We start from the raw sequence: 244,300 nt of genomic DNA, 5'->3' as shown, positions 1-244,300 counted from the left end.
TTGAGCCTCCTGGGGCCTCTGGTAGGCAAGTCCTCTAATAATAACAATAATAATAATAATAATGGTATCTGTTAAGTGCTTACTATGTGCCATGTACTATTCTAAGAGCTGGGGTAGATACAAGCGAATCAGGTTGGACACAGTCCTTGTCCCACATGGGGCTCACAATCTTAATCTCCATTTTATGGATGAGAGAACTGAGGCGCAGAGAAGTTAAATGACTTGCCCAAGGTCACACAGCATTGGGGTTAGAACCCAGATCCTTCTGACTCCCAGGCCAGTGCTCTATCCACTAGACCACGCTGCTTCTCCTTATATTCTATATCCTTGGTGCCTGGAGGAACAACGGACACTGAGATGGTGGCTGAGCTTCCAGCCCAAGGCAGGAGAGCCCCCTCCCCTCAAGGTGCTTATGACTTTATAAGGCAAACAGTTCATTTGATAGTTTTTGAGAATTTTACATGTACCAAGCACTGTGCTAAGTGTGGGGTAGGTCTAAGATAATCACATCAGACAGTCTATGCCCCAGATGGGGTTCATAATCTCAGAAAGAGTAATGGGGCCAGCTATCTTATTCCCCATTTTATAGATGAGGAACTGAGGCACAGAGAAGCTAATCTACTTATTCAAGGTGACATAGCAGACCAGTAGCTGAGCTGGGATAAGAACACAGTTCCCCAACTCCCAGCCCCATCCTCTTTCCATCAGAACACGCTGCCTCCAGACAAAAATTATGTACAAGACAGCTAAATGTATTTACAAATAGTGAGCGTAGGAGGGAGAACAAGGATGGAATGAATAGGTAGTAGTATGAACTGTCAGGATGAAATATCAGGATAAATAATTGAATATACAATTGAATATTCATTATAAAGCTTTCTGAGAATGGGTATAAATACATAAGCACTAAGGATGGCTTTTGGTTTTCCGTAACTTGGGATAGTAGGAATTAGTTGGGCGAGACTTCCTGGAGTAGGGAGGATTATTAAGAGGGATTTGAAGGTGTGATGATCTTGCAGATTTGGGGTGGGAGGGAGTTATGAGCTGGGCTTTGAAAGATGAGTTTAGTGTAGATTTGAGGGGCTAGAGATGGGGGCCCTAAAATTATCTGCTCACCAAAGTCAAATCTGGCCACCAGAAAATCTAGTGTTAAATTCATATAATGTGGCAAGGTGTGTTGGTCATACATCCATCTTTCCAATCACGCTCACATACATTAATAATAATAATTATTATAATTATCAACTGTTATACATTAGGGTACATACAATACAATCAGATTAGACACAGTCCCTGTTCCACATGGAACTCACAGTTTAAAGGAGTGGGGAGCAAAAACTTAATCCCCATTTCCAGATGAGGAAATCGAAGCACTGAGAAGTTAAGTGAATTGCCCAAGGCCACAGAAGAGGCAAATGGAGAAAGCTGGGATTAGAACACAAGTCTCCTGACTCCTCCGCCTGTGCTCTTTCCACTAGACCACCCTGCTTCTCTGCGGATAGGATTCCCATGAGTAGCATCATTTTAGAAAATGAAGGACTGTTTTATCAACTGGATTATGGAAAGAGGAAGGCCACCCCCCACACAGGACATCCAGGATAGTGTTTGAGGCTATGGCAGGGAAGAGTGAGGGAAGGATACAGTGAGCAAATTGTCTTTTATGGGATGGAGTGACCAGGCAGGGCAATAGCAGGAAATAAAAGGAGAAATTTAGGATGGCATAGACTGGTGGAGGTTTTTAGTTCCTTGTACCTAAAACAGGGTAGTGGGGAACTCCAAAGTGGTTCTGAGGAGAGGGGGCATTTGGTCAGAGAGGCAAAAACAAGATGTGAATTTAGTAAAGCCATTTTACTAAAGCATTCTGGCCTCTCTTCTCCCCCCACCATTCTCCCTTTCTTCTGCATCTCCTATGCACCTAAACGCATACCCCAAAGCACTTTGACTCTCACCCTACCCTACCCTGCAAAGCACTTATGTACATATCTTTATACTCTCCTATTTCCCCTTTACTTGTAATGTAATGTCTGTCTCACCTACTTGATTATGCTACTTGAGGGCAGATCCTGTCTACCAACTCTATTGCATTGTCCTCTCCCAAGTGCTTAGTATTCTGACTGCTCTGCACTCATTTACCATCATTTGATTGATTCAGGCCAGAGAAGAGGTGGTCCAGCAAAGAGACGGATAGGCCCAGAGCAAAGAAACACTGGGACAGTCAGGGGTACCTGTGACTTAGTGGAAGAGGAGGGAGGAGTGAGTGACCAGAGGCTGAAATCCGCATGCATCACCCATTTCACTCCTGCAGAGGAGGGCTGGGCCCTGGGCTCCTTCACCTGGCAGAAGGGAGGCAAACAGGAGCAAACCCTCGGCCGGTGGCAATGGGAAAGGCTGCATTAGGAGCTGAGTAAGGGAAACTTGAAAATCGTATGTGGCTAAGGAAATCAGGAGACCTGGTCCTACCTTCTGTCCAACCTCACTCCCTAATATGTTAATATATTATAATAATCATATAATAAAAATTGTATGATTATAATAATATAATATAATTATCCATGGTCTCAGAACTCAGGTTCTCCAACTCCCAGGCCTGTGTCCTTTCCACTAGGCCCAAGCTGAGCTGGGGAAGAGCTACAAATGAGTCCACCATGGGCTCTTACTCTGCTCCATTGCTGGCAAGATTCTCCTCAAATTTCTCTTGGACCAACTACACTCAGTTCTGCCATAATGCGTGTTTTCACTCTGTGGTTTGGCTAGAATGTTTTTAAGGAACCGGGGAACGTTCTCCCAACAACCAGAGCCTGTTTGGAAGAAACGGCACAAGTATTACTGAGCATGTTTTCTTTAATGCAGGATTTTGCAAGAACGTAGCCCTCGTGTTATAAGAGAACTGGGCATCCCTGGTGACTTGACTTTGGGCAAGTGACTTAACTTCTCTGGGCCTCAGTTACCTCATCTGTAAAATGGGGATTAAGGGTGTGAGCCCACATGGGACATGGACTGTGTCCGACCTGATTAACTTGTACCTACCCCAGTGCATAGAACAGTGCTTGGTGCATAGTAAGTGCTAAACAAGTACCATTATTATTAATTATTATCCCAAACCAGCAAATCATGCAGGCAGAGCAGTGATGATTGTGACTGCATGTCAGATACAGGAGAAATGCAGGGAACAACATCAACCTCTCTGTGTAGTGCTCATAGACCTTCAGTTCCACAGCACTTATGGCACTTAGGTACATATCTCTAATTTATTTTTATTAATGTCTATCTCCCCCTCTAAACTGTAAGTTTGTTGTCAGCAGGAATGTATCTACTAACTCTGTTATAGTGTACTCTCCCACCCCTTAGTACAGTGCTCTGCACACAATAAACACTCAATAAATATGATTGATTGATTGGTTGACACCATTTGTAAATCCGGTCAAACCACCAGTAGACCATTAATAGAAAATGGGGAATGTTTGGCTGCTAAGTATACTGTATGGCAATATGTATATGTCAGATCATCTCCCCGTTACCAAAAGTGCGGAGCAGGTCTGGGAATTGGATCTGGGTATGTAAGCATTCCGATACAGCCTGTTATACACATTCACGTTTGAGGGTACAACAGGAGATCTGGATGTCAGTAATTCAATTCCAATCCTTCAGGAAGCTCTTTAATCTCACTGGGCTGAGAGCATCGCCAAGAGTCCTTGAATCCCTCGTTGAGGAGCTCGTAGCCACTGACGAGCGAAGACACGCCAATGATTATGAACCGGTTCTCAGAATCGGCAAAGCCCCATGGATTGCCAGCCAGTCTGAAGAAGGCCAAAGCTCCGTACTAGCCCACACCTAGAAAACCACATACTCAACCAAAAATCGGCAACGGTGACGCAGCTGCGGGCCGTACTGAATCCCCCTACCTGGAGGACAGATGGTCCGATGGTCTGATAAGGCAAGGATTGGCAAGGCTTGACAAGGCCCGAAAATCAATGGAGAAAACTGAGGTGTCCTTTGGAAGACTCAAAGACATGGTGTGCTGCCAACGAAGTGATGTGTCAGACCAAATCGAAGGGCAGTCGTGGAGAAGGAGATGATTGATGGCCAGCACCGTATGAAACTGCTAGAGCAGTTCCACCAACGCCTCCTAGTGGAATGCTTACAATATCACCAACAGTGAAGTGCAGGAATGCAGTCGGAGCACCAACGTTGACCAACATCGAAGCGATGCCTTTGCTGGACCGGACATGCAAGGAGAATGGATGAGACTAAGCAACCCCAACAGCTGCTCTGTGATGAGTTGAAATTGTGAGGGACCTTGAAAAGAACGGATAGAAGAGGCACGAGGAAACAAATCCTCAAATTACGAGACATAGCACTAGGGTGTTCAGAAACAGCTGCCGAAGATAGACAGCTTGTTCGTGCAGCGGTCGGAAATGAGTGACTATTTTAGAGCAGAGGTTTTGGGCCCATCAGCACAGCAGGAGGAAGAAAAGAAAACAGCACCTGGCACTGCAAGTAACAGATGCAACAGTTCAGCAAGGGGCTGTCTTGAGGTGCACGCGTTGTGGAAGGAATTATCAGTCATGCATTGATTTTATCAGTGACACCAGCCCAGATGGATACAATCTCATAGTCACCCAAAGATCAGCTAAGTAGATATGACCCTCACTTGCTGTAATTTTAAACCTTGATTTGTTCTCTTTATTCGCCACCCCAACATCCAGCCCCACGGCACTTAGGTACGTACCCGTAATTTATTTATTTATATTAATGTCTGTTTACCCCTCTAGACCGTAAGCTCAATGCGGGCAGGGGATGTGTCTGTTGTATTTTTGTGTTGAACTCTCCCAAGTGCTTAGTACAATGTCTTGCACACAGTAAACACTCCATAAATATGGTTGATTGATTAAATCAGGATTCCAGGGGACCACATAAAAGCTATTGGACTTCTGGTGTTTTCTGTAGTTTCTTTATTAGGAAGCTGCAGTTGCTTGCCTTTCAGATTAATGTATAAGTTCCATCTTATGGACAGTCCTACAGGGTTCCAGAAAGTTGCAGGTAGAGGAGGTTTGTTGAAAGCATTGTAGACCAGTTTTCATGTGCCTACAATACAAGCCAAAATCTGCCCTCAGTTACGCCTGCACGACTCTCATTGACGTCATTAAAAGCTGTGCTTATGTAACAGGAGGGTCTGAAATTTAATACAATTAAATGCAAAAAAAAACCCATGGTGCAGGTTTCAAATTTAAATCTAGAAGAATTAGGAAAAGCACCGTTTCTCATTGTTTTCTCATTTTTCCTAGCAGCTCATCTTATTCACCCAACATGTGCTGTAATTCAATATTTCTGAAGCCTCTCTTGGAACCCAAAATACTATGTCTGTGTAATAAGACTGGCTCAGCACTGCAGTAAAATCTTTAAGTTGCAGTGGAATACACAAAAATGAATGACAATATCTGTTATTAACATTGGGGCTTAACCTTTGGTTGTTGGGTAGATATTGGGAAAAATGGCCAGAAAGTGCCCTTGGCTGGCAAGGGTGTTAAATTAGAAGTGAATCAGGACTCCCATATCTGAAACGAGAATGGAGAGGATGAATGGATGGATAGTATGGAAAGAAAGAATGTCAAAAGCCCATACGGAAATTGAGGGTTGGGAAATAACCTCCCCAGATGTGCGAAGTTCAGGACAAGGTATGTTGAGGGGGGACGGGCAGAGAGAGGAGAGAATGGGGCATGAGTCTGCCACCTTCACTTCACCAGGGAGAGTCAGAGCAAGGTGGGATGAGGTGAAAGCCCACTGCCTTGCCAGCTCCACTCACCTCTCCACCATTCCTGACAAATAACTCACAGACTATGGTCTGTGAGCCTCATGGGGATCAGGGGTTAAGTCTGATGGCCCAAGTGCTCAATGCAGTTCTCAGTGCAGAGTGAGTGCTTTAACAAAGACCACTATTATCATGTCTGCTCAGAGGTGGTGGGAAAGGTGGCAGGGTCCCTTAGAGGAGCCAGGCAAGGAGCCAATGGTGCCCCGCACTGGGGAGCACTTGGATGGGAAGTGAAAGAAGCCTCTTGCCCAGCTTTCTCCTTCCTGCCACTGTCACCTTCATGTGGTCTAATTTATGGCTAAGTGGGAGTTGGGGGGGGGTTGGCGGCATAAGCAGAGAGGGAGGGAAGGAGAGCAATGTGGGGTTCACCAGTCAACACCATCAGACCTGTCCCAGTAGGGGCCATTCAGACACTGAGCTGGGCATTTTTGTTTACTCATTATCACAAACTGTCACACAGCAATGGTCTTGGCTCACGTTTTCTGTTCTGTGTTTTGGATGATCTTGTGGTTGTCTAATGCCTCCCTGGGACAGGATATAATGCAGACCACTGTCTGTCAAAGCCCCACGGTCCTGGGCGTGAGAATCACCGCTCCAGCTGCGGTGGAATCATTGGATGGGACGGAGGAATCCCTAGTCTGGAGGACCTCGTGTGTCACTTCCTTTTCTGGGCCCCCTCCAGAAGGCTGCAAATTAAAACAATTAGATTAGAGATCCTCTGTTTGGTGGGACCTGGATTCAAATAGCTACTAAAACCTCAGCGATCTCTTTTAAGGTATATGTCTCCTCCCCACAACAATCACCTTAATCTTTTCCATGCTCTTATATATGCAGTATTTATAAAATGTTTCAGTCCTTTTTTACCAAGCATCCCTTGCTCAATAAATGCCATTGGTTGACTGAATGCAGGGTGCTCCAGGAGCAAAGTCACCAGTACTAGTTGGTCTTATATGGTCGATTTAAGCATTTTTGATTACGCTCTTGACCCATTGAGATGGAATGGATTTTTGGAGGGCTAGGAGCATAGTCTAATACCAGGTTCCAAGTCTGTCGTTACCCCTTCGAACAGGCCACCCTGGAATAGGTGGAGTAAGATCCATCTTTTATGCAGCCTTGCTTTATCCAAGTGGTGTTGGGGATAAGATCAAAGATGACACCTTCAACTCTGACCCACAACGCCAAGTCACTGTGACCATAGCGCCTTGGTCAACTTAACAGGGCAGCCAGGATGCCTGCTGTAATTTACTACCCCCTCCCAAGAACATTGAGCAGATTAATCAGATGATGTCTGGGAAAGAATTTAAGATGGCTAGGTGGCAGCCTCTAAGGATAACGCATTATTCACAAAGAATATTTTACTCAGAACCCTGGAGACTTACTTGCCCTTGGGATGTGTTTTCATTCATCACTCTGATTTTTTTCTTTATTTTTGGTCTTCTATAAGCTTTGTACTAGGTGCACTACATCATTTTCTTCCTCAAAACCAAATGCAGACTCTTTAGTAATAAGTGTGATATTCGTTAAGCACTGGGATAGATACAAGATAATGAGGTTGGTCACAGTCCCTCTCTCAAATACTGCTCAGTATCACAATCCCCATTTTTCAGATGAGGTGATTGAAGGAAAGAGAAGCAAAGTGACTTGTCCAAGGTCAAACAATGGACAAGTGGCAGAGATGGAATTAGAACACAGGTCCTTCTGACTTCCAGGCCCACGGTCTATCCAATAGGCCAAGCTGCTTCTCCATCAGATCAAACTCCTTGATCTGATAGGAGCTATCTGATCTGTTCCCAGCATACCAAACAGATGGAACTCTTTCTTTTTTTATGTCTGAACTGCATCGGTAGGTGGGAGGGGCTTTCCATCAACTTCCTCCTTGAGCTCTGCAGTCCTCTAGTTCAGATTTCACCAAGTCCTAGGACTGGAAAGGATCTTCAGCAAGCTAGAGGAAAACATGGGACAGGTGTCATTAGTGGGTGCTATTATGCATGGTCAGAAATAGCATGGTTCTCTTTTACAAGCCCAGTTGTCAGACAATCCAGTAAGCATATAAAATGAGGATCTCTAGGAGTTAATTTACAGACTTTATCCTTGATACTTGTGAGGGTTAAATTTTCACTTGTTTTCACTGTTGTCTGGATAATATTCTTATTGCTCTACTAATATTATTATGATACTAGTAAAGTGCTTACTACAGGACAAGCACTGTTCTAAGTGCTGGGGTAGATACAAGGTAATTAGTTCAGACACATTCCCTGTTCCACATGGGACTCACAGTCTAAGTAGGAGGGCGAACAAGAATTTGATCCCCATTTGACAGATGAGGAAACTGAGGCAAAGAGAAGTTAAGTGATTTGCCCAAGGTCACACCACAAACAAGTGGCAGAGCCAGAATTAGAACCCAGATCCTTTGACTCCCAGGACCATGCTTTTTCCACTAGGCCATGCTGCTTCTGTCTGTTTTCTTCCCCTATTTAAACAGTGAGCTCCATGGAGACCAGGCTTTTAATTATTCTTCCTGCCCTTCTCCCAGGACACAACTCAGAATTTTGCTCACTGTAAACTGATCAGTTTTAAGTAATAATTGTTATCATTGTTGTCTTCTGTTCCATCTCAATGCTTTCAGCTAAAATCATCAGGTGAGATCACCAGAAGAAACAATTGCACAACCTTCCCTGATAATCCATTACCATTTTCCCATTTTTTAAACTCTATGGCCAGTAAATTCTTCCTTATATCTAATAGAAATAGGAATAGTCATGGTATTTATTGAGCACCCACTGGGTGTGATACACTGAACTAAGCTATTGGAAAAGTACAACAGTCAATCAATCACTCATTACGTGCAAACCACTGTACTAAGCTTTTGGGTGAGTTCGCTAAAATAGGGTTGGTAGGGACATTTTCTGCTCATAAGGAGATTGTACTTTAGTGGCAGGGACAGACATACAAAAAAATTCATCAGAATAAATCATTGAAATAAACATATAAACACAAATGTTAAGGTCAGGGATAAATAAGCACATAAGTGCTAAAGGTGGTTGTCTAACTTGACTCCCTCCAGCTTGCATCATCGACCCATCCCCCTTTACTCCGACAGCTGGTCTTCACCCTCTGTGCAATAGCTTCTGTTCCGTCACCTCTCAGCAGTATCTTTTCCAGGTCCAATAATCATCGTTCCTAAAACTGTAAGAGGTAGATTTTGTTTGCCTGTACCTCATTCATCTTGGTAGCCCTCCTGTGAGCGTTCTCTGAGTTCTCTCTATAAATCCTTGCTCTGCAAAAGAACACTGCCCTGGACCCAGTGGCTAGTGGAGCCTGACCAGTGTTGAAGGCTACAGAAGGCTACTTCCATCCTACCTCATGCTACCATGCCATTTTACACAGCCCAGGATTGCTCTTCATTCTTTGAACAGCACAGCATTTCAGACTCTGGGACAGTTTATTCTTCCTTGGCCCAAAAAGGGGTTCTCGCTATCCTCATTCTAACCCAGTCCTTCCCATATTGCTATTGTGCCATTCCTTTTTTACTTCTGGGATGAACAGTCTTATACTTAACACTCTTGAATTTTTCTCTGTGGTTCCTGATCACCTTTCTTCACTTCCTAGTTCATTTCGAGTGAGAAGTGCACTGGACTCAGGATTCTAAATCCCAGTTCTGCTATGTGACCTTGGCCAAGACATTTCCCGATCTCTCAATTTCCCCACCTGTGAAATGGGAATTGCATACTTGTGCTCCCTCTCCCTTAGACTGTGAGCCCCATGCGGGACAGAGACTAAGATCTAATTGCATCGTACTTACCCCAATGCTTAACACAGTGCTCGGCAATATGCACTTACCAAATGCTATTATTACAAGCCCCTCCACCATCCAGACTATGGCCTGATTTACTTCAATTATTTTTGTCCTCAACTGCACAATCCTTGAGATTTGCCAGGATAATGAGTGTCCACAGATTGCAGATTTCTATTATTATCATCATCATCGTCATCATTATGGTATTTGTTGAATACTTACTGTTAGGCACTGTTCAAGTGCTGAGGTAAATATAAGTTAATCAGGTGAGACACAGTCCTTATTCCACATGAGGCTCACCATCCAAGTAGGAAGGAGAACCGACATTGAAACCACATTTTTCAGATGAGTAAACTGCGGCATAGAGAAGTTAAGTGACTTGCACAGAGTCACACAGCAGGCAGCTAGCAGAGCTGGGATTAGAACCCAGTCCTCTGACTCCCAGGCCCAAGCGGTTCTGCTACTCTACCTTTTTCCAAGCCAAGAGCAGCCCAAAAAGCTCCTTGGGAGTTTTAAATGCTGCAGTCCACTGAGCCTCGCTTCTAATGCACAAAGCATATTCCCAGTCCCTAGCTGTTCCTCACAGGGATAATTTGCGCAAAAATGGCATCACAGTGTTGTCTCATCAATAAAGAACCTTGTAAGACTCAGGTGCATGTCCAGACACAGGGTAACCGCTGCAGGTAAAGTGAGATCTATTTCACATCCCAATTTCTGCTTCAAAGGTAAACAAAGACAAACTAAGCCCTTCACCGCAGTTAGTCCAAGTTTGATTTATTCCTTTTTCCATTTGTTTTTGTTCACCTTGGATCAGGTCAGGTCTGGCCTGTGGCATGGACATTACTTTCGTGTTTCCAGGATGGCTAGCTCAAACTTAAAGAAATATATGCAAGGAAGAGAAATATGTGTCTCGCTGGCTTCCACCGCATTGGCTCCATCTGAGAGAGAACAGTAGGGGAAAGGATATTTTATTATGCAATATATTCTTTTGAGCCTATATAGCATCTTTCGTTCCAGAATCTTAAAGCACTTTGCATAAATCACTTGATGGCAAATATCCCAAACTTACAGGTGGAAAGACTAAGGAACAGAAAAGTTATATGAGTTACTCAAGGTCTCCTACAATTCTTTGGACTCAGAAAAGAAGAACTTAGTCAAAGTTAAAACCCTGAGCCTGAATCTACTCTCCAGGCCAGTTCCCAGGCTAGAGTGGGAAATTTTAGAAGAAAGCAAATGTTGTCACTGCCTTCTTCTCCTCTCCCCCACATTCTGTCCTTCCCAATTTCCTCTCTCCTCTCCCCATCTCTGCCCCTCCATGTTGCCCTCCCAGTCTTTGGGGAATGGAAGCTGTGACTACAAGAAGCAGCAGGTTATACTTCACGAGTTGGCAGTGATCCAGAGGCAACTACCTCAGAAGGGCAGGACTCAGCAGGCATTGGGTGGCATCACAACTCTGGAGTTTATCATCTGCGTGGATTTTTGAGTTTTTCTCATTGGCGACAAACCTTGGCGTGGCAGCAGGCCCAGGGGAAACATTTTGATTTCCACAAAAGTTTCCATCTAGTGTCATTGCATCACTGCATGCTTGGTATAACTACAGTAATGACATCATACAGAATGGAAGCGGTCACTGGACTCATCACTGCTTGTGGCAACCAAATGTCTGGAGCCGCCATCTGCCCTTTCTGGCCCATTCTTTCAGTTTGCAAGCCCTCTTCCCTCACGCCTGTTCCTCTCCCATTCACCCCGGCTCCCATCCTCCCTTGAGGAGGCTGGCAGACATCAATCCCAGGGCTGCCAGGAGATGTCTCTACTCCATTCAGGAAGACAGTTTTCTCAGGAAGCTTCCATATTTCAGCCACGATGGCAGCCCCTTGATTGAGCAGCAAACTTCCAGAGTTCATTTCCCCTCCTAGATGAGCTCCTCCTTTAACGGTCCCATCTTGGGTTGGGATCCATCAGTCAATCTACCGATTGTATTTACTGAGCACTGACTGTGTGAAGAGCACTAAGCACTTGGGAGAGTACAAAAAAAACAGTAGACATGGTAGACATGTCATCTGCCCACAAGGAGCTTACAGTCTAGAGGGGATGCAGGCCAGAACTCCCAAAGTCAGTTAAAGTCACTCCTACAGCGAGAATTCTGGCCTCCTCCTTTCAGACCCAACGGACCCTCCCCAAGAAAGGTCATCCACAGGAATCCAGATTCTTAAATAAACATGGCTCCCACTTGGCATGGCTTCCACCTTCTCAGTGCCTAAAGGACTCAGTCCAGACGGGCACCTCTCTGGCCCTTTCTGTGGCATTTTTGTTGGGCTTTCAATGGAATTGAGTTTGTGAGAGCACTCGAGGTGGGTTTGGAAGCCGGTCGATGTGTGAGGCTTTTTATCCTAGTAGTCCATTGTTTTCTATCTCATTGTGTCTGGGGTAAGTGAGGTGGTAGTCCTAATGGAAATGGCATTTACTGAGTGCCTTCTGAGTGAAATGCACTGTGCTAAGCAACTGGGAAAGTACACCAGAAGTATGATACTCCTTCCCTGTTACATTCAAATATAAAAATATTCACAACGATATCAGAATAAAGAAGATGGAATGTTCACTTGAAGTGTAATAATAATAATTATTATTTTTATTATAGTATTTGTTAAGGGCTTACTTTGTGTGAAGCTCTTTTCTAACACTGGGGTAGCTACAAGATTATCAGGTTGGACACAGTCTCTGTCCCATGTAGGGATCACAGTCCTAAGAGGAAATAGGATTTAATCCCCATTTCACAGCTGAGGAAACTGAGACACAGAGAAGTGCAGTGTTTTGCCCAAGGTCACACAGCAGGCAAGTGGCGGAGCTGGGATTAGAACCCAGGTCCTCTGACTTCCAGGCCCATTCTCTTTCCCCTAGGCCATGCTGCTTCTCATATACATCCAAGTGCTGAAAATGGTCATGAATCTATACATGAAGGCTAGAGTGAGGTGATGAAAGGCTGCACCTCTCTTTCTCAGAGGGTTGAGGTTCAGCCCTGTCCAGAGTTAGGGGGTGACTGAGATGGCCCAGGCTGGGCTTCTCTGATTAAGCCCCTCTTTCCTCTTTACTCAGAGGTTCAGGTTTCTGTCAGATGTAGGGTTGTCAGTCCTGAAAGCCACCATCCCCTAAAGTAACTCTCTTCAGCCCCGCTACTAGTGCTTTTGCTCCTCCCCTGCTCAAGTCCTGGAAATTCTTCCCCCGGGCCATGCCAGGAGATGTCCCCGGTTAGACATAAATTTGGATGGCCTTGTGTCGGATGGCTCCGGCTCACGGGCATCATGACCTCATCCCCCAAGCAAGGCATCCGGGTACCAAGCACTCCATGAAGAGGAGGATGAGATCCCTCCCCCATGCCAAGAAGGTGCTTAGTCTGGTGAAAAAAAAAAAAGCCACGGAGCTTAAATCAAACAATGAAAAATTCATAGGGCTCTAAAGTAGTGGGCTGGCTAACTGCTTTCTTATGGGAATATCAATAATCCTGGAGACAGTCTTAATTCAATATTCAAAAAGCTTCTCCTTTCCTTCCCTCGCTTTGAGCTCAGAATTATTTTCAGAACCTCTGTCCCTCTTACATTCCTGCCCCATCAGCCGAGCAGAGAGCCAGCTGGAGGCCGGAGCGGACAGGGGACGGGGCATGGAAGAGAAGGCTGATAGAACAGGGGTAGAGGTGATAAGGGGTGGCAGGAACCAATTACAGATGGGGAAATAGAGTATAGGGTAGGTACATAAGTGCTGTGGGCCTGGGTTGGGTGCATTGTTAAAGCAGAGGGGCAGTTGGGTAGGGGAAATAAAACTTAGTCAGGGAAGGCCTCTTGGGGGAGATGTGATTTTAGGAGGGTTTTGAAGGTTGGGAGAGTGGTGGACTGTCAGGTGTGAAGGGGGAGGGACTTCCAGGCGCGAGGGCTAAGTTGGGCAAGGAGTCAGTGGTAGGAAAGATGAGAATGAGGTAAGTTAGTGTTAGAGGAGTGGAGGGTGCAGGTTGGGTTGTAGTAAATCAGTGAGGTTAGGTGGGTGGGGGGAGGAGGTAAGGTGATTGGGTGCTTTAAAGCGGATGGTAAGGAGTTTCTGTTTGATGCAGATGTAGATGGGCAACCACTAGAGGTGCTTAAGGAGTGGGGAGATGTGGGCTGAAATGTTTTTCAGAAAAATGATCTGTGCAGCAGAGTGAAGTATGGACTGGAGAGGGAAGAGACAGGAGGCAGGGAGGTCACTGCCCTCTCAGGGACCCTGGGTTTTGCCTGGGTTTCTCATTGCAGCTGTAGGACGGATACTTGAACCTCCACCAGAATCCCGAGTCCGGGTCATCACCTGAGCCTCAAAGGCTGTATCCACTGTGATCTCTCTCCTTCTGCCGTGCGTACTCCCTCTTGCCACTATGACTTCTCCCTCCCCCCACTGTGCTCTCCTACCCTCCACCATGCTCTCTCTCCCTCCACTGTGCTCTCCCTCCCTCCACCATGCTCTCTCTTCCTCCACCGCTCTCTCCACCATGCTTTCCCTCCCTTTGCCGTTCTCTCCCTCCTTCCGGCATTCTCTTCCTCCCTCTGGCATGCTCTCCCTCCCTCCACTGTATTCACCCTCAAAGCTGAATTTGGGGCAGGGATGCCCAGGACTCAGATGCCAAGTCTCACTCCAGGTGACCCAGCAGTGAGGCCCACCTGCCCTCCAGCCTTCATGGAACCTTGGAGCTGAAGGTGAATCAGGGCCCACCCTTCATCTGCAATAACCAAAGTCGCTGGGCAGGTCTCGGCCCCACGGTAAGAGCATTTCTCCCCAAGTGAAAAATCAGGCCTAACTGTGATAAGGGGAGAAGCCCTGAGGGCCTGGATGGGAGGGACTGGATGAGGGCTTCTCTTCTTCAGGGAACCTTTCTGGGATTCGGAATTTTTCTTAGGATTTCATTTCTGTTGCCTCTCACAGCTTTCGAGCACTTACTGTGTGCAGAGGAGTGTCCTAAGCGCTTGGGAGAGTACAATGCAACAGTGTTGGTGTGTTGGAAGACACATTTCCTGCCCACAACAAGCTCACAGTCTAGAAAGCAAGCCAGACATTAATTTCACTTTGGAACTGGATTTTCCTCTTTCAATTCTCAGTTCTGTTGCTGGGCACCCTGAAAACCAAGATGGGATTGCTGACAGCTCACTGTAGCGCTAGAGTAGAGCGGCAAGAGAAGACACTCCTCGATAAACAAGCCAGGACCTTTGACCTATCGCATGTTCTCACAAGCAGTCACACTTGGGCTGGCTTCCAAGAAATACCGTAGTAGGGCTTCTCCTCTCTTCGTGGGAACAGTTCTCTGGTGCCTGGAAGGTAGCTCCAGGTAATGGGCGCAATCTCTTGGAGACAGGCGGTCCTGAAGCGAGACTTCCCAAGGTGCATTCCACAGTAACTGAGCCCAGCCGGGAGGCTGCCAAGCACATCTCTACCCACGACCTAGTTAGTTTTGGACTCTCTTCCGTTTGTCATTCAGAAATGCTTGTTCGCAGAGGCTGCTGGAGGGATTGTGTGTGCTGCACTACACGCCTGGACCCTGTGCCAGGAAAGTTAGCACATTTTAACTCTGGGGTGGGGAATAGGGGATGGGAAGGGGAAGACAAGAAAAAGAGTGGGAGAGAATATATTGGAAGGCACTGGAAATTGGTCAAGAAGTTCATATTTCTGTCAACAGCCAATCCTTAAGAGACAATCAGGTTCGTAGAAGTTGTAAAGCAGAGATTGGGGTGGGGAATACTGGTGTCAACTGGTCCTGCCGCCCATGAGCCGTCAAGTAACAAAGCCGAGAAAAATTCCACCTTAACACCAGCCTTTTCCTTTCAACCACAAGCTTCCAGGCACCTGGTGAGGAGTGTCATAGATGAACAGGAGAAGCAGTTACGGAACCAGCCGTCATGAAGGGGTCAGACAGGATATGAAGTCTGGAAGACCCTCAGCTCAAACCTCCAAATCTCTGGCCCATCAACCGGGGCCACACTAACCTCCAAGTCTCACATTCCATTGAGAAGAAAGGTGGAAGAGGGAAGAGAAAATCCCAGCCACATGTGCACACAAAAAGGCTATCCCTTCTTGTGTTGTCATGTGTAGTGTTTGTAGCATTTAGGTGTATTTCCTGTTTCGCCTCCTTGTCCCTCATTCCTTATAATAATGATAACATTTGTTAAGTGCTTATTGTGTGCCAAGCACTGTTCTAAGCGCTGGGGGGAATGCAGGGTATTGAGGTCGTCCCACATGGGGCTCACAGTCTTAATCCCCATTCTACAGATGAGGTAAGTGAGACCCAGAGAAGTGAAGTGACTTGCCCAAAGTCCCACGGCTGACAAGTGACGGAGCCGGGATTAGAACCCATGGACCTATGAGTCCCAAGAAAGAGTGCTTTTTCCACTGAGCCACACCGCTTCTCAGAAACTTCTAAGAGAGCCACTCCTTTCTGGATAGCGTTGTGCTATGCTGGTCTCTCCTCAGCAGTTGTCCCCCGGTTTTCAGCTGGGATGGAGCATTGTCCAGGGCTTTGTTTTTCCGATTAGGGTTCAACCCGTTCTTTATTGGGTAGCCCTCAACCCATTCCCTCTGCCCTCATGGCTTTTGGTTTCACAATTTCAGCTCAGCTATGGTCACACATTCTCTCCCCATGCTACTGCTGCTGCTATTACTACTACAGTGATAACTGGAGTAAACTGCTTCTGAGTTGACTTTGTTTACTTTAACGGTATTGGTTAAGCACTTACTATGTACCAGGAACTGTACGAAGCGCTGGGGCAGAAACAAGATAATTGTGTTGGACACAGTCCCTGTCCCATACAGGGCTCGGTCTTAATCCCCATTTTACCGAAGACACAGGGAACTGAAGTTATCTCACCCGAGGTCACACAGCAGACAAGTGGAAGAGCCGGGATTTGAACTCAGGTCCTCTGACGCCTGGTCCCAAGCTCTCTCCACTAGGCCGTGCTGTTCCTCAGTGCTTGTCATTGGTCTAGAGAACACTGACTTGCAGGACTAAATGTAGACCCACATCACAGAGTAGCCAGGTCGACTGACCATGTTCTCATGGCAAAGCAATGACGGAACAATGGTCAAGTCTTCTCAACAGCAGAACTCTCTGAAAAGAGATCAGGAAATGGGGAAATCCCAACTATACCCACTGTAAATGACTGGAGTATTTAATAGTTGTGGTATCCGTTAAGGAATTCTTTGTGGGCCAAGACCCATGCTAGCCGCTGGGGTAGATAGAAGTTAATCAGGTCGTCTGCAGACTCAGCCCCTCACGGGGCTCCCAATCAGAAGAAAGAATCACTGGCTGCCAGCTGTGCTGAAACTGCCAGAGCATTTAGGTGAGGTGTTGGATGAACAGTCCTGCCTTCCGCACTTTTTACTTCCTGGTTCGGAGGGTGGTGATGCACTTCGTTGTGTTACGGACAGAGTTTGAGAATTGGCTCCTCTGGATTTTTTTTTTTAAAAGAAAAGGATTGACAACCGTCTTTCTGGGATGGCTGCAGAAGAGTCCTGCTTGGAGGCAGGGGGATTAACCACATAGCCCCTCCAAGAGAGTCAGCCATCCCCTCTTGTCTCTGACTTGGCACTGTGAAGGGCAGGGGCTGGGGGAGCCGAGAGCCCAGAACTATTCCCGGCACCTCAGCTGGTTTGTTGGGTGACCTAGAGGAAATTCTTTGACCTCTCTAAGCTTCGATTTCCCCTTGGGAAAAAGACGGGAGATTCTGTCAGACCGTGTAATTAATCGAAGCATGCGAAGTGTTTCAGGATTCCGGGATGAAAGTGTGGACTGCAGAAAAGCAGAGCGTTATGATTGTTTCCTCCGTTTGGACAGGACATTTGGATCCGGATCTGCAGAATTGCTTCCAAAAAAAGAACTTCCTTTTTCCTCTCCTGACCTTCGGCCCTTGGCACTTGGCAGCCACGATTCCCACTGCCCTGCTCCCTGTGCACCCCTTCCCAGCCCGCTCAGACCAGCCAAGCAGAAAATGAGTCGCGGAAGTTGTCTGAACAGGATGTGAATAACCATCACCCTAATGTCCTGGCTCATCAGCCCACATCCCGGCCTCGCCAGGGCCCAGAGGAATCGGTGTCGCCAGCTCGTGGGACCAGTCGCAGTCTGCGAGGAGACAAGCCAGTTGGGGTCATCACTTATCAGGGAAAAATGAGACAATTTGGAGCAATTCATAAGACTGTGGAAACCAAGCCTCTAAGTGGGAATTTGACCCTTGAATTGGAGGAATGCTAAAAAAGGGAGCTCTCGGTCACCGAGGAACTCAGTCCATAGCTACAGCGCCAAGGCCAAAGGAATACGAGAGGGTCCATCACACACGCGTGCACGCGCATGTGCACGTGCGAAAACACATACACACACACACACACACACACATGCACACTTTCTCTCCTATTCTAGTTCAGTGCTGCTAGTTTTTTACCTGCAGTGGTGGGGAGCCTGGGGAAGCCTGAGGAAGCCCCTCTCTAAGCATTCTTCCTTGACTGGTCTTGATCTGCTCATCTTAGCAGATGACCTCTAGCTCTGACTCTGTAGCTTCTTGTTGTTGTCTGCAGCCCCTTGTTACCATTGTCTATCTGACTAGCCAGCCCACCTAGATGGTGAGACCCAGGGAATGGGCCTGATCTGTTATATTTACATTTCCCCCGATGCTTAGTCCAGTGCTTAGCACATAGTGAGTGCTGCAGGATTGCCCTAACCAACTCACTAGGCAACCGATCCAGGTCAGGTGCTCTTAGGAGGACACCACCCCCTCAGGAGTCTGTCCTGGCTTTGGGAATCCCCGTCAACTCCAAATGATGAAGCTGCAGCCGATTGGCCATTTCCTTCGCAGGTTGGCAGCTGCCCTTTCTCCGAGGAGCCGTGAGCCCCATTAGCCCAGGTCGTGATGAGGCAGAGAATGGACCCAGGTCGGGGAGCGAGGGCATGTCCTCTGCCGCAGCAACTGCCCATCTGGCTTTTGTGCGTCTGTGTCGGACACCTTCCTGAAGCAGAGGAAGGAGCTCCAGTAGCAAGCATTTCCTGGAGATGAATGATTCTTGGAGAGGAATCACCTCAAGCCATTAGTCCCAGCCAGCCAGCCAGTCGTGACTCCCCAGGAACCGCACAGACAAATGGTCGTTCCTTCTATATTTAGCCAAAAATGTATTTTTAAAAGATGTATGGATTTGTTTTCGACGGATGACGTCATTGGTACCTGCTGGGTATTTCCAGGGCAAGGATGCCATGTTTGTGTACTAGTCCAAGGGTTCGGTCATCTAGTCCATCTGTGGAATTTCCACATCTTCATCGCATTCATTATTGGGACACTTATTAAGTGCTGACTATGTACTAAACACTGGGATAGAAAATGGTCATCAGGTCAGGCCTAGCTCCAGTCACTCACGGAGCTGGCAATCTGTTTTATCCCCATTTTCCTGAGGAGGAAACCGAAGCTCAGAGAGATTAAGGGACTTGCCTGAGGTCACACAGCAGGCCAGCTGTAGGGTCTACAGCTAGAACCTTGGTCTTTGAGTCCCAGCCCTTGGGCTCTTTCTACTCGGCTGCACTGCCTCCCTTGTGGTCATCACTGTACTGAATCTCTATGTTCCTAGAGGATAGAGAAGCAGCTTGGCTCAGTGGAAAGAGCCCGGGCTTGGGAGTGAGAGGTTGTGGGTTCTAATGCTGGCTTCGCCACTTGTCTGCTGTGTGACCTTGGGCAAGTCACTTAACTTCTCTGTGCCTCAGTTACCTCAAATTTAAAAAAAAAGTGAGCCACGTGGGGCAATCTGATTACCCTGTATCCACCCCAGGGCTTAGAACAGTGCTCAGCACATAGTAAGCGCTTAACAAATACCATAATTATTATTATTATTATAAGAACCTTATCTATTCCTTAACATGTGCCTCATACTTTCAGTGCTGTGACATCCCCTAAAGTCACTCCATAACTACTGTGCTCGTTGACTGACTGACTGTTCACCCCCCTGCAGCTCAGTAGATAAAAGATGGGAAACACTGCAGATAAACATGGAGTCCCACACATTGGGTGAAGGCCTTGGTGCTAAGGGACCAATGGGAGACTATAGACTCACGCACTCACTCAATAGTATTTGAGCGCTTACTATGTGCAGAGCACTGTACTAAGTGCTTGGAATGGACTCCCCCACCTCCCTTAACCCAGGTCTCTGACAAGACCTGACAGTTTCCAATCAGAGCTGAAAAGAATGCAAATGGTGGTCTTATGGACTGTTCTCTCTTTGAAGCCTACCCCCTCCTAATAATGTTGGTATTTGTATTTGTTAAGTGCTTAATATGTGCAGAGCACTGTTCTAAGCGCTGGGGTATACAAGGTAATCAGGTTGTCCCACATGAGGCTCACAATCTTCATCCCCATTTTACAGATGACGTAACTGAGGCACAGAGAAGTTAAGTGACTTGCCCACAGCCACACAGCTGACAAGTGGCAGAGCTGGGATTCGAGCCCATGACCTCTGGCTCCCAAGCCCATGCTCTTCCCACTGAGCCACGCTGCTTCTCTAGTCCCTAGTCTCCTAGTCCCCCTCCCCACTAAAATCCCCTGCCCCCTCAAAATGAAAACTCAAAATGCCAGAACCATTGAGTGCCATCAATCAATGATGTTTATTAAGCTCCTACTATGCCTCAATGGCACGTTCAAGCAGGGTCTGCTGTGGTGGTCCCAAACCTGAGTAAAGTCATCAGAAATGGGGCAGGTGAAGTCCAAAAGAGCCAAAGGAAAGGGAAAGGAAAGCGAGCAATTAAGCAACAGAAATTGGCACAGATACAACAAGGGGACCAGTGCAGGAGAAGTAGCATGGCCAAGTGTTCACGGGCCTGGGAGTCACAAGGACCTGAATTCCAATCCTGACTCCACCACTTGTCTGTTGTATGACCTTGAGCAAGTCACTTAACTTCTCTGTGCCTCAGTTATCTCATCTGTAAAATAAGGATTAAGACAGTGAGCCCTGTGTGGGACAGAGACTGTGTCCAAACCAATTTGCTTGTATCCACCCCAGCACTTGATATCGTGCCTGGCACAGAGTAAGCACTTAACAAATACCATTATTATTATTATCATCATTATTATTATTATTATTGAGAGACCATTCTAGAGGCTTTACCATACATTTGTGTGACCTTTGGAAAATCACTATACACCTCCCTGACTCAGTTTCCCCATCCAAAAGATCCAGGATCAAATCATTTCCCTTGCAGAAATCCTGAGGGTCGAGGAATTCATTTCTGCACAGCATGTTGAAGCTCTGGAGAGAAAGGTTCTGTTCTAAGCATTCAGGATTATTGTTCTACAAAGAAGCTAAGCCTTCAGAACTCCAGTTCTGTAGATAGGCGATAATGAATGGCATCTACGTCGTACAATCCTAATCCCCCCGTCCTTAGAAAAGTTCCAAAATGAAGACCAGATGTCTTCAAAATGCTGACGTTTGTTGAGCCTGTTCCACTGGCCACTAGCCTGCAGTGATTGCTAAACCAAACTTCCACTGGAAGAGAAGCTGAGGATTTCAATCGCTGCCTTATTGGCTTTTCTGTGGCAAGCTTTCTGTCCACGAGTCCTGGGCCACATTCCTGACTCCTCAGCTTGGGAGGCGGTCTTCGGCTCCTTGCAGCATGTCTCTGCACCAACAGTTCACATTACCCAGACCGTGCAATCTGTGCAGCCACGATGAGTACTTTCCGATTATATGGATTCAGTGGGAGAAGTCTGATAGCATCTCCAACTCTTCAGGCACGTCAGTCAATCAGTGAAATTTATCAAGCGCTTATAGTGTGCGGATCACTGGTCCGAGCACTTGGGGAGTACATAGGAGTTGCTAGACATGATGCCCTCCCTCTAGGAGCTTATAGTCTAAATGGGGAAGGCACCCATTGAAATAAATGACAGGTAGGGATTCATGCCCATCTCCCCTGCCTGTCCTGGAATGGAGGGATTTGCACCTCATAGGAAATGTCGATGCTTGAAATAGAAAGGACTCTCCATAAGTGAAAGGCATCCAGCGGAGAGGCAGAGAAGTAAGTCTTGGGGTCTGGTTTCTCCCCACTTTCCCTAGCTGCGTTGCCTGCCGAGACGCCTTATTCTCGAGGCAGTTGGCAAAGTCTTTGGGCAGAGATCTTGTGTTGGTTTTTGTTTCGCAGACTGTTTTTCACACTAAGACAGTGCCAGAGGAGGAAGCTCTACAGCCATACCCTGAATGGGTGCAGTGTGCAGCTAGAGTTGAGTGTGAATAAGTGCAGTGAATTAATGGGCATGTGTAATGCGACCTACAAACATACATAAATTTATGTCCTATGTGGAGAAAGACAGCGAGTATTGGATATATATTCAGAGCCCAATATTTGTCAGTCTGAAATACGACTATTTTACCTCAAACCACCAAGGAAAAACACTGCAATTTACCTATATATATGCACATATACATACACATTATCTTCAGTGGTATTTATTGAGTACCTACTGTGTGTAGAGCACTGAACTAAGTGCTTAGGTGAGTACAATACAACAGGATTGATAGTCATGTTTCCTGCCCACAGTGAGCTTACAGTCAAGAAGGGGAGAAAGACATTAATATAAATAAATGTATTCTTAATAATATATGTGGCTAATAATAATAGGTGCTTACTGTAGACCAAACATTGTGCTTAGTGCTGACTGCTGTGCTAAAGACTGTGCTTAGTGCTGGTCAGTGTAAGCAGTCAATAAATACAGTTGATTGATTCTATAACCAAACTACCTTTCCTTGATGGCATCCTCAACACCACCCTCTCTAGTGAACTCAATGCCCTCGCTCCCCTATCCCTTTGTCGATCTTGTACCACTAAACCAAAGCCCTTGATCACCTCAACCACAGTAATGGCTCCAGTCAGGGCCTTCCCAAGATTCTGGGGGAAGCACCCCTTCCCCAGATTGTCGCCATGTGACCCCTTCTCTAGAGGGTCTTTCCTCCACATACAAAACTACATTTAATAAATAATAATAAATCATTATGGTATTTGTTCGGCTCTGTGTGCCAAGCACTGTTCTAAGTGCTGGAGTAGATACAAGGTAATCAGGTTGTCCCACGTGAGACTCACAGTCTTAATCCCCATTGTACAGATGAGGTGACTGAAGCACAGAGAAGTGAAGCGGCTTGCCCAAGATCACACAGCAGACAGGTGGTGGAGGCGGGATTAGAACCCATGCCCTCTGACTCCCAAGCCCATTTTCTTGCCACTAAGTCAAGCTGCTTCTCTTAAAGGCATAGTCTCCCCCAGGCCCACCACCCAACCGGCAATAAGGCATCAGACAGAGCCCCAGAACCTGGGAATGAGAAGGAAGGAAGCTCTTCTTTGTCGTCTTCCACCTGGGCATATGCGGGTATTTTACTGGGTGCACAGGGGAGAATTAATCCCAAGTGGGAGCTTCCCTCATTGTGAGTGCTCCCTCCTTACCTCCATATGACCCTCTTGGCCCCCACTGAGAGCTGGGTGATTTTTCAGCCACGTGAGAAGCAGGAGAGCATTTAATGCAGGCTACTTTGTGGATACCCTGGGCTGCCATGGTGGGGCTCTCTCTGCTGCCAGCTGAAACAGACTGTTTTCCTTTTGCTTCTGCAGCAGTGGCAACTGGTCAGTGCGGCAAGGGAGCCCCCTCTCTGGAGACGGAGGCCCTGGCTAGCCCTGAACCAGAGAGCCCCGGGCCGTGGCCCACAGTGGGGCTCCGGGGACTTCTAGGACTTCCAGCTCAGTCTGGCGGCCACCTCTCCTCTGCTCTGAGGTCTGCTGTTTCCAGAAGGGGCCGAAGCCGCTGCCACTTACTCAAGTAAGTCAGGAACATGTAACTTCGAGTCTAATCTTTCTAGGAGGAAAGGAGGGGACTTAACCAAACACATGTTGTGTTAATGGGCAAACCAATCCCAGACATGGTCGCCACCCATGCCAAGGTTGTGGTAGGCCCTTATTAAACTTATTGGGCTGGACTCTTGTTATTGTCTGATATTCGGTAGCTCCTTGAAATTCCTGATGGGTCCCTCAGGATGGAGGACTTGAAACCTCTGTGCCCTTGGGTTCCCTTGCAGAGATCCTCCACCAGGGAAGAGAAGGGCAAGGATAATAATAATGGTATTTGTTATGAACTTGGTATGTGCCAGGCACTGTACTAAACGGATGGATACAAGCGAATCGAGTTGGACACCGTCTCTGTCCCATGAGGGGCTCAGAGTCTCAATCCCCATTTTACAGATGTAGTAACTGAAACCCAGTGAAGTGAAGTGACTTGCCCAAGGTCACACAGCAGACAAGTGGTGGAGCCAGAATTAGAACACATGACCTTCCGACTCTCAGGCTCAGGCTCTATCCACTACGCCATGCTGCTTCTCCGAGGCAGGCCCTCCTGGGTGGAGAGAGCGGGCTACTCGGCTCTCAGCCCAAGGGACAAGGAGATCAGTAACCTCAGAAGAAGAGGGTCTCATCCAGGGCCCAGCCATGAGGACTGGGAAATTGTGGCCGGTCCAAAGCAGAACAGCTAAAGACCATCACCCACCCGAGATGAATTTCAGACCCCGTCTGGGTGGGGAGTGACAAACCAGGTGTCTTGCACAGATTGGGAGCTCCCAGAAAAGGCAGGTTGTGGATCCATTCCTAGTTAGGAGAACCTAAAGAACACCTGTCACGTGGGCTGTTTTCCAGCCCGTCTTACAGGCTTTGAATGGGAGGGTAGGAGCAGGGTAAGGAGACTTCATCCAGCCTGAAGGGTGAAATTGTCTTCTGTTCATGCCGAATGTGGCAGCAACCCCAATAACCCCTGAGTTGTGATCTGCTGAAATAATTTGGTCAATGGCATTTTAAAGAGCACATCCACAAGAGGCCTTCCCTGACTAAGCCCTCATTTCCTCTTCTCCCACTCCCTTCTGCATCACCCTTGAACGTGGATTTGCACCCTGTATTCACCCTTCCCTCAGCCCCACAGCACTTGCATTCATATCCGTAATTCATTTATTTCTATGCATGTCTGTATCCCTCTCTAGATTGTAAACTCACTGTGGACAGTGAATGTTTCTACCAATTCTGTTATGTTTTACTCACCCAAACACTTAGTACAGGGCTCTGCACACAGTAAATGGTTAACAAATACCACAGTGAAGAAATACCACATTATGATTATCCTTCTGTGTTTTTTCCTCTTCTTTTAAGAAGGTTGTTTTACTCAGGAGGGAGAAAGAATAAACAAATTTTTCATAAAACAAGCACACCAAAATGAGCCTTTTCCACATGTTTCACACCTTTCTCTTCTCACCCTTCCCCACACACCTCTTTCCATGCTGGCATTAGATCATGCTAATTATGCTGTTATTGAGTTTTGCTAATTATAGCATCCCCTTTCCAGGCTCCCCATTGCTTTCCAAATGTAATTTCAGCTTCTAGTCCTCCCTTTCAGGTCTTCACTATTCAATCTTGCTTCCATTTCCTCTTTCCCTTCACTGCAGTTGGACACAGTTTTGCTGTCTTTCTCTCTTGCTCCTCCCTCCTTTTTCCCACTACCACTCTTGTAATTTTCCCTTCCTCTGTGGGTCACTTTCCTTCTGCATCCCAAATACCATTTTCCTCTCCCTCTCCCTTCCCCTACCCACAATTCTCTTCTTTTGAGCTGCCTCTCCTCAGCTTCTTGGACTCCACCTCCCCACCCATCCCCATCTCTGTCTCTCCTGAGTCCTTCTCCTCTTTCCTCAGGGACAAAATAGAGAGATCCCCAAGTAGGGCCAGAGCTAATCCTGGGTCTGCTGCCAGGGTCAGCCAAGAGATCATTTGACAATCAATGCTCCTAAGGAATACACCCAGCCAGGATTTCGTGGGTGGTCAGGAAAGATTGAGCACATCAATGATGCTAATAGGAGCAGCCCTAACAAAAGACTGAACAAAAAGACAAAGCCTGTGATATGAATCGAAGTTGTTGTTTTTGACTGTAAGTGTCCTGAAGACAAGGATCGGGTCTGGAACCCTGACTTGTGTAGCACAGGGTATCCACTCTTCTTCTTCCTTCTAGATTGTAAGCTCCTTGTGGGCAGGAAACATGTCTATCAACTCTGTTGTACTCTCTCAAGTACTTAGTTCAATGATCTGTGCACAGTAAGTGCTTGATAAATATGATTGTTTGATTCAACACGGTCATTTTTTCAATCGATGATGTTTCTTGAGAGCTTACTTTGTGCAGAGGACTGCACTAAGCACTTGGGAAAGTACAGATATGACAAAAATAAGCCCAAATGATAATTTTATTAATCTATGAGAAGCAGTGCGACCCAGTGGGAAGAGCATGGGCCTGCGAGTCTAATCCCAGCTCTGCCACTTGTCTACTGTATGATCTGGGACAAGTAACTTAACTTCTCTATGCCTCAGTTACCTTATTTGTAAAATGGGTATTAAAACTGTGAACGCTGTGTGGGGCAGGGACTGTGTCCAACCTGATATCATGCATTTAACCCTGCTCTTCGTACAGTGCCTGGCCCATAATAAGTACTTAACAAATACTGTTGGAAAAAAAAAACCCATCACCATGGGTGTTGTAAATGAGTGGAAGGTAAATACAGTGTTATGAGGATAGGACTATGAAACTTGCTACTGCGGTATCTCCCTGCAGTTTAGGCAAAGTGCCAGAGAATGACCTCAAAGGTTATTTAATAAGGATAGTATCTTGTTTTTTGTAAAGTGCTTTTATTTTTCCAAAGTGCTTTCACCTAAATCATCTGATTTTATCTTCACAACATTCCTGTGAGGTAGGGAAAGGTAGGTATTATTAGCCCCATTTTATAGATGAGGAAACTGGGGTCCAGAGAGGTCAAGTGATTTTCTGAAGGTCACACAGCAGGCCCCAGCCAGAACCAAGTCTAGAGCTGACTGTCTAGAGGGGAGTTTTCCTTGTCAAAACACCCTCTCCCAGACCCAGTGGCTGTCAAGACATTACAGTTGTTTCTTCATAGATTCCCCCAGCTCGTTCCCTAGAGGCAGAGCCTGTTCTCAAATTTTAGAAATTGAAAAGATACCTAACTGAAACTTGCCCCTGGTTTGTGATTTTAGATGTTCATACACATCCTCTTCTCCACCCTCCACACTCCTTCACACCACAGCTCTTCTCCTCATTGCTCCTTTTGCCCTCTGGGTTCTCAACTCACTTCAACTCTTGGTTCAGACTTCTCTTCTGTGGGAGCCAGGACCCTTCCCATTCCACTCCGCCAGAATCCTACGGGGCCCCACCCACCTTCTCCATCCCACTGTGGGCTTTGAGGCTGGTCCTCTTTCAGACCTTGTTTCTTCTCATTTTTCTCCTGTTGTTCATTCCAGTCAACTGGGATCTCCTAAGGGCAGAGACTCCTTTTTTCTGGCGCCATTTCCCCCATTTTACGCTGCTATGTACGTCTATGGCACTACGTTAATATTAAAGCATAATCAAATGTTCTGCAGCTGGGTTACGGTGAGTGAGTCAGCAAGAAGTGTCCTTCCATTCTGTGATTAAACAAGACACAAAATATTCCATGTTGTCAGAATAAAGAGAAGTCAATGGTAATCTATATTAATTTGGATGTTACTGGCTGCCCCATGTCCAGCACGGATGGGAAATCTGGCATTTCTCCTCCTTGGACCATGGGAAAAAGAAAATCAGACGACTTCTGAAGCTAATGTTTTTTGATCTGTGCACAGAAAATCCAAAGCACCACTTAGCCACAACTGTGGATTGGGGGAAAAGGTAGAATTATTCAGAACACATGGAGGGATAGGAGAGGGAACTTGAAGCGTTGAAAACTTGACTTTGATAGATATAAAGCTCACATCCTGCCAATAGCAAACACAGTTTTTCCAGGATCCAAATTTTATGAAATTTTATGGAGAACTTCGGGGAACCAAAGGGACATCTGATCAGTTGGCAATGTGCTGAAGCTAGTCCTGAATCCAAGTCCTTTCCTCAGATCTTCTCATCCAACACTTCTTCCCCCCTCCTTTGGAAGCCAGTGGGGTCAAGCTCAGCGCTTACATTCTTCTGCACAGTCTTCCCTGCACTGCATTAATGGTGAGGTAAGGAAAGGATCCTTTTCCCCTTCTCTGCTATAATGATAATTGTAGTATTTGTTAAAGGCTTTCTTGTGCCAAACACTGTACTAAACACTGGAGTAGATACAAGATAATCATGTCAGACAGAGTCCCTCTTCCGTATGGGGCTGACAGCCTAAGGGAGAGGGAGAATGTGCATTTCATGTCCCTTTCACTGATAAGGAAACTGAAGCTCAGAGAAGCTAAGTGACTTGCCCAGGGTCACACAGAGGACAAGTGGCAGAGCCGGGATCAGAACTCAGGTCCTCTGATGCCCAGGCCCGTGCTCTTTCCAGTAAACTATGCTGCTTCTCATGCTGTTATGGATTCAGAACCTTGCCTCGCATCTGAGTGCCATCTTAAAAATCAATCAGTCATATTTATTGGACACCTACTATGTGCAGAACGCTGGCTAGTCGGTAGAGTTGGAAGGTATGATCCCTGCTCTTAAAGAACTTACAGTCTACTGGTAGCAAAAAAAGATACCAAAAATACAAACATGAAGGGCCTAGATCTTTACCCCCAAATAGCACCGTATTCTTCATCTTTTAAGAATTGATTTTAATTAATGTTGGTATTTGTTAAGCGCTTACTATGTGGCGAGCACTGTTCTAAGCGCTGGGGTAGACATAGGGGAATCAGGTTGTCCCACGTGGGGCTCACAGTCTTAATCCCCATTTTACAGATGAGGGAACTGAGGCACAGAGAAGTTAAGTGACTTGCCCACAGTCACACAGCCGACAAGTGGCAGAGCTGGGATTCGAACTCATGAGCCCTGACTCCAAAGCCCGTGCTCTTTCCACTGAGCCACGCTGCTTCTTTTTTAAAACAGCACCACATCTGTGCACTGGGGAGGTGTCTCTTTGCTAGGATTATTAGCTATCATCTATTTGAATGTCTGTCTCCCCCTCTAGACTGTAAGCTCCCTTTGGATAGGGATCACATCTACCAACTCTATTGTATCGTACTTTCTCAAGCGTTTAGTCCAGTGCTCTGCACACAGTAAGCATTCAGTACATCATAATGCTTGATTGATTGATAGGATCAGATTCATGATCCTATAAGGCTCGCTTAGAGTCAACAGACTCACTTCCACAGGATTTGTACAGTGTCAGCTAAAGGCAGAAAGCATCCCTTGATTGAAGAGTGTATCTAATTACCTTTATCATTAGGTATGCTCCTATCATCTGAAGGTCTCTGGGCCAGCAATATTAATAGAATTAAAATAAGTGACTTTTTATTGGTTCTGTTCTGACCATCATTTAACATTTCTGAAGCATCCACGGAAATGCTAGGTCCAGTTACTCATGGAGAAAAAAGCAGTTTGGTTTTAAGGGTTTAAAGCTTCAGTGATTCAGCAGGAGGCATTTTACTAAATGCTAGAAAAAATGCCATGCAGTCCAGTAGGTGAAAGCTAACATTCCCCCATGGGCAAGCTACCCGACTCTGCCAAGTAGAGCATGACAGACCAGATAGTCTGTGTTATGCCGTGCACTGGATTGAAGACCATTTTCTCTATTGGGCAGCCTCCTTTCCCCAAGAAAAGTACCAGACGCAGGCCTCTTTCCATCACTGAGTGCCGACACATCCCAAAGCAGTGTGTGGGCTGGGCGCAGGGCAAGCCCACTAGGATAATCAATCAATTAATCAATCAATCAACCAGCGATATTCATTTAATCCTTACTGTGTGTCAAGCACTGTACCAAACATAACAGAGTTACCATGAGCACACAGCAGGAGCGCCCATACCTCATAGCCAAGCACCCAATCTCTCCCGGACAAATGAGGAAACTGAGGCACGGAGAAGTGAAGTGACACACCTAAGGTGACTCAGTAGGCAAGTGGCAGTGCTGGGAATAGAACCCAGGCCCCATGAGTCCCAGCCTTGAGTTCTTTTCTTTCATTCATTTAATCATATTTATTGAGTGCTTATTGTGTGCAAATCACTGTACTAAGCGCTTGGGAGAATACAGTATAACAACAAACAGACCCATTCCTGCCCACAGTGAACTCACAATGTAGAGGCCAGGGTCTTTTGTAAGGTATCAGGTTGGGGTTTGTGATTTGGGGTTCTTTTTAAATGGTATTTATTAAGAGCCTACTATGTTCCGGACACTGTACTAAATGCTTGGGTCGAGACAAGGTAATCAGGTTGGACACAGTCCATGTCCCACATGGAGCTTCATAGTCTTAATCCACATTTTACAGTTGAGGTAACTGAGGCACAGAGAAGTTAAGTGACTTTCCCAAGGTCGCACAGCAGGCAAGTGGCAGAGCCAGGATTGGATCAGATCCTTCCAACTGCAAGAACGTGGATATCTGGTTGTTTTCAAAGTCTCCTCTCATTTCAAGCTTGGTGAAGGTCTTGATACCTAAAAGAAGAAATGAAAACAGCTCCAGGTATTGTGGGTAGTCAATGGCAAGAGGCAGCCTTTAGTGCACACAATGAGATTGTCAGTCGCACACAAACACACACAAACACACACTCCCATTCACGCACACCAATAAAAATAAATGAAAAAACATCTTTTATGACATCATCTTCAAAACTAGGTTCTAATCCCAGGTCTGCCACATGTTTGTTGTGTGACTTTGGGCAAGTCACTTAACTTCTCTGTTCAGTTACTTCATCTGTAAAATGGAGATTAGGACTGTGAACCCTATGTAATGAAGGGCCTGGACTGCCTGGACTGGACTGGACTGATTATCTTGTATCTACCCCAGCACTTATTACAGTGCTTGGCATATAGTAATTGCTTAACAAATACTGGAAAAAAAACTGAAGGACAATTATGATTTATAGAGATAACCCCTTTTCCATTAGGATCTTAAATTCTTGCATCTAGGTAATTTTTTTCTATTAAGTATCCACTATTTTAGTTCCTAAAGATCTCCATGTGAGGAACAGCTGATATTAAGTTTCATAGAATTCCCGAGAGAGTTTATATCTTTTTCTCTGGAGGAGCTTTAGCACCTAGGAATGTCATAGTTCTCTCATTGGTCCAGGTTGTTTTTTTTGTGGTTCTGTCTGAAGGCAGAGGGATGTAGTAGTTGACCGTTCAGCATTCCCTTCCAGTCCTTCTGTCTCTCCAAAATCCTTATGCATCTGCAGTGCTCACTTGAGGCTTCTGGATCTTCTCGTTCTTTACAAATCCATGGGAAGGCACTGCTGAATTTCATGTGATATGAATTTATCAGATCACTTGTTTTTGCTGCTTCTCCTTTGTTGGCTGAAAGACCATGGCACAGGACCCTGAAGCTGTCTCAGTTCCCTCAGTTGACCATCCTTAACTCTGCTTTCAGATCTTCGGCTGCCTTTTAGCAACCTCACAGTGCTAGGGCGCTCAGGATAATGCAAATGTTCACGGCCTAGGAACAACCTCGTGCAGTGTTTATCTGATCACAGGCAGACTGGGTTGGAAAACATCCGGTACAGTGCTCTGCATCAGTAGGCATCCAATAAGTGCAGTCGCTGCTCTCCCCTGTCTCCTAAAGGAAGCTAACTCATCAAACCAGGATAGAGAGGAATGTTTTCAGGGCAGCCTTCCTCCAGAAAGGCCAACCACTAGTGCATGCTTCAGAGTCATTCATGTGGAACTGAGCTCAGGGAAAGAAATAGCGCCGAGCCCGTTGGTCAAGAAGCAGCTTCACTCGGGCGCAAGCGCGTTACCTGTTGAATCGGACTGCTGACGGCTTGTCACTCTCGAGTTCAGATCCTATTCACCCCTCTGCCCTCACCATGTTTCTCGAGCCCTACTCTGTGTGTCATCTCCCAACCGGTGGACAACTGGGCACGGAGAACTGTGCTAAGCGCTGGGCATTAGGATGACTGTCAAGGAGGACAGTGATCATGATGGTCCATCCAGGACCTTATGGCTTTTATCAAAGACAGGGTACTAGGGTGGATGGACCAGTGATCGGTCTGATCGGTTGGTATTACTTACGTTCTTATGCTAGATCTTGATACCATATTGGTTTTTGAAAGTAAGCCCAATGCTGCTGACCAAGAGCCAGCCTGCTGTTGGCTGTGATTCCTAGAAGCGGTGTGCCCTAGGGGAAAGAGCATGGGCATGGGAGTCAGAGGATCTGGGTTGTAATCTTGGCTCTGCCATGTGTCTGCTGTGTGACCGTGAGCTAATCAATCAATGGTATTATTCAGTGCTTATTAGGAGCAGATCACTGTTCTAAGCACTTGGGAGAATATAAGATAACAGAGTTGGTGGACATGTTCCCTGCCCGCAGTGAGCTCACTGTTTAGAGGGGGAGACAGGGTATGTGGTTGTGTATGGGTCCTTTTGGCCACACTCGCCTACATGGGTAGAATTTTCCCATCATTTAACTTCTCTAGGCCTGTTTGCTCATCTGTAAAATGGGGATTCAATGCCTGTTCGCCATCCTACTTAGACCATGAGCCCCATGCAGACTGTGTCCGATGTGATTATCTGGCATCTACTCCAGCACTTAGTATAGTGTTCGGCCCATACTATGTGATCAACGAATACCACAATTATTATTATTACTAGGTTTTTTCCAGTTATACTTACACCTAACTAATCTTCCCTTTCTTGAATTGCATGGTTTAGTTTTCCTCCCTAAATCCCAGGTGGAGGAGCACCCTTGCATTAATGTCATGCTTTTTTTAAAGACTGCATTCCCAGTTTGTCTTTGGTTTCACATTCCATTCTTGCCCTCCAAAGTGTTTAGCAAAGCTGCTCAATTTAGTACCATCTGCATAGTTGATGAGGACGTTCTTGATTGCCTTGTCCAAGTCATCAATAAGGACACTGAATAGAATTGACTCAGAATCAATCCCTATGGATCATACAATATGCTCCCCCAACCCCATCTCCGGTTGACAGTGAACCCTTCAGCTGGCAGGGCACCATTTTATCAGTTGAGAACGTTCTTCCGCCAAATGGCAATTAGAATCGCCTGGAGGGATAGAATCCAAAGCCTTACTGAAGTCGAGATAGATCACATTCATTGTCTCTCAACTTGCCTTTGCAGTTTGTTACTGTGACAGATGGATACTGAGATGTTTAGCATGATTACCTCATCAAGAATTAAAGGCAACATATTTTACTGAAAAGAGTGTAAGCCTGGGAGTTGAAGAATCTGGTTGACCTTGGGAAGGTTTCTTAACCTCTCTGTGCTTCAGGTTCCTCACCTGCAAATTGTGAACAGTAACACTTGCCTACCTACCTCACAGGGATGTTTTCAGGAAAAAAATGATCAGTCAGAAGAGAGTATTTATTGAGCATCTACTTTGCTCAGAGCACCGTACTAGACACTTGGGAAAATACAATAGAAGTGGAAGACAGGATTCCTGCCCTCAAGGAGCTTCTATTCTAACTTGGGAGGCAGGCAGAAAATAATTGACAAATTAGTACGCTGCTCTGTGTACAAAGTAAGTGCTCAATAAATATGATTGATTGGCTGATTGATTGATAGGAGGAAGAAGCACTGGAACAGTAGAGCATATCAATTGATGTACCGAAATATAAAGAGAGGTTTTGAGTGCATCAGTGCTGAGGGGATGCCAATGGGAATAGATAAAAGAAGGCTTTATTCACCTAGTTTTCCTGATCTGAAGGTCTGTGATAAATGCCTTTCCAGGCATTTCCCTCATTCTTTTTATTTGTTACTTTGAGCTCTAGAAAGTCTGGGCATTTTGATCCATTTTAAAACAGAGAGGGGCTGGGATGTTCAGAGAAAAAGATCAGTAGTCTAAGACTATGTGTGAGCAAACAGAGACAGACTGAGAAAAAGACATGGGAAGAGACAGGGACGGGGACAGAGAAAGAGAGAGAGAGAGAGAGAGAGAGAGAGAGGTAAAAATAGCCAGAGACATAAGCAGAGACAATGGATACTCACACATAACATACTTACATTCATTCACACTCACACATGTCGCCCATAGAAGTCTCACTCTGTTGATATGTTCCCCTTGGAACAGCCACTTATCTCCAACAAAACCAATGGTATTTATTGAGCACTTACTGTGTGCAGAACACTGTAGTAAGCACTTGGGAAAGTTCAGTACATAGAGATGGCTGGCACAAACCTTGCCCACAGAAAGCTTACAGTCTATAGGGGGAGGCAGACATTAAACACAGCCGATCACCTTGCATCAAACTGGAGTTGCTGCAGCCACCACTGGCCACCACCACCACTGGCTGCGCTGGCCCAAGGGCTTCCAGGCAGGGAAGCAGGATGCAGGGTGGCGAAGGAAGACTGCAAGCAGAAGCCCCTGGCAGCAGCAGCAGTCATAATGGTGGCTATGGCCTCAGCCTGGATCGGGTCTACCGGCCAGAGGAGGAGGTGGCAGCAGGGGAGGGGCAGTTGCGACCTCTCTCTCCAGCTCTCCCCGTCAACTCCCTGGCCCGCAACCGAGTGCTTACGCCATCGTTTCCGTCCCCGCCGCCCCAGCCGAAAGAGGAACTTCTGGTGGTCCTGCCTGGGGCCGGCAGGTGGGGTCTCATCTGTTTTCCTCCTTGTCCCATGGTCAACCACCCTAGGTTTCAGATCATGCCCCAGTTGGATGGAGAATTTCACTTTCTGTGGGGTTCAGTGACTCCTCTAAGACAAGCCTGGTTCAGAGCCCCCGTAAAGTCGGTGGTCTTGCTCCTGCCGACCCCCCTCTCTCGCCTCCGGATGTGGCCCCGTCCTGGCTCGGATGGCCCCCTTTCCCGAGGACTACACGGCTGCAGAGAATCCAAAGCATTCTCCTCTCCATCAATCACACAGCCAGGCATTTGCCTCCATGGGGCATGGGTCCCTGTGGGGTATCTTTCCCCTTGATAGGGAGCGTTGATGAGAACACCACCTGAGCCTCCCTCTGCCTCCCTCCTAGGGCCGAGCAGTCAATCCTGATGTGCTCCAGGTGAGGCAGGAAGACTCATCTGTGCCCAGATGGACAAGCAGCATGGGGCAGCAGTCCATGGCCAAATGAGTCCGGCCAGTCTCTCCAGGAAGGCTCAGACCTGAGTGTGCCACCCCCCCCCCCCCGAACATCTGGCTGGCAGATTGAATCTCTCGGAAGAGAAACACTAATCACCTACACCTTCCTCTTCCTCCTGGGGACTCCATCCTCAGAGCCTCAGAGTCTTTCCTTTCTTTCCTCCTTCTTTCTGAGAAGCCAAGCTGCCAGGTTATCATCACTGATGGTGTCTTTGAGAGGCTACTGGGTGCAAAATACTGTCCTCAGAGCTTGGAAGAGCACCACAGAAGTGAGATAGGTGATCCCTGTCTTCCAGGGGCTGACAATTCAATGGGATGGACAGGAAAAAACAATTTATAAACAGAGGGAGCAGGAAGCCATACCAGACATAACAGGAAGTTAGTACAAACATAGGGCAAAAGAGCTGAATAAAAAATTGGATCTGCAGAAAAATACACAAATACGTTTCCAGGGGGATATAGGTTTTGAGAATAGAAATGAAATGTTAAGGGTGACATGGGATTGACAAGACTGGGGTGTTGTGAAAATCAGGGAAGGCTTCCTGGAGGCAGATGACTAGGAAAATAATAATAACGATAATAATAATGGTACTGGCTAAGTACTTACTATGTGTCAATCGCTGTTCTAAACATTGGGGTAGACATAAGATAATCAGGTTGTCCTACGTGGGGCTCACAGTCTTAATCCCCATTTTACAGATGAGGTAACTTGGGCACAGAGAATTTAAGTGACTTGCCCAAAGTCACAAACCATCTGGGCATGTCACTCCCCTTCTTAAACACCTCCAATGGTTGCCTATCAACCTCCACTCCAAACAAAAGCTCCTCACTCTAGGCTTCAAGGTTCTACATCACCTTGCCCCTTCCTACCTCTCCTCCCTTCTCTCTTTCTACTGCCCACCCCAAACGTTCCGCTCCTCTGCCGCCCACCTCCTCACCGTCTCTCGGTCTCGCCTATCCCGCCGTAGACCCCTGGGCCACGTCCTTCCGCGGTCCTGGAATGCCCTCCCTCCTCACCTCCGCCAAACTAATTCTCTTCCCCTCTTCAAAACCCTACTTAAACCTCACCTCCTCCAAGAGGCCTTCCCAGACTGAGCTCCCCTTCTCCCTCTACTCTCTCTACCGCCCCCCCTTCACCTCTCCGCAGCTTAACCCTCTTTTCCCCCCATTTCCCTCTGCTCCTCCTCCTCTACCTTCCCCTCCCCTCAGCACTGTACTCGTCTGCTCAACTGTATATATTTTCATTACCCTATTTATTTTGTTAATGAAATGTACATCGCCTTGATTCTATTTAGTTGCCATTGTTTTTATGAGATGTTCTTCCCCTTGACTCTATTTATTGCCATTGTTCTTGTTTGTCTGTCTCCCCCGATTAGACCGTAAACCCGTCAAACGGCAGGGACCGTCTCTATCTGTTGCCGACTTGTTCATTCCAAGCGCTTAGTACAGTGCTCTGCACATAGTAAGCCCTCAATAAATACTATTGAATGAATGAATGAAAAGTGGCAGAGCCAAAATTAGAACCCACCACCCCTGACTCCTCAACCTGTGATCTTTCCACTAAGCCACGCCACTTGTGGCCTGAGGTTTTTTGTTGGGGAGGCACATAGAATAATGTAGTAATTTCATATGGAAGTTCACCCACACCACTGCATGCAGGGTGTTTCCTAACTCCCAGCCCTGCTGAACTTCATCCACAATAGGAAGAATAATCAATCAATTGTATTTATTGAGCACTTACTGTGTGCAGAACACTGCACTAAACACTTGGGAAAATACAGTACTTTAGAGTTGTTAGGTGCCATCCCTACCCCCAAGGAGCTTACGGTCTATAGGGTTATAGTCTATAAGGGTTAGATGCCCTGAAGATGCTTTATTTTCAGGTCTTCTTCTTTTATTGAGACTTTTAAATATCATAGATCGGTCAATCAATCAGTGTAGTTATTGAGAACCCATCGAGTGTGTAGTAGAGGTGGAACACATAGCCCCCTCCCTCAAGGAGCTTACAGTCTAACGGGGTAAATGGACATGAAATAATGCATAGAGTGGAGGAGGAAGAAGAGACTGGAGATTATATATGGAGATGCTGTCTGTAGTTAGGTGAGTGAAACCCGAAGCAGGGAGATGGAATAGGTGACTTCTTGACCTTCCCTTTCCCCAGTCCTCTTACTGCCATTCCAACAGAATCCCCAGAGGAATCCCAGCAAGAAGTTCCCACATGTATAAATCCATCCCAGGGAACATGGAGGGCCCTGGGGTCCCTGAGTGCATTGGGGAATTTACCAGAGAGAGAAGAGTACCGGCAGAAATTAAGGGAGGTTGGAAAGGCCGAGGATATGGTCCTTCCACCAGCTCCGAAGAAAATTATTTACAAATGAATCTTTTGGCACCCCTCAATGTGGAAAATCAATTGAGATATCCAGGAGAGAGTTTTCTGGCTGTGAAGTTGTTGGTGTGTCAGCAAACCGACCGACTTGTCTCCCAACGGCCAGGCTCACTTGAAAGGTGTTCGGTCTATGTAAAGAATTAATGATATCACATGCTTCAATACCAAGACCACAGCAGACTGTTGGCACCAATCTGTTTATCTGGACGAATAGGAACAAAGACCATATCATTAGTGTGGATAACGACAGTAAAATCTCTGCATTGGAAAGCCTGAACAATACCAAATTACCACAAGAGTTCACAAATTGAAGGCCCCGTTTGCCAGGCGTGGAATTCCTGAAAGGATTATCTCTGACAATGAGCCACAGTCATCCTCAAAGGAATTTCTCCCTTTATGCCAAAACATGGGATTCTGAACACATCACAGTAAGTCTACATTACCACAAAGCTAGTCTTGCGATGGGAAAAATGCTCCAAGAATGAACAGTAAAACCCACCGGACCGAGCCAAGGCTAATGACCAAGACCCGTACCTCGGGCTACTCAAGGAGAGGAATGCATGGTGGACAACTTGAAGTCCCTTCCCCAGTTTTTAGAGCCCTGGCATCTTTGCTCCATACTAATGTCTGTGGGTGGAATGCTGGGGGCCAAGGCAGAGAATCCTGGCTGCCCACAAGCCTCAGTAAGTTGAGAGACAACAGCTATAAAAGTGTAAACCGCAACCAAACTATTCACCGCACTAAGCTCTGGCCTGATCTTCCAGGATGTAGGAATAGCTAGCCCCTGGAAACCTTCCTTGCCTCCCAGCAAACACACTGGGAGAAGCAGCGAGGCCTAGTGGAAAGGGCATGGGCCTAAGAGCCAGATGGCCTGGGTTCTAATTCCAGCTCCACCATCACCTACTGGGTGACCTTGGGCAAGTCCCTTCATTTCTCTGTACTTCATCCATCCCCTCACCTGAAAAATGGGGATTCAATACCTGTTCTCCTTTCCCCTTAGATGCTGAGCCCAGTGTGGAGCAGGGACTGTGCCTGACTTGATTATCTTCTTTTTACCTACTTACACTGTGAGTCCTAGCTGGGACAAGAACTGTGTCCAACCTCGTTTTCTTGTTTCAACTCCAGTGTTTAGTAACTGTCCGGATAAACATACCAGAACGACCTCATGATAGAAAATGGGACCTTTTCAAGAGGGTGTGTTCTGAAGAGGGTGTGTCGGAAACAACCAGACGGCATTTGAAGAAGAAGTGCTTAATAAGTACAATAATAGAAATAATAGCAATAATATAATTGTACCCCAGAGCTTAGTACAGAGCTTGGAACAAAGGAGGTACTTAACCAATCCCACAGTCATTATTATGATAGTTATTGTTCTTTTTATTATTATAATGAGAGTACTCAGTGATCCCTCTTTCCATGGGCCCTGTATTTGAGAGGGATGGGCCAGGATCAAGGACCCGCCTCCCAGAGAGACCAGCATGGTGTTGGGAGTCTCTCACGGAGGAAAGGGGAGCCACACAGGTTGACCCTGGCCTATGGCAGGGAGAGATGTCCCATGAAATGGAGGGCCGTGGGAAAGTGTTACCTGCACTTCCGCCTTACCAGTGAGCTCAGTTCCTTCCAGGCAGGTCCAGGACAACCTGGCCCAGCCCCACCCACTACACTGGAGCATAGGAAGAAGCCAATGTCGACTGCTAATGCATTGGAACCCAATGTAGAAGGCAGCGGGTCGATAGCATCCTGCCCCTCCCTCCCCATGGTATCCTGGGAGGGTTCTATTTCAGAATGTCAAACCACATTGCTCAGGGGGTGGCAAGGGATGGGGAAGGTTGGGAAGTCAGGGGAATGGTGTGGACACGAACCAGTCTCACCCCAAGGCCTGCACAAGCAAGAAGAGCCTTGGTAGTACTTATACATATGTTCAAGCTTAAAGCATCCACGCGGCCATAGCCAAGGAGAGTGTGTTCCAGAATAGATCAACGAGATGTAACCGTAACCCCAGGGCAGAATGCCTCAAACCAGCAGCTTCAAGTTCTCTTGGCTCAGGAGGAAAAGGTAATTTCAGAGTTGCTGTCCCTAGACAAGGGGATACCGTCCCTGCTTCCAGCCTCCTTTTCAGTCTGGAACATCAGGGTGGTACATAGGGAATAGAAGAAGGATCTACTCCAAATCTGGCCTGTAAATCGTGTAGGGTAGGCGTGCTTGGCTTCCCACTCAGGAGCAATCCAGAGCTCGATGATGTAGGAAAAATGCTCTCCCATCTTGGGGGAGAAGTGATGCTCGAAAACACTCCCTCTCGAGAAGAGAGCTGAGGAATGACTGCAGAGAGAGAAAGGAAGCCTATTGTGTTCAGAGCAGGCAAAAAGAGATCAAGAAATCATTATTAAGATAGAACACCCATTAGAAGAATAATACAGCCCAATTCAGAACATCCATTGGTCTGGGCCAGTGATTTTCATCCAGGGATTGGGCATTGCCCCTGGCGGGTGGGAGAAGAGAAAGATGGCTAAGGAGGGTGGGTGGAGCCCCCATCTGAAGAGCTTTTGATGGCGACAGTGGCAAACCACAGGGCCTCTTCTACCCCCGGGCTTTTCTCCTACACTGTCATCCACCCAGTCTTTAAGGCATCCTGGGATGCCAAGAGGATGTCATTATTTTCTTTATGAGGAATCACGAAAGAGAAGGGGAGGACTGGGTTGGGGGTGCACATGGATTATAGGAGGCCTTACGGAGGGGTGCAGCCTCACAAGCTATCCTTAGAGTCAGTTCAAGCTCCTCCTTCAGGGCCTTAGATGTATGAACCAAGATTGTAAGTCATTTTTCCCTTTATGGATGGAGAGAGGAATTGTCTCCATCAGTGACTTTAAATTTCAGGAAACCACACAGCCTCCAAGCATCTCTGAGGTCTCTTTTCTTCCAGAATGCACTGATCCCCACAAGGTGTTCTTACACAAGTAATTCTCGACCCTCAGTCTGCAGGGCCATATGTTCAGGCAGCCCCCAATCAATCAGTCAAGCAAACGTATTCAGTACCTACTGTGTGGTTTTTGTATTAAGCTCTTGGGAGAGTACAGTGCAACAGACTTGTATTCTTTTGAGGAATGCAAACAGCCACAGATGGCCAGGGAAACCTGAACATTCCAGCCTCTTTTTGAGGGAGAGATAGAGTGTCTTTCGACAGCACTCTTGGGGTCCGAGCATGGGATGCAGTGTTCAGAAAGGAAACCAACCTCTTTTTTCCCCATGGCAACAAAGAGAGGATCTCCCAAATCCCACCCACGCTTGTTGTCTCTATGAACACAACGGACTTAGAGATGTGATTGTGAACCCCCACCCTCTTAGAGTACCGTGCTTCCACTCCACGCAGGCCATTTCCTTGGAATTCAGTGGGAGCTCCACACACGGGAAGATTAAATACGGCTCCTGCAGGGGGATTGCAGGGATGGGGTCGCGTCGGATGGGACAAGGCTAAGAACCGACCCCCTGACTCATTATAACAGACTTGTTATACTTGACATTGCTTCAATGTTAACATCTGAGTTGGCTATTCTCATCTATGTTTATGTGTCCCACTCACCCGGATCCACCAGACGGGGTTTTATTAATATTATTGATGGTTGCCATAACAATAAGCATGTGGAGATCACTCCGCTCTGAAACCGCAACAACTATTTGGTCGATCGCAGTCCGTAAATTGCATCCGAAGGGTGGTCTCAGAGAGTGAAGGGAGATGGGGCTGGACGTGGAATGACTGGTTGCTTTGATCTCTTGGGTGTATTTACATAACGACTGCTCCTGCGTAACTTCCGAGCCGGAGACTTCCTCTGGGTGGGGCTTTGGGGCCGCTCAACCATTGGCTGCCGGCCAGGGCCTCCGTCAAGGCTTCCTATTAAGCAATGGAACAAGTGTGTTATTTGCACCCCTGAAAGGAGGTGGGAGGCGGGGGGCCGGGAGGATAGGTGACCTGGGTTCTATTTCAGACTCTGACACCAACCAATTCGCTAGGTGACCGGGTGGATCGCTTTCCCTCGCCAAGTCACATTTTCCTCCCCTCTACTTCCTCTCCTCAGCCAGATGGGACTATGTTTCCTTTGGCCCTCTTCCCAGCCCCCCAAGACTATAGCCCAAAGAGTAACCAACCCAAAAATCAGAAATGCTATGCCCACCTGGGGTAGGATGAGACCAGACTGGGGCTCGGTCAGCTCACAGTGCCTGTGACAGCAGCAGAGGATGGGTTATACACCGTGTTGTTGGGCCAAGCGAGTGATGGCTCCCATTGGATAAAGCAGAGCCTGATTGCCTCTCTGCCCCAATGTGTGCTTCTAATAGAGGCAGGATCTGAACCTTGATCTCGGGGGACAGAGCCCACTTTACGCCCCGGGATTTACACTCAAGGTCTTCTTCGTCGGCACGCCTGCCGCTGTCCCCATCGTTGGCATCGACCTGCCCCTGGGTGGTGGGGAGATGGAAAGAAGAGCAGCAGGAGAAGGCAGAATCTGGTCCCTAGTCCTTCCCACCCTGCTCTCCAGCCACCTCACTTAGAGGCCCCGCTCTCCCTCACCAGTGAGGGAAACCTGGAACCTCATTTCCCAGGTGGAGAGATGCCAGGGCCCGCAAACGTTTTTTAAAGTGCATAAAAAGAATTCCCTCTTTTGGATGAATGATGTTGCTGTTCATTTCTGCATTTGAGGCTAAATCCTCTTTGGCCTAAACCTGTTAGAAAATTCCTATAGGGAAGCCACCAAGAAGAACATAACATGAGAGTCTAATCCCTACGCGGTGCAGGCCGAGGGTACAAAGAAGCATGGATCTGAGGTGGATTCAGAGACTCCCAGAAGCGGAGGCTATGTCTACTCAGAACAATCCAAATGGAGAGGGGTAGAGAACGTGGGCTTAGGAGTCAGGCGGTCATGAGTTCTAATCCCAGCTTCACCACTTGTCTGCTGTGTGACCTTAGACAAGTCACTTGACTTCTCTGTGCCTCAGTTCCCTCCTCTGTAAAATGGGGATTAACACTGCCAGCCCTATGTGGGAAAGGGGTGCTGTCCAACCTATTTGCTTGTATCCACCCCAGCGCTTAGTTCAGTGTGCAGCCCAAAGTAAGTGCTTAAATACCGTAATTATTATTATCTGGACTATTCTGCTCAATCCCTCCCTCTCCACAAGCCCTGCTTCGGAAGAAAGAATGATTTTTATTTGAATTTCCAGGTCGCATATCTCAACAAATCCAATTACCCAGGTGATGCTCAACCCCCAGCTTCCCTTGGACAGTCCAGACACAGGCTGAGAATAGCGAAAGATACCCAAGGAATCCTGTCCCCAAATTATTTCCATCCCACCTGGATACCAAGGCATGGGAAAGGAGGTGAACTCCGGAGAACTCCTAAGGCTGTGGCATCTGTGGAGAACCAGAATTCCCAGTTCATTTAAGCGGTCTTCGGAAATCCCTAGTGCAAGCCTCATGTGGGGCTGTTCTGTTCTTTCCCCTCCCATTTCTTCCTCTCTCCTTCTCATCCTCCCTCTCCCTCTCCCGCACAGATAGATGTGTGGTTTGATTCTGTTCATTTCCAGTGAAATCTACTTCTTTGGTCTGGTACGTGGTATGTAGAAGAGCTATGAGGATCTCCCCTCCGCAGTCGTCCGGTCACGTTTGTAAGGACCGGGGGATTGGGAATCTCATTTTCAGCTTCCAGAGACGAACTGGGAAGTGACACATCCGCAGAGCTCTGAACCTGAAGATTGAGGATTTGCCAATTTTCTGGATCAAGAGCCCCCTCTGGTGGATCAGATAAGTATTGTGGCTTCTGGAGATAACAATAATAATAATAATAATGTTGGCATTTGTTAAGCGCTTACTATGTGCCGAGCACTGTTCTAAGCGCTGGGGTAGATACAGGGTAATCAGGTTGTCCCTCGTGAGGCTCACAGTCTTCATCCCCATTTCTCACATGAGGTCACTGAGGCACAGAGAAGTGAAGTGTGGCTCAGTGGAAAGAGCATGGGCTTTGGAGTCAGAGGTCATGGGTTTGAATCCCTGCTCGGCCAAATGTCAGCTGTGTGACTTTGGGCAAGTCACTTAACTTCTCAGTGCCTCAGTTACCTCATCTGTAAAATGGGGATTAAGACTGTGAGCCCCACGTGGGACAACCTGATTCCCCAGTGTCCCCAGCGCTTAGAACAGTGCTCGGCACATAGTAAGCGCTTAACAAATACCAACATTATTAAGTGACTTGCCCTCAGTCACACAGCTGACAAGTGGCAGAGTGGGGATGACTAGTCAGTACCGTGGTCGATGTCTTCCGTGGTATTAAAGGATCCCGAAGCTGGAGGGATGTCTTCTAACCCCCTTTCAGCATCCCGGATGGGTTTACCCCAATCCCCCCACCCCCGTGCCAATGACTGTTTACTTCTCTAAGAATTCTAGGAAAGGAAATTCCATCATCTACAAGGGGAACTCATTCTACTGTCTCCCTCTCTCCCTCAGTGAATCAGTCAATCGACAGCATTTATCGGATGCCTTCTGAGTGCCAAGGTCCACGCTGAGCATTTGGGGGGGATAACAGGAGCAAAACACTCGTTCTCTACTCAGAAGTGTCATACTGAGAAGCAACGTGGCCTAGTGGAAAGAGCATGGGCCTGGGAGTCACAGCTCCTGGGTTCTAATTTGGGCTCTGCCAATTTCCTGCTGTGTGACCTTGGGCAAGTCACTTAACTTCTCTGTGCCTCCGTTTCCTCAACTGTCAAATGCAGATTCAATACCTGTTCTCCCGCCTGCTTAGACTAAGAGTCCTATGTGGGTCAGGGACTGTGTCCAATCTGATTAACGTGCCTCTACCCCAGTGCTTAGAACCGTGCTTAACACATAGGAAGTGCTTAATGAATATTCTAATAATAAAATAATAACAATAATATGATATAGTGGAGGAGTTGCCAATCTAATGATAATCAAAAGCTCCTTCCTCCCAGGCTACTTTGTGTCTTACCAACCTTTCCTGTGGCTCCATGAAGCCCCATAAGGCTCCATCAGCATTTTCATATTTTTCTTCCTCAAACCCTCCCAGACACACATGGAATCTGATTCCAAAGTAAGATCTCTTTATTAGGACCAGGAATCAATCAATCAATGGTATTTATTAAACACTTACTGTCTGCAGATCACCGTGCCAAACACTTGGGACAGTACGATATAAAAGAATTGGTAGACACGGTCCCTGACCACAAGAAGCTTAGCGTCTAAAGGGGGTGATCAACATTAAAATAAATTACAGCTAGGTACATAGGAATGACATATCTGTGGCATATTTACATATGTCCAACTCCATAATGCCACATGCCTCCTCCCTAACCCTATATGAAAATTCTCTCCTGAGTCGGTTGCACAATTCCAATGTAAAGTGCCAGAAAGGGAAAGGCTTGGGTTGAGTCATTGTGCCTTCATCCAGGAAGGGGAGACAGTGAACTATTACTCTAGCTCCTGTCATTCAGGAACCCCCATTTGTGACAGGGACTGTGTTTGACTACCATGTATCACCCCTCCCCACAGAGCTTCGGAAAGGGCTTGTTGCAAAGTATGTCCTTAATAAATACCATAAATGAATGAATAAATAAATAATCAGCTGACAAGGAGGTGAATTGGGCCGGGCTGGGGAGGAAACTGATGAAATTTCAGCTACCCCAATCCCTTCCCTCATCGCCTCTGTAAACACGCCACCCATCCCCAAGCTCAAAATCGAAGGTTGGAGCTCAGGATTATTACAGTGGTTTTGAGCTCTTTGTCCTGCCAGGTTTGTCTAAGTGGACTGTCTTTAACCAAGGAGAACACAAAGAGAATCTAATTGTTCAGATGTTATCCATGCATTTGCTGTAGAATCAGATTAAGATGCAACAGTAACAATAATTTTTAGATTTACGTAATGAATTAGGATCTTAAACCTCTTTATAGATTGTACCTTGCTTTTATCTACCCTGTCACATCTGTTAGGGGAGGGGAAAATGTTATTTTTGGGTCTATTTTTCAGATAAAGACACTGAGGGCCTTAGAGACTAAGTGAATTGGTTATAGTCACATGGTGGGACAGTGGCCGCCAGAACCAGATCCCAGCACTCCGTTGCTTTTTGCTCAGTCGTGTTCAGACAACTGAAATTTTGGATCCATCTGGAATGACTTAAATGACCTTTCACCTCACGTACATGGGTACCATAGGACACAAAGAAAATGGCTGACAAAACAAGACTCCCCTCAGTCCCCCGCTACCACCGGAGAGGAACTACCAGTTGAGGATCATATTGAAGATGCTCCTGATGATGAGGAAAGGTGATTAGTGGATTTACTATTCATTTGTCATTTTTGTCCCATGAGATAAAAGCACAGGGGAAAAACTGGAAGGGTTTGAGGAGGTAGAATGAGTTAGATGAATAAAATTACATTTCAAATAAAAATTTTCTCAATTTGGAATGTGTCTGATTCCCTAATTTTTATTTCATAATCTTCGATTAAAGGCTAATTTAAAGTCATCAGCCCCTACCTACAAAACTTTATTTTACTGAAAAAAAGCATTGGGATTTAGTTAATTGAGCTAGCACTGACAGGGGGAAAGAGTCAGTATTAATGGTTTAATAAACTTAATCTTTTCCTCTCTAAGACACCAGGCTGACATCCTTCAGTATGAAAAGTATTTTACGATGAACTTAATGGCAAGATGTCTCTCATCTCTGATTTTCTCACTTTTAGGTCAGGGCTGCATTAGAGATGCAATCGTTATCAGCTCTGTATTTCTGATTGCAACTACAACTTGTTTGTCTCCCTGCAGTCTTCTCTGGGCTTTAATCTCACTTTCCCATTCTCTGTATTTCTTTCTTCCTTCTCCCATCCCCTTTTTGATCTTTTCCCCTGCACCAAATACCTTAAAACATCCGTCTCCTCTCGGTGCTCCCCCAATCCACATATTTCTCCCTTATTTTGGAATAGGCTCCAAGTGATTTTATTCACAGAGCTGTAACCTCTTCCTTCTTGGCAACCCCTCTGTCTTTCTCGATTTTCTGCTTCCCTGAAACATCGTCCCTTTTCACACTGCACCTGCCTGGCTCAGTGTCCTACCTTTGTTCCTGAGCCAAGGCGGGAAGGTTTACCAGACCATCTGCAGCAGGCCATTAGCAAAAACTCCCGACACCTGCAGTTCCCTCACCTCCTTTCTGACCTGTGGTTGCCCCTGCCCTGTCAGTGCCAGCTCCTGGTATCAGCGAATATGAAAGCTCGTGACCTTGGCGTCTGGTGGTGAGCTCTACTCTGAAAGGGGTGGTGGGTTGCTATTAAAGTGTGTTGCTAGACTGGGCTGTATGGATGGCCGGGGAAAGGGGGAATTATTGGCCAGCAAGCCCCTCTGGTTTGGGAGGGAGGGTCCTTGTAACCAGCTTTCCCCTCTCCAGAACTCCTATTCCTGAAACCGAGAAATTCTAGAAGGAATCTGCTAGACTGTAAACAGCTTGAAGGCAGGGATCATAACTACTATACTTTTCTCCCCCAAGCGCTCATGGTACAGTACTCTCTCTGCACAATGTAAGCTCTCAATAAATGTGACTGGTTGACAGAGAAGTCTCTTGGGCCACATTTTGGCAAAAAGGTTTTGGCCTCCTCTAATGTCCATCCCTATTATCGGCTGCCACTAAATACGTGACTCAGTGGAAAGAGCCCGGGCTTAGGAGTCTGAGGTCATAGGTCCGCATCCCAGCTCTGCCACTTGTCAGCTGTGCGACTGTGGGCAAGTCACTTAACTTTTCTGTGCCTTAGTTACCTCATCTGTAAAATGGAGATTAACTGTGAGCCTCATGTGGGACAACCTGATTACCCTGTATCTACCCCAGTGTTTAGTACAATGCTCTGCACAAAGTAAGCACTTAACAAACACCAACATTATTATTATTATTATTATTAAATAGTGAGGTGGGTCCAGTCAGGATCCTGGGAGAAGCCTGAAAATCCTTCAGAGAAATGCAAGAGAGAAATGTGGCAGATAAAGGAGAATTAGGAGGTGGGGTTCTGAAAGAGACCCCCTCCCTTGGTCAGTGCCTGGTTGTTCTCCATACCCCTAGGCTTCTTCTCTGATCAAAATGTCCACTGGGTCTTTTTTTTCCCTCTATTTCCAGGATCTCTAGATGTAGGGCTCCAGGGTTAGGATGACAAACTAACATTAAATGATCCTCACCAGGATTGTAGGTGATTATGAAGGTAAGAAACAGGCTCAAATTCTGTCTCTTGCCTCTCACAGCAGTGAAAGACCAGTTCCTCTCATTCAATCCCCAAGGACATATTTTTAAACAGCTCACTGACTCCCCACTTAAAATAACTCCCATACACTTGAAGGTGGTTGTCAAGATCCCCCTCAGTCTTTTCTTCTGAACAAATCATCCCAAATCTTTAGGGCTTTCCTAATTGGCCCTAACTTCCAACCCTCTCACTATTTCTGTTGTTCTCAACGCCCCCAGTCGATTCCTCCACATCTTTCCTTAAACTCCTGGGAAGGCCTAAACTGGATTGAATGCCTGCATAATACCCTGATCAGCGATGAGGATTGTGGAATTCCGCAGTTCTCTGTGCCACACCCCAGCAGATAGATCAGTTCTCTTATAGTGAGGGAATTGGATTCCTACAGAACCTCGTGCTAAGAAAACTCTTCCCGTTGTACTCCCTCATATCCACATGTTTGACACATGTTCTCCTGGAACACAGCATGCCAAGTCCCGACAGATTCACACTGTTGGAACAATGCTCCCAAATTCTCTGACTGCAGGTAGTAAAAACATACATGATGGAAGACTCCGGAGTTTCAGGTTGGCTTTTATGGGACAACTGCACCATCAGCATTGGCGCTATTTCTGAGCACCCACTTTCTGCAAATCACTTCACTGGGCATTTGGAGACACCAAGGAGAAATAAACAACATAATCCATGCCTTCAAGGAGCTTGTAATCTAGTAGGGAAAATAAATTGATATTACTAACTCATTCAGTTTGTGCTCCACTGTGACCCCCCACACAGTCTTAGACTCAGCCAGTGTTTCCCAGGTTATAATTTGTTTTCATCTTTATGCGAAGTATCAGCCAGAAGGCTATCACATCTAATAAACGTAGGGAAACTTCTGCCAAAATTCCACCAAGCGTCACACTCTCCTTTCAGAGATCTTAAATCCAATATCTTTTACACATCTTCCACAGACATCTAAATTTTTTATGGTATTGGTGCCAGGCACTGTACTAAGCACTGAGGTAGATGCAAGATAATTGGGTTGGATAGAGTCCATACCCCACAATGGGCTCACAGTCTTAATCCCCACTTTACAGATGAGATAACTGAGCCTCAGAGATTAAGTGATTGCCCAAGGCAGAGGCAGAGTCAGGATTTGAACCTCGGTCCTTCCTACTCCCAGGCTCCTGCTCTTTCTACTAGGCCATGCTGCCTCTCAGGCATCATCTTAGTATCATTCTCACCGTCATCATCAGTCACATTTTTGAATGCAGAGACTGAGTCAGTGACTTGTGGGGAGCCCTCAAGGTGCTTACAGTCTACTGGGAAAGACAAACTGACCCAAGGAATGAAAAATACTGAAACAAAAGAGTAAAAACGAAAATATAGAAATGATACAAATTGGGCACAAATAAATACTCAGATACCAGTAAATAAACAAACACTTGAGAACTAAGGAGCATGATGCAGAAGCAAGGCCTCTAGTGACAAATGGAGGCACAGAGAAGTTACATGATTTGCTCAAGGTCACACAGCAGGCAAGTGGCAGGGTCTAGATTAGAACCCAGGTCCTCTGACTTCCAGGACCAGGATCTTTCCACTAGGCCATGTTGATTCTCCTTTTGCCCGTTGAGAAGCTAATGGGATAGAATAATTTTTTTAGAGTATTTTTTAAGCACTAGCTATACACCAGTCACTGTACTAAGCGCTGGGGTAGATAAAAGCTAAACAGATTGGACATAGTCTCTGTCCCACATAGGGTTCACGGTCTTTAATCCCCATTTTACAGTTGAGGTAACTGAGGCACAGGGAAGTGAAGTGACTTGCCCATGGTCATGCAGTGGACAAGTGGCAGACCTGGGATTAGAACCCAGGTCCTTTGACTCCCAAACCGGTGCTCTTTCCACAAGACCTTACTGCTTCTAACTGTGAATTTTAAAGAGCAGTTCCTCCATGTCTGAAGCTTGTGAGCAGCTTTATCAGGGTTGCTGTCCTCAGTCCCCTTTAGTAGCATCCTTTGATATGGAAATCTTTTTTATACCACCAAGCCACAGACAATGGAAACTCCTTTTGGCTCGTGCAGGCATTCCCCATGAATGGAAACTCATTATGGGTAATGTTGGCATTATTTCTGAGTGATGTACGATTGACCCGTGACAGCCTAGCCAGCTTTTAATTGTCAAAAGCACCATTTAACCACATGCTCCTGCTACCAAGTGAACGACAAGCGGGCGCACCATCTGTTGGCTTTCTAAAGAAACAAAACTCATTATCACTATATTCCTGAAGACTAACTAAATGTGTATATGTCTGGACCATCTTTAGGTCCACATTAATCCAGTAAGCCTGTGCTAGCTTAGTGGAAAGAGCACGGGCTTGGGAGTCAGAGGTCATGGGTTCTAATCCCAGCTCCTCTACTTGTCAGCTGTGTGACCTTGGGCAAGTCACTTAACTTCTCCGTGCCTCAGTTATCTCATCTGTAAAATGGGGATTAAGACTGTGAGCCCCACGTGGGGCAACCTGATTATCTTGTATCTACCCCAGCGCGTAGAACAGTGCTTATCACATAGTAAACACTTAACAAATGCCATTATTATTATTATCCAGTAGGCATATGCACACAAAAAACCCTTTGTAATTCTTGGCCGATGTACATGTTCTCTGTAATTTGTTTATATTAATGTCTGTCACCCCACCTCTAGACTGTAAGCTCATTGTGGGCAGAGAATGCGTTATATGGTACTCTTCCAAGCACTTAGTACAGGGCTCTGCGCACAATAAGCACTCAATAAATACGATTGAATTGAATGAATGGATGAATGCCCACAAAGAGCCCATGCTCTAAAAAAGAGGCCGACATGAAAATATCAATGAACAGCAGAATGGGAATAAATAAACCGAATGTTCAAATGAATAGTCCATACATACACAAGTAGTGAGGCGGTATCTTGCATTATAGATGTTTATGAAGAAAAATAAAGATTACTCCTAAGATAGGAAACCACAGAGGGAGAGGAAAGTCCTGCACAAGAAAATCAACTACAGTAAGTAATGTGGACCCTTCAAGGAGTGAGAAATTTCAGGGAATCTTCACCACCAAACCCCCGGCGCCCCCTTCTCCTCCCCCCGATCCAGCCCACATCCTGTTTCTGCAAAGGATGGTGGTTTCTGAATGGTGGAGTGGCAACGTGGCCAGCCGAACCTTCAGTGGCGTTTCCCTTCCGAAGGCCCAGCTTCCACTGTTACGGCAGGGATGGCGAGGCATCTGGTTTTGTCTTCATTTCTTGGTGGACACTAGGTCATCCTGCAGAGAAGCAGCCCGTGAAAAAGCCCTCCTGCCTCGTTTAGGCTTCGCCTACAAGATGGCTTTGTTCCTTGGCTCAGAACCCAATTTTTAGATGTCCGGAGTGCCAATACACTGCTTTCCCTCAAATGAAAAACCACCTGAAAGTCACTTAAAGAGATTTTTCTCAGGGAAAAAATCTAAGCAAAACATCTCTGTGGTTGGTCCTCAGCCGATTCAGACTCTTCCAAGAGTTACTTAGAAGAACCTGGAGGCAGCAGGCTCCAGCAGTTGGGAGCGGAGGATACGTTACAGGATGCGTTCATAACTGGGCAGGGGGGTCAGGATAACCTCTTGATCCCGGAAATCGAGGCCTTTGTCAGGGTGACCATGCCCTCTGGGTCTAACCCTTCAGCAGTGAGGGATTTACCCTTCCGTCGGACTACTGATCTCAGTCTTTCTGGTGTCTTTCCTTGAGCCCTGTCATATCTAACTTCAGGAGCGCGGGTGCTGATGCTCTTTCTGAACCTCTGCCCATCGACTTAAAGTGGCAGCTCTGTTGCCCTCTGGGACCAAGAACCGTTAGTGCTATTGCCCAAAGCCCCTTCCTTTGGTCCGGGAGCCAGGGCCGGGATTATAAAAAACAAAATACCATCTAAAATGAGACTGAGGAAAGGGTTTGTTTTTTAACAAATCCTCCCAGCCTCCAAATGGATTCTCACCATCTTCTATATTTAGAAAGTGTGTTGTGGGGAGGGTGTTATGGTCACCCTTTAAAAATCTTGTTTTTATAATATTGAATTTACCATATGATATTAATTTGGGAAAAGGAAAAAAAAGAAGAAAAGCTAGTTACAGCACAAACAGTTCTGCAAAGTAATACTATGTAGTCTGAAGGAAGAGACATCATTGGAAATCCATTAACATTTCATGAATAAAAAATAGGGACATTGTTTACAGTGTAACTGTTTTTCAACTTGTTTCCCCTCAAATATGTGTGGTGAAGATCCTCTCATTAAAAAGTGAGCCACAGGTGAAGTTTGTAACGTTTTGCTGTTTTGGAGCTATTCATGAGCAAAAATCTCTCTGACTAAAATGGAAAAATTCATTTTATGGCTCCTGTAACTCAGACACGGTTAAATCGCTGTTAGAGGACCAGCCAAAAGGATTCGGCCATCACAAAGTCACCAGCAAAGGGAAAATGTCGTTTTTGGGGGTTTATTCGGTAGGTGGTTTGCATACACAGCTCCCAAAGTGACTAAACTTTACAAACTTCACTTGAATTTAATATAACTTTCCAATTTTTTTTTTAATTCACCTCTGGAAAGCAATGAAACATGGAAAATTTCAGCTCAAGGGATGACTTTTTTTCCAGGAAGTTGTGAGCAAGTGAAAACAGAGTTCTAACGGGAGCATTTTTGCCATCTTGCGATGTGATTTGCCCCTGTAAACGCCATACCTGGCACAAGAGACATGCTATGTGACTTTATTTTACTGGAGCGCCAATCTGCTGGGATTTTCTTTTTCCAGTTAGAATGTCCTCCCAAGAGGGACACAGCTGCTTTTTGGAAACTTGGGATGTATTGGCAAGCCCTGCTCTGTTTACCATGGAAACTTGTACTTGGATAGAATTACACCATGTGACCCGGTATAAGCATTGATTGATGCTTGATGCCTGCTTTTTTCTCTTCATGTTGATTTGGAAATTATAAATCACGGAATTGGAAAAAATGGCTTTGATCTATCCAAGTCTTTTTGTATGGTATAGGTCGTCCCGGCATAGACTTGAAAACGCACCAGGAAACTTCAGAACATATGTTAAGTAGAAGATTTATGGGTTTAGTTTCAATTAATCTACATCTGGATGCCCCAAAAGGGGAGTAGGCTGCTTGTTCATGTAGATGATTTAATGCCTGCTTATCTGCTGGGTTTTTTTCTTGAGGTTATAAAACATCAGATGGCTTCAAAACTGCACTGATAGTTTATTAAAAAGGAAAGAAAAAAAACAGCTCTCAGTCCAGCAAATGAGCATTATCCTCTTTTCCTTAAATAACTGCTTAGTGCATCTGGCCTAAGATACTGCAAGAGATTTGATTTTATGTCTTTGGAAAATACTTTTGAGTCTGATGGAGTGCCTTGATATACATTTTTTTAAACAATATAATCATGTCTTTTTCTTGTTAGGCTACAGCTTTGAGATAGTTGGAAATGGCCTGCATTTATCATCCTGAAGGTAATTGAATGATTAGAACTGATCATTATGGGTCTCTAGATTGACTGTAGATTTCAGGGGAGAAAAGCAGTAAGGGCACGGGAAAACTCAGTTGACCTCAGAGAAGAGAGAGTGAGGGAAGAGTGAGACTGGGAGTGAGGAAACAGGGAAATCAACATTCTGAGTGACCCAGGGCATGACCTAGGAAGCACTCTGAGGCCAGCAGCTACTCCCATCCGTGACTGATGATTCAATCTAAAGTATTTATTGAGTGCACTTGGGGGAGTACTCTACAACAGAGAGTCCACTCTCTCTTCCCCTCGGCTATCAAAGTTTATGAAGCGAGCCATCAGTGCTCACCCTTGGAGCTGACACCCACCCATGCCCATCACTGTGCCATAGTTTTTGTTTGGAGCGGAGGATCGATAGGCAACCACTGGAGTTGTTTAAGAAGGGGAGTGACATGCCCAGATCGTTTCTGCAGGAAGATGAGCCGGGCAGCGGAGTGAAGAATAGACCGGAGCGGGGCGAGAGAGGAGGAAGGAAGGTCAGAGAGAAGGCTGACACAGTAGTCTAGCCGGGATATAACGAGAGCCCATAATAGTAAGGTAGCCGTTTGGGTGGAGAGGAAAGGGCGGATCTTGGCGATATTGTAGAGGTGAAACCGGCAGGTCTTGGTAACGGATAGGATGTGTGGGGTGAACGAGAGGGACGAGTCAAGGATGACACCGAGATTGCGGGCCTGCGGGACGGGAAGGATGGTCGTGCCATCCACGGTGATGGAGAAGTCTGGGAGCGGACCGGGCTTGGGAGGGAAGATGAGGAGCTCAGTCTTGCTCATGTTGAGTTTTAGGTGGCGGGCCGACATCCAGGTCTATCGACCTCCGCTCCAAACAAAAACTCCTCACTCTAGGCTTCAAGGCTCTCCATCACCTTGCCCCTTCCTACCTCTCCTCCCTTCTCTCTTTCTACCGCCCACCCCGCACGCTCCGCTCCTCTGCCGCCCACCTCCTCGCCGTCCCTCGGTCTCGCCTATCCCGCCGTCGACCCCTGGGTCACGTCCTCCCGCGGTCCTGGAACGCCCTCCCTCCTCACCTCCGCCAAACTGATTCTCTTTCCCTCTTCAAAACCTTACTTAAAAATCACCTCCTCCAAGAGGCCTTCCCAGACTGAGCTCCTCTTCCCCCTCTACTCCCTCTGCCATCCCCCCTTTACCTCTCCGCAGCTAAAGCCTCATTTTCCCCTTTTCCCTCTGCTCCTCCACCTCTCCCTTCCCATCCCCACAGCACCGTACTCGTCCGCTCAACTGTATATATTTTCGTTACCCTATTTATTTTGTTAATGAATTGTACATCGCCTTGATTCTATTTAGTTGCCATTGTTTTTACGAGATGTTCTTCCCCTTGACGCTGTTTAGTGCCATTGTTCTTGTCTGTCCGTCTCCCCCGATTAGACTGTAAGCCCGTCAAACGGCAGGGACTGTCTCTATCTGTTGCCGACTTGTTCATCCCAAGCGCTTAGTACAGTGCTCTGCACATAGTAAGCGCTCAATAAATACTATTGAATGAATGAATGAATAGTTCCCTCCTTCTCTGCAGCTACAACCTGATGAGCTGCTCTTCCAACACCCCCTGCCTTCCCCGCCCAGCAAGGGATGCAGAATGCAGTAGGTGTGGGAGTGAGAGGGAGTGGGAGAGAGGGTGGAGGGACAGGAGGAAAGAAGTGAAAGTGAGAGAATTAGGGAGTGGGGGAGATGGTGGAGGGACAGGTGGGCAGGAGTGAGAGTGAGTGCATTAGGTAAGGGGGAGAGGGTGGGAGTGCACAGGGGGTTGAAAGGAGGGATGGAGGAAGAGGATGTATATGTGTGTGGGAGAGAAAGAGAGAGAAGTTGGAAGTGGGACAGAGTAATCACACAAGTGCTAAGCGCAAATAATGTTTTCAGTTGTCTATAATCTTGCTAGGATTACCATAACTATCCCAGCTTCCGAAGAGGGCACACTGGAGGGGGAAGTATGAAGGGAGTAGAAAGAGGTGGTGGAGCTGGGGCTCCTTAAAGCCAACAGTCTTACAACAGGAAGACAGCGCTGGGTGGCCAGGCAGCAGCCGGTGAGCAGCTTGTTCCAGAGCTGGAGGAATAAGACATTGCACTTACCGGGAGAAAACTTTCAGGGTGGGGGAAGATGAGGGGCCCCTGGGGTCCCCCATTTTAAGGGGATGCCAAATCAGGAATGATCTTGACTCGGTCAGGGAAATGTGGTGGCCCTCAGGCCACTGTTCGTGAGGGAATGCTGGCCTCAGACTGTTGGAATGCTCACAGCTGGCCTTTTGTGATCCTGATCTAGGAGTTGGAGGGGGACCAGAGTGGAACCTGTCCTGGGCTTGAATCTTTCCCTAGGCCAGACTGAATTCAGGATGTCACGGCACCCCAGAACCAGCAGCTCTCAGGCTCACTCCAGGCCGGGAGCCTTTTGGGGAGCAGATATTTGGAGCCACAAGTAATTCTGCTCTTAGGCTCCGCTCTCCATCGCTCCCTAGCTCAGGGCTGCCCAGGCCAGGTCTCCCAGACCCTCCGTCCTGGCTCCAGCCCTGCCCACCCCTGCCTTCAGTGGCCACCTATACAGTGGGCTTGATGGCAAGGAAACTTGCCCAGCCTGTCTCTAGGAATCTTTCACCAACCTGACCCTTTCCCTCATTGCCCTTAGCCTCCTTTTCTTTTACTTTTTTCTTTAATAAGACTTGTTTAGTGCATCATATGTGCCAAACACTGTATTAAGCACTGTGGTAGATACAAACTAATCAGGTTGAACACAGTCCCTGTCCCACATGAGGCTCACAGTCTGAGTCAAAGTGACAATAATTTAATCCCCATTTTACAGATGAGGTAACTGAGCCACAGAGAAGTTAAGTGATTTAACCAAAGTCACACAGCAGATAAGAGATAGAGCTGGGCAGGCCAGGCCCGTGCTCTTTCCACTAGGCCACGGTGCTTCTTTCGTCAGCTTGTTTTTCACTCGGTTATGAGATTGTGTTTCGTTTATTTCCGATGAATCAGAGATAATGTCTGGTGTCCGTCTGGTGTCTGTCTGTCTATGTAACAGGATAGTGATTCACGGAGAGACCACCAGCTAACTGTGCCCGGTAGGGTAGCCATAAGCATCAGCAGGGAGCGTATCTACTGTCTCTGTCGTATAGTACTCTTCCAAGTGCTTAGTATAGTGCTGTGCACACTGTAAGCACGCAACAGGTACCATTGATGTTGATCTCCCTGGGGTTTAGTTAATAGATGGCCTTGTTGCTTTCACAAAATGAACGTGTAAATTTTCACCACTTTCATTTTTGAGTTTAGAATAAGATTAGGAAATAATTTGTGTACTGTCACCCTACTTGACATGGAGGGCATGGGGTTATCGTTCAGCAGACTTCACAGGGTTAACCCTTGGAAGATTTCACCTCCTACTGACATTCTTTCTTTTTAAAATTTCAGCTTTTCCCTTTTTCTCTTCATATTCCCAATTTTCACTATATTTCCTAGTGCCTTATAGTCTGGAATGTCATTTGTGTCTTTTCCTTTTCCTGATCCTGGGATCATTGAAATTAGTATAACCCTATCAACCTGTGTCCATCTGCACAACTATAAAGTTACCTGTACCCTGTGTTACCTTCTGGAGAAAATGACTTTGGGTTAGAAAGGTTGCAAGGTCAATTTTCTACATTAATAGCTTTCATGGACAATTATTCTAAGGTCAAGGAATTGACCATTTCCACTGGATCCCTTGGCTAATAATAACTTCCTGAAAATATATTTTTGTGGGCTAAAAGGTTCAATTTTGGCATCATATCAAAATATTTTTCGGGGACCGTTTCACAATTTACAAGGTGCAGAGTCAAACTTTGAACTTGAGAGGATAGACTTCAGTGAGAGGAAAGCTGAGGTAAATTGGGGAAAAATTACTTTTGATGGTAGAAGTAGTAGTAAGAAGCAGCATGGTGTAGTGGATAGAGCACAGGCCTGGGAGTCAGAAGGTCATAGGTTCTAATCCTGGCTCCGCCCCCCTTCTGCTGTGTGACATTGGGCAAGTCATTTCACTTCTTTGTGCCTCAATTACCTTATCTGTAAAATGGAGATTGAGAGCGAGAGCCCTGCATGGGACAGGGACCGTGTCCAACCCGATTTTATTGGATCCACCCCAGAGTTTAATGTCTGGCACATAGTAAGCACTTAACAATAATACCATAGTTAGTAGCAGTAACAGTAGTCGTGGTAAGTAGTTGCAGCACAAATAACATTTCTTGAGTGCCCGCTGGTTGCAATGCACTGCACTCACCCTTTGGGAAAAACAAAACAAAGAACTTACCCTCTACCGAGGGAGACAGACATAAAAGTATTTACACAGTAATCAAGATCAACAGAGTTAAAAAAGGATTTGAAAATACCCCAGAGTGGGACATTTTCCATGTCCCTACAGTTTGGCAGTGAGCTTTCGTCATCTTGGGCATTTAGAAACAGGCTCAACGTGTGGGTAGGATGCGGCCCTCCCAGCACAAAGTGGTTAACCCATTACGTGTGTTAGCAGTGAAACAATCGTTCCCACCTACAGAGTCCTGAAGGCGCCACCGCTCAGCAGGGTGGTTGAATGCTGGCCTGCACTTTGCCCGGCCGCATCCTCGGGGACCTGGCAGGATGGATTCCTTCAGATAGCCTCCAAAATGGCCTGAGAGACTGGAACTCACGTGCCTCTTGGCTAGAAAGTGAGATGGAAAGAATTGTTTCAGTGCTGATGGGAAAGATGGCCGAAAAGTGAAGTCATCAAACCTGGTCAAGTTTTGTCCAGAGTAGACTGAGGCCATGGACCTCAAACGGGCCCATGGATTCTCCCTGTAGACTGTGGCTGGGGCCGCGTGAGCTCAGGAGAGGTAGGAGGAGAAATGTGTTTGTTCGGCTCGGAACCAGAAACTCTGCGGTATCAAGTCTTTCTTTTTCGCCTCCCTGTTCTCCGTGCCAATCTCCAATTCCCGGTTGTGCTTTCCTTTTGAATCAATCATCACCCAGATTTGGCACCCTGAAAAGACTCCGTGTCCCACAATACCTCACTTTTCACTAATCCCTAGAATTGCACAATGGATGGGTGTGGAGCACTTGCACAGTCAGTGACTGGGCTTTTGGGCCAGGAGAAGCTTTAAAGGCCCTTGCCCTGTCTTTGCTCTTCCCAGGGAAAGCAATTCTTAGGTCTCTTCTGCAGTGACATCCCAAGTCCCCTGTTCCTAGAAGCCTCACTCGAGTAGTTGTATTGACTACACCCCCACAGAAACTGACCCGCCCCTCCCAACGATGTGGGGACAGTGAAACAGCTAGAAGCAGCAGAGGAGGGAGGGGCACGGTCTGCAGGAGTTACACCAATGGTGGTGAAGGTTTCTGACCGCAGGACCCCTGGAAGTGTTTCTCCAGGTGGACGAGCTCAAGGGTGAAGGCAGCGGCAGCTATCAAGGAGAAGCAGCGTGGCCTAGTGGAAAGAGCATGGGCCTGGGAGTCAGAGGACCTGGATTCCAATCCTAGCTCCACCACTTGTCTGTTGTGTGATCTTGAGCAAATCCCTTCAGTTCTCTATGCTTCAGTTTCCTCATCTGTAAAATGGGGATTCAATCCAACTCCTTCCTACTTAGACTATGAGTCCCATTTGAGAGAGGGACTGTGTCCAAACTGATTATCTTGCATCTACTCCAGCATTTCAAACAGGACTTGGCACTCTGCCACTGTCTGCTCTGTGACCTTGGGCAAATCACTTCACTTCTCTGGGCCTTAGTTTCCTCATCTATACAATGGGGATTAAGACTGTGAGCTCTATGTGGGACAGGGACCGTGTCCCACCCGATTATCTTGTAACTACCCCAGCACTTAGTACACTGCCTGGCACATAGTAAGCGCTTAACAAATACAATTATTATTAGTAGTAGCAGTAAGTACTTAAGTATGATAATTATTACTCTGGCAACTGCCCACTGTTCTCTAGGGCCCAGAGTCGGCATTGAGCCCTAAATGACTTTTGTACGTAAAATGATTGCGTACACTTCAAAAAGTGCTGAACCTCCACCGGTTCCCCTCCTGATGCCCCCGGTGGAAATTGGGCAGGAACGAAAGCTTGAGAGTGGTGCTGCACAAACCAGTTAAGCATCTTAATCAGTTCCTCTGCACAGGCTCTCCATCCCTGGTCTTCGGGCCTGAGCCAAAGTTAGCCTGTCATTTCATTTACGACAGAAACTGTATCATCACTGAACACAGGTTCTGAAGCATTTCAACTTTCCTAATGAAACTGAGGAATTAGAGAATGCATCATGAACCGGGATGCCAAGTGTGACCCCGGAGATCGATGCTATATCTTTGAGCATGTCGTCCCCTGCATTTTGTCTTTTTCTTCTTTTTAAAGAAGAAATTACACAGTCTTAAGGTTATGGAAGGGAACTACAAATAGGATTGGGTTTAAGATTCTAAGCCGTTGCAGCACAGTTTTCCAAGTCATCTGATTAGAAGGTAAACTGTCAAAATTACACCTTAACCCAGTGGTATGTAAATTGCCATTGAAATTCACACATATGTCATTTCTTTTATTGAAAATTTACAGTTTTATTGATTCCCTTTAGGCCTGGGAACTGTGTGGAAGGGGGGAGGGGTGGAGAGAGGGCCTGTCACATGGATGTCTAAACTTCTAGACTGTGAGCCCATTGTTGGGTAGGGATTGTCTCAGTTGCCAAATTGTACTTTCCAAGCACTTAATACAGTGCTCTGCACACAGTAAGCACTCAATAAATGTGACTGAATGAATGAATGATAGAGAAGGGTTCCCTCTGCTCTCTAGCTGGACAAAAGGTGAGAATCACTGACCTGCCCTAGACCTACACTTCCAGCTTCATGTAGCGATCAACTAAGGATCTCTTCCTTTTATTCAAAGAGGAAGCAGCATGGCCTAGCAGAAAGAGCATGGGTGAGGGAATCAGAGGCCCCGGGTTCTAATCCCGGCTCCGCCACTTACCTGCTGTGTGGCTTTGGCAAGTCGCTTAACTTATCTGTGCCTCAGTTCCCTCATCTGCAAAATGGGGATTCAGTATCCTCACTCTCTCCTACTTATAATGTGACTCCATGGGGGAGCTGTTTTTCTTGTATCTACCCTAGTTTACATAGTACTTCTACCTCAGTAGGGTGCTTGGCACATTGTAAATACTTAACAGATACTTATTATCAGATTTATACTTATTATCAGACAAATACTTATTACCAGACTGGTGAGGAGCCCCACGTGTACTCTTTGAAAAATGGTTTGAAGCAGAAGGAGCTCAGACCCCTCAGAAGAAAAGGAGAGGAGTCCTTCCACCTAAGTGGGGGAAATCTGATGGCTCACAGCGCGCACCTGGGACCAGGGCGCAGGGACAAGGAGGATGAAGAGGAGGCCAGTGGGTGTCTCACCGGTCCTGAACCCAGCTGCTGCAAAAGGTGAGTTCTCCCTTGCCATCTGGGTAGGGGTGAGGGCAGCGCAGGTCGCATTCCAGGGCTGGCACTTGCACTGCTACCACCAATTAGGCGGGGAAGGCAGGGTGGGCAGCATGCTAGCTCCCACCCCAGCCCTCCTGGGAAAGGCACTTGTCAGCTTTCTGCTGTTGTCCTGGTGACCGCTACTGCCCCCCGACCCCCCCCAAGGGAACAGGGCATATGCCCCAGGGGCGCAGCCACTGAGTCTTGATGTAGACCCGAAGAGGTTTCTCCTGCCTCAGTGTGGTAACCACCTGTTATTTACAGATATCCTGGGATTTGTGAACTAGATCAATTACAGTTTGCTTTCATGGACTGACTCTTCATTAGTTCATGGATGGTTGAGTCTTCACCTCTAAACAGTTGGATACTCACTTTTCTCCCTCCCCTGACCCGGGAAGCACTCATGTACAAAGAAGCAGCATGGCCTAGTGGATAGAGCTCGGGCCTGGGACTCAGAAGGACCTAGGTTCTAATCCTGGCTCTGCCACTTTTCCGCTGTGTGACCTTGGGCAACTCACTTTGCTTCTCTGTGCCTCGTGGGGACTTGGACTCTGTCTAACCTGATTAGTTTGTATCTACCCCACTGCTTAATACAGTGGCTGGAACAAAGTTGAACACTTAACAAATATTATTTAAAAGAAAATCTTTAAACTTTGTTGCTTCCTCCTTCCTGTAGTTTATTTTAGAGTCTCTCTACCCATCTACCATTTTAAGATCCTTAAAGGCAGAGATTTCGCCTACTAACTCTATTGTACTCTCCCAAGCACCTAGTGTAATGTTCTGCACAGAGTAAGCTCTCATTAAATATTACCGATCGATGAACTGATTCATTGTTTGGAAACCCTGATTCTGGGCCAGTATGATCTCTTATCTCAGCTCCACCTCACTGTAACAGCAGGCTGGGATGTTTGACTGCCAGGGTGTTGGGAAGTAGAGGAAAAAGCTAGTGAAATATTACATAGAATCATAGTTCTGGGAGAGAGGTCTTTGGAGGTCAATCTGTTCCCACCGCCAGGGCAGAAGGGAAGGGAGGGGAGAGGAAAGGAACCTGTACCCACCCCGAGGAAAGCAGCGGGGTCCTAGTGGAAAGAGCAGGAACCTAGGAGTCTGACCTGGGTTCTAATTCTGGTTCTGCCACTTGCCTGCTGTGTGACCTTGGCCAAGTCACTTAATTTCTCTGTAGGTCACTTTTCTCATCTGTAAAATGGAGATTCAAATCCTGTTCTCCTTCCTATTTCATAACAATGATAGTATTGGTTAAGCGCTTACTATGTGCCAAGCACTGTTTAGACTGTGAATCCCATGTCAGGCAGGACTGTGTTTGACATGATCTCCATGTATCTACTGCGGTGCTTAGAACAGTGCTTGACACTTAGTAATCACTTAACAAATACCACAGTTATTATTATTATAATTATTATTAGGGATGTCTTCTTAAAAAGATTTCCAGAATTGGAGATTTTGCAACTTGCCTTGGTTTTCCTTTGGTTTTTTCTTGTTTTGTTTAGACACTCTTAATTGTGCTGCATGAAATAAGGAAATACCTATAGTGGTTTATTGTTACAAAAGAAAACGCTATATTGAGATAAGAGACTGTCTCAACCTATCATGTATTTTTTTAAAACTGCTTAATGATTTGCTTGATTTCTCTCTCACAGAGGTGAGAGCCAACCGCATAAGCACAGCTCATTACAACCCTGACACCCAGGGGAGAGGGAACCATTATATAGTTGTTAAGGCCCAGCAGCTAGAACTCCAAATTAGGCTCTGGGCCTGCTCTGGAAGGCTTGCTGGAGAATGGAAAGTGAGAACTCCTGACTAAAGTCAAAGACTGTAGAAAATTTTGCTACTGCTAACAACTTACCCCATGAATAAAAATGTAAGCAAATATTTATCTCCACAATTTAAATTTCACAAATTCCTTCCACGGTATTTCTTCAACGGTGAAGGAATTTCAAACAGGAGCATTATTGGAGGAGGTTTTACTAAACATGGGATTTTTTGTTGAACCAATTAAAAAAGTCATTACATTCCACCTCTGGAGATTTAGTTGAGAAAGTTATATCTCCAACAGATTTACAAAGCATAGGGACATGAAATTAATCTTTTCTTTCCTCATTTCATTGGGATGGACATGTGTGTAACTAATGTTTTTCTTTGAAGGCAGGTTCTCTTTGGCATCTCTCACCGTATCCCATTTCACTTTGTATGCAATTCAAAGAAATACAAAACGTTTGTCTAGACAGAGATTAAATACCTCCACAGTCAACTGCATTTTTATGAAGCACTCACTGTGGGTGGGACTCAAGTTTGGAGGCTAGGGGACATTTTAGTGGAAGTCAAAAGTTGCAGCTCCAACCCTCAAGGAGCTGACAATTCAGTAGGGATTATACAATAGCAACTGTGATATTTTTAAGTGTTTACTATGCATTAAGTGCTGCTGCTTCTGTCCCAGCCATCCAATCCTCCATCCCCAGTCTAGGTGGTCATTAATGGCATTGGCCAGATCCAGGAATGGGACGCACATGATGGTCTTGGGTGTTACGCTGGGCACCCGGCCTTCTGAAATGATGTCAGAACGTTTTGCAGAAGTCTGCCTGAGCTCAAAGCAATTCTTTAGGAAGGAACCTTGACCCCCCAAACCCTCTGTGAACATGAGCACCACTTCCGAGCCATAGCACTTGGCAGGGGCTGAGGTGGGAGGAGGCTGGGCAGTGAGAATAAAAATAGCAGACTGAAGAGCATCTGGTACCACTTCTGAACCAGACAAGGGCAGGCCAGCCGAAAACAGGTCAGTGGCCCTGCTGCTCCAAGCCCAGAGGGAACAGGCTGCCTTTTAGGCATGTAAAGCTCAATTTTGGCATTTTCATGGGTGGGTGAGGTTGAGAAGCAGTGGGGCATATTGGAAAGAGCACAGGATGGGGACTTGCTACACCACTTGCTTGCTGCTTGATCGGGGCAAGTCACTTAACTTCTCTGTGCCTCAGTTTCTCATCTATAAAATGGGGATAAAATAGCTGTTCTTCCTCCCCCTACTCTGTGAACCCCATGGCAGGGAGGGACTGTATCTCATGTGACTGTATGGTGATAATAATAATAATAATGTTGGTATTTGTTAAGCGCTTACTATGTGCAGAGCACTGTTCTAAGCACTGGAGTAGATACGGGGTAATCAGGTTGTCCCACGTGAGGCTCACAGTTAATCCCCATTTTACAGATGAGGTAAATGAGGCACAGATAAGTTAAGTGACTTGCCCATAGTCACACAGTTGACAAGTGGTAGAGCCGGGAGTCGAACCCATGACCTCTGACTCCGAAGCCCAGGCTCTTTCCACTGAGCCACGCTGCTACCCCAATACTTAAAACAGCACTTGGCACCTAGTAAGTGTGTCACCCATACGGCAGTTGTCCTCATTATTTTTAAGGCTACGGTGCCGTCCCTCAATTACCCTCAGCAGAGTATGGCCATGCAGCCATTGGGGAGCGTGAGGTGGGAAAGGTGGGGCTGAGCCTGTGACCACTGTGGGGCACAGCTTGTGACCAGTCGGTCAGTCAGTCAATGTGCTTGGAACATATTAAGTGCTTAACAAATACCATTATTACTATAATTATCTAAGTGCTCAATGCGTGAGAGCCTAAATGCACAGGTGACACTTGGTAGGGGGAGAAACAGGGCAGGGAAATGAGAGATTAGTCAGGGAAGGGTTCCTGAAGCAGTTGTGATTTTAGAAGGGTTTTGAAGATGGATATCATCTGACTGATTGAGGAAAAAGAGGCTTTTGGCTGGAATTACCTAGACTGGCTGCCTAGGCTGATTGAATGATTTAATTTTCCATTTCATTTTTTACCCAGAGACTTTAACATTAATTATTTCGGTATCTGTCACCCACATAAGAGTGTAAATTCCTGATGGGCAGGAAACATGTCTCTTCTTTGTAGTGTCCTTTTTCAAGTCCTTAGTTCAGTACCTTGCCCCCAGTGGGTGCTCAATAAATACTAGGACTAGATAAAAAGTACCAAACCCTCTCCTTCACTCATGCCTTTCCAGCCCCTGTTCTTATATCCTTAAGCACGTCTATGAACTACAATCTGTGACCTTTGGACACTTGTTATTCACCCGCCCCCCCATGCCCACAGCACTATTGTACATATCTCTAAATTAGATATTATAAATTACTTATTTATTCATATTAATGTCTGTCTCCCCCTCTAGACTGTAAACTCATTTGGGGCAGGGAAAGTGTCTGCCAATTCTCTTGTACTCTCCTACATGCCCAGTACAGTACAGTATACATAGAAAGTGTAAGTGCTCAATAAATACGATTGATTGAGTGATCCCTAATGCTGGGTCAGCATCTGGAAATCTACCGGGCTGGCTTTGCTTAGGTGTCCTTGGCTTCAGTTTCTTGGATGGGAGGCTTAGGAGCCTAGTTGCTCAGAGAGGTGAACAGGTGTTTAAGAAGGGGTAAGGGGGCTCTTGGGGGCAAGTCTGGGGGTCATAGGTAGGCAAGGCACAAGCTGGCCAGCCCTTGAGCCCAACAGCACTGAGTGAAGGCCCTGGCTCAGGACGAGGATAGAAAAGCCTCTGGCCCAGAGAAGCAGAGTGACCTAGTAGAAAGATTTTGGGACTGAAAGCCAGAGGACTGGGTTCTAGCCCCCGCTCTGCCAATTGCTGTGGGACCTTGGGCAAGTCACATAACTACTCTGTGCCTCAGTTTCCTCCACTGTAAAAGGGGGATTAAGACTGTGAACCTACTTAGACTGTGCCCCACCTAATTAACTTGGGCCTACCCCAGCATCTAAAACAGTGTTGGACACATATTTAGCACTTAACCAATACCATAAAAAGAAAGAAAGAAAGCACCCAGTTGGTCCCAGATCCCAGAGAGGAAGCCATATACCTCCTGCTCAGCTTCAGAACCTAGCGGGGGCAAAATGAGGTCCAGATTGCTGGAGACAGGCCAAAGCAGGCTACAGAAAGCATCCTGCTGCCAAGATGGTGGCCCCACTTTTGGTTGGACTCCATCTGGATCTAAGGGTCAGAGGAGGTGAGGGAGCTATGGCTACCTAAACTTCCAAAAGAGCAAGACCAAGCCAGTGGAGGCATTAGGGATAATCAGTCCCCACCATAGCTGCCAATTCAATGGGTACAATGAGGGGGATAGTCGCCTGAGATTTCTGAGCTGGACTGCCAGCCTTCCTCATCCTGTCTCTGACAAGACCTAAAGGTTTCCATTTGGAGCTGAGTGAACCCAAAATGGCTTTCTGGCCTGTTAGCTCTTAGTAGCCTGTCCCCTCCCAGTCCTCAGCCACCTTAAATCCCTGTCCCTTTTCCCCCTCTTTACTCCTTATTCAAAAGGAAAAATTTGGCACCGTTATTCTCACCACAAACATAGATTCCCTCTTTCACAGTTCCCTTCAGAGTCTCACTCTATTGGTTCACACAAAACTTGCCCAAGGAAAGGACATTTCTAGGGGGCGAGGGGTGGGGTTGAAGGGAATCAGCTTTGAGGTGAAAAGTTTTACTTCGGCCTCTGAATTCTATCTGAAACATTTCTGGCAAATACAATTGCACATTGGCCAGCCAGAATTTGGGCCATAAAAACTTGGTTACAGCCACAAAGGATATAAATGAATCACTGAGATCCTTTATAATATGCTTTATTTGGAGGGATGCCATCCTGAGAAAGGTCAACTAGAAGGTTTTTTTCCAGGAGATTAAGCATCCCTAAAATATCCAAGATTCAAAAATGCAATTTGGACTCTCCAGGAGAACCTCAACAGTTCTAAATGCAATCAATGTGATTCATTATAAGAAAATATCTGGGCTAGATAGATTCTGTTTAAAGGATTATAGAAATAGAGAGAAACTTAGAGATAAAGAGGGTGACTTAAGGTGTCTACTAGTTGTGTCCACACATGACCAATAAACTTCTGTTTTCCAAAACATAACCCTTCATTGGAGTTCTTATCTGGAAATTAAAATCCCTTTCTGGATGGAGCAAATTACTACCATAAACCGATTTCCCAAATCATCATAGACTGCCAGATGTTAGCTAAAGTGTTGGTGACTGATTTAGAGCCTCTTCATCCTAAAGTCCTGCATGGAGCGATCTTCAGCGCTTAGAACAGTGCTTGGCACATAGTAAGCATTTAACAAATACCATTATTATTATTTAAAAGGTTCCTTGGAAGACATTCTTGATGCAATCCTATGATGGGCTGATGCACTGGAGAAAATAGGTGGTGATTAACAGATAGTAAAGAAACCTTCTCAGTTAGTTTGAGTGGAGTTGGGAGAGATGAAATCATAGTGGGAGGTTTTCTTTTTACACCTCAGAATAAAAAGAAAAGGCAAGGGAACTTTTGCTGATGAATTTAGCAAAACAGCAAAGGTAGCCATCTGGTGATGGGTGGGATGAAACATCTAGAAAAAGCCACAGTGAGTCGTGGAATAGGTAATGAAGTCTGAAAGTGTGTTGGGTTTGACTTTTCGATGTAGAAAGTGAAGTAATATCTGCACCTTCACTCCTCAAGGAGGAACTGATTGAAGATTGAAAGCAGGAATGTCCTTTTGAGTGAAAATGGTCGTGAATTGATGTGTTGGGACAAACCTACAGTCACTTCAGACTTTTGGAGCGGCACAGGTCAAGCTTGTGCAAAATTATTATTCTTGCACAGGTGCAGTGGAGTAGGCCCCACCCACTGTGGACCAAGATTTGTAAATCTCGTACAGAGTTCATGACATGCAGTTACATCTTTATCCAAACAGGTCTAAAATGAGAAGCAGCAAGGCTTACTGGAATGAACCAGGACTGAAAGTCAGGGGACTTGGTTCTAATCATTAGCATGCACTTGCCGGCTGAGTGACCTTGAACAAGTCACTTAAGTTCTCTGGGCCTCCGTTTCCTCATCTGTAGAATGGGGATTCAGTACTTGTTCTCCCTCCTGCTTAGGCTGGGATCCTCATGTGGGTGTGGGACTGTGTCTGAGATGATTGTACTCTATCCACCACAGTGCTGGGCATGTAGTAAGTGCTTAACAAATGCCATTATTAGTATTGTTCGTATTATTATTCTAAGTGCCCCAGAGGTACCAATTCTGATATATAGGAAAAGTAGACAAGATTCGAAGCTAACTGAATTAAAACCTGTCTTTAGATCTGAAACCAAAAATCTAGAAATAGTACTAGCTTGTAAGGATAAAATCAGGAAGGTCAAATCAAGAGATTAGGTAGAACATTCAAGAGAAACTAAGACACCCTTAAACAAGGTGACATCTTACAGAATCTGTAATACAGTATGGAAACTTTCCTTGGTCATAACCACTTTCTTTAGGAGCAAGCCTAGGGACAGGCAAGGCTTTTTCTCTGGGTCCTAATTTCCTCTCTGCCAGCTGATGCCCAGTTTCACCCATGTGCTTAACACAGTACTTTGCACATAGTGCTTTGCACAGTATCACTGATTGACTGATGTATTTCATCCCTCTTTGGGTCACTCACTCCTGCATTCTATTTCTGGGACTGGAAGGGTGTAGCTAGGGAGCTACAGAGTGGCTGATGGAGTCCATTGTTCCCAGCTGCATTTCTGTGTTATATATGGATGGAGCTGGAAGTGAGAGAAAAATCAAAGTGGGTTGGGAGGAGTGTCATTTCCACGGGAGCAGTAAGGCAGTGGGATGACATTTCTAGGCCACTAGAAAAGGACCATTTCAGACTGCTAAAAAGGATCAGGATAACCTACTCTCTGTGCTTCATTCTTTTCTCTTCTGCTGCAGACCTCTCGCTCTTTCCCTCTTCAGTGATTAGAGCTCCCTCCCCCTTCACACCCGGCAGACCTCTGCTCTTCCCACTTTCAGGGCCCTACTGAAATCACATCTCCCCCAGGAGACCTTCCTGGATTGATTTCTAATCTCCCCACCTCGGGTCTCCCAACGGCTATTTCAGCACTTGCTCCAGAGATGTTGCCTTTCCCTCCCAGGTCCCTGTAAACGCGGACAGCAGTTTTTAGCTGCGGGACCCGGTATCAGGAACTGAGATGGAGGGCGGCTGAGAGCTTAAAACAAAAACACCAGGCACAAGTGGAGAAGTCCAGTGCCCCATCCACTTTAATGTTGGTATTTGTTAAGCTCTTACTATGTGCAGAGCACTGTTCTAAGCGCTGGGGTAGATACAGGGTAATCAGGTTGTCCCACGTGGGGCTCACAGTCTTAATCCCCATTTTACAGATGAGGTAACTGCAGCACAGAGAAGTTAAGTGACTTGCCCACAGTCACACAGCTGACAAGTGGCAGAGCAGGGATTTGAACCCATGACCTCTGACTCCCAAGCCCGTGCTCTTTCCACTGAGCCATGCTGCTTATGCTGGGAATGAGCTGAAAGTTGGATTCACCTTCCCTCCCCAAGATGGAAGTCAAACACTAAAGGGCCCCAGTGAAGCTTTGAGAAGCCTTCCGATACCTGGCTGACCCTCCTGGTTCAAAAAGACTGCATCCCTTGATCAACCAATCAATCAGTCAGTGGTATTTATCGAGCATTTACTGTGTGCAGAGCACTATACTAAGCGATTGGGAGAGTACAACGGAATTGGCATGGTCCCTGCCCACAAGGAGCTTATAGTCTAGAAGGGGAGATAGACATTAAAATTAATTACAAATAAGGGAAATGGCAGAGTGTAAGGATAGGTAAATAAATCCTGTGTGCCTGGGGGGAATATCAGAGTGCTTGGTGGGTACAGACCCAAGTTCAGAGACAACGCAGAGGGGAGGGCAGGAGGTGGGAATGAGGGACCAGTTAGAGAAGGTCTCCTACTATGAAGTTCACTTAGAAGAGTGAAGGAACCAGTCAACCTGAATATCATCAGACTAGTAAGTCCCAATAAAATGATCTTAGCGTACTTAAGGAATGATTTTGAAATGATCTCAACATCATTATCCATTCCTTGCAAAACTCATTAAGAGCTGGTCAGGCCCCGAGAGCTAGAAAAGGCCACGAGTAACGTCTACTCTTAGAAAGGAGGAAAAAAAGATAAGCTTGAAAATTATAGCCCGGTCAACTTACACTTGATAACTGGAAAGACAAATGAATCAATCAGGCCATTTACAAGCAACTGAGAGGGTGCTGGGTAATAGTCAGTGTGACTTTGTGAAGGCTAAATAACATCGGGCCGGTCTAATGCCTCTCCATGACAGATTGATGGCTCCCATTGATTGGAGGGGCAAAAAGAGAGCTAATAAAACTTGTCTGCAACAAGGTTTGCTTCTTGCTTCCCAGGTGATTCTCATAAATAAAGCTAGAAACATGTAATCCTAAAACTATATTACGACTCGATGGATGCTTAACTTGTTTCCTCATATGACCTGTTTTGCAACCCTTTAATCATTTTTGTTGCTGTTCCCAGAATCCTCTCCAGTTTCTCCACCTCTATTATAGAGTGTGGTGACCCAAACTGGGCACAATATTCTAATAAAGGTCAGACCAATGCAGAGTATTACGAAAGGATTATTTCCTGTTAATACATCTCAGGACCAGGATTTTTTTGAAATTGCAGTGCAGATTGCTGAATCACATTCCATTTATGGTCGATTCCGATCCTAGGCCTTTCTTCTCCCGCCCGGTGCCTAATAAGCCTTTTCTCGACTTATATTAGTGCTGTTGACTCTTCAGGCCTAAGTGCAATAACTTTGCTTGTGTCGAACACAGCCCTTTTTGCCAGACCATTTGTCTAATTGATGGAGGTCGTTTCCATACTCTCTTCCAAAGCGTTAGTAGTCCTTTCCAATTGAGGTCATCTCCAAGTTGGAGGCACATGCTTATTCTTTCTCAAAGAACCAGGAGGCTAGAGTGGGGAGCAGGAGTAGGCTTCAAAATAAACGAGGTCATTTACAGAGGGGTTGAGGCTATCTTCAGGATCAAAGGCAATAAATGGCAAATACCTGGCAGCAGAACCAAATCAGAGCTTGTTAGTTTGCAGTATACAGAATCTATGCTGCTCTTTTTTGTGTGTGATATTTAAGTGCTTCCTAAATGCCAGTATTGGCCCCTGTACCATTTTCTTGTTGTTGCCTCAACCTCCCCATTGGGGAAACTGAGGTTTCTGAAGGACACAAATAGAGGATCTGGGTAGTCAGATGGTGTCACATCCTGCGGCTGGGGAAACTATGTGTTAGAGAATGGATGTGTGCGTGTGTGTGTGTCTGCATACGCACACACGGGTGCACATGCGCATGCTGGAGGAGGAGGAGGCGGAGGATGGATTACTGAGTTCTAGTGTGGAAGTCCCTCAGTGGAAATCTATAAAAATAAGTCAACTGTTACAGGTCTGTTGGGGTGTAAGCCTAGACCTGCTTTTAAGCGAGAGGTGAGAAAAGGCAGAGGCAGATTCTGTCCAAAAGGATGGTAAGGCCAGTTCAGACCAGTCCAGACCGGTCCAGGGCTCATTATTCCCACCTTCTCCCACCCCGTCCTCCCTGTTCCCATTCCCCTCCCTCATCCCCCAACTCGTCAGAGGCTTCAGCAAGGAAGGTCCCTGTCCTGCAGGCGTCAGGGTAAGAGGGTCGAGCCTGGCAAGACCTGTCTCCTCAGCCGCCCCACCTGTTTTCTACACAGACAAAGCAGCTTCCTGCCAGACCAATGGGAAGCCGGGTACGCGAGTCACCCAACATCGCCAGCGCACATACGCCCGCCTCATTTTCCTCCTAGTCCTGCCAGTTTGATCCTGAACATACCCACGGGCTCAGAGCGGGCCCCTCCCCTGTGCCACATATTGACAAAATGACACTACGGAATGACTCACAATCAGAGGGAAGAGTAATGATGACTTGAATATTTCATTTGCTTGACATGCACTGCTACAGCCCAGAGAGCTGGTCTCCGTTGGAGGCAGGATTTCGAGGCTTATTCCCAAACAATGGTGCTTGCTTCTTTCTTAGACTGAGCCCCATGTGGGACAGAGAATGTGTCTGATCGGATCGTATTATATCTACCTCAGTGCTCAGTACTGCGTTTGACCTCTAAAAAGCATTTAACAAATACCAAAATAATAATGACAACAATAATTATTATCGTTTTTATTTTCCTGATGTGTAGCTTCGGGCAAATCACTTCTCAGTTCTTCAGTTACCTTACCTCTAAAATAGGGATAAAATACCCATTCTCCCTACATTTTAGACTATGAGCCCTGTGTGTAACAGGTCTGTCTGATCTGATTATCTTGTATCTACTCCAGCACTTAGCACAATTCTTGGCAAATAGTATGCAATTAATTATCATTAATTCAAGATGTCCTCTCTTTGCTTTATTCTTCTTCCATCAATGGAAAGAAGAATTCTTCTCTCCCTTTCATGGTACTTCTGACAATAAATTAACTCTGGGAACCTCTGCTTCATGAATTCCTATAACACAGAAGTCGATAAACAGGGAGGTTCAAAAGGCTGCCTCTATAGAGTATAATTGTTGGTCAATTCCCTACCTTAGAACTCTGATAATAGAGAATTTGCATAGAGGAAATGCCACTCAACAGTTAAAGGACTCAAACTCTTACTGATAGCAGCCTTTTTCTCCAAACGTTTCGATTTCAGAATTGAACTTAGATTTCTTAAAATGTGGGATAAGAAAACTCCTGGAGTTCTCAGGGAGATTTAGGGTTTAGGGGGAATACGGTCTCTCTAAATAAATCACGGATGAACCTCTGTCCAGTCGCAAGACCTTGAACCCGCTCAGGTGAACTGATTATAGCGCTAGTGGTTTTTGCAGTGCTGGCCACTCACCCTCTTGCCCCTGCCTGCTGGGTTCCTTCCTGGGGCAGTGGGTACAGCAAGTAAGCAGAGGGGCAGAGCGGCAGTGCAAAATACACACATGAATTTGACACACTAAACTCATCTACAGCCAAAATGGCTGCGGCACAGTGCCCACATTGTGTTGTAGCCACAGAAAGCAGCAGGTCAAGAGCGCTGTGGTCCCCGCCACCCTTGTGAGGTAGGTATTTTCCGGATTCCAACTGAGTCTGGCCACCATTTACAATGCCCCAAGTTGTACTTCGGAGAGAAACCCCAGCAGACCCCATTTGATTTAGGGGTAGGGAAAAGTGCCTGAAATAAGGAACTCCCTGGTTCCTTATTCATCCCTCCCTGGTCTATATATTTATAAAACAGCCACACAGTAAAGTGCACTATTCCCTCCAGACTGTAAACTCGCTGAGGTCAGGGAATGTGTCTGTTTATTGTTATACCGTCCTCTCCCAAGTGCTTAGTACAATGCTCTGCACACAGTAAGTGCTCAATAAATAATAATGATAATTATGGTATTTGTTAAATGCTTACTTTGTTCCAGGCACCGAACCAAACGCCAGGGTGGATACAAGCAAATCGGGTTGGACATACTCCCCGTCCTATGTGGGGCTCATAGTCTCAATCCCCATTTTACAGATGAGGTAACTGAACCAAAGAGAAGTGAAGTGACTTCCCCAAGGCCACACAGCAAACTGGTAAAGCCAGGATTAAACCCATGACTTCCTAACTCCCAGGCCTGTGCTCTATCCACTCACCATGCTGCTCAATATGATTGACTGACTGACCAGACTGTATGCTCTTTATAGGCAGGGAGCATGCCTTCTAATTCTGTTGCTCTCTCAAGGGCTGAGTACAGCGCTGTGCACATAGTAAGGGCTCAATAAACCCCATTGATTGATTGATTGATTGACTTACTATATTTCAGCTGAACTGTATATTCTAATAGAGCAGCAAAATTCCCAAGAGGTGAAAACAATAGGCAATTATTCGCTATTAATCAAGAAGCTACAAGTTGCGAGATGTTCAGTTTCCTTAATAAATGGGCTAAAACACTGAATTTTGAGACGATGAGGGGAATCAGAGATGAATCCATCATTTCTGAGCAAAGAACACCAGCTGGGATTTCAATGGGTTGAAGAGAGGCTCGAGCACTGACAACCAAGCATATCTAATGGACTTTCCCTGTGATTCCATTCTAAGTTACACAGCTCCCAAGAGCTACATAACTCAGCCGTTCACTGAACTCCTCTACTTCTTTGGTTCTCGGGACGACCCGGCGCCTGGGGATATTCTGGGAAAGGACGAAGGGTTACTTGGTCATATACCACAGAGTTGCTTGGGTGAGAGTGGACCAGTTAAATTTCACTGATACTTCCCCACGTTCGTTTAAAAAAATAATTCATAGGATGTTTTCAAGAAAAGTCTCATAAAAGGATTAGTGAGAATGGGAGCATTAGATTTACCTGATTTGTACAGTACCGTTCAGCTGGCCCATACCAAGATTTTTACACTTCCTTTCTCATTCATCTTTATTCTTCTGAGTAGTTGGGGGTAGGGTGTGTTGTTAATCCCTTTTACAAAGAAGGCAGTCAGAGCCCAGGGAGAAATGAAGTGCCTTGGACAAAGTTATACACGGATGCAGTGGTCCAGCCTCAATTGAGATTCGAACTCCCAATTGGAGAACAAGCTTGGTGTAGTGGATAGAGTGCGGGCCTGGGAGTCAGGAGGTCATGGGTTCTAATCCCGGATCCAACGCTTGTCTGCTGTGTGACCTTGGGCAAGTCACTTCACTTCTCTGGGCCTCAGTTACCTCATCTGTAAATTGGGGATTGCGACTGTGAGCCCTCTGTGGGACAGGGACTGTGTCCAACCCGATTTGCTTGTGTCTACCCCAGGGGTTAATACGATGCCTGGCACATAGTATGCACTTAACAAATACCACAATTAATGAATTAACTCCCTAACTCCCCATTCTGCGCTCTAGACTTGTGAGCCTCATGAGAGATAGGGAGTGTATCCATTCTGATTACTTTGTATCTACCTCAGCTCTTAGCACAGTGCTTGGTATGTAGTAAACACTTAACACCTAACTTAGGAGAAGCAGCATGATCTAGTGGATAGACCAGGGGTCTGGGAGTCTAAAGGATCTGGGTTCCAATCCCAGATCTGCCACTTCTCGGTGTTTGACCTGATTACCTTGTATCTACCCCAGCACTCACTAAAGGCCCTGAAACATAGTAAGCGCTTACCAAATACTGTAAAAAATACCACAGTTATTATCACTATTTTTATTATTAGTCCGGGCTAGATCTCCATCTAGGCCCATTAACCTGTGAGATCAATCTGCCCCAAAGCCAATCCTTTTTAGCATGAGAGTTTTAAGCTTCTCGAAGGCAGGGCCATAACTATTACTTAATTGAACTCTCCCAACTCTGTAGAGGAAATAGTGATGCCCCTGAGAGCAATGCACAGGTGTGCAGTGCTCTGCTTAGTGTAGGTGCTTATTAAATGCTATTGTTCGATTCCTTGTAATATAAAGATATCAAGCCCTCAATCTCCTTGCCCCCTCCTACCTTACCTCCCTGACTTCCTCCTACAACCCAGCCCACACACTTCGCTCCTTTATTGTTTTATTTATGGCTTTTGTGAAAACTGGGGAAACTCACTCCATCCATAACGTCACCTTGAAGCAATGCCTTCCTTATTAGAGAGCAACTAAACTTCTCTCCTGCCATTCTAGCATGGAGCACTTCTCAACGGCTTACTAGGTCGGGGAGTCTCTTTCGTAACTATTGTCGTGGCGATTATCGTCATTATTATTAGACTGCGTATTATTATTACGCTCAGCGATGTCCAAGATATAAAGAAAATATGAAGGCTGCCTTGGGGCATCTAAGTTAGATAAAAACAGTCAGGTGTGGTTCAGACTTCGAATTCAGGGCAGTTGAAGTGTAGTTGTATCTAGAGGCTTTGGAATTGGGTAGGCTGTCATAAATCTCAGAACCAATAAAATAAATGAAATCAACCTGGGAGAAAGTCATTAAATGCTCAAAGTTGCCAAGGCCCTGGACATTTATTTGGGACCGTTTCTACCCCTCCTTTTTGGACAGTGCACTCATTTGTTGTTTCAAATAAAGTATCAGGAGGATCACTCTGCGGTTTGGGAGGAGGCAGAGGACGATGAAATCAATCCATCAATCGGTAGAATTTTTGGAGCGCCTGTTGTGTACTGAACTCTGCATGGAGTGCTTGGGAGAGTACAGTTCAGAAAGAGGCTTTTGATAAGAGGTGCGAACCCTGACCTCCAGAAGCTTACAGCCTAACTGGGGGGAGAGTGGCAGACACTAGCCATTCACACATACTTTAGAGGGAAAAAAAAGAAATGGGCTATAATATTGAAGAGCAGAAGTGTGGAAGGATGAATACATAAATAGGTAAAATTCAAGTTTAATTCAAGTTTAAAATATACACTGTCACCAGCCCAAGGTGACATGGCCCAACCAGTTGTTCCACAAAACAGCAATTAGGCAAATGAGAAGACTAATTTTTGATTTTATTATCATTCTTGTCTTATGCTGTCGTCTCTGACCCATAGCCACTCCATGGACATCTCTCCCAGAACGCCCACCTCCATCTGCAGTCGATCTGGTAGTGGATCCGTAGAGTTTTCCTGGTAAAAATATGGAAGTGATTTACCATTGCCTTCTTCCACGCAGTAAACTTGAGTCTCCCTCAACTCTCTCCCATGCCGCTGCTGCCCAGCACGGGTGAGTTTTGATTTCTGGCAGATTGCTTTCCACTCGCTAGCCGCTGCCCAAACTAGGAATGGAATGGGTAGCCCTCTGCTTGACTCTCCCTCCCGTAGATGAGACTGGTAGAGTATCGGAAACTCTCCAGGTGTGATCCTGAAAGGGGATATTATCATTACTATTATTATTGTTTTTGTTAAGCACTTACTATGCGTCAAGCACCGTTCTAAGTGCTGGGGTAGATACAAGGTTGTCAGGTTGTCCTACGTGGGGCTCACAGTCTTAATCACCAATTTACAGATGAGGTCACCGAGGCCCAGAGAAGTTAAGTGGCTTGCCCAAGGTCACACAGCAGACAAGTGGGAGAGCTGGGATTAAGTGAATTGGGCAATTCAGTTCACTTCTCTGGGCCTCAGTTCCCTCATCTCTAAAATGGGGATTAAGACTGTGAGTCCCACGTGGGACAACCTGATTACCTTTTATCTACCCCAGTGCTTAGAACAGTACTTGGCACATAGTAAGCGCTTAACAAAGACCGTTATTATTATTAATAATGAATACTGTTACTACTACTTCTGGCATACTCCTAGAGTGGCCAGCCATCCAGTTTCATACCAGATGATGCAACTTTCAATCAGTGGTACTTAACAATTAATGGAATCTATTGAGCGCTTACTCTTTGCAGAGCACTGTGCTGAGCTTGTCTCTTCCGTGACTCTGTCCCTGCGGTTACACCACTAGACACATCTATGGCAATCAATTGATAGTATCTATTGAGAAGCAGCTCAGCCTGGGAGCCAGAGGACCCTGGTAACCGCCAGGCAACCGACTTTTGAGGATTCCTTCTGGGCCTTGCCACCTTGAAGAGTGTCCTGGGCGATTCTTCCCTACCTGCGGCAAGGCCCGAACAGGGACATCCTGCTTCTGGTCTTCTGTCCCAGGTTCACTCATTCATTTGATAGTATTTATTGAGCACTTACTATGTGCAGAGCACTGTACTAAGCGCTTGGAATCACAATTTGGCAACAGAGACAATCCCTGCCCAGTAACGGGCTCACAGCCTAACTGAACCGCCTTGTTAGTAAAACAAGGACATCCACAGATGGATTTCACAAATACCACATAAGGAGATAGATGAGATGTCACACACATTACACCAGGCCAGAAGTTCAACCTGGAGAATTCGGTAGGCGGGAATCAGTCAATCAACTAATGGCATTTATTCATTTATTCATTCAATAGTGTTTATTGAGCGCTTACTATGTACAGAGCACTGTAGCGCTTGGAATGGACAAATCGGCAACAGAAAGAGACAGTCCCTGCCCTTTGACGGGCTTACAGTCTAATCGGGGGAGACAGACGAGAACAATGGCAATAAATAGAGTCAAGGGGAAGAACATCTCATAAAAACAATGGCAAATAAATAGAATCAGGGTGATGTACATCTCATTAAACAAAATAAATAGGGTAATGAAGATCGTACTTATGAAGTGCCATGTGCAGAGCACCGCACTAAACGCTTGGCAGAGTAAAATACAGCAGAGTTGGTGTAGGTGTCCTTTGCCCATAACGAGCTTACAGTCTAGAGGGGGAGACAGACATTTTCATAAATAAATAATATGTAATTTAAAGATATGTACCTAAGTGCTGTGGGGTTGGGAGTGGGGCCCATATCAAACATCTTGGTCCCAGATCCAAGTGCATAGATGAAGCAGAATGGAGAGCGAGATGGGAAAAAAGAGGGAACGGTGGGAGAGGGAGGCTTTTTAAAAATTTTAAATGAAAATTAAAATTGAAAATTTTAAAACCGACACGAAAGTGGCCGGTTCCCCAGCAGCCTGGCAGAAATCAAAAAATGGCCAGTCTAAATCTGGCTTTATTAGAGGCGGACCGGAATGAGGATAATAATAACGATGGTATGTGTTAAGCGCTTACTATGTGCCAAGCACTGTGCTTGGGCACTGTTTGGCCTTCCCCTCGACTTGTCTGCTGTGGGACCTTGGGCAAGTCACTTCACTTCTCTGAGCCTCAGTTGCAGAGAAGCAGCATGACTCAGGGGGAAAAGCACGGGCTGGGGAGTCAGAGGTCATGGGTTCAAATCCCTGCTCCTCTGCTTGTCAGGTGTGTGACTTTGGGCAAGTCACTTCACTTCTCTGGGCCTCAGTCCCCTCATCTGGAAAATGGGGATGAAGAATGTGAGCCCCACGTGGGACAATCTGTTCATCTTGCAATCTCCCCAGCGCTTAGAACAGTGCTTTGCACATAGGAAGCGCTTGTCAAGTGCCCTCGTTACTTTTATTATTATTGCCACATCTGTAAAATGGGGATTAAGGATGGGAACCCCACGTGGGACCGGGCCTGAGTCCAAACCTGATTAGCTGGCTCTGTGGAAAGAGCGTTGGCTTGGGAATCAGAAGTCACGGGTTTGAATTCCGGCTCCGCCACTTGTCAGCTGTGTGACTGTGGGCAAGTCACTTCACTGTGCCTCAGTTCCCTCATCTGTAAAATGGGGATGAAGACTGTGAGCCTCACGTGGGACAACCTGATTACCCTATAATAATAATAATGTTGGTATTTGTTAAGTGCTTACTATGTGCAGAGCACTGTTCTAAGCGCTGGGGGAGATACAGGGTCATCAGGTGGTCCCACATGAGGCTCCCAGTCTTCATGCCCATTTTCCAGATGAGGTCACTTGGGGCCCCGAGAAGTGAAGTGACTGGCCCACAGTCACCCAGCTGACAAGTGGCAGAGCCGGGACTCGAACCCATGACCTCTGTAATTATTAGCTTGTATCTACCCCGTCGCTGGCACAGTGTCTAACACAGAGTCAGCGCTGAAGAAATACCCCCGAAAAGGGGGAAAGAAGGCCGCTTGCGCGCGCTCGCCCCCGCCCTCGCGCTCGCCCCCGCCCTCGCGCTCCCTCCCTCCCTCCCTCCCTCCGCGCGCTCGCCCCCCTCCCTCGCGCGCGCATGCCCACTAAGCCTCCCCCCCGCCCCCACCTCCCCGCCCGCGTCCAGCCCTCCGCCAACTGGGGCCTGCGGAGCGCGCGCGCCTGCGCAGTCTCCCCCTGCCTCCTTCGTTCTCCCTTCCCGCTCTCCCCGGCTCCCTCCCCCCGTCCCCGCGCCCGGCGTTCCGAATCAATAAAGCTTTCAACAAGAAAGCCCTCCTCCCTGCCCCCTCCCGCCGTCGCGGGGTGTGTGTGTGTTGTGAGCGCGCCACCCGCGTTGCCAATAAAGTTTTTTTTGTTCCCCCCCCCCCCCCCGCCCTTCCCCTTCCCCTTTCTTTCCGCCCGGCCGGGTCTGGCCGGGTCTGGCCGGGTCTGGCCGGCTCGGTGGCGCGCGCGCGCGCCCGGCCTCCCCTGGCGGCGGCGGCCCCGAGGAGGAGCGGCGGGGCCGGCCCGGGCTGCTGGGGTGGGTGTTTTTTTTTTTTAAATTGAACTTTATTGTTCCCCCGTGCCTTCCGCGCGGCCCCCGGCTGCCGCCCTGGGTGGTTGGGCGGCCGCCGCGCGCGGCCGGAGGATGCGCTGAGGGGGCGGCGGCGGCGGGTCCGGTCCGGTCCGGTCCGGTCCGGTCCGGGGGGATCGGGAGGCTTCGCCATGTCCGGGAGCCGGGCGGCGGCGGCGGCGGCGGCGGCGGCGGCGGGGGCGGGGGTCTCGGCCGGGACGGGCCCCGGCCCCTCGGCGGCCTCGGCGGTGACTTCCGCCACCTCGTCGTCGCCGTCGCCGTCGCCGTGTCCGGCGGGGCCCGGGGGTCCGGCGGGGGCCGGGGGCGCGGCGGGGGCCGGGGGCGCGGCGGGGCTCGGAGCCGGGCCGGGGGCGGCGGGCCTCTCTCGCCCGGGGAGCGCGGCCCGGCCCGGGGGCGGCGGAGCGGGATCGGCCCCGGCCTCGGCCTCGGCGGCGGCGGCGGCGGCGGCAGGAGGAGGAGGAGGAGGAGGCGGCGGCGGGAGCAGCTCCAGCTCCAGCTCCAGCAGCAGCAGCAGCAGCAGGAAGCGGCCTCTCCTCACCCCGCTGTGCAACGGCCTCATCAACTCCTACGAGGACAAAAGCAACGACTTCGTTTGGTGGGTTTGAGGGACGCTCCCTCCCCCTGCTCCATCCTCCTCCCCCCATGCCCCTTCCTCCATCCCCTTTCTCCCTTCCCCCATGTCCCTTCCTCTTTCCATCTCCTCGTCCCCCCATGCCCCTTCCCCACCCCCATTCTTCCTCCTCCTTTCCCCATTTCCCCTCCTCCTCCTCCTCCCCTTCCCCATCCCCCATTCCCCTTCCTCCTTCCCCCATTTCCCTTCCTCTTTCCTCCTCCTCCCCCATCCCCCTTCCCCACTCCCCTTCCTCCAGGTTCCTTCCTCTTTCCCCTTTCTTCCTCCCCCAAGCCCCTTGCCCCTCCGTTCTCTTCCCCCCATGCCCCTTCTCCATGCTCCTCTCCCCTCCCTCCATCCTCCTCCCCCATCCTCCTTCCCCCTCCTCCTCCTCTCCCCATGCCCCTTCCCCATTCTCCTCTCTCCTTCCTCTTCCCCCTCTTCCTCTCCCCATACCCCTCCCGCCATGCCCCTTCCCCATCCTCTTCCCCCTGCTACCACTAATAATCACTGTATTTTTGTAGCTTGCTACATGCCAATAAATAGTAATAATACTTACGGTGTTTGTTAAGTGCTTACTATGTGCCAGGCACTGTATTGAGCACTGGGGTGGAGATGGGCAAATCGGGTGGGACGTAGTCCCTGTCCCATGTGGGGCTCACAGTCTCAATCTCCATTTTGCAGGTAGGTAACTGAGGCACAGAGAAGTGAAGTGACTTGCCCAAGGCCCCAGCAGACAAGTGACAGAGCCGGGATTAGAAACCGTGACCTTCTGACTCCTAGGCCCATGCTCTATCCACTACGCCATGTTGCTTCTCAGTAATAATTATCATTAACCGTATTTATTCAGCGCTTAGTCTGTGCAAAACACTGCCCTACTATTACGGATACTAATTACAGTGTTTGTTAAGTGCTTACTATGTGCCAGGCACTGGGGAGGATACAAGCAAATCGGGTTGGACACAACCCCCGTCCCCTGTGGGGCTCTGTCTCGATCCCCATTTTACAGGTGAGGTAACTGAGACACAGAGAAGTGAAGTGGCCTGCCCAAGATCACACAGCAGACAAGTACGAAGCGCTGGGGAGAGTACAGTGTAACATCGAGCGCATTCTCTGCCTAAGACGAGCTCAGGGTATAGAGGGGAAGGCAGTAGTCATGATGGTATTTATTAAGCGCTTACTGGGTGGAAAACCCTGGGAGAGAGTAGGCTGGTAGGAGTCTTTAACCTCGACGGCAGGGAACGTGTGCATCGACTCTATTGTTGCATCGCACGCTCCCAAGCGCTCGGGACAGTACTCCGCACACGGTGCGTGCTCAGTAAATACTGTGGATTGAAGCTTGTTGTGGGCCGGGAAGGTGCCTACCGAGTGTGTTGTAGCGTATGCTCCCCAAGCTATTAGAACGGTGCCCCGCACACAGTAAGCACTCAAATACCATTGATTGAATCGGGCACAGTCCCCAGCCCTCAAGGAGCTTATAGTCTACAGACTACGCAGAGGGCTGAAGAAAGGAATACAGAAGTGGAACTTACACCTATTCCCTGCCCATCTTGGGGCACACAGTCTAAGAGGTGCAGTTAGGTGCAGTTTGGCTGCATTTTCACAGCCAAAGTAGGTTCATTCAATAGTATTTATTGAGCGCTTACTATGTGCAGAGCACTGTATTAAGCACTTGGAATGTACAAATCAGTAACAGAGACAGCCCCTGCCCTTTGACGGGCTTACAGTCTAATTGGGGGAGATGGACAGACAAGAACAATAGCAATAAATAGAATTAAGGGGATGAACATCTCATTAAAACAATAGCAAATAAATAGAATCAAGGCGATGTACTTCTCATTAACAAAATAATTCCCGCTGTGATGGTCACACCCACGGGCACAGCCTCGCCGTCAACAGTGTCGTCTTTCTGCCGAAGGATGACTACCTGGTCTCCTCCCTTCCTTGGCTCTTCCCGCTTGGTGGCTTTCTTAGATGACGAGTCACATCCACCTCCGCTGGCCCAAATGGTTCTAGTAGGCAGAGAGAGGACCAGCGCATTATCAACCACCACAAACATACCTTCACCTGAACGTCCGGCAGAAACCTCGTTGAGGTGTTGCGAGATAGGGCAAGGATGGGAAAGAGAGGGCAATTATAGGGGAGGTTACAAAGCAAAATGGAATAGGTCGTGGCTAGAGAGAGGAAGAGACCAGGTAAGTGGTTGATAAGCAGGTCTTATTAAGTCTTCCTAGTTTGTGGAATTTCATTCAGACCTAGCTTTCATTTTCTTGAGCCCTGAGAGTTCATCTGTTTCGTTACCTGAGCCTGTTCCTTTTCGTTTTCTTGGGTGGAAGAGCGCGATGGGGCTATATGGGCTACAAGCTCTTGGTCAATTTCAGATTTTCCCTAGTACAGTCTTTTAGCCTCTGGTCACTGAGATCGCCAACACTGGCTAAAATTGAGTGAGGCAGGGGTCGGTTCGGGGCTCTCGCCCCGTCTCCGGAGCCGTGAAGGCCAGTCCAATTTGGAGCTGCGGAAATGAGGTTGGAACTCAGGGAAGCGCCCTGCCCTCAATAGGTGCTCAAAAATTGGTGATGATGCTCGGTCGGTCAGTAGAATTTAGTGAGTTTCTGTGATGTGCCGAGCACTGCAGGAAGTTCTTGGAAGAGCACAGTTGAGTTAGAAGACACGGTACCTGCTCCCCCACCCCCACCCCGAATGGGTGGCCCAGAAATCCTCCCATTTCCAGGGACCCTGAACCCAGGTTACGGTCGGTCCTTAGCCGAACCTGGGGCCCCTCGTGACGCTGCCGTGGGAGATCTCCACGTGGAGTTCAGTGCTTCTCCCACCACGATATCTCTGCCAAGGTGACTGGAGTCTGGTTTGGTCACAGTCCTGACCCCGAGGTGCCCTGGAAGGAGGGCAGCGGCCATGGGGCTGCCGATCCCCCTCTGCCCCTTCAGCGCCCGTGGCGATGCGGACCCCTGGCTCTCTCCGGCCTTGGTCAAGCGGGTTTAGCGAAGCAAGCCTAAGATGTGTGTGACTAGAATGTCTGAAATTAGTTTAAGGGATGTTTGAAAATGTGTTTAAACCTAGCTAAAACTTTTTTTAATTGGGGGGAAAAAGGACTATATATATATATATATATTTTTAACCAGTATTAAGCAGCCTACCATGTGCCGGGCAGATCTGGGACTAGAACCCAGGTCCTGTGACTCCCAGGCCCGTGCTCTTTCCAGTAGGCCTCACTGCTCTCTCATGCTCTCCTCTGTTTCAGTTTTCATCGCAGGGTATAATCAATCTGTGGTCTTTGAGTGCTGCTTATGTGCAGAGCTCTGTACTAAGCGCTTGGGAGAGAGAAATACAACAGATTTAGCAGACACGTTCTGTGCCATAATGAGTTTACACAGTTGTTATCAGAAGCAAAGTATTTTATCTCTCCTGTAGAAATGGAAGTTGGCCTTCATGGGTCCGAAGAGAAGCCAGGGCCCCCCACACATTAGGGACTTGCTCGAAGATGCACATTCCAGTGGGACAGCAAGGAACGCTTCATTCTCGGTCCTTCAGTTTCAAGGACTCCTTGAGCATCTGACTCCTTTCCAGGGGACTGTTTGCCTTTTCACTGAACTCTTCATGGTTTTCCTCCTTAGCGGTCCCCAACTAGGGCTTGCTCCAGAGGCGATGGGCCCTGGGAGCTTCGCTCTCAGTCTGAAGCCAAGGAATTTGCATGTGCATAGACAAGACTGCGCTGCCCCATCCCGGACCCACAGGCTAAAGAATATTTGGGGTTCAGACGGACCCGGTAGGGGTTTTGGGAGGACCCCAACCATTGGAGGAGGAGGAGGAGTCGACCGAGCGGAGAGGAAACTGGAGATTGTAACTCGTAGCTAGTGATGGGCGTTGGGGAAGAGGGAATCCTGGAGATGGGTCCTTGAGGAAGCAGGGCTAGAGCTGGCGTGAGTGCTGTGAGGTACAGTGAAGCCTCGATGTGTAGAACAGAATGTTTGGGTTGGGGTGGGCACCCCCGGGGAGGCTGAAGGGAAATAGCTTTGTAATAGTGGTTTATAGGCGAGGGGTTTCAGAAGGTGGAATTGTTCGGGGACCGATTACCCAGCCTCCTCGCCATTCTTCCTTCTCCCCAAGCCTCCTCCCTTTTGGCCATTTCACGGCTAATGGTTCCGTCGATCAGATGAGCTAGAGGCGGTCGAAGGAAGCGAACTCCAGCTAGTAGTCCCGGCTATGGTTTTATTTCCTCTGTTGAAACCATTGATGTGTTAGGAGGATTTGACTGAAATGAAGTGAGTGGTCGTGTTATCCTCCGCTTTCTCGTTCTAGTGCCGTTGGTTTGGGGATTCCTGGGGATCGGGGGTTGGGGGAGGGTGGGGGGCGGCATGCAGGCGTTAGGCCTTTGAGGATAATCACCAATTCAGCTTCTGAGAAAATGAAGCTAAGTGATGGTGGCGATGCAGAGGTGTTTGAGCTCAGTACACTTGGGGAAGTAGCCGTGTACTTGGGATGGCCATCTGGCCGGAAACCTTCCTTGATACAGTAGGATTGGGGTCAAACCACTGTATATCGTACTGACGAGGAAGGGGAGAAAAGAGAGATGAGAAGAGCGAGGTTCACGCTCTTACAGTGAAGGCCCTGCCACCCGAGCACTTGCTGCTTCTCTTTAATTAGCGATCGTTCAGTATTCGTTATTGAACTTTTAATTGTCCCTGTGTTTGTTTTCTTCTTCAGGTTGTGAATTCCTCACAGGCAGGGCCTACCTCTAATTGTTTTCTCCATATCCCCAAGTGCCCAGCACGGTGCTCCCTACACAAAGGCCCTGACCTCACAATTTCGATGATACCGATAATGATGCTTGAAATAGGCTGATATGGGACGACTTTGAATCTTCCTCTGAGCACATTTATTAAGAAATGGGGACAGTTTCTAGGTGCTGAATGGTAGAACCCACATTCATGGGCTGCCCGCGTGAAGAAATCGAGGCTAGTCATTGTGGAACAGAGGTGCCAACTTTTCATTTGGAATGTGGAGGGGAAGAGGCTTGGGAAGGAGAGAGATTTGCAGGGAGCGGGCAGGTTTTAAAGCATTAATGGGTCAATCAGTTGTGTTATTTATTGAACGCTTACTGTGTGCAAAGCACCGTACTAAGTGCCTGGGAGGGTACAACACAAGAGAGTCGATAGTCACGTTCTCTGCCCGCAACAAGCTTACGATCTGTAGGGTACCCAGTTTGGGTTAGGTGGGTGCTTTTCAGCCGTGCTTAGATCTCGGTAGAGACTGAGGTGAAGCCAGGTAGGAGTCTGGCCCCAAAAGCCATGGATGCCGTCACTCCCACGGCCCCATGGAGTTGACACCTCTTTTGAGGCGTCACAACGAGGAATGACATTTCATTCTAAATTAGAGGCGTGTGAAGGTGCAATAGTGTCCATCCTTCCATACGGCTCTGAGACCTACACCCTGCACCAAAGGAACTGCCGGCTTGTGGAGCAGGCTCAGGGCTGTCGCCTAAGAGCTGTGCTCCATAGCAAACTACAGGTAAAGTGGGATTCCCCAGTTACCATGTCCAGAATGCCACCCGCCGGCCAGCTCACCCCCTCTTTACTTCACTGAAGAGGACATATGAGGGAAAAAAACAAGTTTCAGCAGTTGCTGGGTGGCTGCATCAGAAGAAGCATGTGTAAACAAGGAGGGCCCTACATGTGTTTTACTGACAGAGTCCGACAGAAGTTCTGGAGTAATAGCAACCAGGCCAGCCCGGCAGATGCAACCCAGAGAGTGGGAGGCCTCGGGAGGGCCGGGATGCCGGGAGGCCAACTCCAGAACAACTGCGAGCTCCCCACGGGGATGACGGCCCCCAAAGCTTTTTTGCACTGGACTCCTGAGTCTCGTTCATCTAGGGTCTCCTGACGGGATCCAGATTTCCAGTCAGGGCCCAAAAAAACCCAAATGGTGGCCTTCCGGCCTGTTGGCTCTTTGAAGCTGTCTCTTCAAAAGTCCCCACCCCCATTGAAGCCCCTACCCTCCTCTGGCCATTGCCTTCAAAATGAGAAGTTGGCACCCAGGTCAAAATGGCAAAGATCAGTCTTTAGGAGCATAGAATGAAGAATAGATTGCTGATTGTGAGTAAGACTTTTCAGGTCCTATTTGGGCATGTCTCCCTCTCCCCTCCCCACCCCACGACAAACAAACTCCTTACCATAAGCTTTAAAGCACTGTATCAACTTGCCCTCTCTTACCTTATCTCACCAATCAACCCCAGCCCAACCTGCACACTTTACTCCGTGCCAGCTTATTCACCGTGCCCCCATTTTGTCTCTTGCACCTCCGACCCCTTCCCCAAGTCCTCCCCCTAACTTGAAACTGACTCCCCCTCCAAATATGCCAGAACACCACTCTCCCCACCTTCAAAGCCATATTAAGGGTAAATCTCCAGGAGGCCTTCCCTGATGAAGCCCTCTTATGGCCAGCATGCTATCCCTTCTACGTCTATGCACTTGGATCTGTGACCTTTGGGCATTTGGTAGTCATCTCACCCTCAACCCCACATCACTTACGTGCATATCTAGAAATTATATATTATAAATTATTTCTTTTAATGTCCTTCCCTCTGGATTGTAAACTCATTTTGGTCAGGGAACGTGTCTACCAACTCTGTTGGATTATACTGTCCCAAGCATTTAGTACAATGCTCTGCATCCAGGAAGTGCTAAATAAATACCAGCTATGATGATGGATGATGTACTAAGCATTTGAGAAAGTACAATACAGTTGGTAAGCACAGTCACTGTCTACAAGGAGTTTACAGTCTGAAGGGGAGTGTTACTTTCAGAAACATACAACAGAAAGTCTCTTTCATCTTGTTGTGAACAATTTGCTACTGTTTCCTCCTTGTAGTTATTTGACCTCATTAGTATCTCGGACCATAAGATTTGTTAGGAGCATTTGATGTATGGTATTCATTCATTCATTCAATAGTATTTATTGAGCGCTTACTATGTGCAGAGCACTGTACTAAGGGCTTGGGATGAACAAGTCGGCAACAGATAGAGACAGTCCCTGCCGTTTGACGGGCTTACAGTCTAATCGGGGGAGATGGACAGACGAGAACAATGGCAATAAATAGAGTTGAGGGGAAGAACATCTCGTAAAAACAATGGCAGCTAAATAGAATCAAGGCGATGTACAATTCATTAACAAAATAAATAGGGTAATGAAAATATATACAGTTGAGCGGACGAGTACAGTGCTGTGGGGATGGGAAGGGAGAGGTGGAGGAGCAGAGGGAAAAGGGGAAAAAGAGGGTTTAGCTGCGGAGAGGTAAAGGGGGGGTGGCAGAGGGAGAAGAGGAGCTCAGTCTGGGAAGGCCTCTTGGAGGAGGTGAGTTTTAAGTAGGGTTTTGAAGAGGGAAAGAGAATCAGTTTGGCGGAGGTGAGGAGGGAGGGCGTTCCAGGACCGCGGGAGGACGTGGCCCAGGGGTCGACGGCGGGATAGGCGACACCGAGGGATGGTGAGGAGGTGGGCGGCAGAGGAGCGGAGCGTGCGGGGTGGGCGGTAGAAAGAGAGAAGGGAGGAGAGGTAGGAAGGGGCAAGGTGATGGAGAGCCTTGAAGTCTAGAGTGAGGAGTTTTTGTTTGGAGCGGAGGTCGATAGGCAACCACTGGAGTTGTTTAAGAAGGGGAGTGACATGCCCAGATCGTTTCTGCAGGAAGATGAGCCGGGCAGCGGAGTGAAGAATAGACCGGAGCGGGGTGAGAGAGGAGGAAGGGAGGTCAGAGAGAAGGCTGACACAGTAGTCTAGCCAGGATATAACGAGAGCCTGTAACAGTATTTCCCACTACAAGCTCAGATTATTAAAAAAAAATTGACCTCTAGTTTTCTCCGTTTTCAATCAGTCAGATTAGGCTTGTTCACAGGATGTTCTGAGAAGTTCACATGGGAGTTTTAGTCTCAAATTTATCCACTTACCCATATTGAATGTTGGGTAACTACATGGTTCTCCTTCCCCTGGACTATCATTTGTCCATTCATCAAGTGAGTAACTGCTCATTAGGGAAGTGTGTCCTCAGGCCAGGCCAATAACTGGCAGATTTTTGTGGTTCAGCTGTGAACATAGCCAGAGGGTATTTTTCATAAGTAAACGTGAGTAAAGAGTACCACCACCAGACTCTGTCATGAGTGCTTATGAGAAGAAACCAAAAAATTGCATTGAGTCCATATTGTTGTTGCAGGGGAAAGGATAACTTCTTTCAACTCCACTGGCCAAACACCAATACAGACTGGGATAATGAGCCTTTGTAACACAAAAAAGCATGGGGGCCATTGTGGCTCCACTCTCAACCAAAGGGGGAATTCAGTGTTCTAAACGTAAGTAGATCGATAGTCTATAGAGAGGTATTTCATGCAGAAAAGTCTCAGGTACCAGGCTAAGAGCTGGGATGGAGTGGGTTGCTCTTTGAGACAGGGGTGGTAGACTGAGCCCTGGGTTCTGGGCAGGGATTGGGTCTACCAACCATTTTTGGATTGTACTCTTCCAAGCGCCTAGTATAGTGCTCTGTGTACAGTAAGTACTCATTAAATACCATTGATTGGGCTGTGCAGAGCTTTACTCCAAGGCACTTTCAACTCTGCTCACCAAACCACAAATCCGCTCTCTTGTCATTGCTCCCACACTGCCACGTAAGCCAAGCTTGCAGCTGCTGCTGCTGCTTTCAAATCAATGACAATTATTGAGTGCTTACTCCATATAGAGCAGTTAATGGTATTTGAGCACGGACTATGTGTGGAGCGCTGTTCTGAGCGCTTGGGAGAGTAGAGCAGAACAGAATTAGCAGACACGTTCCCTGCCCATAAATGACCTTACACTCTAGAGTACTGTACTAAGTCCTTTGAGAGAGTACATTAGAGTTATTAAGTGTGATCTCTGCTTCAAGGAAGTACATTCTAGCATGGGTGGCAAACACTAAAGTAAATTTCAATTAGGGGCAAGCATGAAGTGACAGTTGGAGGAGATAAATAGTGGAAAGGTGAGGTTAATCAGGGAAGGCTTCCTGAAGGAGATGTGATTTCAAAAGGGCCTTGAAACAGTGAGGATGAGTAGAGGGGCGAGAGTTGATTGAATACCTTAAAAGTCGGAGGTCAGAAGTTGGCTAAGTTTGGGGGTTTTTTTCAGTGGGGTGATGTACGCAGAACGTTGTTTTAGAAAAATAATCTGAGCAGCAGAGTGAAATATGGACCGGAGCGGTGGCGTACTGGAGGTAGGGAGGTATGCGAGGAGGCTGATGCAGTTGTTGAGTCGAGAGATAACGTGTCTTTTTCCCCTTGTACGCTGTGGGCTCCTCACGGGCCGGGATTGTACTTTCCCAAGCACTTAGTACAGCGCTCTACCCACAGAATGCACTCAAATACTATTGCTTGATTCATTGAAGTGCTTGGGTCCTCGTAATGGTGGTTTGGATGGAGAGGAATGGGTGGATTCCAGAGGTGTAGTGGAGGAAGACCCACCAGCATCTGAGGACAGACCGAATGTGGGGGCATATAGGAAGAGGAGTGAAGGATAAACAAGGGAAAAGCTGGCTTGCTTTGTTGCCAATCACTGTGCTTATACCATAAGGCAAATTATCCTCCCTCCTCCCTTCAAAAGTGGCAATTACGGTGACAGAAGCCCCACAAAAGGGCGGTGGGGGTGAGCAGTGGCGGCCGTGTGGCTGAGGATCATCTGAAGGCTCTGTTGCGAGCCGGTAGAGGGAAAAAGTTCAGGCTGTGAGGACCCTTTGGCCCCCAAGCCCAAACGTCGGGGGGACCAGTGCTGGATTTCTTAACTGTCACAGACTGGGAATGTGACATCTACCATACCGTTGGGATCTGCTCTCCACCTTCCTGGGAAGGGTTTTTAGAGGGAGTGTCTCAAATTTTAGTGATAGCAGGGAACCGAGCCTTAAGTAACTTGCCTTAATGCTGAGAGAAGCTTTAAGGCCTTGTAGGGGATTAGGGACTTTGTAGATTGAAGAGTGGTCATCTGAGAGAGGTCTGGAAGGTGGTGTGGCCTCTGGATCTTTTTTCTTGTATGCGGCCCGAGAACTGGTCCTCTGGTCAGGCAGATTCCTTGATAATTGAGCATTCTTCATCTCAACCATTATGACAATTAATGGGGTCAGACAAAGAGAACTCAGCAGTCAGGCGGGAATGGGGTGAGGGAGAGTTTTGCTTAGGGTGGGAGGAGCAGCTTGGCCCCAGCAGAGGGATCTGTATTGTGGGTGTGGGGGGTGGATGGGGTGCGTGGGAATGAGGGGTGGAGGGCTCTTGAGTGGTAAGGGGCCAGGATATATGGGTAGACATATGTGGGATCTTCTACTGTCCTCATGAGAAGAAGAGAGGCACAGTGGAAAGAGCCTGGGCCTGAGCGTCAAAGAACCTGGGTTCTAATCCCAGCTCTCCCACTTGTCTACTGTGCGACCTTAGGTGAGTCACTTCATTTCTCTGTGAGCCCTATGTGGGGCATGGACTTTGTCCAACCTGATTAGCTTGTGTCTACCACAACACTTAATACAGTGCCCGACGTGGTAAGCGCATATCAAGTACCATGGGAAAAAAAAATAAAAGGGTTGGGTAGGGAGGTATGTCATGTGGTGGCCAAATGGGGAAAACTAGAGGACTAAGGTTTCTAAATGGGAACAAAAGCTTGTGTCTAATTCTCATCCATGTAGGTAGTGTTTCCCAATGCTCAGTTCAGTGCTTTAGCACACAGTAGTCACTTCATAAATACCGTTTCCACTGTTGCTACAGGAAAAGCGCAGTAGTTACATCATTAAAGATGATCTCTGTTCTAAAATGCTCGCTTCTCTTCACGTGGCCCAGGTGCCAGAGGACAGCATGTTGGATCATCATGCCTGCCAAGTTCCTGTCACTTTTTATCGTCCCTGGAGACCCCTGGCGACCCCGGCCATCGGTTCTTTGGCTCCCCCCCCCCCCCCCAATCCTCCGCTCCAGTTATTTGCAGTGGGTGCAAGTAAATGGGGTCCTGGGAAGGGGAGAGGGGGCTGAGACTTGGGAAGACATCCGGAACCCTGGTGCTGCCATCCAAGCAGGCATTTCGGAAGCCACGGTGGTATGCGTCTGTGTACCCAGAATACCCCCTGCCCTCCCCTGCCCCCTGACTAAACTTGGAAAGGAAGCAGCAGGGCTGATGCTTGACACAGACCACAATTATGTGTTCTGTTTTATTTCTTGCTTCTTGTTTTCACTCTTTCGTTTGTTTAAATAAAAAAAAATAAGCAAGCTTTTTATTGGAATTTTTTAAAAAAATCCGTCTTCTGCTTCACATTTCTACAAGAAATGTATTGTTTTGTTTCTGGGCTACTAATTTAGCTAACAAATCCAATCGGAGTTCGGTTCAAATTTGGTTCATCTCGCTGGTAATTCTCCAGACCTTTCAAAAATTGCTGAATATAGATGAGAAAAATCGATCCAAGCCTGAACGCTTCATCCAGTTCTGGAAAGTATTTTTGCTTAAATATTTTGGCCTATGTAGGCTAGTGTGCTGTAGTTTAAAATGAGGATATTTTGCGGTTGTAATACAGTAAGTGTTTATAGTGGATGACTTGAATATTAAATTTTACTTAATCTCTAAAAGAGAGTAATCTAGAGGCATTGCAGATTTCGGCTTGGCTCCCACTTGCTACAGGCAGTGGAACTCTCTGACAGGGTCAATTTTGAGTACTCCACAGATGAGGTGTGCTCTGGGTCTGGAAACCAAGGCTGCTGGGAAGTGGACAGATGTAGCTAATTGCTCATAGGTGGCTCGGCCAGTTAAATTAATCTGTCCCAAACCTTGGCCAACCTGACATGGGGAAGGTCCTTGTCTCTAGGGCTACTGTCCACCTGCGTGAGGTAGTAGGCTCTGGTCCCTCAAGTTGGAACCCTCCTGGCCCTGAGCAACCCTCACCAATTCCTTCCTTTGCACCGGAGAAAGAAGTCAGGGCTTACCTGGACCTCAGCATTTATTGAGCCTCCACGTGGTGCGGTGCATTGCGTTAGGTACTTGAGAAATATAAACTAATGAAGCGGCACCTTTACCTCTCCACAAGGTGCTTTCACTCTACAGGGGGAGAGACGTAAAAATGTTTACAACTAGAGTGGTCCAAATCAGTAACAGCCTCTTGAGGAATCAGGTAAGATTTTCTAGGTCCAGGGCCGCCGGGGGAGGTAGGGAAGGAGGCAGGAGAATCCTTGGCTGCCAGATCCCAGCAACACACATGCACGACGGTTGACATGCAGAGTAACACGCTTTGTGACCTTTTCCCCTTAGCGGGCAGGCCTGGGCAAGCTGGCCTAAGTTGATTGGGGTAGGGGGCCAGTGTGGGCCCTGACCCGCGCCCAGTACGGGGATCGCTGGTCTGGGCAGGGGTCTCTGGCACACTGCTGATCTAAGCATTGTTTAGAAAAGCTCTGGAGAGGACATCGTGACAGTATTCTGAAATATTATTTTGTCCTTGAAATGAAAAGCTCCTTATTGACAGGGACCATGTCTAACAACTCTGTTGTATGATACTTTTTTAGGGGCTCAGTACAGCAGTCTGCTCCCAGTAAAGCACTCTATAAATACCACTGCTTTAATATATAAAAGTGCTTTTACCAGCGGTTAAATACTGGGCCAACTGAAAGGGGGTTGAAGGCCAGTTAGGGGTCTGGGTATTAAACAGGCTCCGCCCTCCCCCTGACTTTTCTAACACCGTAGACTGCCCCACATGTCTCACCAGCCCATAGCCTCGGCATTATCATCGACTCGTCTCTCTCATTCACCCATATATTTAATCTGCTACCAAATTCTGTCGGTCTGTCTTCATAACATTGCTAACCTCTGCCCTTTTCTCTCCATCCATCCACGTATCCTACGCTACCTTGTCTACTGCATCGGCCTCCTTGCTGACCTCCCTGCTTCCTGTGTCTCCCCACTCCAGGCCTTACTTCACTGCTGCCCGGATCATTGTTCTACAAAACTTGTTCAGTCCCTGTTTCCCCATTTCTCAAGAATGTCCAGTGGTCCATTCACCTCCTCATCAAACAAGCTCCTTAGTGAATCACTCAATCAACTTGCTCCCTCCTACCTCACCTTGTCGATATCTCACTTCGACCCAGCATGTTTGCTTTGCTCCGCTAACCCTAACCTACTCACTGTACCTTGATGTCATCCCTCTCACTGCCGCCCCTGCATCCTGCCTCTGGTCTAGAGCTCATTCCTCCTCCTCCTCTGTATCTGACAGTCACATCTCTCAGAGGCTACCCTGACTAAGCCTCCATTTCCCCTACTCCCTCTCCCTTCTGTGTTGCCCTTGCACTTGGATTTATATCCTTTATTCCTCTCACCCTCAGCCCCAGAGCACTTATGTCCATAGTTTGATTTAGTGTCTGTCTCTCCCTCTAGGCTGTAAGTTCCTTGTGGCCAGGAACTGTGTCTACCAACTCCCTTATATTGTACTTTTCCAAGTGTTTAGTACAGTGTGCTGTACAACAGTAAGTGCTCATTAAACACAATTGGTTGATTGATTGGGGTGTCATTTTTTCATTGGAAGTAATCAGACTTTTTTATTGATTTTTTTTTTACTCAAGATACCATCCTGTGATTTTCTTGTTCTTGTCTTGGTTGGCATTTCCTATTGAAAAGAAGGCAGGACTGAAATCAGGAGAACCAGATTCTTATCTTGACTCTGCCACTTGCCTCTTCAGTGACCTCAACTTCTCTGGTCCTCAATTTGTTCATCAATAAGATAGAAATTAAATAATACTTGTTCTCCCTTCCCCTTAGGCTGAGGCTCATATGAGCCAGGGATTGCATCCCATCTGATTATCGTGACCACCCCAGTGCTTAGCACAGTGCTGGGCGCCTAATAAGCACAAATAAGCAAATCCACATCAATTAGTTATTTTGCCCAGTTTTCTCACTATTTCTTAAGGAGAGCAATGGTTAGGCTTGCTATTCTTTAGGGACTTTGTGCTTCTATCTTTGCTTTCCTAGCCTGGTGATCCACATTTTTAAACTCCTGCATAGAGTAATTCAGGTGTTTGCTTATAAGTGACTTGTAACTAACTGACAGCGGGATCAATTGTAGGCATATTTAGTATTTGACAACAGGGTGAAGATATCAGCAGCATTTTCTTTCAGTTGTCTTGATTCCAATTGACCCTATGACAGAAGAAACTGTGTTTAGTTGGGAGAGGAAGAGAAGTGAAGGAGGAAGGAAGGATAGATGGATAGATAAGCTGCGCTGGAACTGCTGTTTCCGGCAGTGGGGCATAAATGTGGGTGATTTGTTTTTGCATTTTCAGGGTGAGGAAGGTAAAAATGAACCCTTTTACATTTAATTTGTATGAGGCCTTTCTCTTTAAAATAGCTTGCTCTAAAGATTTTTTAGTAGTTGAGTTTTTGTGACTATTTGTAGCTGTTGAAAGGTTTGTGTAGGCATTTTTTCTGGGTTCTAATGATTGCACATGAGGTTTCCCAATGCATTAGTAAAATTCAAATAGCAAACTGCCAAGTCATCCCTCGATCTTTCATTTACTCAGGTACAACAGTTTGGTTTTTCTCTCTGTGGACAGAAAGTAATCTTTTAGTGGTTTTATAATGGTTCCTTTGAACTCTATTTTGCTGATATAGGGACAGTGTTGCTCGTCTGGATTTTTAGAAACATGCCTCTGATTTTTTCATTTTTTCATTTCCTTTCAGCCCCATCTGTTTTGACATGATCGAGGAAGCATACATGACGAAATGTGGCCACAGCTTCTGGTAAGATGGTTTTGTTCCGTGTCAGAGTGCCTAAGTTGGTCACGCTCTTATCTCCAACTGAATTTGGACATCTTTGCTTGTTTCTTTAATAAACATAAAACAGTCCAAAGTTACACCATGTCAAAATCAGCAAAATACACTTAGGCCCCCTGAAGTTTTCGCCGTCCTGTCCCATACTTCTTATTATCTCAGTGTTGATTTGCTGTGGGCGCTAAAATGTCAGGAGCCTGAAGAAGTACTGTCTGCTGTTTACGCCTGTATTTCAAGGTTTTATTAAAGGTTTTACTTGCCAGGAATGGATTTTTTCATCTTGTATCAGGCACTGGGCCTTTGGAGCCCATGCTCATGTTCACTGCTGTTTTATCTGTTTAATTCACCATGCTTGGGTGTAGTCAAATTATCATTCTTCCTCCTCAGGAATAATTTGATGGCTTTAATTTTGAAGGTGAATGGTTCAGATGTCTAATTGTGCCTGCCAAATTCTAGGCTAGAGCTCTAAATTCCATGGCTGGTGTTTTGAAATTGCTAATGTTCTGGGATCGGTAGGTTGCTAACTCAACATGGTTATGTGTTACGGCTACTTGCCACCTTCTAGACAGGAAAGCAGTTTGCTTTGACACATTGTGCGTATCGTAAATAGATGGTTTTTTTTAGCTCATGCTCTTGTCCTGATGTGGACTCTTAGGTGGGTTGTAATGTTATAAATATGCCCATGGGTCATCCTGTGTTTGTCAGCATTCCTGGCATCCATTTTTAGATTATAAACTCTGATCTGTAGTATTTAGCTTTCCTTGTCTAATGCAGAACTCTGCACCAGCCATGGGTGGATGCTGAAGAAATTCTAGTAGATGACTTGATATGGGAAACAGAAATAAGAACTTCTCTTTATAATCCAGTTGCTGTATTTTTAAGGGTTTGTTCACGTGGTTCTATTCACAGATTGTCACTAATATAGAGTGAATAAAATTGCCTTATAAAGTAACAGTGTAATCTATCAGCAGTCTGGATTTGGAAGAAGAATTGGAAGACAGGAGATTTCATTGGGTGCTTAAGATTTTTCCCGTAGCACCTAGTTTCAATTTCTCATCGGCTCTGCTTATAGCCTGCCTGCGTCAGTGGTCTTATTTTGCTCTATTAATATGCATAGGCACACACCCACGTCCACTTTCGGACTCCTGTCCCGTTACTCTCTGGAGGGAAAAATCAATGTTGACTAGTGGATAATCCTATGTTTAATTAGCAAACAGAGCAGGAGGAAGCAGAGAGGTTTTGAGATGAGACCTCAGACAGACCAGTGCAAATAAGCAAATGAGATACAGCCTTGCAGACAGAGGTAGAAACCATCCGACCAGTTGAATTTTTGTTTGACTAGTCAGCTCAATCCCCATTTGTTGAGCCTCCCATAATGTAGCGGCTTTATTTTCTCTGGATGCTGAATGGGAGATGCTTCTTTTTGGACTGACCAAAGCAATCCAGCTTTGATCAGAGCAAAGTGTCCCTGCACCCCTTCAGGATGGGCTTCTGGACTGCCAGCCTACTTGGTTCTGCTTCTCTTTAGATCAGCCCTGGCTGCTTTTTGTTGAAGGTTCACAGATTAGGTGCTCTGTGACTTCATAGGACCTATGTTATTGGTAGACCTGATGTCCACCTGTTGAGTGAGTGGGAAGACTGTATTCATTCAGACTTTTTATTGAGCGCTTACTGTGTGCAAATCACTGTACTGAACGCTTGGGAGAGTACAATACGATAAGAGACACATTCTTTGTCCACAACGAGTTCTCGGTCTACAGGGGGAAACAGACATTAATATACGTAAATAAATACTTAAATTACAAATCGATGCATATGTGTTGTGAGGGTGGGAGGGAGGATGAATGAAGGGAGCAAGTCAGGGCAAAGCAGAAGGAAGTGGGAGAAGAGGAGAGGAGGACTTTGTCAGGGAAGGCTTCTTGGAGGAGATATGTCTTCAATAAAGCTTTGAAGTGATGGAGAGCAGTTATCTATCTATTATTTTTAGCAGTTAAAGTTTAGCACTGAAGTTTTGTGACTTCCTTAAACAGTGCGCTTCTTGTGGGAAAAGCTTTCTGAAGCGTAAAAGGAGCCAGAACATCAGCACCCGTCCTGCTGGGCTCATTAAAAAAAAAAAAATCAATTTATGACCTTTGCCAATAAGTGGAGGTTTTCAAGAAATCCTTTTGATACCAAGTGGAATCACATTGGAGAAAATAACTAAACCTATCAGTGATAGTTTCACCACCTATCAGATGGGGATGGATGATATTGCTGATCCTCTCAGCGGGGCTGTTGTGAGGAATAATCAGCACATGGTTGAAAATCGTTTTCTAAATCCATGGGGTAAATCCCCTGTAGACTTTTAGCTTCTTGTGGGCAAGGATCGTGTCTGCCAACTCTTTTGTATTGTATATTCCCAGGCGTGTAGTACAATGCTCAGCACATAGTAAGAGCTTAGTAATTGATGGGTTGTTCGCAAATATAATAATAATAACGATGGTATTTGTTAAGCACTTACTATGTGCCAAGCACTTACTATGTGCCAAGCACTGTTCTAAATGCTTGAAAATTACCATAATTGCCAAGGCCAGTCTGAATCACTGGATATTCTCAGTAATCTCATTTTGATGAAAATAAGTTTGTAATTATTGTATTACCTGGAAGTAAGAAGATGACAAACCAAATGCAAAGACTGGAAAGGGCTGCAGCAGCATTTACTTGTACATTTTATTTGAAGATGAAAAGCTGTCTGTAGAATTTATTTTATGATATCACTAAGTTCTGCCAGAAGGGTACTGTCATACTAATTCAGTTGTATTGTAATCTCCCAAGGACTTAGTACAGTGCTCTGCCCATAGGAGAGCTCAGTAAGTACAACTGATTGATGCATTTGCTTTTTCAGGCACGTGCACACGCTTAGGTAAAATCTCACTCTTAATGGTGTCAAATAAGAATAGTAGGAATAGTGATAATTGTGGTATTTGTTAAGCACTTACTATGAGCCAAGCCCATTAGTAAGCATGGGCCTAGATTCAAAAAATCACATTGGACATAGTCCCTGTCCCATATGGTACTCGTAGTCTAAAAGGGAGAGAGAACAGGTAGCGAGTCACCATTTTACAGGTGAGGAAACTGCAGCACAGAAAAGTTAGGTAACGTGCCTGAGGTCACCTGGCAGACGAATTGCAAGTGCTTTGAAGCAAAAGGAAGAACTTTTTTTATTTATGCATATATTAAGGTTTAGATCTAGGATTTTTATAAGTAATTTTCATAAAGCCACTCATTAATATCTCAGAGGTACGAACTCCCCACACCTTATGGTTCCTAGTTGTGCTTATGGGTTTTTTTGGTTGGTGTTTGTGTCTGTCGGAACTGTCATTGGGAATCTTGAACACAAGCTGGAAAGAGAGCACAGTAGGCAGTCAGTAACCACAATTGACAGACTGATTGCCTTTGCTGTTCCTGCCAGATCAGGGATAGCAAGCGGTGGCCCTAGAAATTCTCCCCAAGGCCCCTGCTGCTGATTCTTTGCCATCCTCCTGCCTCCGCCTACCAGTTTGCTTACATCCCTGAGCTAGACGACTAGCACGGCCATTTGCGTATGGAAGAAAAAAGATGCCCTTTGAAGCTCTCTGCTTCGTAAATCCCATACCTTACCTAACACCAGAGTGGCTTCTATCTTTTTCTTCAGGAGAATGAATATTTATTAGCTGAAATATGTGATTTGGTTGGAGCAGCCCTGTAGAAATATTGTTACTCGTAATCGGAATCTTTGCCTCTGCTCACCCAGTTTATTCTCAGGTAAATGAGATCATCTGCAAAATGAGTAAGATTGTAAGATGCATCTCATTTTCTTTTTAGCTTGTATCTTTCCTGCAACAGTGTTCTGTAGTGTTTTTGACTGGTTAAATATAAAAATGATTTAATTTAAATTGTACAGTCTGATATCCCTAGGAATGATAATTGTTTACCATTTTTAATATTGGTATGAGGGTGTTTTTTTTTTAAAAAAAAAAACCAAAACTCCTTTTTTCTATTAACAGTTACAAGTGTATTCACCAGAGCCTTGAAGACAATAACAGGTGCCCCAAGTGTAACTACGTTGTGGACAACATTGACCATCTGTACCCCAACTTCTTAGGTGAGTCCATAGAATTTTTTTTATGGTGACAAAACAAGCTTGCATGGACCTGCAGTTATGACAGAAGAGTTGTTTTGCTGCAGTGTTGTCTTGTGGCGTTTACGTGCAAGTGGTCTGTGTGACTTCATTGGATCTGGTGAGGACATGATGGTGTTTTTAATGGCTGGGCTCGTAGGGCCTATGTAGCCTGAGTGTTTCCCAGCTCTCTTCTCTCCAGGGGGTTTCAGTCAGCATCCCGTAAACACCCTTTAAACACCTCCCATCATTCTACAGAAATCACCTTTAGAAAAATGGGAACAGGTAAAAGACCTGAAACCTGGACACCGTTGGATACCGATTGGGCCCCCAGCTGAAGTGGAGATGTGCCTTCCTGGGGGATTGGATTGGGAGGTCTGGGCCCCCGGCATTTTAGTCCAGGCAGAGTTGTGCTTCAGAGGGATTCTGGTTTTCCTTATCTAGGAGTGTGACTTTTAAATAGTGTAGATCTTCTTTGTATAGACAGCTTCCTCCTTGCCCTTCTTCCTCCACATTGTCACTGACTATGTTGACCCCTTCTCAGTTCCTGCCTCCTCCTCTTCATCAGCAGTATTGAGCATTTATTGCGTGCAGAGCATTGTACAGAGCACTTGGGAAAGTACAGTGCAACAGAGTTAGTATGTTCCCTGCCCACAATGAGCAACCAGTCCAGAGGGTGACAGACATTAGTATAATGTAAGTAATGTATCCTTCGTCTTTATGAAAACTATGTTTCGTCTTTGCTGTGTGCTAAATTTAAGTCCTTTTCAGATCTCTACACAACTCTTGCCTCCGTGCACTTGTAGCTCAATTCATTTTTCATTCCTCGGCCACATTTTCTTTCACCCTCTTTATCGTGCTCTGTCGCGCTCTTCTCGGGACAATCTTTAATTAAGCCCTTCAGAAGTTTTCCTCTACAGACAAACATAAGGAGAAAAGGAAGAGTCAAAAAAAAGAAAAATCCCACTCTACTCAAATCAAAGCCCTTACCTCAAATGGTCTGTGTTTTCCCTCTGGCATGGGACTTAAACATTTGCCGGTCAAGAAAGTAGGCTGACCAGCCCAGCTTCCCCAGTAGGCTGTTTTGTTCATTCAATAGTATTTATTGAGCGCTTACTATGTGCAAAGCACTGTACTAAGTGCTTGGAATGAACAAGTTGGCAACAGATAGAGACAGTCCCTGCCGTTTGACGGGCTTACAGTCTAATTGGGGGAGACGGACAGACAAGAACAATGGCAATAAATAGAGTCAAGGGGAAGAACATCTCGTAAAAACAATGGCAACTAAATAGAATCAAGGCGATGTACATTTCATTAACAAAATAAATAGGGTAATGGAAATATATACAGTTGAGAATATATACAGTTGAGAGGTTCTCCATGAGGCATGCATCTCAACCCCTGCTCTGAGCCCCGGTCATCATTTCCAGCCCATTCCTGGTTTGTGCTAACCTCACCTTGGCTGGACCTGGCCCCAGAGCGGAGGACTGCCGTGGCAGGATTGAGGTCATGTGGGCTTCCTCTGGGCCCTGATGGGGATATTTCAAGTTGCTCCCACCCCTGTGCCTGCAGCTCAGATTTACTGGCTTCAGGTCCTGGAGAAGTAACCTGGTCTGCCTCGGAAGGGTGAGGTCTGATCACCCCAGCTCCATGAGCCCTCCAACTTGCCCAGCCACTGGCCTGTGTTCAGATTTGCAGAGAGTGGCCAACTGCTTAATTCCAGCTCAGTTGTAGAATGTGCATTCTTTCCTTAATGCTGAGAGAGCCCTATTGTTTGAAGGTACAATTCTAGAGAAGGGTCATTGTTTCTGGAATGATTTTAACATGGGCATTAGATTTGAACTTAATTAGAATTGGTCATGTAACTTACATGGGCTTTACAATTTCATAGTGTATTAGAATAAGAGGAAGGAATAAGGGAATTGTAAGGAATTGACAAAATAGAAAAGAAAGTTGGAATATGAAGTTTACTTTTCTCAGGCATTTAATTCCAATAGTTTTCCTCGCTGGATGTTGTTTTAACTTCATAAGCACAAAATTATAAGGTCACATTAGCCATAAACCATTTCATAAGTAAATATTCTCAGCTTCCTTGCTTCTTCCAAAACTGTAAAATCATTAAAGTGTTGTTATATTAAATACAATCCGGTTCCTGCGTCAATAAGAGTGGAAGCAAACTGTTGAGTCTGGATAGCTTTAGTCACGGAATTAAGAACAGATCAATGCAAGGTTAGTGTTTAGGGAAAAAAAAAAATGGAGTGGCAAAAGCAAGCGTTAGAGAAGAGTTTTATTGAGTCCCTCAGAGAAGACTAGGCCTAGTAAGCACTGAAATTAAATCATCTCATCAAAATCATCGTGGAGATGAGTGGACCCTCTTGACACATGTAAGGTTCCGTTTCCTGTTTGTCAAAGCCTTGAAACCCCAAGTGAAAAGAAGTAATAAATTGGGCTTTGACATATGCCAAAGCCAACTTTGGATTACGGTCTGAGTTGCCTGTACCTAGCTTTCTAATTGGTTGGTGAGGCCTGTGTCTGTCTCTTTCCCAGCTCTCTGGTTACAGAATCCTAGGAAGCCATGTATTTCATTCTCTGGGAGTCTGAGGAAATAGAACTTGAGCTAGAAGCTATGGTGTTCTGTCTTCCTTAGAGAAGCAGCGTGGCTCAGTGGAAAGAGCATGGGTTTTGGAGTCAGAGGTCATGGGTTCAAATCCCGGCTTGGCCATTTGTCAGCTGTGTGACTTTGGGCAAGTCACTTAACTTCTCGGTGCCTCAGTTACCTCATCTGTAAAATGGGGATTAAGACTGTGAACCCCACGTGGGACAACCTGATTCCCTTGTGTCTACCCCAGCGCTTAGAACAGTGCTCGGCACATAGTATGCGCTTAACAAATACCAACATTATTCCTTGGGTCTTGAAGCTGGAATAACTCACAACCTGTATAAAGCAGGCCCATCCTGATTCATGGGCCCATAGGACCTAAGCCAAGTCATTCTGAAGATAGGTAATGGCTCGTCTCACTTCTCTCCTAAATTCTTCTGTGTCATCTGATGCTAGGGATGTCAGCCTTTTGGATTCTGAGCTCTTGAATAGGTCTTGGATGGTAATTCCAAGCCCAAGATGACAATGACTAGCCAAGCATCATTTAGTGAGTGCTGATCTCGCACAGTAGAGAAGCAGCGTGGCTTAGTGGCAAGAGCATGGGCTTGGGAGTCAAAGAACTGTGGGTTCTAATCCCGCCTCTGCCACTTGTCTGCTGTGTGACCTTCGGTAAGCCACCTCACTTCTCTGTGTCTCCGTTATCTTCTCTGTGCCTCCGTTACCTCGTCTGTAAAATGGAGATTGAGATTGTGAGCCAGCCCTATGTGGGATAAGCTGATTACCTTGTATCTACCCCAGTGCTTAGAACAGTGCTTGGCACATAGTAAGCACTTAACAAATGCCATGACTTAATTTTAATTCAAATTCTTGGGGAAGGGACCTGAAACAAGGTCATGGTACTTGCAGACATTTACCACACACTCCAACTTTAGACACAGAGGGAGAAGGGATTTAAGAGGCTCAGTCCAGCTTGGTTGATTGTCATCTTCAGATGATCCTTTGTCGACTGGGAAATGTAGTTCCCAGGGAGCCGGTGCTGAAAGTATATTTCCTATTTCCCTGTAAGTCCACTGACCTCCACTCCACCTCCAATAGCAACCTGAATATTGTCACCACCCACTCTGCCAACAGACATCCTTGTGACCCAGTGGCTTCTGGCTTATTTCCTCTGCCCCTCGACCCTGAAACCAACACGTGTTCATCTGTTCTTCCCAAAACACACTCACCATATGTAATAATGATGGTATCTGTTAAGTGCTTTCGAGGGGCCGAGCACTGTTCTAAGCGCTGAGCACTGTTCCAAGCACCGATACAAATCCAGATCCCTCGTAAGCATTCACATACCGGCTTGCAAATTTAGAGACCTCAGGCTGGGGCAGAGATAAAAGGAATCAAAACCAGAGACTGATTGACAAGGGTACAGGGTCAGAAAAGAGCAGCCAGCAAAGGAGAAAGATGGAGCTAGGAAGGGAAAATAGCAGAAAGGTAAATGATCTGGGCTAAGACAGAGTAGTCGAAATAACAGTTTATTACACATTGATAGAAGAAAGACTTTTTTTAAATCAATAGCATTTGGAAAGCATTTTATCTTGCCCTTCAAATGAATTTTGCCACGGTCATCTTCTCGTTCTCCTTTACTCTGAAGTTGGCCACTGCTGATTGAGGGTGCAAGCTGTGGGACTTTGTATTCCCAGTACTCCTACTTAGAACAAGGAGGTTGTAGACCCTTCAAGAAGAATCTCTCTACCCCAGCATCTCTTTGGGGCCACCAAACACTTTAGTGTTTGAGTTGACCTCACTGGCCCTTTTTCCCTTGAGAGTTTTGGGTTTCTCCATGGCCTTTAAGTTCCATTCTCTAGGTTGTTCGGTGCATCATAGCTCTACCCCTGGCAGGGCAAGCCCCAGCTAGTTCTGATGATAAGAACAGTGGACTCTCTTAAAAAAAAAAAAAAAAAAACAAAACAAAACACAACACATTCTTTTGGCACAGTGTGGACAACCCAGTACACTGTGAAACGTTAATCATGTTTTTCTAAGTAGATTCACTAAACTTTTTTTCTAGTAAACTATTTATATGTTTCATTTCAGTTAATCGTTATACTCTCCAGAGAGTCAGTCTTTACCATTTATTTTCTCCTGCTTAGGCTTCATTCTTGCTTTATTTCCTTGATTAAAGTCTTGGATCATTACACATTGTTTAAACATATAAATTAAACAGACAGCAATCTCTGCTCTAATGTGGGGGTTGTGTTTTGAAGAAGCTCATGTTATGGGAAAATCAAATTCTAGCAGTCACTGAGTCAATGGGAATTAATGGGTTGGAGTAAGTGATTCAAAGATCACAATTACACGTTTCTTTGTATCCATCTCTAACAGAATGCTCGCACCGTTGCCACTCATTGTTATTTTTTTACTGTTTTAAATCCCAAAACGTTGAAAAAAGACCAAGTACTGGACAGTCCAGTCCAGTCTGGCTGAGGGAGTGAGTAGCTGGGAGGCATAGCAGCATCACATCTGACCAGTGCCATGTACACGGGCGCAGTTATTTCTTCCTACGGCAGATCTATTTCTGCCAACTTGATGATTATGTTCTTCCCAGAACAGACTCGTGGTTGTTCTTTAATTGCGTTGTAGCCCAGTTGTATAATCAGAGGAACAGTTGGGTATAAAAGAGTGAATTTTGAAAAGGTTTAAACAGTGGTTTAGTACAGAGGAATTTACATCGTGCGTGGCTGGGCTTAATGAACAAGTGGATAGCTGGAAGAAGTTACTTAAGTAGCTTTGGAGTGTTGAATGTTATGCTTTGAGGAGGGTGGTGATATATCCCAGTTTGGCTGGATACTCCCAAAAGTTCATATTTTCTGGGCATCTCGTTCCAGGAAATGGTTTCTGAACGAACTGATTTTTCTTCCAGGTTTCTTCCAGGTTTTTGCTTTGGGAGAAGATCGGGGAAAAAAGGTTGAGGAGGAGAGGAAGGAGGAGAGTAACCGTGGACACCCATAGAAAGAAAAGCTTAGTAGCTAGCTTATCTTACTGTTATCTTTCAGTAGTATACCCTGAGTGGTTACTTCATATATAGTAAACTTGGGGTTTTGAAAGGTTACATAACTTGAAGATAGCCCTTGCCCAAAAAGAACTTACAATCTAGCAAAGAAAGCAACTCAGGAAAAAAGAAAAACTAACTTTCAAACATCCATGCTATCCCATTTCCCTCCCCTTTTCTTTCATTCCAAATGTGGCTGGAGCCTCTCCTGAGCCCTGGTTAAGACAACTTTGTGTAGCTGGGTTGGCCAAGCTATGATTCATGAGATGAATGTAGCACCCCTTCATTTATTGGGTGGCTTGCGCTAGTGAACATCGCTCTTTGTTCATAAGTGATTAGTACAGTGCTCTGCACACAGTAAGTGCCCAATAAATACGATTGAATGAATTTCCATGGTGGGGGCCATGATGCTGGGCTCGAGTGTGCCACCTTTCAGGTCCTTATGGCCTCAGCAGCGTCTTCGCCCACAGGGGCCCAATCCGGGGTGGGGCGTGGTGCCCATCCTCAGCTTCTGTCTGCTCTGGCTTCCTCTTGGTCGTTGCTGCCACCCGCCGCCACCTCTCCCCTCGAACTCCTCCACCAGAAGGCCTCCTTATCATTTCAGTTGAAGGGATTTTTCTTACTCTACCACTCTTCAGTTCAGGAGGCTTGGCCACCCCAAGTATGTAAGGTCAGCCTAGCAAGGAATGAGGATCTGCGGCTTGTCAGAGTCCGCTCTCTGAGGATTCTCTCTTCGTTCTTCCAGAATGGAGAGGCTGGTCTCTGGGCCCAGAAACGGACTGCTTTAACCCGCCCCCCCACAGCCCACAAGTGAAAGAGCAAGTCGCGAGGATTATAGCTGTTGTGCTGTGACCAGATGTTCTCTGAGGACTCTTCTCATTGTGATGCTTGTCTGCTCTGTGACCTTGGGCAAATCAGTTTACTTCTCTGTGCCTCAGTTACCTCATCTATAAAATGAGGATTGAGACAGTGAGCCCCACGTGGGACAGGGACTATGCATGCCCAACCCGATTTGCTTGTTGTATCTACCCCAGCACTTAGTACAGTGCCTGGCATATAGTAAGTGCTTAACAAGTACCGTTATTGTATTAAGGGAGAATGATTATGGAAGCCCTGACTGCATTATGTGTGTTCTGTGTAATGATCAGGATATCGATCATACCATTGGGCTCTGCCTTGATGCACTAGTGCAAGTTTCTTCTCACTGGTTCAGCCAGTTTATGCCACTAGGTATCTTTTCCTCTCTTGAGAGGATCTCACCTCTGCTCAGAAGGCCTCCATTGTGATGGAGTTGCTTGTCCCAAGAACTGCCTTTTGCTCCTTCCTTCCTATCTAGCTTATAAATGAACGTCGCTAGGAAGATTTCATCTTGTTCCAGTTAGAATTTACAATGAACTTTTGTGGGCTGACTTTGTGAGAATAAGTTTGTCAGTTGTTCAGAAAATAATTAAGCCGGGTGGCTTCCCTAATGCTCTTTGAGGGCTGTGGGGAGATGTGAGAAAACACTCGGAATGCTGAATGTAATTCAGACCGTTCCTGATCTGGTAGGTTTCAACAGTGTCTACAATGGTATGGGGCTGACAAAATGAGAGCTTGGTTAGAAGAAACATTATTCTGAAGAATGTTCCTTCTGTTAATGTGGGGAAGGCTACTTTATCAGAAGGAAATTGGTGAAGATTCTGCCCTGTATGACCTTGTACTTTTGTGCTTATGTAGCGAAAATCCCCCCATATATACAAAAGTGCTGAAGTAGATACTTGTAACAGAAACTTAAGTAACACAAATTTGCTCTTCCTCCCTTCTCCCTAGTAAATGAGCTCATCCTCAAGCAGAAGCAGAGATTTGAGGAAAAGAGGTTCAAGTTGGACCACTCAGTGAGTAGCACCGTATGTTTCAAATTTTTTTTACTATATTTCACTAATTTATTCTATAAACCATTATTTGATTGCTGGAAAGGGTAAATTTCTCCTTAATTAGGTAGGTTCTCTATTAGTGCTTAAGCTCCAGAATGGCTTGAAGACACTTTCATCTGTAATACATAGAATTAACGGGCCCTGTGTTACTATAGCGCCTCACTTAGACCAGCTTTAGAAAAGTGGCAGTTGGTGAAGAACAACATTTCGGTGAGGTTAGGATAGGATTGGTCCAAAGGATAGGGATGGGAGGGAGACAGAAATCATTTGATTCCGTGGACCACTTGAGAGAGTACAGTACAACAGATAGTAGGAAACCTTGAGGAGTGGACAAGCCTTTTTTTGTTTTGTTTTTTGTTTTTGTTTTTTTCAAAGAAATGCTAGTCAAATTGGGTGGCCACAACTTTTAGTCTGAAGGGCCAAAGAGCACTTCCCGAATATACCCAACTGGTTGATCCAATATTGGAATTTGGGCCCCTTGGAACAGTGAATAATGCAGCCCTGTTGACAGGCGATTGACACCTATTTTCCAGTCATTTTGCTTCATCTCAAAGCAGGATCTTAGCTGGAGACAAGACTGAGCAATTAGTTGGGCTGGAGGGTGACTTGATGAGTTTTAATAAGCTACTGAGAACCACAAGTAAAATATTTGGAATTCACAATACCGATCGAAATTTTTGTCCTGCCTTTTCCATACCAATTTACCTTTATAAACGTGTTAATGAACTCGATACAAGTCCTTTCATATGCAATTATTGCAGTTGGATTTTTCACAATTGTCATAGCATCAGCTGTCATTTGCCCCTGAACCCCGCCTTGCCCTTTCTTGTTCTAAGTTCTTCTTCCGCCGTGCAGGGGACCATTGCACAATTTTCCTGAGGTGACAATTTGTTCGGGAGTTTTCCGGGTCTGAATTTGAAGGATGAATAATGTACATTTAAAAAATAATAATTTCACCATCAGCAGCATCTTTGAGTATTGCAGACATATGCATCTATAAACAGCTCTGCAAGAAGCTGCTTAGGTTATGTTTGCCTCTTTCCATTTCTTATGTAGCTGTCTTTTTTTTCTTCCTCCTCTTAGGGAGTAGGATTCATTTTTTTTTTTCTTAGCCTAGTCATCTCAGAATAATTGAGATTGTCATTCTAAAATTTCCTTAAATTAAAAATTCCTGGATCCTGCAAAATAGAAAATTTTTGCCCAAAGCAAGCTTTTTTTGGGACAGTTCGAAATCATGTGAAAAATTTCTTCCATGACAGACTTTGCATTTCATTTTTCACGTCTTCATTTTTGGAGTCCAATGCATTTCAGAATATTTCACTTATTGGAAAATTTTCCTTTGGAATAAAACGCAGTGGATTCAAGTTTTAAGGATTTTCTGTTAAATTTTCGATTCTGTACAGCCTAAGATTAGGACTGACTCATCATTGCCCCTTCATCATTGATGGGCAGAATGCTGACTACGGCACAGGGAAAGACTCGTGTTTGTGTGGTGAAGTAAGGGCCCAGGAATGGGCTAGGTTGTGGGCTGGCAGGGCGGCAGTGTCTTTTGGAACCCAGGCTGCCATTTCCACCACACAAGCCCTATCCGTGGATTCCTGCGGCAGAAGAGGGAGGCTGATATGGTGTCACCAGGCCCACAGAATCTACAATTGTTTTGCAAATAGCATAGCGGGGTTCATGAGTTTTTCACTTAACCATTTTGTAGAATCGACTCATGGTTGTTTTCATTTTTGTGGTGGAGCTGTATCGGAATGGTGAAACAGCAGGGCAATTTTTCTGTTTTTTGCTCATTTTAAAACTCGGTTCCGTTGTTGGTCCAATTCTGACAATCTTTTTCTAATTTGAAAACTGGATTATCCCAATTGGAAACATGTTTCTTGTAGAAAATGTTAAAGTTCAATTATTTGGCCCATCAGCAGCTAAATTTTCTTGATGAGCTTAGCAGAAGACAAAGGCAGTTTTTATTAAAATATGGACTCCTTGGTATAGCTAAAGATAGCATTAAACACACTCTTCTTCCGTGATCCAGCCCCTCAAGTCACACTTCTATCAGTGTAATTAGAAATGTGAGTAGGAATCCTCTACCTTCTTTGGGAACAAAGGTGACCAATTGAAGAGTTTTTTTTCTTTCTTTTTTTGCCTGGAATTGCAGTTGGATAAGGAAGGAGATGGGAGGGATGTGTGAAAGGAAGTAAAGGAACAACAACTTCTGGAAGGGGAGGATTGGGAAAAAAAGCTCCAACAAAAGGAAGGAGGGAACCACTTTCTGGGAGGGTTGAAGGAAGTGGGAGAGGATTTTTGAAGCCTTTGTAGTAAACATGATTATGGGATGTTGTAATTCCCCAAATGTATCACATATCTCCAGATCGAGTTCGTGGCCAGGGGTTTGTATTCCTCGTTCTTCCTGTGTTCTCTTCCTCTATTTCAGAATGGCCACAGGTGGCAGATATTTCAAGACTTATTGGGAACCGACCAAGATAACCTTGACTTGGCCAATGTCAACCTGATGTTGGAGTTGCTAGTGCAAAAGAAGAAACAGCTGGAGGCAGTAAGTGAAAGCTTTCTTTATGATGTTTTTTTGCTGCCAGGCATGCATTTAAACAGCTCTGGAAATGTTTTTAGTCCTGGTGATATGTAGCACAAGCCCGCCTCTTCCTTCTGTTTTCACAAGACTTGTGCAAAAGGCTTACTTAAAATGAACATGATAAACAGGGCAATTTACTTACCAGGAACTTTATTAGTGACCAATTTGAATCTTGTACCAGGCTAATGATGAGGATGAGGGTGTTTATTAAGTGCTTACTATGTGCCAGCAGTGTGTTAGGTGCTGGGGTAGATGCAAGGTATGAGATTGGGCACTATCCGTATCCCACAAGAGCGTCACACAGTAGCTCTTATCCCGTTTCACAGATGAGGGAACTGAGGACCAGATAAAGTGACTTGCTCAAGGTCACACAGCAGGCCAGTTGGAACCTGGGTCTCTTCTGACTCCCAGACCTGAACTTTTTCCCCTTGGTCAAGGAATAGAAACTGAAATATTGGAGTTTAAGATCAACTTGTCAAATGTTGTAGGGAATTAGGACATAAATTCTCATCAATTTCAGTATTGCAGTATGTTGTCACTTTGCCCCATGCATCGAAATATACACATAGCCACAATAGTACATCTAAAGATTTGTTGCCTACGTCTGTAAACATCTCTGACTTTTTCTGAGAAATACAATTGAACATTCGATTTTGAAATTAAATGTGTACTTAGTGATATTAAAATGGGAGCAAGGATACCATAGGAAGATAGTGGGAAATAGTGAAATGAAGTTCTTAAATGTTTTAAAAGGACTTCCCTAAGAATCCTTGGTAAAGTGTTGTGATTGGTTAATGAAGATTTTGTTGTTAAGAAATTCCTTAAAGGAAACTCTAGTCTTCTAAACATGACTGTTAAAAATAAGAAAGAAACAATAGCTTTTGTGAATGTGGGGAAAAGCTAGCATTTGAAAACTTAGTTTTAGCGGGCATTTCCAAGGCTAACACTGGAGACTCTCCACCTTTTACAGAATGGTGCAAAGTGATATTTGTATGAGAGAAACTCTGTTTGCTTTACTACAGCTTTGTAAATCATAAGAAGGAGCTAAGCATTCAAGTTCCTTTTCTGATCATTAAAACTTCATTATTCCAAGCTGGAAACTTGCAGTAGGAGAGATTAAGAGCTTAAGTCACAGTACGTTGTGTGTCAACAGGAATGCTGTCTTCAGCATTAAATTTGAAATTGGCAATTGGGCTGAAAACTGAAAAAGAAAATATGATGGCTTTTCTTTTAATAGTTCAGACAACTCAGCCCCTGTCTTCCTTAATTGGACACTGTTAATTGACTGTTTTATGTTTTCTTTGTTTGACAGTTAATGCTTAAGGTAAATGTGGGGAGTGGTGACATGATCCAAAAAGTTTTACTTTTAGAAAGATCTGTCCAAATGTAACTGAGGCAGTGACTGAAAGTCACAGCACCGTGCTGACTATTCATTTGGGCTTAGTCTAAAGGGGGAATCCTCCTCTTAATTAGCAATGAATTTGCCAAAGTTCAAGGAGTAGAGTACAGAGGTCACCGCTGCCTCTTCTTCCTGATGTTTCTCAAACTGGGGTAGCAGAACCCCTGAAATTACTGGTATTTTGTTAGAACTTGGGTGGTTGCCAAGTTTGGATTATCTAGTTACCAAATCCACCACATGATGCAAAATTTGTGCAGCATTAATAAAGAGTCTGAACAAGTCATTCAGTAGTATTTACTGAGTACTTACTGTGTGCAGAGCACTGTACTAAGCACTTGGAATATACAGTTCGGCAATAGAGACAGTCCCTGCCCAATGACAGGCTTAAGTCCTTTGAAGGTGTAGACTTGAGGGGCAGCTGATTACTTCTCTTCCTCTCCAGCCTTCCTGTTGGTGGTGATCCCACCCCACCCTGATTACTGAGGGTGGACAGTTGCTCCCTCCACAAGATGTCTCTAGGTGTTTGGGTTCCAGTTTTATAGGTCTCAGCTGCAGCAGCAGCAGCTTGGAGGTGGGAAGGACGAGGGAGGTAGACAGCACATCGGTTCTCCTCTCAGCTCGAGCCTCAAAAGGGCCTCTCGGCACATTCAGTGTGGGTGACAAACCTGGGGAAGTCCAGTTAAGTGCCTCTGTGCCCTCTTGCTGGGGCTTTAGGCGTGCTGAGGAGTCAGGACAGGTTTGGTTTGCCTAAATGGCTTGTTCCCCAGGTTTGAAAGTATACGAGTTTCAACACTGCTACAGACTCTTAAATCAGTCAATCAATGAATGGTATTTATTGAGCACTAACCGTATGCAGAGCACCGTATTAAGCACTTGGGAGAGTACAGTACAACAGAGTTGGTAGGCATATTCCCTGCCCACGATGAACTCACAGTCTAGAGGGGGAGAAAGACATTAAATAAATTAAGGATATGGACATAGTGTTATGAGGCTTAAACAGAGAGTAGGATTTCCTCCTTTTCAGCCTCTTTCCCCAAGCCACCCTTTTTTTCTCCAGCGCCTTGCTTTTCTCAACTTTGCTGCTCTGTTCCTTTTCGTCTTCCTCTTTTCCCTCCTGTTAGCCCTTCTCTCTTATTCCTAGTTTAACTTTCAGTTAAGCCTAACAGGAGTCCCAATTATTGTGAATTTTGAATTCAAGGAGTCCAAATTAATGTGATTTCACCATTAATCCTAAATTAGAGGAAAAAATGAAACGCAGGGGCATCTGACTTCTTCACTCAGTGAGTGACATACAAGTTGGACACCATGGCCCAAGTTGGTTCCTGTAGAGTTTAAACAGGGTTGTTGTTGAGGGCACACTGCTCTGAGCAGTTGTTCGGTTTGGGAGCAGGTCAGCTTGTTGGCTCATTCTCCCCAGGTAAACATTTCTCCCTCAGCACCTAGCCAATTGGTCTGGGTCTCAGCATTCTCGTCTCCTAATGTAGGATACAGGTCCCTCTTTTTCCCCTGCCTATCCCCCCTGGTTTTTCGTACACAAAACAACAGAGCATATGTCTCTCTCTCCAGGATGGGAAATTGAGCACTTGCCTTCTAGTGGAGTGAAGATGGGCGTCCTCACAGGGGGTTTAAAGACAACCAAGTTTGGGAAGCCTTATTCTTCATCAAGCCTGGAAAGCGCTATTCAGATGGTTTGAAGAAAGCTTGTATTTGTAGAGCATTTGGTTGGTTTCAGGTCGGTCAAACCTCTATAAGTCTGTCTACCAAATTTTAAGAAAGTCACTGTGAGCACCTGATCAGTATCCACAATTGCCAGTGAAGGAACAGTAAATGAGATCTCCTTGAACTCTTCTGCTGTTGTTGCAACCTCTACATTGTCATATGACACCTTAAGCAGAGGAAAAGGGAGAGACTTATTCCTGGTGCTCCCAGGCAGGGCAGAGTGGTCGGCCCTGGGGTTGGATATGAGGCAGGGTGTTTCCAGTCTTGGCATTTGAGTTATCTTCTACTAATCATTGAAGTGCCTTCACTTTAGCTAAATTTCACAACCCTAGAACAAATCTGCCCGACTCCCCCACTTACCTTTCATTTGTGACCTAACTTTTCCCCTTGGTGTCTAATTCCTGTGCCTATTTTAGCACATCTCCTTTGCTGTTCCTCATTTTCATGCATCACACTGTCACCTTCAGCCTTCACTTCTTTTTAAGTATTTCCTTGTGTCGTTTTCACATTAGTTTTGCCCAGATGTTTGCTTTTTGTCTTGTGGAATCTCATGTTGTCATTTAATGCTTCTCTACGAAGCAACCCTAGCTGCTAAGATCAGCAGTATTCATCCAAGTGCAACCAGACGGGTGGGGGAAGGATTAGTGAGGTGTAATTTATCTCTTAGGTTCTTCCTTCATACTTTGGATCTCTGTGCTGATAAATTCTTGGTCTCGGCTAATAGTCCTTTCGGAAACCTGCAGACTTGTAGGCATAATCTTAGTCTCCTTAAGTTTATTTTAAATAAAGTCAAAATAAGTTCCCCTGGTCTTCCCTATGAAGTTACAGCGAGAACTTTTCCCCAGCTTACAAGCTGTTAAGAATCTGCAGCTATGGGGAATGCTTATTTGTTGATCCCTTTGTATGTTCAGTGCTGCCCATGATGGAATGGAGACCTGGCCTAAGCCCTGTAAGTACACGATCTTGGCTAAGTAGGCAGAGTCAAAATATATCAGCTCAGCCTGGAATCAGGTAGTCAGTCAGTGCCAGGAAAGTTATACTCTGTGTAAGCATTTTTCCCATTTTGTGATCAGTGTGTCTCTCCTGCCCTCCCTCCCCCAAACACACACCCACACGCACGCACACACACTCACCCCCTTTTTGGGGATGGTGGGGATAGGAACACTCTGTGGGGATTGAAATGAAAGCAGGGCAGTGTTCATTGGTGAGACAAAGGCCAGTTTGGAAAAAAAATCAAAAAAGTACAGAATTCAAAGTGGCGTAGAATTTCCAATTCGTTTCTGTTTTGAGAAGTAAATTCAAACCAGCTAGCTTATGTTCAAGGGAGAAACATGGTTCATTTACTTATTTGGCCTCCACGTGTCTTGGTTTTCTTTAATGCAGACCCACCTATTGTTTCAATCAGTTATCATAAATACTTGAGGGCTAGTGCTGAATACCACTCTTGCCATTTGAGAAAGGATTGCCTACCCACATTTGTCTCATTTGTCCCATATTCTCTCTCTTCTGCTATTTTTATACTCTTGTGGTCATTCTTCTGCAACATTTAACTTGGTTCCTTTGGTTCACCTTGGTTTTAGAAATACGTTTTTCTTTAGCAGTCCTTTTATAACGCTGCATTGGTTTTGCTTCTTGCATTCATCCACCTGAGAGAAATTCCCATTTGCTTTGATCCTCAGTATAGTAATCCTTAGGAGACTGTGTCCTCTATTTGACCATCTCAAACCCATTTTCAGTAGCACTCTTACTGGACTCCACTGGTATTGATTAGTTCCTATTATCAATTTTTAAAAATGGGAAGTCTGTTGTTCTTCCACTCAACTCTGTTCTTGACCTAGAACCTGAGAGGTTTCCAAATAGGCTGTTTTCTTTACTGGGCTCTGCATACCTCAGGCTTCATTCCAAAAGTGAATCGGGGCCACTACCGCAATTTTCCTTCCCAGAGAGCGTCTTCAGTTCTTGCTTCTTAATTTTAATTGTGGCATATTTTCATTTCCTCATTTTCCCTAGAGGCTCTGATACGTACTAAATTAGGCCTGAACATTAGGGGAGCAGACATCAAGCGGGTCCTCCAGTCACCTGCAAGACCTAGGGCAGGACCTGCTAGGGCCTTGTTTTGGCTGGGAGCGGTGGTGTGACAGAAGGGAGGAAGAGAAGTGCAGAGAAGCAGTGTGGCCCAGTGGATAGAGTACAGGCTTGGGAGTCAGAAGCACCTGGATTCTAATCCATGTTAGGCAAGTCACTTAACTTCTCTGGGACATAGTTTCCTCATCTATAAAATGGGGATAAAGACTGTGAGTCTCATGTGGGATAGGGACTGTGTCCAACCTTAGTAGCTTGTATCCACCCCAAAGCCTAGTACAGTGTCTGGCACATAGTAAGCACTTAACAAATACCATTAAAAAAAAAGAGCTATCCCCGAGCTTTCACCCCCTCAGAAGCAAAAGCAGTTGTTAATGTCTCTCCCATGTCCACCACAGCTTAACTAGGTCACTGTGGAGCCGATCCTGAACAATTCTGGGTGGGTGTGTATCTGATTGTGCTGGACCTGTCCACGAAGGGCTCCAGGTAGAGACAGAACGGTCAAGGAGGTGGTGGCAGCTGTTGTTTTCACCCCAAAAGAGGAGGATAAGGATGACGACATGTTCCTCAACTCTCCCTCCCTTCCTTTCTTATCACTAGTTCCTTCCCCCCGGGGCTGGGGGGAGCAGAGAGGGGTGCGGGGGGATGTTGGCAGCAAATTGCGGTGTAGTTGGCCCACTGTGGCAACTGAGAGTCACTCCCCTCTCCTCTCTCTTTCCTTTTCCTTTCTATCACAATTTTCATCTTTTCACCCCCTTTCTCTTCCTCCCCATTCTGCCTCTTCTCTATTGTCTTCCTCTTTCCCCCTCTTTCCCCTCAGTCCCTGAAGGGTCCTAAAACTGTACATTTTGTATCATTAAATTCCATGTCACTTCTCAGGAGTAGGCAGTAGCTAGGATTAGTTCTTAAAGCAGCAATAATGTAGCCCCTAAAAATAATGGCCTTGACAGCCAGGACCAGATTGGCCTGCAAGGATTCTGGGCTACATCAAGTTCCGAGTAGCTCTTGGCGTCCCCTTGCCTGCCTACGCCTTGTTCTCGTAAGTGGCGGTGAGCAAAGGAGCCGCTTGGAGGCAGGTAGGAGAGCAGCATGGTGAACGTCAAGTAGCTTCCACCTCTCCTCCCCATCTGCCCTCTGTTTCCTCCCCCTCTCCCCTAAACAATCTTAATAGGGAAACCAGGTCAGAATTTCAGTTAGACCACCTCCAGGCGAACCCCAAATTTCATCTCAGCACTGTGCTAAAACTTTGTGTTTGAAAAAATTGTAGTATTTTATTAGAACAGTTCCATTACTACCCGAAAGTGTGGGGTGGCTTTTTTTTTTTGGTGAAACCATGTCAGCTGTGTTTCCTCCCTTGTTAAGAACGGATGCTTATTTTCTGGGACAACTAAAGAATGTTTGGAATACTCCAGAATCTAATTCTTGTTGGCTTGGTGGGGGCAGAAATGAAATTTAGAGCTCATTAAGCAGTAGAAGAGGAATCTTTGGAACTAGGCATCTTCTCCACTCTGGAGCAGGGTAACGATTAGAGTTACTTCCTCTATCCACTTGCTTCTGGTAATGCATAGAGGTCATTTGGGGAAACTGTTCCCTTTGTTAAATTGCTTGCCAAACAATAAGAAACGTTTAGTATCTCTTTAATATCAAAGCGTAATCGGCACATTGCTCATGACTAAATAGACCACCTTGAATAGATGTGTCAAGTCGTCTCTTTCCATTCATACTTTGGTGTTTTGGTTTTTAAAACAATGGTTTTAATTACGTTTTCTCTCAAAATGTAATTTTCTATTATACTATTATAGGAGTCCCATGCTGCCCAACTACAGATCCTTATGGAATTCCTCAAGGTTGCCAGGAGAAATAAGAGAGAGGTATTTTATTTTGTGTTTGATTTAACAGTTGGTTTTCCTTTTATTGCTATCCGCTGTTCCCTTTTTTTGTGAGACCATTTCCGAGCCACCACAGGGCTTTATTAAAAGTTAAACACATTTGAAGCAATTCAAAAGAGATTAAATTTTGCGACAGTACAGTTTTTTTAACCTGTTGCTCTTTGAATTCACCTTAACGATTATTTCAATTTGGTGGTAGAGGAGCTCTAGTCAGAGGAGAGAATCAGTTCTGAAACCTTACCCCCCTCTCTGGGAGAGAGATGGAGGTGGGAAGAGATGATGAAGAGTTTTCTTGCTGAAGCATCAAAGGGCTTTTTGGGGTGGCTGCAGTTACTAGCTATGAAGAAAACAATGAAATAGAAAGATGTAGAGAGGCTAGAAGATAGGCCAGAAAAATGGCAAGGAAATTCATGGTGGGAGGAAGGCAAAGAAAGTGCTTCATTTGAGGAAAAATTAATCCAGAACCAAAGCACTCCTTAGAATATGGCACAATAGTTGAAAGAGTTTTAATGTCCAAAAAAGAGAGGCGGGCGGGTAATGGATAGTTTTTGACAATCTGACGTTTGCTCATTTTATACCTGTGGGTAGTTAAATATTTGGCGATGTCAAATTTTCCAAGTTTTTACTCCGATGGAAATTTGTGAATGGCATGTACAAAATTTGGCAATCTTAAAAGCTCTGTTCCTGGGCCCAGTGGGGAAATGGGAGCTGCTGAATAGTATAAAGTTTCTGGTTAGTCAGGGCCAGAGCTGCCCAGGGAATTCCCCCAGGAGGGGGCAGTGACTAAATGGCCCACAATAGGTTAGGAAAGTCCTGAAATTTTGAGCCACGCAGCCACCCAAAACATAGCTGGTGGGACGGATTGTGGACCGCTTTTGGTGAAAGTGGTGGTGGTGGTGTTTGTGGCCATTGGGAAACCTGTTCCTGCCTCAGCCAGCGACCCGAGGTTGCAGTGCACATTCAGGCCTCTCTGTTCCTCGCCCTCTTCCATGTTCCCTGCCCCGGCTCCCTCCCGAATGTCACGGGGGAATCGACCTCGGCAGTCGCTCGGTCGCCAGGACTGGTGGCCGAGGAGCAGAAGGGAGGGCTGGGCTTCGGTCACAGTTCCTGCTGCCGGCCACAGGTCAGGCAGTAGCAGCAAACCGGGGAGTGAGGAGAAGTAGGATCTCCCCCATCTCTGTCTCATACAGGACCTCCCCATCGCGGTGGTAGCCCTTCCTCTGCCGTTGCTTTTGCTATCATCCCCATGGCTTCTACCTCTTGGCTCTCCTTCCTCCACCCTCATTATCCTGGTGTGTACCTGAAGTGCTTGCTTATGTCCTCAGCTCATTCATTCAGTCATATTTACAGAGTGTTTACTGTAAGCACTGTAGTAAGCGCTTGGGAGAGTACAACATAATAAACGGACACATTCCCTGCCCACGACGAGCAGGGGGTGATACCAGTTGACCAGATGTGACAGTCCTTGACCTCCCTAGGGCTCACAGTCTTAGCTAGAGCAGGTATTTCATCCCCATTTTACAGGCAAGGTACAAGAATGTTCAGTGATGTGCCTCGAAGATCACAAAGCAGGTCTGAGGATTAGAACTCGACTCCCATTCCCATGCTGTTTTCAGCAGGCTACGCTGCCTTCCTGTCTGTGTCATTCTTAGCACTTCTGAAGTTGTGATAAATATTATCAGTTAAAATGATTGTGTCTTCATCTCCAAGTCAGGGATCTTGGTTGGCAATGCTTGAGCAAAATTTAAAATCACCTCTTGTTTTAGGAGACAACACCAAGTTGTGGTTAATCGTTGGTAGTTGACAGAAGACCTAAAGTTGTGTAGAACCCAGAGGGATTGACCCACCCCTTTAGGGATGACACCCCGCCCCCAGAAGGCATTGGACCTCATGGGAGCAGTGTCAAAACTGAGGCCGGGTTTGAGGCTCATCCAGCGGATGAGTCAATACACTTTATCACCTTTGTCACCTTTGCCAACAGTGATGGGAAAGCAGGGTCACCCTTTTAGTTTTAATCTTAGTTTTTCCATTTCATTGCCCTTAATGTAATAGCCCTTAAGTTCCTTGCCTAGCGGTTTGCTTCGAGGTCATCATTTCTCTCCTATCAGTCAGCAGTGCCCTATGTATATTAAACGAAGCAAAAAGTGATTTCTGTTGCATACGGTCTCCTCCTTTTGAGAGGGTTGCACAGGTGCGATGCATTTTCTGTGTTTTAGCCAGCAGTCAGTATACTGTGCAAGAACCTAGTCCAGTTTAGTACCTTTTCTCCTCTTGGGAAATAAAACCAGTTCCATTTTTTTATCTGCAAACCATTAAGCAGCTCATAGCTGGGCACCTGATGGGTGTCTCTAAATGAGTTGGCATGGGTACATGTGGTGTACGCTCAGTACAAAGAGCAGCTGCAAGGTGAGTCTGAGATAGTCACATAGCGCCAGGCCTTACTGGGGTTGGACAGATCACTTATTCAACCAGTGGCACTTATTGAGCACCTACTGTGTGCAGAGTACTGTTCTAAGATGTGCTTTATAAGGACACTCTCTTGCCACTGAATTTGGTTTGGCCCATATTCCGGGACCAAGGGTCAGAACTTCTATCCATACGCTGTGGATACCATCACTATTTAATATTTGTGGTCCTCCCTTAGGCCTTGAGGTTGTCATAGCTCGTCTCATAGTTGAGTCTAATGCAGTTCTTCCTGTTAATTAGCTTTTTTGTTTTTTGGGTTTTTTTTTAAAATCAGGTTTCCTTGTTTGGAGCCACCTTCGCCAGAGAGCTATTTTTGCTCCAAGTTCTTGGATCAGTCAGTCCCATGGGGACACCAGTTTTTTAGCCTTGATACTTGTACTATTGGCTTTGGTGTTTCTAAAGAATCCATGCATTGGTGGCTTTGAGGTCTCCAGTGCAAATTACCACAAGAGGCTTTGAGCGTATGGATTTTAAGTAATGCTGATTTGTTGTTGAGCCATCTGTCTTATCCTTGGGTTTAGCTTCCCAAATTTAACTTTTTGAATAGTTGCGCAGCACTGGTGGTTCAGGGTCTCTGGGATTTCGTCCTAGTAATTGGGATCCAGAGTATATGGTTAGAAATGATTTCTGGTCCACAAATAGGTCACAGTCCAAAAGAAGGAAATTTGAGCAGGCAGGGAGAAAACATCAGACTAAATGAAGCCATTCAGCAGTAGTAACAATTAACAGGTCGTTTGTCCACCCCAGGCTCTTCACCTCTCTATTCTGGGCTGCTCTGCCCAATCTGCCACAATTTCCCATCCCAAATGTTTGGAATTTAGGCATCTGCCCACCATCCATTCTTGGAGAGAGCGGCAATTTCCTCCCATGACGTCCCGCAGGGTGATGGAGATGGCTGTTTAGCACTTAATGCTTTTTGGAGTTGGATCACTAGTTTATAGTTTTTCTTGCGTACTAGGTTTGCTGAAAGATTAAGTGTGAGAATAATTTTTAAGAACTGCTTAGGGTTTTCTTACCTGCCCAAGACGACTAGCGTAATTTGATTTCATGGAGAAAAAGTGGAGTGATTCATTTGTTATAATAATGAACAGTAATAGTAGACAAATAAATAATAGGTGCCAGAGATAGCTGATGGATTTATTCAATTTGACTTGTCAATTTGTCGGACAATAGGAATGGCCTAATAACAGCTATCATTACCTGCTAATACCCTGAAATTTTGTGAAAAAATATTGCTGAAAAATGATTATATACATATGGGTTAGAGAACTGGGCCATCAAACAAAATTGGGCATTAACCCGTAAGAGATATAGCCAAATCTAGTTTGGTCTTGGTCAGAGGCACTTTTTTGATTCTCAGAACTAGCTTTGTTCTCCGTTAGTTCACCCAATTGGATTTCTCCCATACCTGTTATAAATTGTGTTTAGAGAAATGGGGACCAAATGCTAGGACTCAACGTAGCAGCAGCCTCATCAGGGCCTCCTTAGAGACTAAAAGGATGATTAGTAAGTCTTCAAAGAAGGATGATCTAAGCACAGTAAGCGCTCAATAAATACTATTGAATAAATGAATGCCCATTTCATTTTCAAATTTAGCTGAATTTCGTCTTCAGTTCTATCAAGGCTTTTTAAGGTGACTCATCTTTAAAGCTTTGATTTTTTTAAAAAAATTTGTTCTCTGGGCACTTCATTCGATGACCTTTTCCTTCATAATTGTATTTACATGCTTACTATGTGACAGGCACTGTATTAAGCACTAAGGTAGACGCAGGTTAAGCAGGTTAGACACGGTCCATGTCCCACATGGCGCTCACAGTCTTAATCCCCATTTTGCAGATGAGGTAATTGAGGCCCAGAGAAGTTAAGGGACTTGCCCAAGGTCACACAGCAGACAAGTGGCAGAGCCAGGATTAGAGTCCAGGTCCTCTGACTCCCAGGCTTGTGCTTCTTCCACTAGGCCACGTCAGCCATTCGATATTAACGCCGTAGAACCAACCTTTCTCCAGAGAATGGTGTTTGAATCTCTGTTTGATTTACACCTTTTTCCCCTGACACTCCTTAGGAGGTCTAAAACTCCATGATCACATTAGGGAGGTTTGATCCAGGGGCTTGTCGGTTACCGTTGCCAATTTGTGATTGATTCCTATCCAGGAAATTGGCAGTAGATTTGCGAGGGCTTTTCTTCGTATTTCTCCAGAACATTATTTCTTGGCGTCCGCTCCGTGGTTTGAATCCAGGTTTTGCCTGAGTTGCGAAACCTGTTTACAAACTGAGGATAGGCCGAGTCGTCTTTCTGCGCCATTTTCCTGTGGAGCAGGCCACCAGCAGAAGGCCGGGAGGGTTCTGCTGCTCCCTGGTGGCTGGCTGCTGGACCACTGTAGACCCTGGAGCTCCGGGAGCCTTCATTCATCCTGCGTGTGCGGGCTTGGGGCCCTTTCACTTCCACATCGGCCAGTCTTTTGTAGTTCTGGACATCGGCTTTTCACAAAACAATCAGGCAATCGTGAGGCTCGAAGGAAAATGAGATGGAAAGATTTGACATGAAGATGGCAAAAGTGATAAGGCACACGCTAGGCTTTGGGGGTTTTTCCCACCTCTGCCTTTCAGGTGTCACCTTCGCACTAGGATTCGCTCTCTTTATTCACCGCTCCCTCGGGCCTACAGCGCTTCTGCCTGTATCCGTGATAGGTTTATATTAATATCTCTCTCCCCTTCTAGACTCTAAGCTCACTGGGGGCAGGGAACAGTTCTAACAAATTCTGTTATTGTACTCCCCTAACCACTTAGTACAGTGCTGTGCCCACAGTAATCACCCGATAAGTATAATTAAGTGATAGACTGATGAACAGTCACCCCCAAAAGATGGTGTGTGACCTAGAAGTTGTAGGATGTAATTTGAGCGAGCACGGGAACATTCTGAAGCATGAAGTCTATCCTAATGGGATAGCTGATGTATTCAGAGAAGAACAGTAGATGATCACTAAACTCATTTCAGTGTTGACTGAATAAGAGGATGTTCTATGGAAAATTTATGAGGATGACTAAAAGATCTTCAAGCCCTTTATTGTTTTCAGTTTCTACGATACCTTATGCACACTCCCAGACACATTTCTTTGGGCGCTACACCATAGCTAATAGGACCATCTTTGCTTCTCTGATGTAGAGCAGGTTATTATTTCTGTGACTTTTTTCCGTTGCAGTTCTGCTTTACATAGATGTTTTGGTTAACAATTGTATCATTCCCTAGCAAACGATGGGAGTTCATTACTCACTGCTTTTTCACTCTCAACATGGTGCAAGAATGGTCTCCTGTTAGGTCGTCTTACCCTTAGTGATGTGCCAAAGGTTGTATTTTGGAGGACAAGGTAGTGCATCTGTTGAGTATTTTTAGAGCCCCAGTCATTTCTATTTTCAAAATGCTTTTTAAAATCATCAGTAGGGCTACAGGGAAATGTTTTATTTTTGAAACGACAAAATTACCCAGTTTTCTCTGAGTATTGTCACAGGGCCCTGAACAGTTGCTGATGTTGAGTTACTCAGGCTGAAGCAGTTTTAGGGCAACAGGCATTCTGCTGTGACATGTTTGTTGAGTTCTGGAAGAACCTTGTGTTTGGGGACAATAATTTTATTATAATCACTGATGAAATGGGAATTAATAGGTTATGGGGTAGATAGTTCAGAGACGTTGCTGTGACTGACATTTTTCGGTCAGTTTTGGTGCCAATTTTGATGTTACTGCTGTGTTCAATGCTGTTAGAATGCTTTACACCTTTATTCCACATTGTTATTGCACTGTTAGATACCGCGGAGTCGCAAAAACAGCAGGTACTGTATGGTACAGGCGCAGACTGAGAAAGCAAGGCAGCAGCATCAATCAAGAGTATTTACTGAATGCTTACCAGATGCAGAGCACTGAATTCAGTGCCTGGGAGAGTAAAATACCACATAGTTGGTAGACACGTTCCCTGCCCACAAGAAGCTTAAAGTTTAGCAGGGGAGACCAACGTTTATGTGAATGAATGTTATAGATATGGACATAAGTGCTGAGGGTGGGGTGAATATCAAGTGTCCAAAGGGAACAGAAGCCTTGAACAGTTGCACCAAGTTGTGGATCATTTATCACCTGGACCAGTCTGATGTTGTAGTGAGATCTTTCATTAAGTTTTCTGTTGTGTGCGTGTGGTTTTTTTTTAATGGTATTTGTTTAACACTTACTGTGTGCCAGGCATTATAGTAAGCACTGGGGTAGATACAAGGTTGGATGCAGTCCATGTTCCACATGGGGCTCACGGTCTTAATTCCCATTTTACAGATAAGTTAACTGAGGCTCAGAGACGGTAAGTGACTTGTCCAAGGTCACACAGCAGACAAGTGATATAGCTGGGATTATATCCAAACTGTGAAAGAAACTGCATGTTATTACAGAACTGACTATGCATCCAAATTTAGAGTAACACAATTGAGGGACATATGCATCGCTCAAAATAGTTAATTCCCATTTCCTTCAGCAAACTGGCATGTATGTATTGAGAAATAATCCCAGTGTTTGTTTGGAGATGATTAACTTGTCTGCTGGATTTTAGTTCTTGAGAAATATCCACTACTTCCCCATTATAACCCACTGCTTGTCCCTGCACCTTTGATAGATTGCTAATAACAGAGATGCGTAGAAATACCAGAACACTTTGCCTTTGGGGAGCCCCATACCATCTGCCAGTATCTTATAAGGGGTGAAGTAACCACACAAGGTGTTCAGTGCTGGCTTCCTGTAACTCACGACGACAGTCGTAGCAGAATCGAACCTCTCCTTAAGGGAGCGTCCCTGATCTCTGTTCCCATAAGCCTATTTGATTGTATAAATAATCTTTTCTCTGATGCCTCCTGAAGTGAAATGTAGTGAAGCTCTCGGGGGAGCAGATTTATCCTGAAGGGCCATTTTTCTGCAGACCGCTGCAGGAACTATCAGTAGCCTTTGATTCCCCCTTTCTGTCCTCACGCTGTATACTATTTCTCTACCCTCAAGCTGAATAAAATGGATAAGCTTAGGAATGAAGCTGCTCTGGTTTCATTGGATTATTATGAGAGAGTGACAGAGAATTAGAAACGGAAGATCCTCTTGAGCTGAGATTTGCTTCTGTTAATCACTGTCAAACCCCAGAGCTTTGTATCTCCACACAGGGAAAGGATAACGGATAAGGAAGGAGTGATGACAGAGCCAAAAACTAATCATCATTGTAGTAGGTCATCACGAGTTCTCTCCGACGCCAATGCAGAACTGCCATCCTTTGTCACCACCACCTCCCTTTCTCCTCTGTTTCTTCCCCTTTTCCCTCGTCACATCTCCCCTTTCTGCTTTTTCCCTAGCCTTTCAAAGCCTCCTCTCCCAGTGCTGAGGCCCAGATTTGCCCTTCCTCTCAGAATGGAAGGCAGCACCCTGCTTGTTACCAGATCATGCTTTCTCAAAGGTTTTAATAGTTGTTCAAAATCCTGCTGTCCCATAGCAGAAAATGGTGAGTGCATGGAACCGGATACTGAAGGAAGCGGTGCAAGTAGAAATTACAGCTTCCAGAGGAGTCTGGGTACATTTGTAGATGAATATTTTATAATGAGTTACGAGAAGCAGTGTGGCTCAGTGGAAAGAGCGTGGGCTTTGGAGTCAGAGGTCATGAGTTCGAATCCCAGCTCTGCCACTTGTCAGCTGTGTGACTGTGGGCAAATCACTTAACTTCTCTATGCCTCAGTTCCCTCATCTGTAAAATGGGGATTAAGACTTTGAGCCCCATGTGGGACAACCTGATTCCCCTGTGTCTACCCCAGCGCTTAGAACAGTGCTCGGCACATAGTAAGCGCTTAACAAATACCAACATTATTATTATTATTATTAGAAGGAAAGCTAGGGATGTACCTGGGAAAAATTTAGGATATTAGTTAGTACATACCTAAATGTTGGGATGAATGTTAAGGCGGATGACACAGAGCACTGTACTGTTCTGTCTTCCAGTATTTTCTGCAGCCTGGTACTATACCAAATCCCTTGAAAGTTGTGTTGCTTTGCATCTTTGAAGCATTTCTTCTTCCTGCCCTTTTTGCACTTGCCCCGCTTTTGACACTGTGCAGCTGTGTGAATCAAGCTCTCCTGCCATCCTGTATCTTTGGCACATGAATAGCCCTGGAGAGCCCGGGTGACACAAGAAGACTTCAGAGCTAAGTTGGCTGAATACTTTGGTTTGGACTTGCCCTTTGATCTGAGGTGTAACTTGAGAGGACCCCAGAGAAACTGCATAAGAATGCTACCTCTCTCAAAGGTCCAATATGTAAATAGAAAGTTGGTCAACCAGTCAACCGGTGTTATTTATTGAGCACTTACTGTGTGCACAGCACTGTACTGAGTGCTTGAGAAAATACAGTACAGGTAGCAGACATGTTCTCTGCCTACAGAGAACATACAGTCTAGAAAGGGAGACCGGTATTAAAATAAATTACTGAGAGGGGAAATAGAGAATAAGGATATCTATATAAGTGCTTATACTCTACTCTTTCCCTTATATGTAATTTTGTTTTAATGTCTGTATAAGTATATGTACATAAGTGCTATAGTCGCCATGAATCGGCAGTGACTCATTGGCATTTGAAAGTAATAAGTGCTGGGGTGCTAATAGTAGTAATAATGTATTTATAAAGCACTTACTTTGTGCAGAGCATTGTGGTAGGTACTGGGAAAGAGCATACAGTTGGGAATTAGTACTATCACTGTCCTCTTGGTCCAGAGTTTCATGTCATGTTAACCTCATCCTTTGGCTGAAAGGCTTGCAAAAAGATGCTGCCTTTTTTGAGTGGATTTTGGCACAGTTTGGATTGTGGGTAGTGAATCAGGAAAGGCTTGCTCAAGGAGGTGAAGTATTGCAGGAGAGAAATATCCTGATATCCTCTCCTTAAGATGGAGAGGACTGTGTTCTGATGGGCTGTTGGGAGAGCCACTTCCAGGTGAGGAGTCCATTGCCATTTGTGGTTTTCATTCTATGCTTGTATGGGACCACCAGTAATATATCACATATGGTCAGAGATGAGTAGGGTAGCTGATATATTAATATTGAGGTCTGTTTCATTTCGCGTCCTCCTGGAAGTGAGTAGGCTGTGGCAGATTGTGACACTTAGAAAGTTGTGGCCTATGTGCTGTTTTTCCTGGGTGGAAGTGAACCTGGGGAATGGAAGCCTAGCCTTCCATGTTTTTTTCCTCCTCTCAAAACTCAGAGTGGTAACTTTCTCCATGGGGTCTGATTTCTGAGAAGTTTGTTGGGAATTCATTAAAATATAGAACCAAGGCCTTAAGAGCCAGAGGACCATCCTCTTCTGCCCATCCCGTGATCTTTCAAGTTTGCTGCTGCCCTAGGACATTGGAATAAAGATCATTGCTTCCCAGGTGACCACTGATCAGAGATTCTATTTTGAGTGCCAAGTATTTATATTGGAAGGGAGCATGGTGTCTAATTAAATGGAATTGAACTGATGAGTTACTACTGGGTCAGTTCTAATATCTCAAAGGACTTAAATATCTGAACTTCTTTATGAAACAGTAGTTCTCGGGAGCAGTTGAAATGAGGTTCATGGCAGGGTTTTTGAGAGACTTGTCAATCATTGAAGGAATTTTTATAAGCACAGCAGATCCTTTTTTTGATGGAGGTTATTAAATTCTATCACTGAATTTGAAGGATCATAAGTACATTGAAAATACGACATCACCACCTTAAGGTCAATCAGTCAATCACATTATTAAAAAAAAATAAGGCCCTGATTCATTTCTCAAATAGAAACTGGCCAAATTGCCTTGAAACTGAGTCATCTTGTATTGCTTGGTTTTCTTTGAGCCTTTCAAAATATATCATTGTTGCTTCTGCCTTGATACAACTTGGCACATAAAAGAAGTCCCATGCAAAGGAAGACCTCTGTTGTTGCTGCATAGTGAATCACACTGCTAAGATTTAAATTGAGACAGATCTTAGCACTGGATCTTTTATGAGTCTTGGAAAATGTCCACTTTGAAAGGGTAAGGGCAATTGGGATACAGGATTGAGAAGTGGACCAAGTGGATTTTTTGTTTGTTTTGTTTTTCTAAGTCTTCACCGTTGTAGAGTCTTTGTCCAGAATCTTCTAAAATTGCACTTCTGTTTAGCTGTGTGATTATTATGGTACTGTAGATATGTAGTTACATTTATTTAGAGAAGTTTCAAGGATTTCTGCCGATCCATTTATTTTGATGTGCTATGATTGAATTGAGTGGCCGGTTAGCTCAATGAACCATGGTTTCCTTGCTGAAATTAGTTAATTTATGGATGCAGTGGTGCCAACTTGGATTCGTCTAGAGATTTATTTTATCCTTTTATCCCCAGCAACTGGAGCAGATCCAGAAGGAGCTAAGTGTTCTGGAAGAGGATATTAAACGAGTGGAGGTGAGCAGTCCAGGCATTGTTGCATCTCCGGCAATTTTTCTTTTCCATCCAGCTGTCTGCCGTGCTGTAGGTTGCTGTATTATATTTATGGCATTGGCCTCGATAATGACGAAAACTGCAGATGTTACTCTTGCTTTTCTAATTTGTTCCAATACTTAATAGATACAGACTGCATTTGGGTGAAAAGAAGTGCCTGAAACCCATTTTTATGCTACCTAAATGCAATCGTAATATGCATTCATAATTTCCTTTACAGAGTCAAGATGGAAAGAAGCAATATATTTAATCCATTGGGTCTGAGTGCCTATTTTATAATCTATAGAAATATTAGTTTTTCATGTGTTTTTGTTGTGGAAGTCTACATTGGGTAGTTGGGGAGAGCTGCTTCTGGCACCCTTAATGGGCCATCATAACAGTAGCCCAAAGTGGAATGAGATTGAGAAGCCTTAAGTATCCTTTGTATGGAGCTCTACTCCCTTGCAAATCATTTTATAGATCATTGGTAGAAATATAAAAGTAAAAAGCCATCCTGTTAAGTGTAGGTCCTGGAAAAACATAGGCTCATTAGGTCAAAGGGACATTGGGAGGAATTGCACATGTTATGTTTGGGGATTGGAGGGGTGGGGCGGGGTTCTGTGTGTGTATGTGTTTGGGTGTGTGTGAGAGATTTCTTGCTCTTGACTACTAATTGGGCAGGTGTTTGTGTGTCTGTCTGTCTGTGTCTCCTCATTTCTTTCTCTTGACCACTCGTTGTAGCCACTTACTTCAGGCCTCCATTCACTACTGTGTTTTTCTAAGTAATGTCTCTTATGTAAAAATAATGAAACTGATAATTTTTGGAGTAATCAGCTGCCAGATTCATTATATCAGAATTTTTCTGCTTTGGTCTTCAGCTAAAGACCTGATTTTCTGAAGCAGAATTGTGTCTGTCACTTGATTTTATTGCCGTTCTCATGCTGTGTTGATTAGCCCAGTGTAGTTTAGCCAAATCAGATGGTATTTTTAATAATCTAGAATTCCATTCTTCCTTATAATACATTTTTAGTGGGAACTTCACCTAGTCTGTAGCTTATTAATTACATTTCAGACATACATATATAATAAAAATGAGGGTACTTTGTCAGAAAGGTTCACCTAAATTGTTTAAGTAAGAATGACTGTTGAAAAGGATATTTTCTGGCCTTTGGTGACCAGCCGGAAGAATTTACACTCTCATCAACCAGAAGGAAATCTTTCAATTAGGGAAATATTATTTTCCATAATAATAACCATAATAATACCTGATATACCATTTATTTTTCATTGTAAAAAAAGGCCATGGGCCATGCTGTCTCATTTTCCAAGTAGCAGTAAACTAAAGTGTTCTGTTCATATCAGTAGACTTTTATGAACAGTTAATGTTCCCAAATGTTCATGAGTTGAAAGGGGGAGCTTTTAAAAATTTTATGTGCCTGATGATTTGTTCATCACTCATAAAGTGTACCATGAAGTCTCTTGCTAAAATTAATAGCCTTGCATTTAGTAGTTTTTCAAATTAGGTGTATATTGGATGTTTTTATTAGTAATGACCCTGTTCACCATAGATTAGCTTTTATTGTTTGTGGGAAACTATATCCCTGAGGGAGAAACCCACTCCCCCTTTCCCTCCACCCTCATGCAAAAGTAATTCAATTGATCTCAGCTTGATAGTTTGTTCAAATAGGATGCAACTGTCTGGCAAAAAAACAGCTAAAAGACCTAGTGCTGGCCTAGTGGTAAATGTAGGAAATGAATAAATTTATTATTCCTTTCATGAATGGATTTTTCTGTGAAATTATTACATTAATTTCTGGGGTAGAAACTGGTGGCTGAGTCCTAATATAAACCTGGGGTGTGAGCACTTGGGAATTCTGTATAAGAATTTCTCCTTCTGAGGAACATGGCAGGCAAGGCATGTCTCAAATCCAAGGCAGTTGGTATTTAGAATTGAACATTTCAGTTTTTTGACTGTGTAATTATCCATCACTATTTAAGAGTATAGTTAGGGAGAAAGAGGAAAGGGGACCTGCAAGTTTTAAGTTCCTTGGGGAGAGAAAGAAAAACGATTGTGTAGAGTATTGTCCAGGACAGTATTCCAAATCTCCTTATTTACAAGGTGTCCTCTTGTATCTGTGTGTTCGTGTGTGTTTGTGTATGTAATTTGTAATTCATTTTCTTTGTGTTTTCAGGAAATGAGCGGCTTGTACTCCCCTGTCAGTGAGGATAGTACCGTGCCTCAGTTTGAAGCTCCCTCTCCATCACACAGGTATACAAGTTCAAGCTCTCGATTGCTCAGGATTTATTTTACAGAGCACACATGTGGTACTTTTCCTTGGGAGGCCTTTGCACGCAGTGTACGAAACCCCAGAGAAAGTACTTCTAGGTAAGATTTAAAAATAAGATTCAGATGGCCCATCTGTTTTCGTAGTGTGCTGTATGTTCATGCCAGGAACAGTTAGGGAAAAGTAGACTGTGGTGTGGTGGATCCACAGCTGGATTAAAGGTCTAGTCCTGACGGATGTTTGAAGCCTTCGGAGGTTTAAAATGTCAAGCGGATGACCTTCAGAATCCACAGAAAGCCCCCAGTGGTGGAAACGAAAGGTTAAATCGAAAAACCTCATCTGGGTTTTAAGCATTACGCGGTTAATTGTTACTGTGCTCACAAATGTGAGAAGTGGGTCAAAGAAAATGATTGACACAACCCGGGGCTGTAGTTGCCGAACAAAATCCGGACCGGTGTCTGGAGTGGTCCGGTCCGGGCTGGAGGAGCCTGCAGGCCTGCGGAGTGCTTCGCACTTGCCCAAGCCAGGCCCTGGCCAAGCAGCCAAAAGGTCAGATTGAGCTGGCCCCCAAATTCCAAATTCCAATCCACACCCAGAGAGCTGCTCACGAATGGGGTAGGCAGGGGGCTTAACACTGTTGATTACCAGTCCCAGAAGACCCTTGGGATTATAGAATTAACTGTGGATCCTTCCCTGACTTCTGACCCTGTTATAAACCCATCAGATCCACAGGCCAAGACATTGCTGTTTTCCCATGCCAGTTACATCGTCAGATTTTATAAATGTAATCGCCTCATTGACTGCTCACCACACTATGCCTGAAGTGCCTTTGCCTTATTTGAGGGATGGTATGATGTCTTTACTTTGAGGACTTTGGATTATAGTTAAGTCTGAGTGGACCTTTTTGTGTACTAAAGGAATTCATTTTATAGTTGAAGCTTAAATTGCTATACTCTGCACCTCCTGTCATAAACAAAATCCTATGACACCCAGCTTCCAGCCTTTTCTAATAAATAGAAGAGCAAAAGTATTGAAGCACTCTGGGCTAGAGGAAGGAGCATGGCCCTGAGACCTAGGCACTATCCTGGCTCTGCCACTTGCCTGCTGGGTGACCTGGGGCAAATCATTTAACTTCTCTGAGCCTCAGTTTTCTCCTTTACAAACTGGGGATAAAATACCTGTGCCCTCTCTCTCTTAGACTTTAACGCCCCCCCCCCCCCCCCAATAGTACAGGAGCTATGTCACAGATGTCCACTCTGTGGCATTAGCTTAGCCCCCATAGTGTTTCTAGTAGGAAGGATCACACAACTAGCCCACCCCACCTTTGGATTTAAAAATGAAAATGATTTTCCAGGTGGGGATGGAGGCCTCGTAGGGGTCAGTTTCTCTGCAGCAAGAGCAGGAACTAAGTACAGGCTGGTGGCGGCGTGGCGCATAGGGAGTGGGGACCTGGGCCAAGCTGAGATCCTCTTGGTGTCCACGGGTGTTGGGATCTCCGGGGTATGCTGGGTCCAAAGCCGGCGGGAAGTCGGGCCACAGCTTCCACAGCAGCATAATTTCTGTGATGCCTTGGGATGTACAAGTGGGTCGGGGAGAGCCCTCAGGGCCGGGGTGGGAGAAAGCTGTTCATTTCCAGCGCGGGTGCCTGGTCAGGATCAGAGGTAAGGCAGTAAGTACTTCCTCTTCCTTCCCCTCCATCTCCCTCCTTACCTATCTTCCTCTCTCTACCGTTCCCTCCCTCCCTCTCTCTCCATTACATCCTCCCCTGCCCTCAATGCCCTGTTCCCTTACAGTGCCTTTGGCAGTATAAAAAATTCATAAGATTCGGCAGTTGAGGCAAAAGAGATAACTGCATTAGTCACTGTTCACATTAAGCATGACAACACAACAGCAGACAACCTTTATGTGGGCACAACATGACCTGGACATTGGGTCCTGCAGTAGGACCCACACATCTACTCATGGATGAACCTCACCATCTACAGTGCTTTCTGATATGAGCGATAGTTTTACATGCACATTGTCATCATCAACATTTTGGAAATTGGGAATATAATTGCTTGATCCTTTGTCTTCAAATAAGGGAAAAATCTTTCAGTAGATGGCTATTCTGTCAAATTCTTCATTGTCAGGTCAGTCTTCAGAGACTAAAGGAAATTTGTTTTGAAAGTTTTTTAAGAGAATGCATCATTGGTTTGGAATCTTCTGGTTATCATAAATTGGATTTAGTTTATAATCCAAAAAAGCCAAGTTTCATTAAATGAGTGGTTTAAGAGGAAAAAGATACTCTTCGTAAATTCAAGTTATAGGTTTTTAATTTTCTCCCCAACATTTCCTCACTCATCCTTTTTAGGTGAGAAACATTAAATTTAGATTCCTAATATTTCTTTTTAGAAACATGATTTGAATTATGCATCTAACTGAGATTTGCTTGTGACTGACTCTGGATTATCTCTTTAATTAGGAAAGGTAGAGTGTATAAATTAAATTCTCATTTTAGCTATTAACTTTTGTTATGTATTTGGTTTAACATTTAAGGAGCAGAATGAACAGATTGGAGTTTGACTTTTCATTTGTTTAACTCCCCTCTAGAAGATTGCGCATACCTCAGCAAATTGTCCCAGAGGAGAAGCGTAGCAGCGGGGAGAATCAAGGAGTCTAGATAAATAGGGACCTGGTTAATTCCATCTCTGGAAGAAAGTGTTGGCTGACCTGAGAGAGAATCTTTCTTTTAAATCTCTTCAAAGCACAGCCATAACATCATCTGAAGAATTTGTATATATTTTTTCCCCTGGATCTAAATTCATAAATTATAAAAGCACTTTCCCATTCTGTCTTGGTGGTGAATAGCTCAGACTGCTTCATCAACTTACTCCTTTCTTCTACATATCTTTATATGGGCTTTGCCTTTCTTGGGTTTAATCCACAATAAGCCAAATTTCATCATTTGTACTCTTTGTCTCTTGGATAAATTTATTTTTCACTTAAATTGTTCACTGTGGCTTTATGGTGTTGAGAGAGACTGTTAGCCAGCTTTGGGATTTTGCTTGTTGATCTCCCATTTCGTATTCTTTAAGTTGCCTCCTTTGTATTTATTCTGCTCTTAGAGCCCATTTCTGATTTTTTTTTTCTCCTTTTGGGAGAGAGGGCAGTGAATGGCATGTCAGATTTGACTTACAGTTTGCTGAGTTTCCTAATAGAAACTGACCCTGTGTAACAAAAACCTTTCCACTACCTTCGTTTTTACATTCAATGACAATTTAAACCTTTCTCTTTAAAAATATACAAATTGCAATCTAATATTTCAGCTCCTTGGGATGATAAAGTCACCTAGCCACCAATCCACTCATCAGGGGCTTTCCCATCACACTGTTAGAGTTGGAGGGAGATCAGACCTATCATTCTTAGTCCTCTGCACTAAGAAATACCCTTTTAGAAACTTTGCCAGTATTGCTTCTTCCAAAGGCAGTTAAACAGTAGATCCAGGGATGTCTCATCTCCCAGAACTTTTTACATCACATTTACTTTTTTCTTTTGCCAACAGTTAAGTTTTTCCCCTAAGGAAACTCCCCTCAAAGGAAAACCTCTTCTTGAAAATTCCATCCTCAATTGCCTCCTTTTTTTCAAAAAACCTGCTTCATAGAGGAGTCTCCCAGTAGCAGATGTCAAAGAAAGAACAAAAATTAGGACCATAAGACTCTGCATACTACTCATCTCCTTCCTAACTCTCTGTGAAATGAGAAGCTGTGTCTTTATTCTGGCAGAAATTTTTTAGAAAGAGCCTTTGCTTTTCATTGTGCACTTGGTAGAAATCACATTGATCTACCCCAAACCCAAGGATGATATTAGCCAAGGTCCCCTCCATACCCTTTTTAAAAAAAACACCCTGTCTATCATCTTTAGAGGCTAGGTCTGCCAACCTGGCTATAGGGGGACACGTCCATCAACCAGGAGAACATCATTAGAGAAGCAGTATAGTCTAGTGAATAGAGCCTGGGCCTGGGAGCCCAGCTCTGCCATTTGTCTGCTGTGTGACCGTGGGCAAGTTACTTCGCTTCTCTGTGCCTCATTTCCCTCATCTGTAAAATGGCGATTAAAACTGTGAGCCCCATATGAGACATTGACTGCGTCCAACCCAATTTGCTTGTATACACCCCAGTACTTAATACAGTGCCTGGCACGTAGGAGGCACTGAACAAATACCAAAATTACTATTATTCATTAGGAACATTATTCATTGGTGAAAGTGACGTGGTTTCACTAAGAGTAAGGCACCCTGACAGGTAAATATAAGCCAACTCTTGGCATTTCATTGGATCCAAGAAACACACCATCTTTGACCCAAAAAACAATACATGATGCAAATAGTCAAGACAGGTCAAAATACAAAACACATATCACAGCTGTACAGTGTCCTTTCTTCATTAGGTAATCAAAGGAAAGAGACTTGGAAGTCAGGTTAGGAAGGTTGATAAAAGCCTACAGTGACCTGATTAACTAGGTAATGGTTCTGTCTAAAGTCCTGAAGGTATTTAGTTTGGACAGTCTTTATTTTGTGGTCAGAACAGTCACATTCACTATGACACCACACATCCCACACTCAGCCAGGGTATTTCCAGAATCTCCTGAGGAGTATCCCTCATGGGAACATATCTAAATGTACAAAGGCGGGCCAGTTTTTCATTTTGAGCTTGGGGGTGAAGTTGGGTTGCAGCATTGACTGGGTATGGCTTTGGGGGCAGGGTGAAAAAACAGGAAGGAGATGCACAGACAGAGGAAGTAGAGGAGGCAAGGGAGAGAAAAGAGGTAACTTGAGATTGTGTCCTTCTAGCAAGGTAGAGAAAAGTAAGAGGTAACTTGAGATTGTGTCCTTCTACTGTGACCAATTCCTTCACGTAGGTTCTCAACCCTGAAGTTCTCTACAGGACCAAGATCGGTCGCTCATTCTCAGGAGGGCACCCTGTCATCGTCGTCACTCTCCCAGGTGCCAAGTACACTACTTGGTCCACAGCAGGGATAACCACCCAATGAGTTCACTTTGCCTGCTGTGAGCCACCATCTCATCCTCCTCCTTTTCTTCCCAAGACACTAATTGGCCGATCATCATTAGGCCACAGGGCAGGAGGCTGCTGTGGCAGCTAGACACGAAGCCCGGAGCTGGTGAGCCATTCCTGGGGCACTTCCTGCCTGTGACGGCCATCCATGCATGCTCCATGCAACTTGGGAGTCGCCCTCTCTCCCTGCTCTGGGCCCAAGGGAAAGAGCCGTCCCCTGCCCGCCCCACCCCCACCCGGCCTTGTGCGTAGCCACCAGCACCCGGGCTGGAGTCGACTCTTGTCTCCTGATGCTCAAGGTGGTCAGCCACCTGCCCTCTCTTTCAGTGCTGTTCCTGCTCCCTGCTGATGGCCACAGCCAGTCGGAAGTGCTCGAGGCAGCCCAACCCTGTAGGTACCAAGGCAGGTGGTGAGAGCCACCTCAGCTTGACCCACCGCCCATAAAAGACAATGGGAGCCCCATGTCTCCCCGGATTTGTTTGTCAGAATGACACAACTTGGTATGGGAAGCTAATGGCTGAATTGAGGTGGCAATTGAAAAGTATGAAAATGCAGATTTTACACATAGCTGCAGAGTGTCCTATTAGAATGTAAAACACCATGCTTCTAATCCATGAATTTCTTGCAGTGAAATAAATCCATAGTATCAGTTAGGTAAATTTCATTAATTCAGATAGCATTTTATTTATGATTTGTTTATCTATGGTTTGAATTTTATTGCCTGTATGTTTAGTTTGTGGATTACAGGCTGACTCAGCACCCCTTTATGCTTTTAGACTGAATAATCTACTCGATTAATTTATTCTTTCAATTAGTGAGGGTAGATGCTTCTATTAGTCACCAAATTAATATTAATCAAACCTTTGTAAATAGGAGCCTAATCTGAAATTACCAGCAAGCCAGTTTTTACCAAATAAAAAAAAAATCATTGGTCTCAGTGAAGCTGCAGATTTAATATAGATATAGGTTGTGTTTGGAATTGCCTTGCTATTTGTCTTCCGAATAGGAATCACATCTGCACTTCCAGAAGCCAAATTAAAGCCCCAAAGAATGGCTAGCTGAATGAGACTAGATGTTCTAAGTCTACTTGTGTTCTGCTAATTGCTTTTGTACCTGTCGCTAACAGCTGCATATTTTTCATTATGTTTTTCAGTCATGCGTCTTGTTCCTCCTGTCACTGGCAGAAACTCTCGGTGTTAGCTTCATTGTTCGGGCTGCCCTTATCCTGATTAAAATTCATTGTTCCTGAAAGGACCTGAAGTACCACATACATTTTTCTGTCCAACAGCCTTGTAGAAAATGCCTTTTCCTCTTGTCTACTGGTCCTCTTTTTACTGTTGAACTTTTATGTCCCCCATCAATTCCTGTTAATTTGACAAAGCCAAAAAAAACACTAAGCATTTCTTTTTGTCCCTTTTATCCCAACATCCCACCAAGTTACATAGGCCCAGAGATTGTACAGATTTGGAAATGTGATCTTTGGAAAAATTGTGACTTCATCCGAGTCATAAACACCTAACCTAGAAGATTAAAACTGTGGTCTTCCCATTCTTGATCCAGTGCTCTCTTCGTTAAACTGTGCTACCTCTTGTTTGTTCTTGTTTCTTGGCGCATGCTGTAATAAAAAAAAAACTAGGTGAAAATGATTTTTTATGCATCGTGTGCAGATATGCCCTCTCTATTGGCTGCAGGCATGTTTCCTAGCCTACTGTCCCATGATGAGATATTTCATATTAAAAATCTTAAAGATTCTGGATGTGGAATGCTGTACGATCCCAGTCAGTATAAGCACTGTTCTAATCCTCTCTCAGGGTTAGATCCTTGATCACAGTGATATGTGTTTTTGGTTTTCTAATTACATGTGTTTTGAAAGTTATGTGGCACCCCCCACCCCCACAGCTGTCTTCCAAGAGGCCTTCTCCGACTGAGCCCTCATTTCCTCTTCTCCCACTCCCTTCGATATCGCTCTTGCAATTGGATTTTTCCCTCCTTTCACCCTTCGCTCAGCCCCGCAGCATCTGTGTACCTGTCCATAATGTGTTTATTTGTAGTAATGTCTGTCTCCCCCCTCTAGATGGGAAGCTCACTGGGATAGGGACCTTCTCCACCAACTCTGTTAAATTATACTCTCCCAAGTGTGTAGTACAGTGCTCTACACACAGTAAGATTGAGATGATTGATTGAGATGATGGCGCAATAGTCCCACTATACAAACAGGATTGTCACCATCACTGCTCAGCATTCTTGCCAGGGAGTTCTGAATCAGAAGATCTGGGAAGTTATCTAGCCTTAGAGATCGTTCTGTTCTGTTGGCCTCTAAATGTGCACATCCACATGTAGGTTTAAAAACGTATTTTTTTTTCAAGTGTTGATAAGATTGAAATCAGGTAGTGTAAAGGAACAGAGTGCTCTTGAAAGTCTGCCAATTTAGGAGTTGTTCTGGTTCACCAGTCCCTGGTTGCCAGAAGTCTAGGCTGACAGCGGTATTCCAGTAAATGTCAGTACGGTTGATGGGTAGCAGGAAGGATGAGCATTATGACTGTTTCAACATCTGCTAACCCAAAAATAAACTCCAATAGAAGAGCATCATTTTCACATATTAACCTTTGCATACTTGGGAACTTACTTTGAAACTCCACTAGAAGTGAAAATAGAAGCAGATGAAATAAAGATCACATAATTAGAAAAAAGTGGTATTTTCCTTTTTTAAATCTCTGGGTGACTATTTTAAAAGTCCAGGTATGTTGTTGTTTTTTGAAGCGTGCTGAAATTTTTAGCATACGTGGCTCTTTCTCTTTCACCATTTTACTGTTCTTTTGGAAGAAATGAATCTGGAGGAGGAACTTATGGGGAAAGAGTGGCAGAAACTATTGAGGCCTAGAGGATGTTAAAGGATGTTAGAGGATGGTGGGAAATAAACTAAGGAGCCAGAAGGGTGATACAGTTATTCAGATGCAAAAGTGGGAATAGGAGGTAATGAGAAGTGCAGTTGCTGCATTCACTCACAAACTTCTGTTTTTCAAAATAAATCAAGGATAATTCATTTATATATAAAAATGAAATCACAACAAAAAAGATTCTGTAGGTGGTGGTCCAGTCTTGCAAATAATTACTGTTCCTATTACCAGCGTGCCTACAAATATCGCAAGTGTAGGCAGTATTTGCTTCCCCTTCTGACAGCAGCTGTGGTGGCGGAATTGGTTGAGCTCAAACATCTTCTCTCCTTGTGCCCTGCCTCCTTTCGCTCCTTGCATCCTCCACCATCGCCTTCCCTCCATCCTCCCCTTCCCTCCCCTTTCCACACCTTTCTCTGTACAAATCTTTTTAAAATCACTCTCCTCACGTTGTGGGAATAGAGGGGCTATAGAGCAATGCAAGTGGGGAGTGTTTCTACCTTTTGATTTTTCAGATGGTTTTTCTGGGCACCCAGGTGTGTCATGAGTACTTGTGGGGATGTTTTTATTGTCTGAAAGGAACCATCTTATAGTCTTATAAGATGACTATATTTTGGATGTATCGTAAACTGCTAGGTAACGCATGTTCCTGCTTCTGCATAATAAATCTTAATGTTTCCAATGTATGTAGCGTATTTTAAAAACTTAGATTGTGGCAGTAGGGGTGGGAGGATATCAGGCAATGACAAAATATGGTCTTATTTTGTTGTATTGATTGATGAAGCCAAATTTCTGTCTTCCCTGCAGTAGTATTATTGATTCTACGGAATATAGCCAACCTCCAGGATTCAGTGGCAGCTCTCAGGTAAGGTCATGCCCCTAAATCTGTTTCCTTTGGGGAGGGAGACTGTAGGAATGGCAGACGTAGGGGGACTCTATTCCTCTGCTTAGCTCCAACCTTTACTCTCGGGTACTCACTGATTTGATCATAGGATAGTTTTTTCACCTTCGAGTAGTTAATACCCTCAGGCGGGATAATACTTAACTAGTACCAGAAAAAAATGGATGAGCATAATCTCAAAGTCAGCATATAAACTTGTTTACAGCAAACCCATGATTCCTCAATTGCACAATATTATAAAATCAATGCTAATCCTAAAAGTTAGCCGAGAAAATGGCCGTCACAGGGAAATAAGTGGGGATATTGGTGCAAAGCCATATTGGGAGGGTGTGTTCATGTTCATGTTTGAAGAAGCAGCGTGGCGCAGTGGAAAGAGCACGGGCTTTGGAGTCAGGGCTCATGAGTTCGAATCCCAGCTCTGCCACTTGTCAGCTGTGTGACTGTGGGCAAGTCACTTAACTTCTCTGCGCCTCAGTTCCCTCATCTGTAAAATGGGGATTAAGACTGTGAGCCCCACGTGGGACAACCTGATTCCCCTGTGTTTACCCCAGCGCTTAGAACAGTGCTCTGCACATAGTAAGCGCTTAACAAATACCAACATTATTATTATTATTATTATGTTTTTTGCCAATTCAGACTGGTCTCCCTTTTGGTCTAAATTAGAGAAGCAGTGTTGCATAGTGGATAGAGCATGGACCTAGGAGTCAGAGAGACCTGGGTTCTAAACCCAGCTCTGCCACTTGTCTGCTGTGTGACCTCAAGCAAGTCACTTCTGCATCTAATAATAATAACAGTAATTGTGGTGTTTGTTAACCTGTTATTGTGTGCCAGGCATTGTACTAAGCACTGGGGTGATACAAGCAAATTGGTTTGGACATAGTCCCTGTCCCATGTGGGACTCACACTCTAAATCCCCATTTTCCAGATGAGGTAACTGGGGCCCAGAGAAGTGACGTGACTTGCCCAAGGTCACCTCATCTGGAAACTGGGGGCTAAGACCACAAGTGCTGTGTGGGACGTGCACTGTATCCAATCCTCATTAGCTTGTATCTACCCCAGTCTTAGTAGAGTGCTTGGGACACAGTCAGAACTTAACAAATACCATTAAAAAGAAGTAGGGAGATTTTATTGTATATAGGGTATTAGAAAAATGAGTTGAAGAAGATGAGTGGATTGTGTTCGGGTGATCAGAGAATAATTGTGGTTAATTAGAGAAAGCTTCCCAAAGGCAGTGCTCTTTGGCTGCCATTTCCTGCAGATGTGGAGGCATTGTGGCTGGTAAGAATAGGAAAGTATTGAGCATCTTGCTGTGGGCAGATCCCTGTAAGGAACATAATACAACTAAAGTAAATGACATAGTTTCTGCCCTTGATTTTTCCAGTCTAAACCCATATCTAGTAAAAATCTATTTCCTATTTGAGTAGCCACTCAATAAATGCTATCAGAGCTTAGTTGAGAGAAGAGAGGGGGAATTAATTGCGGATGAGGCTGGCTTGGCTGTGATGGATTGCTGAACTGCCCTGGCAGAATCAGCTAACAGCCTTGACAAGCGGCAGAGATTTTAACTAGCAGCTGGTGGTCATAGTAAAAAAAAAATTTGTCAATCCAGAAAAAGGTGTACCTTGCTAGTTAAAGCTACATTTACTTTGCAAGACTACTAGCAGGAAAGAATTGTTGAGAAGTGAGTATTTCTAATTGCTCTGTCATGTTATGGTCTTCTGCGCCAGGCAAGAGATTTGAAAGTCAAAAAGAAAAAAAAGAAAAAAACCCAAAACCCTGAACTGCAACTGTCAGGAAAATCCCCAGTTGTCCTCCTGTCGCTTTATAGCTACATATCTCCAGTTCCTTTTCTTCCACTTATCTAGAGGGCCAGTCTGATGTTTCAGGTGTCATCATAGAGAAAATTCTCTTCTGATTGTTTTGTCTTCTTTTTTTTTTTAAGGAATCACAGGGAACATTTTGCTGCAATAAAATTATATAAGCATTGAATTGATTACTAGGCTAGACTGTTTTCCAGAGGAATTTTTTTGAAGGGCTTCATGAATTCTTTCCTCCTTCATGGTTTTAACCTATTGGACAGAGGTTGAATTGTCTTTCCCTCAGAGCAGACATTGAAATTCTCTTTGATGGTTAGTTAATTTCTGAATTAAGAAATGACGTTTTCCTTTCCATTTTGAATGCCTGAGGTTAGGCACGGATGGTATCTTCATGCTTCAGAGTTGGAAGGATTCTTTTAGAGAGGCTCAAGTTGTGCCACATCTCCCCACTCCAGTCACTTCACTCTGCTGCCTGGATCCTTTTTCTGAAAAAAACAAAAACTGTTCCATTCACTTCTCCCCACTCCTTAAAAACATCCAGTGTTTGTCCACCCACCTCTGCATCAAACACAAACTCCTTGCCATTGGTTTTATTGCACGCAGTCAGCTCTCCCCCTCATTGATTTCCTACTTCACCTCAGCCTGTACACTTCACTCCTCCTCTGCCAACCTACTTGCCTATGTTGTTGCTGACCCCTTGCCCACATTCTCCCTTTGGCCTGGAACTCCCTCTCCCTTCATATTCAACAGGTCACCACACTCCCCACCTTCAAAGCCATATTAAAGTCACATCTCTTCCAGGAGGCCTTCCCCATCTAAGCCCTCATTTCCCTGATTCTGTCTCTCTGCTGTGTTGCCTATGCATTTGACTCGGTACCCTTTAAGCATTTGATATTCACCCACCCTCAGCCCCATACTCACTTTTGTACGTATCTGTAATTTTAATGTCTGTCTCCCTTATAGATTGTAAACTCCTGTTGGGCAGGGAATGGGTGTACCAACTCTTTTGTATTGTACTCTCCCTACTCCTCTGCATCATTATCATCAAAGGTGTTGACAAGTTACTGAGCATCTCAAGTTCCACAGTTGTTGATTTTTTTAATTATTATTATTCCCTTCCTAGGAATTAGCTACTAAATCTCTTTTAATTGCCAAATCTGGTCAAAGTTGCTTTGGTTACTCTGGTTGAACGCACCGTAGGCTATTTGTTTTTCAGTCATGCTAGTTTAAGTGAAGGAAGTTTAAAAAGCATTTGGGCAATCAGATTCTATTTTTCACAAGTGAAATGGGTTTAATTAGTGTTAGGTGAGTCTGGAGAGAAAGGTAGATTAGCATTTAATTGAAATGAGCCAGATCAGTATTTAGACAGCACAATTAACAGGATTGGTTTGTATGTCCGGTTTGTGCATAGCTAATATTTAACAATTCCCAATAAGTACTTTGGAAATTGACCAATAAAGTACTATTCAAAATTATATTAAATTGTTGTTGTTGCATTGGGTGTGGTCAAGCAATAAGAATGTTATTAATCACTTAGAAAATAAATTATAGCCATATCAGCAAAAAGAGAAATATACAGAATAAACTCAAATTTCTGAAAATTATTTCAAATATCTTATTTCAAATGTTTTAAAAATATGTTTCAGATAATGAGAGATATCTCTCAAATAATTCTGAAAGTCAGAGTATTCCTAGGGCCCGTTTTGTTTTGAAGAAATCACTTCCGCCAGGAAGTTTCAAAACATCAGGACCAACAATTAAAGGGTATGAAAGCACTGATTAATGAGGGAAATGGAAAATAACCCAGTAAAGTGGAAGTTGGATAACTGTCCTGAGAGATAAAAAGAGTTTGCTCATAAAAGAGGATGTGCAGTGGTCTGGTAGGTTCCTTTGATTATCATTTTAAGTGATAGGATGAAACAAAGCAAATAAAATTCTGGACCGGTGGTGAAATAATTAAATTTGGGATGAATGGAAAGCCTTTTCAAAGAGAGAAATGACTGTTTTAAAGACCATAGAAACTTATTGCAGGAGGTGGCACTGACCTGTCAGCGCTGACTGATAGAGGGAAATGTTAAAATAGGCTTTTCATCTCCAAGTCGATAAAATTTCAATGGACTTTTTTTTTTCCCAGCAACTTGGTAGGTGCTGGGGATTGAGCCAGACTTGTGGCAGTCCATCTTCTATAGGGCTTAGAACCCATTGGAACGGTCAGGCGATCTCAATGGGGGTGTTTTCAACAAATTATCTTCAGATAGCTGGGAGGAAAATGTGCCTTGAATTTTGAATGTGGCCAGATGAACATCTGGCTACCACACCTCCACGAAGGCCAGTTCCTGGGAATGCACCTGGCAGTACTTGGGTTTCTGATCACATTCAAGGCACATTCTTAAACTGAAGCACTGTCAGCAGGAGGCTGGAGTGATTGCTGTATGATAGATGCAGCCAGCTTGAGGCTGAACCACTTACATTGTGGTAGGTCCAATTTGCAGAGGCTGAAGCACTTAGCGCCTGGCTGGTGTAATTAACATAAAAATGGCAGCTTTGACTGGGAGAGTACAGTCTTCATAAATTCTAAGTGTTTAGAGTGTTGTTGTCAAAATTCAGCCCCGAAGCAGAGATGCTTAAATTGTGGTAGGAGCTGTCATATAGGATTTTCAAAACAATCAGCACCAGTGAAGTATTTTAGGACCCAGGCCTAATCTACATAAAGTTTCAAGCAACACTGTCTTGACGTACATAGATCATTAGTAGCATTAGTATCTATGCTTGTCCCAGCTCCAGCGAGCCACTAGTCAGACAGGTGTTCTGAAGGAGAAGGCAAGCATAGTATTTTCTCATTAGAAACTATTTTTGATCATTTTGTCTCTTTTTAGGAGTGGATTTTGGGTGTAGTAATACTGTGGAGCAAGTGTAGAAGGCAGCTATTTGAGTGAGTAAAGAAGCCTTGAGTAGATAATGGCCTCTGCCTCTCCACAGCTCTGAGTAATTTACATCATCTTACCTTTCCTGAAGGGAGAGAAGCCAAGTACTCATGAGTCCCCCAAATTCAGTTCTCATATTAAAACAGAATGGGCCTAGGGTGGGGAAAAAAGTTATAGCCGAGTCTACTTTCTTTGGCCCATCTGTGAAAAGACACTTGATGAGAGCATGTCAAGACAGGTCTAAAATTGAGCAGTGCAGTTCCTCCTGGAAAAGCCTCGCTTCATTAAGCCACATCCCTCCTCCTTTGAGCTCTACTAAAAAGTGTCCTCCTTCAAGAGGTTTACCTTGATTAATCTCCCTCTTCCCCCCTCCAATTTTCTCAGTCATATGACCCAAAGAGATCTCTAAGCACCCAGTGTCCTGTATTTATTTTGTTCTGTCATTTGTGTATTGATAAAAATGTAATCAGTTTATGTCCACTGTCTCCCCCATTAAATTGTAAGATTTTTGAGGGCAGGAACTTTTTCCTCTCTTTGCCCCTTATATAATCATCAGGCATTTGAGTATGTAAGGTGCTCAAAACTACTGATACTGATGTTTTCTTAATATTGTTTAGATATTGTGTAGAGAGGCGGAGAAGAGATTTATTTATGGTTTAATGTGTTGCATACCAAATTTCATTTCCTCTCATTTGGTCCCTGGAAAACAAGTTGGGTGTTATAAGTACTGGTAATTAGTGATAATAGCAGCAATAATAGAAAAGGTATTTATTGAGGGCCCCATGGTGCAGTGAGACAGAGTCCTTGTCAACATGGAGTTTTCATTCTAATGGGAGAGACAAATATGTTTACAAATGGAGTTAGCAGAATAAATAGACTGCACAGTTAGTCTTGCAGATATGTGTATGTGCTGAGGAGAGTAGTAATAATTAAATAGGTAAGCGTTCAAAGTGGATTGGGGTGATTTGGGATTTTGAGGTGCATGTCTATCGTCCTTTTCCTATAGAGCTAATAACCCTATTTATAATTGTCCAACAGACATTCTTTGCTGGGTTGTTGCATAATTTCTGACATTAAACATAGACAAAAACAAAGTTCTCGTAATTGGGAACACTAATCATTACTTCAGTGTCCCTCTGTTTCTAAAGGGCTTGTTTCCATTGTACATATTATGAATCCTGGGTCACAATGTGGTAGCTAATTCAGTTAGGTTATGCCTAGTAACCTCAGATAGTATTCTGTATTATATTTTTGACTTTAGGCTGACATTTCATCGACTTATATCATAAATCAGACTGTCTCATGGATTATTCAGTCCTTTAAGAATACCAGGGCGAGAGTTCTTTGATTTTAAATTTTGGACTCTTGCTTAAATTTTTAGTTGATTGTCTTAAACTTTCCATGACTGGCTTGCTAGAGTTCTGGTGTTCATTATTCTAATGTTACACTGTGAAAAGCAGTATTTGTTTCTCCTTAGCCTGAGGATTAGGTTTAAGATATTTGTTTTTATATTTAAATTTCCTTTAATTGGAAGCCCAATGTTATCTTTGCTTTGTTTGGTTGCCTATATGAACCTTGCATTAAAATTACGGCATTGCCCCTGGAAGTCCAAGTAGATTTTTTTTGGCTCTTTAATAACATTAAGTGCTTCACTCAATTTTTAGTCTGTCTTTGAAGTTGGCCTATGAAATCTGTGTGTTTTCCTAACTGTTGATTTGTTTCATTAGGTTGTACATTGGCCTGGGATTTGTAACTGGTGCCATGTAAACAATACAAATTCTGTTAGTTTTTCATTTTAGTTTGTTTAACTTCAAGGATTAGTTTAGATGTTGTGCGTTTGTTTTGGGCATTTGTCAAAAGTACAAGGAGTTAAGTGTTTTCAACTTGATTTAGCTAGGCTAGTAGTCAGTGGATTTGATCTGAGTGTTAGGTTGTCATTAGTTCTGTTGTATTGTACCCTCGAAAGCGTTTAATATGCTCTACATCTAGCAGTCAGTAAATACAATTGATTGATTACTTTTCTGTTTCACAAAGAATGAGAGTATTCGATCATTGCTTTTACACTCTCTGCTAATTGCTCAGACAGCATATGGGAAGGGGTAGTCTTCATTGAGCGATTCACCTCTGTTTTTGATTTAATCCCATTTTGGAGATTCAGTTTCTTATGTTTTCAAGATACTTTGAAGACTCCCCCACCCCCCAGTCTAAGTTGTGAGAATCAATCTGTGATTGTGTAGCTGACAGGTTTTGTTGGTTCTATTTAACTTTTTAGTGTATTTTGACTTAAATTTACCACAGATAGGGGTAGAACCCTTTCAGTTATCAATTCAGCTTCCACTGAGGCACCAATAAGGTACCTTTAATATTACTGAGGTGAACTTAGCAATAATAAAGTTTTCAAAGTCATCGTCTATCTGTGGAATAGGAGATAACATTGCTCCAACCAGTGGAGAAATTTTTGGCCATTTTCTTCTAGAATTAAAACAAAGAAATGAACCATTGTATTACCCTTAGCCATTATTTCTAACTGTACTTGTGATTTGCTTTCAAGGGGCCCTTCCAGACGTATTTTCACCAGTGTATGTTATTTGTGAAAATAGTACTCTGCACACAGTAAGCACTCATTAAATACGATTGAATGAATGAATGAATAATCAATTTTGGAAAGTGTAGATTGCACATATGGGAGAATCATTGAATGGGTTCTAATCCCTGCTCTGCCATTTGTCTGCTGTGTGATCTTGAAGTCTACCTTAGCATTTTAAGTGAAATCTTTTACTTTGAAAACACTTGTTCCTAATGGTAGTAGGTCACTTTTGTTGCAGTACTCCCATAAAGTAGCACAACCTCTGGTGTAAGCCTGGATTAAAATATGAAAGACAGCATAAAGCTTGAGGCCAACCTCCAGATAACAGATAACATTTATTTCCACTAGAGCCATACACCTGCAATCCAAGGGCGCTGGAATTAAGGCATTGTGAGGGTGCTAATGCAAAGAATTCCTTTCGCACTGGGATCACTGCCTCGCTTGTTTTTAGTGTGCTTTCTTTTAAAGGGAAGAAATGTGGAAAGGACAAGTAATTCTTTCCCTCAATGCCATAAAACATTGTGACAGTAGATTTAATTCATCATTCTGCCACAGTTGAAGTATTGAGCCATTTACTGTTGCTTTGCATTTCTGCCCAGAAAAAAATGATCGAGGTAGAAGATCATTCTATGATGATACGACTGGCCGTGTCAGAATCTTAGGAACTTTGTTTGATCCTTTTCCCATCTCCATTGAAGGAAGCAGGATGGTGTACTAGGTTCAGTCATATATGCCCTATTGCACACAGCCATGCTCAGAGACAGAACTAGGAATCTGGGAGCTGGTGTCAGGATATGAAACTAATCCTGCAGAAAAAGCTTTCAAATGAGCAGGCAACCTCATCAAAAGAACTCTGGTCATAGCCTATACACTGTGATTTTGATTTGGAAGTATGCACACCGAAAATATGGATCGACATTTAGACTGAAGAAGACTGACGGTTGGAGTAAGTGTACACCTATCAAAACCAATGGTCACCACTGGTGGCCGAGAGGTCTACCACCTAGGCAGTACTCTCCAATGATGCAATCCTAGCCGGTAAGGGAGGAAAATGAAGTGAGGAAAGAGTTTCTAAGGATCAGGACCCAAACCAACTGAAAATCCTTAGAGCAGATGCAATGTCCAACTGTCTTTATGGCTAAGGGTCCTGGACCACCCACCAGTAGAACAGATCTAGAGCAGTTCCCCCAATGCCACCTTCATGCCATGCCATTAAACAGGCTGTGTCCTTCATGTGCAAGGGGATTGTTCAGGCTGTGGTGCATAGTCTGCATGCACCCAATCTGTCTTTCATTTGGAATAAACACGGCTTTCCTCACGATTCCTTCCCAGACAAAGAAGCAGCCATGGTACAACAGCACGTTAGCATCACGGCGGAAGCGGCTCACGGCACATTTTGAGGACTTGGAGCAGTGCTACTTTTCCACAAGGATGTCACGTGTCTCAGGTATGAATACTCTGCCTTAACTAAGCAGAATGCCTGTTTCCTGCGGGCCACGCATTGCCGGAGTTGACTTTTGTGATAGGGAACCATAAGACCATAAAACCAGAACTTGCTTTTGCGGCCTACTCCATTCCCAGCTTGTAGATAGAGGTAACTTTTTTTTAAAAAAAATCCCATTCACGCTTATTTTCTTCAGTGTTCCCCCTTATTTTACCAGTTGGTGATTTTAAAAATCTTTAGAACTGGGCTACAAAAGGACACAGCGAAAACTGCCCAAACCAAGCAGAAATGAGTTTTTCTCTAACTGCTTCATCGTATTAAGATAAACTCTCTCACAGGTCAGATTTTCCAGACAAAACTCTGCTAGCCACTCTGTTGGCCATTGTAATTTTGGACTCGGTTGTTTTTTGATACCGCCTCCAGTGCCTCTTTCCTTTAGAACCTGGGTGGTTTTTGTTCATGCTCATTGGTAAAATTGCCTCGGGGGGAAAGGAGGGTGGAAAACCATGAATTTATATAGTGCCTTTTCCCGGAGGAACTTAAACTGGGATTAGTTTACAAGTTTAGCTGAAATTAATGGTAAACAGTTTTTACAAATGAAAAACATATTTTTATTTTATTGTTTGGGAATTGAGCCCCTAGCTTCTGCCAGCCGTAATAGTCTGTAAACTACATCGTGAAGCTGATAAATTGAAAGTGGCCAGGATCCTACATTCTGACTGGCAGAGATCTCTTGTTAACCTATTTATCCCGTGCTTGCCTGCATGGTGCTGAAATAAAACTCTACTGGCAGTAACCCAGCTTGAAAAAGAATAGCGGGGGTGAGCGGAGAATGTGGTTTCAGTGTTTATAAAACCTTGCAAGTGGCCAGCAGCCCTTTTGCTGAAGGCCGGTGGTGGTCAGTGCCGGTTTCATTTATTTTACGCCTTGAATTCTCTAGGAAATTGGGGCCTATGGTCAATGCTAGGTTTAGAGTCAAACTCTGACAAAGGTTTTCAACTCCAGGAATTTACCACAGTCCCAAGTCTGTCTTGCCCTGATCACAAAATGTGTACTTCTGGCAAGCATATTGATGAAGTTAATTACCTTTGCAGCTTTCCACCTAACATGTACCAAAGGACTATTGCCATCTCTGCCTCCACTTCTCCCACTTTCTTTCTAAATCACATCAAAAACTAACTTCCACCAGCATGTGAGTGAGAATGGGGGCAAATTTCCCTTGCTCACAAGAAAAAATAGGTTCGTGGAGAGAGGAGAAGAGTGGATAAAGAGGCATACAAGAGGGAAAGATCCACCAAAATATCTGAAGACCAATTTGCTCATTACATCAACAACAAACTGAAACTGGAGTTTGGGGGTGTGCAGTGAAAGCAGTGGGAGGGGTCTATAAGAAGAAAGTTTATTTATAGTCAAAAGAATGAAGAGATTTTACGAAAGACCCACAAAACATGAGTCCAGTTTGAAGATCTCCCCACCCCCCCTTATTAAAAGAAGGCTTCAAAATAGGTTAGGTCACTGTTGTTTGGGAATGACATTATATGCAAAAATTCAGTTTTCATGGCTCTCCTGTACCCACAAATGAGGGAAGGGCAGCAGGGTTCGCTTCCCGGCCAGAAGGCCTTGACTTAAGACCGTGCCGTTTCCTTGGGCGGTTAACCGTTTGGCAGGAAGAACCATCCTCTGGGTCCACTCCACTGGTAAATCTAGTGGATGGACAAGGATTTTGACCTGAACCATGTTATTGTTGATATGCAAGGCAAGACCAAGCCAAAAGAGAAATTTCTAGTTTTATCCCAGCTCATTCAGTTCAGGAGAGTGAGTTTCAGATGCTGGTGATTATACGTCAAGTTTCATAAAGAAAAGGTAGGCGCAATTGAGCTTGACTGCTCTCCAAAATGATCAGTCTCAAGTCTTTCTTCCAGTAAGTTTTTCCATGCCTATCCCTTCAAAGCCCATTTCCACAAGCTCACTGTGAAACCAGCCTTCCTCTTGGCCTTCAGAATAGCAGACTAAACCCCATCGAACCCCATCCAACTTTTTGTTTCTTTTAACACCAGTTTCCATGGCTGAGCCATGTTGAAAAGAACCATGGTTTAAGCAGCTGTCTAACTGCATTTCTCATTGTCATTTCAGAGGAGGCCTCCAAATTCAAGGTCATGTTAAGGTGAATGTAGCAGAAGATATATCTGAAATATCTGCTAACCCTAGACTATGTTAACACAGGTTTTCAGGGCAACATAGTTTTCCCCACTAGATATTGTATAGAGAAGCAGCGTGACCTAATGAATAGAGCACAGGCCTGAGAGTCAGAGGGACCGGGGTTCTAATCCTGGCTCCACAAACTGTTTGCTGTTTTACCTTGGGCAAGTCACTACTTTTCTGTGACTCAATTTCCTCATCTGTCTAGTGGGGATGAGGACTGTGAGTCCCATATGTGACAGGGTCTTTGTCCAACCCCGATTTGCTTGTATCCACTCCAGTGCTTAGTACAGTGCCTGGCACATATTAAGTGCTTAAATACTATTATTATTATTATTCCCCTCTAGATTGTAAGCTCATTGTGGACAGGGAATATTCAACCAACTCTGTTGTACTCTCCCAAACACTTAGTACAGTGCCCTGCACAAAGTAAGCTGTCAATAAATACCATTGATTGAGCAGACTGATTAATCCAGCAGAAACCTAAAACAACCTGTAAGTCATAGTTGCAACTTCCATTAAATGAGCAGCAAAAGTGGACAGCTAAAGGTTCATTTTTCTTTGTTTCTCCCAGTTTGGTATAATGGTCCTATAGCAGCAGGATGGAGAAGAGGAGTTAGGGCCAGGCGCAGATAATATATGCTTTGGAGCAATTTTGGCTCCATTCTGAGCAGTGGAGAATGATCTTTACTTAGATTTAAAAGTGTAAAAAAATGAGACGAGATTAATGTCCTTCTGGCTTGTGGAGTGTCGCGTGCTCCTGAGAAGGAAGGTGCGGGACCAGTATAAAGATGCTTTGATTTTCCTTGGGAGGTATTTTACTTGTCCATATCATTTGTGATTGTAAATGAGAAGACCCCGAGGAGATAATTTTTAAGATTATCAAGTGTAATCTGCTAATCATCCCAAGAGCATTACTGCTGGCCTTTGGGAATTGCCTAAGTGCTCAGAAATGGATCCAGTGTTCCATTTTCAAAATTGCAGTGCACTGCCTGCCAAAACATGAGCTCTTTAGGGGTAGAACCTCATTGCAATTCCTCAAAGATGTCTCCTGTGGAGGTCTTTCTTTTCCCTTTTCATTCTCGGTGGGTTTGAGATAAAACTACCTCAGAGTAAACTGTCAAGGTTGATTTCCTACAAGTTATTTTTAGGTATTTAATCCGATGACCCCAGATTGGTGTTCTCTACCAGGTGGGCCCCTCAGTAAATACTGCTACTGTCTCTGCTGCTACTTCAGCTACACAGGCTGACCATTCAAGACTAAACAATGAGAGCAGCAAGGCCTAGTGGCTAGAGCATGGGCCTGGGAGTCAGAAGGATTTGGGTTCTAATCCCCGCTCTGTCACATGTCTGCTGTGTGACCTTGGGCAAGTCACTTCACTTCTCTGGGCCTCAGTTGCCTCATCTGTAAAAAGGGGATTAAGACCATCAGCCCTATGTGGGACAGGGACTATGTCCAACCTGACTAAATTGTACCTACCCCAGTGCTTAGAACAGTTCTTCACACATAGTAAACACTTAACAAGTCTATTATTATTATTTAAGCAAACCTTGTAGGGTCACTAATCTGCATAGTATATCAGTTACTTTATACTATTTTCTTTGAATTCATAGGCTGAATTTACTGTTAAAATAACAGGTAATAACAGTCGTGGTATTTGTTAGCCATCTACTAGGTGCCCAGCACTTTGCTAAGCGCTGGAGTAGATACAAGATCATCAGATCAGATAAAGTCGTCCCACATGGGGCTCACAGTCTAAGTTGGAGGGAGAACAGATATTGAATCCCCATTTTACAGATGAGGAAAATGAGGCACAGAGAAGTTGTCCTTGTTTACCTGTCAGGTGAGTGGCAGAGCCAGGATGAGGACCTAAACCCTCTGACATCAAGGCCCGTGTTCTCTCTACTCGGACACATTTTCTGCTTCAGATATTTTTAATGATGGCTTTTGGGATTTGAAATGTTTTAAGATAAAACCAATATGCAAGTGTATTTTAATAGAATAAACTCAAAAGTCATTTTTGCTGAAAATCAATGCACATCAACCAAGCTCTTCTGTTTGACCCTCTTCTCCCCCTCAATTCCCAGCCTCGAATCTCCCTCACATGAAATTTGACCCCACCGTGCCAAAATGAGCATGAACAAAAGGATTATGTTGTATTTTGATTTCAGGTATTTAGTGTCAGAGATTCTGTCAGGAGAACAAAGAATTTTCATGATTCATCAAGGATCAAGGATGACAACATGCATATAACCTTGTATAGTGCTCAGGATGTTGAAATAAAGGAGCCATGTTATTGTTACAATGGTAAAGCAGAGAACTTCTATCTTTTCCACCAGTTTTAGAAAGCACAATCAATTCTGAGCAGCAGTGTTTCCTGGGAAGCAATGAACAGTTTTGCAGCAGGGAAGTGTAGGATATCAAGAATAGACTTGCCAGCTATCACTTGATAATTTTTTCAATGCAGTCTTGCCTGCAGGCTGAGGTATAAACCAAGATGCTTTCTCAAAATCTCTTCCAGGTTCATAATATTACAGTTTGAATACAAAATGATTGCCCTGTGACTAGTTCATTGAAGAAAGTGCTAATTTACAAAGGATTTGGACACAGATTAAGCCCCTCTTACAAGGCATTATTCCATTCCTCCTCCTAGGGTAGATATTTCCAATTTTCCACTAGAACTTTCTACCTTTATATTTCACAATGTGAACGTACTTTTTGCTCTAACTGGAAGCCATTTTTTGATATTGATTTTTCAGGATGCTGCCTCAAAAATTTCATGTTTTTCCAACTCTCCCTGTCATTCAGTTGGCAGTTTTGGAAAGCACAATGGAAAGAGAGGTTTCTTTTTTTTTTTCTTCTCAAATCAATATTTTTATGGGAAAGTCCAGTCTCTAGAAAACTAGTTTGGCGAGTAAGAGGAGCTAGGAGTGTAATTTTATCTCTCTAAAATATTTCTACAGTTCATTTCTGTTCCTTGTAAGTTTGGGCTTCTCCTCCCCTCCGCCGCCCCTGGAAATAAAATATTTTTAGTCCCACGACCTGATCTTCCTGGACCAAGAGCTCAGCTCTTTGAAGAAGTTACTGACCCCAGGGCAGCCGTGTTTCCATTTCCTAATGATAGGCCAAGAAAAAGTATATTAGATTGACCCAGTTCAGCACCATAGAGACTTGATTTCCAGTAGGGATAAGAGTGGGTAATTCCTCCATCCCATAACAACTCCATAGACACATCTCTTCCCAAAATGCCCCACCTCCATACGCAAGCTTTCTGGTAGTGTATCCATAGAGTTCTCTTGGTAAAAATATGGAAGTTCTGTACCATTGCCGCCTTCTGTGCAGTAAACCTGAGTCTCAACCCTCGACTGTATCCCATGCCGCCGCTGCTGCCCAGCGTGGGTGAGTTTTGCCTTGTAGCAGATTGCCTTCCACTTGCTAGCCACTGCCCAAGCTAGGAATGGAATGGGTAGACCTCTGTTTGACTCTTCCTCCCATAGCTGAGACTGGTAGAGTTCCGGAAACTCTCCAGGTATGATCTTGAGGGGGTGTTTAATTCCTAGGTGCAAGCTAAGTGAGAGGTCAGCTAATTAGTTTGTAGAAAATAGTGTTTCTCAAGTGCATTGTCTAGGAATTCTCAGAAAAATATTGCGACTTCACCTTTTTTAGGCCTCTTTTAGTCTCATTATTTACCTGCAGTTCATTCTTTCTATTATTTTTAAAAAATACCCAAAACCCTCTACTTTCTCTGCACAGATGACAGTAGGACTGCAAGCCAACTGGATGAGTTTCAGGAGTGCCTATCCAAGTTCACTCGCTACAACTCTGTCCGACCCTTGGCGACATTATCTTATGCTAGTGACCTCTATAATGGCTCCAGCATAGTCTCCAGGTAAGTAGGGTTGTCTTAGTTGGGGGGAATGACCAGACTGCTCTACTTTCTGTTGCAAATACAACTCTCAAGTTTATTTCATATGCAAATTGAGCTGGTGAAGTTGTCTCTCTTTTGGACCAGGAGCTAGATTCCTCACACTGGGTTGAATACCTGCAAATTAGAATCTGGTGGCCAGTTACTGCATTAGTTGTGTATTTTGCTAGAGTCAGTCAGAAGTAGTTTTTGCATACGTACTGTATGCTGAGGTCTGTACTTTAGTGCTTGGAAGGAAGCTGTAGAGTAGGTAGGCATTATCCCTTTCCTCAGGGATCTTAGACTCTAGCATTAAATTGCTAATAAAAGTAGGTTATTTAAGAGAATAAAGCAAAATTAGCAGGCAAAAGGAATTTCAGATTCTACAAAAAAAGTGAACAAAACCGCCTTTTTTCCTCTTTAAGTTTTTACCCTTTAATTAGCATGTTTGACAGAACGCCGAATGGCCAACTTTAAGTTAAGGAGATCAAACTATAAAACAATCACCAGGTAGGACTTCGGTTTATCCTGTGATGATTGGGTTCAGTGTGTGACTGGCCCTTGGAACTGAGGAGCTTCTCAAGTCGATTAGATTGGATTTGGATTTTCTTAAAAAATTCTTTCCTTTTGACACATTGTCAGTTTTGGGGGGCATTTGGTTAGAAAATGCTGGAAGTCTGTCGAGTCGTAAAATATTTTCCAAATAGAGAATGAGAGATGGTATATGTTGTTTTCCTCTATACCATTGTTGAATATTAAACCATTTGGGGCCTATTTCTACCAGCTCTAGTATTACACTAGATCAGTCAACGAATCCGTGGTATTTACTTTTTCTGCTTACTCTGTGCGGTGTTGGGCAAAGTACTGTAATAAGGGTTTTTTGTGTGTATTTTAAATCATATTTGTTAAACACTTACTATGTCCCAGGGACTATTCTAAACACTGTGGTAGAGATAAACTAATCAGGCTGGTCACGTGGGGCTCACAGTCTTAATCCCCATTTTGCAGATGGGGCAACTGAGGCCCAGAGCAGTTAAGCATCCCTACCACAATCATACGGCAGCCACACAGCAGAGCTGAGATTAAAACCCAGGTCCTTCTAACTCCTAGGCCCAAGCTTTATTCACTAGGCAATACTGCTTCTCTAAGTGCTTGGGAGAGTAGAATTCTGGTATTGTTCAACCATAAGTGAATATTTAGGAAAGGTTTCTTTTTAATGATATTGTTCTTTAAAGATGAGGTTAGTTACCAAAAATGTCATTTGTGTATTGTAGAGTCTTCAAGGGATGGCTCTGTATGACCAACATCTGGTCCCATCTTCCTGTACATTGAATTAACTTCTCCAAAAGAGGCACCTCCAATTTCGGATGTCCCTTGACAATGGTATCTTTGTTAATAGGCCAGGAGGAAATCAGTCATTGAGAGCTAACAATGAAGTTGGGCAGGCTACCCTGGGAGATGAGGGAAAACAAATTGGAAACAGAGTACTGGTGGCAATAACATTTTCTGCTCGAAACTCAAGTCCCCGCTACCCTCTCTCCACAGCACTATCGAACATGACAGGCCTTCATAGTGTTTCAGATGTCCTCACTGTTTTTCCCACTGAGGTTTTTTTGGTTGTGTGTGTAGTGTATGTGTGTGTGAGAGAGAGAGAGAGAGAACTGGGTGAGCGAAGGGTTGTTTCCAATTACTGGGTTGTCAATGGAAATTTCACTGTGACTCAGAAATGTCTGTTGAATGGAAACATGACATTAAAATGGTTCCTTTCCGGGAGGAAAAATAACCATACCTCCCCATACAGGATTCGGGTGGTGCAGAACTGAATGTAAGCAGCGTGCTCAGTGGAAAGAACCCGGGCTTGGGAGTCAGAGATCATGGGTTCTAATCCCGGCTCCCCCACTTGTCAGCTGTGTGACTGTGGGCAAGTCACTTAACTTCTCTGTCCCTCCATTACCTCATCTGTAAAATGGAGATGAAGACTGTGAGCCCCACGTGGGACAACCTAATCACCTTGTATCCCCCTGAGCGCTTAGAACAATGCTTTGCACATAGTAAGTGCTTAACAAATGCCATCATTATTATAAGCAATCCAGAGGGCGCCTCAAAGCTATCTAGATCAGCCTGGGAAGCAACAGGCGAAAAAGCAGACAATTCTAGTCTTCAAATGGGTTTTCCTGCAGCTGTGATAATCAAGTTTCTCTGTTTCCCCAGTAAAATTAGCACCAGTCCACAAGGTGGCAGCCGTTGTTTAGTTTGCAAATAGCACCGGGGCTCTAGTCTTCACAATGGATGGAGAGTTGGAACTCTTAACGTCCAAGGTCTTGTGCACGAATATCACAAGGCCTTTGTGAGCGGTCACCCCCAGAACCAGGCAAAGCAGGGAAAGGCATTTTCTCTAAAAGGTAACAGTGGGATGCGTTTTTGTTTTTTAATTTGATTAGCGATTGCCAGGAGAAGAACAATTTAGAACTTAGTGAAAACTTCTGGTGCCATGAATAGTTGCAGGGGCACGTTAGAATGTATTTTGTCATCCATAGCTGCCTGTCCACTTTTTTGGCCCGGGCACCATATTTTATCCCTTCGTGCCTGAGCTCTTCTGTTCTTGTCCGATTAGCTGCTGGGAGAGAGGGGTTGAACCAGATCTAAGTTGCTGGTGAGCCGTAAATATAAAGTGTATATGACTGCCACTTCTGGGAGACCAGGCGCTGGGCCTTTCAATATTTCTCTTTTTTCACTCTGTTCACCAGCTGTCATACTAGTAAGTGGCTGGAATGCTTTCTGTAAATGGGAGAATGTAAGGCACAGTGTTCTTAGGTCTGGATTTTATTCAGTCAGATTCTTGCAATATCTGTCAGAGCAATTGAGCACTTAAATGAAAAGAAAAATGTAAATACCTTGAAATAATCTTCAAGACCACAGAAAAACAAAGCAAGCTGGCTGTGTATTTAATGACTTTGATAAACTTAACGAGTTGTCCTTGGCCACTGCCACCTCATTTGTATATGGTCCAGTGAAACAACAGCAATACTATAAAAACATTTGTGGCAGAATTGGAGCACTAAAACCAATGTGTGAAGTTCCTTTGACACCAGGCTTTTGCCGTGGCTTCCAGTGAAGTTAGAACGAATCTTGTGGTTTTCTTTCAAAAGGTCAGTTTTGCCAAAGAAATCCAGATTTGAGGAGTGTTAAGCAAAAACATGGAATAGCTAGACCGTTCTGTCTTGGTTTATAAGCCCTTTAAAACTCTCTTGCTTTGACACTGAAACATGTTCTAAGCCTTCCTAAATAAGTGATATTAAAAGAAAGCCATTAAGAGTGCATTTCCTCTGTCATTTTCGTTTAACCATTTCAGTTCCCAATCCTTCCTTTTGCACTGACCTAAGAACTTTTTTCTGTAAATTCCAGAAACTGAAGAGTCAGTGGGTAAGGCTAGTTGCTTCTCTTCCATTGATGAGCTTTTCATTTTGCTTTTTGGAAACAAACGCATCTTAGAATCCATTTAGCCTAGTGAGTTCTAACTAGGCTAGTGAGTGGGGTTCTAATTCCGGCCCCACCACTTGTCTCCTGTGTGAGCCTGGGCAAGTCACTTAGCTTCACTGGGCCTCAATTTTACCCCATCTGTAAAATGGGGATGGAGACTGTAAGCCCCACGTGGGACAGGGACTGTGTCCTACCTGATTATCTTGTATCTATCCCAGCACTTAGTATAGTGTCTGGCACATAGGAAGCATTTAACAAAGACCATAAAAAAATCCCCACCTTTGGTGTGTTATAAATGAAATGAAAGAAATGCATGAATACATTTTCATTTTGGGGGGCAGATGATGTAGAATACAGAGGTTTTTTCTATTTAGAGAAAATAGAGGCGTTCACTGTGACTCAGGAATTTTGGTTGGTATTGATGTTAAGGCAGAGAGAAGTAACTTCTGCCATATGCTTTTAAAAATATATTTACACTTAAAGGTCTGTTACTGAAATCTTCAGAGCACCATTCAGAATTTGTGAAAATGGAGTAAAGGCAGAGGTAGGTTGTTTTTTTAAAATTGGTATTTTTGTTAAACGTTTATTGTGTATCAAGCACTGATCTAAGCACTGGGGTAGATACAAGTTAATGGGGTCAGACATAGTCCTTGCCCCGTATAGGGTTCATAGTCTAAATAGGAGGAAGAACAGGTATTTTAGCCCCTTTTTGCATTTGAAGAAACTGGGGCACAGAGAAGTTAAGTAACTTGCCCAAGGTCACACAGCAGACAGATGGTGGAGCCAAGATTAGAACCCAGGTCCTCTGACTCCCAGGCTTGTGCTCTTTTTCACTAGGCGACACGCATTCCAGTTTCAACAAGGAGTTATCTTTTTTAATCATACGTATTTATTGAAAACCTACGTGTACCACACACCGTACTTTTGCTTGGGAAGGTACAATAGAATCAGTAGGATATCCGTGCACACAAGGATCTGACAATCTAGTGGGGAATACCAACACTAAAATGAATTTTAAGTAGGCAGAAATAATAGAGTAAAATAGGTACAAAGACAGTACTTTGTGGTGGATAGGCTGTGAGAGTTGTGAATATCTAAGTGCTTAGGTGACACGGAAGTGGAAGTCGGGTGGTGGGTGGAGAGCGATATGTAGGATGGGGAGATGAGGGAAGGTCTCCTGGAGGAGTTGTAGTTTCAGATGGGTCTTGAAGATGAGGAGAGCAGTCATCTCCCTGAAATGAAGTGGGAGTGAGTTTCAGGCATAAGAGAGGATGGAAGCAAGAAATCAGCAGTGGGAGAAAAGAGAGTGAGGCACAGTTGTCTTTAGAGGAGCAAAGCATCCAAGCTGGAAGGTCGCAAGAGAGGAAGGAGGATATATTGCGTGGAGAGAGAGCAGATTGAGTGCCTTAATCATTAGTGTTTATTGCATGCTCACTATGTGCACAGTACTGTACGAAGCACTTCGGAGCTTTCAATACAACCAAATTAGCAGACATGTTCCCTGCCCATAATGTGGTTACAGTCTAGAGACAGGGTTACAATCTAAGAGCCAGTGGTCAGGAGTTTTTCCTTGATGTGGAGATGGATGGGCAACTATTGAGGGGTTTTGAGGAATGGGGAGACCTGCACAGATCAATGTTTTAGAAAAATGAAGTGTGGACTGAAGTAAGGCGAGATTAGAGGCAGGGAGTTGTGTGTGGAGTCTTGCAGTAGTCTAGTCGGGATAAGAAACTGTAAGCTCATTGTGGGCAGGGAATGGGTCTACCGACTCTGTTACATCGTACTCTCCCAGGTACTTAGAGTGTTCTGCACACAGTAAACGCTCCATATACATGACTGATTGATTGATGACACTTGCTTGGACTAATTTGGTTGTTAGAGTTAGGGATGGATTCTGGAGTTGTTGGGGAGGAAGAACTGACCAGATTTGGTTACAGAGTGAATATGGGGCTTGAAAGAGATGGAGGAGTCAAGGATAATGCCAAGGTTATGAGTTTAGGAGACGGGGTGGATGGCAGTGGTGTTAACTAGGATGGGAAAGTTGGCTGACAGAGAAGGTTTTGAAGGGAAGTTGAGGAATTCCATTTTGAGCACGTCGAGCGTGAGGAGCCGGTAGGACATCCTTATGTAGATGTTCTAGAGGCAGGAGAAATTGCGAGATTACAGGATGGGGGGAGTTGGACAGGGTTATAAAATAGATTTGGTAATTATCTGCAGAGAGGTGGTAGTTAAAGGGAATGAGGGAAGTGGGTGGCCAAATTTTGTAAATGTGGGAGAGCACTGTCATTCCAAAGCAGACACATTTGCTGAGTAATAGGGCCACTCTTTATTACCCAAGACAGTGCTCCAAGCGGCTTCTCCCTTTTGTTGTCTGCCTTCTCAGTTTCATCTCTTCCGAAGTGTGGGTGGGGCAAGGAAAAGAAGAGAAAGTTTACGTATGTGCTAACATCTTTGGTGAGAGAAGGGGATTGAAGTTATTGGCCAAAGTGGAGTTTCTAGAGTATCTGTACTTAGAAGATATCTGTTCCATTACTTGGTGTCTGTTCAATTTGTCAATATTAATAGAAAGGGACAAAGGCTCTTAGTGTAAGAGGCCACACCCCCCTCCAGATTTCTTGAATCATAGCTTGCGGAGTAAGAAACTCAGTAGATCTAAGGGGTGGCATTTGCCTCCAGTAGTGTAAATTTTGTGTACCATTGGCTACTCCGGGTGGCCTTGAAGTTAGGCCCTTTCATAGTTATTTCCCTTACCATGGGATAAGGCTGCCCACATGCCACACTGTTTCATTGCAGGTTAAAATATCAACATTACAAGACTGAATGTGCCCTAACCCTACAAGATATTTAAAAAGCCATGCGAAAGGAAGCCGAGCAAACTTTATTTTTGGGGTTCTCAGCCTCGGCTTACATAAGGAGGAAATAAGAGAGGTTGATGTGGAGTGTTAATATTAGCCTGAACAATGCCGTTTATGACTGATGCTATGAGGCCTGTAAACCTCAGTCTGTGAAAAGAGAAGTTTTTCAGAGTTGATGGGCCAGGCCAGATCTCATGACACCTCTCACATGAAGTGATTTGGCATAACGTATACCCCTTGAAGAACCAGTCATACTAATGAGTATTGCCCAGTTTCTGGCCCAGATTTTATGATCTATCTTCTAATGAGACTAGTTGGCCAGGGCTCATTCTCTAGGTTTGGAAAAGCCATAGGTTTGCATTTCATCAAAATGCCATTTGTTTCTTTGGCAGTGAGTTGTACCAGAAGCTACCCCTTTTTATTATCCATGAACTGCAGGGCTGAGAAATTTTCTGAAATGGAACAGTGTCCATTCTGCGATTAGGAAACTGCTGTAATCAATGTTATTTTGAAAACATGCTTTTTTTCAGTTCTTAGCAAACTTTGGCATTCCAGAAGAACACAGGTAAGTTTTTTGAATGGCTCTGTGTGTTTTCAGGGGTTAAAGGATGGGGAGAGAAAATAATAACAACCCAAAACCTAAGTCTAATAATTTTATTACAGAAAGATGCATTCTTAGGTCTGTACATTATGGGATATTTATTTTGAGGTTGGAAGAAGAGTATGCATAATTTGAATTGAAATGTTAATAAATACATTTCAGAAGTCACCAGTAGGACCTACAAATTTGAACTAAGATCTCGTTCCCATTGTGTTCTGTCAAAGCTTTAAAGCTGCCTCATCTGCAGATTAAATGAGTTTTTAAATCATAATTTACCACTTCTTTTAGTCATGAAGTCAATTCGAACAGCTGATCGAATTGTAGAATTCAGCTTACAAACCATAAGGTTGGCTGGGTTTAGTGAGTGAATGAATGACAAGATTTCATAATATTACAACCCCCTACTTGCTGTGTGCCAAATACTGTTATAAGCACTGGGGTAAATACAAGTTAATAAGGTTGGACACAGTTCCTGTCCTACGTGAGGCTCATAGTCTAAGTAAACTCACACATAGTAAACGCTTAACACCACCATTCGTCGGGAGGGGGGAGTGTTGGGGAATGAGAAATTCCAGTGCTTGAGTGTTGAAAGTTAAGGCATAGCAAAGATGAAAAAGCTGAAAGCAGTCAGGCTGTACAGGGAGGGATTATCTTCTGACAGTTTAGAGTTAAGGACAGTTCAGTGAAGTTTACTCTGTCCTTCCCCAGCTATGTTCTTTTTGGAAAATTCTGTCCTGAGCTTCAGTGATAGCTCATAGTGAGATCGGATGTTTTGTTTTTCAACCCGCTTAGTAATTGATGCTTCGAAGGACCATTTTAAAATATTCACTACCAAACTCCTCACCCCAAAAAACCAGCTCAGTGTCCCTGGTAGCATGAAATAGCACCCTTCTTTGGCATGGAGGTTTAGGCATTTAGAAACTTGATTGTTTCCTAATGAAGCAGCAAAGTAATACAGATATCGATTAAAGATTATGACTCGGCTGGTTGCTGGGTAAAAAGCAACAGTGGATACAGAACTATGAAATGAGACGTGCTTCCTCTTCAATTTTCAAAGCAAAGAATGAGCTCTTCTAGTTTAATTGCTAGGCTACGATGGGTCACGCTATCACTGCCGCATAGCACATGAAATGGGGGTCTTTACTGGGGAGAGAAGTAATTTTTCTTACCTTTTCTCCTTTATTTGACATTAGTTGACTCTACCGCTCTGTTTACCTCTACTACTTCAACAAATGATCCCAATCTGTCAGACTCCTTGAATAAAAGACTGCCCCTTGTGGAATATCATTTCCCCTCAAACTGAGCTCTTCCTGGGCAGCAGTCAAATTGGCCAGAGTTATGCAGCCCACAGAGAAGGGGCCAAAAATTAATTCGAGAGGATGGAATTGACCAAGTTGGGTCCAAGACATCCCACTAAGTAAGTGAAGCAATATATGGCAATCATTCAATTGATCTTTATTTCTAAAACACCTTGAGATGCATGTTGCATGTTAAGTGCCAGAGGCAAACACATTAAAAATAAATGCCAAATAAAAATAACACTCTGATGAAACTCACAGAACCACATCAGAGGAAGATGTTTCAACCAGCATTTCAGCATCAGCCAGTCAATGCCAGCCGAGAGAACCAAGGAAGCAGTTGTTTCGAGCTAAGTCCTTTGGGCATTTGTTTACAGGCTGAATTCATAATTGATGTGCTTTTAAATGTAGTTAAAATCAGTGCCTAGAAAATTGAGAAAATAGTCTAAACAACTTATAATGTAGACAGACAGTGGTTAGGGATTTGCAGACCTCTTTACTACTTCTAATGCTAGCAAAAATTTCAACCCATCCCTCTCGAAGCTAAATAATCCTGGAATCTCTAGAGAAGGAAATTTATAATTAGCATTGGCAATCAAGATGATAGCCATGATAATGTGTTCCTCTCCTGGGCAAGCAAAATGGGACCCAGCCGGAACTTGAGAAGGGAACCACTGCCACTCTGCTTCCAGATCTTCAGGGAGGACGGTGGGGAAGATGGGGGGGAGAGATCGGAATTCTTTTATCAATTGTGGAAGCAGTAACCCTAACCCAGATGCATTTATTTTGGTGTCTGCCTTCCCCTCTAGATGAGAAGCTCCTGGTGGGCAGGGAACGTGTCTACCAACTTTATTGTATTGTACTCTCCCGAGAGCTTAGTGTGTTTCTCTGCACACAGTAAGCATTCAGGAAGTACCACTGATTGTAAAAGTTGTGGTTGGTGTAGTCCATTACACTAATTCATAATGTAGATGCCTATCTTAAATGAAGATTTTCCAGTATGAACAGCCTGAGTTTGGCATTATTCCTTGATTCTGGGCTGAGAATTAAATTTTATAATGGAAATATTAATTCAGCTACTGACAACTCATTCAAAATACCCTGTTCTATTTAACACTGGGTGGTTTTAAAGCACATGTGTAGGAAGCATTCCTGTCCGTTTGAAGTGGTATGCTGATGTAATTTGGCATTTCTGAGTGTCTGCAAAAAAAAAAAAAAAAAGCTGGTTTATGGTTTTCGATTAGAGTGATTTATTTTGACATTTCAAGTACGGCTTACCATAAGACTGACACGATTCATTCATCGCATCTGCCCACATATGTTGTTTACTAGCATGCATCCCGAAACCCTTTACCTTCCCCTTGGCAATGTTCAGCAGGTAGTAAAATCGGTGCTTACCATCCGCCCACATCAGTTCCTGGATGAATGGATGATTGGCTTTTCGCAAGGCTGTGTTCCTCCTAAATTGTTTTGGAATAATAGGGCTAGACAATTAGCACATTCTCCTCATAAAAGCGGACCATTTAGATGAAGTATCTAAATGTCAGTCTTATTTTGGAGGTGGAGTGAAGGAGTTGGACAAGGCAGTGTCTGCGGTTTCCTTACCTAATTGACTTGATCTCATTTGTCCTTGAGTTAGTTTTTCTGCCCTGGCCCTTCTCCCATCCCTCACCCAGAAGATGCTGGATCTAAGATCCTGTACCGTCTCTACAGCTTTAAGCCCTGTCTGAAATAGTTAACTTGAGTAGTTGGCTAAATGGCCTTAATGCTCCTTAGAGAACAAAGTTATTAGATTACAACCTTTACAGTGTCATATCGATTTTAGGGCACAGTGCTAACGTTGAGAAATGGTTTCTGTTCCAAGCCCACATGTTCAATCAGTTACAGTTATGGCCAAGATCATCTTTGGGACTTAGTCCAACCTGATTATCTTGTAACTACCCCAGTGCTTAGAATAGTGCTTGGCACATAGTAAGCATATAACAAATACCATTATTGTTATTATCATTATTTTATTACTGTTATTATTACTTTGAAAGCTGAAAACTGGTGGTGGGGGAATCAGTGGGTTAAACTCTGCTAGCATGCAGTTTAGTTTGGGCCAGATTTTAGGCATTCGGATTGGAGCTACTGGAATGCAGAAGAAGAGTACTTGCATTTAATGTGCCCATGGGTTTGCTTAATATGCATATTTCTCTTGTTAGGTCCTGATCTCTTTGCCTTCTTGTGGGGACCACGATCCTTAGTTGAAATACTAAGTGATTGCATTTTGTTGTTCCATAGTTATTTGCAGAAAAAACTGCTTGGCAAGCATTTCATAATAATGCTGATTTTGACTTTTAACATTCATGCAAGGGGACTGGGGTTGGGATGGGTGGTTTAAAGGCACCAAGAACAACCAGGAACATTCCCCCCCACACATACAGTATTCACCTGAAGAACTGTTAATATTAAAAAAAACGTTTCGAAGAACTTTTATATTGGCTATGGAGTGGGACCTTGAGATGGCTGAGAAGAAAATTTTCTGAGATTCACTAATGTGAAATGGAGGACAGGAGGAGGGAAGCACACCTAAGAGAGGGTTAAATCACTTCTCTTGGTAAATCAGAGATGCATGTTCAGTGTGAATAACTAGAGACTATTGCTACCAGTCTTACCAAGATTTTTTGTGTGTGTTTAATCCTATCATTCCTACTGCATTGTGGTGACTATTTTGTGCCATCGGTTTTTGATCCAGTGGGAAGACAGATTCATTAGGCTTTTCACCCAGAGTTCAGTGCTATAGTACATAGACCCTAGGAAACAGAATCCTGCACATAATATAGTCATTATTCAGGGAAAAATGTATCAGCCTTGGGGCTGAAGATGTTCTTTCAAATCAAAGAAGTATTACTTTCTTCATTTCTAAATGTGTCATTAGACCTATGGAAGAAATTATCACCATTGATAGAAGATATGTGATAACCTATTATATCTCTCCGTGAAGGGAAATAGCCATTTATCTACTGAAAGATTCTGGTCTCTAAAGATTAGAATGCTGCTTTCTGGAAAGGGTCACAATTGAACCTATTGTTTTGATGATCACATGTCTTCAGCCTCTGTGGACTGACAGGCAGCATGGCGTAGTAGAAAGAGCACAGCACTAAGAGTCAGAGGTCCTGGGTTCTAATCCTAGCTCTGCCACTTGCCTGCTGTGTGACCTTGGGCAAGTCATTTAACTTGTCTGTGCCTCATTTTCCTAAGTTGTAAAATGGAGCTTCAATACTTGTTCTCCCTCTCACTTACACTGTGAGCCCCACATGGGACAGGGACTGTGTCTGATCTGATTATTTTGCATCTACCCTCATACCTAGTACCGCGCTTGGTACAAAGTACCAATTATTAAAGTATATATCGTAATTATAAATATTATAATTGCATATTCACATCATCTAGAAATGCTGTTTTTCCCAGTCGCAATGACAAGCTGAGCTGTATGTCCACGACTGTCCTCACTGGGGTTATGGCTCTAATTGCAGCTGAAGTTAGAGGACAGATCTGTGCATGTTGTTCTTTGGGAATGGGAGGGATAGAGCTGTGTTTGCTATCAGGATATATCACTTGCTCTGGAATGGAGTCAGTCCTTGGTAGATCCAGGGAGTCAGTAAATGCAATCTTTTGTGAGGGAAAGGTAGAGGAGTGACTGAACAACCTCCTTGGGTCTACTGCTGCATAGAGCTTCCTAGGTCTCCAGGTTTATTTTGTCACTAGTTCCAGGCCGCTGGAGCTTTCATATAGCTTTCTGGTCTGAGTTCAAGATTCCCTTGCTATAGGCAGGCAAGGCAGTTGGCTTCCCTAGTAGACTCTGGCCTGGATCGGGATGGATTGTAGAGGTGGCCATACCACCAAGTGAGAGAACCTACCACCACCACTGCCGCCTTCATTTCTGGGCTGAGATTCCTGCCTCTGCCTCCTGTCACCTCACCTCACAGCCACCAACTGCCTTCTCTCTCCCCAAGAGATCCTCTCCTGTCAGAGTAGATGGGTGAGGTCTTTCATTCCCCATTGATAACTCCCTCCTCCCCCCACTCTGTTGTCTTGATAAATGGGATTTCAATTTTCAAAGATGTTAATTCAGCTCATTTGGAAACATCCATTTTTTTTAATTGCCCCCAAAAAAATGAACAGGAAGCTGACAAATTCACTTGTTCATGCTGAAGGCGCTGCCTTGCCTTGTGACTCACTTCACACCAAAGCCGTCCATTAATCAGCTGTCCCACACGCTCTGTTGCCTTACCGCTTAATCACTTGACTGATGGCCGTTTTGACGAAGAATATGGCTGGATTCCTGCTACTGAATTACATTTTTTACAGTTGAAATAAATCATTTATTTCAACAGTGCAAACATTTTAGTTGAGGGAGAAGAAAGCACAATTCATTTCTGCAACTGAAGTAACCCCACAGTGACATTATTTTAAAAGAAAATATGTATGTGTATTGTGAAGAGGCTCCTGTGAACATTTTTTTGAAAAACCATATTAAAGTGTGAAGTTATTGTTGAAAAACATTTTAAGCCAGCTTCTTAAGAACCTTGGTGGTCACTAGGCAAAAAGAAACCTGGCCAAACGTGCAGAACACTTACTTTCTTGGAATTTGACAACATTTTAATACCAGACTCTCAATTTAAAAAAAATGTTTATCCAAAATAAAGGCCTTGTTTTTGTGCGGACAGCCCATGTGAGGTCTTGCAGGCTGAACTAATGTTACAGGTTCTTCTCTCTTAACCTCTCCTGGTTTAACATTGTTTCATTAAGTTGCTAATCTATTGGAGAACTACAGTTCATTCAGCCAGAATGCTCACAGTCTAGAGGGGGAGACACATTAATAAAAGTAAATTTTGGATATGTACAAAAGTGATGTGGGACTGAGGGAGAGGTGAATAAAAGGCAGAAATCAGAGTGATGCAGAAGGGAGTCCGAGAAGAAAAATGAGGGCTTAGTCAGGGAAGGCCTGTTGGAGAAGATGTGCCTTCAGTAAGGCTTTGAAGGTGGAGAGAGTAATTGTCGGATAGGAAGAGGGAGGGTGTTCCAGGTTAGAGACAGGATGTGGGTGAGAGGGTGGTGGTGAGACAGATGAGATTGAGGTTCAGTGACTATCTTGGCATTAGAGGAATGAAGTGTGCAGGCTTGGTTGTAATAGTAAAACAGTGAGGTAAGGTAGGAGAGGGCAAGATGGCATGCTTTAAAGCCCATGCTAAGGAATTTCTGTTTGATACGGAGGTGAAATGTGGAGTCTCCAAAACTGTAAAGTCATTATGGGCAGGAAACGTGTCTCCTAATTTTGTTATATTCTCCCAAGTTTGTAATACAGTGCTCTGCACAAAGTAAGTGCTAAGTAAATACGATTGGGTGGGTGGGTGGGCAACCACTAGTGGTACTCGTGTGGGGAAACATGGACTGAACATTTTTGTAGATAAACAGTCCGGGGTGAAGAGTAAAGTATGAATTGGAGTGGGGATAGACAGGAGTCAGGGAGGTCAGCAAGGAGGCTGATACAGTATTCAAGACAAAATAAGTGCTGGAATGCAAGTGGTAGCATTTTGGATGTAAAGGGAAGGGCAGATTTTAGCGAGGTTGGGATGGTTGAACTGACAGGATTTAATGGTAGATTGACTGTGTGGGTTGAATGAGAGAGAGGAGTCAAGGATAATGCCAGAGTTATGGACTTGGAAGGCAGGAAGGAAGGTAGTTCTGTCTACAGTGTCTAGAGTCATTTGTCCATCTCTCAGGCTGACTCTAGGACATGTGTTAGGTAAGGATGAGCATGAGAGAATATCACTCAGGTGAGCCAGTTTCCCTTCGGGTATGATGTAGCAGGGTTCGAGAGTCAAACTTCTTGACAGGCCTATTAATTGTATCGTTAGAAATTGATTGGCGGTGGGGAGGGGACGGGGCACATTTTGAGAAATTTGGTACTCCAGAAAATGTTGTCTCTGATGCTAGCATGTATTGTGGTTGAAGCAGTGCAATGGAAGACAATAATAATAATAATGTTGGTATTTGTTAAGCGCTTACTATGTGCAGAGCACTGTTCTAAGCGATGGGGTAGACACAGGGGAATTAGGTTGCCCCACGTGGGGCTCACAGTCTTAATCCCCATTTTACAGATGAGGTAACTGAGGCACAGAGAAGTTAAGTGACTTGCCCACAGTCACACAGCTGCCAAGTGGCAGAGCCGGGGTTCGAACCCATGATCTCTGACTCCAAAGCCCGTGCTCTTTCCACTGAGCCATGCTGCTTCTCAACAATTTAGTAGTCTGGGTAGACCTTCTCCATGCTTTTTTTTCCTTCAGGTGATTGGGAAGCCAGGGTGGGAAGAGAAATTCAGGATTATGACCTACTGCTATTTTCCTGCTCCTGCCTTCAAAGTTGAAGGGTGCGGCTATTTTCTTTCACCTGCCAGGGGAAAAAATCTCACTCGCGTTTGCATTTTAAGTTTCTGACAGAATCGAACCAGTCATTAATATGGAGCACACTATTCATTTTCTGAACTGTGGGAACTTCCTAAACTCAGCCTTTATGTCCTGAACCACCTCCGGTACTTATCAAAGGTACTTCCTCTTCATCAACAGGGTCAGCCCCAACCGGTTTTTTATTCCGAGAACTCCTCTTTCATCCGAAGATCTCCGAGCTCTTCATAAGCCTGTAAGGCTGTCCAAGATGTCACCATATTAGGTTCTAATGGTTGTGTTAAATAAGGATAATCACAAAGCCTGGAGGTACTAGCTCCATGCTGGAATACTATTAAAGAAAAAGGCTGTTTTTTGTTGTGGCTGTTGTATATTACAGCTGCAGTGGTGGTATGTGGTAATGGAGGCAAAAAGTGAGACAGCAGTGAGACAGCATCTTGATCATCTGGGCCGAGCTGTGATGGCTTTCTTGCCGAGCTGATCAACCTCTGACTGCATTTTATTTCTGCATCATTTTCCTCCCTGCAATGCCTTTGGTGTTGATTGAAGGTCACAGTCCTCAAAAAAATCAGCTTCATTGGTCAATGTTCATACTCTATTCTATTTAGAAAGTGATTTTTGGTAATGGTACATTAATTTTTACTGACACTTATTGAAGTGGTCGTGATTCATTAGCGGCACTGTGTGTCTTTAGGTTGGGACGGAATTGTTTAGCCTGGGAGCTAACTGGTCAAAGCTTGTACAACGAACGGTAACAAAAACTCCTCAGGTATAACAGGATTTTCAGTTCCAGTTATCTGGCCCTTTACCAGTCACAGTAATCTTTCTCTTGAAGTGGCAGAAGGCTGAGGGTATAAATTGAATCCAGGTAGATGAATAGCTCCCTTCACTTTAGTTATGCAGTACTAGAATCCACAGGGCAGTGAGCAGTAGCTGAGACGCAGTTCAATTAAGATTGTGGTACAAATAAATTCATTGCCTCGCTATATAGCTTTGTTTTAGTGGGGTCAGAGTGAGCCCATGACCAGTGAATGCCGAACTGCACTGCTACAGACGGCACTTGAAGAGAAGAGGATTTGGCTCAGATACTGTACACACATAAAACAAGTCCTAAAAGCCGAAGAGGGAGCCGAGTTTCTCTGTGTATGTCCTCGTGGAGGAATCACTTCCGATCCATATTCACTTATTATGTCTTCCAGCCATTATTGGCACATGTTTCCCTGCTAAATTATGACTTCTTCATTAACTGCTTCACTGCCTTTGGGAAATGGCACCTAGAGATTAGCTAATTAATTTTTTCTAGGGGGAGAAGGGGATGAAGTTTAAACTGTTTTTCTCATCCTCTCCCCTACCCTTTTCCTTACTTATTTTGAAGAAATGTTACAATTCCAGGATACGGAAAGACTGATTTTACTTCGATATTTGGGGTCGATGGAGCGGCCAAGAGCATCCCACAGAACTTTTGACTAACACAATCGTTTGAAGATGAATAAGCCCCTTATATAAAGCTGGAGAAATCACTAGCCTTGTGACAGGACCAGAGGGGGTGAGTCTCAGCCTTGACTCCTACCCACCTCAGTTAATCTACCTCTCGTAAATTGCTTATGACCCCTAAGATTTTGCAGTTTTAAGTCTGGTGTCGATTAAAGCAACCCTTTCAAAAAATTCTCAACTCTGTGGAAATAATCAGGTCCTCTGCAGCAGCCCTGCACACAGCAGGCCTTCAGAAAAAAACTGTTGTTATTGATACTCTGTCGCTAGGGTTCCGGAAAGATTTTTTAATTTTGATGACAATTATTCCCCATTGCTTCTTAGTTGATACAGAGATTTTGTCACAGGTGCTAATTTGTTAAGTATTTAATGTTAAATCATGGAAAATTCAACCTTGCACGTGAAAGAGAAGGGGGAAGCCAAAGCCAATGAAAAAATCAATTGGCAATCATTTGGGGGCCTTATTAGTCACACACTACACTATCACAGACTTTTACTACCTTCACAGGGTGAGGTGTCAGCTTTGACATTTAGATATGTTATAATATAGTCAGGAGAACTGAATCGAAAAGCATTTCAGGTGGGTGATAAACAAAAGTACCACCTGCAGAATGGATATTGTGCAGCCTCATGTTACTTTTTTCCACTGTAATTTGATGTGGCTCAGTAGTGACTTAACCTGGATACCAGAGTCCCTACACAGTTTGAAGCAGCTATCCTACATCCTGGCACATAGAAGCACATTAAGACCAGTGAATGCCAAGTCCTGAAATGTTGTGCTGGCAAATGTTACATGTATAGGTATGTGTGTGTGTGTATATGTGTGTGTATATATATATAATATATATATGTAGTCTTAGTCTACTCAGTCTATTTCTTTTCCTCCTTAGTATCGAATTTGACCGGGATTGTGACTATTTTGCCATTGCTGGAGTGACAAAGAAGATTAAGGTCTATGAATATGGCACAGTCATCCAGGATGCAGTGGATATTCATTACCCTGAGAATGAAATGACCTGCAATTCCAAAATCAGGTATGTACCGTTTTTACCTTGAGGTATAGAAAGAATATTTGCAAAACAGCACGGTGCATCTTTATTCTTTGCCAAGCTGTACAAGTAAGCATCCAATCAAGTATCATGATTTTATTATTCCCCCCATTTGTAAGGCCCTGAACTCGATTATCTGCAAAGTGCAAGGCTGGTAAGGTTTCTCGGAGAATTTCTGTCCCGATGCCGTTGAGAAAGGGAAACTTAGATCACTAGTGTAGGCATTAGGCTACAGCGTGTGGGGCTTGCTGGTGGTTCTCAATAGTAAGTACTTAGTACAGTTGTCTACACATAGTAAGCGCTCAATAATTACAATTGAATGAGTGAAGAGGGAACTGCCCACAGTACTTCTACTTAATCAGGGAAGACTTCTTCAAGGACCCCAGAATTAGGGTGGCTTCAAAAAAAGTAAGGGAAATAACTGATATTTTTGCAGTTGTGTTAAATCCTACTCCCTCCCACTTAAACTGAGAGTGTTATGTGGCACAATGCATCCAACCTGATTAGCTGTATCTACCTCAGTGCTTAGTACAGTGCTTGGCAAGTAGAAAGCGCTTAATAAATACCATTTAAAAAATGTATGCAAGCTCTAGTCAGAATGCCCCTCAAGCCTCTGGAATCGCTCTCCCCTGTTGTGGCATTTAGGGTGATTGTAAGACTTGGGCAAAAAGTTGGAGTCTCAGAGAATCATAAGGTAGAAGGAGGCTCAGGAAAGCACTTTGTTTGCCTTTTCAGTCCCATTTCTCCATGCAGCCAGAGAGTGGGACTGTTCCTAAATGATCCTAGAATAGTACTTGTTTGCTGTTTAAAAGATGACACTGTAGTCACCTTTGTAGCCTGTGCCAGTCGTAGGAAGTTCTTGCTAATGTTTGGCCTAGATTTCCCCTGTTGCAATTTATTCTTTCCTTTTCCTTTCCTCAAAGTGAGCAGAGAAATATTAGCTCCCCATTTTATCTTCAATAATCCAGTTACTGGAAAAAAACACTAATTCTCCCTCAGATTCTTCTTGTCAAGTTAGATAAGCCCAGTTCTTTTAGTCTGTTCTCAGAGGAGTGATTTCCCAAAAGTGTAATTATTGGAGCCTCTCTGTATTTCCATAGACTAGAAAGGTTTTCTTAATTGAAGCCAGGGAAGAAGAGAAGAGAGGCAGCTCAGGGCCTCTGCCAATTCAGGTGAAATGCATAATTAAGTTTTCAGAGTACACATAATTCAAAATGGTCCTAGTATAAATTCTAGGTGGGAAGTTAGTCTTGCTTCTTACAACTCATTTTTGGGTTGAGAAAAATCAGAGCTGAAGAATTACTATTCCAAATGCATTTCCTAGAAGCAGCTGAAGAGATAGCTTGGAGATAGTGGGGCTGCCAAGATAGGAGAAGGCCCAAAAGTTTCATGAAACATGGAATGCTGTGAGACAGCAATAGCAGCAGCAGCAGTCTAAACACTCACCAGCCAAACAGCAAGTCCAGATGAGGTTCATTTGAGCAAACACATTTGTAGAGCCTATTAGTTGGAGACAGAGCTATAGGCAGCCATTCTGATGATAACAGCTGGCAAATACACAGATTATATCTCAGGACAGTAAGAAGGGGATAGGGTCGCACACAACAGACTTTGCAGTCTCTACTCATGTGTGAGCAATGCCACGGATCAGCAGTGTACCTCCAAATTTGATAGATTCAGGAGAAGTTTCATTTTGAGGACATTAGTATTAGCTGCTCATTTTGGGCCATCTTAGTTTATGGGCGTCATGCGATGTTCACTCAGGCACTTTCCAGGTGTTTCGATTAATACTTCTTTGGCGACTAGGGATTCTTGCACCCTTGAATACTGAGGCATTCAGTGTGAATTGCTCTCTTCGTTGCTTCAGTGTCCCCCCAGATCAGGCCCACCAGCTACCCTGAACCTCAAGCTCAGGTAAATGTTTTTGGGCAGACTGCTGATGGGACATGCCCACAGTGATCTCTGACCTCCTCCCCTCTCTGTCCCTCTTAAAAGCCCGTTTTTGAGCGGACAAAGAAATGTTTTCCTTCCCGTTCACTTCTAAATTGTCGAGGGCCTATTATTATATTGCCGGACAGAAACCTTAGCACAGATCTGATATTTCTAATTCTTGCCTTTCTCTAGAGAGAGCTTCCAAACAAAAGTTGCTATTTTAAATTTGATAAAAATCTAACACCGACAGTCTCTTCAGGTGAAGGTTATAGTCTGGTTTTTCATCCCTGATAGCCTCCAGTGAGAAGACAGTCACATTAACACATTTAGTGTTGTGTATCGTGTGAGTGCAGAGACTGTCTTATTTTAACGGCCTGAAGATTCGTTTTCATCTTCTTACCTTTCCCCCTACCCAGTACACCAGCAGAGCTAGTTAACACTTGCGCTTACCCAAAAGCATCTTTTTCATCCATCTGTTCTCTCCCCACCCCCTCTGCTTTTCATATTCATTTTCTTGCTGCCTTCCAGACATAGAGCTCACATGGGTTCCTATCTGTGTTCTTTTGAAAGATGTTTATCCTCCCAGAGTTGCCACATAGAGAGTCTGCTTTACATTGATCGTGAATTCTATATGTTACCATTTTCTGTCCCAGTTAGCCTTCTACTAAATCAGCTTTTTTTTCTGTCAGACTTTGTGGGCTTCTTTCTGGGCATGCTACTTTGGCTCAGGAAGGGTGAGAGGCCTCCTAACCAAAAAGATATGAAGTGATTAATAATAATAATAATATTGGTATTTGTTAAGCACTTACTATGTGCAGAGCACTGTTCTAAGCGCTGGGGTAGACACAGGGGAATCAGGTTGTCCCACGTAGGGCTCACAGTCTTCATCCCCATTTTACAGATGAGGTAACTGAGGCACAGAGAAGTGAAGTGACTTGCCCAAGGTCACACAGCAGACAAGTGGCAGAGCTGGGATTCGAACTCATGACCTCTGACTCCAAAGCCCGTGCTCTTTCCACTGAGCCACGCTGCTTCACCAATTAATTAATTAAGCTAATTGATTAATTAAGCTGAGTAAGTTGTTCTAAGTGTCAACATTGGGTTCAATGTCTGGTTCTCACTAAAGGTCAGGTGATGGGGTATCTATTCTGTTGGACTCTCCCAAGCGTTCAGTACAGTGCTCTATCTGCACTCAGTAAGCCCACAACAAATGCCACTGATTATTTGATTGTGGACCTTTTTTTTTCACATATAGGTTCATGTATCTCAGACAGCCAGACTCTACTTATACACATTCAATTATTCAGAGTCAATCGATTATAATGTATTTGAGTCAGAGAGGTTCCTCGATAGGCCAGCCATAAAATTAACCATTTACAGACAAGGCTGAAAAGCAAGAGAAAATTGTGGGCTCATGTGTCATAGTTAAGTAGCGTACAGTGAGGTCATTAGGACATGACTTGTTCCTAACAATATCAGGTGATGCTGTGTCCTTGAACAATAATTTTATTTCATCCCTCAGCATACCTCTAAGAAATGTTCAATAAGTTGAATGGGAAAGTGAACATCTTTTGTATTTCATGTCCAGAGTTGTGTCCCATAACCCCAAAATGACCCTCGTTGACCCCATCCAAAGCTGTACCGACGGAAAAAGTTAGGCTTGGCACATGATCCTGCGATTCGGCTCTCCGAATGGAGGCACTGACAGGCGAACTCACGAAAGCAGGCAGGTGACGGCATTCGTGAGGACTCGTGTTTGGCCAAGAGCATGTCTGCTGTCTTAGAGCAGCTGTGAGAAGGGAAGCCCTTGCCCAGTGTCGTGCTGGCACCTTCCCAGCCCTGCTCAGCTGAGTGCCAGCTGGGTTGTCACTGAAAGACTCTGCTTTACACAGGATGCAATTCACTGTAGGCTGTCTTGGAGCTGATCCCTTATACCAGCTGTATCTCTCACTCACTCTCTTCCTTTTTTTCTCTTCCCCTCTCCCACCTGCTTCCTAAAAACATTCCTTCTCCCCCTTTTAGTTTTCTAATCTTTATTTATAGGACTATGGAGAAAATGATCACTTTTTTTTTCATTTGTTTCTTAAATTTTCTTAATACTGCCAAAGTGCATACATTTCTAACTAGAGATTTCCAAAGTGATTAAAATTTCCAAAACTTCTCAAAAAAACCCAACAGTGCATATTGCATATCTAGCCATAAAAATAACCATTTACAGACCTAGTTATGAAATAGGAGAAAATTGTGGGGTTATGTGGCACCTTTAACCAGAATCCAATGAACTGGTGATTTCCCTTGTCCCTGGCAATGATAGATAATGCTGTATCCCAGAACTGTAATTTTATTTTCCTTTTCTTCATTTTCTTTTTGTTTTCCTGGTTTTTGTCTTGCTTCTATTTGCCTTTCAACTGATTTTCCCAAGAAAGCAGAAGAGATTCCTTCTATTCCCCATACCTGCACCCTCTCTTAACCCTTTCTGAAGTCAGAGCGGCTTATGAAATGAGAGTGGGCACGATAGTGTCTGTTGCTGAGGAGGTTTCATGGAGATACATTGTTTCCAGAGTAGCTACTACTGTCTTTGTGAGCCTCCTTGCAGTGTGTGCCCTCTTGGTCAAGTGAGGGATTGAGTGAGGGTGTAGAAGACTGGGGGCAACCACTTCACTACTGCAAAACCTCATCTTCAACTAAAGTATTATGAAACTTACGTAGGCAGCCCCATCTAGATGCCTTGTTGAGTCAGGAAGAGCAATGCCATTCAGCGATGCAATCCTCACGCCCTCTTGCTAGGCCCAAGAAGACGGGCCCTGCTATATTTTCATGGGTACTGGGTTTAGGCAGTTGTCTCTAAGCAACATTCATGCCCTTTAGTCTTGTCTCCCTGCCAGCATGGTTATCTTAGAGCACGGGTGAAATATATATGAAGGTGGGTGTGGTGCATGCATATTTGTGAAATATGTAACCTGTTCCCTGGAAATGTGAATTTCTACAGGATAGCAAAATTCAAACTTACAGGTTCACTGCAATTATTCAAAGAAAAGTCATTTTTTATAATGTTATTTTCCTTTTCAAATGCACATTTTAATCTGTTCCCACAGGTGTGACACTAGCATCAACCTAAAGGTGTCCAAGCCTCTGGAACTGTAGAACCATAAACCCAAAACATAATTTGTCCAGGGACGGCGAGTAAGGGAGGCTGTGATAATAATAGTAATAATTATGGTATTTGTTAAGCGCTTACTCTGTGCCAGCCACTGTTCTAGGTGTTGGGGTAGATATAAGATAATTAGGTTGGAATTGAGTCCCTGTCCCACATAGGGCTCACAGTCTTAATCCACATTTTACAGATGAGGAAACTGAGGCCCAGAGAAGTTAAATGACTTGCCCAGGGTCTCACAGCAAAGTGGCAGAGCCAGGATTAGAACCCATGAAATGGCTGCGGGCGAGAGACAGCCAGGGCTGGAGGTGTGTCCAGTGTCCAAGCCCCTCCTTGGGCCCTTCCTCTTCCTCTACGATATTTTGACTGACTGGATTAATGAGTAAAGCCCTCCATTTTAGTGTGAGTAATGATGTCTATTTAGCATAGGTAATGGCAGATGTTACAAGGTGCCATCATGTTGAGGTGAAAGATAACACTTTGAAAATTAAGTACTATATTTACATGGGTACATAAAATCTAATTTAAAATCTCATTTTTATCCATCAAGTAACATTTAATCATGTACTTTTGGGTTTTTTTTTATTCTCTTTGAATATATTACTTTGGATAATTTTCAATATCTTGAAAAAATTTTACAGTCACTCCTTTGGGCCACGATATTTCTTTTCACACACTTTTATGTAACACTCTTTTCATCGAACCAACTAAGTGCTAACCGGCAGAGTAGTATTCATCAAGTATATAAATATCTGCCTCATCTAGATTGAATTTTTTATTGTTGACGTAAAATTTGTGTACTCACTGACTACCGGATTTAAAGAAATTTAACTGTATCTTCCAGTTTTTCGTGAACATAGACAATGTTTGTGGACAAGGAATGTGTCTACCAACTCTGTTGTATTCTTCTAAATGCTTTGTATAGTGCTTTACACACAGTAAGTATTCAATGAATATGATTGATTGATAATCTTAGAGCGCTAGTATTTTTTACATCTGGCTAATGGTACCCACTTAGCTCAGAGGAACTGTTGCTGGGACGTACTTCCCATATGGCAATATCACTCTGATATTGGTGGGCAGCTTTTCAGGCTGATGAAAGCGTTTGTGGGCTAAAGACATTTGGAATTTCTCTTCAGCTTCTCTAAGTAGTCACTAGGTTCAGGGTTTCAGTGTTTCTTGTTCTCTTTTTCAGCTGTATCAGCTGGAGTAGCTACCACAAGAATCTGTTAGCCAGCAGTGACTATGAAGGCACAGTCATCCTATGGGATGGATTTACAGGACAGCGATCAAAGGTTTACCAGGTAAAGAAGGGTCTATTTCCTCTCTCCCCTAAATTCACATTTTAGTTTGGATCTTGACCAGACTGGGTTCCCCACAACTAGAAGAGAAAGTGAACTCATTGCTCTCAATTGTAGGGTTGTCGGGGGAAAGTTGAGCCAAGGGAGGAAAGGCTGAGCAGTCTGTGGGGAGAAATGATTGCAAAAATGGTTCAGGGAGCCCCAAAGGGCATGCACATGCCCCCCTCACCTGGCGGCCCACAGCTGGGAGAAGGGCGCCTATATGAACCTCACTTACGTGCCGTCTCTGGTGGAGCTGAGAGGCTCACTGGCATGAACCCCTATAAAGCTGGCATGAACCAAGAAGGGAGGGTTCATGTCTGACCCAGCGGGTTGATTGTGGACTACTGGCCCCAGTTTAGACCACACTGGTATGCCACCTCAAATTGCACAGACTGCTTTGCCTGGTAAAGAGCTTGATGAATTCTGTGTTTTTATCTAAATATATTTCATAGAGGTGCCAAAATGTCTATTTAGATTCATGTTCCCAAAGAATTTGCCAAATGAATATTCTCCTAAAGAATATCCTGGATCGAACTCTAAATGGTTGTCACATGTCAGGGGAGCTCTGTTTATTCACCTTTCTAATGTGCTGCTTAGGCTGTATTCCTTTAGCCCGCACTCTGTTTGAGTTTGCTTTCTTTTTTTCCCCCCTTTAAACCAGGAGCATGAGAAAAGGTGCTGGAGTGTTGACTTTAACTTGATGGACCCTAAACTTTTGGCTTCAGGTTCTGACGATGCAAAAGGTATTTTTATGGTCTTGGATACCTTTTCCCCCATTTTCCTACGTGGTACCACTTACTGAACAGAGCTATGGACTGAAACACAATGTGTGGGATTGCTGCTTTCTTGCTTCTAAAATTCATTTGGAATTTTTAAAAGTTCTTCTTCATTTTCCCTTGCCTGAATGAAACTTAAATTCTAACAAATTAAGCCAAGCAGCATAGCCTAGTGGAGCGAGCAAGGGCCCAGAAGTCAGAAGGACCAGGGTTCTAATCCTGACTCTGGCAGTTGCTTGCTGTGACGTTGGGCAAGTCATTTAAGTTTTCTGTGCCTCGGTTTTCTTAACTGAAAAACGGGGATTAAATACCTGTTCTCCCTCTTAGTTAGATTGTGAGCCCCTTGCAGGACAGAGACTGTGTCCAACCAGATTAACTTGTACCTACTCCAGAGCTTAGAACAGTATTTGATATATAGTAGGTGCTTAACAAATTCCCTTAGGAAAGAATTACCCCTTCTCAGGGCAAGAGCTTTGTATCTCCTGCATTGCTGTTGTGCCTCTGACCCTTTTTGTCCCAGTTTTTTCTTCCTCAAAGCTGAAGCCTGTGTGCATGGTAGCCTGGTAGCTTGACTGTAAGAAATAAAGTTCTGGAGGAAGAGCTGGAAAGTAGTGTGGACAGCTCATTTGGAGTAGTTTTGAGAATAACTGGCTGGAATGGAAAGATTCTTTAGGCTGAGGAATTAAATGCTTCCTAAATCAAACTTCCTTCCTCATTATTTAAGAAAGCTAGATGCAGTCCTGATTCCCCTTTGCCTTCTCTGATTTGAATGAACCTAACTCTGGGTGCCGGGACTGGGGACCGACTGATGTGGGATTCCAGCCATTCCCAGGCAAACATCAACTGGGGCAACAAGGATTGTTGCTCGCCCAGTGATTGTGCCAGGGTAGCGGTTCCACAGGTCTGGACACTTTCAGCTAGCCCTCCTGTGTGCCTTCTGAGCTTAGGAATCCAGCAGGCTTCCCAGTGGGATTTTCCAGCCTACTCAGGGCACTACCTTGGTTCATTTGAAAAATATAGCAGCACAGATCTCCTCTCTCCAAAGCTTTTCAGAGAGGGAGAAATGGCATTATTTGCCCCACACACAGTCAACTAGGGCAAAGTAGAGATGATAAGAAGCAAGTGTTGATTGGCCTTTAGTAAGGAAGGGCACTGGCTCTGTTATATGCACATTTTATGGGAGCAGGGAGGAGAAGAAGCACTTTCTTTGGGGTTTCCTTTTTGTAGAAGGAAATAAACCCATGTCTCCATATTTGTGACAAAGCCCTCCTGCTTGGAACAAGTCTGCAGGTTCTCAAAGTAGGGACTTAGGAAGATTTTCTGCATTCACAATTCCTGGCTGCCTTTCAGTAAAACTACTGTGAATTTGAGAGACTGTCCATTTGCTACTCGGTGAGATAAAAGCTTCCCCAATTTATGTTCCTCCAGCAGGCCCATTACCTAGGAAAGCGGACAGATAATCATATTTCTCCATCTGTCGGAGGACTTAATTTTGAATTTATGTTTGCATCAGATCTTTGCTCTACTAGATTTCCTTAGTTATGTCTGCAATAAATGTGTTCCAACATTGACAACTAATGGCAGAATAAGCTTAACAGCATTGCTTATTGAAAATAATGACATTCCTATGAAGGGGCATGAAGCACTGTAATTTGTTGTCTTATTCCATGCCCAAAGATGTAGGTAGTCCTAGGGTTTAGATTAGAGCCATTTAAACAAACAAAGGTTTGGGTGTTACTTTTATGCACTGGAAACCACCGTTTCAAATGGGTAAATAGCTTTGGACATAACTGTTTATGATTACTTTGAAATCACAAATTAATTTTTCAAAAACATTTAAGCCCTACAGTCCTATGTCTTGCAAAGTGCCTTAAAAACCATTTCAGAAGATTCATTTAGTGCTTCCTAAATGCATTTGACACTCTCAGGATAATTGGTAATTTTACTAACAAAATGCTGCCTTTGTGATAATTTCATATTAAGGAGGTATGTTAAATTGCTTTTAAGATTTTTTTTTTAAAAAGAACATTTTTCTTATGGATGTCACTACTGTTTCCTGAACAATTAAATTCCAAAAGAGCCCCTCTCATCATAAATGATCAACCTTTTCATCATCTTGCTTCCCTTCCTTACTGTACCTTTAAAAAAGAGCTGATCTTCCAAGAAGATACACATTTATTAGCACTGCGTCTGCTTGCAGGCAGCTAAATAGAACAGAACGTCACAAGTCAGCTTAACAGTTCTCTTCTAGGAGAACAAGTTTTTGTTTTTATTAAGTGTAGTGTATTAACATATTTTTCTTTCCATTAAATGCCTGTGGGTTCAAAACACATGTCCAGGAGGTGAGAGCTGCCTGCCCACTCTTGCTTCACTTGCCCCCTACCCCCTGTTTTCCCTTCAGTTTTCCAAATGGGGGTGTAGGGACAGAAGAAACTTTATTTTTATGATAATTCACTTTCAGTACAGTCTGTCCTACTGACATAAAAGAACACCGTAGGTGAGTAGTACAATTGAAGGCGGCAAAAAATAATTTTAAAAACCCAGTTTTTTTTATTCACTGCAAAACTCCTTTCAATTTGTGTTTAATGCTCAGCCAAAATTTGTAAGTTCGAAGAACTAAGGAGAGTACTTGTTGGTCTTTTTGTCGGTACTTCGCATTCTCTAGAATTTTCAACTTCTCCTGGAGTCACTGATTAATCTCTCTTATAGAGCACCAAAGAGATAATTGAATAAATACTAGCCATTGTAGGTTGACCTCCAAGATCAAGACCATCTAAATTGGGATCGATAAGCATTTGACTGTGAGGCTACATGCTACCAGGCTCGAGGTCATGGGTTGCCCACACTGCAGCCCATGAGCATTGTGTGGCAGAAATCTGGAAACCGTCTGCTTTTCACCGTGATGACAGGCTGCAGTGGGCCACTGCCCTGTCCTTTGCGATGGCAGTGGTCCTATTCTGTCCAGCTTCTGTCCCGGCTCTCTCTTGCTCATCCCCACCACTCACTAGCATTCCTCTGTATAGGAAGATTTTTGCTCAGCGGATTTTGGCCATGTGAAGTTGAATTGTACTTTCCAAGCGCTTAGTACAGTGCTGTGCACACAGTAGGCGCTCAATAAATACAATTGAATGAAATACAACTGAATGAGTTGTGGTTTTAATAAGACTTTGAAGGTGGGGAGAGTGGTGGTCTGTTGGAAGGGGGAGAGTGCCAGGCCAGAGGGAGAATGTGAGTGAGGGGTTGACAGCGGGATAGACAAGATAAAGCTACAGTGAGTTGGAAGAGAGACGAGAGTGTGCTAGGTTGTAGTGGGAAATCAGTGAGGTAAAATAAGAGGGGGCAAGGTGATTGAGTGTTTTAAAGCCACTGGTAAGGAATTTCTTTTGGAAGCAGAAGTAGATTGGCCACTTCTGGAGATTCTTGAGGAGTGGGGAATCATGGACTAAACATTTTTTTAAGTAAAATGATTCAGGCAGCAGAGTGAAGTAATGGACTGGAGTGGGGAGAGACAGGAGGCACAGAGGTCAGCAAGAAATCTGTTGCAGTAGTCAAGGTGAGATAGGATAAGCTCTTGGGTCAGCAGTTTGGATGGAGAGGAAAGGGTGGGTGTTGTGAAGATAGATCTGAGAGGAATTGGTGACAGGGTGACAGATTGAATGTGTTGAATTAGAGAGATGAGTTGAGGGTAATGCGAAGGCTATGGGCTTGAGGGAGAAAAAGGATGGTGATGCTGTCTACAGTGTTGGGAAAGGCAAGTGGAGGAAGATGAGGAGTTCTTTTTTGCATGTGAGTTCTTGTTTGTGCAGACTCCACCAAACCCCCTCCAGCTGAGCTTTTTCTGACCCCAAACCACAGCACTCAGCCACCAGTCATTGCTATTTTCAAGTAAAGTACACGTGGATGAGGTCCCTTTGTTGCAGGAATAAAAGCTTATGTGAAAGTAGTGTGATGTGATGTGAAGCAGCAGTAGGTTGTGGGGAACGGGTGGGAAGATGAGAGAAGAATCAGGGAAGGCCTCCTGGATGTGGGGGTGGGGGGGAGGGCGGTGAATTCCAAGGGGCCTTGAAAATGGGAAAAGGAAGATTCTTAAACCGCTGCTGAATGCTGAACCAGAAGGGGACTTGTACAGGAAAAGAGGTCAGAATAAGTGATACAGAGACAAAGTGAAGTGGTCTCAAACAATGCAATATTGGCAGTAGGCCACTGGGAGATCACTGCAGTAACCAGACCAGCCTGACAGGCAGCCATGGAGAAAGACGTCAGTCTCCTTTAGAAGAGGCTTCACAAAGATCAGGGTGCCAAGAGGCAGCCTGGAAGACAGACAGACTCAGGCTGGGACATACACATTAACACAGCAAGATTCTATCCTTGGGTGCAAGCAACGGGGTAGAATGTGTTGATCATTCCTCACTCTTTCTCTACAAGACTGAGAGAGAATAGCTTCTTACCAGCAGAAGCATCATTTTTGACAATGAAGGATAGATGTATACATTATATGTGCTAATAGGTGCAACCTGATTGTTTTCACTTATGTTATTCATCCTTTAGATTGAGAATTTCTTTTTTGAATCTCTATAACTCTCCCTATTGAAATATGAGTTTTAAGCAGATAAAATTGATGCAGTTCAATGGAATTCTACCCTGAGCCCTTTCAGAAGACAGTAACAATGCAAGTTTGTGGCAATTTACATATTAAGTTCTTTTTTCAGTGGCTCTCCCATTTATTCTTTGTGGTGAATCACGGTCAGGACTCTGTTTTATTCAATACTTCAATCAGATGCTTTTCTTCAAAAATTGAGATTCAGGGGAAAACTCTAGTCTTTGGAAGTGTTTTTAAGAATTTATTTCAAATTCAGATCTACAGTTCTATTTTGAACCTTTGATTGGATTTCAAAAGCTGTGTTCATCCAGAGCTGCTCGACTTATCAAGTGCACTCTGAAAAAGCATTTTCCAATATGAACACAGATCTCTGAGCCTGCACACTTTTAATGCATCTTGCCAGGATATAACTTTTCAAGGCATTACCAAAGTCATCCTTTTAAACTCTATCCTCTGTAGTTGATCCAGAAGTCTCATGTAATTAAAATTATTCTCACGATGGTTTCCTTGGTGACCAAATTATGGTTGGGATAAAATAGTCTTCAGAAATTTGTACTCATTACCTGCCCTTTTTCCTTCCAGCATTAACTCTTTAAAAGTGCACCTCAAATATCCAAATGGAGATTTGCTTGAATGGACCATTTGGTTTTTGAGAGTTAGAGAACAAACAAAAGAAGTTGAGATTGCTTCTCTTGTGAATCTGATCTTTGTCCAAACCACTTTGTATATACATCCACCCAGTGGGTTGAGAATGTTCTACAGACCCCAGGATAGGATATGGTCATGGAATTGTCCCTGTGGTGAAAGTTTCTGAATGCAGATGTATTATAAAAGAATTCAGAATGAGCACAGTGAGTCTACCCATTGCCTCTTGCCCATTTTGAATGCCCAGATGAATGAAGTTGAGACTTGGAATAGAAAACTCCCTCTCTTTGGGGGTGGAAAAAGAAAACAATAGATAAATGTGACTTTTGTGATTTTGAACCAAAAACAAGGCACTCATCTTGTCAACTTGGGGAGTGGCCAATCCTATAAGTATAAAACCTGTAGTTGGTATCTTTTTACCTCCTGAAATGCAGTCTGGTCTAAAATATGGTAGTAGTAAAAGTATTTGTTATGCACTGCACTAAAGCACTGAGAGAGAATACACAGCTGGAAATTAGACGTGATCCCTGTCTCCTGGGGAGCCAGAAGTCCCATTACTGTTTGTTTTTTTTAGGAACCTGCAAAAGCCTAGTTGTATCCTATATTTATACCTCCTGCTGTTCCTCAAGTCATCTTCATGAACCATCTCTCCTCTCCTCAAAGCCCTCCATTGACTCCCTGCGCCTTTTTGTATCAGAGAAAAACTCATCTCAGTCAGTTTTAAGTGTCCCCTCATCCTAATCCCAATTTAATCTACCTGGCTCTCTTCTCTTGCTCTCCCCCAGCTCTCTGTCTTTGTTGCTCCCAAGCTTACCTTATAGCTGTAACTTGCTTTCAACTCTTCCTCCTTGATCCCCTTGCTCACACTGTTCCCTGGCTTGGAGCTCCTTCCCTACCTATATCAGGCAGATTGCATTTCTCCCTACATTCAAATCCCTCCTAAAATCCCACTTCGTCCCACCAGTTTTCCCCAATTTATTTCTCGGCCCCTGAGCCATCTCACCAGGTAACTCTAATATTTATCAACTTTTTTCCCTTCATAGTAGTCGTTTAGATATGTCTGTTTCATTTATTTTTGACCTCTCTAGTAGTAAAAAATTTGTTTGCCTCCCCCATTAAAGAGTAAGCTCCTTGTGGGCAGGCAACGTGGCACTTTGTTATTCCATAGTTCCCAAGCACTTCATACAGTGCACCACACCACCTGAGTGTTCAGCAAATTCTCCCCCGCTAGAAGCAGCGTGGCGCAGTGGAAAGAGCATGGGCTTTGGAGTCAGGGCTCATGAGTTCGAATCCCAGCTCTGCCACTTGTCAGCTGTGTGACTGTGGGCAAGTCACTTAACTTCTCTGTGCCTCAGTTCCCTCATCTGTAAAATGGGGATTAAGACTGTGAGCCCCACGTGGGACAACCTGATTCCCCTGTGTTTACCCCAGCGCTTAGAACAGTGCTCTGCACATAGTAAGCGCTTAACAAATACCAACATTATTATTATTATTAATGCAATATTTTAAAATATCTAGGTTCTACGGAGAAGGCATGCAGTAAGGATAGATAGGAAATTGGGTTGATGTGGACAATGGGTGTGTCTCCTGCAGAACCCAGAACCCTGAGTTAAAAAGTTCCCATTTTAGTTTTCTTTTGTTTTTCCTTTGGTTTTAAGATGTATCCAGCAACTCCTGTTACAGAGATTCATGCTTCTCTGTATTTCTGTGACCTGTTGTTTCTGTGGGATGATTTGGGCACACAAAATTACATTGACCAAAAATCATTTTTTTAACGCAACCCAGAACATAAGGTGAAGAAATTCTATCTCTAGAGTTAGGTGATGTTGCATGACAATGAGAAGGGCAAAGAAATCGGAAAGAATATACCAACCAAACTACAAAGCCAGGGAGAATACTAGAATTGTAGTTTGGAGGAGATGTAGGAGGTCTGGAACTTCAGTGGAAAAATATATTAAAATTGGGAGATGATGTGTGCCAGGGAAGAAATGGTTCCCATCATTTGGAAAATTAGATTACCTAATTTGTGCTGTGAATTTTTTTTTAAGAAAGAGAGATTCTCAACCGACCTTGTCTGCAGAGCACTGTGCTAAGCACTTGGGAGAATATAGTGTAAAAGAGTTGGTTAGACACATTCCCTGCCCAAATGGAGCTTACAGCTTAAAAACAAATTGCTGACAGTGGGTGACCCTTGCTATAGAAAGCTGTTCAAAAGCCTGATCTGAAATCAGGGCCAACTGATAATCCACAGCTTGTTAATTTCACGGGCTGAGAATGGCATTATTATATTTTATAGCTTGGTGCGTTTTGCCCGTGGCCGGATTGGATAATGAAAATGGATGATTAAAAGTTACCCATGTTTTGCGGAAAATAAGCCAATAAAATGACAGTTTCAACCTCCATATATTACCTTATTGTCCTCGTAGGTTACTAGGGCTATTGGGAACCCATCACCTTTGTGCAGAGTGTTGGAAATAATAATAATAGTGGTATTTGTTCAACACGTACAATGAGCCAAGCCCTGTGCTATGCAGTGGGGTAGATAGAATATGTTTGGATCTGACTCAGACTCCTTTCCATATGGGACTCACAGCCTATAAGGGAGGGAGAACAGGTATTTAATCCCAGTTTTACAGGTGAGGAAATTGAGACACTGAGAAATTAAGTAACTTGCCAAAGGTCACAGCAAGCCTGGGAAGTCACTGGGAGTAGAAATCAAGTATCTTGACTCAGAACCCAGGTCTCTTGACTCCTAGCCCTGTTCTCTTGCCATCAGGCCATGCTGCGTACCAAAGAGAAGCTGTAAAACTCGAAATCTCTAAAGGTTTTAAATTGGCATTACCTTTTTTATTGCGTATCTTCAACAAACGTATTGAGGTAAGAAGCACATCCATTTAAAGATGGCAGATTTTTTCTCGAGAATTGGTTCGTTGTTCAGTGAGGTCTGGATATTTTGTCCTAGGAAGACACAACTCCATAGGAGCCAAATTAGGAAGTGAGCATTTTAGGAAGAATTGATCTTGACAGGTGGTAAGCCCGCTCCACAGAATTCTAAGTGGCTTAGGGACATCTGCTTATTGTACATTTGCCATCTCACCATTAGCAAAACTACTAAAATCCCAAGCGCAGCAAATTCAGGCAAATTATTTTCTCAGATTTCTACATCTGTTGTCAAAGTTTTACTCCAGGCTACAGCCATCCAAATTGTTTTTGTGTGCCTTGCTTACGTTTGGTGCGAATTAAAAAATGAAAGTGATGGCACCAATGTCTAGGTTGGTATGTTGGTGAAAGATAGACCTACTTGGTATGGGAGGCTTGACCTGCAGCATCTCATCACTCTGCCAACCTCGCTAACATTGGTTGGTGACTTGTTAACCAGTGTGTGAGAGCAGTGAACTGTAGTAAAGGACGGGCCAACCTTGGCCTAATCTCGAAGACTTCTGGATTGAGAACTTGGCGATGGAGTTGATTAACATGCCAGCGGTTTGCTCCGTGCCACTCTAACTCTCTCCTCCCTGCTGGTTGTGCTCCCATTGTGGCAGTAGGTGGGCACAGGGGAAGCACTTTCTTATGGTATTTAAATGCTAGGGTAGATATAAGTTAATCGGTCCAGATAAAATCCCTGTCCCAAGTGGGGTTCACAATCTAAGCAGGAGGAGAATAGGCATTGAATTCCTATTTGGCAGTTGAGGAAATTGAGGCACAGAGAAGTTAAGCAACTTGTCCAAAGTCACACAGCAGTCAAATGGCAGAGCTGGGATTAGAACCCATGTCCCCTGACTCCCAGGCCCAGGCTTTATCTAGCAGGCCACGCTTCTTCCCTTTCAACAGGTTATGTTTCAGAGTGAAGCCACAGATTTTCTTCCAAAAGCCATTTTCAGCCAGAGTGACAGCGGCACAATATCAATGATGTAACCAGTGAATACCCAAAACTAAAGGAGATTGTGAAATGAATTTTCTTTTGTTTGAGCAAGACAGGCTTTGAGTCCCATCACACAAAGCCTATTGCTAAAACCATTTGAGTGATGAATATTACCTGAGGGCTAGAGTAGTGAATACTTTAAAAGGACGGGTAATTTGAGGCATTGAGTAGGAGAAGGCTTGAAGAGACAAATGCAAGCTCTGGGTATATTTGTTTGGTAGTGCAATCACCTTTGGTTTTAAGGAGCCCAGACCTGCAACCCTTAATTATGATTTTAATGACATCATTTAGAGTGACTGCCTTGCTCAGTGACATTACTGTTCTGGGCTGACACTAAAGCAGTAGGTGAGGCTCCTTTCTCTTTGAAATGTTGGGGCCGGTCTTGATTTTTCACTGGTGAAAATCCCTAATGAAATTTCAACTTCTTTTGACTCCAAATAGGGTGCTGCCTAATCTAGCTCCTGTGGGGCCTCGGGTTTAAGGCTGTTTCAGGAAATCTGTTTGCCTTAAAGCACATGTAATGAGTTTTTGTGTGTTTTTTCATCATTCAGGCCCCTTGTCATTTGAAGTGAACATGAATAATATTGTTAGAGTATTAGGGTCTTTTTTTCTTTCAATTGGCTTCTGTGATTTCACCTTTTTTGACTCTTCAGAGTGCGACATGCTTTTTTCATTCATTCATTCATTCAATAGTATTTATTGAGCGCTTACTATGTGCAGAGCACTGTACTAAGCGCTTGGAATAAACAAGTCGGCAACAGATAGAGACAGTCCCTGCCGTTTGACGGGCTTACAGTCTAATCGGGGGAGACGGACAGACGAGAACAATGGCAATAAATAGAGTCAAGGGGAAGAACATCTCGTAAAAACAATGGCAACTAAATAGAATCAAGGCAATGTACAATTCATTAACAAAATAAATACGGTAATGGAAATATATACAGTTGAGCGGACGAGTACAGTGCTGTGGGGATGGGCAGGGAGAGGTGGAGGAGCAGAGGGAAAGGGGGAAAAGAGGGTTTAGCTGTGGAGAGGTGGGGGGGGGGGGTGGTCGAGGGAGTAGAGGGAGAAGAGGAGCTCAGTCTGGGAAGGCCTCTTGGAGGAGGTGAGTTGGGAGGAGGTTTTTCTAGTCTATGGTAATTTTAATAGTGGGGATGAATCACATTAAAAGAACACCGTAGCACAGCGAGACCGTGGAGCCCCCTTAGTCTCAGTGCTGAGTTTTGGGGTCACTTGGGTGCCACAGAATCCACCCCAGGCTTGTGGGATTTGGTCAGGGCAGATCTGAGAGAGGGCATCCAAAAGGGTGAAAGAATTGGTCCAGACCCCTAGTGGGACCATTTTAATAGAAGCTCAACCTTCCTTTCACCCTCTAGACCTGAGTGGGGCAAGAACTAACAGTGGAACCTGCTTACTGGATAAGGCAGCCAGGTGCCACCCCCCAGGCCTTAGCTAGTTGGGTTTACCAGCTCTACTATGTGTCTGCTGTGTGAACTTAAGCAAGTCACTTACCTTCTCTGTGCCTCCTACCTCATCTGTAAAATGGGGATTAAGACTGTGAGCCCCATATGGGAAGGGACCGTGTCTGACCTGACAACCGTGTTTATGCCCCAGTACTTAGTATAGTGCCTGGCACATAGAAAGCGCTTAAGACATATCCCAATTATTGTTAATCATCCTCCTGCCCAAAGGTTTCCAGGGACCTCAAGGTGAATTATAAGTCCCAACTTTCCTTCCAGTTGACTGATATAAACATTCATTCTGAATAGAATACTGTTCTGCCTTTCTAGGAGGGAGAAGCAGTTGTATAAGTCATGTGGTACGGGTAGAGGCTATATCTTATTGGTGTGTGTTTCTACACCATTCAGGTATACCACTAAGTGGTGTGGTAAGTATGGGATCAATGCCTCCTCTTTCTCTTTCCTCTCCTCCAAGGAGGATGTGAGTATGGCTTTTCTCCAGGTCAATGATTGTAGTGTATAATGGTGTGGACAGTAAAGGTGAATTTTCCCAATCTCACCCAGAAGTACTGCAGAGTTTTCAACCGCTCCCCGCTACCCGCCCCTTGGTTTACTTGGCCTTCTCCTAATAGTCCTGGGAGTCTTTGAGTATCTTTTGCCAATTCAGCTTCGCCGTTTCGCACCATATTAAATTCCAGTCTCTCCAGAAGGGCTTCTTTTGCCTATTTTGAATTAATACCAGATCAGTTTTAAACCTTGTCATTTGAAAGGGTTTTTAAAAAGGAAATAAGAGTAACAGATTTATGTCTCTATGGATATTTCATCCATGTGAGATTTCACTCTCAGATTACCATCTTGTAATGGAGTGACCATTAAGGAGGGTTGTTCCCCTGGTTTCATTAAATTTTTTAATTTTTGTATTTTGAATTCCTGTTTGCCCTTGCACAGTACATTCAGTTCATAGAATCGAAGACTGTTGCCAGAGAGTTTTGCTTCTACCACCCTAATGGCACCATTCTCTGCAGTCTAGACCAGTGACTTCTCAGTGGATATTTTCTCCTGCTATTAAGAGTACATAACACATTTCTGCAGTGTATATGTGGTCAGGGAAAGCAACCAGGTTGCATTCTTCCGAGTGTGATTGGGGGAGGCAAACAAGTAAACTACATATCAGTCCTGTTGATCCCAGGTGAACAAATCTTCAGGCCAGTGCCTCAGGCATTCTGAGGTGACATGACTAGCATCCTGCATGAATTTCCACAATCCATGGGCTTTAAATTGAACAAAAGCATAAATGCTTCAAAGTGCTGCTCTGCTCTTGTTTAGTTTGATGGGGTTTTTTTAATTATTCCAGGTTTGGAATTGAAATACCAGATATTCCCTTTCTAAATCCATGGATTTGTTATACCCAGTTGTTATGATGCTGAAGGAATGAATTTCTGTGTTTAGTGTGAAATACTCATTCAATTTAAACTCTTCCAGTGCTAATTCCAACAGTCCCAAATATTTTAAGTTGCCACAGAAACTGAATTGTATCATATTAATACATTTTCCAGGTTCTGTTTATCTACATTTTTTCTTTCTTTTTTTTGTATTTTTTTTCTCATTTTTAGTGAAACTGTGGTCTACCAACCTGGACAATTCAGTGGCAAGTATTGAGGCCAAGGCTAACGTATGTTGTGTCAAATTCAGCCCATCGTCTAGGTACCACTTGGCTTTTGGCTGTGCAGGTAGGTAATCAAAGTTTCTTATGCATTTCTGAATCCTGTGGTGTAACTTGCTATAGACTGAACTTGATATGTCTTTAACGTGCTTATAACAGTATCATTCCACTGTCTACAACTTCACCATTTAGTGTCTCCAAGACCTATAGAGAGCACATGGTGGATTTATTATTTTACCTGATTCGCCTTTACACAGATTCACACATATTCTGTGCTGTGTGAACTGTAACTAATAATCATTCATGGCCACAGTTCTAATTCGGGATAATTTTACTGCTACTGCAGTGCCGATAAGACAAATAACATCTGGTAGAATTTCCACTGAATTATTTCTGCTTCCTTGTAGTCAGATGAAGAGCTTCCCTAAACAGTATCCAGTAATAAAAACTGACACTTTATTTTTAAAACATTAGGCTATCAGTTTGTGTTCAGTTTGATTCTTGAAGAGGTCAACGGTATTGTATATGTCAGCATTCAATAAGCTACATTTATCAAGTGCACAAAATTGTGCTTATTGTTTGAACCCAGATTTACAGTGCTACTCCAGCTTTAACTTATTTGGGTACTGGCTTTGCTTAATGCTATTCATGAAAATTTATTTTAATGTTAAAAAGACCCTGTTGTTTCCTTGTCAAATTGTACTCCTTCCTTTCTTATCTTTCAGTGATTTAAAAAATTTGCGTTATTTGATAAGTCTTCTGTCCTGCGGGGGATTTTGTGGAGTTATCATTATTTTTCTCTTTTACAGTAGCCAACAATCTGAACAGTTTAGCGAAAAAATGATTCTAGGGAGATTATTAGAAAGAATCCAGGCATGGAAATTCATGAGGTCACTCATGTAACACTGTCTAGATTTTCATAACCGTGTCGAGAGAAGCAGCATGGCTTAATGGAAAAAGCACAGGCTTGAGAGTCAGAGGACGTGGGTGCTAAGCCTGGCGCCACCACTTGTCTGCTGTGTGACCTTGGGCAAGCCACTTAACTTGTCTGTGCCTCAGATACCTCATCTTTAAAATGAGGATTAAGACTGTGAGCCCCATGTGGGACAACCTGATTACCTTGTATCTACCCCAGCACTGAGAACAGTGCTTGGCACATAGTAAGTGCTTAACAAATACCATAATAATTATAATAATTAAATATCCTCTGCTTCCTAACTTTTTCACATTCACTGGGGTCACCCCCACCGCCCGGCCCGCTGCCATAACCACTATCTACCACTCCTGCCGTGATTATTGCAAAGCCTACCCATTCATTGCAATTTCCTCTCTGAACAGTTATCCTTCCTACCAAAGCCATTTCCCCAACCCCCATTGAAGTTCCCAGACATCATTAACTTTGGCACAACCTATTTACCATCTCTTTAACGGGGTTTCCTGTGTTTTCTGGAATATAACTCTCAAAGTTGCTTTTCCCACAGTTCCCTAGTTTGAGAATTATCTAAGGAGAAGGGAGGTCTTCTTTGGCTTAACAGTTCTGTCTTTGACTTTTTATGGTCTCACTGAACAGTGGCACATCACCCTAGGAATCAGTCATTGGGATTTGCTGAGCACCTGCTTTATACAGAACACTGTATTAAATACTTTGGGGAGTATACCAGAAGCCAAAGACATCTTGACAATCTAATGGGTGAGGCAGGCCGAAATAAAGGATTTCCAAAGAGATGGAGCTGTAGAAAGATCAAGTCTTTAACAAGTATATCAGTGCAAGAATATCAGTATGAAAGGGCAGAGTAAGTCCTTGGCTGTGCAGCTAAATTCACTTGTATGCATAAGCCCTAAGGGTAGGGGAAGCAGCTGCTGTAGACAGATGTAGACAGCTCCCAGACTGAGCTCCCCTTCTCCCTCTACTCCCTCTACTGCCCCCCCTTCACCTCTCCGCAGCATAACCCTCTTTTCCCCCCATTTCCCTCTGCTCCTCCCCCCTCCCTTCCCATCCCCTCAGCACTATACTCATCTGCTCAACTGTATATATTTTCATTATCCTATTTATTTTGTTAATGAAATGTACATCGCCTTGATTCTATTTAGTTGCAGTTGTTTTTATGAGATGTTCTTCCCCTTGACTCTATTTATTGCCATTGTTCTTGTTTGTCTGTCTCCCCCGATTAGACCGTAAGCCCGTCAAACGGCAGGGACCGTCTCTATCTGTTGCCGACTTGTTCATTCCAAGTGCTTAGTACAGTGCTCTGCACATAGTAAGAGCTCAATAAGTACTATTGAATGAATGAATGAAAGATATAGGCAGGGAAGGCTTAATTTCCTTTTCCCCAGATGCTGGGTCACCAGAAGGTGACTACCACCCCATTCTCACTCTACCATACCCAACAAAATTAGGCCATTTTAACTGTATCCCCCCTTTGGCTGATTCAGCTGTGACTAACTAGACTAAACTAGAATTAAAGTTCAGCCATGTTACCTATACACATCCAGAAACCATTCCCAGGGCACCTCTAAGGTCTCTTTTGCAGGGGATGGAGCTCCCTTAGGCATCCTTTCCACCCTGACAATATGGGAGGTGGTGGAATGCCCTATGCACCCATTCCCTGTGGCCCCTGAGTTCAGATCTCCTTTTCCTAATAATAATAATAATAATAATAACCGTGGTATTTTGTAAAATGCTTACTATGTGCCAAGAATTGGGATAAGCAGGGTCTAATCAGGTCAACCACAGTCCCTGTCCCATCTGGAGCTCATAGTCTAAGAAGGGAGTACGATTTAATCCCCATTTTACAAATGAGGAAACTGGAGCACAGAGAAGCGACTTGCTCAAGGTCGCACAGCAGGTACCTGGTGGGGCCAGGATTAGAACCCAGATCTTCTGACTCTGGCCCGTGCTTTATCCTTCAGACTACGCTGCTTCCCTTTTCAGTGGCTTGCATTTCAAAGTAGAGCCACAAATTTTACTTCCAAAAGCCATTTCTGGCCAAAGCGGCAGCAGCGCAGCACCAATGTTGTAAGCGGTATATACCGGAAACCTAAAGAAGTTGCAACATGCATTTTCCTTTTTTGAGCAGGGCAGGTTTTGAGTCCCCGCTGTAGCTGCGCAGGCCTCGCAGCAGAGGTAGCTCTCTGCTTCCCCCCATTTCAGCCGGCACGGGGCTTCCCTCTTACCCTCCCTCCCCAGAAGCAATAGGAAACCATCAGACCCCAAAGCCTCCCCGGCCAAGGGGAAGCCAGCCCCGTGGCGGGGGCTCCTCGTCCCCTCCCTCCCCACGCAGTCAAAGGAACATGGATCAGCCTGGGCCGGGCTGCCCGGAAGGGACCAAGAGCTTTTTGTCCACGTGGATTCAGTTTATCATGATTCATGGCGAAATTCCTTCTCTCCCATGCTCATCCCTGCCTCTACCGTCTCCATTCCCACCTTGTTGGGTTCTTACACTGTGAGAAGCACTGTGGTGGGTGGGAGGGGCGGGAGGAGCCTGCATTATCCGTAGCCCCTTCCTTCTTGTCTTTATAATCCAACTAGTATTCTGGTTATGTTTCTATCATTTAGGTAATTAACCTCTGTTAAGGCATGCAGCTCATACTTCGTAGAGTGTTTTGATGTGTTGCCTTTGCAACAGATGCTTTCTTAATGAGTGTGTAACTTAAACGCAAGCAGAATTTCAGTTCTAGCACATAAATATCGTGCCATTTTCGAATTTTTGATTTCATTATCCATTATAGAGTAAATAGGAGCTCACAATCAAAAATAATGAGAAAAATCTCTTAACACAAACAGAAATGGCTTAAATTAGTGCACACTTTATATAGATATGCACCATGGAAAAATTCCATCACCACCCAGCTGTGTCTAATATCACAACCTACAAGAGTATTGACCGAAAGAGCGGCCAGAAATGCTAAGAAGTTGTTCTCTCCTCTCACTTATTTACGTGACTGAATGTAAGGGCAAGTTGAGAATTCTTAGACACCCTAGAGAAATTGGTTCTCTAGTGCCAATGGTGATTTTATTGTTATTTTTTTTCCTTTGGTATTTGTTACGCACTAATTGTATGTCAAGCACTGTTCTAAGTGCTGGGGTAGCTACAAGTCAGTCAGGCCAGATTCATTCTCTCTCCCACTTGGGGCTCCCAATCAAGCAGGAGAGAGACCAGGTATTGAATTCCCATTTTACAAATGAGGAAATGGAGGCACAGAAAAGTCAAGTGACTTGCCCAAGGTCACACAGTAGGCAAGTGGTGAAGCTGTGATAGGTCCTGTGGCTTATAAGCCCTCGCTTTATATCCTCTAGGATATGCTGCTTCCCATTAAATTGGTAGAGTGCCATTTTCAGGTAGGCAACCCAAATAAGCCTGAGGTTCATTCATAACTTGGTCAAAGACTCAGTCCATAACAGTAGATAAAGCCCTCTGCCTCCAATTTCCTATCTCAGAAGTGAGGCAGTTCTCTTTGTTTAAGCTCAGAGAGAGGTAGTTGAAATGAAGGAAGTAACATTTGCCGAACTCCTGGGAACACTGTTGTTTGCAGATACTGTGTAAAACGGCACCCATGGTAGAGCTGCACGTAGAGTAATTCTTTCCTTCATTCTATTGCTCAAATATATATACATATAGGCATTTTGATACATAAAAGAATAAAACACAACTGAAAGAATGTGCAGCTACCAAGTAGCAGCCAGTCAAATTCTCTACCATTGAGTTAAGCCCCATAGGGCTGAACTGTACTCACGAAGCCCTTACAGATATTATTTGATTACAGGAATGGGCTGGAATATTAAGGATATTTCTGTTTGAGTTAGGAGGCAGGCAGCCGGTTTCTGGTATGTGGACTACATAGTAATTACAGATTAAGACTCCATGCCGCAAGGGCTCTTTGGTTGCTTCTTTCGTAATGATACATCATGCTGAGTCATTGCTTCTCTGCCTGTTGTAGTTCATATCTCACATTTCCCTTTGGTGGAGTACATTCTTTTTCCCCACTGGGCTGCTGCTTTTTTTCTTTTTCTGGCCCTGAAATCCATGCAGAAGGGGATGAGTTCTTTCTCTAGTGTTCAGATTGGGAAATAGACTCGAAGGTGGCCATGGTAGCTAATATTTCTCACCAACATCTCAAATTTAACATGACCAAAATGGAACACCTCATTTTCCCACCCAAACCCTGCCCTCCTCTGACTTTCCCATCACTGTAGACACTGTAGTCCTTGCTGAACTCCCTGCTTCCTGTCTCTCCCCCACTTCAGTCCGTACTGAACTCTGCTGCCCAGATCATTTTTCTATAAAATCAATCATTCCATGTTTCCCACTCAAGAACCACCAGTGGTTTGCCACCCACCTAAGCATCAAACAGAAACAACTTAATTTAGACTTTAAAACATTCAATCACCTGGTCCACTCCTACCTTACCTCTCTCATTTCCTACTACAACCCAGCCCGCACACGTGGCTCTTCTAATTCCAACCTACTCACTCTACCTCACTCTCATCTGTCTCACCCCAGACCCCTCACCCACATCCTGTCTCTGGCATCTTCCTTTTGCATGGAGAGGTAGTGGTCCTGTTGAAGCCTGAAGGCAAGGAGACAGACAAGAATGGAAGCTGTCATTGAAGTTCAGGTTACATCCAATCCAGGGACAGTGATCAAAAAGAAAAGGAGGGTGTTCATGAAATATTTCCAAGTATGGGTAGTCTGGATTTTGGTGGGTTAGATGACAGTTAAAGATGGACACCAAAATAAAGAGCCAGTGTGAAGAAAGAATAGCTGTGCTGCTTACCGTGATGGGGGAGAAGGTGACGTTTTGGGAGGAAAGTTCAATTTTGGATATGTTGTCGAGTGAAGATGGCCTGGAGGCAGGAATTAATATCAAAGTGAAAGGGTGAGAGGTCATGGATTGAAATTGAAATCTGGGTAACATCTTGTTCCAGTGATAATTGAAAAATTGTAAGGGGATGAGCTTCCCGAGAGAGTGAGTATCAAGTGAGAAGAAAAGAGGACTTACCCCTGATTGAAGCTCACAGTTAATGGATGGGGAAAAGAAGAAGCAACAGAGGGAAGGGTTAAAGGAAAAGGGATGTGGAAAGGACTTATTCAATAGTATTTCATTCAATAGTATTTATTGAGCGCTTAGTATTTGTGACTTTTGACTTGGACAAATTACTTAACTTCTGTGCTTGTTACCTCATCTATAAAATGGGGATTAAGTCTGTGAGCCCCATGAGAGACATGAACTGTGTCCCACCTGATTAACTCGTCTCTGTCTCAGCGATATGTACACTGCCTGGAAAATAGTAAGCGCTTAACAAATATAATTTTAAAAATTATGAGGGACATTGGGCCCATGGGAAATCTTTTGAAAAGTGAAGGATATTAGGATGTTTCTTACTCCGAGGTTAAATACTGAGGTGGCAGGGACCGTGTCTGCCAATTCTGCTGTAGCTCTCTCTCCCACTACACTGGAAGTTCCTTGCAGGCAGGTGTGATGTCTTCTACCTCATTGCACTCTCCCAGGTTCTTCTGCCTCCCCCTCTAGATTGTAAGTTCCTTGTGGGCAGGAATTGCATCTACCAACTCTATTGTATTGTACTCTCCCCAACACTTAGTACAGTGCTCTGCATACAGTAAATACTCGATTGATTGACTGACTGCCATCACTGTTCCTTCAAGCATCATTTGATGCCACAGTTCAATGTAGGACATTGGCCTGGAGAGCATGAATCTGTCCCATTACTGTGCTCCTATTGATGTGGTTATATAGCAATCAGAGATGTTCAAGGAAAATCAGGAGGAAGGGTATCTTTGAATCCAAGACAGGAATGTTTCCAGGATAAGGGAGACTGGCAATGTCCAAGGCATCAAAGGGTGCAGAAGGTGGAGGCCTTGTGGGATCTGTTGGATTTGGCCAGGGGTTGTTGTGGAGGTCTTTATCTGAAACAGCTCCGTGAAAGACGCAGCCACAATCCCAGCTGTATCTGATTTTAATAAAATATTCTATTTGCATGCTTACTGAGTTGAAACATCTTGCAATATAAACTGTAATCACTGCCAGATAGGAAATACAGATAATCTAGTGGTCTTTTTTAAAAGGGATAGCATTTTATCCCAAAATTAGTGACATAAATCACGGGCAAAGTTATTATTGTTCTGCCTCAGCAATGGCACTGATGATGGTTTTAGCCCATTTATTTTCAAGGAGCACTGTTCCGCAGCTTAAATCAACAGTGACTCCGAAGTGCAAGCTACTTTCATTTGGATTATGGGGAAATTTGTACCATTTCAGAGAAGGTACTTTGTGGATTCATTTTAGTAAGCTAACTAGAGTCGACGATGCTTTTTTTTAAACCCTTAACATGCTAGAAGTGCATCAACTCCCCCTCCTGGTTAATTTTCTGTGTGTCGAGCTTTTACCCCTGAATCTTCCTAATGTATCAGATATCAATCACTCAGATTTATTGAGCGCTTACTGTGTGCAGAACACTGTACTAAGCACTTGGGAGAGTACATTATAACAGACTTGGTAGACATGTTCCTTGCCCACAAAGAGCTTACAGTCTAGAGATTTGACCCTTGAAGTGCTTTCAGTGTTAAATAGGACCATCTTTGGGCTTATTCCCCTTTTTTTCCTCACACCAGCTCTTTGTTCCTTGCCTAGTTTCATCATAGTAATAACAACATATTTTGAACACCCACTTGGTTCAGTGCACCAGATTAAGCACTTAGGACGAACAAGACAGAAATGGCATGTTCTCTGCCTGCAAGTAGCTAACACTTCAGATACATTTAGTCAACAGTGCTTCCCGAGAAGCACCTTCTCTTCAATGTTCTTTACTATCCAAGACCAGTTGAATAGTCTATTAAGTAAATACTGCAGCATTTAATACAGTGCCGGCACATTGTAAGTGCTAAATGGATACACTAAGGCTGGGGAAATTATTGTAGCTTTCAGTGGCTGGCCTAAATTGCGTATGCCACTTCTGAGACAGAGAGAACATGAGAGCCAGGGCCCAAGGCTACAGGATTTGCAGGGCTGGTTGGACCAGATCAGGAAATTAGAGAGCCAGAAGAGAGGAACCTAACAGGTGTCAAGGCCCACGAGAAGCAATGTGGAACTGGTCTTTGCTGAATCTGAGCTGTGGGAGTAATATGGTATTTATTGAGCAACCACTGGGTACATTAACTCTCTGTTGGTTCCAAAGTTCATGAAATTAGAAAGAGAAGTCATCATGTCAGGATTTAAGGGCATTGTGGAATATCTTGGAATTGTTTGGGGGAAAGTGTATGGTTTTGTGTGTCTGTTAGCATTTTTCTATACATCCTTGCATAATGGCACTTGTATATGATCATTTAAGTGGTCAGTGAGTTGGGGGAAAATATATGATTTTATCTGTGTGATGAGTCAGTGGGTGGAGTATGTAGAATTGTATTTATCCAACTGAAAAGGTGACAGAATTTCTTGGTTGGACTTGGAATAGCTAAAAGGACTAATTAAGTGAGAAGTTTAAATGCATTAGAAATAGGGAAGTGTTTCAGAATGGCTTTTCTAGTTAACCGATTAGTGGGTATAAAATGGTAATAGAGAACTAATATACAATCACTATATAACTGTAGTACAAAATACACAGAGTAGTAGGCTAAGCTATCGATAGCTCGAAGGGATCTCTCTGAAGCTGCAATGCCCAGTTCACTCTCTCCCACTCCCCCAAATGTGATGCTTGGAGATAGAAAAATATTTCTATGTAAATCACTCCCTGTGAAGAAAGCATCCACAAGTCACTCCTTGTATCTATCCCAGCATTTAGTGCAGTGCTTGATGCATAGTAAGTGCTTAACAAATACCATTATTATAATTATCTCCTCTGTGGGTTTTGTAATCCAAAGAAGTAGGAGACTTCCAGGGCCTTCTGTTGTCACTGACGGTTCTCAGGCAGCCTCTCAGAAAAGTTCTGTTTGGAGGGTTGAGCCTCAGGGGCCTCTTGTGGGATGAGTCTTTATGCCTCAGAACCCAATTTCTTGAATATTGATTGTAAACCACGAGTTGCTAAAAATGACACGACCACCCCTGCCTCCTCACCCACAGAACCAGCAACCCACATTGAAGTTTCAGAGCAATGCAACTGATGTGTTTTCTTTCTTTCAATACGAGAGAGTATTGAGGCTGGGATAGATCCATATTTCTGCCTAGTTTTTTAATCTACCAAAGCTTACTTAAGTTAGGGAGGGGTTGAAATTTTTCAACTCTGAAATTCACTAAATAAATACCTAAACCATAATTAATCTTGGCCAATACGTCAATAGTAATGCATACTCCTTTCATTAATCCTCTGTGCTTGCAATGATGGAAGAGAAAAAGAATGTCAGGGTGCTTTTACTTTCAAGCTTTCAAGTGATTACAGTTGACTGTAATGGAGGTGGAGTGCACAAAGCCAATTTTCCAAAAACAAACTAAATTACCGTCTGTCATAAATAAAGGCTGATTTTCACAAACTTCTCGTCTCCCTTTCGTGCCCCCAAATAAAACTCCTTACCAACTTCTTCCAGTCTTGCCTTTCAACTCTTGAATCAAACTCCCTCCCTTATGGTCTGCTTGAACTGGGCAGCCAGAATGGAATCCTGTGGATCTTGTGGACTTGATTCATCCATTTGGGGAATAGTAAAATACTGGGCAGTTTCTAAATTGACATAAAACAATCATTAGAACCACACTGGGGATGAAATATGACATCTTCATCTGTGTGGCAACAGTAAGAGGCTCTTAGGTCGGTGTATTTTTAATGCAAAAAGGCAAGTTAGATCATTGGAATAAATTTTCCCGTTATGAAATCTGGTAAGGCCCCAGAGACATTCCTACTATTATGGAAAGTGCCAAAAATAACTTAAGTGACTGGGTTCCTGCTTTTTATTTCTCCCAGAATTTATATCTGCGGTTGTTCAGTGTTTTGTCTTGGCATGGTGGGATTTTGTCCATTACACCATGACTCAAAAAATGTCCAGTTGTCCATTCCAACAGCTCTGCTAATGTCATCACATCATGATAATCATTTTAAACTTTCTTTTCTTAAAGTGCTTTAAGTCATAGTCTGAAGTAGTCAATGATGGCCACCCTATTCATTACATTGCCTACATAATCCAATCTTTTCTATCCTTAATAGCTGAGAAAAGGGTAGACCTACCTCGTATTGGTACCGGCATTCAGATGTTTAAGGCTGTCCCTATTCTAGGTGATTGTAAACACCGTTCTCCATTAGATTATAAATTCCTTCTTAAAATTGCCCCAGAAAATAGTAGGCATCCTAGCTGCTCAAACTGTTTTTACGAGATGTTCTTCCCCTTGACTCTATTTATTGCCATTGTTCTTGTCTGTCCGTCTCCCCCGATTAGACTGTAAGCCCGTCAAACGGCAGGGACTGTCTCTACCTGTTGCCGACTTGTTCATTCCAAGTGCTTAGTACAGTGCTCTGCACATAGTAAGCGCTCAATAAATACTATTGAATGAATAAGCTCATTCTGGACGGGGAATATATCTGCGAATTCAGTTATATTGTACTCCCCCAAGTGCTTAGTACAGTGCTCTGCACGTAGCTCTCAATAAATGTCATTGATTGATTAAATGTTTGATTCTCACATTCACTTCACTCTGCTGAGACCAGTCTCATCAAGGTCTCCTTTGACCTTTGGCCAAGAGCCAATGAGTGGCTTTTGTGTCATAATCCTCCATGGCCCCCTGCCTGCTTTTGACACTCGGCCATTCTCTTCTCCTTTAGTTTTGCCAAAACTGTATTCTCCTGCTTCTCATATCGATCCCTCCCAATCTCCTTTGCTGGCTTCTCTCCTCACCTTTAAACTCTGGGTTTCCCAGAAGACTCAGTCTTGGATCTCCCTACTCTTCTCAGTCATCATTTACCCTGAGAGCTCATCCATTCACTTCAGCTCCCACCCAATGCCAATGACTTTCAAATCTACCTTACTATAGCCAACTTTTCAACCACTTTACAGCCTCATCTCCCCAGGCCTTCAAGACACCTGCACCATAAATTTAGACTGTCAAAAAATTAGCCCTCCATCTTCTCTCCGATCTGCTTCCACTCCTAACTTTCCCATTGTGGTCGATGTTATAATCATCCTCCGTGTCTCAAAGTTCACCATCTTGGGGTCACCTTTGATTCTCCTCTTCTGTTTCACAAAGTCTTTTTTAATCAATGGTATTTATTGAGCTCTTACTATATATATGCAGAGCACTGTACTAAGCATATGGGAGAATATGATTCAGCGGAATTAGCAGCACATTCCATGCCTATAACGAGCTTAAAGTCTTGATTGATTTTGACTATAAGCTCCTCGAGGGCAGGGTTCCTCCTACTAACTCTTTTGTACTCTCCCAAGCACTTCATACAATGCTTTTCTCACAGTAAGTGGATCGAATATAATCCACCTCTAAATTCTCGTGGATTTTCTTCTACAATATTTCGCCGATCCACCCATTCATGGTCACCACCCATAAAATTAATAGTAACTGAGGTGTTTGTTGAAATGCTTACTGTAGGCCAAACACTGTGCTGAGCGCCGGGATAAGAACTCGATAATGAAGTTGAACCCGGTTCCTATCCCACACGGTACTCGCAGTCTAAGAATACCGCTCCAGCTTCGTCCGTCTTCCATCTCTTCAGCACAGTGCAGCAAAATCATATTCCTAATGATCACTCTACTCCTTAAAAGTCTTCATTGGCTTCCTTCAGAGATAGAATATAGGATACGATATCCATCAGCTAGAGATTGCTTTTAAAGTGCAGTTAAACTTTTATTTTCCAGCTGTAGTTAGATAAGCTATTGGAAAATAGCCTGATCTGTTCACAGTTACCTGTTTCTCCATTAGCCTACCACCGATGTGATGCTTGTTCATATTCGTTGTAAGAAGAGGGATCAGCTGATTACCCTCAAACTTTCAGAATCTAATCCATGGAGGCAAACTTTAGCTTTCATTCCTAGAAGTTCTCCTGTGTCGTAGAAGATTGAGCCCTATTTGTTTATTGTTGTACTCTCCCAAGTGCTTAGTACAATGCCCTGCACATAGTAAGTACTCAGTAAATATGATTGAATGAATGAATTTTTAAGGATTTTCCAGCGTACAACAATTCTTTAGAGGCTTCAGGCTCAACTATGAGCAGGGTACCTTTTGAAACATTAAAACGTATGGAAGCACCTACCTTGATAAACAACAAGCTACCATAGGATAAAACTGTCAGTGTCCCTGCAGTATATAAATGCAATCCCTCAATACACGGCAAAAAAAGGGGGAAGAATGGACTTCTTAATGTATACATGTTACAGAAGGGATAGAAGAAGAGGTTCCTTTCTTCATTGAGCTAGTTTAAATTTAGCTTTCCCGAGCATGGCAGACAGTTTCTGTTTATTTTAAAGCTGCTTTTATAAAATACTTGAAATATCGTTAGAAAAAACCCATGTTCTTAGAAAATTGCGATCATTTTTCTTGATTTAGACCTTTCCTTGGTTGTTTCACATTTTGTTTGCAAGGTTGGGTTTTTGTGCTGTACATGATAGAGTGATAAATCATCTAAGAGTACAACACCACTTTAGTGAGAGAATAAGCATGTGGAAGGGAGGGGCTTATGATAGAAAGGTCCTCTGTGGGGAACAAAACAGATCCAGCAGTCATCTTCTGGGAACAGAAATTCACGGTATGCACAGACCTTGGTGAAAATGCAACCTTAAGCAGCTTAAATTCATATATCAGCATGACAGTAGTTATCCAGTGATCTTGGCTTGTGTTAGGGAGTTCAGATTGCCAAGTCAATGAGAGAGGCTTTTTAAAAGGTATGAAAAATTATCAGCGCTGGGCCATCAGCTGTATTTTTCACGTGCAGAGAGTTGCTCCTCCTTCCCTGAGAACAACCACTCCATAAATGAAGTGCTTCTTCCTGTAACAGTATTCCAGAGTCCCCAGTGCCCATGGCCAGGGCCCATAGCACATGGAGGGCTTCAGAGAGTATTGGGTCTGTAAACAAAGTGACGGTTCACTACAGAGAAATGTCTGAGTCCAGTTTTTCATGATATTTTAGTGTTTCGTGATGTTCCCAGTTCCCGATTTCCGAATCGCTTGTCTCCTCTAGTCTTCTCCCCCTCTAGACCATAAGCTTGTTGCGGGCAGGGGATGTGTCTGTTTATTGTTATATTTTACTTTCCCAAGTGTTTAATATATTGCGTTTAAGCTCAATATGGGCAGCTAACATGTCTACCAACTCTTTTATATTTACTCTCCCAAGCACTTAATACAGTATTCTGCCCAGAGTGCTCAATAAATGCCATCGATTGATCAGTACTCTCAGCTGTTCATTAGGCATTTCTGAATGAAATAATAACTTTGGTATTTGTTAAGCACTTGTCAGGCACTGTTGTAAACATTGGGGTAGATACAAGTTAATCAGGTCAGAGGCATTGGGCTCCCAATCTAAGGGGGAAGGAGAATGGGTTTTGAGTCCCCATTTTACAGATGAGGAAACTGAGGCACAGAGAAGTTAAGTGATTTACGGGAGGTCACATAGCTAAGTGGCAGAGCCGGGATTAGAATCCAGGTCCTTTGACTCCCAGGCCAGTGCTCTTTCCACCAAACATAGTTTTAGAGTGATGCGAGAAGCAGCATAGCGTAGTGGATAAAGAATGGGCCTGGGAATCAGAAGATCATGGGTTCTAATCCTGTCTCTGCCACTTGTCTGCTGGGTGACCTTGGGCAAATCACTTAACTTTTCTGTGTGTTGGACTGTGTCCAACCTGATTTGGTTGTATCCACCCCGGCTCTTAGTATAGTGCCTGGCACATAGTAAGCACTTAAATACTATAATCATTATTATTAATTAATTATTAATAATTAATAATGTCTTTATGCTATCAGTTCTAAGCAGCCTCTATAAGTGCTCTTAGGGAATATGGTCTTTACAATGGACTGCAGATAAGACAATGGTCAGAACTCCAGAATTTACTACACCTCAACCCCTCACTTTCAGTCTTTTCCCTTCAACCCTTGGCCCAGGTTTCTAACTTCTCCCCAGATTCACATGATGGTAGAATAAAAATCTGAAATGTACACATTGGAAATCAGAAACTATCTAAAATACACAATCCAATTTTTGATTACTTTTTGATTACTTTCTTAGAGTATTAAATGAATAGTATAACAGCAGTTATAACAACAATAATAATAATGATGGTATTTAAGTGCTTACTACGTGCCAGGCACTGTACTAAGCGCTGGGGTGGATACTAATAAACTGAATAGGACACAGTCCCTGTCACATGTAGGGCTCACAGTCTCAGTCCCCATTTTACAAATGAGGTAACTGAGGCAACAGAGTAGTGAAATGATTTGCCCAAGGTTACACGGAAGACGAGCAGAGGAGTTAGGATTCGAACCCATGACCTTCTGACTCCTGGGCCCGTGCTCTATCCATTACCTGAATCACAAACCTGAATTTACATTACGTGCAATTAAAACCTCGGAAAATATGAAAAAACCAAGCTTTTTAAGCTTTGGGTCCATTCATACATTATCTTTGGCCCAAAGAGTCTAAAATATTTCAGAATCAAAGTTTACGTATTGCCAGATCCCAGGAAAGCAGATTAGTCACCTTCCACCATAGGATATATCTCACTCTTTCCCTCCCTTAAAAACCTGCTATTTCTTCCTTTTTCTTCTTTTTGTCTTCAGTTTGCTACTACTTCTCCTTAAGCTCAGGGATTTAGTGGCAGAAAAGAAGTGTAGAAGATCTGACATCTTGGGAGAGACTCCACCTGATTTAAGCCAGTATGTGTGTCTTAGGCTTCCCTTTCTTTTATTTTCTTCCCTAGCAATCCCTTGATTGGTAGGTGGTATCTGGGAAGAGAGTATTTCTGGATTCCATCTCCTTGCCCCCTCCAACCTCACCTCACTGCTCTCCTAGTACAACCCAGCCCATACACTTTGCTCCTCTAATGCCAACTTACTCACTGTACCTCGATCTTATCTATTTCACCACCGACATCTGACCTATGTCTTGCCACTGTCCTGGAATGTCCTCCCTCTTCATCTCTGACAGACAGGTACTCTCTCCACCTTCAAAACCTTATTGAAGGCAGATTTTCTCCAAGAGGTTTTCCCTGACTGAGACTTATTTCCTCTTTTCCCATTCCCTTCTATATTATCCTGATTTACTCCCTTTATTCACTCCTTCCTCAGCCCCATAGCCATAATTTCTTTATATTAATGTATTTCCCCCCCCCCCCAGGCTGTGAGCTCATTGTGGGCAGTGAATGTGTCTATCACCTCTGTTGTATTGTACTCTCCCAAGTGCTTAGTACAGTGCTCTGCACACAGTAAGCACTCAATCAATGCGATTGACTGATTCCAGGTACACATTGTACAGTCAAAGGTGAAATCATGGGTCAGTTTAGGGCCTGCTCTTTCACACATTGTGGCAAACAGAAGAGTGATGCAACTACGAATATATTTTGAAAGAAATTCAGTGTCATTATCGAAGAATCTTTTAATAAATGGCCCATTATAAAACTGTGCTAATCCATTCCCCCCAAAGTAATCCATTTGAAAAGAAAATAGCTATTTCTGCTGTGTAAATTTACTGAAATTTAAAACCATCGAAAGGTGTTCTAGAATATTTTGACAGTCATCAGTAGCACCAATCAATGTTTGATATTGTGTCTAGCCCATGTTCAAGGCGATTATTCCCATAGCAAATGGCAGGAGTCCTCTGCAAATCCAGACTGTGGGAAAAACAGGATAAAAGATGTGATGAAAGTTCTCCAAGAAATTTACTCGTTCCTTTTGCTGATTAAGATCTCTTTGCCATTGTATCGCTTGTTCCCTATTTAATATGAACCAAGTTACTTAGGGGGAGATTTAATGGGCCGCTTTGTCACAAGATCTAGACAGGTCAATATAAAATGTCCCTAATGTGTAAAGAACATTAACCATAGCCCAATGAATGTCATCTGTAACCTGAAGCCATAGGGAGTTTGTTGAATATAAACATTCCAAAGCCGGGTAGCAGTCAGGCTGCCGTTCCCTCCATCGACGCAGCAGAGGGAGATGTGGATCTTTCATTAAATGATAATGTTGGAGGGCAATTCAACAAAAATAACTGTGGGTTTTTAAGGTTCCCATTAAAATTAGGAAGGAAAATCACCGAGGCCTTCGGCAGATGCTGTGCAAAGTTTTCTTGAAACGGCTTTGACAATACAAAGACCCTGATTATCCTTCTCCCGAACCTCGCGCAGATAGAATGCCAGCTGAACTAAATTGTGGTTTTTACCAAGGATTAAATGGACAGCCATGCTATTCATGTTTGACCCTGACCTGATTTAAACTTAGATCTCTAGTTGCTTCATGGGAGGGCTGTCATTGGTTAAATTGCTTTAAATTTGGTTTTGTTTTTTGTTTTGCACTCAGCCTCTGTCCAGGTTTTTCTTATATAGCTGGAGTAATGCTTTTACATAAGAACTCAGTGAAGCGGTGAGGAAAGAGCCCAGGCCTGGACTTAAGAAGACCTAGCTCAGATTCCCGACTCTGTCTTTTTCCTGTTCTGTGACCTCGGATGAGTGATAATTGCTGTACCTCAGTTCCTCATCTGTAAAATGGAGGTTTGTTACCTCTTCTACCGCCTACTTAGACTGTGAGCCCCTTGGGGTACTCTATCTGGCCCTGATTATCATGTATTTACCCCAGTGCTTAGTTCAGTGCTTGTCTCATAGTAAATGTGTAACCGATGCCACAATCATTATTATTACTATTTTTATATTTTTGTTAAGCACTGTTCTAGGTGCTGGGATAGAAGCAACTTAATCAGGTCGGACACAGACCCTATCCTATTTGTGACAAACATTCTAAGTAAGACAGAGACTAGGCATGGAATAGGTGGGACTCCAACTTCTAAATCGCGTGTAAGCATGACTCAGGAAGAAAAAGGTAGATATATCTGAATATCTCTCTCTCCCTCTTTCTCTCTCACTCACACACACACACACACACACACGTACACGTGTTTAGAGGTCGTTATAGTTGAAGTTGTCACAGTTGGGGAGACAGATTGCAGGAAGGAAAATAAAAGCCAACTAAACTTTACCTTGAATAACTCCCGTAAATTGGCTTTAAGTTTATTTCAGATTATGATGTGTTTAACTAAGTTTTATAAACTGGGAGAGTACCAAAGAGATCGTCTAATTCAGCCTCCTCCCTCAGGCAGGGTGATTGGAGAAGCAGTGAGGCTTAGTGGAAAAAACACAGGCCTGGAAGTTAGAGGACCTGGGTGCAGCTCCAGGCTCCACCACTTGTCAACTGTGTGACCTTGGGCAAGTCACTTCATTTCTTTGCCTCAGTTACGTCATCTGTAAAATGGAGGTTAAACCCTACTCTCCCCTACTTAGATTATGAGCCCCATGTGGGACAGAGATTGTGTCCAACCTGATTAACTTGTACCTGCCCCAGCGTTTAGAGCAGTGCTGGGCATAAAGCAAGTGCTTAACCAGTATTATCATAGTTATTTCATCGTCAGTGTCTGGGGTGCACAGGATGTCTGTTACCTAACTGTTTTCTGGTCATGGGCTCACTTATCCTTGGAGAGAAGATTAATCCTTTAAGAGGGATAAAATCACTGGACCCTCTTCCCAAGTGGTTTATGACCTTGTTGTCCAAACTGTGAAGTGATATCCAGCTGGTGCTCTGGTGCACTAAGTGAGGGTTCATTGTGGGGGGCTTCATAGCGGGAGAGGAGGGCGACACAGCTTCACTGTAGTCGGGGGCGCCCAATCCACCTGATTGAGTGGCGGGATCCAGGTGGATCAGGTGGCCCTCCGGGGTCCAGGTCGACCAGGAGGCCCGCCGGGGTGCAGGTCGACCTGGCAGCTCGATTTTCTGCCCAACATAAGGAAGTGGTGTCACTGAGAAATTCATTCTATGTCCCGAAAGGAAGTTCTGCGTAATCGAGGCAGTTCATTTCCGGTGTTCAGGTTCAGTGCCACCTAGGAAAAAACAGGGCAAAAGTCATTTAGGGAGAATCTGTCTTAGTTCCCACTGGAAGAACAGATTCAGATCCAGTGCAGGCAGATAGCCAAGAAGTGGAATAAGTTGTCCACTTTAGGAACCCAAATTTGAGGGTGATGACTGTTATTGCCTAGGTATCTCCCACACTGTCCTTGCACTTGTTCGATGGTGTTTCGCTGACATCATCATATGTAGAGAGGGCACTACTACATGAAATTTGTTTTCTTCACAGAAGAAAGAGAACAGAGGAAAAAAGACTGCATTCCCACTCATGCTACCGTATTCCCACCTGTATACAGCTGAGAAATATTCAAACCGGTCTGCTCTGCTTGGTCTCCTAACTGATTCGTTCTAGTCATCAAATTTCATAGCCTTTTTGGCAATTACAAAAGCACTTCCGTGCGTTATTTTTCCTGCGATAATTATCATAAGTTGGGTTTTTTGGTCACTGCAGTTTTTGCCTTGCCCCTTGAAAACTACCTCCAAATCTAACCACTTGTTCTGACCTAATTTCCCTTCCTATTTCCTTCTAGAGGCTCTTAATTTTGTTTCTAGAGCTTTCCGTCCATTGTCATGAATTGTGTTTTTCTCCTTGGAGCTACAGTCTTAATGGTTATAACAAAACTGAAAGAATGTATCTGAGTGCCTTTGCCTCAGGGATTGACTCCATTATCATGTGGTGAGAAACTTGGGTTGTTGCCTTCCCTTTAAACCCAATCTCCTGACTGCAGATCAAAATTTCAAAAATATGTGAGGATTCTTCAGTTTTCTGGGCAAAGAGTGGGAGGAGAATCATAGGAAAAGCATCCAAACTGGGCAAGAGTGGTTTCCCTCTGAGAAGCAGTATGGCCTAGTGGACAACTAACAGAAGGAACTAGGTTCTAATCTTGGCTCCACCCCTTTACTGTTGTGTGACTGTGGCAAATCACTTAACTTCTGTGGGCCTCAGTTACCTCAACTGTAAAATGGAGATTAAGACTGTGAGCCCCAGGTGGGACGTGGACTGTGTCCAACCTGATTACTTGTATTTACCTCAGTATTTAGTACAGTGCCTGGCACGTAGTTAGTGCTAAAAAAAATACCATTTAAAAAATCTACAAGGAGAGCCATTCCCCAGATTCTACAATTTCCATCAATCAGTTGATTGATGGATCGATGGGTTCCCCAAGTCTGGACGATTGCTGTACCTGTCGGCCCATTAAATTTCAGCCCATTCATTTGCCAGTGACCCCCTAGATTTCCTAAGAGGAAGACAAGTTTTCCTAAAATGTAGTGTGTTTCACCACATTGTTTGTGATGGCCACTCCTTCTGGTCATGAACAGTGGGCTACCCATGAACGTTGTATATTTGGCCACCTTGATTATGGAGGCCCGTGCAAGGCTGTCTCGGCCCCAGGGTTGTTCTACCACAGCAATAAACTGGGAAATAGCTCTTTTCACATAGAGGGAGAGAGCCAACAGAAAGGTCACGACAGGTCTGCTTGACTGGACCCTGTAGGCATTTTTTTTTTAATGATATTTGTTAAGGCCTTGCTATGTTCCAGGCACTGAACTAAGTGCTGGGGTAGATACAAGCAAATCAAGTTGAACAGTCCATATCCTTCATGGGGTTCACATTCTCAGTCCCCATTTTACAGATAAGGGAATTGAGGCACAGAGGATGTGATCGACTAGCCCAAGATCACACAGCAGAGAAGTGGCAGAGCTGAGACTAGAACCCAGGTCCTTCTGACTCCCAGTCCGTGCTTGATCCATTAAGCCATATTACTTCTCAATTAGGGTGGAAAGCGCATTCCTACCTGGGAGAATAACAGGTGTAGTCAGTGGTGGGAATGTTAGTCAGGTAGCTGGGGTATAGCAGGAAAGGACAGCTAGGTACCAAGAAGCTAAATGGTGGAGATTTTGAATCCCATGGTCCATTTGATGCAGGTGGCAAGAGGAAGTTTTGAGTGGGGAAATGGTGTGTCAAACTTTTGCATTCATCCGTTCAGTCGTATTCACTGAGTGCTTACTATGTGCAAAGCACTGTACCAAGTGCTTGGGAGAGTGCAGTATAACAATAAATAGAAACGTTCCCTGTCCTCAACGAGCTTAATGCTCTGAAGATTAACGTACATTTTTTGAGTAAGGCTGGCGGGGAAAGGGAGAATGCGATGTGCAGGAACTGATAAGGAAAGTAAGCCTTACCTGGCATTTCCAGGTGATTAGAGAGATCATTGCTTCTGGCCTTCAGCTTCATTGCTCACTCGTCAATCCTCAGAATGTCCCCAAATCGAATGAAATGTTCATCTCTTAACCCCTGTTATTACTGGAGGATGGTAATATCCCAACATCAGTGCACATTTCATACAATCCACAACACTTAAAGTTTTCGAAACAGTGATTTGCAGAAATTTTTTGACCACCCTTTCCCCGTTCTACTGGTATTAAAATGATGACAGTAAGTAGTATCCTAAGGAAGTACAGTAGAAAAGTCTTCCTGGCACTTGAAAGAGCAAAAAATGTATCACCCTCAAATATCTTCCACCTACCTCATCTCCTTTTGGAAATAAGCAGGTAAGGAGATGAATAAGTGTACTTTCCTCCTTACCCGGCTGAAACCGTCAAAGTGGCCTGAGACTCCTCGAGTGTCATGCCACTTAAGTAGGACTCAAGTTCAAGCTCAAAGGAATTTCATGAGGGTACTATCAGTCTACCATTTTTTTCCAAGACAGCATTGGTCCCTCGCACGTATCACCTGCCGTATTTGTACCATGCGAAGACGCAGGAAACACCGAGTTATCTGGGGGCATTTATCAGCCGGTCAGGAACTAAGAAGTTGAGTGGGTATCCCCTTTCGCCTCTCTAACTGGGCCTGAAGTCCATAATCTTTCCAAAGCTAGCAGTAAGCAATATTGGAACGCAATGCAAAAGCATCCCTCATTTCAGCCCCTTTGGGTCTTCTCTGTTTATAAGTCAGTGGAGGTCATAGATTTTAGGGGGGCTGGAGAATTTGCTTGCAAGGGAGGGTACGGGGGAGTGATGAATAGCTGCCTCTCGATTACTCCCACAACTTTACCTGAATTGGCAAAGAATTTGCAGTGTAGAATCCAAGTTGGATGTAGAGAGCAGAGCCCTTGCCAGTTGTGGACAGTTGGACCTCAGGAGAGATTTTACTGCAATCTGGGATTTATATGTTTTATTTTTCCCCTAGAGTTTGGTTTCTAAGGTCTCCGCTTCCTTAGCAGATGGTAGTTTTATCTTGTTTTGAGAAAGTCCATATGGCCTAAGAGAAATGGTATCTCTTTAATTATAAAGCGTAACCACCTGTTCTGGTTTTAATGACTTGTAACCAGAATGAAGCTCTAAATAAATAAATAAATAGCTTCTTTAGTTCAATACATAAAACCCTCCACCGGGCAGCAACACTCTAGCCGGTGAAGTAATCAGTTAATAATTAAGTGGCTAATTTTAGCACCCAGTGGCCCATCCCCTGGCCTTGCACTGATAGGAGCAGACAGTGATTGATGGTGCTAGCAGCAGATGGAGGCCCGGTTGTGCTAGGGCCAGATGCTTGTGGGCTTGGAATTCTTTATTGTAATCTTTCAAAGGTAAATGCCTCTTCAGACCTCAACTCCACAGGCAAATGCAGCCTCACAGCCTGTATCTTTCTCTGACCCGCTCTTGCCTTTCCTGCTCTCAGACATTATAGTCCCTTCCAGGAAAATTGTGATAGTGAGAAGAGAGGTCTTTTTCTGCTCTCACCTCCACATAAACTCCCAAGTGCTTCCAGAAGTGGGGCAGGTTCAAATTACTGGTGGGGGGTGAACCAAAACCAACAAAGCCACAAAACGTTTAATCAGTCAGTTACTGTGTATACTAAGCCCTAGAGACAGTACAATAGGCGTGATTCCTGCCTTAGAGGAGCTTACAATCTATCAGGGGAGACCGGCACTAAAATAAATTACATGTGGGAGGAAGAAGGAAGGGGGCTGTGTATATGAGTTAATGATTTGTGCACGGGTAAGTTTAAGGACTGTTGGATGAATGTGATCTAAATGTGAAAACTGTTATTCCCAATAAACTCTTATTGCAAAGTGGTCAGGTAAGCTTTCCCAGCTGATAGCAAATGCTTGTATTTCTGGCATTGGTTTACCATCGAACAGAAGGATTTTTATGAGAACCGTTACTTCGATGTGCATCATTTCGGCATAGAATTTGTCAGAGTATTAAAAAATGGATGTGATTCGGAATTTTGGTGGGCAGGGTGTGTTTTATAGTAATGAAGGAGGTTTTAAGGGTAGTGAATGTGATCACAAAAGATCTTTCCACCACAAGATAGTGTCATACATAAAAGAGAAATCCAGTTTCTCTTCCTCCACAGTCAGAGGAATTTGCAGTTCAGCTGCAGTTCAGTTCAGTGAAGTTTCTCCCAATTATAGACGGATGCTAGGATAGGATTAGAACTGTTACTGGGTTCGAGTGCAGCACAACTTTCTGGTTATGGAATGTTTGATGCCTGTCTGTTTTGAATTGTGGTCCTACAAACCAGAAAAGATATCAGCTAACTGATCATGTTTTCATAGAAGAGGGAAACAGCTAGGAAGATGTCCTTTTGCTTTTTGTGTTGTTTTATAACCATTCATGGAATGATGAATAACAAGTTCAGTACACCAACTTTGGAAGTCAAAGTGACAGCCCTTCCTATTGCCTTAGGTTTTCCAAAGCTGGACTATTAGGGAATTAATAACAATAATAATGGTGTTCGTTAAGCACTTACTATGTGCCAGGCACTGTACTAAGTGCTGGGGTGGTTACAAACAAATCAGGTTGGACACAGTTCCTGTCCTGAACAGGACTCATAGTCCGAATCCCCATTTTACAGATGAGGTAACTGAGGCACAGAGAAATGAAATGAAAAGACCACACAGCTGAAAGTGGCAGAGTCGGGATTAGAACCCATGACCTTCTGACTCCCAGGCCTGTGCTCTAGCCACTATGCCATGCTGCTACTTTATACTAAGAAACATAATTATAAAAAGTTCTCCATCACTGTTTGGTTTGAAGACCCACAGTCAGGCCCTTTCTGCCTCCCGAAGCATCTCCTTCTGTTTCCCGTGCTTCCCCTTCTCTGTAGTCAAGAAATCATTTCAGTTTTATCTCTTTTGCCTTTCTCCTTCTTCTTCCATCCCTTTTGTGAGGAAAACACACTTATTCCTCATTAATAAAGCCATTCCACTTTTCTCATTCAAGGCTCCTCCAGTTCCATCACTTGAATGTGGATCAGAAAAGGATATCCTACTGCCCTAAATGTAATTGAGAAACAACCATCTGTTAACCATTATTTCATTTTATTTAACTTGAAAAGGAAAGAGGAATCCATTTGTCCAGCTTGCCTCCTTTGATAACAAGCTTTTGCTTTCTTAGACTCGCCATGTCCTACACCATACCCAACACAGATTTTGTATCCATTTCCTGATTATGGTGCATGTCATTTTCTTAGCCACCTAGAATTTCTCGACCACATGGGAGCCTTTTCCAGCATTCAGAGGATTCTCATCATATTCCAAAATGTTACCAGTTGAGGAGTTTTGCAGTGGGAGGTGCAAGTAAAACGGGGCAGTAACATGATCAAGCTAGAGTCTTTGGAATCTGGGTTTCATGAAGGGAACTGTTTGTGTAGTTTAACTTCCAACCTTTAAAGAGCTCTGCAACACCTACCCAGCATCCTCTCTGCAGTGAAGCTTTTTTTTTCTTTCTGTAGTATCAGAGCATAATGAAATACAGCTCGACATTAAAGAGGGAAGGAGTTGTTGATTAACCTTGCCGGACTGAAGAGGATACTTGTGGGTTTTTGTTCTTTAATGGGAGTTGACATCTTGCTGCATAGAAATTAAAATGCACTACTACTTCTGGAAGTGATTCCTTTCGTGTGATTTTTTGGGGGGAAAAAAACTGATGAAATAGTACTACAGGAAGTGGACTTTAGATGACTTATTTTCATTAACCGAAATGTAAGTTCCCCTTGTTTGAAAAATGGGGTTATGAATGGAAAAGACCATTTCAGTTTTCTTTTAACTGTTGCAAAATTATATTTTTTTAAAAAAAGCACACTAATAATTCGGTTAGAATACTAATAACCTCCTATCTTTCTGACTGTACTTGATATATTTTTAGCCAACTGCCCTTTCCATGGTTTGTGGTAGCAAAAATAATACTGTTTGTTGTTCTAACCATTTGCAGTGGAGTAGCTATAGAACTGTGTGCTTTGACTTTCTTTACTTTAGTCAAGGATGCTGCATGTCAACTTCTTGGTCAGAGGAGGTAAATACCTCCTGGTTTTCTGCCCATTGAAAGAAGCTGCGCACTCTAATTTCTCCACCCATCACATCATCACCTTGTCTTTTTTGCTTCTAGATCACTGTGTCCACTACTACGATCTTCGCAACACTAAACAGCCAATCATGGTGTTCAAAGGGCATCGCAAAGCAGTCTCCTATGCAAAGTTTGTGAGTGGAGAAGAAATTGTCTCTGCGTAAGTAATACCATTGCTAGGGAAAACTTGATGCAAAAACAGATCTTCCATTGTTTTGTGCATATATGTTTGTGGTAGGGAGAATCTAGCTCCGATGTGTTGGAGTAATTGAAGAGGATAACTCTTTGTGCGTTTGCATTCTTTTTAACAGCAGATTGTTAGGCTGCAGAAAGCCAGATTAGAATACATATTCTGATCTGAATTGGCTCTCTTGTATTTGCTATTTTCCTTCTGTGCAAACGGTCTGCAAAACACTTAAATTTGAAGAAGCAGCAGGATTTGAGACTGGATGATGATGACTTGTATCTTCTTTTGAAGACTCAAATTTGAAGATAGTTGAAGTCTTAGATCAGTGAATAATAAACTCAGTATTCTTATAAGGTTTGAATAGACATTTGTTAACGTTATAAAAAAAACTGCACAACTTGATGGGGTTTTGCACCATTAGTGCCAAGGGAACAGAACCTTGTAAAAATAGAATGCTTTTCCTGCCACCACAGTTTACTCCTGGCTTGCATAATCACTGAGAAGCAGCGTGGCTCAGTGGAAAGAGCCCGGGCTTGGGAGTCAGAGGTCATGGGTTCAAATCCCGGCTCTGCCACTTGGCAGCTGTGTGACTGTGAGCAAGTCACTTAATTTCTCTGTGCCTCAATTACCTCATCTGTAAAATGGGGATTGACTGTGAGCCCCACTTGGGACAACCTGATGACCCTGTATCTACCCCAGCGCTTAGAACAGTGCTCTGCACATAGTAAGCGCTTAACAAATACCAACATTATTATTATTACTTGACCAACTCTTCTTGCATCTGCCCAGTGAGGTAATCATCATTATTTTAATTTTATGTTAAGAAAACCAAACCCAGATTTGTCAGGTAACTTTTCTAAGGACCCACAGGGAGCCAAGGACTCGGCCCACGTTTAATCTAAGGTCTTCCATCCTTTTTGAAGACTTAATTAGCACAACAGATTTGTCAGCCGTGTGGCCAGTGTATTTTGTATGTGAGGACACGATAATCCAATGGCAGAATTTTGTCAGCCATATAATGCTATATAATAATGTTCGTATTTGTTAAGCGCTTACTATGTGCCGAGCACTGTTCTAAGCGCTGGGGTAGACACAGGGGAATCAGGATGTCCCACGTGGGGCTCACAGTCTTAATCCCCATTTTACAGATGAGGTAACTGAGGCACAGAGAAGTTAAGTGACTTGCCCACAGTCACACAGCTGACAAGTGGCAGAGCTGGGATTCGAACTCATGAGCCCTGACTCCAAAACCCATGCTCTTTCCACTGAGCCACGCTGCTTCTGATATGATCTATATGATCTGGCAGAAACTGTCTCCTGATATCCAAGGGGCACAGTATTAGTGATAGTTTCTTTAGAAAAAATAGAGCTTGGGGTTTTAAATCATTGAAAAAATGCACCATGTGAAGGTAGAAAAAGCCCACAAGATTACCTATTTTAACTCTTAGAATGGTGGTGCTCTTAGAAAAGGCAACTGTCAAGGGGTGGTATTGTACAGTAATAATAATAATGTAATAATTAAGCACTTATGCCAATGCCAAGCACTGAAGAAAGTGAGATCTGGGATAGATACAAGATAATCAGGTTGGAGATAGTCCCTGTCCCATATGGTTCTACAATCTATGTAGGAGGAAGTACAGGCATTGCATTGCCATTTTACAGATGAGGAAACTGAGGCACAGAGCAGTTAGGTGACTTGCCCAGTGTCACACAGCAGAGAAGTGGCAGGGCTGGGATTAAAACCCAGTGTATCTGATTCCCAGGCCCATGTTATTTCCAGTAGGTCATATTACTTCAAAAGAATGGGTGGCCTTTTTCAATATGTCAAAGAATTCTTGGCAATAAGACTTGACCTCTTCAGTTTTAGCCTTCCAGAAGAACATAGGCAATTACATTTTGACTGTAGCTTGTAATTACCAATTTTTAGCTGCATTGCGTGTAGCCGAAATGTTCATTGATCCCCACACATGTCTGTATTCCTTGAGTATTTCCATACATCAATTTCCCTTATTTTCTATCTCTTATGGATTGCATTGATTCACACGCTCCCATTTAGATTCTGACCTCCAGTGACATTCAGAATATGAAGAATTCACATACAGTCTTATTTAGAAAAACAGAAATCCACTAACAGAATACATTTCTAGTGCATGAAAATAAAGCAGGTTAGAACATTGCCCTTTCACCAAAAAAAAAAAAGCTTACTTAAACAACTTCATTTTCGCATCCTAGTTTTTACTTTTTTAAGAAAAGTTCTAAGAAACGTTACCCCATATATAGCATTCAAGCATTCAAAATAGAATATTACCGTCTTACATTTTGCTAAAGGAGTAATAAACGGGTGGGAAAATAGTTCAGCTTTAACACTAATACCGTTTGACAAGTTTCAAATGTAATTTGAAAATCCACTGAACAAGTGAAACAGAGGAGTCGCTGGAATTGGGCAGAGCTCTTAAGTCCAGTCCACTGTTTGGCAGAGCGGCCCCCAAATGCATTCTTACCCCCTGTGCTCTGACCTCAGGTCCACCGACAGCCAGCTGAAGCTATGGAACGTGGGGAAACCGCACTGTCTGCGTTCCTTCAAGGGTCACATCAACGAAAAGAACTTCGTGGGCCTGGCTTCCAATGGAGACTACATCGCCTGTGGTGAGTAAAATCACCCTCCATTCAAGGAACTGTACAGGGAACTGTAGGTCACCGAAAGGCTTCTGGGGAAGCAGTGCATATGTACTCTTGAGTAGATGCTTAAAATGGCCAAATTGCATCTCTGTGGTTTTTCCCTAAGATGCAGCAAAGCTCTCAGCCTTTTTCCTCAGGATTTTATGTAAAGGAATGATGGAGAAATGTTGGCTCTGTTTGGCAGCTACCGCCTTATTTCAGCCGAAGCCGTATAGAGTGCTGGGAAGAAATGAATTTTGGTCTTTTGGTGCAGTGACTTGCTGTAATTTTCATGTGTATCATGGTTTTCACTCCCAAACCTATAAATCTGGTCATTAAACAATCTGCTTGATGATCCTCAACATGCATTTATTTTTATAGAATGCTACTTAAAAATAAACCCTGCATAAGCATGGTAAGAAAGCTCAGCATTTGGAGCCAACTGGACAGTCGACTCTACTTAATGCCAGCAGAGCAGCCTCGTATATTACAGAAACCTGTCAAGTTTTCCATATTTTGGGTAGTTGCCTGCTAAAGGACAACTAGCTAGCCAACCACCTAATTCTCCCCATTTGTGTGTACACACATACACATTCTCTCTCTCCCCCTCCTTCTTTCGCTCTCCCTCCCTTCCTCCTTCCCCCACCCCAGCCCCCCACCAAAAAAAAAAGCCTGCCTCAGTCACAATCAAATCAACAAATCCTGCAAAGTGTGGCCAAATCTTGCTCCCAGGCCACCCCTGGGACTGTCTTCTTTTATCCGTAAGTTTTCCTGTGAGGACTCAAGGAAAATAAGTTATTAAAAGTATTTCAAATCATTTTTCTACTGGCTATTCCCTTTTGAAATACTTTGCTCAAGAACAAATAGTCCTGTCAGCCCCATTAAAGCTCTCTGAATTGTTAGGTGACTGCCATCATCTGTGGAACCAAACTTCAGTCTCATGTCATGAGAAGCAGTGTAGTCTTGTGGAAAGAGCACAGGACTGGGAATCAAGAGATCTGATTTCTAATCCTTGCTCTTCTACTTGCCTTCTACATGACCTTGGTCAAGTCAGTTAATTTCTTTGTTCCTCAGTTTCCTCATCTGTAAACTGGGGTGCAGTACCTGGAGTGTGTGCCCCGCCAGGGCAGAGATGGAGTCTAATCTTATTGTTTTGTATCCACCCCAGCGCTGAGTACAGTGCTTGGCACACAGTAAGCATTTGACAAATGCCACAATTATGATTTTTATATTCCTCAAGAGATGTGCATCTCACCCGCCACATCCAGCTGCAGATGGGCTTTGGAAATTAGGCTAATCCCAACTGCTGGGATAGCTCATAGCGAACAGTTTGGGATGGCACTGTCCAACTCATAGGTCGGATTTGGGATTTGCCAGTGCTTTTCAGACCCGCATCCAGTCTGTCCAAAAGATGCATAGAGGCAAAAGAGGCCCCAGGAAAATATTCTCCTCCCCCTCTCAACCTCCAGCCTGAAAAGCAGCTGTGTTTTTAAATAGAGTGAATCATATCCATTCTCTGTTCTCCATTCTCCCACTGACACAGAACTCTGTGGTCACAAGTCCACAAAGCTCTCGCTCACTGAAAGTCAGCTAAGCGGAAGGGTCAGCAGCAGGTGGAGAGCTAGGTATTTGGCTCTCTACATCAGTGACAGTATTATTATTATTATTGTATTTGTTAAACACTTACTATGTGCCAAGCACTACTGTAAGCACTGGGGTAGATACAGGGTAATCAGGTTGTCCCATGTGGGGCTCCCAGTCTTAATCCCCATTTAACAGATGAGGTACCTTAGGCACAGAGAAGTTAAGTGACTTACACAAGATTACACAGCAGACAAGTGGCGGAGTCCGGATTAGAACCCACATCCTCCGACTCCCAAGCCCAAGCTCTTTACACTAACTCCATTTTAAGTACTACCTTTTATCATTTCCAGGAAGTGAAAACAACTCCCTCTACCTTTACTACAAGGGTCTTTCAAAGACACTGCTGACTTTTAAGTTTGATACTGTCAAAAGCGTCCTAGATAAGGACCGGAAGGAAGACGACACAAATGAATTTGTCAGTGCTGTATGCTGGAGGGCCCTGCCTGATGGGGTAAGTTTTCAGACTCTGCTTTTGCCCCATAATTTGGGTGCCCAGCTTATGTCCATTTAGGTTGATAGTTGTCTGTTCTCTACCTGGGGTGTTTGTGGCTTTAACTTAGAAAATACAGAATTACCCCAAAATTTGAAATGGTATATGTGGAAAATGTGGCTCAGATTCTTTCGGGAATGTGGCGTGAGGCTTTAGAAGATCTAGTCAAATGTTCTACTAATGAAGAATTGTTTCTTCCAAGCATACTGCTGTCTGTGCTTAATTTAGTGGCTAAAGGGAAAATGGTGACATTTTCCCTGGAGACCTAGAATGTCAGGAACAATCTTTTCTCTTTCCCCTTAGTATCCTGCACTTGATCTATCTATCCCCAATGATTTTTCTTTTCCTCAAAGAAAAGCCTCCCATTTCTTGTGGTAAATCTGCTACAGAATTTCTTACCAACTCTAGGGAGCCTACTGTGGTGTGAAATTTCTCTCTTGCAGGTCTTTCTCCCCCTCCCCCAATATTTATGCTACTGTTTTACTCACGTGACTTCTAATTATCCCTTCATATTCCTACCTTTACAATCTTCTCCTTTCTCCCCTACCTATACCAAAATGTTAATTAGCTTAGTCACTAACACGTCTGCACAGGGCAAACTCATGGGCTCCATAGTTTCTCGGACATGTGCTGCCCCCTTTCACTCAAAACCAAAGGGGATTGTTCATTATTCATTAAAGCACTTAGCAGCTTTCTATCAGGCAGAAACTGTTCTTGCCCTGCGGAGTGAGGTCTTGTGACCATGTGGTTGGTTTTGCCATTTTTTTCCTGATTAGCCTGGGAGAATAACTTGTTACTGCCTATTGGTTTGTTCAGATTCCCATTCCTTCTTTAGAAGTGAAACACAACAAACCTCAAAGCATATTTCTTCCATTCCTTTTGGACCAGGAAAATGACTTGTTCCTCTCTGTAGCCCGAAGGTCAGCTTTTCTCTAAATGGTGATATGCAATATTAAGTACTTTGTTAAAAGCAAGTTTTCTGTCAAGAAGCAACCCCATTGATTGGAATTGTTCTTTGCGAATCTGTTTCCTTCTACTGCTGTATCAGTGGACCCCCAACCAGAAACTCTTGAGTGATATGTCACTCAAGATGAAACTTACGGTGGCACCTGGATCTCTGGGTGAGCTCAGCCTCAACCTTCTTCGGAAAATGCCTTATAGAAGAGCTGGGAACCCCTGTCAACAGTGCATAATACCCTCTGCCCCACCGAACCCCCTCTGCCTTACTCCACCCTAAAGTCCTGGCCTACTTTGGTATTTGTCCTAACAAAATATTGATATCATCTCAGAGTTCAAGTCACTCTTTGAAAACAGGGCTCTTTGTGGATTTTTCTGTCATCCCCAGAGCTCAAATTTTGATATTTACTCCATTACTTAATTACAGACTAAAGTAGTATTTTCAGGCGATAATTTTTATAATTTCTTTGATATTGGTAGTGTTCAACCTTTTTAATTAAAAAAAATATATTTATTAAGCACTTACTTTGTGCCAGGCATTACAGTAAGCACTGGGATAGAAACAAGATATTCAGTCTTATGCCCTATTCATAGGAACTATATTCATAGATTTACATTCATATGTATCTTTCCATTGGATACCAAGATTTTAAAAATCATCTGTTGGTATGTTTTACTTAGTTTTAATTATCTACTCCTGCTACTTTTAAGTTGAGTTCCGTTTTACAGGTATTTTCTTGCTTTAGAGTGTTGTTCTATGCAAAAAAATTAAGTGAAAAGTTATTTATCCCTGGTTTTTCTCTGTTGTCTCTCTTACCCTTTCTTATTTTTAATGAGCCTATCTTTGAGGAATGTTCCCCATGATAGTAAGACCCTTAATACTATATTTAATCGTTAGAAACCATCATTTCCCTTTTTTACCGTATTTCTATCATCTGCTCCTATCATCAACATCATTAGCAGCAGTATTGCCTGCTGTGTTCCGAGCACTATGCTAAGCATATAGGAACACACAGCTGAATCGAAGACATAGCCCCTGCTGTCCCCCGAGAAGCTTGGACCTTTAAAGTGCACCCTCACATGGGAAAATTCACCACCTCAGTTGGGTCATCTTTGATTAGGAGGGGCAACTATATTTTTACACACACAAACACACACACACATTTGTATGTATATGTGTGTGTATATAGAGATAGATTATATATATCTCCAGGGACTCAAGTGATGCCGGGCCCCATTTGTGATTTTCAGTTTCCTAATGATGTTCCAGTGATCCTTGTTTGAATGATGTTGTGAGGGTACCTTGTTCTTTATTTTCATAGAAATGTTCATCTATTGCATCTAAATCATAGGATCTCTTTCATTTCAACGGCTGCTTTTCTCAAAGGAAGGTTTCATGTTTCTTAATACATGTAACCCACCAGAATTGAGTAAATGACCTTGTTTTTATTTCATTCAGTAAAGCTGTTTTGATTAAAGTAAATTCAATAGTTTTTAGTTATCAGTATCGGACATTTTTACTACTATCCCTTCTTAGTTCCTTCTTTTCGGTATGAAGAGGATTTATTTGTGGTGTTGTACATTGTGATGAGTTATGTGTGTGTGTCTGTGTGCAATATGACCCAGTGTCCCAAGTCTGTGCATTTGAAATCTCATCTATAACACTGAGTTAACATACATAGTTCCTAGAATTTGATTTCCAATGTGGTTATTTTTAAAGAAGAGAAATGAAGAGAACTTGATCACACATTTAAATAAACTCACTGTGTTTATTTGAATATGCAATTCTAGATTTTAAAACTCACTGGCTATGTTTATTTGAATGTTATTACATCCACATGGGATTTCACTTTCAAATAAACACACTCCATTTGAATGATTAAATGTGTAATCATCAAAATAAACATGGTTTTGTTTATTTTCATACCCAATGCTCCAGATGTACACTTTTAAGTATGGAGAACTTTGCACCAGAAATCAGGAATCTTGGGTTGAGTTCTCGACTCCCCCACTGACTCATCATTTCATCTGTGGTAATTTAACTGCTTTCCTTGTTTCTCAGCTACCGGCTAGGTAGTAGTAATGTGATTTCTTAAGCGTGTAGGCTGCATCAAGGGCTTAGAAATGCCCACCTGTGTAGTCTTAGACAGGATCCCTGTTCCTTCGAGGTTCACAGTCTGAAAAGATATGGATCCGTGTACATTGGTCTGAGTATTTCTGGTCTTCCATTCTTTTATTGAAATTGAACGATTAATGCTGTGGGAAAAAGTGCCACAAACTGTGAGCTCATTGTGGGCAGCGAATAATTCTGTTGTTAAATCATACTCTTCCAAGTGCTTAGTATAGTGCTTTGCGCACGCTAAGTGCTCGATAAATATGATTGAAGGAATGAATGAACTCAGTCAATCAGTGACCCAGAGGAAACAGAAGTAGGAGTAGGGAGAACCTGGTTTGAGTTTTAGCTCTGCCACTAGTCTGCTGTGTTACCTTGGCCAAATCACTTCCCCTCTCTGGGCTTCAGTTTCCTCATCTGTAAAATGGGGATGAAATAGATTGTAGGACAGGAACTGTGCTCAATAGATGCCATAATAATATGCTATATGTGATATAGATCGCGAGCTCCATGTGGGACAGGGACTGTATCCAACCTTGTATCTTCTATTTACCCCACCACTTAGTTCACTGCCTTAGCACTTAGCAAATACCATAAACATGTATATATATATTTATATATATATAATAAATGCTACCTACTAATAGTCATTTAAAGAAGAATTAGTTAAGCAGAAATGACTTTATTAATGATAATAATAATAATAATGCTGGTATTTGTTAAGCATTTACTATGTGCCAAGCACTGTTCTAAGCGCTGGGGTCGATACAGGGTAATCAGGTTGTCCCACGCAGGGCTCACAGTCTTCATCCCCATTTTACAGATGAGGTAACTGGGGCACAGAGAAGTTAAGTGACTTGCCCAAGGTCACACAGCTGACAACTGGCGGAGCCACGATTAGAACCCATGACCTCTGACTCCCAAGCCCTGGCTCTTTCCACTAAGCCATGCTGCTTGTTTTCCTCAAATGCTTAAGACACTAGGATAATAATAATATAAGTCCTTACTCTGTGCCAAGCCCTTTACTTAGGGCTGGGGTACAAGTAATATAATCGGATGGGACATAGTCTGGCCCTATAGAGAGCAGAGCATATGCAGTTTGTGGCAAGAGATTCATTCAGTCAGTCGTATTTATTGAGCACTGTACAGAACACTGTACTGATCACTTGGAAAACACAATTCAGCAATAAATACCAGAGAATTTGCTGTGCTTTTGGCAAGGCCTTCTGACACATCCTCTGATTCCTTCGTAATGACCCTACTCTCCATCACCAACCTGAAGCTGCCAGATATACTCACTTAGACTAAAATATATCTCATACCATTCCCATTCCCCTGCCTCTAAAACAACCCCTCTTTTTAGCCAGCATTTCTCAGAATGAAGCTGTCAGGACAGAGTGTTCAGTATTGGTTGCACCCGAGGTACAGAGAAAGTATTACTGCCGAACACAAAAGCAATTTGATTATGTAGATTAAGCACAGCTCAATCTATCATAATCTCTCTAAAGAACCCATTTAATTTTGTGCCTGTTTGCATGAGTGTTCATTACTGCAGATAAGCAGGTTAGCTTGGGAAAGAATTTCCAGTAGAAGTATTAGAGCTTTGATAGCCACAAAGAGATGGCGATAGGAGCAGAAAATACGCTTAGTAAATGAGGCTAAATAAAGGCCGGTATCTTTTGAAACTGGAGAAAAAAGAGAGATTTTCAGCATGTTGAGAATAATATGGGAGGTGTTCTCACTAAACTTGATTCAGAACAGCTTGTAAGGTCCCCTAATGAGAGAGTACACATAGTATTGGTAACTAATAATGCTTTTATGTGTAAAAAGAGAACTCTGACTGGGATTTTTCATATATTGAATTCTTTTAAAATCCCAAGTAGACAGAAAAGTGACTACGTGACTCGTTATGAATGCCTATGGGAGCAACTGCCTAGAAAGCAGGAGAGAAAAAGTGAATTTGGCTTTCTCGTCTTTCACATCTCCCCGTCACTCCACCCACCAATCAGTCAAAATCCCAGAGGCAGGAGGGCCTGCCCTTTTCAATAACATTGATAAGAAGGAAGCTGGCATTGCTTTTCCTGAAGAAAAATCTGATTGAGGGTCTCATGCCCCTCTGGAATTTCCAAGTTTTCATGTCTGTTCCATTCCTCCCTACGTAATACCTATGTGTGGCCATCCTTTGACTAGTTGGTAAGTGGTAAATTAAAGGCAATTATAATATTTGGCTTTAGAAGAAGGAGCATTTAAATGTTGTGTAATGGTGCTTCGATCTGTTGGGTTCTTCTGTTCCCAATAATTGCTTATTGTGCTACAGAAACTTAGTACATGTGCCCAAAAGGCATGTAACTCTTAGGCAACTGTACCTTTGATGGCCTTTTAAAAATAGAATAGTATTCTCAAAAGTATTGTTGGAAAAAAAAAGTACAAGCAGATCAACTAACAGAAGTGAAGGTCTAGCTTCCTAAAACTAGGAAGCAGCATGGCTCAGTGGAAAGAGCATGGGCTTGGGAGTCAGGGCTCATGAGTTCAAATCCCAGCTCTACCACTTGGCAGCTGTGTGACTGTGGGCAAGTCACTTAACTTCTCTGGGCCTCAGTTCCCTCTTCTGTAAAAGGGGGATTAAGACTGTGAGCCCCACGTGGGACAACCTGATTCCCCTGTGTCTACTCCAGCGCTTAGAACAGTGCTCGGCACATAGTAAGCGCTTAACAAATACCAACATCATTATTATTATTATTATTATTAAAAAGGCACCCAAGACCCCACAAGGAACAAAACTGTTGAGAGCCGAGTGAAGGTCCCGACAATGCCCCTATAATATGTGTTTTCATTTCCCATCTCGGATAGAATGAGGCAGTAGAATTAGGAAACGTTCTTCTGACAGCATGCATCTGTCTCGGTACAGCCCGAGGTCGAAAGAACACACTCAGTGGCAGACATGGGGGGCAGCCCGTGTGTTATAGGAGCACTGACAACATCAAAGTTATTCAAGTGTATTATCTCCATGACTTGCAATTTTTGAGTTTAGGCACTCAATTACATTTGCACGACCCTGTAAGCAGTGTGGCTATCCACATTACAGGAGTGAGAAGAAGCTGCTTGTTGTTTTTTTAAAATATCTTTTCTATTTTGATGTTGCCCAGCATTTTTTTTCTTCCTTGAGTCAGGGCTACTTGCTGGGCTGCCACTCTTGAAAGCAGTCACTGGCTCCCATGCCACGGGCAATTCGAGAAGTGAGCAGGTTCTGTGTTATTAGGAGAACCTAAACTCCAGTCATTCTCACCTGAAGGGAGCAGCACCCTACCTAACAAGGAAACTTAATTCAACCTCAGACTGCAAACTCTCCATCACCGGAATATTCATTTTGTGTTGCAGCAGGATTTGTCTTGGTAGTTATTTTGCTGTTAAGCTCCTCCTGTTTCTATTATCCTCTCTCTGTCATGGCAAGTCACTATCCCAAGCTGTGCCCACTCCACTCAGTTCCAACCTGTCAATTGGCTCCCAGTTTTTTCAGACATCCTACTCTCTTAAGGTGGGAAGCAGAGTAATCTAATATAAAGGGCAAGGCCTGAGAGTCAGAGGACCTGGGTTCTAATCCTGGCTTTGCCACTTGTCAGGAATGCGACCTTGAGCGAGTCACGTAACTTCTGTGTGCCTGTCACCTTATCTGTAACTGTCATAAGCTAGCAAATTTTGAATCTTGCTTGGTTGTTTTTTTTCCCCAAACTGCCTTTTATAAATTCACGCCTAGGAAATGTTTCTGCTACCACTGAGATAGCATTATTTCTAGCATTAGCTTTTGCCGGTTTACCAAGTCAGCACTTGCTCAGAAAGACCTTCTCCCTGACACAAACAACACAAAGTTGCAGTCATTTGAGAGGCAGGATTGGTTAGTAATATCATGTGCTTATGCCTGTCTACGTGCAGCTGCTCATCATCTCACACTCTGTAATGTTGAAATGAGTTGGAGTTTAGAATTATGTTTATTTTCTTTCCATGCAGTGTTGTTTTGCTTGGATAATTTTTCCTTCGGGGGAAACAGAGGTATTGATGCAGAAGCACTCATTGGTTATGCCTGTAGCTAGAATTCAGTGTGCTTCCTTCATTCTGCTTCTTCCTCCTTGCTGCTTCTGTGAAAGGAACCAAATGGACACAAGGCATCTGACTCCAGTCAGGACCTAGTAAACGGTGCCACCTCACACTCTGCAAGTAACACATCTTTTATTCAGCTTAGCATTGACCAGTACACCACGGGAAGCAGGATAAGCAGTTTAACCCATTGCCAGATCAGATTTGTATTTGGTTTTAGTCTTGGTATATGCCTCTTAGAAGAAGTAAGACTACATATGTGACGTCTACTTTGTTTGGGATTCATTAGTCAATCAATCAGTGGTGTTTATTGAATGCTTATTGGGTGCAGACTACTGTACTAAGCATTTGGGAAAATACAGAAAACCACAATATATCAAATGTTCTCCCTGCCCAAAAGGAGGGATAGGTAGAGGTTAAAATAGATTAGGGATGAGGGAAACTTAAATGGGGATGGGGAGGTGTGTGTTTGACAGGTATTTCTTTCCAAAGTCAACTTGTTAGCAGTCATCTCCAAACCTTTTTGGGTTTGTTTACAGATAGTTGTTTGGCAAATAAATAAATGAAAATGCACATCTAGTGCTCTGGAAATTTAATGTAATAAAAGGAAGATTAAAAAACACCAAAAAACCAAAGCATATTTCATAAAAGGGTTGAAGCCCAGAATTGTTCATTTAAATGAATTTTTGCCATACTTCACAAACAGGGCCTAAATTAGGATTTCATCCTAAGCCATTTCATATTTTATCACATATTTTGGAATTGCCAAATTTTGGTGGTGTTTGTCAGTCCAGAAAGGAAGCTTGGAAGAAAAATGTATTAACATTGTAACAGGAATTCTAAGTTCCTCCAACTCAACTAAGATAATTGCTGAAAGTAATAATTGAGCTCAATGTTTTGCTTCTTTACACAGCCCACTTGGCACAGGATGGAGATATCTTACAGTCCTTCCCTCCTGCCTTTCCGCAGTACGTGATTTGTGGGTGCAGGCAAGTCCAGAGAGCACCTGCATCCTCCTGTATACTTTCTCCTATCTCTGCCCATAGGGTTCTCTGTATGCCTTTACAATATACAACGTATAGAATTTGTGCCTAGGAAACCTGTACCATTGGCTACAGCATCATTCTGCCATCAACATGGCTCACAGAGGAAGCCAGAATGCTGTAACTGAACCTGGTTGTTGGGAAGTGATGGGACAGAGTTTCATGAGGCTTCTCTCTTCTTCGCTGCCCAGTCCTTCTTGCACAGGGGAGAACAAGCCATTAGCCCCCCAAAATACCAGCATCTAGTTTGTGACAGTTGAGTATTTTGTGACTAAAATGCATAGTATATTGTAGTAATGATGCTCTAAGTTCCGCTCTGGATCTCTGCCAAATTTTCCTAATCGGGACCACCTTCTGTCGATGGGATTTTTTTTTTTATCACAGTGCTCATTTTATTAACATGAAGTGACTTATGAGCTAATAGCTACGCTGTTGTAAACAACTTCCCACTGATGAAAATGGCAAATACGTTGTTTAGTGGATCCACATCCTTTTTTTATTATGTTTTTTATACTAAATATGAAGGTTTTATTTCCCTTTTTCCTCATATTTCTATTTTGCTTTTACCATTACTTGGATAAATCAATCTAACATCGGGTAAGCTCAAATCGACAAATTCTGAAACAATGCACGAAACCGAATATCCAACTTCAAATCTTAATCAAGGTTATCTTACTCTGAAGATTTGTCTTCCTGGTGCCATCCACCAGCCTGCATATAAAAGCTGCAAAGACTTTTCCTTTGCTCGGGTTATAAGATTCCCACCAATGACTCACTGTGCAGTGGGAGATGCTAAATTGGGTTCTGCAGGAGAGTCGTGGACCAGTTTTAAGTGGGGATTAAGGAAACCCCAACTGAAATCAGTGTGGTCTAGTGGAAAGACCATGGGCCTGGGAATCAGGGAACCTGGGATTTAATCCCTGCTTCACCACATGTCTACTGTGTGACCTTGGGCAAGTCATTTAATTTCTCTATGCCTCAGTTACCTCTTGTAAAATGGGGACTAAGACTGAGGCCCACATGGGACATAGGCTGTGTCCAACCTGATGATCTTGTATCTAACCCAGTGCTTAGTACAGTTCCTGCCACATAGTAAGTACTGGTCAGGTACCATTTAAAAAAAAAAAACTAAACAATTTCTATCAGCAATATGGCAGTGGTAGTGTAGTTTGATAGCGTGATCTTGTTATCCCATAGGATAAATCTTAGCTTTCCTCTTCCAGGTCTTCCTCTCTTCCTCATTCATCACACATTCTTCCCCCATTCCTCCCCAATGCCCTAATCTGAGGTTTTTGGGGAATTTGGGATTGGGGAGGGAGTTGAAAAATGGAATCCATTAGTAGGATTAGCCCTAAACAAACCTTTTGTGGGTGATGGCTTGATTGCAAATGCTGATGTGGCCAAAATGTTCCCTGTAATGTTTTTGGATTTTGAGGCTACATTTGCTGCATAAAGAACAGGGTGACCCCTGAACTCTTTCGAATCCTAATGAGCTTCGTCCTCCACAGGATCCTTCCTTGTTCTTGCAATGGGCCAGGCAGGGTCTATGATAGTTCTTTGGCATAGAGTGGCAAGCACCGCTCCGGGCTTTTCCCTGAATCGATCTTCCCAACATCCTGTGCCTGTCCCGTGATCTTAGGGCAGGACCTGTGAGGAGAAGTCCTTAGGTTTGAGAATCCCAAACCCTGAACCATTCTGTGAATGATAAATTCAGGGGCATGAATTGGTCTAAATTTGAACCACTGGCAAAAAATAATCTCATTCCTTAAATCATTCTCTGACACTTGTTTCTAAATTCTTCTTTTTGCAATACATTCACCATTGAAAGCCATAGGCAGACAAAGAGATCCATATAGTAGTTTCGATGTTTAAAAAAAAAAAGGCACAATTCTTTGTCAGTTGAAAGATCAGCACTCTCTCCTGGCAAAACAAACAGTTGCTTTTCACCTGAACCCCATGTGCTTCATCTAGTCTTTCTTTTGTCTTTGTTAATCTATTTTGAAGGATCAGCATCCCATTAAGGTAGTGAAGGATAATTGCCATTCACTCCAGCTTCTGTCACCATGACTGCTTATTGAGAAATAAATCAGCAGCAACAGCTCTGTTGGTGGAATATTTAAAGGGCACTAGTCCAGACAGGATAAAATAAGTTAGACATGAGCTCAAATACAGCATTTCTCTTCCTTTATTTCCATTCTCTCTTATCCTCCATCATCCCTCCCACCCCTTCTAGCAAAACATGTCGGCAAGAGCCAGGACTCTTGATAGTTTGTACTAGATCAGTCCATCAGTGGTACTCATTGAACGTTTACCATGCACAGAGCCCTGTTCTAAGCCTTTGGGAAAATACGATGTAAGAGTTGATGGCCATGATCCCTGCCCACAAGGAGTTTATAGTCTTCAACAGGGAGAGACAGACATTAAAATAAACTATAGTTTGGGGAAATAATAGAACATAAAGAGCACTAGGGCAGAATATTCCGCTTCTCAGCATCTGTCTTCGAGGACCTCAAGCAAGATCACCAGTGTCCGTTGTGGGCAGATGCCTCTGCTGCAGCTTCAAGGAGTTTTGAGATGTTCATTCATTGTCGTATTTATTGAGAGCTTACTGTTTGCAGAGCACTGTACTAAGCTCTTGGAAAGTACAATTCAGCAACAAAGAGATACAGTCTCTGCCCACAACGGGCTCACAGTCTAGAAGGAGGAAGACAGACATCAAAAGAAGTAAACAGTCATCAATAGCATCAATATAAATAGAATTAGATCTATATATGCACACATCAGAACAAGTAAAACAGGCGTTAATATAAATAAATAGAATTATAGATATATACATATATACACAGGTGCTGTGGGGAGGCAGGGTTAGAGGAAAGGGAGCAAGTCGGGGCGAGGTGTGAGAGGAGATGTTGCTGCAGAACGTTTTGTTGCAGAACCGCCTTCACAAGAGGAGAGGAAGTGAATATGCCTGGATCCGCTTCCATGCTGAAGTGAAGGGGTGACTAGAGTTGTAAGGAGAAGGGCCTGGGAATTCTTAGCTCCACTTCCCCAAAATCGTTGCTTTCCACTTAATAAGTTAGCCAGTCTCCAAAGCCGCATGATCTCAAATAGCAAACTATTGACCTTGCTCCTGGTCTCTCTTATATTGCATGATTTTAAAGATTCCCTGGTCTCAGGGACACAGGCGTGTGATGGAGAGTAAATGCTGTGTGATAGAGAAGCAGTCTTACTTTAAAACGTATTTCCCAATTGATCTGACAAAAGAGGGAAGGAACCTTGAATTTTTTGATCATGTATGTTTCCATATTTCTCCTCCAGAAGTATTTACAACTTTTTCTCCCCGACTTAAGATGCCTTTGACTTAAGTGCAACTTATAAATGCCCCCTCCCATTATCCAAATATCCTTTCTTTAGTTTACGTGAATACATTAAGGTTTATTTACTGTAAATGGAAATTTGATGCAGTCAGGAGCCTGGAATCAGAAAGGCTACATAACAAAAGTGTCTTTTTAATAATGAAGCTCACCAATACTGGAAGCTGCCGGAAACAACCATGTGGACAAATGAAATGTCTTTTGTCTGCATTCTGCAGCCTTCCTATAAAAATTGGAGGTCTCTGTCTGGCTTAAAGCAGCTGGCTAAGCCTGATCGTTCCCCTCCATACAATACTTCCTAGCATCTTTCATGTTTCCTTGGCATCATCCCATCCAGTTTAAAGTATTCTCTAGCCCACTGTTCTGAATTGTGAGGGAAAATATGCCACGAGGCAGCATTTGTAGTTATCATGACTGAAATTTCTGGCAGCTAACAGATATGCAGCTCTTTATTTTTCACTCAAGGCAAACCAGGTAATGACTTTTCCATAAAGAGCAGATTCTTAGAAGTATAGGACCATGTGTACTGATAATTGAAGGCTGGCCGTTCCACAAGTTCCTCATTTGTAACTGCCTGTTGACTCTGGTAGTTTCAAATCAGAATCAAGCAATCAACTATTTTATGTCTGCCCCTCTGGATTGTAAATTCTTTTTTTTTTTTAAAGTATTTGTTGGGATCTTACAATAAGTCAAAAACTCTTCTAAGCACTGAGGTAGATAGATATAAGTGAACTAAATCCTTGTGGGCAGGGAACTTGAACATATCTACCTACTTGGGTATATTGTCCCTCCTAAGTGCTTAGTACAGTTCTCTGTACACCATAAACACTCAGTAAATGCAATTTATTTATTGATTGGTTGAAAATGTGGTTGTATCGTGAATTGTCATCGGTTGGGATGCATTTTCCCACAGGCTTCCATGTTCAGAATTGAAATCCCTTCCCATTCCAGAACTGGAAAATAATAGGATGTTCCCTCACCTGCTGCATACTGAAATGATAAATATCACTGAAGCATTGTTTGTCTTTATTAAACCAATTTGAAGCAAGAATTACAGTATTGAATTAACGAAGAGCTGTAATGTGATTATAAGAGTCTTGTAGGAAGCTGCAGAGGTAGAAGCTAATTGTGAGACTATTAGTTTTTCAACTTTAGTAAAGAGTTCTTTTCTTAAAACACCTTGTATGAGTAGGATCAAGCAGTACATATTGTATTCCCGGGATGTTTGTGTCTTGGGATCATTGTAACCCCAGGGTGGTTGGTACTGCACAGCAAATATTGGGTGTCTATTAAGGAGGCATTCCAAGCACTTAGTACATTTGTACATTCCAAGTGCTTAGTACAGTGCTGTGCACATAGTAAGTGTTCAATAAAGGCAATTGAATGAATGAATGAGGCTCAGAAATGATGGCTAGTAGCTCATCATTCAAGGAAGCATTTTCGTTTGTACTAGATAGAAGCCTGCTTCTAGCGCTCACTCCTGTGCTTTGATTTGGTAGTGCTGACGAGACAATAGAAGTACATGGAGGGCATCAGAAGGTGTTGTGCAATTAGTAGGCTGTCGCTTTCTTTCATCAGATCTGCTGTGTGACCTTGGGCAAGTCACTTAACTTCTCTGTGCTTCATCTGTACTTCATCTTGCTTCATCTGTAAAATGGGGATTAAGACTGTGAGCCCCATGTGGGACTTGGACTGTGTCCAACCTGATTAGCTTGTATCTACTCCAGCACTTAGTAAGTGCCAGGTTCTTAGTGCCAGGCTCATTTTTTTTTCCCAAAAGAGTACACTACAAGTAGGCATAAACAAAGCATTTTTAGAGCTGAGTATTGAATAATATCAGGGAAATATAAATTTTCCTACCTTAGAGCAAGACCCGAACTTGATGTATGTTTAGATGCTGGCACAAAGGAAGCAATAAAAGCTGGAAAAATTCTTTGTGTTGTTGCTTCTTCAGGATGGAAAGTGATCCAAAAAATACCCAGTCTCTGTCTCCTGGAAATTACTTATACCTTCTATTAGTAAATTTTCATTAGAGCAGATATTCAAGTAAATCCAAAGAAAATTATGCAGTTTAATGGAGAAATGATATGTAATATTGTGTTGATTTTGGATTTTAAGTTTTCCTTGCTTTAAAAAAAGAAATAGTGAATTATTTTGAGGCAGGAACTTCAGATGTTGAATTAGAGTTTTGCATTAGCAATGTTGAATACTGAGTTGTTGAATGGTCTCCCAGCAATTTAGGTATATGATGATGGAATGAAGCTTTAGTGCAGAGAGTAATAATAATGTTGGTATTTGTTAAGCGCTTACTATGTGCAGAGCACTGTTCTAAGTGCTGGGGTAGATACAAGGTAATCAGGTTGTCCCACGTGAGGCTCACAGTTAATCCCCATTTTACAGATGAGGTAACTGAGGCAACGAGAAGTGAAGTGACTTGCCCACAGTCACACAGCTGACAAGTGGCAGAGCCAGGAGTCGAACTCATGACCTCTGACTCTGAAGCCCAGGCTCTTTCCACTGAGCCGTGCTGCTTCCCAACTACCTGTCCCTTTCTCAGCCCCTATATTTTGCTGAATATGGCCTGATTTTATGCATTTGGCTGTAGTATCAGAAGGTAAAAAGTAAAAAAACAAAAAAAACCAGAGACTTATTCCCAAAATATCCAGATAGTGAACTTATGGCGTATGTGCACTGAGAAGAGCATACCATAGACCGTTTTGTTTATTCTGGGATCAAAACCGTATGAAAAGGGACTGCCAGAGAAGGCATTTCATCTTTCATTGAGAACATTGGTGTTCAATTTCCAGGTTTGCCTTCAACTTGACCTCAAAACATTTCTGTACCTTTGTATTCTCAATTGCAAGACTGGAATAATGTGCAATTGGCTCGACACACAGGAAGCGGGCAGTAAACACGGGTGATACGATCATTTGAGCGATGCAAATCTGAATGAGGGTTGATAGAACAGTTTTAGAGCTTTAGAAAAGATTCATTTTACAAGCTTAAAATCTGCCATTTTACTGATCTGGCTCTGATTCCCCAGGCACTCCAATGATCAGCATTAATCAAAATTTAAATAAGTATCAAGTTCATGGATTCAGTGTTTCAGGTTTTTTCATTCATGTCACCTTGATGGCACTCTGTAATTGTTCCAGTCTAGGCAGAGGGTCTCATTTCTCTATGAGCCCTTTCAGGAGAGGGTGAGCTGAAGATTGGAAGTGAAGAAGTTCCTTTGGCCTTCCCGACAAGGCAGCAATTCTTCATCAGGACTCTAGTTAAATATTCAGATTTCTAGGTTCCCGTTCCCTGGGCTGGTGGAGCCCAGGAGTAGGGAAACAGTCATGACTCAGTTCTGAGCAACCTTGCAGAAAGCTGATTTTAAAAAGCAACTTTGACCTGCTCACCTAGGATTTTATTGCAAATGTGCAGCGCACCTTTGAGGGGATTAAAATAACGATACCCTATATCTGTGATGAAGTCTTACCCTTCCCCTGCAAACATTCTAATCACTTTATAGGCATCTTATTAATTTTACGAACATGCTTGTGAGGAAGGGAAGAAACTGGTATAATGTTCCTCATCATGAAATCGAGGTCCAGAGAGCCTGAGTCCTGGATCACCTGAAACTGCAGCTATGGTTCAAAGTCCCTGAATTTTCCCCACCCGGGACATTGACAGTTAGAATGAGGCATGCGTGGGATCAGAGGGGAAGCCACCCTGACTTCAGTCGAGCCAGCAGAGGAACCCGAGAAGGAAGATTTGCGTTTCTTCTGGTTACTCCATGGGTTCCCCCAGAGGGGCTCGGAATTCCCATTTTGTGCAAACGATTACTGCCAAACCACATGCCCAGAGGAGGGATCTTTGGGGGAAGGAAAGAGCTCATTTTTGACAGAGAAATAGATTTCTTTTTATTGTATTTACAATCTGCATAGTAGCAGGTGTCTGACTCCCTTTGAGTGTGCTGCCCCCATGCTGTGTCTTTGTGCAGCCTAGCATGGGGTAAGGATGATGTGAATGTGAGCATCCAGTGGGTTCTCAGGCTGAACCCAACCTGAAAGCAGCATCCTCCCTGTGAATTTTCAGAATGAACAGAAGCTGGACAGCAGAGGAGGAGATTGTCTATGTAGCTAAGGTAATAAAAGAGGGATTTTGTGTGTGTGTGTATGTGTGTGTGTGTGTGTGTGTGTGTCTCAGGACCCACCTGTGTGACTCAGAAGAAAGAAGCTGGGAAATGTCAAAGTGTTTTTCTTTTCAATTGATGACTTCCTCTCTCCTTTTTGTATTGAAATCAGAGGATTCCATAGGGGGAGAGCTCAGAAAGGGGTGGGTTGATGTGGAGAAAATTGAGGAAGGATGGTGAGGATGGGCAGTTGAGGGGGGTCCCCTAGCAGAGACCTACTCAGAGAAATTCTGCATGGTTGTTCATCTTCATCTCATCTGCTTGGGTGGATGGGTGGGTTGGGGAGGGGGAGGGCGGTCCTTAAGGGAACTGTACATCATGCATAGAGAAGCTGAAAGGGCAAATTAATTTGAAAGCTTTTTCCTGCTGGAGGATCCAAAAGCAAAAATCATATTTAACTGCATTACAAAGAGTCCGTGAACTCCCTACGTGAGAACTAGAGCCATTTTAATTTGAGGTGGTAATTTGGATAATAAGTATAAAGCCCAAAACTGAAGCACTTCCTTTTATGCATACATCTTTTAGCATAAAAAGAAGAAAACCAGTTAGGCTTTTTATTTGCAGCATTGTTGCGTGTTTCATTCCAGGGAATACTAGCTCTCTTTCTGGGCAGTGAGGAGGCAAGATGTCAGTGTAGTAAGTGCTTAACAAATATCATTAAGAAGAAAGCAAGAGCATTCTCTGTCCAAATGAGACAATAAGCCTCGGGAAGAGAATTTGAAGAGTGAAGGTCTTGAAGAGTGAGTTAGAATGTGGTTTATCCCATTTTCAAATTCGAGAGGGTCACATTTTACCTTTCTTTACAAGAGGTGTTGAATACATTTATTTAACAAGTGAATTAATATTTCACCCCTTCCTGTCCCAGTGGAGAGCTCGAGTAGATTTCCAATCTGAACTCAGTAGACACATTCAGAAGAAAATCTTAGTTCATCGATACTATTGAAGGCAGGGACATTTTGTTAGCCTTCGCCGGATGATTTTAGCTGCTAATATTACTTTTAGCAGATAAATGTATGCGAGGTCTTAGCCTGCTCCTACCCATAACTTGTCTTCAAGTGTGGCAAACTTTGTTTCTTATTCTTCTCCTTCCTCCGCTCCAATAGAGAGAGGGAATTTGTCACTCCTTAGTTCTCTGCTTCCAAGTGTCTAGTACACCACGCCAAGTGAATGCTCAGGAAATACTACTAATACTATTCTTATTCTTTTCACCTTATACTTTGAACCATTCATTTTGTAACTTTGGGCCACCTCCTTGTTTCCTGGGCCTCTGAGGAGGTATAGATGTCCTAGACTTACAAAATAGCATGGCTTACCATTTATCCTTCCTTAACTTTCCTTCACAATGAGTTTCATGCCATTCCAATCATTGGTGTTTATTGAGTGCTTAATAATAATAGTTATGGTATTTAAGCGCTTACTATGGTTACTGAGGGCAGAGCTCTGTACTAAGAACGACATGATCTCTGCCCACAAAGAACTCACAATCCTGAGAGGCAGTCATTAAAATAAATTACAGGTAGGGGAATGACAGAGTGTATGGATATGTGTATGGATATGTACATCTGTTCTGTGGGGGTGGGGTATTTTGATATTTTCAAAATGTTCAAGGGGTACAGACCCAAGTGCAGAGGTGATGCAGAAATCAGGGCTTAATCAGGGAAGCCTTCTTGAAGGATACAAAACAAGCTTCTTGAAAATTGCTTGCCACCCTCTCCGGCTTCTTTTTAGGGCTGCTGATCCACATTCCCCACCGATCCATTGGTCTTGATATGAAGCATCTGAGAAGATTGGCAGAGGATGTAGGTTTCAGTCTTATCCTGATTGACATGTGAAATAATTCTGGAGTTTTTAAGGTCTTTCTGAGCAGGGGAATTTCCAAATTAGAGATCACCCTTGAACTCGGGACTGGAAGGAATGTTTCTGGAACCTTTCAGGTGGATTTGATGACTTCCACTGAATTACCAATTTAGCATCAGCACAGTGTCTAATTCTTCATGCAAGATCATTCTGTTTGCCCTGAAAATAAGAAACGAGTGGCCATAATTCTTTAAACAGTTACCATATTACCACCTCTCCTGTGCCATGGTCACCAGTGCCACAGATTCAGGTATACTTCAGGAAGGTGATTGCCGACTTGCTGGAACCATATTCTTCTATCGGCCCTGGAGTGGGTGGGCCTAGGTGTCTCCTATCTCCTCATTTTGGGAGCTTTGCAGAGCATCTTTTATCCTGCCTCCTGCTCCATCTTGGGGTGCAGGGGGGATAGGGACATCCAGGACACCTGTTCTTTGAGTCCCGGCTATCCCGCTCTATCCCTGTATCCCTGCCTTCTCAGCTGGAGGTTTTCAAAGAAGAATGGTGGGGAGCACCGGAGTGCCCCCAGAATGAGAAAATTAGTCCCAGACGTCCCCTCCTTTCCTGTATCCATGACTCTGGGCAGAATTCCATCAAGGCCCAGAGAGGGATCGCCTCCAACCTCAGCCCTTCTAGCCAGCTGCTGGGCTGTTCCACAGTGAGGGAAAGGGCCACGTTTCTCGAAACCTGGAATCCGGTGGTGGTTTGCTGTACACAAAGATCATTAGCCTCCATCTGAGTCCATGAACGTCAGTCAATCAGTCAGTGCAGCGTGGTTCAGTGGAAAGAGCACGGGCTTAGGCCGTCAGAGGGCATGGGTTCGAATCTTGGCTCTGCCACTTAGCAGCTGTGTGACTGTGGGCAAGTCATTTAACTTCTCTGTGCCTGTTACCTCATCTGTAAAATGGGGATTAAGACTATGAGCCTCACGTGGGACAATCTGATTACCCTGTATCTACCCCAGCGCTTAGAACAGTGCTCTGCACATAGTAAGCACTTAACAGATACCAACATTATTATTTATCAAGGACTTACTATAAGCAGAACACTGTACTAAGCTTTTGGGAGCTTGAAAACAATTCTAGGTGACTTGATTCAGCAGGTTCAGTCCTCTAGCTGAGATAGCACTAGGGTGGCCTTCATTTTTTCTAAGGTGCTCTGGCTCTTTTGAGGCTACAAGGATCTATTTAGCTCCCAATGCCAGGCCATTATTAAATAGTCCCGAAAGTAACTATGGGCACTGATTGTCCCAACATGAAGCAAGGGGTCTGGGGGAGGAAAAAAAAAACACCTTGTAGAACCAGGGAATAAGTCTTGAGGGTGTACGAATCCTCTTAGTGGATTTAGGGGATATGTCACAAGGGCAGGGGTCCGAAGAAAGAAAAGAAAAGTGAGTACAGAGGCTTTCACCTGAGCAGTTTAGAATGGAGTGTAGGGGAAGTGGAAATATTAATTCAATCCACATTACCTATGTCTTTATATTAATGTTTGCTCGCCTTCTAGACTAAACTCGTGGTGGGCATGCAATGTGTCTCTGTTATACTCTCCCAAGCGCTTAGTACAATGTTCCGCACCCAATAAACATCAATAAATGCCACTGTTGATGAGGTTCATTGTTTATGTTAAAATGAGCTGATAAATGGGAGCGGTTTCTTCCCCTTGCACTGCGCTGAGGTGGTGGCCATTTAATTGTATTTTGGGATGAAGGTAAAGGGCATTCACTAAAGGGTTTATTAGGAACTGAGAATGGTTAAATTGAGAGTTAAAGTGTTTAAGCCATAAAACCAGCCCTGAATCTAGAGGAAACCTTTATGGTGTTGGTAGGTGATTTTATGTCTACCGTAAAAGTTATGCATTTGATTATTTTTAAAAATCAATTACACAGATATCTGTTACTGTGAGGTTCATGCTCTGTGAATATTTTTTTTTATTTCACAGCATGTTTCAGATTTTAATGTGTTGGACATAATGGCTCTTTTATAGACAGTCCACAAGGAAGAAAATAATTCCTCCAGGGGATAGAAAGCTTTTGTTTCAATATATCTGAGCCAAATATTAGTGGCTTAACAAGCAATTTGCCCTTTTTGCACCTCTTTCCCTCCTCCGGACCCCCTTCCCCCAATTTTCCCTCTGCATGTGTAGGATGAAAGCAGTAGATCGGTGATTAGCTTTGCCCCGGAGAGGATTTCCGCCACAAAATGGCAGGTTCCAGAGAGAAATGAGAATTACCTGCTGGCATTTTTGTTTTATTTTTGCGAGGAAGCCAACCCATTGAGCCAGAGCTTATTTACATTGGTACCCTGGCAGACTCCAGCAGGAGCTGGGAATTACCAGTCATTCACAATGCAAACAAGAATCTTTCAAAACCAACAATGATTGCCTTCACCTACCACTTCCAGCCCTCTGTAATAGAAGTAAAATATCTGGTTCTGCTACTACCTTGCATACAAAAATGAATATATCTTGAGTCAATCTACCTGTCTAGTATGCAGTTGAATGCTAAAATCATTTCAAGTAAGTACTTTTTGGCGGAGCTTTTTTCTAATCAGAATTTTTCTCGGTAACATAGTGGAGTTGTTGTTCTTTCCTGTGTTATTCTCGGTTGGCGTGACAAACGCTAAGGGTGCCTGAGAGAGTTACTGTAGAGTGTCTTCCTGTGTCAGTCCTAAAAGTCACCAAATCCAGTGGGTGGGTGTGTGTGTGTGTTTGTGTTATATACTTCCCTCTCTAAAGGAAAGATACCAGTTGTTCCAGCTCAGCTTCCAATAGGCACTACATGGTGTGATCCTGGAGTGGGCAGGAAGAGGACAATTTCCAAAGTACAGATTGAGTGGTTCTTTCTTGTAAGGGAGCCATGGACCGAGATGTCTCCCCCTTTGCTTCATTGCAGCAGCAGACTTTAGAACATTCTGATGAGGCAGGTCTAATCTCATTTTGTGTTGAGCATAATGATGGGCTGCTAAGTGCAGACCCCGATCAGTTTACCCCTCTGCTGGTTTAAGGCGAGCTGTTTCCTTAAATTTCACACTCTTTGCATGTATGCTAACTCCTTTGAAGTGTGAGAATATGCCTGCCACTACGTTTATTAAACATTTATGTGCTAAGTGATAGGATAATTCAAAAGACATCCTAGCTGGCTTCCCTTCCTACCCCAGGCACCTCTGCCCCTTCATCTCAGTGCTGCTGCAGATACAGCTGCCATTTGTGCCAACCCCTTTGGCAATGTTCACCTCCAGCCTTCCAGGGAACTGCAGGGCCAAAACAGAGGGGGTGGGGAAAGAAAGCTTTTCTGGGCAAAGGGGTTCTGATTTGTTTTTTAGTGTCAGTGTGGGTGTTGTTCTCACCCATTATTTTTTGTGGTTTACTTCCCCTCCCTCCTAGCAATCTCTTCTTTTCTTTTGGAGTAAAGACCATAAACCAGGCCAATACTGCAACAGACCTTTGGTCCCCTCAGCCCGGCGGGTCATCCTTCCAGCCAGTTTCAATTCAGTACTTCAAAGTGCATAAATTCAGGGATATTATAAGATCTGCCTCATCAGAGCCTTCCTTATCCATTCTTGGTCCTCTGGGTGTCCTCACTGGCTTAAGCAAAGTGTCTCCTTGGATTTTTCCATCTGCGATCCCCACTCCAGACTCTCACATGTCGTGTTCTTTTCCAGGAGTCCAATGTGCTGATTGCTGCTAACAGTCAGGGTACAATTAAGGTAAGTTATTTCAGGCACCTCCATTATAAACACTCAGATCCATTTTTAGAGTGGAACAAGGTCATGCAGAATGTGTGGCTCGGAGAATCCATTAGATGGGGTCATCCCAGGCACAAGTATTTGTCATTGGAATGAAGTCAATGCTACTGGCACCAGCTCCAGGGACAGGGAGAGAGAAGAAAATGCACCCACATTAAAGACACCAACTTCAGTTGCAGCTGTGGCGAAGGCACGGGCATCTGTTCGGCTGTTACCGTGCCCAGACACCTCTGTGGTATTGGAGAGGATCCCGGAACTAGCAAGGAGTGAGGGGATATTTCCCAGACATTCACTCATCTGGGGTTCCCTCTTTTATATTGCTCTACCTGACAGACAGGCTGTAGGCCTCGGTTGCCACAGAAGCTATTAAGTTTTATGTTACCAATTCAGGATTTAGCATGCAGTCAATCAGTCAGTGGATTGTATTGGGTGCCCCTCCACACATTCCCCCAGTTCCTCTCCTCCAACTCCTCTCGTAGCCATTCTCCGGTGATCATACTTCACAACATTGGGCCCAGGAAACTAAAGCTTTTTGTACATTTCTGGCACAGTCACCTTATAGGTGTATGTTGGGTTTGAAATTTGGGGCCAGGCAAGGAGAGATTTTCTCTACAATGGCCGGTTGGCCACTTCTGGCCACTTGGGGTTGGTTCTGGTCGTGAAAAGACAGGCCATCTGCCCTTATTCCAGATCCCTGATCTTCTGCCTTATCCCCATTGGTAAAGACTCTCATAAAGGAGGCTGCTTACTCTTTGAAGCCAGGCTTTCCCCTGACACTTTTTTGAAAAGTTTCAAGTTTTTTTCATAGGTGTCTTTCCCATGAGAGATCTAAGAGTTTAGAGAGCTGGGACCACCAGGCACCCGGCAAGCCGAGCCACCCGCCCAGCAGCGACCCGTGGTCAGCAATCCGCGGCCTTCCCGGCCGGGTTTACCATGAACTTCACTCAGCTTATCCCTGCTCCCCTGCATCGAAGGTCTTATTAGAGAACCAAGGCCCACTGAAACGAAAGCAGAGCACCTGAAGGGGTCTCTCCAGCAAGGTGGTGAAATGGGATCTGGGCACCTGGAATTTCTTTTTATCCCTGTGGGTGTGTATTCCAGCCCAGAGGCGCTAGCCAATATTGGTCTTTGCTTCGTTCCTGAGAGCTAGGTCATGAGGGCCGCTTGGTGTGCCAGCCTCCAGAGCCTGCTCACCTGCCGCCTCTGGAAACTACATTATGGGGGGACATTGCCCACTAGGAATCCCCATGTGAACCCAGTAGTGAAGCATTGTGGCTAGGTGGAAAGGGCCTAGGCTTGGGAGCCTGACGTCATGGGTTCTAATCCCGGCTCCGCCACTTATCAGCAGTGTGACTTTGAGCAAGTCACTTAACCTCTCCGTGCCTCAGTTATCTCATCTGTAAAATGGGAATTATGCCCACGCGGGACAACCTGATTGTCTCCCTCAGCGCTTAGAACAGTGCTTGGCATGGAGTAAGCACTTGAGAAATACCATCATTATTATTATTACTTGCCCCCTTAGTTTTCCTGGCCCCAAATAGGAAGTAAAAATGACAAGAAAGGCCCCAGATGAGCAGTGGGAAAAGGTTATAAATTTCAGCCACCTGGAATTGGAACCTCCAAAAGGCTTTCCTTACCGTATAATTAACGTGTATGTTTTCTGCATTTTCCCCCCAAGCAATTCGCGTTGCTCTGCGTATCAGATAAGCCCCGTTCTTGCTCCCCGGAGGACTGATTTAGCAGTCCCGTAGCTTTCTGGAGACAAAACGGTGGCATCCATGACACTGAAAAGTAGGGCAGATCCAGAATTATGAAACCATGAAATGAATGGAAATTTTGTTGAGCAGTAGTAGAAGGCCGGTGCTAAAGGAGAGAAGGTTTCGGTCACAGGTGTCTTTCTAAGTGATACACATTGTGGTAATTAGCAAGGAGAGCAGAAGTTTGCCCTGGGGCGTTTGCTGCTTCCTTAAGGGGCATGAGGAGTGCGGACATCCTGCACAGTCGTGCTCTCAACCTCCCTTATTTCTCTCCGGCTCAGACACCTCGACAGGAGCACATCCGGTAGATAGTTTACTCAACTGAGCCTTTAGACCCCCTAGTTAACAGAAGGGTTGCACTGGCCCGGAACACTTCATTCATTTTTAAATGGAAAAAGACCTGCCGTCAGCAAACATGCCACACTCAGCAGATTGACAGCAGGATTTCAGATTGAAAGAGTTCAGATGAGTTAATGTTTTGTTGGGAAGGAAGAAGGAAAAAGAAGAGTGGGTGGGAATTATGACCCCATCTTACATTGTGTCAGGACATACAACAACACATCTTGAGGAGGAAAATAAAGCAAGACATCAGGTCTGCTGTTTGGCCTGCTTTTGACCCCACTCTGGTCAGTGCAGAAAGGAAGATCAACCAAGTGGCAAGAACACAGGCTTGGGAGTCAGGGGATGTGGGTTCTAATCCTGGCTCCACCACTTGTCTGCCGTGTGACCTTAGGCAAGTCACTTCACTTCTCTTTGCCTCAGTTCCCTCATCCATAAAGTGGGGATGAAGACTGTGAGCCCCACATGGGACAACCTGATTACTTGTATCCACCCCAGCGCTTAGAACAGTGCTTGGCACATAGTAAGTGCTTAACAAATATCATTATTATTATTATTATTATTAGCCATCAATTAAGAAGTGACTGCATTGTGAAACAAAAACTTAAATTCGGTGCCCCTCCAGACTTCCTCCCCTCTCCTACCAACCTCCCTGCAAGCCATCCACAGATTCCATCCTCAGATGCTCCCACTTGAATCCAAGCAGCGTGGCCTAGTAGAAAGAACATGGGCCTGGGAGTCAGGAGACGTAAGTTCTAGTCCAGGCTCCTCCGTTTGCTGAGTGATTTCTTCTCTGTGCCTCAGTTTCCTCATTTGTAAAATAATAATTAAAACCTACTTTCTTCTACTTAGACTGCGAGCCCCTTGTGGGACAGGGTTAATGTCTATTCTGATTATCTTGCATCTACCCCAGTGCTTTAGTACAGAGTGTGGTGCATAGTAAGCACTTAACAAGTACTATTATAATAATAGTGATGCATTGAGCGCTCATTAAACTGCTCTTCTTTTCTTTTTTGGGAAATCAGGTGCTGGAACTGGTATGAAGGTTCTTCTCTTGAAGCATGATGTACTTGGCCCCCGCTGAAATACATCTGCAGTTCACCGTGGGAGAAGAAACCGAAACCTTCAAACTATGACCCTCCCCAACACCATCCTGGGGTGTTTTTATTTTTGTTTTTTCTGTTTTTTGTTTTGTTTTTGTTTTGTTTTTCCATTTATGGACTCCTTAGGACCTATGAGACATTGGCAACACCCAATGAATTGTCCACCATCGACGTAACTCCACGGACTTTGCTGCTGCTGCTGGTGGTGCTGTGGTTGTCTAATTTTTATGATAGGGAAATGAATTCTTTAAAAAAAAAACAAATGATAAAAAAGAATAATAAAGTTTATTGAGCCACAGCAAAGCTGGCACAGTTTCTCTTGTTCTGTGTGGGACCAGTATCTTGTTTGTGGCACTTTGTCAACTAGGGAGTCCTGAACGGCCATCATTTTGATTGTCATATTCTCTCCTCTTGGGAAGGGGGCCATCCAGATGTAAGCCCATCAGAAGGGAACATAAACATTCCTCTGGTCGCTGTAAATCTTGTAAAAGGTGCGGAGGCTTACTAGCTTTGTAGGCTGAAATCCTCTTTTCCTCCTCAGAACAGATTTCCTATTGGCATCTTTTCCTTTCAGAGTACTCTTATCCTGCCTCTGGCCTATTGCTTAGGCCAAAGGCACAGTCATGTTTCCCCTACTGAT

The 244,300-nt window shown here is 44.0% G+C and overlaps 1 protein-coding gene and 3 non-coding genes across 4 annotated transcripts; 2 read left to right on the top strand and 2 right to left on the bottom strand.

Moving 5' to 3' along the window:
- Positions 1-70,517: 70,517 nt before the first annotated feature.
- COP1 (COP1 E3 ubiquitin ligase) lies at positions 70,518-243,963 on the top strand. The gene is made up of 23 exons (XM_039914350.1): positions 70,518-70,657; positions 72,184-72,273; positions 73,287-73,426; positions 79,762-79,894; positions 94,619-94,678; positions 98,734-98,831; positions 106,298-106,374; positions 108,833-108,952; positions 115,991-116,059; positions 126,931-126,990; positions 129,198-129,391; positions 138,046-138,103; positions 146,800-146,914; positions 152,865-153,000; positions 170,080-170,223; positions 176,520-176,628; positions 177,329-177,410; positions 189,684-189,800; positions 214,169-214,286; positions 216,835-216,959; positions 218,906-219,066; positions 240,378-240,422; positions 243,583-243,963. The coding sequence occupies exons 1-23, from the start codon at positions 70,518-70,520 to the stop codon at positions 243,598-243,600; spliced, it is 2,409 nt and encodes an 802-aa protein (XP_039770284.1). The 3' UTR covers positions 243,601-243,963.
- On the bottom strand, positions 75,864-76,001 carry LOC114817565. Its single transcript, XR_003765427.1, has one exon. It is a non-coding gene; the product is annotated as a small nucleolar RNA SNORA7 (small nucleolar RNA).
- Positions 152,521-152,658, bottom strand: LOC114817536. The gene has a single exon (XR_003765399.1). It is a non-coding gene; the product is annotated as a small nucleolar RNA SNORA7 (small nucleolar RNA).
- On the top strand, positions 230,841-230,977 carry LOC114817578. Its single transcript, XR_003765440.1, has one exon.
- Positions 243,964-244,300: the final 337 nt, after the last annotated feature.

This window comes from Ornithorhynchus anatinus, chromosome 16 (genome assembly GCF_004115215.2).
Source record: "Ornithorhynchus anatinus isolate Pmale09 chromosome 16, mOrnAna1.pri.v4, whole genome shotgun sequence".
Classification (NCBI taxonomy): domain Eukaryota; kingdom Metazoa; phylum Chordata; class Mammalia; order Monotremata; family Ornithorhynchidae; genus Ornithorhynchus; species Ornithorhynchus anatinus.
Note: the sequence above shows the minus strand (reverse complement) of the source record. Positions and strands in the feature narration are given on the sequence as shown.

What these genes read in the sequence shown, in the direction of transcription:
- COP1 (XM_039914350.1), top strand. Translation starts at nt 70,518, where the DNA reads ATGCGCATGCTGGAGGAGGAGGAGGCGGAGGATGGATTACTGAGTTCT. An exon ending in GTCCCCGCCACCCTTGTGAG is followed by an intron (nt 72,274 to 73,286) that starts GTAGGTATTTTC and finishes TTCCATTCTAAG; the next exon opens with TTACACAGCTCCCAAGAGCT. An exon ending in GATTCAGTGGCAGCTCTCAG is followed by an intron (nt 138,104 to 146,799) that starts GTAAGGTCATGC and finishes ATTCCTTCCCAG; the next exon opens with ACAAAGAAGCAGCCATGGTA.